Source organism: Manis pentadactyla, chromosome 9 (genome assembly GCF_030020395.1).
Source record: "Manis pentadactyla isolate mManPen7 chromosome 9, mManPen7.hap1, whole genome shotgun sequence".
Lineage (NCBI taxonomy): Eukaryota > Metazoa > Chordata > Mammalia > Pholidota > Manidae > Manis > Manis pentadactyla.
In genome coordinates this window covers 102,321,868-102,551,297 of record NC_080027.1, presented here as the reverse complement: position 1 = coordinate 102,551,297, position 229,430 = coordinate 102,321,868, and the positions used below count along the sequence as shown (strand labels likewise).

At 38.2% G+C, this 229,430-nt stretch overlaps 6 protein-coding genes and 1 long non-coding RNA gene across 10 annotated transcripts; 2 read left to right on the top strand and 5 right to left on the bottom strand.

The window, feature by feature from the left end:
- Positions 1–6,496: 6,496 nt before the first annotated feature.
- Positions 6,497–51,123, bottom strand: KLHL20 (kelch like family member 20). Of its 3 annotated transcripts, none has more exons than XM_036918482.2 (12): positions 51,023–51,123; positions 50,093–50,156; positions 40,239–40,812; positions 27,579–27,737; positions 26,732–26,826; positions 24,301–24,416; positions 20,715–20,898; positions 18,922–19,065; positions 12,353–12,486; positions 11,271–11,479; positions 9,524–9,630; positions 6,497–8,035 (listed from the first exon to the last, which is right to left on the bottom strand). In XM_036918482.2, the coding sequence occupies exons 2-12, from the start codon at positions 50,113–50,115 to the stop codon at positions 7,951–7,953; spliced, it is 1,830 nt and encodes a 609-aa protein (XP_036774377.1). In that variant the 5' UTR covers positions 50,116–50,156; positions 51,023–51,123; the 3' UTR covers positions 6,497–7,950. The 3 variants fall into 3 exon arrangements, with proteins under 3 accessions (XP_036774377.1, XP_057363870.1, XP_057363871.1); XM_057507887.1 differs by having other exon boundaries at positions 50,942–51,066; XM_057507888.1 differs by lacking the exon at positions 51,023–51,123 and adding an exon at positions 50,543–50,825.
- An 11,688-nt stretch (positions 51,124–62,811) lies between these two features.
- ANKRD45 (ankyrin repeat domain 45) lies at positions 62,812–108,840 on the top strand. Of its 2 annotated transcripts, none has more exons than XM_036918478.2 (6): positions 62,812–62,999; positions 71,757–72,114; positions 82,570–82,737; positions 102,320–102,414; positions 104,451–104,589; positions 107,318–108,840. In XM_036918478.2, the coding sequence occupies exons 2-6, from the start codon at positions 71,772–71,774 to the stop codon at positions 107,347–107,349; spliced, it is 777 nt and encodes a 258-aa protein (XP_036774373.2). In that variant the 5' UTR covers positions 62,812–62,999; positions 71,757–71,771; the 3' UTR covers positions 107,350–108,840. The 2 variants fall into 2 exon arrangements, with proteins under 2 accessions (XP_036774373.2, XP_036774372.2); XM_036918477.2 differs by lacking the exon at positions 62,812–62,999 and adding an exon at positions 63,045–63,353 and having other exon boundaries at positions 107,318–108,838.
- On the bottom strand, positions 97,069–102,270 carry TEX50 (testis expressed 50). Its single transcript, XM_057507886.1, has one exon. The coding sequence runs from the start codon at positions 98,804–98,806 to the stop codon at positions 98,474–98,476; it is 333 nt and encodes a 110-aa protein (XP_057363869.1). The 5' UTR covers positions 98,807–102,270; the 3' UTR covers positions 97,069–98,473.
- On the top strand, positions 107,467–194,747 carry SLC9C2 (solute carrier family 9 member C2 (putative)). Its single transcript, XM_036918481.2, has 29 exons — positions 107,467–107,592; positions 114,775–114,883; positions 115,873–116,077; positions 117,915–118,015; positions 119,404–119,532; positions 123,936–124,101; positions 128,704–128,820; positions 129,980–130,129; positions 134,654–134,753; positions 137,075–137,218; positions 141,113–141,281; positions 147,014–147,095; positions 149,678–149,844; positions 150,449–150,562; positions 160,145–160,242; positions 161,227–161,346; positions 162,477–162,675; positions 163,396–163,584; positions 165,118–165,267; positions 169,415–169,466; positions 170,898–171,046; positions 173,139–173,264; positions 178,485–178,583; positions 182,875–183,042; positions 183,944–184,075; positions 188,144–188,329; positions 190,372–190,456; positions 192,032–192,088; positions 194,167–194,747. The coding sequence occupies exons 3-28, from the start codon at positions 115,942–115,944 to the stop codon at positions 192,067–192,069; spliced, it is 3,366 nt and encodes a 1,121-aa protein (XP_036774376.2). The 5' UTR covers positions 107,467–107,592; positions 114,775–114,883; positions 115,873–115,941; the 3' UTR covers positions 192,070–192,088; positions 194,167–194,747.
- LOC118928844 (40S ribosomal protein S15a-like) lies at positions 184,102–188,146 on the bottom strand. Its single transcript, XM_057507885.1, is given in 1 exon segment — positions 184,102–188,146. A coding segment is annotated over 1 exon segment (381 nt). The 5' UTR covers positions 184,876–188,146; the 3' UTR covers positions 184,102–184,494.
- A 3,025-nt stretch (positions 194,748–197,772) lies between the features above and the next one.
- Positions 197,773–207,390, bottom strand: PRDX6 (peroxiredoxin 6). Its single transcript, XM_036918479.2, has 5 exons — positions 207,171–207,390; positions 203,266–203,422; positions 200,274–200,420; positions 199,384–199,530; positions 197,773–198,071 (listed from the first exon to the last, which is right to left on the bottom strand). The coding sequence occupies exons 1-5, from the start codon at positions 207,263–207,265 to the stop codon at positions 197,943–197,945; spliced, it is 675 nt and encodes a 224-aa protein (XP_036774374.1). The 5' UTR covers positions 207,266–207,390; the 3' UTR covers positions 197,773–197,942.
- A 3,640-nt stretch (positions 207,391–211,030) lies between these two features.
- LOC130684945 (uncharacterized) lies at positions 211,031–222,554 on the bottom strand. The gene is made up of 3 exons (XR_008999353.1): positions 222,374–222,554; positions 221,823–222,269; positions 211,031–211,182 (listed from the first exon to the last, which is right to left on the bottom strand). It is a non-coding gene; the product is annotated as an uncharacterized LOC130684945 (long non-coding RNA).
- Between the last annotated feature and the right edge of the window lie 6,876 nt (positions 222,555–229,430).

Sequence of the window (229,430 nt, the reverse complement as noted above, 5' to 3'; positions counted from 1 at the left end):
GAATCTGAGGCACAGAGAGAAAACAGGGTCTCTAGAATGAAAGAATATTGACAGAACTGTGGCCAATCCAAATGGAAGAATATTCATATTATAGGGGTACCAGAAGAAGAAGAGAGAGAAAAAGGGATAGAAAGTGTCTTTCAGGAGGTAATTGCTGAAAACTTCCCCAATCTGGGGAAGGAGATAAGTCTCTCAGGTCATGGAGGTGCATAGATATCCCAACAGAAGAGACCCAAGGAAGACAACACCAAGACATACAGTAATTAAAATGGCAAAGATCAAGGATAAGGACACTATTAAAAGCAGCCAGAGAGAGAAATAAGATCACATACAAAGGAAAGCCCATCAGGCTATCATCAGACTTCTCAGCAGAAGCCTTACAGGCCAGAAGGGAGTGGCATGATATATTTAATGCAATGAAGCAGAAGGGCCTCAAACCAAGAATACTTTATCTGGAAAGATTATCTTTAAATTTGAACAATTTCCAGATAAGCAAAAGCTGAGAGAACTTACTTACCTTGCACAAACCATCTCTACACTGTATTTTGGAGGGACTGCTATAGAAGTGAGTGTTCCTAAGGTTTAATAGCTGTCACCAGAGGTAATAAAACGACAGTAAAGAAAGTAGAACAGTTAATTACTAAGCAAATGCAAAATTAAATCAACCCCTAAGTCAGTCAAGGGATAGACAACAGAGTACAGAATGTGATACCTAATATATAAAGAATGGAGGAAGAAGAAAAAAGAGGAGAAAAAAAGAACTGTTAGATTTTGTTTTGTAATAGCATACTAAGTTATGTTAGATTTTTAGATAGTAAGGCAGTTACCCTTGAACCTTTGGTAACCACGAACCTAAAGCCTGCAATGGCAATAAGTACATACCTATCGATAATCACCATAAATGTAAATGGTCTGAATGCACCAGTCAAAAGACAGAGTCACTGAATGGATAAAAAAAACAAGACCCATCTATATGCTGCCTACAAGAGACTCACCTCAAACCCAAAGACATACACAGACTAAAAGTGAAGGGATGGAAAAAGATATTTCATGCAACTAATAGGGAGAAAGAGCAGGAGTTGCAGTACTTGTATCAGACAAAAAGTCACAAGAGACAAAGAAGGACATTACATAATGATAAAGGGGTCAATCCAACAAGAAGATGTAACCATTATAAATATCTATGCACCCAACACAGGTGCACCAACATATGTGAAACAAATGCTAACAGAATTAAAAGGGGCAATATAATGCAATGCATTTATTCTAGGAGACTTCAACACTCCACTCACTCCCAAGGACAGATCAACCAGACAGAAAATAAGTAAGGACACAGAGGCACTGAACAACACACTAGAACAGATGGACCTAACAGACATCTACAGAACTGTACACCCAAAAGCAACAGAATACACATTCTTCTGAAGTGCACATGGAATACTTCGAAGAATAGATCATATACTAGGTCACAAAAAGAGCCTCCGTGAGTTAAAAAAGATTAAAATTGTACCAACGAGTTTCTCAGACCACAAAGATATGAAACTAGAAATAGATTATGCAAAGAAAATGAAAAATCCCACAAACACATGGAGGCTTCACAACATGCTCCTAAATAACCAATGGATCAATGACCAAATCAAAACAGATCAATCAATATATGAAGACATATGACAACAATAATTCAACACTGCAAAATCTGCGGGACACAGTGAAGACCATGCTAAGAGGGAAGTATATTGCAACACAGGCCTTCCTCAAGAAAGAAGAACAATCCCATATGAACAGTTAAACTGACAATTAACGAAACTAGAAAAAGAGGAACAAATGAGGCCCAAAGTCAGTAGAAGGAGGAACATAATAAAGATTAGAGCAGAAATAAATAAAATTGAGAATAAAACAATAGAATCAATGAAAGCAGGAGCTAGTTCTTTGAGAAAATTAAAAAAATAGATAAATCCCTAGTCAGACTTATCAAGAAAAAAAGAGAGATTACACACAGAAACAGAATCAGAAATGAGAAAGGAAAAATCACTACAGACACCACATAAATAGAAAGAATTATGAGAGAATACTATGAAAAATTATATGCTAATAAACTTGATAACTTAGAAGAAATGGATAACTTTCTAGAAAAATACAACCTTCCAAGGCTGACCCAGAAAGAAAAAGGAAATCTGAACAGACCAATTACCAGCAATGAAATTGAACTGAAAATCAAAAAACTACCTAAGAACAAAATCCCTGGACCAGATGGCTTCACTGCTGATTTTTCTCAAACATTTAGTGAAGACCTAGTACCCATTCTCATTAAACTTATCCAAAAAGTGGAAGAAGAGGGAATACTTCCAAATTCATTCTGAGGCCAGCATTACCCTAATACCAAACCAGGCAAAGACACCACACACACACACACACACACACACACACACGTTACAGACCAATATCCCTGAACAAAGATGCAAAAATATTCAACAAAAATTAGCAAACCAAATTCAATGTATATCAAAAAGATCATCCACCATGATCAAGAAGGATTTATTCCAGGGATGCAAGGATGGTACAATATTAGAAAATCCAACAACATCATCCACCACATCAACGAAAAGAAAGACAAAAACCCCATGATCATCTCCATAAATGCTGAAAAAGCATTTGACAAAATTCAACATACAATCATGATAAAAACTCTGAACAAAATGGGTATAGAGGGCAAGTATCTCAACATAATAAAGGCCATATATGACAAACCCACAGTCAACATTATACTTAACAGTGAAAAGCTGAAAGCCTTTCCTTTAAGATCAGGAACAAGACAAGGATGCCCACTCTCTCCACTTTTATTCAACCTTGTTCTGGAGGTTCTTGCCACAGCAATTAGACAGCACAAAGAAATAAAGGGCATCCAGATTGGTAAGGAAGAAGTTAAACTGTCACTGTTTGCAGATGATGTGATATTGTACATAAAAAACCCTTAAGAATCCACTCCAAAACTACTAGATCTACTACCTGAATTCAGCAAAGTTTCAGGATACAAAATTAATACACAGAAATCTGAAGCATTCCTATACACTGATGATAACTAGCTGAAAGAGAAATCACAAAGCCAATTCCATTCACAATTGCATAAAAAATGATATAATACCTAGGAACAAACCTAACCAAGAAAGTGAAAGACCTATACTTTGAAAACTACAAGACCCTCATGAGAGAAATTAAAGAAGACACCAATTAATGGAAACACATCCCATGCTCATGGAGAGGAAGAATTAATATTGTCAAAATGGCCATCCTGCCTAAAGCAATCTACATATTCAATGCAGTTCTTATCAAAATACCAAGAGCATTCTTCAATGAAGAAAATCATTCTAAAATTGATATGAAACCACAAAAGACCCCGAATAGCCAAAGCAATCCTGAGAAGGAAGAATAAAGCTGGAGGGATTACGCTCCCCAACTTTAAGCTCTACTACAAAGCCACAGTAATCAAGACAATTTGGTCTTGGCACAAGAACAGACCCACAGACCAATGGAACAGACCCAACCACATATGGTCAATTAATACACGATAAAGGAGCTATCTATGGACATGCAATGGGGGAAATGACAGCCTCTTCAACAACTGGTGCTGGCAAAACTGGACATCTACATGCTAAAGAACGAAACTGGATTATTGTCTAACCCCATTTACAATAGTAAACTCGAAATGGATCAAAGACCTGAATGTAAGTCATGAAACCATAAAACTCTTAGAAGACAACATAGGCAAAAATCTCATGAATATAAACATGAGCAACTTCTTCCTGAATGCATCTCCTTGAGCAAGGGAAACAAAAGCAAAAATGAACACATGGGACTACATCAAACGAAAAAGCTTCTGTACGACAAAGGACACCATCAACAGAACAAAAAGGCATCCTACAGTATGGGAGAATATATTTGTAAACGATTTATCCGACAAGGGGTTAACATCCAAAATATATAAAGAACTTGCATGCCTCAACACCGAAAAAGCAAATAACCTGATTAAAAAATGGGCGGAGGGTATGAAGAGACAATTCTCCAAAGAAATTCAGATGGCCAATAGGCACATGAAAAGATGCTCCACATCACTAATCATCAGGGAAATGCAAATTAAACCACAATGAGATATTACCTCACACCAGTTAGGATGGCCAGTATCAAAGACTAAGAACAACAAATGCTGTTGAGGATGCGGAGAAAGGGGAACCCTCCTACACTGCTGGTGGGAATGTAAGCTAGTTCAACCATTATGGAAAGCAATATGGAGGTTCCTCAAAAAAGTAAAAACAGAAATACCGTTTGACCTGGGAATCCCACTCCTTGGAATTTACCCAAAGAATACAAGTTCTCAAATTCAAAAGACATATGCACCCCTGTTTATCGCAGCACTATTTACAATAGCCAAGATATGGAAGCAACCTAAGTGTCCATTAGTAGATGAATGGATAAAGAGGATGTGGTACATATACACAATGGAATACTATTCAGCCATAAGAATGAAATAAATCCTACCAGTTGCAATAACATGGATGGAGCTGGAGGATATTATGATCAGTGAAATAAGCCAGGCAGAGAAAGACAAGTACCAAATGATTTCCCTCTTTTGTGGAGTATAACAATGAAGCAAAACTGAAGGAACAAAGCAGCAGCAGACTCACAGACTCCAAGAAGGGATTAGTGGTTACCAAAGGGGAGGGGTGTGGGAGGGTGTGAGAAGGGGATTGAGGAGTACTATGTTTAGTACACATGGTGTGAGGGGTCATGCCAAAGACAGTGTAGCAGAGAAGGCAAACAGTGAATCTGTGGCATTTTACTACACTGATGGACAGTGACTGCAATGGGGTATGGGTGGGGACTTGATAATATGGGTAAATGTAGTAACCACATTGTTTTTTCATGTGAAACCTTCATAACGCTGTATCAATAATACCTTAATAAATAAATTAATTAATGTTACTATATATAACATAAAAAAATAACTTTTTCAAAATCAAAAAAATTAGAGATGAATTGCATGTACTCTCTTCTACACTTCTGCATATCCATATAATTTCTGGCTTAATAGAAGGCAGTTGGATCCTTATATCTGCTTCTGTATTCAATCGTGCGATCCAGACCCCTTCATTTCTCTACTCTAAAGGTGAAAACCAAGGAAGTGTCCTGCCTAGGTAAATACTTGATAGATCCAACATTAGAAATCAGTTCCCCAACTACTATTCCATCTCTTTATTTGCCACACTGTCACTACAGGCCTATCTGAAATACAGCCTAGAACTAAACAGACTAACAAGTCTTAATTGAAAGTTAAATCCAGTATGCAACATTGAAAAAGAAAATTTTTTGAGATCCCTAAGGTACTGCATCATTACAGTCAGTCTTCTAAGGCAAAAATCACACATCTCCCAGAGTCTACTATTGCATATATTTGAGGAAAAGAAAAGAAAGAAACAGGAATAAAATCCCAGCAATTAGACTCTTCATAAGTAGGGAAGTCCCCAATGGAAGCAATTCATATGACTGATTCAAAAGTAAAGATCCAGGAACCACAGCATTGGCCAAAATGTTCACTGGAGCATATAGGGTTTTTTTCTTCCTTCCACTAAAGGTGTTCCAGTTTTACAATTGAGTGAAATGTACCTATTATGGAAGATATTGCTATAAAAAGAGAATAGTCATTAACTCATTTACATAGTGGTCTCCTCAACTCTATGAAGTAAGCTTGGAGTTCAGCTGATGTTCATTTTATAAATAAACCAAAGTTTAGAAAAGTTAAAATGACATGGTAGAAGCTGAATCTCAAATCCACATCCCAATTCCAAATCCCTTGTTCTTTATACTACCCTCCACCATCCCTTTCTGATCCGTTTCCCAGTTTTCTCCTGTAATGTTTCTTTCCTGCAAATATGTACACTGCAGAGACTAGTTCTTGCAACTGTGAAATAGAAGTTCCTCCTGAACAGTATGTAAAAGTGAGGACAAACCCATTCAAACTTGTTAACCTAGGAATGAAATGGGAAAAGAAGAGACATGGGATAAGTTAAGAAATATAGAAGAGAGAGAAGCAAGAGGCAAAAACGTCCAAGTAAACCCGAGTATCACTGCCTAAGTCATCGGTGACAACTGGCTCTGTAAATTGTCCCTATTCTGGGAAATGATTGGTAAGAAAATGGTAAAACAAAGTCTTCAACTAGAGTTGTCTTAAGGGTCTTTTTCAGCAATGATCTCTCAGTTACTGAGTCACTTATGATTAGGAACTTGGTTTCTTTTAAAAGTAGAGCTCAAAGTTGTATTATTCTAAGTCCTATACCAGAAAATAAGTTATCAGTTAGGTAATATACTATAATAATAAAATGTATAATAAAAATTCATAATTCTCGCTGGCAATCCTTACATTCCTTCAGGTTGAAAGTAATTGTAACTTTACATAAAGGAAGTATAAATGATACTGAGCCCCAAAATCTAAACAGCAAAGACATAAGCATTAAACAGTTTTTTTAATGGTAAATACTACCTTTATTTAAAAAAGTTATACATGCTAGAAAAAAGCATAAATGATACATGTAAACAACTGTTTACCAAATACTTATTTTTTTTTCCTTGTAAAGGTGCAAATGATCTTTAAATGTAAACACAATAGTTGCCAAACATTTTTGTAGTGGAGGGTGGGAGGAGAAGGTTATTTCTTTTGGTTGTGGTTAAAGTCTTATTCAAAGATTTCCTGCAAAATATACTGAAAAAATTTGGTTTATGAATACAATGACAAAATAACTTGAATCACTGCAATTTTTATCATTTTTTTTCCTTAAAAATTTTAACTTTTCACCAGAAAGTGCAATTTGAGAGACGTAATAACAGTAGCTTTGTAGAATGACGATGATGAGATAGTTTGTATAAAAGAACAAATATTTTATTAATAAAATGCCTCGTTCAGTTTTGCACTCATTGGCATGTACTCTTCATGAGCTGAAGACTTTGTTCCTCTGAGGTGTGTGATTTCAGGTAAGCCTCAGCTTCAGCAGGCCTGAGATCCAGGGTAAATTGCACAACAGTATTCTCTGCCAGGGAGGTGACATGTCTCCCTGCTGGTCCTTAGTAGCAGTAAGGAAATAAGGGAGGCTGCTTCTGTCAGTTATGTTTTTGAGCAAAAACTCTTGCAGAGCTGCACATGAGTCTATTGCAGGATTCTCAGGACAGAACATGAGAATCGGACACTGTTTTTATAGAGGCACTGAGCAGAAACTCTATGAAAATACGAAAGAAATCTAAAGATAGCAGAAAACAAGCTCATATGGAAGGAAACAAGATGCAAACTTCCACTGATGAAAACTTTAGTGTCTTAGTCCTGGCTTTATCAATTTAATATTTCTTTTGAACTGTACTATTTAAAAGGAGATGTTTCCTTTTTGTTTGTTTTTTTTAGATCTTCAAGTCTTCTGGTGTTTAGTGCAAGAATGATGGCTAACTAATACAGTTTGCACACCTATCTTTGTCACTGGTAGTCCTGGTAAGTAATGGAGTCATGTGGATGGAGTGCCTAGAAATAACGACTAGATCATATACAGCCTTTCTCCCCTTATTAGTATTTTCAAACTTTATGTAAAGTTTCACTGCTTGGAATTTTTGTGTTTTTTTCCCCTTTTTCTTTTTTGGTGGGAGGAAGGCTAAATCCAAAAAAAAGGAAAAATCCAACAACAAATAAAACCATGATAAATTAAAACCAAAAATAAATATTCTTCTGCACAGAACTGAAAATTATTGTGCAAAGATGGCATCTTGCAGGTGAAGTACTTTCATTGTATTTGTATTTCCATATGTTGAGGCACCAACAAAGAATAAAATCTGTTCTAATGTTTTCTCGAGCTGTACAGAGCTCCAAGGTCAAAGCTCTCCGGAGTACACAGGAGCATATATACGATGTCTTCTAGATGTTCACCATATATGGGATTCACAATGTGTCATTTTAATAACTCCTACACCACCCCCTAGCCGACGATAGTTCATCCCACCATACAACCTGCAAAGGAAGAAACAAAATTGTATTTTTAACTGGAAAAAGCATTGTTTCTTCTATAACTTAGATGTCAATTAAACACATTTTCAAGTTTTATATCACAACAATATTTTTAGTTCCATATACCTCTTCCAAAGATCGGGAGCTGAAATTGAGCACTGGCAGTTAGCAGAATTATTTCAGACATTGACTGAAATGTTCTCACAGGAAACTGTTTAATAGTAAGAGAGTGTCATATTCACTATTTGCACCCTAACTTTATAACTTTACACCCTGACTTCTAACAATTATCCAGGATCATATATTCTACATTTTTGCGTCCAATTTTGACCCTGGCTATTTTACTCTCCCACCCATTTTCCTTTTGCCTAGACCTCATCAATTATTTGTTTCTATTTTTTTCTTGTATGTATTCTTACAAGCCTCCTCAAACCCTTTATATCTTGATGTGCAACTACTGAGATGGTTACCCTAAATTTGTTTAGGCAAATAAGCTCAATTTGTTGAGAAAGAAATCCCAAACTGCTTGGACGGTAAAACTGTTTTCACAGAAGGCTAGTATTTGGTGTTTAGACTTAAGCATAGATATGAAGGACATCAAACCCACAGTATTAGTATTTTTTATTAAGTTTGAGAATTAATTATATATTTGACATTTTAAGTTCTTGTAATGTTTAAGAGACTTTGGCATATTAAAGGGTCTGTCAGATTATTTTTGTAAATCAAGTATAAAATATGTGATCTAGTAAAGATTGACTAAAGATATTAAGCTTAAAGTTTTAAGACAATTTTGCTAAATTTGTAAAAGTTTTCTAATATTTAAAATGCAGAAGTCATCTGATTTATGTGAATTTATAAGGATGTAGAATTTGTTAGACAATGATTTAAAAGCAAAGTAAAATTAAACCTATAAATATAGTTTTATCTCTTAAATAAGATGAGGCTTCCTTTCTAAAAGTGACTCTTAAATTTACTAGACTTTAACATTGATTAATATATTTAACTGGATTTTAAAAGGTAAAGGGAAAAATCAGTTATAAAATGAAATAAAATATTATTTTTTAGACAGTAAATGCAATTTGTTTTTCCTGGGCATAAAGTTGCTTCTAAGAACACCAAAAAATTGTACTGACATGACAGATTGAGAGCCAAAGATCTAAGTTCTTGTTCTAACTCTGCCACTAACTTGCTTAATTAGGCAAGTCACTTTATTTCATGGTGGAGCTAGAAAGATTTTTTTTCCTGTTTTTGTCATCTCTTATTATAAAACTGGACAGGTACCAAAGACAAGAATTATGTAAGATGTCAGGTACGTTAGAGCAATGAAGTCAAAATAAGCTTTCAACTATAGGTAAATTCAAGCCCTCTTCAAAGTATGCAGGAAGCAATTCAGTGTACTGATGACCATCCTGATGTTGATGGTCATGGGCTATTCAAGCCCATCACTTTCAAGTCAGCAGTGAGATGACTGCAGCATAGCTTAAAGGTTACCTCCATGTATTGGCATCAGGATCAAAAACTTCAATGGTCTTCAAGTATGTTGTGCCATCAAAACCTCCTACAGCCATGAGCTGTCCATTCACCACTGCCAGGCCAACCTATAGGACCAAAACACAGTGGCTGCTGAAGAAACTAGACAGTCACCAGCAAAATTTAGACTGGTTTCCAGGTAAATTTCTTTAATATATGTTATTCTTTATGGTTTTATATTGTGGTTAATTTGAACACAGAAGGAGAAAAAGTTATGATAAAAACCTATGTAATTATGGGAACAATAAAATTATATACTCAATTAGAATTATTCACAGAGTCAAAAACATATGTTTAAAAAATTTTTGGAAACGCATTCCCTGGGGGTGAGCAAGAACCTTCAAAACTGCTCTCACTTCTTTTGGTATTTGCCTATTCTAATCCACTATCTATATTGCTACTAAATTTAAAAAATGCGGATATAACCATACTGTCATTCCTCTAAAAACTTCCTAAGCCTCCCTGCCACCTAAGGATACTCTGTTGTTCAGGCTCTCCAGAAATCCCTATTAGCCTGTATTTCAGCCTTACCATCTAATGTGCCCTATGCTGCAGTAATACTAGATTAATTGCTAGTCCCAGAAAATACCATACATTTTCACAGTGCCAGACTTTTGCACATGTTATTTGGTGGTTGGCACTTTCTTTCCCTCTTCTAGAAAATCTTGTTCTTTCCTCGCTTACCTTCATGCGACTTTCTCTGGCAAGTCTTTTCACTGGCCCAATAGCAGTAAGCTTATTTTGGGGCATGTTCTTCTAAAATGCACATGCCACTATTACTAGGACTTGTTTTTTTTATAGTGAGTTGTAAACATTTCAATTTCCTTCAATAAATCAGGAGCTTCTTGAGTTGAGGAATCATGTCATACTTTTTTTTGCTTTCCCAGTAAACAATAAATATTTGCTAAATGAGTGAAATATATCAACAGAACATAGCAGTGAAAACAACAGGAATGTGACTAAGCAGCTGTTTGTTTCCAGCAATAAAGAACCACCATTATGTGAACAGTTTGATTGGCTGATTCCTCTCAGTGGTATTTAGTCCCTGATTTGTGCAAACCAGAATTTACTCCCTATCATCCTCAGATTATCTTCAGCTATTGCTGATTCTCCCACCTGTTGTCCTACACTGATGGGCTCCTGAAAAAATCAGTGGTTTATGGTTACCCTTCATTCTGAACCAAATGTCCTAGGATGGATGAATTCCACACTCTACTCTGTAAGACTCCTGTAGTCACAGGTAATCCATGGTCTACAACATGGCATAGATCAGGCTGATCTGGTCCACACTGTAGATGAAATGGACTCAAACCAGTTTGTGAAGACTGGTGGTGGGGTCAGATGTGTTTCTGCCTAAACATCTGTATGGGTATGCCAACTACCTGGAATATTACTTAGAAACAGTAGGTAGGAATATTTAGCTCTAATAGATATGGATGAATGAGGGTGACGTTAGATAAGTAGATAGGAGAGGGAGGGGCCTTTCAAGAAGCAACTGATACAAGACAAATCATAAAAAAAAATTCTCTAAAGATATGATTGGATGAAAGACATTTAACTACTTGAGATAATAGCAATCAAAATAAATAAATTTTTTCCCAGGAAAAAGCAGCAGGGGTTGTTTGCCTAAACAGTGCGCCTCCTCCTGCTCCCACATAGTACAGCTCACAGATCAGAGCCCTCCTTGTGCTTGTTGGTGGGCACTTACCCCACTACGGCGGGACGTCATAGCTACCACTGGAGACCACTGGTTAGTTCTGGGGTTGTATCTCTCAGCACTGCTAAGCTCGGTAGTGTCATCTCTACCTCCTACAGCATAGATCATGTCCTGATACACTGCACAGCCCAGGTGCTTCCTCCGTGTCCCCATAGGGGCTATGGTGTGCCATCTGTTTTCCTGAGGATTGTAGCGCTCCACTGTATGGAAAAGCAAAACCAGTTAATGCCCATTCAGCCATTTCCTCTCTTCTCTAGTTTTCCTCATAGCCCTTAAAACATCACACACATTGTGATGATATTTTCAATAAGCAATCTGATCTTTCCTTGAGAAGGACTTGTGTACCTTCGGACAGTAGCACTATGCTGCCATTGGGAATGGGCTTCTCTTAGGCATGGTTTGGTGGAAAGGGCATGTGGAGGAGTTAGGGTACCTAGTTCTAGTCCTGGCTATATGACTAATTAGCTAGGTAACTGATGGCCTCACTATTACCTCTAAATGAGGGGATTAGATTATAGTATCTAATTCCATACAAATAATTTGTCACACTCAGACTAAGTGTGAACTCCCTTGCCTGTATTCTTACTGCATTCTAAGCCACTGGAGAGAAGACAAGATATGTGGCAATGGATCTGTAATGCAAGTGCCACAATGACAATATCCCTAGGCAAAAACATCCATTACCTCTAAATAGAAAGGACTAACAGGTATACCAGTTTATAGTTTTAACTTTTAATTTATTCCTAGGTGATGATACAGAGGTCTTTTGTTTTTTCTTTTTTTAAGGAGAGGTGGTTATGGGAGAGGAAAATAATTAGTGTGAAGAAAATAGTTCTTTTACTCATTAAAATTCCTAGAAGCTTGTAAATGGAGGGAGAAAGAAGTATTTTGAGAATATCCTAGAAGACTATGGCTGCAGAAGGAGCTGGGGAAGAACAGAGAGAGGTCTTCTCCTAGAAGAAAATAATTTTCCTGATAAATTACAGAATAACCTGGCCTTTCAATACTTTCTGGAGGGGGAATTCCCCCAAAGACAATGTGGGGAAACCAGACTGACTTCGGAAGGGCCTAACCTGTGTTGAGTGGAGATGTTCCATCAGAACCGCCTACGGCGTACAAGAGCCCTCCTAACACAGCCACAGCCACGCCTAGTCTTCGGGTACTCATGGAAGCCACTCGAGTCCACTTGTTCTCCTTTGGGTCATACCTGCAGTGGGAGAAGCCAGAGACTGCCTGCATGTTTTCATTAAGCAAAGCCTTATTCACAGGGTGTGAAGTCACAACTAAAGGTATGTTGGACACGCAGATTTTCTAACATCAAATGCATAGTGACAGTCTAACATATTTCAGTTATTAGGGGGAAAAAAGTTGTAGAATTGGTACCTGTTTCAGCTATTAAGCTATTTACTATATGACTTATGCTGGGGCTGGGACTCCAAAAACTGCATTTCTTCTTTGCCAAGCTGGCTTCTCTACTAGATTCTGCCAAAAAGGACTAGATCCTGGAAGTCTAGGGGAGGAAAGGGGATGCACTCCGTTCTGTTCGCCTGCCAACCCTGCCAGTGTTGTCTCAGCAGTGGCCCTTCAGTCTGCTGTCCCAGTTAATTTCAGTTTCTAGCCTCTCCCTGGTGCTTCCTAAGCAGGCTTGCTGCGCCCAAGGTCTCAGTCACAGCTCTGAGGCTCCTCCTCTGAGTTCTTGGGTACCAGGGACCCAGTTTTTTTCTGCTGTGTAACATATCATCCAAAACTCAGGGACTTAAAACTACAATCACTGTAGAAACTTTCGTGCTGTCCTAGGCTTCCTCTCAGCATGGCAGCCTCAAACAGCTCACTGCTTCAAAGGTGGGTGCCCCAAGAGATCCAGGTGAAAGGGGTGCCACCTGTTATGACCTAGCCTCAGGGGTCACATAGCACTACTTCTGCCATACTTGTGAGTCAGCCCAGATTCAAGGGGAGAAAACACAGACCCCAACCCTCAATAAGAGTGTCAAAGTCAAATTGTATGAAGAGCATGTGAAATGGCAGCTGTTGTAATCATTGGAAAATTCTATCTTCCAAAACCAGCCAGGCAGATAACCCTTCTTGGAGGTGTGAGTCTCGGCTGTTGAGGGGTACCCTCTCGTCACGTGCTGATAATCGTAGCTCCATGGGGTCTCTCCTCCCAGATTCTGGGCTCTACTAACCCTGATCTCTAATTCAGGTCCTTGGATTCCTACAGTTACTTCAGAATCCTCTCTTCATTTTTTTCAGCCCTTCAATATTTGCTAGTCAGTTTTTTAATATTATATTCTCTCTACTAAAATAACTGACATGGTTTCTGTTTTTACTGGGCCCTGATCAATAAACTACTAGAATTCAGAAATAAATATGACAAAAATTACTTGGAATAGTGCAGGGCATTTCATTACACAGGCAGAAAATTCTGGTAGTATATTAAGTACTGTATAGCAAACTATCTCAATATTACAGGAAATATAAAATAAATGATACTATAAATAGCCCTTACTCTTAAGAAGCAAGTGAGGGAGACAGAGCCCATTCTTAAGGAAAAATCTCCAAACAGATTCTGAGAATGCAGTAACTCATACCAATGAAAGAGGCAGAAATACAACACTGGAAACCAGAGTCCCTGGAGAAAGGTTCTGGTTAGTCAGTGAAGGTTTCCTGAGGTTTATGCACTTTGAATAGGTTATCTTTCATCACTTTTGGAAAATTCTCACCAAAAATTCAATCGCCAAGTATAGCTTCTGCTTTTATCACTGTCTCCTTTCTGAGACTCCAATTACATGTACGTTAGAGCATTTGTGTTCCTCGAGTTTCTTATGATCTGTTCTTTTGATTCTGTTTTCTCTGTTCTTGTGTTTGGATATTTTCTATTGATCTGTCTTTGAGTTTGCTAACCATCTTCTGCTGTGTCTACAGTTAATCTCATTCAGAGTTTTTAACTTTAGATACTACACTTTTCAGGTGTACAATGTACATCATATTTTTAGATTCCAATTCTATATCAAAATTCTCTAACTTTTCACCCATTTATCTTTCTTCTATTTTTTAAATGTATTTATTATACATAAAGTCTTTTTCTGTAAACTCCAAATGTGGATCATCTATAAGTCTGTTTTTGTTATGTACTTTTTCTCTCAAGTATTTGCCACATTTTTCTGTTTCTTCAGATGTCTCATTTGTTTACTGTATGTAGTACATTATTATAAAAGAATAGGATCCTAGAAAAGGAAGTTAGTATTATCCTCCACTACCGCCCTCCCTCCTCCATAATATATTCACTTATTCCTGCATTAGGCATATAGGGTGAAAGGGTGATCACCTCAATTCAACCAGGAACTGAGCTTTAGTTAGACTCAGTCCACATCTGTTTTTAAATGTCTCAAGGAAGATATCTGTCCTGAATTTGTTGCAGGCCCCCTGCCTATAATAGGACTTCATCTTCTAAGCACTATAAGATTGCACAATATGTCATTCATTCTGGTCCTCTAGTCTCCTGTGCTACCCCAGCACTCAGCAGACACCCCACAAAGCAAACCAGTGGTTTGTTTGGAATTGTGCTGATTTCCCTCTCTGCCAGGAGAATCCCTCTGCCTAGGCCAAGTCCAGTATTCACCCCATGTTCCGACTTGGCAAATATCCTCAGGAGAGAAAGCAGCTGATGGCTCACGTAAGACGGGCTCTTTCTGCAACAGGATTTTAGTACATCTAGTATTGTTACTTCCACCTGTCTCTGATGTTTTTAAAAATAAGATACTTGTATGTTGTAATTTCTTTCCTAGTTGTTGCAGTGGGTTTGATAGCTGTCAGTACATTCTACTTGAAAGCAGAAGTCTTTGTATTATTTTTAAAAACTTTATTGTAAAACATTGATTCAGAAAGCCACAAGTGTATAGTTTAATGACTTATAAAGAAAGCTCACTTTTAACCACCACCCAGGCCAAGAAAAAAAAGTTTGCCTGCCATACTGATCCTTCCATATGTCCCATTCCAATGTCAATGTTTTCCTCCCTCAAAGGTAACTATTATCCAACTTTTACAGTAATCACATCCTTGTGTTTCTTTATAGCTTTGTTACCTAAGTGTGCATCCCTAAACAGTTACTCTTACTCGTTAATTTAAAAAGATTTTCAAAGTCTCTTTTTATCTACAGGTTTTTCCTCTATTCCCCCCATTCCGCCTACCCCTATAATTCATCTGTTTTAGAACCTGGGGCGTCTGACCTGCAGTTTCCCCCACAACATGGATTTGACCGATTGTACATTCATAGTGCAATTCAACATGTTGGTCTGTCCCCTATATGTTCTGCAAACTGGCAGCAGATCCAGAGGTTTGATCAGACCCGTCTGGTCCCTTTGGCAAGACTATATAGAAGGTGGTATGCTAGCAGCTGTTATTAATGCTTAAGTCCATTAATTTACTGAGTGTTGCAAAATGGTGATATTCTATCATTTATTTCCTTTTATTGGGATACTTACAAAGAAACAATCCTCTCATCTACTATTTTTTTACCTAATTCATATGTGATACAGTTCACACAAGAAAGGCTGGATAAATGCCTGCTTATTTCTCTTTATTTACTGTTTTAAAGATGATAAATTAATTTCCTATGATCTTCTAAAGGTAACCTATTAGGGTTTTTAAGAATATTAATAGATGTATATATATATATTTATTGGATTTTAATCAATCACAATTATTTTCTCTTTTGAGTTAAACCTGTCTCATCGTTGGTCAGTGGGAACATCTCCAAGTGGGCTCTTGACTCTTTTGACATGCCTAGTAGTCTTGGATAGCTTGCTTGCTATCTGGTATGACAAGACGGTCCAGGCTCAATTGCAAATTTCCTATCCTAAATCTGGAATCAGGCATTTCTCCACGAAGCCCTGGTTTCTTTTAGTGGGAAATGGAATTTTAAGACACAATCCGGGAGTAAAGATGTTCACTGCCACTTGGTTGGCCATAATTTCTAGGCCTCTTCAGTTGCCAGAGCTAGAATATAATTTTTTCTAAAAAGAGGAATTTAATTTAAATTGAAATTCAGGACCACAGATGTTTTGCTTAACCTGTTCTATTTTACACCCACATTCTTCTGTATCCAGAAACCTGGTTTTTAAGAACACAGAGGTGGCCAGATTTAGAATAACCCATATTCATTTCCTTTATTACACATTATACACATAACAGTCTTAAATAGCAATATTACCACTCCTGAGAACAATTAAAATTTCTTTCACATATCTCTTCCCATTCTCCTTCCACTTTAAAAAATAAATTGTACTACATTTACGCTGACTGAGCATATAGCACATGCTACTCCTTCTCCCTTTCCATCCTTATTAAGTCATAGTTCTCTGATTAACTCTGTGTTTACTGCTCACTCTTAGCACTCTGTCAGCATCTCCCTGGTTGGTTTTGTCTGAAGGTTGTTCTCTAGGAGATTCCTCAATGAGGACTCACAGGAACAATGCTAATAGTTTGTGTCTTTATAGTTCAGTCAGTTTCTCTAGATAAAAAATCCTTGGCTTACATTTCCTTTAATATTTTATATATGTTACTCCACTTTCTTCTGGCATAAAGCATTGTTTTCAAAAAGTCTGATGATAATCTAAATTTCTGTTGCTTACAAGTAACAAGTATTTGTTGGTGGTGATGAAAGGATTTTTCCCTTTAATAAAGTCCATTAAGTTTATTAAAGTATGTTTTGGTGTTTCTGGGTTAGCATTCAGAGGATATGATACATCTTTTCAATAAACAATTTCAAGTTTTTTTTATTATAACAGGGAGATAATTTTACATGAAATGAGTTTTCCTGAGGAGTGATTTGTGATAATTTTTCTAACATTATGGAGCTCCCTCTCGTTTTTTTCATGTAGCATTAAAAAATATAGTAGTTTGCCTCCTGAGATTTATTGGTCTTTATTCACTGTTCCTTCTTTTATGTCAGCCTTCTCTTTCTTTGTATCTCTTGTCCTTGTCCTTCTCAATTTTGATTCCACACCCAGAAGTGTGGGCCCTGTTCTCGGAGGTCATCCTGGCTGGTCAGTTTTGAGGGCTCCTGGGACTAGACAGTCTAGCCTACTGGTTCTCAGTTAGAGTGACTCTTCCCCACCCCTCCAACTCAGAGGACATTTGGCAATGTCTGGGGACATTCTTGGTTATCACAAACAGGGGTGTGCTCCTGGCACTTCATGGGTAGAGGTCAAGGCTGCTACTGCAAACACTCTACAACACACAGGGAAGGCTCTACAATGAAGAAATTATCTGGCCCACGTCAGTAGTGCTGAGGTTGAGAAACCTGCTCCTAAATCCTTCAGATCTTATTGCAGGTCCCTTGCACTTAACTTTATATTGGGAGTGAAACTATCTTCTTAGTTTCAACTGTTCATAAATTTTCCTCTCATGCTTTCTCATAGTAAATATGTATTGGCTATTTGGGGGCTCTTTGCTTCTTAGATCTGTCAGATTTCTGACAGCTCTTCTGTTTCCTCCTGCACAGACTGATAACCATACACCTGCTTGAGGTTACTGGTGGTTTGTCTTTCCCCGTTTGTATTCTGGGGTTTATGGGAATATCTTTACTCCCAGTTTATTTTAAATGTTGTCCATAGGGTTAAAAAAAAAACCTGTGGTGAGATACATAAATACATAAAATGTACCATGGTAACCATTCTTCAGTGTACAGTTTAGTAGTGTTAAGTACATTCACAGTCAGGCAACCAAGCTCCACAACTTGTCCAGAGTTTTAGCTTTGCCCTCTGTGCTCTGCAGGAATTTGGAGAGGTCAAAACCTGTGCTGTTGCAGTCACCTTTCCAGAATCCTCCTGCACAGCATTTTGAAAGTGGAGAACCAAGTTTCTTGACAGAGAGACAAAAGGGAATTATCAGAGCTTTCGAGAGTTGCCTGCAACTTTATCTCTATTTAAGATGGAGTCAAACTGTTCAACTTACATGGAAACCCAACTAGTAAATCCTATTTCAAAAATTCTGAAAAGTCATGAAGCATTTCTTTTTAAGAAATGAGGATGGAACAGTGGTATGTTCTTGTTAGTAATCATAGCACATGACAGTCCAAAATCTAATCTGTAGGATAGAATGATAAAAAACACACGGGGCAAGAAATTAAGAACAGAATCTGTTTCAACAAAATGAACTGATTTGTAAAAATATAAAATAAACCTTGGAAGCTCTGACATTTCCCTACATACACTCCAAGAATTAAGGAAAATCCATATAAAAAATACCTCAGGATCTTTGTAAGATATACTAGACAAAGTATTATTATTTTAATCATTTTTTTGGAGGAAGTCTGGGCAAAATCATGCATTAAGTATATTCCAAGTACTGGGGAATAAAAACAGAACAGATTTCAGAAGTGGTAGCATGATATTACATATAGAATGTAATTTAAAATATGATTTCAATACTTCAATATTAGGCTCAATGAGTGCAACACATAGTTTTAAAAATCTGGGTTACGTTATCTCTTGTCTTCCTAGACTTTAAGATCAACTGAATACTTTTTCTTTAATGCCCTCAGGAAATCAAATGAATAGAGGATCCCCTGGAATCCTCAATTGTTTAAAGAGCCTTCTATATTCTTTTAAAAAATTGAAAATGACTTTAAAAAACAAATCACCTCTCAACAATGTTGAGGCAAGACACACCATCCTGGCCACCCACAGCATAGAGAAAGCCTCCGAGCACTGCCACACCCACACTGGTCCTGCAGGTGCTTGTGGGAGCTACATCACTGCTCCACTGGTTTGTTTTGGGGTCATACCTACAGAGAACACATTAAGAGCAGAGTTGATATTACATATAGAAAGCCTGGCTATGTTTACATATTCAGTGACATATAGTGATAAATTTTCTTTCCCCTAAATATGGCTGATTAATAACTGAAGCATATGAAAGTATAATTTGTTTTTATTTTTGAAACTAAATTTTACTCAGACAAGTTATATATTAATGTATTTTCTTAAAAAAATTTTTTTTGGAAATGTTATAAAGCTAAATTTCCTTCAAGTTCTACCTGATTTCTGATCCATTCCCATTTTGCTTTAGTGTATATCTTTTACAACTTTTTTGTAAAGTATTTCTAAATAGGTATATATCTATCCACAAATATATTTCTTTATATGCAAGCTTATTTTATTTAGATAAATAATACCATACAATAGGCACTGTTTTTTCACTCAACCTGTTTCTGAGATATATTCATTCTAATAAATACAGCACTAGATTTTTCTTTCCTTTGAAATATTTCATTATATTGTATATGCCATATATTATTAAATCATATTCCTACTGATGTATCCTTAATTTTTCTGACATTTTGCTTTTAACAAGTGAATACCCTTGTATATTTCTCTTTGTGCAAATAGATGATGAGAAATACAATCACGTAGCACAGAGTATATTCATTTTTAATTTAAAAAATACTATCAAATTGCTCTTTTTGTAGCTATATCAATTTTGTTTTCAGTTTCATTAATTTTTCTATTTAATTTCTTTCTATTTTCTTGGGTTTTGTTGCTGTTTTTATAACTTCTTGATTAAAAAGCATGATTTTCTCATCTTATTTTCAAATGAATGTATATAAGTTTTAATGCATGTAAGTTTGCCTCTGAACACTACCTTAACTGTATGCCACACATTTGATATATATGGGTGTAGTTGTTATCAAGTTGAAAATATTTAATCATTTCCACTCTTATTTCCTTGACTCATCAATTTATTTTTAGGTGTACTGTATTTTTAAAAAACTTGTATGTAGCTGATCCCTCTTATTTTGTTCCAGCTACACAACCTATGCCTCTAGATCTTAATTTGTATAGGAAATACCAAGAATCAGCGTAAATTAACACAGCTGAATGAAAAAGGGTGAGTTTGAGCATGAAGCTGGAAGTTATTAAAAAATCAATTATTGTATGTTTCTAATGTGCCAGGCACTGTGAAAAATAGGAGAAAAGACATTTCAACAAACAACTACAGCCAAGGTGATATGTACAAGTATGTTCAAAATACTTATGAAAAGAGCAGAGGAATCAGCAACTAACTTGTCAGTGGTGTCAGAAAAGGCTTTATATGAGATGTAACAGTTCAGTCTCAAAGAGATGTTCTAAGGAAGAAAGAACGGCATGCAAACACGTAGGCAACGAGGCATGAAAAACGTCAGCAAGTCCAAGGAGCTGCAAGCAGTTTGTGGGCCTGTAGTAGCATGTTTAGAACAGTGGTGTGCCAGGGGAGGCAGACTGGAGAGACTGGTGGCAGTCAAATCATAAAGGGCTTGTCATGCTAAGGTGGCGTAGGCTGCCAATTAGTGCCACTTATTCAATACTAAAGTAGCAAGTCATATCTGTTTCCTAATTAACATCTCAAATGGAACTAATGCATAGTAGAAAAAAAATTCAAATTGACCTTACTTACCTTTCAACACTATTGAGATAAGAGGACCCATCATGACCTCCTACTGCATATAACAAGTCATCAAGAACACTGACCCCAACTCCACATCGCCTTTTGCTCATTGAAGCTACCATTCGCCATTCATTGGTCTGTGGATCGTATCGTTCAACACTTGAAATGGCATCTCCACTGCACCAACCACCAACTGGGGAGGGGACAGAAATGGTCAGGAGAAAACCTGTCCTAAAGCACCCAATGTATCACTCACTGCTTACCTTTCAATTGTAACCTAATGCTTAGACTCACCAAATGTCTCTAGAAGTAGGTAAAAACATAAACTATAATTTTTACTTATTCTACTGGGATTGCTATAGTCTTTAATTTTCTAAATAAGTTAGTATTAGGTCCATTTTACAGAGAAAGGCAAGGATACCAATTCAGATTGGGAGGTAATATGGCATTTAATGGATAGGACACTGAATTTCATTAGAAAATAGGCTCAACTGTTGCCTCTACTAAGCTATCTGATCTTGAGGAAATCCTAAAAACTAACTTATTTGTAAGATAAAGAATAAAAATTTTGAAGTGAAGTAAATCTGTATGATACTGGTTTTTAAAGTATAAAACATTACATAAATGCAATGTGTTACCAAAAGCCTAAATACTGTAATTCAGAAGCCAGGGTTTTTGTTTTTGTTTTTTAATTCTATTGGGAAAGAGGGATTTTGGCTCATCTACCCATGGTCTCTAAATAGCTTCTCTTGTGGTTATGAATATACAAAAATTCCTATGATTTCTATTACAAAATATTTTGTTTTCTGTTCAATCTACAGTCTGTACTGAATTCTACATTACCTGATATGATGTTTAAAGTCAGAAAACATGTTGAAGAATTTACATTTTTCATAAGTAGGTAATACTCAAAACAACAGGTTCAAACATAGTTCCATAAACCATATTTGACTGCTCCCTGAAAAAAACTGTGGTTATAGCAGATACATCTAATTAGTTATTTTTTTTCAAATTATCTCTATTTTAATCCAAAGTAAGAGCTAGATTCTGGAATTTAAAAAAATGGAGTCTAAGTATAACTTAACCTTGACACATTTGAAAACGAATGGTTTCTAGGGAGTCTCAATAACTTCCTGGGCCTGACTGAAATGCGAAAACTGTTTCTAACCTTCTAGGTGGATCTAAAAATTCACTTCTTTATTTCAAATCTCAATGTGCTGTATACATTTATTTTCCCATAGTTTCATTTAAATCAGGATATTCAACTAATACTAAACCACAATAATTTGCTTATATTTGATTTCTGTCCTAGGACATATGCCAGGAGTTTTAATATCAGAGAAAACATCTTAAATTCCAAAATAAAATTTGGTTACAAATGTGAGGGTTTATAAGCACTCAAGACAAATCAAATAGACTAATCATTAAAACTCAGATACAATTTTTAATGGAAGCCATTAAAACCAACTTTTTATTGAGCTACATGGCTCCAAATCAACTACTATCACTTCATAAACTGTGTTCCTCAATACTAGCAAAAAAATAGGTCTTTAGGAAAACATTAAATCTTTCCTGTGACCTGCGTTTACAAGAAAAGGAAAGCATTGTTCAATTTCACTGCCTCATGGCAAATTTACATGCATTATGATTTCCAAGGCAGCTGGTGATGGCATCACTGGGACAAAACTAGCTATTACTACAAGCCAAGTACACTGTACTTTGTAAAGTGTATGCATAGTCCTTGCCAAGAGAACTCTCAATTTGAGTTAAGCAATGTACCTAAGAAAAAATATTGCTGAGCAGCTTTATGTGGGTGAGATGTTGACTCCAAGAAGACAGTTTTGGTCAAAAAGTGTTACCTTAAGGAAGGTAACTTGTATCTAGTAAAGTATCTGAAATAAGGATCATTGAACTGTGAACACTAAAAAAGCCCCAAAACCAGAAACACAAAATTGATAAGCATCAAGAAACTGAATGGTAAACAAGGAGACATGCCAGAATATATCAACAGAAGTAAAATACTCCTGAGTGAAAAACTACTGAGATTACAGATTTGATCTCAGGCTTCCAGGGTTTATTTCCACAGAGTGATGAAGAAAGGAAGGCTCAATTTTCCAATGTTAAGTAAGAATAGGCAATTTGGCATTCCAAAGGTAATGAATGCAAAATTGCAGTAAATACCAAAGCCAACTGAAGATCAAGTTTTAAGTAGAGACAGTAGGTCAAAATCTAAAATAATGTCAGTGAACACTGTCACTCAAGAATGGAGTACAGATCTAGATAACACGATAAGACTGAGAAAGTAGGGAAAACCAATACTAACTGTAAAGGAAATAATGGCTTTTCTATACAAATAAAAATGGAAACCTTAATAGTATAAAAAAAGTGACAGATGATTTAACTTTTCTTCTTTATGCTTTTCTGTGTTAATCAAAATTTCTATACTGCATGTGCACTCATTTCTATAATCAGAAAATCAAAATGTGTTATTAAAAATAGGTTATCTTTCATAAAGTAACTTTAGTAATCCATTATTGCTACTGGCACATGCTGTTTGATTTTTTTTCCCACTAATCATGATGGGTTAATGCTAATTTATCACTAGTGTTCAAAGACTGTAAGAGGTCCCAAAATATGGAAAAGACAAAGACTACTAATAGGTCCCAGCTAGCTCCATGAATCAGGATTTGAAAAAAAATTTGAAGAGGAAAAACTTAACTATAGACTGAATGTCTGTGTCTCCCCAAATTTGTATGCTGAAATCTGATCGCCAATGTGACAGTATTAGGAGGCAGGGCCTTTGGGAGGTGTTTTAGGTCAGGAGGGAAGAGCCCTCATGAATGGGAGTAGTGTCCTTACAAAAGGGTTCAGAGAACTCCCTTCCCCCTTCCTCCACATGAAGACACAGCAAGAAGACAGCCATCAACGAAGAACTAGGAAGCAGGACGTCACCAAACACTAAATCTGCCAGTGCCTTGACCTTGGACTTTCTGGTACCCAGAAATTTGAGAAATAAATTTCTGTTGTTTATAAGCCACCCAAGTCTATGGTTTTCTGTTGTAGCAGCACAGATGGACTAAAACAGAGCTAGTGAGAAGATTTTTACTAAGCAGTGAGAAAGTTTTATTCAGGTGAATAAGGGAGCTGAATTTACATGGATGGAAGTGAAACCTCTGCTACTGAAAGTTCTCAGAGATTTAGAAGCAGACAATATGAGCAAAATGATACAGCAGGTTATTTTAGGTTCAGCTTAGCTCCATAGGGCTAGGAAAGAGGGTAACTCCTCCATGTAACATAGCGGTTTTTGACAGCCCTTACGTAATTATGAGGTGACTTGCATACTGGTATATAAATTAATGCACATGACTCATTTTAACAAAATGTCCACTATCTGGCGTTTCTAGATTTACATGAAAACAGAGCACTCTTTGGGAGAATACCAGTGTTGGATCATGAGGTAAGAGTGAAGCTACATGGTAACTTATAATGTGTTTCTTATGACAGAGGATATCACAGTTGTCCAAAGGACCACTCAGATGACAGTTTCTCATGTGGGAAAATACTCAGTTTAGTCACAGCGTAGTAAGATCCAAACCTGCAAAGAGTACTTCTCCACATCGGATAGGTTTCCGTGGTCTTGTCCTTGGTCCTTGCATTAGTGGTCGTTCTTGAGGCAACAGGAGATAGTTTTTAGCCTCATCTACCAAGTCTCTGTGGAGAAAATACAAACCTTTATTCCAGATGTCTAACTAATATCGTTAGTCAAATCCCAGTATGGTTTAGAGACACATTAAGTTGGCAAAGGGGAGCAAACATAAACCAAACCAAGTCACGGATACCAGCCAATATTAAAAGGGTCACAAACATAAGAGCAAACTTGCAAGTCACAACTTTGTGAGCTGTGAATTGTGAATTGAGTTGTGAATTGACTGGTATTTCTATCATGACTTCATATCTTAGTGCAGGTTTAGCCTAAACTCAACATGCTTGGAGCCAACAGTAACTTATGGGAAATTAGAAAATACAAATCAATTACCAGCCTGTGCAGTTAATGCTTTCTAATGAATTTTATTAGATTGTGCAGGATATTCTACTGGCAAAGTAGCACAGCAGTCATGGCACTAAATATTTGCTGGATTAAGTAAAGTAATAAAACTAGGTAGAAAACTGGATTGCTAAAATGAAACCCTGTACCATCATTTAATATTAATTTGCTATCTGCTACTGTATAAATGGTTTACCCTCAGTAAGTTTACTGAGCATGAACACATTTTTTTCTATGAAGGTACTTTCTGAGAAGAACCTAGTAATTACACTTGTTAAATACAATATCCTAATACAAATTATTTATTTATGTACTTGTTTCACTTGAATCTGATTCAGTGCCTGATTGGTTCAAATTCAGTTACTCTGTTCTCTCTCAACTCTGAAAGTGTTTCCAAAGCTACACTATATTTTTATTTCTCTAGCTTTTTTATGTTACAAAGAATAATTTATTCCTGCTGGACCAGTCCCAAGCATGACCCAATAATGCACTTCCAAATCATGTCTTCGCTGAGACCCCTTCTGAGTTTATCCTAAAAACCAAACCAAAAAAACCCCATATAAACAAAAAACAACTAAGCTGGTAACCAAGAGCTTTTTCTAGCTTTCCCAGCCTTAAAAACAAAGACTGTGATCTCCTAATAGCTGGTGTTTAATTAAGATGTTCAGTGGTTCCTAGAAAGGGTATTACAGAGCTAATACTTAGCAAGCCAACACAGAATGAACAGTAAAAGCACCATTTACTGCTATGTGCTAGTCCCTGTTTTAAGGGCTTGATACAACAGTCCTATGGAATAGGTACCGTTACTATCTCTACTTTATAGATGAAGAAACTATACCAGAAAGAAGTTAAAGTAACTTGCCTTAGGTCACACAGCTAGTAAATGGTGAAGTCAGGATGTTGGGAAGAGGCTTCTTTTAAAAGTGACTTCGTGTATACCTTTACTTGCTGTATCAGAATTGGTACTCTGATTTATGTTTTATGGGGCCGGGGTGCCTTTTTATTGTCTTTCCAGATTTTAGCATCCATAATTCATATGGATTTCCTTCTGCTTTTATAAATATTTGAGGGGATTAACTGCCATTTGTTTTTTTTTTAATTGAAAGGATAAACATCTAAAACCCCCTCTAACATCTTCTGTTAAAGGGACAGGCTCCAGATTACAGAAGAAATGCAAATGAATCTACTTATCCTACCTCTGTTCTAGGGATTCCTGATTCTAGAACAAGTTTCTTTAGTCATTAAGGAAAACCCAAGTCAGTACAGGTTAAGGGGTTCTGTGTACAAATTAGTCTTTCATTTTTATACATGGAACATGCTGGGAAAAAATAGTTAGAAACACCATATGCTTTCAGATTTGAACCTAAATCTTAAAATCTGTCAAACTGAGGAAAGTCATTTATTAAATTTTGTATATATTACAGATACCCCAATAAAATATGTTTGTTTGCCCTTGTATAAAAGCATTTAAGAGTTTCTTTCCATCAAAAAAACATAAAACTGCTTCACTAAGCTCTAGTGGATATCTTCCCAGAGCTACTTTAGAAGCATGATAGACTTAACTGCATACCATCTCAGAAAGCAAGGTGGGTCCTGTTCCCTAACTACGTACATGTGATGAAATGAAAAAGTGACAATTTTTTGACAGAGTCAACTGCATATATCTCAAGGAAAATAGCACAGAATTGCCTCTTCATATTCAAGCCTGCATTAAAATCTTAGAAATCTACCTCTTTATTGCCACTTCCATACCAATAAGCACCGCACACATAAAAAACTAGTGGAACGGAATACTAGAAGTTCAGCCTTCTCTTCTTTCCGCTACTACTCTTGACCTTAGCCTGGAAGAAAAACCTACTACACACACTGCCCTGGTTTCAGCACTAAGATATACAGTATTTAAGAAGCAATACAAATAAAGAAATTAGAAGAAAACGAGAATGCTTAGTTGTTGGTTTTTCCCATCCAGGGTCAATCATACCTGCATTCTTCATCGCTTTTGATGAGGGGATCAGAGCCTACGGTGCCCACCAGGAACTTGGGACTAAGCAGAGGCAGACGAACATGCTGTAGCACCTATGAGATAAAGCACTGTTAGAGGCATGAGCTCCATCTGCATGATATTTAAAAGAACATATAACATCCAACCCATGTTCCCCTATTGTGCTTCCACTTGTTTGGGGACTGAATTTAATAACTGATCTAATTAATAAATAATGAAGAAGGGAAGGCATAAATACTAAAATGAAATTAACTTTACTCTAGCCACCAATTCAGTAATTAGAATAATTGGAAAACTGAAAGCACACTGTCACTTTAGAATGCCACTTTAAGCTTTCAGTGGCCTAAAAAATAAGCTATTCAATAATTAGCTTATATAACTGGACTCTAATTAACAATCCAGAAGAATACCCTATTAAACTATGAAAACTATAGTCATAATAACAATAACATTAAACACTTCAACTGGTGACCATTTATGCCTCATATCATCCTTTTACTCTTCACAATGTGGTGGGATTTCCAAGCCACAGGGAAGGGAGGCATAATATTTGCCATCTTACTTTCTTTTACTTATTTTGTACAACTTAGGTTCTGACTTGTGCTATAGCCCAAACCTAGAGTTGATGCAAAATAGGAAAGGGGCAAAAGTTCATAATGATAGACACTTAAAATGCTTCTTTACCTGTCTCCTTGATTATTTGGAAGTAGATGGATAGTCTTTCTTACAGTCTAATGTAAGGGACAGTGAGAACTGTCTCTGTTTTACAAGTCAAGTACATATATTTCATCCAGTACAAGCATTTAGAGAAGCATTTCTATCATACCTGGGGTAACTGGGGCCGTCTTTCTTGAATACTGTATTTGACCCAGGCCATCACTGCATTGAACACCTGTTCTTCACTGCGGACATTTAGTTCATCACTAGATATTATATCAATGAGCTGATTGGCTGGAAGCAACATGAACTCTTCACTTTCCATCACCTGTTCAAAGTTAGGTGAATAAAAGAAAAAATGCTGTGATCATTTATAGTCACAGTATTTTTCTTTAGGGTTATGGGGCAAAGCTCTGTACTACAATGCAGCCAAAGTTCAAAACAGTACCAGGGGAGAAGAAAAGTTTAAAAAAGGGAACAAAGACAGGCAAAGCGCAGAGAATTTTCGGGACAATGAAACTGTCCTGTATGATACTACAATGGTGGATACGTGTCATTATACATTTGTCAAAACCCATAGAATGTACATCACCAAGATTGAACGCTAATGTAAATTATGGACTTGGGTGATAACAGCATGTCAATTTAAGTTTATCAGTTCTAACGAATGTACCTCTCTGGGTAGGACTGAGGTAGGGCAGGGGCATGGGACAAGCATCATGATTAATTTTTCCTGCCTATGATGAAAATACCAAGACATAAATAGTGCAGTAAGAACAGGAGGGACTCCATCAAGGCTAAGATTTCATTTTAAAAACCTGGGAGTTAGGAGGTTAAGATTCCTAACTTATTTTATGGTAATCAGCCAATAACCTACCCTGTCTTAAGGCAGAGCAAGCAGTCCTAAATAATATGTCCCCACTGCTTGAGGGTAACTCTTATCTTGAAGAAGAACAGGATTAAGAAATTCCTTGTGTTAAGTTTATCTGACAGAGAATCTAGAGGACTGACTATGAGTTATGGCATAGTGTCTCTGACCGGAGAGAGACATCATGAGACCACATGTCAAGCCTACACATCCCCTGGCCCTTTGCCCCATTCTTGAAAGCTTTAAGAGATAGAATCCTCAGCCTTTAAGCATGCCTTCTCGCTGAGGTTACCCACACTCCCTTTTCTTTGAGTGTGTATTTTGCCTTAAATAAAGCCTTGCTGCTCAACTTACTGCATTTTGTCTCCACACTCTTCCAAGCCTCCTGGGAGATTAACAAGAGACCCCTTTTCCCAGTAGTAAGTGTCTTTGTTACTTTGCTATTTCATTCAATTTTCTAGACTTAAGCACTAGTCTTCTCTCTCTCTGTCCTACTTCAGACAAGTATGCTACTTAGATCTCTGACTTGGGCTTGCAAGTTCCTGTCACCTGGGTGACCTGGATGAGACTGCAGAGGTACGATCATGCTCTTTAGCAGTCTGCCCGAAAATCTCCTTTCTTTGCTTTGCTAAATTCTCAGAACACAATCTCATTCCATCCAGTGCTCTGCAGCTCCCCGAAACCCTGGGGTGGGAGGAGCTTAGATCAACACTGTGCAGATTCAAGTGGACACTGGATGTCAGATGACTTGGCTTCAGGAGTTGGCAAGGGATCTGCCCCATGCCGAGCAGGAGTTCAATGAGTTTCCCTTTCCTCCCTCTGTTCTTCCTTGCTCTCTGCTGCCTGCAGGGCTGCTGCCGTTTGCTGCTACTCCCGCTTTGAGATGAATTCCTTCCTTACCTACATTCATCTGACCTGAGACTGAGACCCAAGAATTCTTTCTTGATTGGAGTCAAGAACCCTCCCCTGTCCAGGCTGAGGTTTTGCCTAGTGCACAGGGAGAGACCTCCCCAGACACAGGTGCCTGACAACAGGATGTTGATAGTTGGGATGGCTGTGTGTATGGAGAGACCGGGGGTATGTATAGGAACTCTGTACTTTCTCCTCAATTTTGTTGTGGACCTAAAACTGCTCTAAAAAATAAGTCTTATCAATGTTTGAAAAAGGGAACAAAGGAAAATACAGAGGACACAATTAGAATTCAGGAAAAAATTTGTGATTCAAGTAATTTAAGAAAAATGACATCTTTTTACTAAAATGAATTATCAAAATAAAAATTTATATTCAAAACAAACTGAACTACACTAAATTATAGCTCCAGAAATATAAGAGGTATACAAAAAAAAAAAAATAGGGAAAAAGCTTTTAGAGGAAGCCTGGTTGCTGCAAGGGCAGTGTCTAGGGCAGAAACACTAAGGGGCCAGTTTGAAAAAAGAATGAGGTATCAGCATTTCTATGAGCAAGAATGAATATAATGAGGAGTTAGACCCATAAAAATCTCTGAGGACCAAAACACTCTGATATATATATATATATATATATACATATGTATCAATGAGAAACTAAAAACACACCAACATTCATCAGAACAGAGATGAAATTGCAACAAGGATATTACCTTGTTCTGCAGTCGAGCCACAAATCCCAAGATCTTGTCAATCTTGTCATCAGTATATAGAGTAAAAGGGACAGGGTGCAAAACAGGAGAGAGCTAGTCACTGCTACACTCCATGCGGTTGGCTCTCTCATTCAGAAGACTGTGCTACATGGGATGTCTATCAGTACAGGAACGATGTGGTGAAGAGCTCAAATTCCTCCTGCGTGACCTCTAATGCATTGCATATGATGTATTCTCTTGGGAGAGCACCATTTTCATGCTCATCAAAAAATTAGAATATTCAGCAGGATATGAGGTAAGTCCTAATAATTTGAATATCTGATTAAGAATGTTTTCCCCAAGTTAGAAAAAAATACAAATTTCAAAATAAAAGTTAAGGACCATAAAGTCAGCTATACTTGGAAAATACTAATGAACATTTCAAGTTATATGGCACAAGTCTTAAAATCCTCTGAGTGAGAGGCTTTCTGGGATTCACAGGAAATGGAATAGTAACCTTTAAATTTTAGCTGAGGCTGCCTGGTCAAGTAACTTGGCAGTCCGAATGGCTGCACTGAACTCTGTGGCAGGGTTGTCAGATGTAGCAAATAAAATACAGGACATATTTACACTAAAACAATTATTTGTTGTTCATCTGAAGTTCAAATTTAACTAGGCACCCTGTATTTTACCTGGCAACCCTGTGTTGGGCACTATAAAGTCAATAGCTAAACTTGGGGCCTAGCTCCAAATTAAGTGTGCTGGCCTTCACAACATGCAAAACTTTAGCCATGGCTGTATCTTACTTTCTTATTTTCTGATCTCTTTATTTACATACAAGCATGGTATTGTATATCTTTGTGAAGTACTTTAATATTCTTTTTGGATCTTGTGATTATAAACTTACTGATTATAAACCAAGTGTTAAATAAATATCAAGGATCACCAAGTTTAGAATGCATGCATAAACCACCATAATAGTCACTTACTGGAAACATTAAATGCTAAGACACAAAAATTGCATGAGAAAAGATTTGTTTGGTACTAAGAGCAAAGAGTAAAAATAATATTCTTGATAAAGTCTGGTGAAACTGTCATTTCTTTTGTCCATCAACAAGGAAAATATATTAATGATCTACTGTTAGGGCAATTCTAGCACTGAAATTCTTGAGCCAAATCACCAGGTTAAAAAGAATGCTTTAAGATACCAGCTTTTTAAAATAAGAGTTTACAGGAATCTGAATTTTAAGTCGCACACTGTTATGGTAATAAATTTACTGTTAGTTTCTTTAGATGAATGTAGATGCAGTATGAAGAATGAATAAAATTCAAAACAAGAATGAATAAGCAAAATCAGCTAGAGTTGTTCCAATAGAAATGAATGATAAATTTAGTGCTGTTAAAGTTGAAAAGCAATTTTAAAATTCATGTTAAGCTAGGCTAATGAAATAGGAAATTAAATATAGATTTAAGTTAAAAAATAATTTAAATGAATCACAAGTGTTAAGCCCCAAATGGTGACTTTTTTTTTTTTTTTTGTATCTACATAAAACCATTCTAGTCCATGAACAAGGGTAAAGTTTCCTCACTGGGAATTCACTGTGGTAGATACCAAGTTTACTTCAGAGGCACGGGTAGAACTGGAAAGGATTCCCAATCTTTCTCTACTGTTAAAGATAGTCTTCAGATATTTGCAACTACCTTAGATCTAAAATACAAGCTATGGCTAAAGCAAAAAAAATTTTTTTAATCAACCTTATTTATTTTAAATATACAATTCAATGAGTTTGGATAAATGTATATGCTTATGTAACCATGACCACAATCACTGCATAGAACATTACCATCATCTCAAAAGGTTCTAAAGAAGGAAATTCTTAATCTGGGATCCAATGACTTTGGCAAATTATTTTGGAAATGCTCACTGATGGTTTATCTTTACTTTTGGAGAATGGATTTGATATTTGAAAATAGTGGAAAGAAGTTAAGAGTCAAGCCTGTTAAAGAAGCTCTTTGAAGAAGTTAGATTGTTTTGAATGAGAAATTAAGTGTGACTGTAAAATATGGGCTCTATTAACTTTAGTGAGGTACAAACTCCATTTAGTCACTATGTAGTCCTCTGTTCATATTTTGTTGGAATCAATTTACTAACTTCATTAAGGTTTTCCCATCTAAATTCATGAGATACTGATCTGCAGTTTTTGGTGTCTGTGGTTTTGATATGAGGGCAATTTTGCCCTTAGTTGGACCTCTTCCTCCTTTTTCTGACTTTGTGTAGGATTAGAATTATTTCTTCCTTAGATGTTTGACAGAATTCACCATCTGGTACTGGCATTTTCTTTGTGGGAAGGTTTTTAAATTATGAATTCAATTTCTTTCATTGAAGTAGGGTTGCTCTGCTTTTCTGTTTCTTCTTGAGTCAGTTTTTATAATTTGTGTTTTTCAAAGAATTTGCCCATTTCATCTCAGTTGCTGAATTTATTGGCAAAATATTTTTCATAATATTCCTTTATTATCTTCTTAAATGCCTGATGGATCTGTAATGATATCTCTTTTATTTCTGATACTGGCAATTTGTCTTCTCTCCTTTTTTTCTTGATCAGTACAGCTAAAGGTTCATAAATTTTTTTTCAAAGAACCATTGCTCTTTGCTGTAACCTTTATTATTTTCTTCCTTGTCTTTATGTTGGGTTTAACTTGCTCTTTTTTATCTAGTTTATAAAAGTAACCACCAGAACAAAAAGTAAAGAGATGAGCAAAGATACATCAGGCAAGTGGAAACACAAAGAAAACAGGAACTAAAAGCCAGATAGCAGACAAGGTATTCAAATAATAAAAGAATAAATTGTCAAAGGAGGACACTTTATAAAGCTAAAAGTCTCAATCTGCAGTTAAGATGCAAAATCATAATTATATATGCATCAAGCAACAAAGCAACCACCTATATAAACTGCAGATGATGCAAGGAGAAATAATAAGAAACATGCTAACTAGAGACTTTAACATGCAGGTCTACAGACAAAAAGTAAGACTATAAAGGCTAGGTAACATAATAAATAGGGCAGATCTATGGATATATATAAAATACTATACTATGAGAATAGAGCCCAGAAAATATATTTTCTGCTCATGCACATATGGAATAGTCAGAATAATTGATCATATATTAGGTTACTAAGAAAATGTCAATAAATTATATAAATTACATGAAGTAGAAATATTATACACAACATATTACAATACACTAACACTAGAAATTAAAATCAATAAAAAAAACACTTCCACCTGAAAATGAAATTTTTTTCTATTAATAGTTCTTGGTAAACAGAAATATAAACAGAATTACTGTAAAACAATGACAAGCACTAAAGACAAGAATCTATTAAATATACTTAAGACAGTGATCAGAGGAAAATTATGGATTTAAACACTTAACAATAGTTAATATAAAAAAAGAAAATAAATAAATTCTCAACTCAAGCAGCCAGAAAAATAACAGCAACCCAAAAGAGAGCACAAGGAAGGAAATAATAAAGGTAAAGTGAGAATAGAATGAAATAGAGAAAAAAGGCTATAGATCTAATTAATAAGTCAAAATACTGATTCTTTGTAAAAAAATAAACAAAATAGATACACCACCAGCTACCTCATTCAAGGAAAGAAACACTGAAAGTACACATATATAAAATATAAAGGGGTAAGTAACTACTGATGCAGAAATTTAAAAGTTAAAAATTACTTTGTACACCTCTATGCAGGTAAACTTGAAAACCCAGATGAAACTGATACTTTTCTAGGGAAATACAGTTTACCAAAATTGAACCTAGTAAAAAAAGAAAGGTTCATAGAAGAAATAGACAAAATTGTCAGTTAACTACTTCACAAAAAAGCACCAAGCCTAGATGGTTTCACAAGAAACTTTTAGAGTCTACAGTCCCAGTATTGTATAAATTGTTTCAAAGCATAAAACATGAAGGAAAACTCTTAACTCATTTTCATGAACTATAACATTTCTGACCTGACAGACAGCCTAAAGAAGTTAAGGATTAATATCACTTAGAGATAGCAATATAAACACATTAAGTATTAGTGAATAGATTTCAACATCGCACCACAACCAAAAGGTGTATACCAAGAATCCAAGATGCTTCAGTTTTAGTATTCCACTAACATAACTCATACTAATGGGTTAAAGGACAAAATTCATATGATTACCTCCATAAATACTGAAAGCCTTGGTAAAATTCAACATCATTCCTAATAAAAAGCTTCCAAGAAAAAAGGAATTGTTGAACATGGATACTTCCTTAATATGATAAAATAGTCACACCTCACCCCTAAAGCTAGTATTATTACTTAATGGAAAAACACCAGAGGCATTCTAAATAACACCAGAAACTAAAGAAGTATGTCCAATATTTCCATTACTATGTATTTAACATTTTACTAGAAGTATTAGCCCAAGCAACAGAAGAAGAAGACAATTAGAGGCATTAACAATTGGAAAAGAAGAAATAAAACCATCAATATGCAGATGACATGGTAGGATGCTCAGAAAACTAAAGAATCAGTGATTAAAGTAACTCAAAGAATAAAAAAATTCAGTAAGGTAGTTTTCAATAGATGAATGATAAGTGGGTAGAAGATATAATGAAGGAGAAAAACATATTTACAACAGCAACAAAAAATATACTTAGAAATAAATGTAACAAGAGATATACAAAACCTAAATGAACTAAACTATTAAACATTCCTGAGAGATACAAAAACAGAACTGAAGAAATGGAAAGATATTTCTCATTCTCGGTTAGGACAACTCAAGTCATAAAAATGACTATGCTTCTTGAGTGAACTTATAAATTAGTATGATCTCAATAAACAAAACCAACAAACCAACAAGTTTTTTTCTTAGAACTGGGTGATACTTGGAAAAATAAGCATTCAAGAAAGTTAAGACAACACTGGAAAAAAAAATTATATGATGAGGGTATTAGTGCTACTACATATTAAAATATACTACAAAATCCTCAATAATTAAAATATTGTAGAAAACAGTGAGGCACTGTTGTATAGCCTACAAGAGAAGGTTCAGAACCAAGCACATACAGAAATTTAGTACATAATAAAGATGTTATCTCAAGTCACTGGGTAAAGAGAGACTTTTAAATAAGGATAAATCACAATGGGACTAGATAACCATTTAGAAAAAGATAATATTAGGTCCCTGTTTCACATTAAATGCAATATAAACTCAGAGAGACAATATAAATACTAGAAAAAATGTGGGTGAATTCCTCTGTAATCCAGATGTAGGGAAAACTTTCAGACTGTGCCTCAAAATACAGATGCAATAAAGGAAAAGACTGATTCATCTGACACTTATTAAAAAAAACAAAAAACTTTTGTATGACCAAAAATACCATAAGCAAGAGTTCAAGGCAAATGCAAATGAGATAAAAAAGTCTGTAACTTATATCACAAATACAAGGCTATCACTATTAATATAGAGAGATCTTTAAAACATTGAGGAGACAAAAGACCAAAAATCGAATAGAAAAATGGGCAAAATACATTAACAGTCACAAAAAATATATAAAAATAGCCTTTAAACATATGAAAGGTACTCAGCTTTACTCATTTTAAGAGAAACTCAAATTAAAACCACCTGAGATTCTATTTCTCATCTATTAGATTGGCAAAAAATCAAAAGGTTGACAATACATTCTGTTGGTGAGACAGTGAGGAAAAACACTCAACTTCATGTATTACTGAGTCACAATGGTTCAATCCATATAGAGGGGAATTTGGTGATATCTAAGAACATTACATATGCAGCTAACCTTTGACCCTGCAAGCCCATTTCTAGGAATTTATCCTGAAGATAAACCCCCAACAACTGAAATATTCATACGCAAGGCTATTCATTGAAGCATTATTTGTAATGGCTACTTTCAAACACTATTTAAATGGTCAAACAAATGAGACTGAACAAACTGGTATGTCCACACAAGGAGAACAATGCAGCTGTGAAGACAGAACAATAATGAATTGGAATAAATGAATGAATACATTAAATGGCAAAGTGCAACAGAGAAAACACACACAGTACAACCTTTTGTGTAGAAAACAAATGGAAGAAAACATACATATATCAGTTGATGTAATGAATTCCAGTATACACTAAGAAAAAAGCAAAGTGCAACAGAAAATATATAGAATGCTACCTTTTGTGTAGAAAATAAATGGAAATAAGATATATATATATATATATGCTTAATTTTACAAGAGTAAACACAGGAAGGATAAACCACATTATAAAGCATCAAAATAATAATTGCCAACAAAAAACTATAATCCATCGGCTAGACTAAGAGTCTGTGAATCAATAATGGTAATCAATCAATCAGAACAAGGAAAATTCTTCCTTACAGCAGAATGTAGATAGAAAAATGGAGGTTTGTTTTTTTTAAGTCACTATTTTGCAACCATCATAGTAATAACCAATTCAGGCAGAAATTATTAAAGGATCCTAACATCTTGAGTGAAAGTTTGATGAGGAATAGGATATTTACATAGATTTCAAAGCATCTCTCCATAAAAGTTCTTACAAATTACACAAGGAAAAAATAGTAACTTAATAGAGAAGAAATTTTGAGGACCCCAGTTAACCATGTCATCAGAGTTAACATAATCAGTGACAGGACAAACAGATGTCATGTGAGTACTGATATGATACACTAAGGACAAAATGATCACGTATGTAGTATTCTAATATATAACCTGAACCTACACAGGAGGAAACATCAGACAAGCTCACACTGGGAGACATTCTACAACGTGAACGGACTATACTCTTGAAGACGGAGAGAAGTGCTCCACATTATCAAGACATGACACAACTAAATGCAATGCATGATCCTGCTCTGGATCCTGAACTGGGAAAAAAAGTGTTATAAAGAGATACTGAGACAAATGGTGAACCTGGAATATGGACTATGGATTAATCATATTTTTATTGATGTTAAGTTTCCTGAATTTGATGCCTGAATCATGTAAGAGAATTCTATGTAAAGGAATGTCCTTGGTCCTAGAAAATACACAGTGAAGTGCTCAGGAGCAAAAGAATGTGATGTATGCAATATACTCAAATTGTTCAGAGAAAAATATTTATGGAACAAGGAGAGAATAAGAAAGCAAATATGACAAAATGTTAATAACTGATGAATCTGTGTGAAAGGGTTTACGAAAGGTTCTTTTTCCCTATAATTCCTTGTAAATTTGAGTTTTTTTCAAATAAAATTGAAAATTATTTTTCCAATCAGATTAAAAAATGGTATCTCATTTTGATGTATGTTTAATTATGTGTAAGGGTGAGCATCCTTTCATATATTTATTTCACATTTGAGTATCTTTTTATGCATTGCTTATTCATGCCCTATTTTTCTACTGTGCTTTTCATGGTTTTCTCACTGCCATTTGTTTCACAGGAATCAGTGCTTTTTTTTCCTGTCATATATGTTTCAAATGGGTTTTTTGAGTTTGGCATTGACTTTTTTTTATTTTTTATCTTGGTATCATTAATCTACAATTACATGAGGAACATTATGTTTACTAGACTCCCCTCATCACCAAGTCCCCCCCACATACCCCACTGCAGTCACTGTCCATCAGCGTAGTAAGATGCTGTAGAATCACTACTTGTCTCCTCTGTGTTGCACAGCCCTCCCCGTGCGCCCCCCCCCACATTATACATGCTAATCGTAATGCCCCCTTTCTTACCCCCCCCTTATCCCTCCCTTCCCACCCATCCTCCCCAGTCCCTTTCCCTTTGGTAACTGTTAGTCCATTCTTGGGTTCTGTGAGTCTGCTGCTGTTTTGCTCCATCAGGCTTTTTCTTTGGCATTGACTTTTGATTTAGTGTGTATGGTACTTTGTTGTTATAAAGAACAAAAAATTTAAATTTTTGTACAATCAAATTTATCAATCTTTCTTTATGGCTTCTGGCTTATATCCTGCTTAGGCCATTTTTACTTTCAGCCTACTAATGCTATCTTCTAGAACTTTTAGCATTTCTTTTTGAGTTTATATTATTTCCCACTGGGAATTCCATCTGTTTAAAGAGTTTATTTTTTTCTCCCAAACTGCCAATTTTCCTAATGACATTTATTAAACTTTCCCACACTGACTTGAAATGTTTGCTTTTGGACTCTTTTCAGCTCCACTGATATGTTCCTTCTCTAACACCAAAATGCTTGTAATGTTTTAATATTTGTTAAGGCCAATGGCTCTAATACTAATTTTCATAAATTTCCTGACTATTCTAGCATCTGCACATGTTTAAAAGACACATTATTTTCTCCTTCTTAAAACGATGCCTTCCTTTACATCTCATGGCCCCACACTTCTGGCTTTCCTCTTTCTTCTCCAGGTACTCCCAGTGTCCTTTGCCAGTTCTTTCACTGACCATCCTTCAAAACCGGAAGAATTTTAGAGCTCTTCTCTTCTCCCCCCACTAGGTGATCTCTTTGGCACTGATTGTTTTACTTTGTTCATGGTGTTTTTTAATTGTAAGAAAGTTTTAATTTTTCACACAAACTTATCAATCTTTTCTTTTATGGCTTCCAGGTTATGCCCTGCCTAAAAAGGATTAAGTTGTATTTTAATTCCTATGAATTAATTACTATGTGGATGACTGCTAAATTTTAATCTCAGTCTAACCTCTTTTCTAAGATACAGACTCATAAACAGTTGCTTGCTCAGTGTAGATATCTCACAGTCATTTCAAACTGAATATATCTAAAATAGAACCTATGATTTTACCTCCTTAAACTGTTTCTCTCTCCAGCACATTCTGTAGTACAAATTCCCAGAAACGGGATTGCTGAGTCAGAGTGTGGGCAAAAAGTGTGTAATTTTGATAGATATTGTCAAATTTCCTTTAAAGGGGCTGTATCAATTTAGACTCACACTAGTCATGTAGCTATTTCTCCATGGCCTTGTCAACAGGCTATGCAATCAAACTTCTGGATATTTATAGTCTGATAGATAAAAAATAGTACTTTAGTATAGTTTTGTGTTTCAGTTATAAACAAGCTTAAGTAGGTTTTCATGTTTAAGGACAATCTGAATTTGTTTACTGTCCATTTCTGTTAGGTCCTTGGTCTAGGTTATTGACCAACAGGAACTCTTGATGTATTAAGGAGACTATTTTTGTGATATGAGTTGCAATATTTTTCCCCATTTTGTCTTTGACTTTGGTCTTTTTATTATTGTTTTGTTTTACCATGTAGGAATTGTTTTCTTTTATAGAGTCAAATCCATCAATATTTTCTTCTATGCCTTCTTAGTCAATTAAAAAAGCTTTCTTCATAAAAGAATTGCTCCATGTCATCTTCTAATATTTTCATGCTTTCATTTTGTATTTTTAAATCTTTGATCCATTGGAGGTGATCCTGGTGGACTGAAGAGTGACAAAAGTATAAAATGGACCATGTCTTCTTTTTGCTTAAAACCTGTTAGTGGTTTTCTATAGCTCTTGAGTAAATTTCAGATTCTTAATATGGTCTGTTAACTCCAGTGTCATCTGGCTCCATTTCTTCTGTTAAGATCATCATATAACATTCTCCCTTTTGCTGTCTGGGTCTCATTGGGGTCTTTCAGTTCCTCAAACTAATTATTCTTCATGCCTTAGAATTTTGCATGAGCTGTTCCAGAACCAAACTGAAGTCTCTCTGCAATGCACTGTTAAATCATCCAGGGCTGCTGTTGGTAGCATCTACTAACTGTAATTAAATATTCATGCATTCAGTGGCTGTCTTCCATGCTAACGTCCACGAGAACAGACTCTCCAGGTGTCTCGTTCACTACTGTTGTCTTTGTCCCAAGCACAGCTGCTGAAAGATGGCAGCTTTACAAATATTTATTGAATAAATGAAAAATAATGGATAATAGAAAACTCTTTTGATAATATCTAATTTCATTTTTTCTGTTGCTTCATCAAATAACCTCTGATCTATAATTTATTCTGCTGAACAATCCACATCATTAGGAAGGAAATGCTTCATGCAAATAACTGATATCCGTTATCTTATCAGACACAGATCTCTCTATGAATTAATAAACTGTACTGTGGCTTTTAAGTTAGCCTTTTATGAATATGGCTAGGGAGAATCAATCTCTAAACTTGAACTTCTGCAGACAGAATACAAAATTGGCCTCTAAAATTTAAACTAGGCTTAGAATTTATAACAACTTATTTGATATTATGAGTTAGAATCAGCAGGGACGTGTTAGCAGATTTTGAACCTATATTGCTCTCCTGACAAATACATTTGAATGCATTTGAGTGACCAAGTACAACTCACCTCTTGAAAGTTATGTTGAGTGAACTTGTCTGCTATCCTTAGTAACTCACGACATGAATGTGTGTCAGCAAAAGCCCGGATGCCCAAGCAGTTAGAAGGATCTAATTGTCTCTTTAAGAATTCACAGCAAGCTTCTTGTATTTCTGCCAGCTGGAGGAGGCAAGCAGCTGGCAGAAGGGTCTGAACATTGCCCTCTTCCACAGTTATCTGGGAGGTATATGCAAAGTCAATCAGTAGTTCCATAGCCCTCTCATCTATGTCTCGGATCACTACTTCTGTCTGACGGCTCTCTGCCAATTCTCCTGTAAACATAGCTCGGAAGTAGGGACTACAGGCTGACAAAATGACTCGATGGGCATAGATCTTCTTAGCGCCCACAACTAGCACCACATCACATAGCTCACGGTGCTTTCTCAGGAGGTTGATCACTTCCAAGGTTTGTCGAGGGTGCTTGTCTGAAATATAGGGCATACGGGCAGGTTGGGGAACCCCTTCTGGCAGTTTGTTGGGGTCTCCAAGGGTGCAGCGGCTTGTTACATCCATTCCAGTCTCTCCTGGTCGAATGTTGGTACACCTACAGTAATGTGGGGAGAGAGAAAAGAAGTTGGCAGTATTATTAGAAGCTCACTCCTGCCATAAGATGGTCATAAGCCAGATATAGGGGAGCCTGTATGTAACCAAAACTTAGGAGTACGCCCCCAGAGAGCTTCCTTTTAAGAACTCTAGGACTCATAAACTGCCTTTAAGTCTCTTGAAGAAGGTACAGTATTAATTCTAAGTCAGAGCACTTCCACTATGTACTCCCATAAAATAAAGGATATTGCTTTTTTCATCTCACAAGTAGTAAAACTAGTCTGTCTTGGGCCATTATCTTTTACAACTGCCTGCAATACATTAATAAACATTTATGAAAAACATTTGTAAATTATTTTATCTCTGCATGAAACAGACTCATGGACTTTAATTTTTTAATATGGTTTAACCAAATCTTGATATTTGTTATTTTTCTAAAACACAGAAATATTTGCTTCTCATTATCACTGGTTGATATTTTAAATTTCTCTGAGGTTCAGTGCAGAGTCTTGCCATTTGTGACATGGATAGACCTAGAGGGTATTAAGCTAAGTCAAATAAAGTCAGACAGAGAAAGACAAATACCATATGATTTCCCTTATATGTGAAATCTAAAAAACAAGACAAAGGAACAAATAAGTGAAAACAGAAATAGACTCATAAACAGAGAACAAACTGGTGGTTACCACAGGGAAGGGGGATGTGGGCATGGGCAAAACAGGTGAAGAGGATAAAGAGGTACAACTTAGAAATATAAAATAATTAAGTCATATGAATGGAAAGTAAAGCATAAGAAATACAGTCAATAACTCTGTTTTTTACAATAATATTGTAATAACTACATGGTAAAAGATGGTAACTACATTTATCATGGTGAACATTTCATAATGTATATAATTGTCAAATCACCTTTAATACATCTAGAACTAATATAATATTATGTCAACTATAGTTCACTAAAAAGAAGAGAATCTGAAAAAAAAGAAAATCAGATCTAAGCTAATATGCTTCAATTAATATTTAAATGAATTTTGAATTAATCATATGCCATCAAGTCTGGATTGAAGTTTATCTTTACTAAGAAATACTTTCTTTGTAGTTGATGAACATTAAAGTGGCAAAGGAGATGGCAGGTGAAATATTTTTTACTTAGCAGGACTCTTAAGGGCCTCCAGACAAAGATTTTTTAAAATAACTAATTGAAGTTAGAGATAATAAATCTGGCAATAAGCCTCATTTGTTTAAAAGTACTTGTATGTGTTCCTGCCGAGTAGGTCAGAATCAATAAAGTTTTAGTATCACTACAAAAGAAATGTATAGGTCCATAATAGATATTCCTCATTTTACAATTTAATAGTTTTCTAAAAGTCTAATTTTAAGTTGGCTGTTTGGAGGTTATTATTTTTCCCTGGTCAGGGTGCTGCAGATGGGGGCTAGGTGTAGTTGTAAAATCAATTCTGGGCATCACAAGGGACACTAAAAAAATAAAACAGAAGAAAAAATATTGGTATATATTCTATTTGGTCGAGTATATTTCAATCTGTGTGTGTGTGTATACACCTATAAATTCATATATATTTGTATAACTGGGTTCCTGGGTAAGCTGTAGGTTTTATCAAAAAGGTTTAAAAGCCATTGATAATAGAGTTCTGGCTGAGTCTTGTAGTCCCAAGCTCCTAGGGCCCAAGCTACAAGGAGAAGGAAGGAAGCTCTTTCATGCGGGAACTGCTCAGAGATTTCTTGTTGCTGGTGTTTTTAGTGGCGTTTAGGTGGGGTGATAGCTGGGGCTTGGGTCACTACCTGCATACAAAGGCCTTGGAAGTTTGCTGTATATTTTAGTATGTATCACCCAAACTGTGTTAAAGGACATACTCTTGAAAGGCTGTAATAATTTTTTTCTCTTAAAAAGGCACACAACAAAGGGGGTTGTGGATGGGATAGGGTTTGTAAGTTTCTCAAATTTGACGAACACCGCATTATAGGATCAGGGTATACATGTCAGTGTTTATACATTCTATAGGTTGATATTCTCCATGAGTCTTTAAGTATGAAAAGTGTCCTTCATTGTTTGGCATAATCTGTTATCCGGCTTGAAGAGTGTTGGTCTAGATTTGGAATAGAATGGATCATCAGATCATCTAACATGATACTCGCCTCGAAGAAATGAGAAACCTGATTTGATGAGGTGACGTCCTCAAAATGATGAAGCTTTTAGCAGTACAGCAGGTCTCCTGATGCTTTTGGATAAACCACCACTATCTCCTGAGGTACTGTGAATACTTAATACCTGATTCATGCGAGTGCTCGGGGGGAGTAGTTTGTAGGATTCTTTACCAATCAAAATAAGATTTTGCTTTTTCCTTATTGATTACCCAAACTTCTATACAAGTCATTTTTAAAAGCCCAGGAAGCTGCACTAAATGCAGGTTTTTCTGATCCAGTCAATATAAAGAACTTCACCAGAAACTATCTATCAGAAGAGTGAAGTAACTTGGTAAAAAAGGCCTACAAAATGAATTTCAGGTTTAAGGAAATAGGCATAACAGAACTGGACCTAAGTCTTTTCTATCTAAAATAACTGCAATGGTCTAGGAAATTTTCAGAATTATCTTTAAATGTTTCTAAAATATAGTCAAGGGTTTATTACCTTTTAAAAAGTTATTCCAGATAATACATAAGAGAAGCAAATTTTTAACATATTTATACTTCATATGTAGAAACTCAGGTGCTAACTTACCAGGGAAATGCCACAAACTTAAATTATTGACAAATAATTAGAGCTAAGATACTAGGATTTTCATAATCATCACATCATCTATAATCATGCAGAGACAAGAGAATCTATGCCCCTCAGTTAAGAGAGTAATTATTCTTTTAACAAATATTTACTAATTCCTTATAAATTACAAGGCATTTTGCTTTTAAGGGAGGAAAATTCAAAGTAATATAAAGAGATAATCAGAAAACCTAATTGTATAGAAGGGGAGATACATAAATAAACAGAAAGAGGGCAACTAGGAAAAAAAAAGTGGTTTAGAAAGGCAAAATCTATAAACTGTTCATACTGGGAAGATCCTAGATGTGACTGGCAGAAGCTATCTGGCTACTATAATTAATTGTGTACATTTTGTTGTAAAGTAGGAATATTACAGTAGGTTTTTCCAGAGCTTAGGTTAGATATCCTACACACATGCTCCAGATCATTGTTATTTCTGTTTTTGATTCTCTGCTCTGATGAATAATTCTTCGAAAGGCATTATCACTACCCCCAAAGCTGTAGCACTGACAAGAACCACAGTGTAATAAAACAACCCTGGGAAACGAATTTAAAAACACATTTTGGGAAGAGACTGCGTTTACATTACAAAGGCACAACCTGAAAACAAAGAACACATTCTTCCTTTCTCCAACAGCAACCTGGTTCTCCAAAGTACTTATAAATTCAATCTTTCTATGCTTGGCCTCAGCTGACAGGTGAGTCTGTGTTCTAGAGAACATTCTGACATCTGGTAGGAACAGCACTGTTTATGCTTGACAATTTAAGACAGAAACAAAAGCTGAGAGGTTAAAGAATACTTTTTACCACCCATATGAACAATCAAGGAAGATTTCACAGTCCCTTGTATGTAGTAGATGCTGAAAGAATAAATCAATTGGTTAACAGTGGTACAGTCAAGCTTCTTTAAAAAAGGATCACCATTAAAGATAGGATCAACTCAAAAATTCCTATTATAATACTACATTGCATGTTGAAATAAAAGGGTTTCTGTTGCAACCCTAATTATGTACATAAAGATGGTACTGTTGAAAGTCAGATATGAACAATATTTCACCTAAGTACAATATGGAAGCTAATTTTACACACCAACTTTTTCTTTTAAATGTATAGCATAGCAAAAAAAAAACTGTGTGGTTATTATTGCATTAGTATAGATTATGACTTTCAATAATGGGTAATTTCTATACTCTTGTCAATTGTCTGGTTTGCAAAGCTGGAAGGAGTTCTCTTAAATGTGATCATTCTCCAAAGTTCTGTCCTCTTCCCGCTCTTGAGGGAGCTCATCTAATCCCATGGTTCCCATCACCCACATGTAAATGGATAAAAGATCCTTATCTCCTATCTGGGTAAATTCTGAATTCAGATCTTATGAGTGTCTCATCATCATTCAAACTCAGTACATCTCAATGATCTATCTAAAACTGATTCCTTCATTTTCTGCCTTCCCCAACATGTGGTTCCTTTAATCATCCCCAGATTAATAAAAGGCAATTTCATTCTTCTGGTTGATCAGGCTGAAAATTTTGGAGTCCCCTCCTCCTCATACCTTCCATCAGCAAATCTTGTCATTTCTACCTCCTAACAGAATTCAACTATTTCTCTACATCTCCACTAGCCCCACCCTAATTCAGGCTATCCTCACCCTTAACAGCCTCCTAGTGTCTTCCTGCTTCCATCTTTTCCAGGTTATATCCTCTTCTCTAAACAACCAAAATGATCCCTTTTGAAAAGTCAGATTACACGACTCCTCTGCTCAAAATTATTTACAAACACTCAAGTAAAAAACAAGGCATATAAGGTTTACCAGCTTCTACATGACTTTCTTCCCTGGCTAACTCTCTGAATTCATCTCCTACTACTTCACTCTTGCTCACACAGACTTCGTTAGTATTTCTGGGACATGCCAATGCTTTTCTTGCCTCAGAGCCTATTCCTTCATCTGCAAAGGTTCCTCCCCCAAATACCTGGAGAGCTTGCTCCCTCATTTCTTTCAGATCCCTGCTCAAACATCAAAACTTATCAGACCACCCTCTATGAAATAGCATTTCTTAACTCCTACTACTCTACACCCATTACTTGTTTTTCTTCTAAATATATTACTTCCTGACATAATATATTGGCTTTCTTCCCAACTAGAATGTTAAATTCTGTGAAAACAAGGCCTTTGTTTTCTTTTGTTCGCTGCTACCCCAACACCTACATCCAGTGTTCAATAAAGAATTGTTAAATGAATTCAAGTTTTCTTCCTGGCAAAATTACTTAACTTTTCTGATCCTCAAGTTCATTTGTAATGTGGGGGTAATTACACCGAGCTCACAAGGAGTGACAGTGTTGGGACTGGTCTGAATGTAGGTCCTCTGACTTCAAAGTCACTGCTTTATTATCCAAAACTGTCTTGGGCAACTGGATTGAGTATTTGAAACAAACGACTCTGGCAATCTGGTTTATGGGGCTGTTATTATTAGATGGGAGAAAAAAGAAGGATGCTGCCACATGGCTGGACTGTGCTGCTCTTTCAGAAGAGACAGAACAAGAGCAGGGACTTGGAGTTGAAGGGCTGCATTTTAAATATTCTGAGAAGTTTTCGCCTTAGGCCCCACCTCAAACACCCCTAGGACTCCCTGCTGTTCTGTGCTTGGCATCCTCTTTTTCTGTTCTACCCTCATTTGTGCCTACAACTTCAAGAACCTTCTGTGTACTGATTTTTTTTAAAAATATGCTTCTCAAACTGTTCTTCGGCCCCAGATCCATATTTCAATTACATGCTACCTACTAACTGTTTCTTAGACATAATAATCTTAAAGTGTATAAAAGAGAATCTTTTCTTGAAACCTGTTTGTCTTCTTGTATCATCATGGCAGCACCTAGTTTCCCAAGCTGAACTCCAGAGTCATTTATATGGATACCTTTCCTTACTCTATATTCACAAAATCCTTTTGAATTTACTATTAAACAAACTCTCATTCCAGCCTCTTCTCTCACTATCCACTACCACAGATGTACTTCAGGTCCTCCTTAGCTTTTATCTTCCTAAATTTCAACCCAAAGAACAAATCTGATCTATATAACAATGTCCTTAGGCTCTTACATACATAAAGGATAAAGCCAGCTCTTTTCCATGGTTGCAGCCTCATTTTCCAGGATTTTCCTCATTTCCCCTTCTTCTTCCTCCACATACCCTACACTGCAGATATACTTACCAATCCGTACATGTCATACACTTCCAGTACTTGGTGTCTTTTTTTTTGGCACAGCTCTTCCTTCTGTTTACGGTGTCTTTTATTAACTCCTTCTTTAAACCCTTATCCTTTAAAGTACATTCTTTATTTTAAAGCAAATTCTTATCCTTTCTAGAAGATACAGTTCAAATATCACCATCTCTATGAAGCTTTCCTTATCTCCACAGAGCAGAGGTTCCCTCCTCTGTATTTACGTCTCTATTAAAATCCTGTTCATGTTGTACTATGGTGTCTGTTTACATCTCTTTCTACCCCTTTGTTACTGGGTTGAGTTTGCTCTCCTTGGTTCTTGTCCTCACCGTAATAAAGAATTGAAAGGCAGAGACACAGTAGCAAAGCAAAGCGTTAAGTTTTATTTAAATACACTCCAAGGGAGGAGTGGGGTCTTAGTCAAAGTAGACAAAGGCCAGTTGCATTATGCAGGAGGCCTTTGTATTACATTCTGGCTAGGAGGTGCTCTTTGATTGACAAGGTGAGGTTATTTGATTGACAGGTCTATCTCTACAGCCAATTCTCTCAGTGAGCATGTTGTTTCCCATGATTAGGTATGGTTTAGGCAGTTCTTAGTTTTGTTTGATGTGCCCACCCTGGGATCTCATTAGGACTGGTTTGGCCTGGTCCTGATTTGCAAGGCCTTTGTTGTCTTCACATGGGACCCCCTACCTGGGCAGAGTTTGGGTGCCTTTTTTTGTGAATTTTATCTTCCCCTTACCCAGCTGCTTATGTCTATCTTTCTACCTAAGGTTCCCAACAACTTCATCTGCATATATGCAATACACGGGCATAGAACCAGTGCTATATAAATGTTTGATGAGTGAATAAACCAACTCCTAATAAAAGCAGGTTGGTTTCCTATTTATATATTTAAGGAAAGATGGAAGAATTACATTGCAAAATGTTTTAGTATCTCTAAATGAAATAAATGATTAAAAACACTATCTTGGAAAAGAAGCACATTGCTGGTGAGTCTGTAGATTGGTATCTCTATGGAGGGGAATTTGTCAGTATCTATCAAAATTTAAAAATTCACATACTCTGGGCATTCTACATCTAAGAATTTATTCTATACTTACACATTTGGGCAAAAACTACCTACAAGGATATTGTTGCAGAATTGGTTATAATACCAAAACATTTGAAATAACTTAAATGTTTCTCAAAAGGACTGGTTAATTATGGTACCTACAGATAATGCAATACGATGATAATTTGTGAGTAAAAAAATAAAGACACAGAAGAATGTGCATGATGTGCTGACATTAGTGTTTTTAAAAAGGGGGAGATAAGTCTATATATGCCTGCATATGTATTACCATAACTGTGAAAGAATGAATAAGAAACTATTTACAGTGGTTGCCTCTGGAGGGAACTGGGAGCTGGGGTCAACATCGGGAGACTTACTTTTCACTGAAAATCCTATTGTATCTTTTAACTTGTGTCTGATGAACACATAAAGCTAGTTAATGAATGCAATGAAGCTTTTCTAATAAAACACTAACCAATTTCATAAAATTTTAAGAATCTGAATATTTTTAACACTAATTTTCATTTCTTGTTCATAGATATTTTCCCCCTCCCCGAAGTAAAGTTTGCAGGTAATAGTCATTCAAATATTTATTCAATATTCATTAGGTGCTAAGGATGCAAAAATATAGAAGACATGAGAGCTCACACTCAATGAATATGTATTCAAATAATCTGCATGTAAAGATTTACTTCTCAGTCTGCAATAGCAGCTAAACAGGAACCCAACATTACTTCACAGAAACCACCTTCTAGGTTGCAGCAGCAAGAATGACAGCCCCAGAAGGGAAGAGCAGGGAAGTGTGACCATGACTTAAATGTAGGCTACAGATAACAGTAAAACCAGAGGGCAATGGGTAGGCGAGGCTCTTGCCAAATGATGGTGATGAAGAAAGAGCTGTAACTTAACAATTAATGGCACCAGAATTCTCCAACACGATTTTGAATAACTGGTATTATTATATAATAAGGCAAGAAAAAAAAAAGTATGAGTGATTAAGTGAATATTTTATATAGAGATTACTAATAGACCAAAAACAGGATCCCATGCTGTGCCTTCTTTTTAAAAATAATAAGCTCTTATTTTAGCAATTATATAAGATATGACATTTATGGCAGCTAAGTATGAGAAGCAATTAGTGGTTTTCCCAATCATGTTAAAAGTGTAAGTGATGAAGCATTTAATAGACGTGTTGTTAATTTCTGCATGTGCTTTGCAGTCAAATATTATTCCTACTATAGTGTAAGATATAAAGAAGGGAATGGCATTTGTTACATCCATAACATCTTTTCATCTGGAGTTCTCAAAGCATTTGCAAGCATTCAATATCCCAAATATTCTGATCAGATACATTAGAGAAGTAAATTGGGGCACAGAGAAAATGAACAGTTCAAGGTCAATCAAAAACTCAGTAACATATTTGGAAAAAGATATTCTGGTTCTTGCTCCTGGTTCTAACTAATATGTCATGCCCCCAGCAGGAAGTGTTTATTCTCTTAAAAGGGTCTGCCAACGCTGTTTATTTTTTATGTTAAATAACAATTAGATATTGTTCAATAAAAGTAAAATGAATTTAAAAATGAAGAAATAGATCTGAGCTGGTTTTGTTTCAATAAGGAGTCTACTTTTATTTGCTAGAACAGATTGAGAAAAAGCATTACTAAATTCTAGGGCTGGGAGGGCCTATAATTGTCTATATTTTTCCACACTGTTCTATTTTCCTATGGACTAAGTTATTATGTCCAATACTTATTTTTAGTCCTTGAACAATCTTCCCTGCAATGCAGCTATTTTAATTAACAGAACAAGTGTATTACTGAACATCAATGAAATACCCCAAACCATAATTAGACATGCAGTACAGTGTATTATAAATAGTTGTTATTCTTGTATGGCAAAAGAACTCTCTACATTCTATAGAGAACTGAAGACTATAATAAAACTGTATAGTATCATAGTACAATCAATGCTTACTTATCAAAAAATTACCATGCAAAAAGAATTCAAATGTTAACTACATAAAATTCATTGCACTCTTTAGAAATTTATGTTCTATATATTACTCTATTAAAAAGCTATTAGTTCCTGATACTACCTTTGATTTTAGAAAACAGACATTAGTTCCAAGCAGAATTTGGTAAGATTTGAAAGCCTTTAAAGAAAATTTAAATAAAGCCCTGAATTATTGTGTGCTGAATTTTAGTAAGTGAAACCTAAGGTATTCTTCCTAAATGCCTACCTGCGCATTGGCTTTCCTTCCATGCACCATGAAAAGTACCGTTCACCACACTCTAAAGCCGAACCTAAGACGACAGAAAAGCAGTAATTTAATAAAAGCTACTTCTGATCTTTCCAGTAACAATCGTTATATAATCACTTCGTTCAGTGATGAAATAATTTTATACTCTATTATATTACAGGCCTTTTGCAGATGCACAATCATAACCTTTACCTAGTACCTTTGATGACTGTCTTCACTCTGAATGCCAAAATGATTACATGTGAAGGCAAGAGAAAGTACGCTAAATCGTCCCAATTGCTAGGTTAGTCTTGCGTCTCTTCAAAAAGTGCTTGGAGACATTTAATTTTGGCCTCACCATCAAGTATACCCAAAGAACATTCACTAGATACGTACAGTAGTACTAACATGATGGAACGCAGAGGAGGACACACTGGTTTAACAACAGACCTGAAAGCTGTTAGCTTGTCCCGGAGCGACAGGATCGGAGGAGGCATTTGCTTTTAAAACAACTCCGCTCCGGACAGTCCGGGCAGATTGAACAGGGCAGGGAAACTATGGCTCCAGACTAACATTCTCTTTACAAGCCTATCCCTCGGTCCCCCAAACAATGTCCTCCACCCACTTGACAAGATCTCGCTGGGTCCCGAGGATTAAATGGGACGCACAGTACCCATTTTCTTCCCCCGGATTCCAGCCCGTCTGGGGAAGCTGTCCAGCGCCTCCTGGCTCCGGGGCAGGGCTGTCAGCCCACTAGAGCGCAGCCTGGTGCCCCTCCAGGCCCAGCCCCAGAGCTCCAACAGCCCCTTCTCGACAGGCGAAGCACAGCCCCTTTACCCCACCAGGCACCTCGGCAACTTGGGACTAGTGACTTGCAAGGGGCGCTCTGGGCGCTGTCCTCTGTCCCCTGCTCCAAGACCGCTAATTTACCGGCCCCGGCACTCTGCAGCAGCCTCCTCTGCCTCCTCCTCCGCCACCGCTAGTGAAAGCAGGATGCTGCTCCTCAAGCTATTTCCTCCCCTCCCCTCGCCCCTCGCCAGCAGCAGGAAGCGGTCCTGTTCCTAAATCCTTCCCTCTGGAACCCATATATCCCGCCAAGAGGTTCCGGTGTGGCTCAGGAAGTAGTCGAGCCCTTTGCTGGGAATTAGGGTAACTTCAAAGACTGCCTGTCGGCCTTCTAGTTCCTTGTGTCCCGAAGGTGACCCCTTTGCTAGTGTTCCGCTGAATTTGCAGTATTTGAAATACTGAAGCCGTCTTTCTTTGTTTTCCCCAGAGGAAGGCAATAGAAAGATGGGAGTACTCATAGAAAGCTAGGGATTTTAATTTGTAGCTCCTGTTGGTACAGTTTTATCCCTAATTGTGGATTGAATGATTGTACATGCATACGTGGGGTCAACATATTTCTATTAGGACCCCAGTATGTGCAAGCTTCTGAGGATACACAGCCAAATCAGAAATAGACCTAGCCTTCCAGATTTCCTACAGTTTAGCTTTTAGGACACCAGGGTTTTATCCAGGATTCTAAGGCTATGTCGAGCTTGCCCTTTAGCTTAGTATTCACCACCAGACACTTAACCAAACACTTCTTCTATGAACTCACTTTAATATTAAGGGGAAAAAAATTCCTTTTCAATTTGCCCCTTGCCCAATTTTTACTACATATTTAGAGAAGACACAATTGATAAGTTATGAGATGTAAAATTTCATTAATATCAGTGAAAGACTGTTCTGGTTTCCTGATAACTTTCCTAGGCTAAGAATGAACTTAACCAGATTTTTTTTTAGCTGTTCTTCACATGGATGGGATCCACACTGGTTTGTCCAGTTGTTTCTGGAAGGGAAAGAATACCTTTTGTTAATTATCTTACAGTAGGAAATGTGTGGTGTTTAGATTCACAAACCCATAGTTTCTAATCCCTGTCCTGTGACTGACTAGCTTTGTGATGTTGGTCAAATTTATTAGTTTCTTAAGTACAAGTGTCCTTTGAGTAAAAGGGAAATAATACCTTTTTAATAAAATTGTTTTGAGAAGCAAATTATAATGAAGATCATGTTGTGTGCCTGACACTTAGTATGTACTCAATAAATGCCACTTTTCTCCTTTCATAGTTATTTAAATGGGCTCACTTATTAATTGAGCACATATTGTATGCCAAGTACTGCATTAGGCTTTGTAAATACTGCTGTGAACAACATAGACAACATCCTGAAGCTCTGGTGATATTTTATGTGGTTATGGTGGTTGACCTTCCAACATCTTTTCCGTTATGAGTGATAGGTCTAAACCATCTCCATGCAAATGACCCAATACCGGCTACTGAAAAATCAAAGGACATCTAATGGGGACTGTGGGGAAAGATTTCCTAGAATTTTTAGGAACAATGCAGGAAAAGATAGCATCTTTTCTCTATGGACCTTGTTGTGTCTGGATGTGACACCTGGAATGACTGCAAACATTTTACAACCACAAGGGAAGCAAGGAGAATGAAACTAGATGAAAAAGTTGTTAGAGCAGACAGACTGTAAGAATTTGGGTACTTGAATGTCATTTTTAACTTCTCATCCTCCCTTGCCTAGACACTTCCATATTGCTAGACTTCTAGGCATGTGAGATAATAAGTTTCATTTTTTAAAAGTGAATTGGAGGCTTCTAGTATGTGCAGCCAGATGCACACTAATTCATATAAAAAGATATAGGTAATAAACAAGTAAACAAAAAGCAAAATAACTTCAGTCAGTGGCACATTATATCTAGGAAGGAGATAAATGGAGTGATGCTATGGAGAGTAACTAGTCAGGAAAAGGACAGTCTACTTAAAGTAGACTTCCCTGATAGCATTATCAGGGAAGTGCTCGCTGAAGAGGTGAGTTGAGGTCTGAAGGAAGAGGGATAAGAAATCCAGGTGGAAAGCTGGAAGAAGATGTTTCAGGTAGAATGAATAGCAAGGGGAAAGGACCTGAGGCATAAATAAGCGTGTCCTTTTCAAGAAGCATAATGAAAGCCAGTATAACTAGAAATAGTACAAGATATGTGATAAGAGAGAGAGGCAAGAGCAAGATCAAAATTGTTTTATAGACTATTGTAAGAAGTTCAAGTTTTATTTTAGATTCTATGGGAAGTCTCTGTATAAATGGAGATATTTCTGTTCAATTTAGGTTTTACAGTTGATCCCAAATTCAAAGACTTTCAAAGTAGAAGATAAGAAAAAGGAAAATGTGGATGTCCCACTTTAAGTATAGTGACAGTCCCATGTGGGAAAGAATACATATCAATATTTCCAGAATATTTTTGCTATGGTTGGTGAAAGGAGGGTTGGTTTTATTTTATTAAATTGGGGACTTTTAATAAAGAAAATTTTCCTTGGCAAAATTCAGACATATAATTAATTAATGGTTATCAGCCAATAATGGCTGCCTTCCATATCTTATCATTAGGCCCAGAATGTGTGTGACTTACAAGGGGGCCAAATGGAGGCACCAAGTTGTCCTCAGTTCTTACTTTCTCATCTGAGAATTTAAAGTAAACTTTAGGTGCAAAGCAATGAGACTTAAAAAAACAACAACAGAAAATGTGAGTTTTGAATTGGGGATAGGAAATTCTAGGGATTTTTAGGAGGTCATGATGGGTATGTGGTCGGTTTTAGATAGATTTAATTTAAATCCATGATTTAATGTCCATGAACATGGATATCTTGTGGTAGCAACTGACCCAAATTGTGCTTCTATAACCTTCTCTGTAAAATAGAAAAAACATTACAGTATTTATAGTGCTATTGGAAGTACTTGATAATAATCACCACAAATTCTAGAAAAACAGTCACATGCCTTTACTGACATTAACTTTAATTTAAAAAACAAACACTAGGAGAGAGATATTATCTTCAATCTATGAATGAGTATGTTCAGGCACATAGGTGTTAAATGACTGGCTTAAGATTCTGCAGCTAATTAGCTAAACTAGTAAGCATTAAAGTCTAGATTTAAAGCAAAATGTAAAAAGCTTATCACTATGAAATGTAGGGAAAGTTCCTGCACAGCAAAGGAAACCACCACCAAAATGAAAAGGCAACCTATTGACTGGAAGAAAAATACTTGCAACACATGTATCTGATAAAGGGCTAATATCCAAAATATATAGGGAACTCATGTAACTTAATAGCAAAACAAAACAAAAGAAAAAACAAGAAAACCCCAAACAATCTGACTAAAAGGTGTGTAGAAGATCTAAATAGATATTTTGCCAAATAAGAAATACAAATGACCAACAGGTACATGAAAAGATGCTCAACACCACTAATCATCAGGGAAATGAAAATCAAAACTACATGAGATTTCACCTCACACCTTTTAGAATTGCTATTATCCAGAAGACAAGGAATAATGAGTGTTGGTGAGGATGTAGAGAAAGATTCAAATTTCTAGAGATGAGAAAAAAAATACGTGAGATGACAGATGCACTGGACAAGATTAAAATCAAATTAGATTCTGCAGGAGTAAAAATTAGTGAATGTGAAGACACAGCAATAGAAATTATCCAGTTTGAGAAAGAATGAAGAAAACAGACGAAGTATCAATGAGCTGTGGCAACTTCAAGTGGCCTAATATATATGAAATTGGAGTTCCTTAAGGAGAGGCAAGGATGGGGGTACCATAAAAATATTTTAAGAGACATTGGTTGAGAAATTTCAAAATTTGGTGAAAACTGTTAATTCCACAGATCCAGGAAGCTCAATGAGCTCTGAGCATAAGATGTGAAGAAAGCTACATCAATGCATATCTTAATCATATTGTTTAAAACCAACATAAAGAGGAAATATTAAAAGTAGACAAGAAAAAAAAAAGACATACTGTATGCAGAGGAATAAAATTAAGAATGACAACAAATTTTTCACAGGAAACAATGCAAGCCAGAATACTGGCCCAATATTTCTATAGTACTGAAAGAAAAAAACTGTCAACTTAGAAAACAAAATATATTTCAAAAACCAAAGGCAAAATAAAGAATATCTGAGATGTACAAAAGCTGAAAGAATTCATGATTAGAAGATTTTCCCTATAAGATATGTTAAAGGAAACATTTCATGCAGAAGGGAAATGATAACCCAGTGGAAATATGGAACTACATAAAGAAACAAAACTACCAGAAATGGTAAATATGTGGTAAATATAAAACAATATTTTCTTATATTTAATCTCTTTAAGAGACTAATGAGTATTTAAAGTAAAAATGGTAACACTGAATGGCTGAGTTTTATAAAAGTGAAATGAATGATAATAATATCATAAAGGCCACACAGGGAAAATGGAAGCATACTGTTGTAAGTTCTTATATATACATGAAAGGGTTATGCTTTTATTTCACAATAGACTTTCATAGTTAAAGATGTATAACATAAACCCTAGCAAAACTACAAAAACCCTCAACAAAACAAAGAGGTATAGTAATAAGCCAACAAAGGAGAGAAAATGAAATAATAAAATTATCTAAAAGAAGGTTTTAAAAAAAAGGAAAAAGGGAGTGAAAAATGAATAGTATAATCACAAAACCACGAATCCAAAGCTGCAATGGCAGTAAGTACGTATCTATCGATAATCATCCTAAATGTAAATGAACTGAATGCACCAATCAAAAGACACAGAGTAATAGAATGGATAAAAAAACAAGACTCATCTTTATGCTGCTTATAAGAGATCCACCTCAAACCCAAAGACATACACAGAGTAAAAGTCAAGGGATGGAAAAAGATATTTCATGCAAACGACAAGGAGAAAAAAGCAGGAGTTGCAGTACTAGTACCAGACAAAATAGACTTCAAAACAAAGAAAGTCACAAGAGATAAAGAAGGACATTATATAATGATAAAGGGCTCAGTCCAACAAGAGGATATAACCATTATAAATATCTATGCACCCAATACAGGAGCACCAGCATATGTGAAACAAATGCTCACAGAATTAAAGGAGGAAATAGAATGCAATGCATTTATTTTAGGAGACTTCAACACACCACTCACTCCAAAGGACAGATCCACCAGACAGAAAATAATTAAGGACACAGAGGCACTGAACAACACACTAGAACAGATGGACCTAATAGACATCTATAGAACTCTGCACCCAGAAGCAACAGGATACACATACTTCTCAAATGCACATGGAACATTCTCCGAATAGACCACATACTAGGCCACAAAAAAAGCCTCAGTAAATTCAAAAAGATTGAAATTCTGCCAACCAACTTCTCAGACCACAAAGGGATAAAACTAGAAATAAGTTGTACAAAGAAAGAATAAAGGCTCACAAACACATGGAGACCTAACAACATGCTTCTAAATAGTCAATGGATCAATGACCAAATCAAAATAGAGATCAAGCAATATATGGAAACAGATGATAACAACACAAAGACCCAACTTCTGTTGGATGCAGCGAAAGCAGTTTTAAGAGGAAAGTACATAGCAATTCAGGCATATTTAAAGAACAAAGAACAATTCCAAATGAATAGTCTAAAGACACAATTATCAAAATTGGAAAAAGAAAAACAAATGAGGCCTAAAATCAGCAGAAGGAGGGATGTAATAAAGGTCAGAGAAGAAATAAATAAAATTGAGAAGACTAAAACAATAGAAAAAAATCAATGAAACCAAGAGCTGGTTCTTTGAGAAAATAATCAAAATAGATAAGCCTCTAGCCACACTTATTAAGAGAAAAAGAGAATCTACACACATCAACAGAATCAGAAATGAGAATGGAAAAATCATGGCAGATCCCACAGAAATACAAAGAATTATTAGAGAATACTACAAAAGACTATATGCTAACAAGCTGGAAAACCTAGAAAAATTGGACAACTTCCTAGAAAAATACAACCTTCCAAGACTGACCAAGGAAAAAACAGAAAATCTAAACAGACCAATTATCAGCAAAGAAATTGAATCGGATCATTGAACTGGATCATTGTCTGACCCCATACACAAAAGTAAATTCGAAATGGATCAAAGACCTGAATGTAAGTCATGAAACTATAAAACTCTTAGAAAAAGACATAGGCAAAAATCTCTTGGACATACACACGAGTGACTTCTTCATGAACATATCTCCCCGGGCAAGGGAAACAAAAGTAAAAATGAACAAGTGGGACTATATCAAGCTGAAAAGCTTCTGTACAGCAAAGGACACCATCAATAGAACAAAATGGTATCCTACAGTATGGGAGAATATATTCATAAATGACAGATCCGATAAAGGCTTGATATCCAAAATATATAAAGAGCTCACACACCTCAACAAACAAAAAGCGAACAATCCAATTAAAAAATGGGCAGCGTTGCTGAACAGACAGTTCTCCAAAGAAGAAATTCAGGTGGCCAACAGACACATGAAAAGTTTCTCCACATCGCTAGTCATCAGAGAAATGCAAATTAAAACCACAGTGAGATGTTACTTCACACCAGTAAGGATCGCCACCATCCAAAAGATAAACAACAACAAATGTTGGTGAGGTTGTTAAGAAAGGGGAACCTCCTACACTGCTGGTGGGAACGTAAATTAATTCAACCATTGTGGAAAGCAGGGAGGTTCCTCAAAAAGCTCAAAGTAGAAATGCCATTTAACCCAGGAATCCCACTTCCAGGCATTTACCATAAGAATGCAGCAGCCCAATTTGAAAAAGACAGATGCACTCCTATTTTATCACAGCACTATTTACAACAGACAAGAAATGGAAGCAACCTAAGTATTCCTCAGTAGATGAATGGATAAAGAAGGTGTGGTACATATACACAATGGGATATTATTCAGCCATAAGAAGAAAACAAACCCTACCATTTGCAACAACATGGATGGAGCTAGAGGGTATTATGCTCAGTGAAATAAGCCAGGCAGAGAAAGACAAGTACCAAATGATTTCACTCATACGTGGAATATAAGAACAAAGGAAAAACTGAAGGAATGAAACAGCAGCAGACTCACAGAACCCAAGAAACGACTAACAGTTACCAAAGGGAAAGGGACTGGGGAGGATGGGTGGTAAGGGAAGGAGAAGAGGGGGGAACAAGAAAGGGGGCCTTACGATTAGCATGTATAATGTGTGTGGGGGCATGGGGAGAGCTGTGAAACACAGAGAAGACAAGTAGTGATTTTACAGCATCTTACTATGCTGATGGACAGTGACTGTGAAGGGGTATGTCGGGGGGACTTGGTGAAGGGGGGAGTCTAGTAAACACAATGTTCCTTATATAATTGTAGATTAATGATACCAAATTAAAAAAAATGAATAGTACAATCAGAAAACAAATAGCAAGATGGTGGATTTAAATCTCTACCATATCAATAATCAATGTAATTATAAATAGGCTAAACACTCCAAGTAAAAGGTAGAAGGATCAGACTGGATTAAAAAAGCAAGACTGAACTGTATGTTGCTTATAAGAAACTCATTTTAAATATAAAAATGTATAAAGAATACCATAAACATACTATATCCACAATTTAGTTTAAGAAATAAAATGCCAAAAATACAATTCAAGTCCCCTATATATGCTTCCTTGATTCCTTGTCCTCCTTTCATCACAAGGTAAACATCATTCCAAAGTTAAAATTATTGCTTTATCATTCCCATGCATATATTTTTTATTTATTTTATTTTTAGTACATAGGTATCCGTAGTGTGTATGTGTGGTGTGCATATATGTTTTTAAATTTTGTATAAATGATATCAAAGAATATCCATTCTCTTACAACTTGCTTTTATCACTTAACATTCTATTTAAGATTTATCATGTTGATCAAAGAAGGTACAATTTAGTGATTTATGAAGTGTTATCCTAGACTATTGGCACCAGCATTACTTGGGAGATGCAAGTTCTTGAGCCCCACCACTGACCTCCTGAATCAGAAACTAAGCTGAGTTCCGGCAACGTGGTTTTAAAAAACTGCCAGATTATAATGCATATTAAAGTTTGAGAACCACTACTCTAATTTATTTGTTTTCACTGTTGTATAGTATTCCATTGCACAACTATACCTACACATTTAAAAAAATCTATTCTCCTGCAGTTGAATATTTTGACTGTTTCCAGTTTTCCTATTATAGTACCACAATGTAAGGTCTTTCATGTGTTCCTTTTTGTACACCTGTAAGAGTTTGTCTAGCATAAGAAGTAGGAGTAAAATTGCTGGTTTTATGCTATACATATCTTCCAACTTTTCTAGCATTAGCCAAATTGCTCTCCAAAGTGGTGGTTCTATTTTATAACTACAACTACTACTGCTATCTACTACTATTGCTATAACTACCGGCAATTATTTAAATAGTCAGGCATTGTTCTACATTCTTTTATATGTTCTATATGCCAGACATTGTTCTAGCTGCTCTTCTTATATTAATTCCTCAATACTCACATTAATCCACTTGAGGTAGGGGCTATTATCATCATCATTCCAGTTTTACAGATGGAACCAAGACATTAACTAACATGCCCAAAGTACAGTTAAGCCAAAGAGGCAGAGCCAGGACTTGAAACCATGCAAAATAGTCCTAGAGTCTATGCTTTCAGCCACAGAACTATGCTGCCTCTCCCACTAGCAGAGTATGACAGTTCTCATTCATCTACATTATCATTATGCTTAGTGTTTCCCAACTGTAAGTATGTTTTGTCAATCTGATGAGTATAAAATAGTAATCCACTGTGATTTAGATGTATATTTCTCTGATTACTAGTACAGTCAAGGCATCTTTTCATATGTGTAGCTGGCCATCAGGTCTTTTATAGGTTGTTATAAAAATTATCTTCAGAGTGTCCCTTAGATTCCTCCATAATATGAGAAAATGATAACAAGGCAAGTGTAAAAATATTAAGGAATGCTGTTAACCCATGACTGAGTTTTTAAACTGTTGGCCAGAATAAGAGCAGTCACTTTTATTTTTGTAAAGCTATGATTCATTCTCCAACCCACTGTAATCTGATTTGTTCTTCTGCTCACTCTATTTCTTTTTAAAGTGGGGCAGTTCAATGTAAGCCAACCCTTTCTATTTGTGTCTAGGCCTAGAGAGCTCCATGTAGAATAAGAATACAATAAACCTGGCATTTGCAACAACTAGAGGATTTTTGTTACCCCAAGTAAGACTATGCCCTTGGGGAACCTGCATTTCTAGTTGAAAATATCCCTAAAGTAGATTTTACCTGGAGTGAGTGTGAGTCAGTCACAACAGCCAAACAATTTCATCAGGGGTTACTGAGATTACATTACAGCCTTTCAATTAGAATGACATCTTGTTTGCCTCATATAAAATATTGTGCTTGAATTGGAGGTTTAGCAGTAAACAAGACCCAGAGGGTTCCTTGCTTTATGGAATTTTCATTCTTGAAGAGATTCTAAAATTAAGCCATGAATCACACAATTAATTGTTTAATTACAATTGGGATAATTGTCTGAAAGAGACTTACAGCATCATAAAGAAGATATACAGTAGGAAGCCCAGACATGGTCTAGAGTGCAAGAGGCAGTGTGGACAGCCTCTAAGATGGCCCCTGTCTTAGTTCAGGCTGCGTGACAAATCATCACAGACTTACACAACAAAAATGTATTCTTACAGTCCTGGAAACTGGGAAGTCCAAGGTCAACATGCCAGTTGTTGTTTCTGGTGAGAATTCTCTTCCTGGCTTATAGGCGGCTGCTGTATCACTGTGTCCTCACAGGGAAGAGAGAGAGAGAGGGGCCAGGGAGAAGGATCGGGGAAAGGAAGGGAGAGGTAGAGAACTTCTTTTTGGTGTCTCTTCAGATAAGGACAGTAATCTTGCCAAATGAGCCTCCCTCCCTGCCTTCTTACCTCCTTATAGAGCCTATATCCAAATAGAGTCACATTGAGAGTCAGAACTTCAGCGTATGAATTTGGTGGTGGTGGTGGTGGGGAACATGACACACTTCATCCCATAATGGACCCCAGTATTCTCTGCCTCATGATATTCATGCTCTTGTGTAATCCCCTTGACTGTGGGCTCCACCTGGTAACTAACAAAAAGAATATGGTAAAAGTGATGGGATGTTACTTGCGAGATTAGTTTACAAAAGGCCTGCGACTGCTGTTGTGGATGTCATTGCTTGCTTGCTTGTTCTGAGGCAAGTCAGCTGCCATCTTGGGAGGTGCCCTGTGGAAAGGGCCTCATGGCAAGGAACAGAGAGAGGCCTCTGGCCAACAGTCAGTGAGGAACTGAAGCTCTGGATCCAATAGCCTACAAGAAACAGAATCCTGTGCAATCGAAAGGAGGAGTGAGCTTGGAAGCAAACCCTTTCCCAGATGAGCCTTCAGATGAGACTGCAGACTTTTTGCCTATAGCTTGACTACAACTTCATGAAGACCTTGAAGCAGAGGCATCCAGCCAGACCTTCCTGGGTCCCTGATCCACAAAAATTGTGAGATAATAAATGTTTTTTTAAGTCATTAAATTTTGGGTAACATATGCAGCAATAGATAACTAACACAAGGCACTTCTTTGAGGGAGTGACTCTTAGGGATATGAAATGTGATGGGAGTTACTAGGTGGCAGAATTGAAAGGGAACCAAGATCGTTCTAGGCAAAGACACTGACACCATAGGGGCAAGGGCACCAGCAGAAATGTTGTTGACAGAGTGATCTCAGTGGTCAGTCCCTTCTGGGAAGCTCCTTGGCAGAATAGAGCTGCCTGCTCAAGCTCTCATTCCCTCTGGAGGCAGCCAGCAGCCAGTGACTGGTTGATGTGGGGTACATAAGCACAGCTCTCTCGCCCCATCTTGGGACAACTCTGAAGGGCCATCCCAATTTTAGAGCTCCCCAGAGGACTTGCATAGGCCTTTGCTGAGACTACATTGCAGCCCAACTTCTCCCTTTGCCCTGATCCCATACCTTTTTTTCCAAGTGTTGATCACAAAAGCACTTTATAATAAATTTCTTGTATGCTAGAATATACTTCCTGGGGAGCCCAAGTATGACAGCTGGTGCCAGAAATGCCAGGAATGGTTGAAGCAGCAGTCCCTAAGATGGGATTTTTGGTGTTGGATGACCTGCTGCCAGGCTGGAGGGCTTTAATAGTGCTTATCTTACATGCTCTTTAAGCCATTTCCTTCACTGTCTTACCTGCACTGCCACTCTTAGTACCCACAGGTTGTTGATTGAACATCCATTTGGTCCTCCTCCTAATTGATCTTCTTATAGATAAAGAAATGAGAGATTTCATCTTCACCCTTTTATCTTCAGTGCAAAAACTGCCTGACCTTCACTCTGTGATCGACATGAACATTTATAATTTATGGGTAAGCTTGGTGCTCTTCTATTGTTTTTTTTTTTTTTTTTGATGCCCCTCTTCCACCCCTACCCACAACCCCCTTTCAAAAAGTCGCTTGTTTGGGATCTTAAATTCCTCAATAATGAGAGAGTTTCCAAGTTCCCTGTACTCTTGCCAGAGTTGGCATTTGTGAGGTGTCGGGAAAGGCTACTGGCTGGCGACAATGACCATAAACCATAGGAGACAGACTTCTAAGAGACTAGAAATTGAGTAAGCTGTCTGTCAAAATTAAAATCTTCCTAGTTTTTAGAATGCATCCTCATATGTCTGAAAAATCCGTTTAAAGGCCAAAGATAAGACGGGCCGGCAATCAATGTGCGCGACCTATTTCTAAATTTTATTTTCCAAATTGTAAAATAAATATAGACCATCCTATAGATCGTTTAGAAAGTAGGGAAAAACCCGCACGCCACCATCCGCACACAACGATTTAACCATCTTGACGCGTCCGGCTTGCCCGTTCGCTCTCCGCGGGTCAAGCCGGGACCTTCGCAGCTGCCGGAACCGCGGCGCCCGGGGCGGCGCTGACGCGCCGGGTGCGCCGTCGCCACGGTAACCGCGGAAGCCCGGGGCCTCGGGCGCGGTGAGTCGGGGGTCCCAGCCCGAGGGCTGGTGGGAGGGAGGGGGAGGGGAAAGGGGGAGGGGCCCGAGCCCGGTTGCTCGGGCCGAGGCTGGAGGCGAGGCTGCTTCCGTGGCGGCGCGTGCCGGCTTCGCCTCTGCCCGGAGCTTCGCGGAGCGGCTCCCGCCCCGCGGGCAGCCTCGGGAGACCATGGACGGCTCCTCGGGGACACCGGCGCAGGGCCAGCTCTGGCGTCCGGAAGTGGCCGGTGTTCCCCGCGCCCGACCGGTGTTCTGGTTGCGCCGGGCGCTGCTCCTCCGTATCCTTTAACACGGGCCAGCCCTTTGTGTGGCTGCCCCTTGGGGCCTTCTCCTTAAGGTGGGTCGGAAAATCCTCAAGGGACTACATTTTTTGAAGAAAAAATTCAATTGGCTTAAGATCCTTAAGATGTATTCCTTTTAACTTCACGGTACCTCGTGTGCATGCTTGCCCTTCGTTTACGCTACTCCCAGTACCTGGCTGGCCCTTTTCTCTTAAGACTCTTGATACTGAAATCTCACCTCAGGGAAGCCTTTGGAGACCTAATTTAGACGTCCAGCCTCCTTACTCTTAAAACAACACCCTTTGCTGATCTCCACTGTATCCCTCATCTCACTCTGTCTTTGCTGGTTCGCTTGTGTCTTGTCCACTAGACTGTGCCCGCCCGTGGTGTAGGGACCGTGATCTATGTGATTTCTATTTTTGGTGCCTTAGCGGCCTCAAAAAAGTTCATGTTTAGTTAGAAGGAAAAGTTTATAGCCTTGTTTAACCACACCCATTCAATGTGGCAGAGCAGGTGCTATTCTCATTTCACAAATGAGGAAAGTGAGGTCGGAAAAGCTGCATAATTAAAAAGTACCAGAATCAGGACTGTCTTGGGCCTTCTGCCTTCATAGTTCCAGCCCTTCTGCTCTCCTCACCATGTCCATATTCTGTATGAACTTTTGGTTATATGTGTGTTGAAGTTGCAATTTTGATTCATGTTAATAACTTTTATGGGCGAAGAAGATGTAATTTATTTTTGTTTATGACTGATCTGGTTTCTTTCATAAGCATTCCCTCACTGATTATTAAAAAAAAAAGTTGAACTGTTCAATTGGTTTTAAAGTTTATCCCAATCTGTGATTGGTTTCTTTAGTTAATGTTTAATTTATCTAGTACAAAAATGCTTAGGTTCTCAGATAACTTCTCCCCTGATTCTCACCTTGAGATGGTGCCCTGGTATGTGAATACATGTGAATGGCTCATGAGATCTATGGGGAAGGGTCTGGGCTTATGTACCTTGTGAACAGGTGTCTCCTGGCTTGGTCAGGCCTCAATAGCTCCCCCTCCCTCTAGTTGCACTGAGCTTTTGCTGTGACTTTCCCTCCACCCTGGCTGGGTTGATTTGCCACACAGGCCTCCCTTTCTAGAGAACTTCCTTTCCCTGCTACAGCAACCAGGTGGCGGCAAGACCCCAGCAAGACTCAGCTACTCCTAGGTTTCATGTATGTCCTATAACAGTGGCCCTCAAACTTTTTGGTCTCAGGACTCCATTACACTCTTTAAAAATTATTGATTCCCAAAAGCTTTCCTTTATGTGGGTTGTATCTATCTGTACAATACAGATTAAAAATATAGTAAGAAATAGAAATTAAAACTGAGAATTTAAAGTGTTTCTTTCTTTTAATAGTAACAAATATAAACCTGTTATATGTTAAACACAAATTACATGCTTCTCATGGAAAATAACTTTTCTAAAACAAAAATAATAGTGTAATTAAGTTTTTTCAATATATAGAATGTCGATACAAGGAAGAAAGGAAAGCTATATTATTTTATTAGTACTTATAATCACAATAAAATATTTAAAAATTTTTATTTTAAATAGAACTCTAAAGCTTCTATGTGACAGGAAGAAAAAACCCATAAAAAAATAGAATTCTTTGCTCTGTTGTCACATGATAGAATATAATGAAGGACATAGCAGTAGACCACCAGGCACATGACAGGAGACTTTATGTTTATATTCCTACTCCTAATTAGATCTGTTTTTGAAAAGTCAAGTATAAGAATAAATGCCCTGAAAGACTTCACTTTGTCCTTTTATTTCAGAAAGGCTGATTCTTTAGTCTACATTTGAAGTGGAATGGCCTTGAGTGTAACTATAAACCAGAGTGACTTGAGGGTTAGTCCTAGTTCAGTGGTTCTCAAAGCATGGCCTGAGGAATCCCTAGGGATCCCTAAGACATTTTCTGGGAGTCTACCTGTCAAACTATCTTCATATTAATTTTTAGATGTTATTTGCTTTTATAATCTCATTCTCACATGTTACGGTGGTTTTCCAGAGGTCATGTGACACATGATAGTCCAACATCACATGTCATTTCAGTGAATGCAGAAGCAGATGTGAGAATCCGTCTGTCTTCTATTCAGACAGATATCTAGACATTAAAGAGATTTTTTTAAATGTAAAATAATGGCACTCTGTAAACTATAGTTATTTTTCTTAAGCTATATTTTTATGTTAACGTAATTGTTTTAAGATGAATTAATAAACATTTTAAAGATTTTTCAGTTTTAATTTGTAATATGGTAAATATTGATAGATGTAACCCACATAAACAAAAATGTTGTGGGGGGGGTTCTGAAGTATTAAGAGTGTAAAGAGCCCTCAGATCAAAGAATTTGAGAAACACTGCCCTAATCATGTTAGTTCTGGGCTGATATGGAAATTAAGCTCCATTCAAGAGTCTTCTTGTGAAATACTCATAGTTTTGAGTATTCTGGGCTGAATCATATTTCCAGATTTGATCTAGTTTATCTCCAAATCTCTGAATTAACCTGGGGTCAGACTGATTTCTATATATAGAACAATCTGTATGTAATCAAATGTTGGGTAGTGGTGGAGTAGAAAATCCTTACTTAAACCCTATATAGGAAAAGTGTGTATTAAAAAAAAAAGAAAAAAATGTACCATCTTTTCTTTTGCTTCATGGATGCTTTTGCTGGAAGATTAATGGTATAGTGATGATGATAGCTTCTGCCTACTGGGTGCTCACCATATGCTTGGCACATGCATCATCTAATTTAATTCTCAGAACGATCATATAAAGTAGATTCTAATGTTAGTCCTATAAGTGATTAGCTAAATTGCCTGCTATTGTGCAGCTAATAAGTTGCAGGGTTGGATTGTGGACTCAAGCCTTTCTGACTCCAAAACTTGCTCTTGGCTGTGAAGAGAAGTAGTAGCAACTGCAAGCCTAACATTAATAGTTATTGAACACACACGACATACCAAGAATAGTAAGTTTGGAAGTGATGAAAGAGAAATACAAGGCTTGATCCTTGCCCCCATCCAGTGTGCAATCTAATTGAGTAGATGTCTTATGTACTGAAATAAATAGAAAACAATATAATGCCATATTTGGTAAGTTGTATTGTACAGACTGTATAGAATGGCCTTCGAAGTTTAGAGGAGGGACAGAGGCCCAGGTGCATTGAAGAGAGTAGTCAGGGAAAATTTTGGGAAGAAGGAAGGGTTATAGCTTGGCCTTAATGGGATTTGGCTAGTAATCCTAGAATGGAGGAGAAAAAATATATTCTAGGCCTAGTAGCAGGAATATATCTGAAATACAAATAGGATTGTCTCACTATTTGTAAGGTTTCATGTCTGGGCCCTTGCTAGGTGAGTGAGGAAAGGCATTCCAAACACATCCTGCCTCTATTGTCCAAGGGTTAAAAATCTATGTATTTAGCAGAAATGTTCCAGAAGGTCATAACATTATTAACAGACTGACAAAATAATTTGTGTAGTAGTAATAGGCACTTTTGAGAGTGAAAGAGGATGCTATTAAACATAACACCACAGGAACAGATGTAACGAACTGTCCTGATAACATTGGGACATATGTCACCCAAGCTATTAACCGTAAGCGCATGCTGTCTAATTTCTGCTAGATTCTCTCATGTTGATTTCCTGGTATAGTCTCCATATTGGATATTCAAGACTAATGTTTTTTCACAGTGTGTATTGCAACCCATTAATGGGTCATGAAATCAGTTTAGTGGGTGGCACTTAGCCCTTAAAAATAGAATGGGAGTAAAAACATCAGTATGTTACATGTAATAAGGATAAATAGTATTTTGCTTAATTATATCTATGCAAATATACCCATATATGCAATATATCCAGGACAAACGTGTCTATTATTACTGAACAATAAGTTTTTTGGTTATTCTATTAATAGATGTTATATATATTTACATATATATAATTAAAATGAGATCATAAACTAATATGTACTATATACTGTAATAGAAATAATATACATACAGTATATAACACAATATAAACAATATATAAAATAATGTATAAATATTTGGATAGGACATCTACTTCATGGTCTAAATTTGCTGTGCATGCTCTAGTCATCCTGCTTGCAAATAGTGAGAAGGAACTATGCTTTCCTAGAAGTCGCATGCTATGTATCTACATCTTATTGTCTGCTTCTTGGACATAAGGCTACACCATGTTGTAACAGAGACTGGGAAATAATCTTATTCCAACATAAATATTGGCTTAAAAAAAAGTGTGGTTAAAGGAAAAGAGAATGGGATTCTGTTCCTACAGAAGGGGAGATTAGATTTTGGGGAAGACAACCATTAGTGCTATATCTGGGACCCACACAATCATCAGGAGGCTGGAAATGAGCAGGTCCCAAGGGAGCTCTGGAAGGTTAGAGCACAAGAACCACAGCATGTTCTCATAGCAGGAAGTTTGATCAATATACTGCTGCTGTTACTTGTAATGAATGACCTTCAACTAGCCTCATGTCCTCGTGTCCCTTGTTCAAGAGCCAAGATCCTGGTCGTTTATATATAGAAGCTAAAAAACTGAACTTTGATACAGAAAACAGATTGGTGGTTGTCAGAGGCAGGGGGTGGGGGCAGGTGAAATGGGTGAAGGTGGTCAGAAGGTCCCAACTTCCATTTATAAGATAAATAGATTCTGGGGATGTATTGTACAATGTGGTTACTATAGTTAACAATATCGTATTGAATACAATACTGTATTGTATTTGAAAGTTATTAAGAGATTAGATCTTAAAAGTTTTCTTCATAAGAAAAAAATTTTTGCTTAACTGTGTGAAGTGATGGATTTTACCTGAACTTACTGTGGTGATCATTTTGCAAAATATACATACATCAGATCATTATGTTGTACACCTTAAATGAAGACAATGTTATATGTCCATAAAAAAAGGTAATTCAGAGATTAAAAACAACAACAAAAGGGTCAAGATCCTGGGATTGAGCAGCTGATTGGCTGTGCTTAAATTATGTGTCTGCCCCCAAGTGTGTGCTGGGACGGAGAGGAGGAGGATCTTGCCTCTTTGACTTCTGTAGTGGAAAGTTAGCTTGATATTACGTTAGAATTCTCAAAAACGGAGACTGGGAGTGTATGTGTGTTTGTGTGTGTGTGTGTGTTGGGAGGGTACAGAGCTGGATGCCAGGCACTCAAAAGGATTATAAATTTCCTCTATATTTATTTTGTAAAATGAAGGAAATGAATGAAACAATCTCAAAGATAAAATTTGGACCAAATCAGAGAAATGCAAATTAAAACCACAATGAGATATCATCTCACACTAGTAAGGATCACCACCATCCAAAAGACAAAGAACAACAATGTTGGTGAGGATGTGGAGAAAGGGAAACCCTCCTACATTGCTGGTGGGAATGTAAACTAGTTCAACCGTTGTGGAAAGCAGTATGGAGGTTCCTCAAAAAATTAAAAATAGAAATACCATTTGACCCAGGAAATACCCTAAGAATGCAGCAGCCCAGTTTGAAAAAGACAAATGCACCCCTATGTTTATCACAGCACTATTTACAATAGCCAAGAAATGGAAGCAACCTAAGTGTCCATCAATAGGTGAATGGATAAAGAAGATGTGGTACATATACACAATGGAATATTATTCAGCCATAAGAAGAAAATAAATCTATCCATTTGCAACAACATGGTTGGAGCTAGAGGGTATTATGCTCAGTGAAATAAGCCAGGCGGAGAAAGACAAGTATCAAATGATTTCATTCATCTGTGGAGTATAAGAACAAAGGAAAAACTGAAGGAGCAAAACAGCAGCAGACTCACAGAACCCAAGAATGGACTAACAGTTACCAAAGGGAAAGGGACTGAGGAGGATGGGTGGGAAGGCAGGGATAAGGTAGGGAAAAAAGAAATGGGGCATTATGATTAGCATGTATCATGTGGTGGTGGAGCATGGCGAGGGATGTACAACACAGAGAAGACAAGTAGTGATTCTACAACATCTTAGTACGCTGATGGACAATGACTGCAATGGGGAATGTGGGGGGAACTTGGTGTTGGGGCGAGTCTAGTAAACATAATGTTCCTCATATAATTGTATATTAATGATACAAAAAAAAATTTTGGTTGATTGGCTACCTCAGTTCCCACTCCGAACTCCCCAACTACCTTCTACCTTGCTTGCTTCTATTACAGAGGCAGGAGAATCAAGGTCCTTGCTTTTTTTTTTTCTTTTCTTAAATATAGGAGCACAATCTGGCCTTTGAGATATAACTGGAAGTTTGCAGGGACTTGTTAGGAAAGATTTTGCTTTCCTCTTAAAAGGGATGGATGCCACTAGTATTCTCTGGGAGTTCTCCCTTTTTTCTGCCATGAATGCAGATATGATGCCAGGAATTATGACAGCCATCTTGTCACCATGAGCTGATAGTCATGATGAAAGATGAAAGTCTTACACATTATGACAAAAAGAAGGATAGAAACAGCTTGGATTGGTATTTTTTGAGCTGCTGAACTATCTCCACCTTTGTATTTCTTGTTATGTAAGAAAACAAGCTCCTACTTTTAAAAGTCAATCATATTATTTTTCTATTATTTGCAATCAAAGAAGTCCTAACTTCAATAGCTTATAAGTGTTATACACATTTAGTAAAAGTAGAGATTAATGTAGGCCTCTTAGATAGAGATGTTATTCTGTCTAAATAGATTTCTCTTCTTTCTGACTTCTGCATTGACCAAATCTTGCCCGTTCTTCATGGCCCAGCTTAAATATCATATTCTTTACTAAATATATGATTTTTTACCTCTCCCAAATCTTTCCTCTCCCTGTTCCTACAAACACTATCCTGAATCTAATGTTCAATCTTCCTTTTCTTCTTTTTAAAATAGTGTTACTGTGTCTAGTTGCTTTGAACTTTACAGAAATATATCTTGATATAGTCTTTTGGGTTTTCTTAAGTTTAATATTATTTTGCTAAGATTAATTCATGTTATTGTGTGCCTCATTTATGCTCTGTAACACATTACCCCCAAATTTGGTAGCTTAAAATAGCACACATTATCTCCCATTTATCTGGGTCAGGAATCATGACACAGCTTAGCTAGATCTTTAATTTCAGGGTCTTTTATGAGGCTGCGGTCAAGGTGTTGCCTGGTGCCACACTCATCTCAGGGTTCAGTTGGGGCAGATCCACTTCCACACTCAGTGGTTGTTGGCAGAATGAACTTCTTCAGAGGCTAATGGACTGAAGGCCTTGGTTCCTTACTGACTGTTGGCCAGAGGCTGCCCTGTCTTCCTTAATGGGTGGTCCTCTTTGTCATAGTGTGTGCGAAGAGCCAGGGACAGAATCCAGCAAGACCAGTCACAGTCTGTTGTATCCAATCTATGGAAGTGACATCCCATTGCTGTTGCTCTTTTCTCTTCATTACAAGAAGGTCACTGTGTCTAGCCTGTATGCAAGGGGAGAGAGTCACACAAGGGTGTGAACACCAGGAGGGAGGAGCCATCTCAGAAGCTGCCTACCACGTGGGGAGCCATTGTAATGTGTTCATTTTAATTACTGTATAATCTTGTGTGTAAGTATGCCACAGTCTAGGCTCCTGTTCTGGGGCATTGTTTTTTTTTCCTGCCCAGGATTTTTGCTGTTATGATCAATGATGCTACTTTCTGGTACATAAGAGAGGACCATGCTACTCTTCTCTGAATTATTGCCAATTTAGTATATCTTCCACCAGACTGAGCATTATTAAGATTTCCTTGGTTAATTCTACCTGGAATTAATGTCATCCCTTCTAAATGCCCACAGCACTTCATCTCTTATGATATGTAGCACTTGTCACCTTTTATTACACTTATTTTGTATATGTCATATTTTCTCCTTTGAGATAGTAAGTTGTGGAGGGCAGGAAGTAAATTTCATGCATCTTTGTACTTTACATAGTGCCTACATAGCACTCATTATAATAGTAAGCTTTCAGTAAGCATTACTGAGTGAATGAATTCTGTCTAAACATCAGTGCCTAAATTTTAAGGTCTTAATAATCTGGCTCTAATGATCCAGTATTTCTCACTTCTCCCCAACATGGACCCTTGTTTATGCAGGTGAGTCTCTTTGACTTTCTCTTTCAATCTTTTCCTAATGAATCTAACCCACATTGGTCTCTTTTTTTTCTCCTATTCTTGTTGAATTTACTGTTTATATCTCACATTCAGCCTTTTGGTATATATTTAGTCACTGTATTGACTTATAGTAGGTGTATAATAAACTTTATTGATTGAATGGATGAAGTATTTCTAATTATTTTATAACTTTATAATCATTTTCAAACAGTTAAGCATTTTCACCCCAACTGTATTACCAGTTCACTGGTCAAGAAACAAATACTGATTTGTTTGGATAGATATCTATTGCTTTTTTTGGTCCTAGGTATTTTTGGAGTTAATGGAGTCAGAAGGACCCGTGGAGTCAGAGAGTTCAGAAAACTCAGCATTTTTCTCACAGCAAGAAGAAGAAGATGTTGAAGAAGAAGACGACACCAAAGCACCAGAGGGAACAGGTACCGTCAATCCCTTTGTACGGCTGGCTCTCTCCGGGGATGTAGAAGGCTTGCAGAAGATCTTTGAGGACCGTGAGAACCTTCATCGTGAGCAGGCCATGCAGCTACTCTTGGAAGAAGACATCATTGGGAGAAATTTGTTGTATGCGGCTTGCATGGCTGGGCAAAGTGATGTGATCAGAGCTTTGGCTAAATATGGTGTAAATCTGAATGAGAAAACCACTAGAGGTATTTTTTCTTTTCTCTCTTATCAGTATTGTGATTATCTAATGATGGTATGCACTATCTTTAAAGTTGGGTAAATTTGATGTGCCTGCTTTATATTTTGCATTTATTATATATGTATACAAAGATGAATGTATGTGTGCATGTACATGTTGCTATAATATAGCATAATAGTTAAGAACACAGACTTCACTATTATTAGCTGTGTGAATTGGGTAAATTACCTATTCTTTTTGTGTCTGTTTCTTCATCTATGAAGTGGGGATAATAATTGTGTTTTCCTTATAGGGTGTTAATGAGGATTAAGTAAAATAATAAATATAAATATCTTATCACAGTACTTGGCACATAATAAGTTGATATACAGAAAATAATTAATATTATTATCTCTTTCCTTTGAAGAGTTACTGGTTTTAGTAATTATCTATACTTTTAATTCAATCATTTGTCTTTTCAGGTTACAAATACAATACATGGTCACTGTAGAAAATAAAATAATGATCTCTAGCAAATAGGGAATACGTATTTTCTTCATGCTCACATGGAACATTTTAAAAAATTGACCACATGTTAGGCCGTTAAGGGAAATCTTAACAAATATCAAAGAATCTTTGGTTTGCAGTGTTTGGTGTCTGACCACAATAAAATAAAATTAGAAAATAGTAACAAAAACATAACTGAAAATCTCTTATAAATTTGGAAGCAAAAATATTCTTTAAATCATCTGTTGGTCACAGAAAATATAATAGAAATGATGAAATATTTCAATGGCAACAGGATTACTATATGTCAGTACCTGTGGAATAAAGTAATTTAAATTCTAGTTTAATGCATGTATTAGAATATAGGAAACATTGAAAACCAGGAAGCAAAGCATCTAACTCAAAGACTTAGAAAAACAACTGAGTGATCCACACGGAGTAGAAGAAAAGAAATAATAGAGTAAAATGATGACATTGAAAATAACAAAGTAATAGGGAGAATCAACAAGTCAAAATATGATTAAGTGAAGAAGACAGAGAGTTGAAAAACCTTTGATAACATTTATAAGATTTGATAATTTTCAATATTTGATGGTATCAGAGAGAGAGCACAAATAATATTTTGAATTTTTTAATGGGAGCATTCACACAAGAACTAAGATTAAAAAAATCATTAGAAAATATTATAAACAAATTCATGACAATACATTTGAAAACTTGGATGAAATGGATAATTTTCAAATAAAATATAAATTACCAAAGTTGACTCAAGAAACAAATAGAACTCTTGACCAAATCAATGCTTATTTAAAAAAATTGAATAGGTAATCAAAATCTGCCTCCTCCTCAACCCCCACCTAATTCCAGACTCAAATATTTTAAGAGGTAAGGTTTACCACATTTTTAGGGAAAAGGACTCTCTAGCTTATACAAATGTATAAGTTGGAAAATTGGTTAACATGTTTTATGAGTGATATAACTTTTATAGCAAAACTGCATAAGGGAAGTACTAGAAAGGAAATTAGAAACTCATTTAATTACATAGATGCAAATATCTTATATAAAATATTAACAAATTAAATCTAAGATTGTGTATTAAAAAGTTAATTGGACTAGCTTGGGTTTATCCCATTAATGGGAGGATGGTTTGAACATTAGAAAAAATATTAGTATACTTTGTTACATTAAAAGATTAAATGAACAAAACCACATGATTATCTTAACAAATGTAGAAAAATCTTAAAAAAATGTAGCACTCATTCATGATGAAAGCTCTTAGGAAATAGGAATATAAGAAACTTTCCTTAAGACTTTCAATAAAAAATCTGAAGTAAACTTACTACTATTGAATCTTTAGAAAACTCTTTAAAGTCAGAAACAAGACTGTGATGTTCACTCTCATGGCTTCTATTCATCATTTTTTTAAAATTTTGGTATCATTAATCTACAATTACATGAGGAACATTATGTTTACTAGGCTCCCCCCTTCACCAAGTCCCCCCAACAAACCCCATTACAGTCATTGTCCATCAGCATAGTAAGATGCTGTAGAGTCACTACTTGTCTTTGTGTTGCACAGCCCTCCTCATGCCTCCTGCCACATTATACATGCTAATCATAGTGCCCCTTTCTCCCCCCACCTTGTTGCTCCCTTCCCACCCATCCTACCCAGTCCCTTTCCCTTTGGTAACTGTTAGTCCATTCTTGGGTTCTGTGATTCTGCTGCTGTTTTGTTCCTCCAGTTTTTTCTTTGTTCTTATACTCCACATATGAATGAAATCATTTGGTACTTGTCTTTCTTTGCCTGGCTTATTTCACTGAGCATAATACCCTCTAGCTCCATCCATGTTGTTGCAAATGGTAGGATTTTTTTTCTTCTTATGGCTGAATAATATTCCATTGTGTATATGTACCACACCTTCCTTATCCATTCATCTACTGATGGACACTTAGGTTGCTTCCATTTCTTGGCCATTGTAAATAGTGCTGCGATAAACATAGGGGTGCATCTGTCTTTTTTCAAACTGGGCTCCTGCATTCTTAGGGTAAATTCCTAGAAGTGGAATTCCTGGGTCAAATGGTATTTCTATTTTGAGCTTTTTGAGAAACCTCCATACTGCTTTCCACAATGGTTGAACAAATTTACATTCCCACCAACAGTGTAGGAGGGTTCCCCTTTCTCCACAACCCCTCCAACATTTGCTGTTGTTTGTCCTTTGGATGGTGGCAATCCTTACTAGTGTGAGGTGATATCTCATTGTGGTTTTAATTTGCATTTCTCTGATGACTAGTGATGTGGAGCATCTTTTCATGTGTCTGTTGGCCATGTGAATTTCTTCTTTGGAGAACTGTCTGTTCAGCTCTGCTGCCCATTTTTTAATTGGATTGTTTGCTTTTTGTTTGTTGAGGTGCATGAGCTCTATATGTATTTTGGATGTCAGCCCTTTATCAGATGAGCCATTTATGAATATATTCTCCCATACTGTAGGATGCCTTTTTGTTCTATTGATGGTGTCCTTTGCTGTAAAGAAGCTTTTCAGCTTGATATAGTCCCACTTGTTCATTTTTGTTTTTGTTTCCCTTGCCTGGGGAGATATGTTTATGAAGAAGTTGCTCATGTTTATGTCCAAGAGATCTTTGCCTGTGTTTTTTTCTAAGAGTTTTATGGTTTCATGACTTACATTCAGGTCTTTGATCCATTTCAAATTTACTTTTGTGTATGGGGTTAGACAATGAGCCAGTTTCATTCTCTTACATGTAGCTGTCCAGTTTTGCCAGCACCATCTGTTGAAGAGACTGTCATTTCCCCATTGTATGTCCATGGCTCGTTTATCATATATTAATTGACCATATATGTTTGGGTTAATGTCTGGAGACTCTTTTCTGTTCCACTGGTCTGTGACTCTGTTCTCGTGCCAGTACCAATTGTCTTGATTACTGTGGCTTTGTAGTAGAGCTTGAAGTTGGGGAGCAATATCCCCCCCACTTTATTCTTCTTTCTCAGGATTACTTTGGCTATTTGGGGTCTTACGTGGTTCCATATGAGTTTTTGAACTATTTGTTCAGTTCGTTGAGGAATGCTGTTGGTAATTTGATAGGGATTGCATCAAATCTGTAGATTGCTTTGGGCAGGATGGCCATTTTGACCATGCTTCCTAGCCGAGAGCATGGGATGAGTTTCCATTTGTTAGTGTCCTCTTCAATTTCTCTTAAGAGTGTCTTGTAGTTTTCAGGGTATAGGTCTTTCACCTCCTTGGTTAGGTATATTCCTAGATACTTTATTCTTTTTGATGCAATTGTGAATAGAATTGTTTTCCTGATTTCTCTTTCTGTTAGTTCATTGTTAGTGTATAGGAAAGCCACAGATTTCTGTGTATTAATTTTGTATCCTGCAACTTTGCTGAATTTCGATATCAGTTCTAGTAGTTTTGGAGTGGAGTCTTTAGGGTTTTTTATGTACAATATCATGTCATCTGCAAATAGTGACAGTTTGACTTCTTCTTTGCCAATCTGGATTCCTTGTATTTCTTTGCTTTGTCTAATTGCCATGGCTAGGACCTCCAGTACTATGTTGAATAACAGTGGGGAGAGTGGGCATTCCTGTCTTGTTCCCTATCTTAGAGGAAAAGCTTTCAGCTTCTTGCTTTTTAGTATGATGTTGGCTGTGGATTTATCATATATGTCCTTTATTATGTTGAGGTACTTGCCCTCTATACCCATTTTGTTGAGAGTTTTTATCATGAATGGATGTTGAATTTTGTCGAATGCTTTTTCAGCGTCTATGGAGATGATCATGTGGTTTTTGTCCTTCTTTTTGTTTATGTGGTGGGTGATGTTGATGGATTTTCGAATGTTGTACCATCCTTGCATCTCTGAGATGAATCGCACTTGGTCATGGTGTATGATCTTCTTGATGTATTTTTGAATTCGGTTTGCTAATATTTTGTTGAGTATTTTTGCATCTATGTTCATCAGGGATATTGGTCTGTAATTTTCTTTTTTGGTGGGGTCTTTGCCTGATTTTGGTATTAGGGTAATGTTGGCTTCATAGAATGAGTTTGGGAGTATTCCCTCCTCTTCTATTTTTTGGAAAACTTTAAGGAGAATGGGTATTATGTCTTCTCTGTATGTCTAATAAAATTCCGAGGTAAATCTATCTGGTCCGGGGGTTTTGCTCTTGGTTAGTTTTTTAAGTACCGCTTCAATTTCGTTGCTGGTAATTGGTCTGTTTAGATTTTCTGTTTCTTCCTTGGTCAGTCTTGGAAGGTTGTATTTTTCTAGGAAGTTGTTCATTTCTTCTAGGTTTTTCAACTTGTTAGCATATAGGTTTTCACAGTATTCTCTAATAATTCTTTGTATTTCTGTGGGGTCTGTCATGATATTTCCGTTCTTGTTTCTGATTCTGTTGATGTGTGTTCATTCTCTTTTTCTCTTAGTAAGTTTGGCTAGAGGTTTATCTATTTTGTTTATTTTCTCAAAGAACCAGCTCTTGGTTTCGTTGATTTTTTATTTTGTTTTATTCTTCTCAATTTTATTTATTTCTTCTCTGATCTTTATTATGTCCCTCCTTCTGCTGACTTTAGGCCTCATTTGTTCTTCTTTTCCCAATTTCGGTAATTGTGACATTAGACTATTCATTTGGGATTGTTCTTCCTTTTTTAGGTAAGCCTGGATTGCTATATACTTTCCTCTTAAGACAGCTTTTGCTGTGTCCTATAGAAGTTGGGGCTTTGTGTTGTTGTTGTCATTTGTTTCCATATATTGCTTGATCTCTATTTTAATTTGGTCATTGATTTATTGATTATTTAGGAGCATGTTCCTAAGCCTCCATGTGTTTGTGGACCTTTTTGCTTTCTTTGTAGTTTTATACCTCTGTGGTCTGAGAAGTTGGTTGGTAGAATTTCAATCTTTTTGAATTTACTGAGGCTCTTTTTGTGGCCTAGTATGTGGTGTATTCTGGAGAATGTTTCATGTGCACTTGAGAAGAATGTGTATACTGTTGCTTTTGGATGTAGAGTTCTATAGATGTCTATTAGATCAATCTATTCTAGTGTGTTGTTCAGTGCCTCTGTGTCCTTACTTATTTTCTGTCTGGTGGATCTATCCTTTGGGATGAGTGGTGTGTTGAAGTGTCCTAAAATGAATGCATTGCATTCTATTTCCTCCTTTAGTTCTGTTAGTATTTGTTTCACATACGCTGGTGCTCCTGTTTGGGTGCATATATATTTATAATGGTTATACCCTCTTGTTGGACTGACCCCTTTATCATTTTGTAATGTCCTTCTTTATCTCTTGTTACTTTCTTTGATTTGAAGTCTATTTTGTCTGATACTAGTACTGCAACTCCTGCTTTTTTCTCCCTGTTGTTTGCATGAACTATCTTTTTCCATCCCTTGACTTTTAGTCTGTGCATATCTTTGGGTTTGAGGTGAGTCTCTTGTAAGCAGCATATAGATGGGTCTAGCTTTGTTATCCATTGTATCACTCTGTGTCTTTTAATTGGTGCATTCAGTCCGTTTACACTTAGGGTGATTATATACTTATTACCATTGCAGGCTTTAGATTTGTGGATACCAAAGGTTCAAGGTTAGCTTCTTTAGTATCTTACTGTCTAACTTAACTCACTTATTGAGCTATTATTAACACTGTCCAGTGATTCTTTATTTCTCTCCCTTCTTATTCCTCCTCCTCCATTCTTTATATGTTGGTTGTTTTATTCTGTGCTCTTTTGTGTTTCCTTTGTGAGTAGTTGATTTTATTTTTTGCCTTTAGTTAGTATTTGGTTGGTCTGCTTTCTTTGATGTGATTTTATTTTCTCTGGTAACATCTATTTAGTCTTAGGAGTGCTCCCATCTAGAGCAGTCCCTCTAAAATACCCTGTAGAGGTGGTTTGTGGGAGGCAAATTCCGTCAACTTTTGCTTGTCTGGCAATTGTTTAATCCCTCCTTCATATTTAAATGGTATTCGTGCTGGATGCAGTATTCTTGGTTCAAGGCCCTTCTGTTTCACTGTATTCAGTATATCATGCCATTCTCTTCTGGCCTGTAAGGTTTCTGTTGAGAAGTCTGGTGATAGCCTGAAGGGTTTTCCTTGGTAGGTGACCTTTTTCCTCTCTCTAGCTGCCTTAAATACTCTGTCCTTGTCCTTGATCTTTGCCATTTTAATTATTATGTGTCTTGGTGTTGTCCTTCTTGGGTCCTTTCTGTTGGGAGTTCTGTGTACTTCCGTGGTCTGATTGATTATTTCCTCCCCAGTTTGGGGAAGTTTTCAGCAATTATTTCTTTGAATACACTTTCTATCCCTTTTTCTCTCTCTTCTTCTTCTGGTACCCTTATAATATGGATATTGTTCATTTTGGATTGGTCACACAGTTCTCTTAATATTGTTTCATTCCTTGAGATCCTTTTATCTCTCTCTGCGTCAGCTTCTCTGTGTTCCTGTTCTCTGATTTCTATTCCATTAATGGCCCTTTGCACCTCATCCTGTCTGCTCTTAAGTCCTTCCAGAGTCTGTTTCATTTCTGTAATCTCCTTCTGGATTTCATCCCTTAGCTCTTGCATATTTCTCTGAAGATCCATCAGCATGGTTATGACCTTTATTTTGAATTCTTTTTCAGGAAGATTGGTTAGGTCTATCTCGTTCTCTGAGGTTGACTCTGTGATTTTGGTCTGGATCAAATTCTTCTGCCTTTTCATGGTGATAGAGGTAGTTGTGGGGAGCTGGCGTTGTGTGTAGGCTGGGAGAATGTCCCTCCTTGCTAGTTTGTGACCTTCCTCTTCTAGGAGAACAGTGACCCCTAGCGGCTTGTGCTGGGCAGCTGTGCGCAGACGGGGAGTCTGATTCTTGCCTGGCAGCTGTGGAAGAAGCTCTGCCCAGTTGCTGTGGCTATGGTTGGTGCTGCTATGGCAGAGTGGTGCCCGAGGGGGAATGGGCGGGAGGGACATCTGAGCTGGACTGCCACCCAGGGGTTTGGGGCACCTGGAGTTCCCTGGGATTTCCAGTTACTGGGCGGATTGCACCAGGGCGCTTCTGTCCAGCTGTAAGGCCCCTGTCCCTTTAAGATTTTCAAAGGGCACTCGCTTTTCTTTTGTCCCAGGGGCGCTGGCTGCGGTGACCCCCTCAACCGTCCTGTTTCCCTAGTATCCAACACACCATGCACTGTGCAGATGGCTAGGGCTGGGTGATTAGCAGTTGTAGGCTCCCTCTCCCGCCCCGCCCCGACTCCTCTCCTCCCGCTGGGAGCTGGAGTGGGGGGTACTTGGGTCCCGCCGGTTGCAGCTTGTATCTTACCCCCTTCGCAAAGTGCTGGGTTCTCGCAGGTGTAGATGTAATTTGGCTGTTGTCCTGTGTCTTCTGGTCTCTCTTTTAGGAATAGTTGTATTTGTTGTATTTTCAAAAATATATGTAGTTTGGGGAGGAGATTTCCGCTGCTCTACTCACACTGCCATCTTGGCTCCGCCCCTGACATTGCTATGATTTTATTCCACTACTGTAATTACTGTGTCAGCAGAAAAAAAACCCCAGTGTATTAGAGGCATGAAACAACATGATTTGGAGAAATCAGAGTCTTGTACAACTGGTGGTAGCCAGATTGTAGGAAATGTTCTAGATAGGTGAGTATTTTGCTCCATATAGCCTTTTGTTCTTGACTATCAGTTCTTAGATCTTGACCTCCTCATTGACCTTCATTAATTTACAGCAAAGTTGAGAAAAGTACTTATCTTCTCTGTGTTTTTGTTTCCTTATCTATAAATGAGAACAATACTAGTGCCCAATTCATAGGATTATAGTGAGGATCAAATGAGTTGATACTTGTGAAGTGCATGGAAGAGTGCCTGTGTAGAGGAAAATATTTCATTTCTTCTGTCTGGTCTTCTGCCTTACTCTGGACTACCTGCTCAATTGACTTTCTCTGTATTTAAGAACTAGTAGTTTCCCAGAAAGAGATTATTTTCTTCTTAGAATCAACCCCAGTCCTTCCTAGTTCCATTTATGTCCCTTTCTTTCTGCTGGGATTTCTGATGTGTAGACTTCTGTATCCTGCTCCTGAGATCCAGCACTCATGGACAACAAGATGGGAGAACTTTAGGAAAGTCCCCTTCTTGTCTGGATGCTTTTAAAATTGTCTTATTTAAATGCTTTTCTTCTCGTGGGAAGGCAATGGGGTTAATGTACTACAAGGATAAGTGTGTTTCTTTCTAAGAAACAGATAATCTACAACAAGGGAAAAAGCATGTAAGATTATAAATTCCTTGGTAAACGCCTCTCTGCTTAGAAATGTCATTTTCTTGTTTTTAAATTGTGTATATTAAAAAATAGGGGAAAAATAGATGTTACTGTTGGTCTGAAACTTCAGCCTGAGAAATGCAATGGCAATGTCAAGAGCCACAACATCTCATCTGAATGACCTGCTCCTGTTAGCAGTGTATTATCTGCTAATAATACCCACAGCATAGGGTTATTGGGAGGATTAAATGAAGTGGTAGTGCATTAAGTGCCTAGTAGTCAGTAGACTCAGTACATCTGTAGGTACCCCCTCCCTGGACCATTCAGCTGATTGACAACTTCCATCTTAAGGCAGAAGGCAGGAACAACAGTGGTATCTTGATGCCATCTTGTAGGGGGTAAAGGCACAATAAATTCTTGGGCCAGTCTCTATTTCTTGGCATATTGAAAAATTTTCCCTTGTTGTACAGTTAAAAAGTTGGGCCTTAGAGGGGAAGATATGTGAATTTTGACTGATCCTGGAGTGGTTCACTTCATGCTGCTTTTGATTCCTTCTAACCCTGTATTATCCCTTCTGGTTATGATATCCTCAAGACAAAGATAAGTTTACAACTTGGTCTAAGACAGACCCAGGACTGTGGAATGTGGCATAATAGGGAGCCAAGGCAGAGGTTTTTGAAAGGAAGTGGAGTGGGTTACTCTCTTTCCCTACTGTAGCCAGTGGCACCCATTTGGGTGCTGTTTTCTGCCCCTTATAAACTCTTTATTTGGCAACAGACCTGGCTTTCCCTTTGGCTCCTTACTCCCAGTGTGGCCTTGAGCAAGGTATAGTCTCTCTGACTTTCACTTTCCTCTGTGTCCTTTAATGGAGCTAATAATACCCACAGCATAGGGTTATTGGGAGGATTAAATGAAGTGGTAGTGCATTAAGTGCCTAGTAGTCAGTAGACTCAGTACATGCTAGTTCATACATCTACTCATCTTTTGTAGCAGCACTGCATGCCTCTTTGGCCTGTTAAGTGAGTCATAAATATATCTGTGTGGGTAAGTTGCAACAGTGAACTTCTGACTTGATTTTTTTAAACCAGTCTGAAAAAAATTTAAAGCTAACTCCTGTTTTCCACCTTTACAATTATATCTCATGGTAGTCACCTTGGTAAGCCTAAAAAAATAGCTCTCTGATTTGATAGGTTACAATTTCAGTTTTAATTCAAATGATTAATTTCCAAACCAAAGGGATATGCATGTGTAGTAATTTGTATGATTGTGTTAGCAATAATGCTAGAGTAATTAGATTACTTGGACTAAAGTCATGAGTCTAATTGTATTCCAAAATAGATGACTTCTAGGGAGATTGCCATCTTCCTTAGAAGATGGTGAAGAGCTCAAGGCCAGTGTAGCTTATAAGGATAAAACCCCAATTTTTGGAGACTGTAACATGACTGCAACTAGTTTCCTCGCTTCAGACTGCCTGTGTTGGTATCTTGGATCCATCATTTACTGGCTGTGCTCGTTGGGCAAGTTTCTTACCTTCTCTGGACTTCAGTTTCCTTGTCTGTAAAATGGGGATTATAAGAATTCTGGCCTCAGGGTTTTTTATGAACTAAATGAGTTTGCTATGTGTAAAGCACTTAGAGTAGTGCCTGACCCATGGTAATCATTCAGTGCTTGATTGCTGTTATGATCTTAGTCTGTAATAGCCTGAAACAACGTAGTCAGTTGACCTGGCCATCTTCCTTCTATTTGTTAGGTTATACACTCTTGCACTGTGCTGCAGCCTGGGGTCGCTTACAAATTCTGAAGACACTCGTGGAATTAGATGTTGATATAGAAGCTCTGAACTTCCGGCAAGAAAGAGCTCGAGATGTTGCTGCTCGGTATTCCCAGAGTGAGTGTATTGAATTCCTGGACTGGGCAGGTAAGGAAGCTCACAGAATAGTAGCAAGCCGACTAATGGATGGATTTTCCTTCTATAAGTTAGAGGCTGTCTTCATCAAAGCAAAGAGATGGTTAACATTTTCACCTTCTACCAATATGTTTTATTTGTAGATACAACCACAGTCAGTCACTGTTGGTGATATGTGAAATGTGCTTTTTTTTCTTTCCATTTTGTGAATGGCTTAAAACATTGTGTTTAATAAAAACTGTACATACTGGAAGCTAGTTGATTTGCCAACTTCACAATTTCACCAATTTCTTAATTTTCTTAAGAGTGTGTGTATATATGTTCAAGACCATTTTCTGAGATACCTATGCAAAATGAAGCATTACCTTAAATGTTTAAAAAAATGGCATATTTGAGTAATACATTCCATTCTCCAGGTAGAAACAGTTGTAATAATTTTAAATGATTTGCCAGGCAAATTTGATCTGGGGTGTTAGAAGTCAGAATAGCAGTTACCTTTATAGCATGAGGGGTACTTAAGGCATATGTCTTTTTTCTTGACTGGTTTCTGGTTAGATGAGAATGCCTTACTGAAACAGCAAAATATGCACAGATAGGCTACAGTGCAGGAGGAATAATAACAAAGTACGTGGGCTGCTGAATAAGAGTGCTTGAGTTTAAATACTGGTGTTTCCACTTGAAACCTATGTGACCTTGGATAAGGTATTGAAATTCTTTATACCTCAGTTTTATTTTCCAGAAGAGGGGGCCAGTAATAGTTACTACCATGTGAGGGTTGTTTTACAAATTAAATAAGATGATATAAAGCCCTAGCACAATGCCTGTCATTTTTCAATCAGCTCTTGAAAAGTGCTGGTGCTATTAGTACAGCCAGATCATACCCTTAAATGCCAGGCTAAGATGCTTTCATTTGATTTATGTAGGCACTGGGAGCCACTGAAAGGTTTTATGTAGAAGAGGAAGAGGAAAGTGATATTTAGGTAGTAATAAGGAACTCACTTATCAGTAAAATGAGAAGGGAACTCAGATAATTAATAAAAACATGGAAATTGAGGAAATGTAGCACATTTGGGAAGAAAAATATGAGTTACACTTTGTTGTTTATTTTATAGGTAATTGTGCACTTGTACTGAATGTTTTCTAAGGCAATGTTTATGTCAATAATCTTCAACTTCATGATTAGATCTATAAGTAAAAAGAAAACAAATAACCAAGAATTAAATTGATCTCTCTATGAACAGTTATTGTAGGTGAAATTCACACTATATAATTTAAAATACGGTTTTGAAGAATGACCCATGGCACTTAAAAAATACAATCCTGGGGCAAATTTTGCTGTAACTTTTCTGAAAAGAAACAGTTTGGGGCTTATAGGTATGGAGTTGCCATGGTTCCTTTCTCCCTAACAGCCATTTATTTAGTCTGGATCCTTACCTTCTTGGGGGAATTATACCTGACATTTCCTAGTGATGAAGGTAAAATAAGACTATAATATATCAACTAGGATTCTGTTTCCAGATCAGTGATGGAATTGAATTGTAAGGACTGGAGCTCCATGGTAATGTACCTGTGGAATGTTGGGAGCCCAACCTACTCAACCTAAAATTTAACATTTAATTCAGACTTAATAAACCACTTCCATTCCTTGTTCTAATGATTGGAGTAGGAATCACTGGAGAAGTTTAAGGGATTGAGGACTCTCTACCCCAAAGAGTCTTCTCGATGTTGCTGAAAATTCCACTATTGGGTTTTCAAGGTTTGGAGACTTTTTAAGTGTTCAATAGTCCTCCACTTAAATATGTAGCAGTGTTCTAGGAATTAGTTGACAGTTCAGAACTCTGAAGGGATGGAGCAAACACTTATGGAAATGGGGGAGCAGAGTTGTGCTAAGAAAGGAAGGAAGTTAGGAGAAGAGTCTGGAAAGTGGAATCATAATAAACTTAAAAATCCACAATAACCAAGGGCAGGCACTATTCTTTTCTATTACTTGTGAAGGCCATAGAGTTATCTATTAGTGTTTCAAGGATTGTTTTTTAAAAGTTTTTCCCTTCCTTTGTATTGATGGGAAGTATGTAATAGCTCTGGCATATTTTTCTAGGGTCTTTCAGATATTCTTACTCAAATATTTTGTCCTAGTTTCAGGCCAGTATCCCAGTTTTTGTTTGGAAAATACGATTAACATACTTTAAAAACTGAGGTGGCTTCACCCCAAAGGATAGATCCACTGGGCAGAAAATAAGTAAGGAAATGGAAGCACTGAACAACACAGTAGAGCAGATGGACCTAATAGACATCTATAGAACTCTACATCCAAAAGCAGTGGGATATACATTCTTCTCAAGTGCACATGGAACATTCTCCAGAATAGACCATATACTAGGCCACAAAAAGAGCCTCAGAAAATTCCAAAAGATTGAAATCCTACCAACCAACTTTTCAGACCACAAAGGCATAAAACTAGAAATAAACTGTACAAAGAAAGCAAAGAGGCTCACAAACACATGGAGGCTTAACAACACGCTCCTAAATAATCAATGGATCAATGACCAAATCAAAATGGAGATCCAGCAATATATGGAAACAAATGACAACAACAACACTAAGCCCCAACTTCTGTGGAACACAGCAAAAGCAGTCTTAAGAGGAAAGTATATAGCAATCCAAGCATATTTAAAAAAGGAAGAGCAATCCCAAATGAATGGTCTAATGTCACAATTATCGAAATTGGAAAAAGAAGAACAGATGAGGCCTAAGGTCAGCAGAAAGAGGGACATAATAAAGATCAGAGAAGAAATAAATAAAATTGAGAAGAATAAAACAATAGCAAAAATCAATGAAACCAAGAGCTGGTTCTTCGAGAAAATAAACAAAATAGATAAGCCTCTAGCCAGACTTATTAAGAAGAAAAGAGAGTCAACACAAATCAACAGTATCAGAAACGAGAAAGGAAAAATCACGACGGACCCCACGGAAATGCAAAGAATTATTGGAGAATACTATGAAAACCTATATGCTAACAAGCTGGGAAACCTAGGAGAAATGGACAACTTCCTAGAAAAATACAACCTTCCAAGATTGACCCAGGAAGAAACAGAAAATCTAAACAGACCAATTACCAGCAATGAAATTGAAGCGGTAATCAAAAAACTACCAAAGAACAAAACCCCCAGGCCAGATGGATTTACCTCAGAATTTTATCAGACATACAGGGAAGACATAATACCCATTCTCCTTAAAGTTTTCCAAAAAATAGAGGAGGAAGGGATACTCCCAAACTCATTCTATGAAGCTAACATCACCCTAATACCAAAACAAGGCAAAGACCCCACCAAAAAAGAAAACTACAGATCAATATCCCTGATGAACGTAGATGCAAAAATACTCAACAAAATATTAGCAAACCGAATTCAAAAATACATCAAAAGGATCATACACCATGACCAAGTGGGATTCATCCCAGGGATGCAAGGATGGTACAACATTCGAAAGTCCATCAACATCATCCACCACATCAACAAAAAGAAAGACAAAAACCACATGATCATCTCCATAGATGCTGAAAAAGCATTTGACAAAGTTCAACATCCATTCATGTTAAAAACTCTCAGCAAAATGGGAATAGAGGGCAAGTACCTCAACATAATAAAGGCCATCTATGATAAACCGACAGCCAACATTATATTGAACAGCGAGAAGCTGAAAGCATTTCCTCTGAGATCGGGAACTAGACAGGGATGCCCACTCTCTCCACTGTTATTTAACATAGTACTGGAGGTCCTAGCCATGGCAATCAGACAAAATAAAGAAATACAAGGAATCCAGATTGGTAAAGAAGAAGTTAAACTGTCACTATTTGCAGATGACATGATACTGTACATAAAAAACCCTAAAGACTCCACCCCAAAACTACTAGAACTGATATCGGAATACAGCAAAGTTGCAGGATACAAAATCAACACACAGAAATCTGTGGCTTTCCTATATACTAACAATGAACCAACAGAAAGAGAAATCAGGAAAACAACTCCATTCACAATTGCATCAAAAAAAATAAAATACCTAGGAATAAACCTAATCAAAGAAGTGAAAGACTTATACTCTGAAAACTACAAGTCACTCTTAAGAGAAATTAAAGGGGACACTAACAGATGGAAACTCATCCCATGCTCATGGCTAGGAAGAATTAATATAGTCAAAATGGCCATCCTGCCCAAAGCAATATACAGATTTGATGCAATCCCTATGAAACTACCAGCAACATTCTTCAATGAACTGGAACAAATAATTCAAAAATTCATATGGAAACACCAAAGACCCCCAATAGCCAAAGCAATCCTGAGAAAGAAGAATAAAGTAGGGGGGATCTCACTCCCCAACTTCAAGCTCTACTATAAAGCCTTATTAATCAAGACAATTTGGTACTGGCACAAGAGCAGAGCCACAGACCAATGGAACAGACTAGAGAATCCAGACATTAACCCAGACATATATGGTCAATTAATATTTGATAAAGGAGCCATGGACATACAATGGCGAAATGACAGTCTCTTCAACAGGTGGTGCTGGCAAAACTGGACAGCTACATGTAGGAGAATGAAACTGGACCATTGTCTAACCCCATATACAAAAGTAAACTCAAAATGGATCAAAGACCTGAATGTAAGCCATGAAACCATTAAACTCTTGGAAGAAAACATAGGCAAATACCTCTTAGACATAAACATGAGTGACCTCTTCTTGAACATATCTCCCCGGGCAAGGAAAACAACAGCAAAAATGAGTAAGTGGGACTATATTAAGCTGAAAAGCTTCTGTACAGCAAAAAACACCATCAATAGAACAAAAAGGATCCCTACAGTATGGGAGAATATATTTGAAAATGACACATCCAATAAAGGCTTGACGTCGAGAATATATAAAGAGCTCACACGCCTCAACAAACAAAAAACAAATAACCCAATTAAAAAATGGGCAGAGGAACTGAACAGACAGTTCTCCAAAACAGAAATACAGATGGCCAACAGACACATGAAAAGATGCTCCACATCGCTAATTATCAGAGAAAAGCAAATTAAAACTACAATGAAGTATCACCTCACACCAGTAAGGATGGCTGCCATCCAAAAGACAAACAACAACAAATGTTGGCGAGGCTGTGGTGAAAGGGGAACCCTCCTACACTGCTGGTGGGAATGTAAGTTAGTTCAACCATTGTGGAAAGCAGTATGGAGGTACATCAAAATGCTCAAAACAGACTTACCATTTGACCCAGGAATTGCACTCCTAGGAATTTACCCTAAGAATGCAGCAATCAAGTATGAGAAAGATCAGTGCACCCCTATGTTTATCGCAGCACTATTTACAATAGCCAAGAAATGGAAGCAACCTAAATGTCCATCGATAGATGAATGGATAAAGAAGATGTGGTACATATACACAATGGAATACTACTCAGCCATAAGAAAAGGGCAAATCCAATCATTTGCAGCAACATGGATGGAGCTGGAGGGTATTATGCTCAGTGAAACAAGCCAAGCGGAGAAAGAGAAATACCAAATGATTTCACTTATCTGTGGAATATAAGAACAAAGGAAAAACTGAAGGAACAAAACAGCAGCAGAATCACAGAACTCAAGAATGGACTAACAGGTACCAAAGGGAAAGGGACTGGGGAGGATGGGTGGGTAGGGAGGGATAAGGGGGGGGAGAAGTAGGGGGGTATTAAGATTAACATGCATGGGGGGGTAGGAGAAAAGGGAGGGCTGTACAACACAGAGAAGGCAAGTAGTGATTCTACAACATTTTGCTATGCTGATGGACAGTGACTGTAAAGGGGTTTATAGGGGAGACCTGGTATAGGGGAGAGCCTAGTAAACATAATATTCGTCATGTAAGTGTAGATTAGTGATACCAAAAACAAAACAAAACAAAACAAAAAAAGGGCAGTTCCTGTGTGGTAACCTCCAATGAGTTCTACACAAGAGTATAAAGGGCATATAAAAGTGTAGGCAAAGGGTCTGTTTGCATTTATACAGAAGATCAAAGCCTAATTGGGCTACCCCGAAAATGAACTAAGATACGATATGAAAGAGAACTTCCAACATCAGCACTCTCTGGAAGACTCATGCCAGAAGATGATCATCAAAAAACCCCAACACAGATCCGTGCACTGCTACAGCTGCAGATGCACTCATCCCACCAGCTCCTGGACTTGCCATGGGAATGAGGAAGGAGATATCTAAGCTGGCCTGTGCATACAGTAAAACAACAAATTTGACTGGATCTATACTGTTGGAACTCAACCAAGAATTAGGAGAAGTGCAAATTGTAGCACTCCAAAATCTTACAACTACAGACTATTTACTGTTAAAAGAACATAAGGGATGTGAACATTCCCCAGGAATGGTTTGTTTTAATTTGTCTGATTTCTCTCAGACTGTTCAAGTTCAGTTGGACAATATCCACCATATCATAGATAAGTTTTCACAAATGCCTAAGGTGCCTAACTGGTTTTCTTGGTTTCACTGGAGATGGCTGGTAATTACAGAAATGCTTTGGTTATGTAACTATGCTCCTATTATGTTAATGTGTGTGCGCAATATAAGTAGTAGCTTAAAACCTATACATGCTGAAGTTACTCTACAAGAAGATATGTCAAAGAAATAATCAATCTTCCCAGGTTTTCTGCTGCCTGCTACTTCTATAGCTTTTCTTCTTCCTTCCTAATTACAACCCTTAAATAGAATTCGTGCCTCATATCAAATTTACCGAGTATCATAATTCTTCCAAGTGGTAAAGATACCTCAAGACAAATGCTGGGCATAGAAGCTACAGGGCATAAATATGCAAAGAAATAAAAAGCTAACCATTTCAAACAATAAGGCTTCTCTCTCACTTACCAACTTTACATTTCCCTGTATGGCCCCGGAAGATGACTGGTTAGTCAGAGACGGGTAAGATTCCTCAAGGGAGGAACAACCTAAGACAGGCACAGTCGCAGGGGGGTCATCAGGTTAGAAATTGGGGATCAACAGAGGTGAGGCTTAGAACCTCACCCCCCCCGTTCTGAGAGAAATCTTCTGCATACGTGGATGTTTTATTGCCCTTGTCTAGCTTGGATTAACACATAGTCTACAGGCACACACCTGATCATCTATGTTTGCTCTCTTACAACACTAAACTATGTTTTCTACCTTTATCTTGTATCTACCTACCACTTCAGCATTTTATTAAAAATAATAAGAATAAAGAGAGAAATGTGGTATCCACATATAAATCAAGTATAAAAACCAAATGAGTATTCATATTTGAACTGACTGTTTATAGTTCATAATGCATGAGCAAAACCGAAAGTTTCTGTGATGACTGCCCTTGTACTGTTCACTATGTAACTTATTCATTATGTAAGAATTTGTTCTCCATGTAAGAACTTGTTTGTTATGCCTCAGAAGATTGGAGACTGACGAAAATTAGGCTTGGGGTGCATTAATGATTGTGCATTGAGCATTGACTCCCCTATACAGAATTTTATTGTCGTTAACAACCACTTGATCAATAAATATGAGAGATGCCCTCACAAAAAAAAAAAAAAAAAAAAGGACAGACTTCCAATGGTAAAATAAATAAGTAACTGGGATGTAATGTATAGCATAAGGAATATAGTCAAGATATTGTAACAGCTTGGTAGGGTGATAGCTGGAACCTAGAATTATGTATATAAATGTTTTATCACTGTGTTGTACACTTGAAACTAATGTAATGTAATACTGTGCGTCAACTACCCTTCAATAAAAAATAATTATCTAAAAAAAAAAAATTGAGGTGGCTGATGAACAAAAATTTGGAATACTTTAAAAAATTTAAAGTAGCTTATCAACAAAAATCTGAGATTTAAAAAATGTTGATGTTTAATTCATCACTGATCATACTTAAATCTCTGATTTAAATAATAGCTGTGATTTTTCTTACTCTCCTGAGCTAATTTTATGGCCACAAGACATTTCAGATTGCTAAAACAGTATGAGATAATTAAGGAACAATTTTTAAAAGTGTAAATTCTTCCATTTTAAGTATGATCAGTGATGAATTAAACATCAACATTTTTTAAATTTCAGATAAGTAATCTAACACATTAAAAAGAGCAAATACTTAAATATGCAGTTGTGATAGTAGGCAGTCTTTTTCCTAGTTCTTGAGCATGAATAACTTTTAATATGAATAGAAATAACATCAACCCAGACTTCTTTGAAACATTTCAGTAAAGAATGTAGCAGAAAATTGCAAAAGCCCTCAAAGAGCCATTTAAATCTGTACACAAGTTCTCTCAATATATTTCTTGCGTAGTCTCCATACCGGACGAAGGTGTGCTTCTATACGGGTATATCTGGTGTTCTCTGGCTTGTTACCTTTCACCCCTCTTCTTAGTTTACAGCGCTTGAATTTCTTAGCTGGAAGACGGCAAGACATCTGATTCAGGTAGTTTTTTATCATTGATTCTATGACCCTCACCTTGTGGAGTATTTGGTCAGTTTCATGGATGCACATGCTTTTTAGAACATTCCTATGAGGTGAGGAGGCTTGTTCTTCCAGCTAAAAGGAGAAAAAACAAATTATATGGATTTTTTTTTCTTATTGTAGTTCAAATTAAATTTTTTTTCTGGATATATATACTTAAACTTCAAAAACTACACATTACTTATTTACACAAAAGAAAAGTTACTATAGAAGAAAGGTGTAAGTACAGAAGAGATGCTCTTTTGTGTGCACTCCAATATGAGATTATAATGGTCATTATCACCATCAGCAAACCATAAGTACTTTTTATAATTAGAGCATTCTGCTGGAAAAATTATTTGAATATTCGCAAAAAATTTTCCTTTACTAAACAGCCTCAAGGGATAATGCAATAAAATCAATCATTTTATGAATATTGAATTGTGAAGTCAATAAGCTTTAAAGATTTGCCTCAAAAGATGGTTCCTTTGGCAAAGTGGGGTATTAGTTTTAATAGAATGTCCCAGAAACTTATCTTAGAGAAGGTTAGAAATTGCCTTATAGCCCATTAAAAAAAAATACCGACGTTTGTATATTTAACATTCTTAAATATATGTGGAAGGGATCTAACAGATTTCATGTTCTAGATCATTTTATGAATGTGGCAGCTGAGAAAAATCAATGACTTCTGACAGATAACTTCATTTGCCATATATCCATCTACTCATTCTACTTTCTTGATGTTTTTTTTGATAGTCCTTCATAGTGTTTTATTTATATAATTGATGTCCAATATTTTAATGTAAAATATTTGAGTTATAAAACAATGAAAAAGTCTGTGCTGCCACATCAGGTGAAAGCATTTAAAGAGATTTATTTTTTATTTTTTTATATTGTTATCATTAATCTAAAATTACATGAGGAACATTATGTTTACTAGACTCCCCCCTTCACCAAGTCGCCTCCACAAACCCATTACAATCACTGTCCATCAGCGTAGTAAGATACTGTAGAATCACTACTTGTCTTCTCTGTGTTGCACAGCCCTCCCTGTGCCTCCCCCCACATTATACATGCTAATCTCAATGGCCCCTTTCTTTTTTCCCCACCCTTATCCCTCCCTTCCCACCCATCCCCCCCAGTCCCTTTCCCTTTGGTAACTGTTAGTCCATTCTTGGGTTCTGTGTTTCGGCTGCTGTTTTGTTCCTTCAGTTTTTTCTTTGTTCTTATACTCCACATATGAGTGAAATCATTTGGTACTTGTCTTTCTCTGCCTGGCTTATTTCACTGAGCATAATACCCTCTAGCTCTATCCATATTGTTGCAAATGGTAGGATTTGTTTTCTTCTTATGGCTGAATAATGTTCCATTGTGTATATGTACCACACCTTCCTTATCCATTCATCTACTGATGGACACTTAGGTTGCTTCCATTTCTTGGCTATTGTAAATAGTGCTGCGATAAACATAGGGGTGCATTTGTCTTTTTCAAAATGGGATGCTTTATTCTTAGGGTAAATTCCTAGAAGTGGAATTCCTGGGTCAAACGGTATTTCTATTTTGAGCTTTTCGAGGAACCTCCATATGGCTTTCCACAATGGTTGAACTCATTTACATTCCCACCAGCAGGGTAGGAGAGTTCCACTTTCTCCACAACCTCACCAGCATTTGTTGTTGTTTGTCTTTTGGATGGTGGCGATCCTTACTGGTATGAGGTGACATCTCATTGTGGTTTTAATTTGCATTTCTTTGATGACTAGCAATGTGGAGCATCTTTTTATGTGTCTGTTGGCCATCTGAATTTCTTCTTTGGAGAACTGTCTGTTCAGCTCCTCTGCCCATTTTTTAATTGGATTATTTGCTTTTTGTTTGTTGAGGTGCATGAGCTCTTTATATATTGTGGATGTCAGCCTTTTATCGGATCTGTCATTTATGAATATATTCTCCCATACTGTAGGATGCCTTTTTGTTCTATTGATAGTGTCCTTTGCTGTAAAGAACCTTTTCAGCTTGATATAGTCCCACTTGTTCATTTTTGCTTTTGTTTCCCTTGCCTGGGAGATATGTTCATGAAGAAGTCGCTCATGTTTATGTCCAAGAGATTTTTGCCTATGTTTTTTTCTAAGAGTTTTATGGTTTCATGACTTACATTCAGGTCTTTGATCCATTTTGAATTTACTTTTGTGTATGGGGTTAGACAATGAGCCAGATTCATTCTCTTACATGTAGCTGTCCAGTTTTGCCAGCACCATCTGTTGAAGAGACTGTCATTTCCCCCATTGTATGTCCATGGCTCGTTTATCATATATTAATTGACCATATATGTTTGGGTTAATGTCTGGAGTCTCTATTCTGTTCCACTGGTCTGTGGGTCTGTTCTTATGCCAGTACCAAATTGTCTTGATTACTGTGGCTTTGTAGTAGAGCTTGAAGTTGGGGAGCGAGATCCCCCCCACTTTATTCTTCCTTCTCAGGATTGCTTTGGCTATTCGGAGTCTTACGTGGTTCCATATGAATTTTTGAACTATTTGTTCCAGTTCGTTGAAGAATGCTGTTGGTAATTTGATAGGGATTGCATTAAATCTGTAGATTGCTTTGGGCAGGATGGCCATTTTGACAATATTAATTCTTCCTAGCCGAGAGCATGGGATGAGTTTCCATTTGTTAGTGTCCTCTTCAATTTCTCTTAAGAGTGTCTTGTAGTTTTCAGAGTATAGGTCTTTCACTTCCTTGGTTAGGTATATTCCTAGGTACTTTATTCTTTTTGATGCAATTGTGAATGGAATTGTTTTCCTGATTTCTCTTTCTGTTAGTTCATTGTTAGTGTATAGGAAAGCCACAGATTTCTGTGTATTAATTTTGTATCTGCAACTTTGCTGTATTCCGATATCAGTTCTAGTAGTTTTGGAGTGGAGTCTTTAGGGTTTTTTATGTACAATATCATGTCATCTGCAAATAGTGACAGTTTGACTTCTTCTTTACCAATCTGGATTCTTGTAATTCTTTGTTTTGTCTAATTGCCGTGGCTAGGTCCTCCAGTACTATGTTGTATTAACAGTGGGGAGAGTGGGCATCCCTGTCTTGTTCCCTGTCTTAGAGGAAAAGCTTTCAGCTTCTTGCTGTTTAGTATGATGTTGGCTGTGGGTTTATCATATATGTCCTTCATTATGTTGAGGTACTTGCCCTCTGTACCCATTTTGTTGAGAGTTTTTATCACGAATGGATGTTGAATTTTGTCGAATGCTTTTTCAGCATCTATGGAGATGGTCATGTGGTTTTTGTCCTTTATGTGGTGGATGATGTTAATGGATTTTCAAATGTTGTACCATCCTTACATCCCTGAGATGAATCCCACTTGGTCATGCTGTATGATCCTTTTGATGTATTTTTGAATTCAGTTTGCTAATATTTTGTTGAGTATTTTTGCATCTATGTTCATCAGGGATATTGGTCTGTAGTTTTCTTCTTGGTGGGGTCTATGCCTGATTTTGGTATTAGGGTGATGTTGGCTTCATAGAATGAGTTTGGGAGTATTCCCTCCTCTTCAATTTTTTGGAAAACTTTACGGAGAATGGGTATTATGTCTTCTCTGTATGTTTGATAAAATTCTGTGGTAAATCCATCTGGCCCGGGGGTTTTGCTCTCTGGTAGTTTTTGATTACCACTTCAGTTTCTTTCCTGGTAATTGGTCTGTTTCTATTTCTGTTTGTTCCTTGGTCAGTCTTGGAAGTTTGCATTTTTCTAGGAAGTTGTCCATTTCTTCTAGGTTTTCCAGCTTGTTAGCATAAAGGTTTTCATAGTATTCTCTAATAATTCTTTGTCTTTCTGTGGGTTCCGTTGTGATTTTTCCTTTCTCATTTCTGATTCTGTTGATATGTGTTGATTCTCTTTTTCTCTTAATGAATGTGTCTAGGGGCTTATCTATTTTGTTTATTTTCTCAAAGAACCAGCTCTTGGTTTCATTGATTTTTTCTGTTGTTTTATTCTTCTCACGTTTATTTATTTGTTCTCTGATCTTTATTATGACCCTCCTTCTGCTGACTTTAGGCCTCATTTGTTCTTATTTTTCCAATTTCAATAATTGTGACTTTCGACTATTCATTTGGGAGAGTTCTTCCTTCTTTAAATATGCCTGGGTTGCTATGTACTTTCCTCTTAGAACTGCCTTTGCTGCATCCCACAGAAGTTGGGGCTTTGTGTTGTTGTTGTCTTTTGTCTGTATATATTGCTTGATCTCTATTTTAATTTGGTCATTGATCCCTTGATTATTTAGGAGCATGTGGTTAAGCCTCCATGTGTTTGTGAGCCTTTTTTGCTTTCTTTGTACAATTTATTTCTAGTTTTATCCCTTTGTGGTCCAAGAAGTTGGTTGGTAGAATTTCAATCTTTTTGAATATACTGAGGCTCTTTTTTGTGGCCTATTATGTGGTCTATTCTGGATAAGTTCCATGTGCACTTGAGAAGAATGTGTATCCTGCTGCTTTTGGTGTAGAGTTCTACAGATGTCTATTAGGTCCATCTGTTCTAGTGTGTTGTTCAATGCCTCTGTGTCCTTACTTATTTTGTGTCTGGTGAATCTGTCCTTTGGAGTGAGTGGTGTGTTGAAGTCTCCTAAAATGAATGCATTGCATTCTATTTCCTCCTTTAATTCTGTTAGTATTTGTTTCACATATGCTGGTGCTCCTGTGTTGGGTGCATATATATTTATAATGGTTATATCCTCTTGTTGGACTGACTCCTTTATCAATATGTAATGTCCTTCTTTATCTCTTGTGACTTTCTTTGTTTTGAAGTCTATTTTGTCTGATACTAGTACTGCAACAGCTGCTTTTTTCTCCCTGTTGTTTGCATCAATTATCTTTTTCCATCCCTTGACTTTTAGTCTGTGTATATCTTTGGGTTTGAGGTGGGTCTCTGGTAAGCAGCATATAGATGGGTCTTGCTTTTTTATCCATTCTATTATGCTGTGTCTTTTGATTGGTTTATTCAGTCCATTTACATTTAGGGTGATTATTGAAAGGTCTGTACTTATTGCCATTGTAGGCTTTAGATTTGTGGTTACTGAAGGTTCAAGGGTAGCTTCTTTACTATCTAACTGTCTAACTTAACTCGTTTATTGAGCTATTATAAAAACAGTCTGATGATTCTTTATTTCTCTCCCTTCTTATTCCTCCTCCTCCATTCTTTATATGTTAGGTGTTTTATTCTGTGCTCTTTTGTGTTTCCTTTGACTGCTTTTGTGAGTAGTTGATTTTATTGTTTGCCTTTAGTTAGTATTTGGTTGGTCTGCTTTCTTTGCTGTGATTTTATTTTCTCTGGTGACATCTATTTAGCCTTAGGAGTGCTTCCATCTTGAGCAGTCTCTCTAAAATACCTTGTAGAGATGGTTTTTTGGGAGGCAAATTCCCTCAACTTTTGCTTGTCTGGCAATTGTTTAATCCCTCCTTCATATTTAAATGATAATCGTGTGGGATACAGTATCCTTGGTTCAAGGCCCTTCTGTTTCATTGCATTAAATATATCATGCCATTCTCTTCTGGCCTGTAAGGTTTCTGTTGAGAAGTCTGATGATAGCCTGATGGGTTTTCCTTTGTAGGTGACCTTTTTTCTCTCTCTGGCTGCCTTTAATACTCTGTCCTTGTCCTTGATCTTTGCCATTTTAATTATTATGTGTCTTGGTGTTGTCCTCCTTGGGTCCCTTCTGTTGGGAGTTCTGTGGGGTTCCGTGGTCTGATTGATTATTTCCTCCCCCAGTTGGGGGAGTTTTCAGCAATTATTTCTTCAAATAACTTTCTATCCCTTTCTCTCTCTTCTTCTTCTTCTGGTACCCCCATAATGTGGATATTGTTCCGTTTGGTTTGGTCATATAGTTCTCTTAATATTCTTTCTTTCTTGGAGTTTCTTTTATCTCTCTCTGCGTCAGCTTCTCTATATTCCTGTTCTCTAATTTCTGTTCCATTAACGGCCTCTTGGACGTCATCCAGTGTGCTCTTAAGCCCTTCCAGAGATTGTTTTATTTCTGTATTCTCCCTCCCAACTTTATCCATTAGCTCTTGCATATTTCTCTGCAGCTCCATCAGCATGGTTATGACCTTTATTTTGAATTATTTTTCAGGAAGATTGGTTAAATCTATCTCCCCAGGCTCCTTCTCAGGGGTTGTCTGGGTTATTCTTGTGTGGATCAAATTATTCTGCCTTTTTATGGAGGTAGAGGTAGTCGTGGGCAGTTGGCGCGTGTGTCAGCTGGGAGAACAAAGTCCTTCCCGCTTGATGGTTGCCTTCCTCTCCTGTGAGAATAGTGATCCCTAGCGGTTTGTGCTGGTTAGCTGTGTGTCGATGGGGCCTGTGAGTCTGGCCCGGGTGGCTGCGGAGGAGGCTCTGTGTGGCTGCTGTGGGCACAGCCGCTCTCAGGCTGCTCCCGTACTATAGTGGGGCCGCGCAGAGGGGGAATGGACGGGAGGCTGTTTATCTCTGTGATGGGCCTCAGAGCTGCGCTGCCTCCCAGGGGATTAGGGCACCTGGAGTTCCTGGGGATTCCCAGCTGCTGGGCTAAGTGTCCCAGGACACTTCCGTCCAGCAGTGAGGCCCCTGTCCTTTTAAGATTTTCAAAAAGCACTCTCTTTTCTTTTGTCCCAGGGGCACCGGCTACGGGGACCCAATCGCAGGTTTTACTGTTCCGTTTCCCTAATATCCAGCACACCATGCACTGTGTGTCTGCGCTCTGGTGCCGATGGCTAGAGCTGGGTGTTTAGCAGTCCTGGGCTCCCTCTCCCTCCCCACTCCGACTCCTCTCCTCCCTCTGGGAGCTGGGGTGGGGGGCATGCTCGGGTCCCGCAAGGCTGCGGCTTGTATCTTACCCCCTTCGTGAGGCGCTGGGTTCTCACAGATGTAGATGTAGCCTGGCTGTTGTGCTGTATCTTCTGGTCTCTTAGGAATAGTTGTATTTTCAAAAATATATATGGTTTTGGGAAGTGATTTCCGCTGCCCTCCTCATACCCCCATCTTGGCTCCTCCTCTTGATATGTTTTATAAGTTGAAATAGAGGAGTTGGACTAGGTTATTTTAGGATCCTTCTAATTCCGTACGCATTTGTGAGCATCTAGTGTGTGCAAGACACTTTGCTAGATGGTGGGGTTGAATAGCTGGGTTGGTAGAGGTTACAAAGAGGAATAACACATGGCACTTTTCCTCAAAGAAGCTGATAATCTTATGTTTTAAACTCACTGACATTCTGTGACTATTACTACTTGCATCACTAATTTACCTTTTCCTTGTAGTTCTTCCATTTCATCCACAGGTAACGCGCAGATAAGACAGGCAGGATTAAAAAGAGAGCTTGTATTAAAATAAAACAAAGTTTTAAACAAGTCTGAAATATATCCATATCGGCAAAATCGTAGCTTAGTTTGTCCAGAGGGTAAGGTAAACAGTGTAATTGAGGAAGCTCAAATTTCAGAGAGGACATTTCTTCTGGAAGAATCTCCCATCCAATCCTTCTCCATATAATCCCATCAGAAGTGCAGAGGCTCTCTCCAAAGAAACAGAAAAACAACAGTGGAAAAATCAGGGATAGTCCTTGAACGGACATCTTCTCAATTAGAAATAAAAAAATCTAAAGCCAAAACACTGAGGTTACAGAGACAGTAGAAATGCTCTGAGTATTAGTTAGTACACAAGGGACATCTTCCCAGTCAGGAAATTTATACCCTGAGGATCATTGTAACATCAGTCAGTGACTCAGGGATAAACTCAGTGATGTCATAAAGAACCATACTGGAACTAAAAGGTATCACTTAGCTAAGAGAAAAGGTTTTCTCTTGCTTTCAGCTAGAATGGTTTGAGCTTCAGTTTTATGAAACATGAAGACTTTACTATATTTTGCTGGCTAATATATTCAAACTGTAATCATATTGATACAATTCATAGAAACAATTTAACTATATCCCCTCCAACTCTTCTAAAGTATGGCAGTTTTACATCTACTTAAAAAATAGTTGTAACTATACCATTTCATACAACCTAGGATCTGCTTCTATTTTTTCACTTTGGAACATCCTTCCCTTCAAACAACTAAGCGAATATTAACCTGTGTCCCTTTGGTGACGGTGTGGTACTATCAGGTAATGGGTGAGAGGTGGGGAATTTGGCAGTGGAATTGGAGAAAAATGAGATGGTGAGGTGGCATGGTATATGATAAAAAGGTGAGACACAGACCCTGTCCTTCAGGAGCTTGCAATCTAGAAGTAGAAGCAAAAAACAAGATAATACAAATTACAAGATAGACTAAAATGAGAGCTAAATCAAATTATAATCATGTAACATTTGATAGAGCAAAGAGTTCTACTGGGGGAATTAGGAGTTTCACAGAGGCCTATTGAGTAAGCTTTGAAGGATGAGTAGAATTTTGATAGGTGGTAATGTGGAGAGGGCATCATAGGTTGAGGAAACATAATAAAGAACTTCTGTGTAAATATTCATACAACAGATATTTATGAGCACTTGCTATGTGCTGAATAGTGTTCTAGGAGCTGAGTATACACATACAACTGGGCACAAAACAGAATCTTTACATTCATGGAATTTACTTTCTAGTAGGGAGACACAGAAAATAATTTCTAGCTAAGTCTACTTATCTATGGAGTGGGATGGAGAAAAGTAGAGTGTTCAGAGGGTTATGAAGTTGCCAGTGAGTGGATTAGTGAGCATGGGAACTCTTGTAGAGGGCAGTCAGAGAGGCTGCTCTGATGAGATGATGTGTGCGCAGAGACCTGAGGGACTGAAGGAGTGAGCTGACGTTGGGGGTGTTGCTCTATAAACAGTGAGGCTCTTATCATTAATGAGAGACTCCCCATGGATGAATGTTGGAAGAGAGAAAGCTGGAGAGATAGTCTGTGGCTAGATAGTTCTCAGAGGACCCTGGATTTTATTCAGTAGCCAATAGGAAGTCATTCATAGAGCTTTGAGGAGAGGAGTGACATAATAATAAACTTGTTGAGTGCCTTACTGTGTGCTAGACACTGAGCCAGGATACTTGCATCCATTATACTACATTTGTGTTTAGTCCTCACAGTAACCCTATGAGGTCTGTACTGTACTACTTCCATTTTATAGATGGAGAAACAGGTTAGAGGGGTGAAGGCTGCATGTTTATATCCCCTCTAAATTCATATGTGAGAAGCCTAATGCCCAATGTGATGGTGTTAGGAGGTGGGGACTTTGGGAGTTGATTAGACAGGAGGGTGGGGCCCTCATGAACAGGGTTAATGCTCTTACAGAAGAGTCTCCACAGAGCTCCCTAGCCCCTTCCACCATATGAGGATACAATGAGAAGGTGCTGGCTATGAAGGAAGAGGGCTTTCACTAGGCTGTAACCATGCTGGCACCTTGATCTTAGACTTCCCAGCCTCCAGAACTATGAAAAATAAATTTCTTTTGTTTACAAGATACCCAGTCTGTGGTATTTTGCTATAGCAGCCTGAATGCACCAAGACAGGTACATTGGCCTTAGGAGGATGTAAGCAAGCCACCCAAATAAATATGTGCTGTCAGTAAAACCAGCATGTGTATTACACAAACACAGTTTCATGGCAAGTTCCTGAGTCCCCTCTTCTAGCCAATTCCTCTCCTAAACTACATCCTGTATTGAGATTCTGGAACCACCACTGAGTCCAGGTCACCCAACTAGTGGAGCCAAAACCTAAACCTTAGATTCCAGTTTAGGCAATTAATTCTGCTTGCAACGTGAATGATGAGTTTGAAGCTGTGGAGGGCTGGAAGCAAGACGAGTTAGGTGGTCCCTATACATTAATACTAGTCCAGATGTGAGTCTGAATTTGACTGTGCAAGGTCCTTTTATTAAGTCCACTTTACAGAAAGGCAAATGAGACTTAGAGAGATTGCTAGGTACTACAGATAGTACAATTGAGCTTTTGAGTGAATTCATTAAATATCTTAAAAGTTCCTGTTTGGAATTTTGTGAGGTAGGTTAAACAGTGGCCTCCAGAGATATCCAGGTCTTAATCACTGAAGCCTGTAAATGTTATAGGGCAAAAGCACTCCGCAGGTATGCTTAAATTTTTGGATTTTGAGATTAGGAGATTATCCTGGATTACCCAGGTGTGCTTTAAATATAATTACAGGTGTCCTTATAAGAGGGGAATAAGAGGCTTGTTTGACGTGAAGAGAGGGGGATGTGATGCAGGAAGCAGAAACTGGGGTGGTCACTTTAAAGGTGCTGGGAGGGGCCACAGCTGAGGAATATAGTCAAACAATAGCTAGAAGCTGGAGAAGGGGAGGGATAGCTTTTTTCCCTCAGAGCCCCCAGAAGGACTCAGCCCTGCCAGCACCTTGACTTTGGCTCAAACTGATTTCAGGCATCTGGCTTCTACAACTGTAAGGAGATAAATTTGTGATGTTTTAAATCCTCCAAATTAGTGGTGATTTGTAGCAGCCACAGGAAATGAATACATCAACCTTTAAGTGTATTTGGGGCTAATCTACAGTTTATATCTTATACAAAAATTCAGTTATATCTAGGAATATAGTAAGCATCGCCATTTATTGAGTCTCTTATTTTTCTCAAAATGTTATGATTTTATTTAAACAAGGCTTGCAAATTTTGTGATGACATTACTATGGGTGCTATAATGAATGGAATTATTTTCATTGTGAAAAATAAATTTCTTTTGTTTACAAGATACCCAGTCTGTGGTGGTGTTTTTTTTTAAATAAGAAATCTACGTTTGCATTTATTTTGAAGGATCAAGAAAGGTAAAGCAAGGGACATTGGAAATGTTTTTTTGTTTCTGTCTCCAGGGTAGATATTTTAACAGAATATGGTATCTTGGGATCAGGTGTCACATTTCATATTTATTTGTTCATCAAATTTTGGCATGTCAAAATTCAGCACAATTTGGGTGCCCCACAGTGCTGTGCTAGTTGAGTGTTATATTTTTTGAAATTCAATGAAAATAACCACAACAGACCTCCTTATACACAGTCTTTGTAAATTTCTGGGTATACAATAGTGCATTACAAACAACTGAGTGTATTTGTTGGTCTTTGTCTTATTATTGTGCATTTTATTGTCCTACTTTTTCAGAGGCAAGGCTGGCTCTGAAAAAATATATTGCAAAGGCCTCTGCACTTGTTACAGACACAGAAAGGACACCAGGGAAGCTCTTTAAGGAGGACAAGGTACTGCACTGTGATTATTGTTTGTGCTGAACTCTTTTGAGATTTTTGCCTTATGTCTTTAATTTCCCCACTCATGCTCTAGAGGTAAGTGTTGATCCTTACTGCTCTCTCCTGCCTCCCTCCCTTCCTTCCTATCTTAATAAACTACTGAAAGGAGATAGACTAGTAAAAATTAAATGATGTAATGGTAAGAGTGACATAGACATGTGCTGTCACACCCAACAACATGAATAAATAATAGAAATGTAGTATTGAGTGAAAAAAAAAGCACCAAAGACTACATAGATTTTTTATAAAGCTCGAAACCAAGTAAAATCAAACTGTATGGTTTAGAGGTACCTACACATCAGGTAAAACTATTAAAAAAGAAAAAGCAAAGGTATAAGCACAGTTTGTTATTATCTCTTGGGGGCAGGCAAGGGATGAATCAGGAAGGGCACAGCATTAAAAGCGCTAGTGGTTCTGTTGATTGATGAGGTTCACTGATATTCCTTATTTTGCTTCAAAACTTAAATATAAGTGGGATATTTTAGTATATATATGTATACACATTACGTATTTTTAATGTATCAAATTTTACATAATGGTAAAAAAAAAAAAGACACACAGATATAAAATAGCTCATTGTAAAGCCAGTTTGCTATATTTATTATATAGTAAGTACTGCACATGGATTAGTTTATTGCTTTGGATGTACACTAAAGAAAAAGATGCTCAAGGTATCGAAATGTGTTTTGACATCAAATTATTTCCTACATTTCTGTGCAAGGTGTTCTGTGAATTTCCTGTGACATAATTCTGATGAGAAAGAATTAGCTATTGCTAAAAGTGTGAGACATCACCAAGTCTGGAAACATGACAAATTATGCATTTCCCTTGTGTTTTGTAAAATACTTTATAAAATCTCTTAGGAAATAAAGTACAGGCAAATTCTATTAGAATAGCTATTGCAGCTATTAATCTTTAAAACAAAAATTCCCTGGCACAAACAGTGCTTTGTCAAACTAGTTATTACAAAAGCATTTTTAATTTCACTTTTAAAATATTTGGTTATTTGAACTTGAAATATTAGGTACATACAGTAATAGAATAAAATTGGAACATGTAAAGCAAACTTTATTAATAGTTTTTTTCCATTTCTAGTCTTACTACCCTGTGATTCTACCAACAATTTTGTGTTAATTTTACCATGCTTTTCCATGTATAATATATGTATGCACACATATGGTTTTAGAAAAGAGATTTTGTTTTTATAAAAATGGGATTATATTATAATATTATTCTTTAATATGCTTTTTTTTCTGTTAATAATGTGTTATGGACCTCTTTCTAAATTCATTCTTCATAATTCTCACATACTACTTTTTTGTTTAATAGTATGGACAGGACATACAATGTATTTATTCATTTCTCTAATTTATTATAAACCATAGAACAATAAGAATCTTTAATCAGATACCAGTGGTTTGTCATGCCTGTACAAAGAGACAGTTTTGCAGTGCAAATTGAGAGGTGTTCAGTGAGATGGAGCTCTGCTTGCATTTCTTACCCCCTCCTTTGAACCATCTGGGAGGGAATAAAATGTCATCATCTGTTGAGCTGCACACAGTTCATACCACACACCTACTCTTTACTAGTCTTTGCAGATACTTCTGTTTATCACAGGGCTCAGTGAAAATAATTAGGAAGAGGGTGTAGATTGGCCCAAGGCTTCATGACTGTAGATTATGAACTTTTATGCTCATGTTCTAATATTGTTAAGGTTGCACTGTCTGATATAGTAGCAACTAGCACATGTGGCTATTTAAGTTAAAATTATTTGAGATTAACTACAATTTAAAATTCTGTTCCTCAGTCACACTAGCTACTTTTCTGGTAGGCAGTGGTGGTGTATATCTAATGGTGACTGTATTGGACAATGCAGATAGAACATTTCCATCATCACAGAAAGTTCTTTGCACTGTGCTGGTTTAAGACAATATAAAGTCTTATTTTTCAGTAAATAAATGGAAAGTAAATTCTCATTTTCTCCCTAGAATATCATTCTCAATGCATGCCGTATAAAAAACGAGTGGTTGGAAACCCATGTGGAAGCTTCCGTTAATGAGCTTTCTCAGCAGAAACAACAATTAGAAGATATTGTAACTCCTATCTTGACAAAAATGGCTACACCTCGTAAGTTGGGGATAAAAACTGTTTGAATGTCAGAAAAGATGGAAATTACGTTTGATGTTATTTCTGAGATACTCTGATTTTAACTATGTTAAAAAGTCATACTATGTTACAAGCAGTAAGGTATGATATAACTTTCCATTTCCATTAATAGTTTCATTATTAATAACTAAAAAGCTAAGTGAACTCTATTTCTACAGAGAATATCTAATACTAATCTTAATATTACTGCCATCATTAATCATTTAATTTTGTGTAATTTACTATGCCTTTAATTTTGACCAGTGATTTTCAGTTAGGAAGGCATGCCCTCCTAGGAGATAGTGGCAGGATTTGAAGAAGCATTTTCTGTATTATAAGTCTATATTCTGAAAAACCTTGCTGTCCTGTGAATGGGGAAGGTGCAGGAGGTGCATTATTAGAATCTTGGTGGCAAGTGTACCTAAGATTTTAAAAAATATCAGCTTATTAAGATATAATTCTCTTACCATAAAATTCTCTATTAAAAATACGCAGTTAATTGGTTTTCAACATATTCACAGAGTTGTACAATCATTACCACTGCCTAATTTTAGAACATTTTACCACCCCCAAAAGAAACACCATACCCCTGAGTCATCACTTCTTATTTCTCCCTCCCACAAGCACCGGGTGATACTGTTCTGCTTTCTATTTCTATGGATTTGCCTGTTTTGGACGTTTCATAAAGACTCACACAATCTGTGGCCTTCTGGGTCTGGCTTCTTTTACTTAGCATAATGTTCTAAAGGTTCATCCATGTTACAACATGTATCAGTATTCCTTTTTATGGTGGATAATATTCCACTGGATGTATTCACATTTTTCCACTCATTGGTTTTCCATTTTTTGACTATTAACAAATAATGCTGCTATGAAGTTTTGTGTACAAATTTTGTGTGCCCACATGTTTTCATTTCTCTTGGGTATATACTTAGAAGTAGAATTGCTGGATCACATGATACCTCTATGTCTAACCTTTTGACAAACTGCCAAATTGTAATTTTCAATTCCCATAATAGTATATATGAAGATACCATTTTCTTCACCATGTTATTAAAAAAAATTTTTTAGCCCTCCTAATGGCTGTGAAGTGGTATCTTAATGCAGTTCTGACTTGCATTTCTTTAATTACTAATTATGTTAGGCATCTTTTCATGCGCTTACTAGCCATTTGTATATTTTCTTTGGAGAAATGTCTATTTGAGTCCTTTACCTATTTTTCTTTTTTTAATTTTATTTTTATTTTTATTCTCTCTTCAAAGTTCTTTTCAACTTTCCTTTACGGTACTTGTTGACTGTCGGTCTTGTGCCAGTATTTATAGCCTTAGATGGAGTTTACCACCCGCTTTGGGCTGCATTCCCAAGCTACCTGACTCCGGGAATCCTTTACCTATTTTTCAGTTGGGTTGTCTTTTTATTGTTGAGTTGTAAGAGTTCTTTATGTATTTTGGATGCAAGCCCTTTATCAGATATATGATTTGCAAATACTTATTTTCTCCTATTCTGTGCATTATCTTTCATTTTCTTAATTGTGTCTTTTGAAACACAAATGACAGTTTGATGAAGTCCAGCTGTTTTTCCTTTGGTTGCTTGTGCTTTTGGTGTCATATCTAAGAATGATGATTGAGTCTAGATAGTGTGGCAGACTATCCCTTGCCATCCGTACCTAACATCTATTGAGCATGTGCATAGCATCCTTCCAGGTTCCCTGAAGGGGAGATAGATGCTCTACACTCTCCTTGTCTTTAAGGAGCCCGCCACCCAGTCTGAGTAAACACACATACTTGAAAGGATGAACTGAGTGCTATGTAGATTCAGAGGAAGCACCATAAAGAGAGGATGGGTGGAATATGAAGAGAATTCCAGAATGAAGCACACTGCTAATGATGAGAGATTCAAATGTGGCAGTAGGGAAGTGGTCAGTGTCCATCTGGCTGATTAGAGTTGCATCTGTGTTAAGGAACATTAAAAAATAAGGTTCAAAAGTTAACTTGTAATCACTTCATTAAAAGCACTGACTTGTAAGCTTAGAAGTTTGGGTTTTATTTTCAGGGTAGTGGGTTGCCATTTAGGTTTGGGGTAGCAGACAAAGAAGGGGGATTAAGTAGGGGAAAGTAATCTGGGTTTTCTTGTAAAGTAGATTGGAGGAAGAAGAGGCTAGAGGGAGTGAGGCCAGCATATACTGTCCAGGGTGGTCATAGTTGATTCAGGCCTGTATTGTTGGCTGTAGTTTGATTTCTACCTTCTCCCTGCTACTGTTAGCCCAGTAGAGCTCCCATCTTCCCTTCTCACCTCTAAGGAAGAACTGCCTTTCTACCCCTGCATTCCCTAAAAGCACCCCAGGATCTTGCATCTTCATATTATAGAAGTGTTAGATCTTGATGGAACCTCTGAAATGATCCCTTCATTTTACAATGGAGGAGGTGAAAATGAGAGGGTAAGCAGTTTATTCAAAGTTACTCTATTTGATAGTAGAATTAGAAATAATACTATTGATTTTATGGGAAATGTGACCTCACCACTTCAAATAGTAAAAGAAAGATGGGGGAAGAATACTTGAATTGACATACCAACCCCAAGACTTAGTTAATGACTGGCTCAGTCTGGGACATACTGATTTAGTTCATGCCCATTGTTTTAAAAACTGCCTTCATTTTCATTTTATATTGCAAGCTATTTAAATGTAATTTTAAAATCTGCTTCCTTTCAGGTCAAGCAAAAAGTGCCAAATCTGTAGCCTGAGCCACGGTCAGAAAAGAAGTCAAGATCATACAGTCTACTGAACATACATTTTATAGAAGCCCACACTTTCTTGTAGTATATGTAAAGGCAAACCTATTCATGCAATTAAAGTTAAAAAATTAGATGTCGGGTTTTATAAAATGTTTAATGTGAAATTAAATCAGCCTTGTTTTGTTTTACCCTATTCAGCATGCTCATGTCCAGACTTGCTGGCCTGTGTCTGCTCCACAAGCCCATTCTCATGTGAGTTCTGCATGCTCTTTCCAGAGAGCACTTGGGTATAAATCACTCACAAAGATTATATGGAAACTTTGAAGTTTATTTAGGGAATCTAACCATTTTTCTGTGTAACTGAGGCAGGAAATTCAAGACATTCAACTGAGGAATTCTGTTTAAAAAAAAAAGACATTGGCTATTTCCAGAGGAAAACTTTGTTCTTCCTCTCTCAGAAGGAAAGCTATGGGATGATATTCTATAGCAAAGAAATATTAATAATGGTTTGGATCAGGGTCCTCTGTTTATACAACTATTTATGTCCAAATTAAAATCCACCTGTAACTTAGTGAACTTTATTTCTTTATCTTTAACTGCCTTCTGTCTTTAAATTAATAAAAATCTGTTTAGTTTTGTATTTAGATTTCCCCTTTTCTATAGGTTTGGCAATATAGATATTATAACCAGATTTCCTGCCATTTTTCCTTTGGTTCTGTTTTGTATTTTCTAGGTTTTAAGTACTATTGTTAGTTTCATATGTGTGATTTGGAATTTAAAAAAATTCTTTTTATTAAGGTATTATTGATATACACTCTTATGAAGGTTTCACATGAAAAAACAATGTGGTTACTACATTTACCCATGTTATCAAGTCCCCCCCCCATGCCCCATTGCAGTCACTGTCCATCAGTGTGGTAAGATGCCACAGATTGTAATTTGGAATTTTTTTTCTCATCTATGTAAAAGCCCCTGAACCTTCTATTCCTATGCGACTTTCTGGAAAAGTTTCATAGAAGAAAATGTTTAAAAAAAATCCCACATTTATTTGTTGTTTTTACAACTTTCTCGTCTTTGTCCCACCCTGAAAGCTAGTTTCTTCATTATAGAAGAGAAGTAAATGAACAATTCAGTAATTCCTTCTCAGTTGACATTTTTTCAACCACAGTTTTGTGATAACCCTCCAATTGAAATTCGTCTCACAAATTTTAAAATATTATCTTTTTTATGTATGAGCAATTCTATTTCAGTTGCCTTAAGCAAAAGAACAGTGTAGTAACTTTCCCTCCCCTCTGGTCGGCCCAGTGGGTGTTTCTGGAGTAGTACAAAGATCTGTGTTTGCAACATTCTCTTAATACTGTGTGTCGTAAAAAAGTACATTAGCTGTAAGCACTGAAATAATTTGGGAAAAGACCAGGCACTATTTTGTTGTTTCTACTCTAATTTTACGTGTTTCTGAGGCTTGATCTTGAATATAATAACATTACTTTTCAGGCATGTGGGCCTGGTAATGAGGGAAGGATTCCTGAATCTCGTTTCAAAGATTCCTAGATAAGACTGAGGCACTTCTGGAGACACCTGGTATAAAACAAACCTCTCTCCCCTTTGTTCATCTTTCAGTCCTTATCTTCAAACATTTTGTAGCTTTTGATGTGTTTACGAATGCCATCTTCTTGACACTCTTTGTGTTGGCAACTTACATGGCAACTTACATTATCATGGTTCCTTTACTGTCTTACAAACTACTTTTCTAACTGTTTCACCAGCTGCCATGGTCTGCATATGCCCCATTTCAACTCCCATGCCTCTAGTAGACAAGCCACATACACATCCAGCATTATGACTGTATAGCTAGTTTCCCCTCTAACTTTCTGTTTTCTAGCCTTCATCTTGAATGCCATGTACTTTATAGTCATGTGAACCTGGTGATTACCAAGGGATCCTGGATCTCACTTCAAAGATTCCATTGATGGAGGATCTGAATGTACATCTGTATTGATAAATCAGCAACTTTAGTTTGTTTTGAGAGATCTAGTACTATTTGGGACCTGTTGTTGCACTGAATTAGAGATATACTCATAGGAGAGTTCAGATGGCCTTGTGCTTCGAATGTGAACTGCTACATGGTAGCTGCATGACTTTTTCTGAATACTCACATTTCAAAGTGCACACTAATAAATTAAAATCACATTATTTGAGAAGTGATCAAGCAAAGTTTAAATTCAGTATTATAACTTCTAGGCAGTGATTCCTTAAACTTTTGTATTTCATTGACTGGAAAAATGTAAAAAAATAAGGAGATTGATATGACATCATTAAGAAAACAGCTACAATCTGCTGTCACTATCATTTAATAAAAGAAGACCATTAACACCGGAAAAGAAGGGAAGATCTGATCTCAGTGTAAGGCTCTATCCTTTAAGTTGAATACACTAAGTTTATTATAGACGTTTATATTTTTCTCATTTTGCCATGTATGGCAGAACTTCCATCTTGAATAACAACTGGCCTATGGTCCCTCCTTTGGGAACTACTGCTCTAGACTGAGCTAAACCAGGCAGACTGTTACTTAGATTGACATGATGCCCTGGATTGTAAAGGGCTGACAATCCACCCAATGTTTGATCTACTAATTGTATTTTCCAAGATGACCACATCTCCCATCCCACATACTGTTCTCACAATGTGTACATGCCTCACATAGAGAGGTCTCTGTTCTCTCATCTTGAGTCTGGGCTGGCCTGTGACTACAGTGGAAGTAACAATATGTGATTTCCATAGAACCTAAAAGATCATAAGAGACAATGAAGTTTCCACCTAGTTCTCTTGAGATGCTTGCTCTTGGAAACCAGCCTGTGGAAAGATGCATATGGACTGAAACTGAAGCCCCAGTGCACACCCCTGGCCTAGCTCCAGTAGCAGTCATCCCCAACTTGCCAGCCATATGAGTGAGCTATCTTGGAAATGGATATTTCTGAGTAACCACAGCTGATACTGTATGGTGCCAAGACAAGTCTTCTCTGTTGAGCCCTACCAAAAGTGTAGGTTTCAGCTAAATAAATGATTTTTGTTTTAAGGTACTAAGTTTTATGTCTCTTATACAGCAATATATAACACATAAGTTTTGGAATCTGGAAGTGAGAAATTGATGTAACTAAACCCTCAAATGTGTGGCATTGCATTTATGGGCCTGGGTGATAGGCAGAAGCTTGAATAATCTAAGGATAGTGTTAGTGGAAGCCTGCATGGTGTTAAGTAGATTATTAGTAGAATCCCTGAGGGGCTCTAAGAGGTTATTTAGTGGGAGTTCATAGGAAAGAGAGGAAAATGTTATTAGAAACTGGAGAAAAGCTTGTTATGTGAAGGTGCAAGTTTGGCTACACTGTTGTCTAATGAACCCAATTATCCTGCAAAGGATTTTTTCCAGTCACCTGACTTCTAAAAGTGAGAGGAGAGAGATGAGTTGAGAAAGAACAGTTCAGTTTTCAAATAGAATTTAAGAGAAATATAACAGAGCCAGTACTTGCTGGGTTTAAAAGTAAAATTGTTTCTCACTCCTAGTCTTTCTAGATGGCAAAGTTCTCAAACTAAGAAAAGATAAAATATCAGGTGGGATTGTGATGTCATTTGTTAAGACCTCTAAGGTGGTGCCTCATGGAACCTTTCAGACCTGAGGTGGGCTTTTAAGTGCAGCTGGGCAGATGGCCTCTAGCTGTTATCATTACAGCAAAACCCAAATGGAAAGAGAACAGCTCTCTTCCAATAATGGTAAGGGACCCAAAAAGCTAAGGAACCATCTGATTGGCCCTGAGTCCCATGCCCATCCCTGAACCAATTGCAGTATTAGGGGATGGGAAACTATGACTAACCAACCTGTGTTATGTGCCTGTCTCAGTCAGATAGTGTTACTGGCTGAGAATGCTGTTTTTCCCAGGATTGTGTCCTGGAGGCAATGAAGAATGAAGCCAGCAGACAAGACTATGGAGCAACCAGCAAAGCTTTTTTTTTTTTAAGGTATTGATACACAATCCTATGAAGGTTTAACACCAGCAGCATTGTGGTTACAACATTCACCCATGTTGTCAAGTCCTCACCACATACCCCACTGCCGTCACTGTCCATCAGTGTAGTAAGATGCTATAGAGTCACTGCTTGTCTTCTCTGTGTTATACCGCCTTCCCTGGGATCCGCCTATACCATGTGTGCTAATCATAATGCTCCTTAATTTTCTCCCTCTCCTCACCCTCCCCAACTCCTTCCCTTTGGTAACTGCTAGTCTCTTCTTGGAGTCTGTGAGTCTGCTGCTTTGTTCCTTCAGTTTTGCTTTGTTGTTATACTCCACAAAAGAATGAAATCATTTGGTATTTGTCTTTCTCCGCCTGGCTTATTTCATCCTCTAGCTCCATCCATGTTGTAAATGGTAGGATTTTGTTTTCTTCTTATGGTTGAATAATATTCTATTGTGTATATGTACTGCCTCTTCTTTGTCCATCTACTGATAGACACCTAGGTTGCTTCAATATCTTGGCTATTGTAAATAGTGCTGCGATAAACATAGGGGTGCATATGTCTTTTTGAATCTGAGAACTTATTTTCTTTGGGTAAATTCCTAGGAGTGGAAAATGACTAGGTCAAATGATATTTCTATTTTTAATTTTTTGAGGAACCTCCATATTGCTTTCCACAATGGTTGAACTAATAAAATGTAAAGCAACGTTCCCACCAACAGTGTAGAAGGGTACCCCTTTCTCCAAATGCTGGTGAGCATTTGTTGTTGCTTGTCTTTTGCCCATCCGAACTTGTGTGAGGTGATATCTCATTGTGGTTTTAATTTGCATTTCCCTGATGATTAGTGATGTGGAGCATGCTTTCATGTGCCTGTTGGCCATCTGAATTTCTTCTTTGGAGAAGTGTCTGTTCAGATCCTCCGCCCAATCCAGCAAAGCTATTTTAATGAGTGAAAAGAGAAAGTTCCTGCTACTCAGAAGGGGCTCCAAGGGAGGATGCCATGAAGACTGTGGGTGTCTGTGGTTTATATTGCCTCCTGAGAGGAGGAAGTCCCACCCTCTCCAATTGAGAACTGAACTGATGGCATCACAACCCGCTCTTGATTGGCTGAAAATACAATGCTTCATTTGCACAAGGCATAACCAATCAGCTCGCATAGGCCATAACCAATTAGAGCTGAGGTCTATTTAAGTGTACTTTTTGAGTGGGTGAGTTTGAATGGAGCTTTTTGAAACTTGCAAGGGTCTCAAAACTTAGGAGGGCCTGTGAAGCTTCTTGAAACTAACAAGGGCCTTGAAACTTACAGGGGTCCTGAACTCTATCTGCCTGCATCCCTCTATTACCTGCGTCAATAATATTATCTGTTATCAGAAGTTGAGGTGGGGGGAAACACACTGGACATGAGCATCTCAGCCCTCACCTCCCAGAGCTATCAAAATCTACTCAGCTGGCTTTACCCAAATGGGGAAATACAGATGTATTACTGCTTTTTTTTTAAAGCTCTGTGGAAAAAATTATATTTTAGTTATGTGTTATCTCTAGCTCTCAGAACTATATATGATCTAGAGCTGCCGCTATGAATTTTGTCCAAGTTTTCTTGAAGTATGAGGGTTTTTCTATAAGCCATTAAGAATCTGAATTTTGAAATGTAAAACTTCATGAGTCTTACCTATAGGGTCTAGGTGAACTAAGTGAGCCTGAGGGGACTAGAGAGAACCTGACAGGACATTATTTTTTTATTTGAGAGGGCATCTCTCATATTTATTGATCAAATGGTTGTTAACAACAATAAAATTCTGTATAGGGGACTCAGTGCACAATCATTTATCAACCCCAAGCCTAATTCTCATCAGTCTCCAATCTTCTGAAGCATAACGAACAAGTTCTTACATGGTGAACAAGATCTTGCATAGTGAATAAGTTCTTACATGGTGAACAGTGCAAGGGCAGTCATATCACAGAAACTTTCAGTTTTGATCACACATCATGAACTATAAACAATCAAGTCACATATGATTATCCATTTGATTTTTATACTTGATTTATATGTGAATCCCACATTTCTCCCGTATTTTTTTAAAATAAAATGCTGAAGTGGTAGGTAGATGCAAGATAAAGGTAGAAAACATAATTTAGTGCTGTAAGAGGGCAAAGGTAGATGATCAGGTCTGTGCCTATAGACTAAGTATTAATCCAAGCTAGACAAGGGCAACAAAACATCCACGGATGCAGAAGATTTCTCTCAAAACGGGGGTGAGGTTCTAAGCCTCACCTCCTGGCAGGACATTATTAAAGTGATCTGAGGCAGTGCAGTTGAGAGAAATCAAGGTGACAAGCAATATAGAGAAGGTGAAGATGAAAATGGGAGAAGGTAGTGAGTTTGGTAATTAGGAGAGTTAAGAGCAGGATGGGAAAGACTAAGGAATGCGTCACTTGAGATAGCTCATGAATAAGATAAATTTTTTTAAACATGGACCTTGGGATTTTTGGTAAGGATGAGCCAGCAGTTTAAAAGAGCCATGCCAGACAGCAATAAAATGTAAAGCAAATATTTTGGGGAATGATGTATGAGTGCTGATGGTGGTGGTTATAGTCAGGGGCAGAGTGGTCGACTGAAACTAGTTTCCAGTAGGAACTGGGACTTCATCAAAGTTTCCTTGATGGGCAGTGATGGAGAAGACTGATTTTGGATTCAGTAATCTCACTGCCGTAGTGTTATCCTTGGTACGCTGAGGAAGAGGATCTGATGAGTGTGGCATAGGAATGAGAGTAAAAATTTCACTGTGATAAAATAACTTCCTTGAAAGTAAACTACAATTATATACTCATGTTTGTTTAAACTTACACTGTATTTGTTTTCTGTGATTATATTTGAGGCAAAAATACACAAGTTAGGCATCACAGAATTTGGGATACATTTGTCCTATGAATAATGGGTGATACTGTTTCTTCAAATTAAGGACCAAAAGCCAATGACAAATAGGAGTAAAGGAGGAAACTGGGAGTGAGAAACTCTCATTGAAAAGGAAGGAGAGGTAGAAAAAGAGAATGGAAGAGGATGAATGAAAAGTGAGGGGGAGACAAGGCAGCACTGAAGAGGGTTAGGGCTGAAGAAAGAAAAAAGTATATATTAAACATACAGAAGGAAGTTCTGTGTACATGGTCAATGACCATCTCAACTGCTGTTAGGCAAAGACTCAGTTAAAACAGTTGTGGATATAGACACAGCTTGAGCATTAAGAAACAACACTTAGCTTCTTCTGGATTGGCAGTGGGATGATATATGTAGCCAATTAGAATGAAAGTAAGCGGGCAAGAAACCAATGGAAATCAGGTATGGAAATGACTTTCAGTTTGGTATCAGTTGGCCGCACTGTTGCTGGCTAACAGACAAACAGCTGAACATTGTTCTTTTTGATTTTCAAGAGCCTTCATCTTGATTTAAACTCTGAACCAGCTTAGCCTTTGAAGAAAATATCGCTGGTCTTGGCAGTTTGGAGAAGAACTTGAATTGAGAGTGACGCTGTAATGACAAGTAAGGATAGCAGGATGTAAAATGCCAAGGACTTGAAGGTCTGCTTGAGGGCAGGTGGAGTGATTTGAAAATTTATCATTTTGAATCTCATTTCTGCCTCCTTATACCGTATCATTGTAGCTTGTAGACCAAACAGGTGCAAAACAAAGAAGCAAGATGAGCCCTAAATATTATTGGGGATATTTTGGGAACTTCTAGGACTTTTTAGGTTAAGACTAGCTGCAAGGAAAAATAAAACAGAATGAGTTCTTCTCAGGTCCACCACATAGATTTGTGCAGACTATGTCCTACACAAGGTCACCAGCTGGGACTGAAATTTAGCCTGTTCTCCAGGTGCCAAGCCATGTGTTCTGTAATCAGGAAGGGAGTCTTTTTCTAATTCACTCAAAGGCACTATATGATCAGACCTCAACTTCAGTCTTCTCCTTTGTTTTATTTACCCATCTCTTCTTACCCCCAAACTTAACTTTGACCTCAATTCTCATTTGCCAATTTGAATTTGGAGGGGCCTCAGAAAGGAAAAGGAGGATATGGGATTGCAATGGTGAGAGGGAATTCCAGAACGATTTGTACCAATGGAGAAAGAGTTCCTCCTCAGAAAGTTCACTTCATGAAATATTTATGGACAGCCTAGTATGCATCACATACTGTTTGCACTGCCTTAAGGACAATTCATATTCTACTTAAGGAAAATTCATATTCCATTCTTGAAAAACTGATGTGGAAGGCAAACACATTACCAAATCATAGAATGGTAAGTGCAAAAATCAATGCAATCCCTCCCCCGTACACATGGAGCCATATGAAGAAGAGACACTAACACTACTGTTAGTGTCCCTATAAAAGGTTCTTAGAGCAAGCGGTGTGCCCTGTAGCAAGAGGATCTGCACTCCCATCTTGGGTTCTTCAGGGGGTACAATCTTAAGTAGAAATGTGGATGCATTGGATCCTGGCGAGTCTCATTTTCTTCTCTTTGCCTGTTATAACAGGTTAGTCTGTGGCAGCAAGTGTCAGTAAGAACTCACATATGAATTCATCGAGTTAGGACTGAAACAACAATGTCAAAAACAAACTCTTCCTTTTGGGTGAAAAAAGAAGGTAAACAACCTGATTTACTCTGCGGAAAGTCAGCCGAATACAATTTTGCTAAGGGACATTTCACAATGCTCATGTGTTCAATTATTGTTTTGGGAGGTAGGTGGTTGTTTCTCAATTTCATCCTTCCTATGCCCTCTGAACTTCCTTAGTGCAAAAAGTGAGCAAAACTACATCAAAAGAAGGAGTCCAGTGAAAATATAAGACATGGATCAATGCCATCAGTCTAGTCTCATTTAATTTTAAGTAGCATCTGTACTGTGTTCCCTCAATTAATGACAAAGAAAAATAGACAGTCCTTAACCTTGAGGAGCCCTCTCAGCTGGGAGACACGCAAATAAATAATTACAGTGTAATGTGGTTAGTAGAACTGTAAAGGTCTGTATATTACTATAAAGAGCCTTATACTGCCTGCCTGCTTGTGGTGCCTTGCTGGGCCTAACTGGAACAAAACGTCTGGGTTGAGGGGAGGTAATCGGGGCAAACAGAACACAGACATTTGATTCACAATTTGCATAGCTGAAATAATCAGTTTTGTCCATTCTGTGATGGCTTTTGATGGGATTTTTCTTTAGGGACAACGCACCACACATCCTGCCCCCTAGCGGGGAATTAGGAAAGGCTTCACAAGTTAAGGGCCTTTTAAACAATGATTAAGAATTCAATAGGTATGGTGAGTGATATGCATGTGGATAAAATAGCATATTCTAAAACATAGGTGCTTTTTACCCACAATTCAATGCTAGTGGTTAGAGAAAAGTTTCTAGTGCCTTTAAACATTTTTTTTTTATTTAGAAAAAATGTCAGCTGCTTTAAAATACTCCCTGGAACTAGGAAGACCATAAAGAAACAATGAAGCATACATGCATTAAAAAAATTCAGTTTAACTCATTGTATCAGGGAGTGATTGCCTTCTCTGGGGTCTTCAAAATACTCACTAATGGCCTTGATTCCTTCTGGTACTGTAAGGTGCTGGTGACCATGAATTTCACCAGCTCTAGATTCTTGATTACATAGACAAGTGCTGCAGCAGTAAGGGGAACTGCAGAAACAGTTTGAGAGAGATTTCTTTATCTTGGCCTACACATAAGAAATATTCAATAAATAGTTACTCATTTGGCTTGACCTATAGGTGAGGCGGGAAATGTAGAATCTGAGATGCCAGTGACTCTTACCTTAGGCATAAATTAATTGTATTAGAGTCTATATATTGCTTCTGGAGGGAATGAACTGACTAATCTCAGAGAGTTTCAAGGCAAGATAATGCACATAGACAGAGAATAACTGTCTTTTATTACTTGTCTGGTGAAGGCAGTTTCCCTGTGATTAGAACTCAGTTGAGAGTATTTCTGTTTTTTAGGAAAACTTTAGAATATATGTTGCTGTAGCCTAGGATGAATAATTATTAATATAAAGCATACCATGTATTTTCTTATTTATTTTTTATTAAGGTATCATTGATATACAATCTCATGAAAGTTTCACATGAGCAACATTGTGGTTACTACATTCACCCATATTATCAAGTTCCTCCCCACTCCATTGCAGTCACTGTCCATCAGCGTACTAAGATGCCATAGAAGGCGTACCATGTATTTTCATAATTTTTTCATAGTTTCTAATCATCAGATCCAGAGGTCAAATACCCATATAGCTATCCTCTACCACTGGGTAGGCATATGGAAGGTTGTTGGAACTTCAATATTTTCCAGATTCACCTGTGAGAGATACCTCATTGTGTGTGTGTCTTGTGTCTTATACTTAAGAGACAGCATTTGTATGAGTGGTCTATTATTTATTCATACTGATATGGCAGAGGAAGTTTAAAATTAAATAGAGGGGTTATTAAAATGTTTTGAAATTATATATTATATCTAAATAACAGGTACATATATGTATATAATACTATATATATATATATTTTTTTTTTTCTTAGGATTTCTAAGGATAATTTTAAAGAATTCCGAAGTCATCGTCTTGGTCATTCTTTCTCTGTCAGGATTTATGATAGGAAAACTGGCCCACAGTTTTGTTGAGGTAATGTATGTACAATAAATTAGAGAATACATTAAAGAACCAAGACCAAAAACAAGCTCCACTCCCACCCTATCGCTGAATGGGATTTTTAAAGATGTGAACAGCTGTTTTAAAAAAAGGCATTAAAGTTAAAAAAAAAAAGAAAACCATACAGTAAAGGAGACATACATTAGAGAAGCTTAAGATATACAGTGGTTTGGAAGTGAGGAGAACTTGATTGCATTGTTGGGTTCTTCATCGTCTGCCTTGGAGCCTTGCTCTGGTTTCCTTCCTCTGCACGCCTACGGGCTCTTCCGTGCTGTGGTGGAAGAATTCCACACCCGTGGAGACTCTACTTATAAAAGGCAGCAGTTATGGTCAGGAGGAAGCATGGTTATTCTTTTCTTACTGCCAGCTTAAATGCCTAACATGCCTCATATTAATATGTAATATAGATACAAGACATTTCTTTATTAACTCTTGATTTCAAATGCATAGCAGTGTGATCAACAGTTTGCCTCTCCTCATTCTTTTATTTTTTAAAAAAGGAAAGAGTGCTTGTACTTATCTAGAGTTGTAAAAGCATCCTGTTATTCTTCTGAAACACCACCACTATGGCTAGCTAACATTTTTTGAGTGTTTACTATGGAACAGGCTCCTTTTTTAAGTGCTTTGTATTCATTAATTTATTAACTTATTATTGACTTGAGTTAATTTACTCATCCTCACAGCAACCCAGTGAAAGTAGGTACTTGGTTCCTGTTTTACAGATGGGGCACCAAGAGGTTAAGTAATGAAGATTAAACTGTTAATTGAGACAAAAACTTTTTAGGAGAGAATATTTACAGCTCTTCAATTGTTGTTGCTGTCTTTTCCACTCCTCTGTGTACAATCCTCATGACTTATGACCAATAAACACCAGTCAGTACAATTATTTATATGTTATTTTTCTTTACATGACTCACTGAATGATTTTAAAACCCTAAGCAAATGTCTTTGAAATCACAAATACCTGTACAAGTTTCTTTTTATCCCTCTTAATGCAAATAAAAATAAATGTTTAACAGTTAAATAAAAAATACTTATCTGTGAACCATCTAAATTAATCCTGCAGGTCACCAATGGCAGGAGTACTTCTTTTGAAAACACTGACTACTTATTACAAGCAATGTTCATGTAGCCCAAACTCACACAATTATCTGGTAAATAAAGGACTATCCATATAACTCCTCCAGACAGTTAGATCAAGAAATCTACCACAAGACTCCAGGACTGGCTTTATAGATAATCTCTTACTAGCTGCAAATTGGAGTATTCTAAAATTTATATTGACTGACATAGCATCAACCTAATCTCTAATACTTCAATATTGTAGCAAACTAATTTCTTTTTTGTTTTTGTTAGTTCAGGTGAACCAAACTGTCTACCCTCTTCTAAAAACACCAAGTTTTTCACTTTATTGTTATTTTTCACCCTTAATTATATTTATGGCTGCTTTGGATGTGGACTTCTATGTACTCAAGAATGTGTTTTGGCAGGTAAGAACACATTTTAAAACAAATTATGGTCAGTTTTTGCTTATTCATGCTGACAGAGAATATATGACTGTCTATTGAGAAGATTAATGATGTGAAAATTACAGTTTTAGTTGTTTTATCCTCCTTATTCTGTGGAACAAATACTTAAAGGGAGTTGAGGAGAGGGAAAGGAATGAATATTTGCTCAGTGACCACTGTGACTGGGCACTGAGTTAAATATCACCTCCATTTTACAGACAGGCATATTGTTTTATTGTACTTCACTTTATTGCACTTCACAGATTTGCATTTTTCACAAATCAAAGGTTTGTCACAACCCTGCATCAAGCAATTCTATTGGCACTGTTTTTCCAACAGCATTTGCTCATTTCATGTCTCTGTGTCATATGCTGGTAATTCTCACATTATTTCAAACTTTTTCCTTATTACCATTTTTATTACAGTGATCTGTGATCAGTGAGTGATCTTTGATGTTACTATTGTAATTGTTTTGGGGTGCCTTGGAATGAGCCCATATTAGACAGGGAACTTAATCTGGGAATGTTGTGCGTATTCTGACTGTTCCACCTACTGTCCATTCCCATCTCTCTCCCTCAGTTTGGGCCTCCCCATTCCCTGAGAAACAACAGTATTGAAATTAGGCGAATTAATAGCCCTACAATGGCCTCTAACTGTTCAACTGAAAGGGAAGTTGCACGTCTCTCCCTTTAGATCAAAAGCTAGAAACAATTAAGCTTAGTGACGAAGACATGTCAAAAGCCAAGACAGGCCAAAAGCCGGGCTTCTTGAGCCAAGTTAGCCAAGTTGTAAATGCAAAAGTTCTTGAAGGGAATTAAAAGCGCAAATTCATGGACACATGAATGGTAAGAAAGTGAAACAGCCTTATTGCTGATACGGAAAACATTTTAGTGGTCAGGATAAATCAAACCAGCCACAACATTCCCTTAAGCCAAAACCTAACTCTGTTCAATTCTGTGAGGGCCAGGAGAGGTGAGGAAGCAGCAGAAGAAAAGTTTGAAGCCAGCAAAGATTGGTTCATGAAGATGAAGGAAAGAAACCATCTCATGACATAAAAGTACAGGTGAAGCAGCAAGAGCTACTGTAGTAGCTACAAGCAGTTATCCAGAAGATCTAGCTGAGATCATTCATGAAGATGATTACACTAAACATCATATTTTCAGTGTAGATGAAAGAGCCATATGTTTGTCAATATTGTTTTTTAGCCCAATATAACAAATTTCCATTATGACTGTGGATTTATCAATTTCTCCTTGCAATTATATCAGTTTTTACTTTACAAACTTTATTTTATATTTATATATTTTATTTACTCTGTTATTAAGTGCTTACAAGCATTGTTTTTTTCCTGGTTAATTTTTTTCTCATTATTCAGTTAACCCTTTTATGCCAAATAATGCTTTTGCCTCAAGTCAATTTCATCTGCTATTATTATAGTTACATCAGCTTCCTTTTGTTTAGTATTTGCCTGTTGTAAGTTTTTTTCCTTTCAGGATTTTGGTGTCTTTATGTTAGATGTCCTTTGATAATGGCTTTTGTTATTTTATCCAGGTGGAAAATCTCTGCTGTTTTTAAAAACTAACTTAGTATTTATTGTGATTAAACATAGATTCAGAAGAACAAAAAGTTTTAATAGATTTGAGACACCAAGGAAGATATATGAATGGACAATAAATACTTGGAAAGAGACTCAACATCATAAATCATTAGGGAAATACAAATTATAATACTATAAGAATGCCAAAACAGAAACAATAACAAACTTGATAATACCAAATACTAGTGAGAATGTGGGGAGTTTAGATCTGTTACATGTTGTTAGTGAGAACGCAAAATGGCATGACCACTTTCGAAAATAGTTTGGGAGGGTTCTTATACAATTAAATATACATTTCCCATATGACCCAGCAATTCCACCTCTATGTATTTACCCATGAAAAATGAAAACATATGTTTAAACTATGACCCCTGTGTGAATCTTTACATCAGCTTTATTCATAATTTCAAAAGTCTGTAAACAACTCTCCTCAACCAGCAAATGGATAAATAAATTGTGGCACATCTTACATGGAATATTGGTCAACAATAAAAAATGAACAGAGTATTAATAGGCACACCATGGAAGAATTTCAAAGGCATTATGCTAGGAGAAAGAAACCAGACTCAAAAGGCTACATATTGTACAATTCCATTTGTAGACATTCCTTCTAGCAAATGTGAAACTATAGACTTGGAGAACCATCCTAGGTTACCAGGGACTGGGAATAGGGGAATAAATTGACTATAAAGGGGTAGCATGAGGAAACTTTTTGGGGTGATGGATCTATCTGGTTTTTCAATTGTGGTCATGGTTACATGGCTGTATGTATTCATCAAAACTCACATAACTGTACATCAAAAGGATGAATTTTACTATATGTAACTAAAATGAAATTTAAAAAATCAAAAGCAATAGATCCGTATTTGTTTCTTGCATACAATTTTGTACTTTGTATTTACCAGGCTTTTCCTTTGCTTTTTCTCATTCTGTTGCCAGGCAGCTGTGTCTAGCCCTGTGCACTAGGTGAAATCTTAACCTGGGCGGGGGAGGGCTCTTGACTCTGAGAAAGAATTCTCGAACAGGTTGGAGGAGAGTAGGTAAGGAAGGAATTCATTAAAGCGAAAGTAGTAACAAATGTCAGAGATGCACAGTGCCAAGAAAAGTGGCTCCTTTGTTTGTGCAGCCACGTAGTCAGTAGAGAGCAAGGGAGAACAGAGGAGAAAGGGGAAATTCACTGAACTCCTGCTCAGAATAAGGCAAATCCTTTGCCAACTCCTAAAGCCAGGGTCACCTGGTATCATGTCTGCTTGATTCTGCACAAAGTGGGAATTAAGCCCCTACCATGCCATGATTTGGGGGAGCCGTGGAGTGCTGGATAGTGTGAGATGAAGTTCTAAGAACTTCCCAAAGCTGAGAAAGGAGGTTTTGGCACAGGCTGCTAAAGAGCATGACTGATCATATAGCTGCAGTTCTGCCCAGGTCACCCAAGAGACAGGAACTTGCAAGCCCAAATCGGAGATCTCAGTAGCCATCCCCTACTTGTCTGTAGTAAAACAGGGAGAGAGAGAACACTTGTGTTTAAGTAAAGAAAATTGAAGTAGTGAGGTAGCAATGACATTTACCACTGGGAAAGGGGTCTCATTAACTGACAAACTTGAAAGAACATGGAGGCAAAATGCAGTAAGCTGAGCAGCAAGAAGGTTTTATTTAAGGCAGAGCACACACCCAAAGGAAGGGGCGTGTGGGCAGCCCCAGAGGAGAGGTGTGCTTAAAGGCTTAAGATTCTTTAAGGATTTCAAGAATGGGGTAAAAGGCCAGGGAGCATAGGCTGATGTGTGGTCTCATGATGTCTATCTCCAGTGAGAGACACTATGACATCACAGACCTCTAGATATTCTCTAAGATAAACTTAGCACAAGAAATTTATTGGTCTTGTTCTCCAAGATAATGGTTACCCTTAAGAAGTGAAAACCTATCATTTAGAAATGCTTGCCTTGCCTTAGGATAGGTCAGTTGTTGGATAATCAAATACGTTAAGAATCTTACCTCCTAACTCCCTTTTTTCTAAAAAATGGAACTGAGCCTTAAGATGGAGTCTTTCCTGTTCTTACTATTTATATCTCAGCATTTTTCATCATAGTCAGAAAAAATTAATCATGATGCTTGTTCCATGTCCCTACTCTTCCTCAATTCTTTCTTCCCTTCTCAGTCAAGTTGATTCAATTTTCTTTATCCTTTTTGTTCCTTCTGCTTTTTAAAAAGTTTTACATTTTTTTTTTGCCTGTGCAGTGGGCAGTCTCCCTTTCTTTCTTACTAACAGAAACCTAGCTATTTTTTGTTTAGTATGATAGTGCATCTCAGCATCCCTGATAGATGTGGTAGCCTCAGCAAACAGTTTGGCTGATGAAATGCATACAAAAGTTTGCTGAATAAGGCTTCTAGAGAGCCCTTTATAATGGGACCAAATAAGCTGGCCTGTACTGTTGCCCTTGTTTTACCTTTCTTCCTGCCTAGTGCCCTACAGATCAACACTGGGGAAACCAGAAAATGTTTTACATAGAAGCAGCAGAAATTTGCATTCCCTTTTAGGAACATTTTGCTATGGAGAACTATTTAAGCTGGAGTAGCAACAAGAAAGATTGGTGAATTGGTCTTTTGATAATAAGGTAGAATCCTTTTTTGGGAGGGCTGGTTTCTTTGAGGCAGGTAAACTAGAATGCCTTTTCAAGTTATCTTCCAGAATAATTAAAAAAAAATAACCAAGATATGATTCTTACATAAGTAAGTGCAGTGATGCCATCTTTAGGTATTAAACCTAATACTGTGTTATGAATTGGTTTCACAGGTCATGTTAACTGGAATAATTAGCTTCTCTCTGGCATTCATCATACTTGGATATGTGGTTCTGAACTTCAATGATGACTCCTGGGATTTTCAATCTTGCTTACTGTTTAGCATGACCCTTGCCATTACAGATCCTGTTCATTCTGTGAATTTACTGAAAACTATTGGTATGTCAGATTTATTTCTTTCTCTTATCCTGAAGTTATGAGGGTAAATAATTTTCTTTTGATTTTATTTTTCTTACACGGATTGTGCATCTAGCAGAGTAGATATTTGTACTGTTTTTCTTGACTTGAAGGATACAATGCAAATAAGGCAACTCAGAATCTGGGATAAATAGCATCAATTATAATCTCAAAGGAGTTCTTCAAGAAGAACATGTAAACTTTCTAGAAGGTGATAAAAATTAGTGTTCTTATTCTATTCCACTGAATTCTAAGCCTCAAGGTAAAAATTATGCCCTATACCAAAACTTTACCAAGGCCAAGCTACCTTTTGTTAGAGCTGCCTCCATATTGGAGCAGGTAACCTTGGGCAGGTGGTAGAGGGGGTTGTAATGTACTTAAAAGAAATGGGGTAAGAGTATAAACTGGCAAATATGTTATTCAATAAAAGCTTATTCCCAAGAGGTTTTGGGGTCCAGCCCCATCTTATTTGGGAAAAGATGATTTCACTCTGAAATACTCCTCTGTTATCATGTTTTCTTAACACAGCAGTAAAAACATGAAATGGTTAAATGCTATGGTTCCTGTTTTTGATTCACAAATATTTTTCTAACCAATTTTAGATATCGGTTATATTTAGTGTCTATATATTGCCTTATGATTAGAATGAGAAACCTCCAATGTTTTCAGCAAGTGATATTCTCAACTTTACATCCATTTATATCTGCAGTTGGGAAAGCACAGGAGGCCTTAAGACACTTTCGGTGGTGACATTTTAAATTGTCACAAGGTATTTGAGTCTAATCCTGCTCTCTTTCTCTCTTTTATTCCAAAAATTGTCTGTCTTTCCTTCACCTTTCTCTCTCAGCCATTTCTATTTGCCACTTGCTTTATTCCCCTCATTCTCTTTCTGCTCCATTTTCTGCAGTCACTTGATTGTAAGTGGCTATGTCTTGCCTGAGGGTTTCAGCCCTGGCAAGTTCACTCTGGATTTGGTGAGACGGAAAAATGACAACAGAATGTTGGTGGTAAAAGGGGCTCATACCAAACTTTCTTCTCACAGTGGGAGGTGGAGTGTTAGAATCCTACCTGCACCTGGCAGTCTAAAGTAGCAAGCCCGTCTTAAAGTAGCAAGCCCGTCTCAGTCTCAGCTCTAGGCTCTGCCTCTGCTCTCTCGCTCCCCAGTCTTTTGCTTGCTTCTCTAGGATCTCTTCTCCAGGCTCTCCTTTTGTCTCTTCTCTTAGCACTGGGGAACCTCTTTGTATAGCAATACCGGCAGTAACGGCTTGTTGGCAACAGGTATGCAAACATGCGCCTGCGCAGTGAGCTAAGTATTACCTCATCTCACGTATCAGATGAGGATACTGGCCATGGAACTTGCATTTTCCCTACCGGCTATAATAAACTCTACACTTTCATTATTTATTGTAGTTTCCATATTCAAAAATTCTTTGCATGAAGCAGAAGGGCAGAAAATCTTACTTGTTTAAAAGAAAACTAGCAAAAGTATTTGGCTGTTAGTTAATATTTTCTTCATGTCAGTAATGCTCAGGTGGTACACAGTTCTGGATTCCCCCCGCTCCCCCTTAACATTTTTTCCTAATAAAATAAATTTGCCCGTTTTTATGGGCAAAAATCACTCTCATTTATGGTAATGAATTAGATAAATGGTCCTTTCTTTAGAACAGTTTACTTCTAATTAATTGTCTCAATATATTGATATTTTAAGGAAAAATACTGTTTGTTACATACCTAAAATGATCATAAAGATATAGAAAGCTACAGGTCCTATGTGAATGGTTCTTCTTTTGATGTAGTACCCTTGTGCACTGTAAAACCTGTATACCCTGAATCTGAGGTGGATTGACCCACTGAAAAAAGTAGTGGGTGTTCACATGCAAGTTAAAAGGCACTTGTCTATTCATTACCTGTTTTAAAAGAATGCACAGAGCTCCATCAATTTTTACTTTAAAACAAATCCAGAATAATCACTTATAAAGGAATAAAATACAAGTTTTACTAAAATATGTTTATTAAAATAAAACATAAACTTGAAGTATGATCTCAATTGAGTAAAAAGAATTATATGCTTAGAAAAAGACTTCAGCATGAAGTGGTTGTATCTGGGTTGTGGAATTATAGACGATTTTGTTCTTTCCTTTTCCAAATTTTACAGTGAATGAATGAATATAACATGTAAGTTAGTTCTACATTAAGCCAGTAAGTAATGTGGAGAGTAATTCTTGTGACATTTTATTATTAAAAATAAATATAAAAATCATATTCAAAACTTCATACACCAAATCTTATGCTTTATTTGTTCCCAGTTGACCCACTAAATCTGATGGAAAGATTAAAGGATTTCTTGACCAGGCAAATCAATTGTGTTAATAATCTCTAAGCCTGTTTAACCAGTATTTTTGTCCCTTGGTCAGAGTCAAAGCTAGTAAAAGTAGTAAGATGAGATAATTATAATTTATCTTGCTTTTTATTATCTTTGCTTTCTTTATTAGGTAGAATAATGAAGCAGGAAGAATAGAAATAAACCAAATTTTGATCCACAGTCAGATACTGCAATCAGAAATTCTGTATAATCCTGGTGTTCACCCTATCATTCAAGAGGCTTTTTGCAAAGATAGATAAAGTCTGAATATTCTGATGTTTCATATGCTCAAATCAAACACTGGAAAGCAGAGGTTTCCTTTCCTTAAAACTACATATCATATCTTAGAAATAATAATAATACTCCCCACCCCAGCTATCATGTGTTTCAAAAACACCAAAGGAAAAAAAAAGTAGAATGTTAACCAAATCCCATTCTGTTTGGATTAAAAGTAATAATAGTAAGTGTCACTTAATGTGGTCAGTGTAGATTTTGATACATTGAATTGTACTAAACAGCTGTTTTGAAAAAATAGTAGTTGGTCAATCCTTTCAATCTGTAATTATACTAGGCTGCATAATGTACCATTGTGTGTCACATGTTCTTAAGTTAGGGGTTCATGCTCTTAAGTAAAAGAAATCCAGGGCAGGTACACAGCTCCACAAACTCATCAGGACTGTGGGTCCCTCTATGTATATATTCCTAAGGCTAAAATGGAATATCAGTGACTAGATTTACCTTTCTGCCCAGAACAACTACAAAACTGGACAGAATACATGAGAAGGGAAAAGAGACGTGACTCCTTGATTGCCCTGGCCCCCAGCTTATTACCTGGAGAGGATTTCCAGGTCTCACTTATGAATAGGGTGATAGTGACTGGTATCTGCTTTTCCAGTGTCCATCCTGTGTTCTTAGTAACAAAACTGGCTTTATTCAAGGTATCACTGTGTAAATGACCACTTTTCCCCAACTCCTGGGCTTCTAAGAGTGGCCACCAAGATATACATGGAAGTTACTGAGTGGGACTTTTGAGGAATTTCTTGAAGGGAGAGGTGACTTGGCTGAAAGGGACATCTTTCTGTCCCAGTTCCTTCTTCCTCTTGTCTAAAATATGGATGTGATGGCTGGAACTTGAGCAGCCAACTTGTGATTCTGAGGATGGAAGCCATACGCAAAGGATGAAGAAGCTGAAAAATAAATCCTACAATAGACTGCTACCATTTTTGTTTTAAATATTATCTTTTAAAGAAATTAAAAATAAGAAAAAAGGTCATATTGCTAGGCAATTAATGAGATTATATTTTCCATTATACTTAATTGTTAGTGAATCTTAAGTGCCAGTACAATTTTGTACTTAATTTCTTAGTAACAGCTTTATTGGCATATAATCCACATGCCATAAAATTCACCCTTTCAAAATGTACAATTCAGTGGTCTTTAATGTATTTACTCCCCACTATCTAATTTTAGAACATTTTCATCATCTCCCACAGAAATCTTATACCCTTAGCAGATTCTCCTCATTCTCTTACCCACTAAGCTCCTGGCAATCTCTCATCTATTTTCTGTCTGTGGAGTTGCCTATTGTGAATATTTCATAGCAATCAAACCATTAAATATGTGATTTTTATGTCTGACTTCTTTCACTTGGAGTAATGTTCTGAAGGTACATCTGCGTTGTAACACGTATCAGTGAGTACTCCATTTCATTCTGTGACTGAATAATAGTCCATCATAGGGACAGACCACATGTTTATCCATTCATCAGCTGATAGACTATAGATCGTTTCCACTTTTTGACCATTATGAATGATGCTGCTATGAACATCGATGTACAGATTTTTGTGTGGGTGTACATTCTCAGTTCTCTTTGGGTATATGTCTAGGACTAGAATTGCTGGGTCATGCTTTGTGCTTATTTCTTTTGGAGTCTAATGATTCATGTTTATTCATGCTAAATATAGTATCCTGAGAGGTATTTTGTTTCAATTTGAAGCTCAAGCATGATTTGAGGCCAGGGACACTTCAAGGAGTGCTGTTGCCATTGGAGATAAAGAAGGCACATGGAGAAATTAAATGGTGGTTATGCTTGTTTTACAGACAGTGTCATGACTGCTTGCTTTCTTTTCCCAAGCATATTCCTTTGACTGTTTTTGTGTTTCTTGTGTGACAGCATTGTTTTTTTGTACCACATTAAGTTATATTTTATATTTCCTTTTCAGGCCTTCCCAAAATGTATATTGACATCATTAGAGGAGAATCACTGATCATCTGTAGCTTCACATCCATTTTATTTGGAGTTTTTCTGAGTAACTTACTTCACACTTCCCTGTTTAGGGGTAGGAGCATTTTGTTTTTTTTTTGTCTGTATGTTTTCTAAAATCATTCTTATATGGTACATTTCAATTCATACTGGAATTAAAATACGTTCAAGATGTTTTTATTGTTTTCCCTATACTTTACTCTTAGATCAATTAAAGTACTATATCAGGCAACAAGAAAAATTGCCACCTATATTTTCTTGGACAGTAAGGTGGAAAGAATGTTAAAGAAATGACTTTATTTCCCTCAATATGTGTGTGCACATTTACATGCATGTGTGTGCATATGCACACGCTATTGTGTCATCTGGCTCAGATTTACTTCTTTCCTGGGTCAATCTGAATTTCAGTGAGTGGATATTAAGAACTGGCTTGGTCCTGGATTGGAGTGTGAGGATAAAATCAGAATAGTTCAAGAGTCAGGCTCTAGAAATGATAATAGATTCAGTGGTTAAAGTTCAGTGGTATATGTGGAGCACGTTGCCTTGCTAGGTTTCCAGATGTGGAGTTAGTAGAGATTAACAGGAGCAAAATCACAGCACAGAGGGAAGGTGTCCTCTTGACAGGTTGTATGGTAGTTGTAGGTGGTAAAAGGAGAGAGAAATAACTGGTGATGAGGAGGGGTTTGCAGTGCTTCTCAGTGGGGGAGCTTTTGGTTTGGGGCTGGACAGCCTTTGTTATTTAAGGCTGTTGCCTGATACCTGCCACTGTTGCCCCCACTGCCACCACTGTGACTATGGAAAACTTCCTTCTCCATTTCCCCAGTGCCCCCCAGGCTGGGGGTGGTAGTCCCAGATGGAACTGCAGGTTGGTGAGGGCCCTGGACATGGTTTGCTTGGCCTTGACATGGTTTATAAAACATTTGAATTTGGGTATCTTTTGGTTGGGTAGCCAGTCTCCAGTTTGTTGCAGGCTCTTCACATTTATGTTCCCTGCCTAGCTCCCGAGGGCATTTGAGTCTGCTGTCTCATAATAAGTAAACCTCAAGCTGCATACTGCGAGGGAAATACATCCCAGAGAGCTTCTTTTGCCAGGCTTTCATGGGAAACTCCTATCTGCTGAAGAACAAGGTCCCCACCCAAAAATCTGAAGAGCAAACTGAAGCACATAGACCCAAATGCCATCAGTGAAGGAAACAAAAGCTCTAATTCACCTTTTTTTTTTTCTTACTTTCTAGGGTTGCACATAATCCTGGTGATTTTGGGAAGCATAATATGTGGATATTGTTGTGCAAGGATCATTCAGTTTATAGTAACTGCCCTGTTCAGCAATACACTGACTAGTGTCATCCTCTGCATTTCAATGGTGTACATGACTTTCTACATTGGTAAGGCAGAAACAAATACCAAAATGCTGTCTTCAGAGTGAACTTTATGCATCTTTATTTTCCCTTGATCTTGAATCTAGTTGTTTGTTTCCAACCTCTTCCTCCTTCTCTTGACTCCTTTGTGTGTCTTATCATATTATTTTTCTACCACTTCTACTTCTTTCCTGGTATCTCTTAACAGCTCCTTAATTTCAACTCCATGTCCCTTCCCTTTGCATTTCTCCTCTGTGTGGTTCCTCTCTTATTCCTTTTGAACTCTATCTTTCGACCTTACACTGAGTCCCTGGCAGTCTCCTGGAAGAGGAATTGGTACTGAGCTGATTCCTGCTCTGACCCTTAGCAATCTCTCTCTAAAATGAGAAAGTTGGGGGAGCTGCTCCTGAGGTCTTTTCCCACTCAACAGTCTTGAATTCAATGGGAACCACATTGGGGGGACTGTAGAAATGGCAGTCCTCACTCCCAGCTAGGAGGCAGGACAGGGGAGGAAGTCAGGGATAGGGATAACTGTGTTTGGAAGAGGAGCAGGAGAGTAGACTAATTGCAGGAGTTGGAGTGCCCGACACTGGTGGACCTTCAATAATCATTTGCTAGTTTAATTCAGTGAGATTGGGAATTAAATATTTACTAACCTGGCTCAGGTCACCAGTCACCAGGAGCCACTGTAACTATGTTTCTCTTCTCCTCACTCAAGGAGCAGCTCCCATTCATGAAAGACCTCAGGTAGCACAAGGCTCTTACTCCTCTTTTCACCTCCAGTTACCTTAAAGAACTGTTTCCTCTACAGGCAACTTGCCCCTTGGGTGTAGCTCACTGCTCTGAACCAGTAAAATTAGAGAAAACTTTCACTGAAAGTTCATTTCCTTAGACCTTCTTCACTTTTTTGCCCTCTCCTGTGAACCTTTTATGGGTGCTTTAAATGTCTGAAGAAAGTACTTTTAAATTTAGTATTTCTATTTCTTCCTTGGGTGGAGGCTGTCTCTTATTCGTATTTCTATTTACTTTCTTTTCTGTGTTCCCCCAGCCAGCCCCAGTGCTCACCATATGTCTGTTAGTAATTGAACACATCTTGGTTGAATAAGCTGATACTAGTTCTTGTGCTTTGGAGTTAGGCAGACTTGAGTTCAAACACTAACTTCATAATTCATTAGCTTGGTGACCTTGGATGAATTACTTAACCTCTTCAAAGTTTAAATTAGTTTCCTCATGTATACAAGTAATAGGATAACTAATTTATAGGGTTGTTACTGGCGTTAATGAGATAATGGGTGTTATGTGACTCGCTTAAGTTGGTGTGCTGGAGATAGAAGCTACTAGCTCATGAGAGCTGTTTGTGTACTTATCTTCCCATCTCTGTGTTCAAGTGGCATTGTGTTGGTAGCTTGAAATTGGACACAGTGGAAGTATTTACCCCGTGGAAGTTGGCAGACACTACCTATCAGGGCTTTTTTTTTTTATAATCACCAGAGAGCTGGTTTTAGACATTTATCTGCATACCTCAGGACTCAAGATAGGGCAGTCAATAAATGTTAGTTCCCTTTCTCTTTCTCTTCTAAAAAATAGAAGGGATTCCTGTCACTGCTTGGCAGGCCTGGAATAGACACCCCTCCTAGCCCTCAGGAGGAACTACTGCCCCCAAACCCTTGATCTTGGGCCTCTAGCCCCCAGAACTGTGAGACTGAAAATCTCTATTGTTTAAGACACTTTGCTTGTGGTACTCTGTTACTCCTCCATTACACTTCCTCAGCTTAAAGGACTTAAAGAACAACCTTGGCAGCCCTTTCCTCCTATGCTTAATATGCTCCTGCCAGCAGGAGTCAGTAACAGACATTGTAATAGGGAATTCCATTGCCAAAAAGCTAACCATAGATAACATTCTCATTTATACATCCTCTGTTGTTACATTTCTGTCATGTTATTTGTTTTTTTCCTTCACTGATGAATATATTGTCAACTGGCTCAAGTCCAGGGAGTATCTGACTTAGGTTAGAGAGTCACCTCTTTGAGCTCATATAGTAATTTCCATTTTTGTCTCAATTGTGTTAAGTTCATGAAACCTGGACTGTTTAGAAATAACTTGTATCAGCACATTCATCATTTTTTCACAAAATAAAACAATCCAAAAATGGCACAGACATTGCGCTATAGAAAAATGATGCAATGCTTCTGGAACATTGTTGGTTGACGGGTAGTACAGCTTGAAATATTAATATATCAGCCCATGGAAGGAAGTTTGAATTTAGGGTACTTTAAGAGAGTCAGTGTAAATTCATGAAAGATGGTGGGTTACATAAAAGTCTAGGCCCGAAGTATACCAAGAGAGGTAGTAGGAAGCATCTCTCCTAAAGAGGAGTATTTTATCAAGTGACATTGTTCAGAATTTCTGTGGAATGGGGATAACAAAAAATGGATGACTTTTACTCAACTTCATCATTTTAAAACCCTACAAACAGTGCCCCTTCTGGCCCATGCCGGGGCTGATTGCTCTGCTATCTCTTTGTTAGGATCCTGGCCTAGGCTATGAAGGTCAAAGGCCTTCATCATCACCCTGATACATTCTAGTTAGGATTCTGTTACTCTTAGGAAACAAAATCTTTTTGATTCTCCTATCAGAAGGACCTTCACTTTCTCTAAACCCGAGAGAGACAGAGATGGATTGAGAGAGGCACTTGCCTGCAGCATCAATTTTCTGTTGAATCAGAAGAACTTTCCGATTCTATAGTTAACCACTTGGTTTTATGCTGATGAACATGGCTTCCTATATTGCATGTTCCCCAACTTTTTTCCCCCTTCTGGAACATTTAAAATACAATTTGATATAATAGCATTTGTAATTTCTTAAAGCCTTTGTTTTTCTAATTACAATAGTAACACATGCTTATTGTAGAATTATGGAAAAATTCATGAAAGGTCAAAGAAAAAATACCTATAAACCTATGTTATAAATTTAACCACTGAAACATTTTGATATCGTCCTCAGTCTTAAAAAAAATAAAAGAAACATACATGCATATATTTATATATGCATTTACCATATATTTTGGTAACATTGGGATTATACTAAATAAGATGGTATCAGTTTTTTAAAAAGTTTAGTGGTTTCCTCATAGCCAGATGTTGTCTCTAGGTAGCAACTATTACTGAAAGACTATGATGAGGTTTAAAGATCCAATAATACTAATTATAGGGAATTGGAAATAAGGTTTCCGGAGACAGTTTTCCTATCATCACAGTTCTCAGCACTACTGGGTTTACTGTCATTGGCTATTTATATTAACTTTAGTTAAATAAGTAGGTAAAAAGATATCTATTAGATAAGCCAGAGGAATAATAAAATCTATTAGATAAACCAAGGATTAATAAAATCCTCTTCAAATTAATAAACAGTGTTAATTTGCTAAGTGATAAAGTAAGCATATAAAAATAATTAATAGCACAATCATAATAGTTATCATTTATTCATTGTTTTAAAGTGTGCCAAGTACTTTTCCCGAGAACTAATGATATCCTCACAATAACTCTATGAGGCATTATTCTTTTATACCCATTTTACAGATGCTGGGACACTGAGAAAAGGGAGGCCACATTCTCAGAGCAACCAGCTCTGCCCATTCCAAAGCACATCTGTTCCCGCCGTGCACGCACATTATTTCCCTTCCTTCCTGTCTGAGGCTTATAATGGGCTATTTGAAGGCTCCGTAGCCAGTGACTGTTGGTATCTCTGGTATTCGAGCCTTCTTTATGGCTGGTTTTCCTGCCTCAGACAACATTTGGACATTTGTTTAGAGCCCAAGAAATTACAATTTTAGGGGAGTCTATCTAAATCAGGCAGAAGAATAGCAGGCTTCAGGCCCTGCAGTCACCATGGAAGCACTGAGCTTATACCACAAATCCTAGGACATGCAGCACAGTGTCACTGAGGTGCTGGGCAGAGGCTGTTAAATTTATTTTCCTAGTAGCCCTGTCTTCAGGGATGGTCTACAGCAGGTGTTGGCAAACTGTATGGTCTATGGTCCATATTTGGTCCACAGACTCTATGGCTTAAGTGGTCCTGCCTTCATGGACAGTAATTAAACTCCCTTTTTAATACCTTTTTTCTACTCATTAATTTTTACTTTCAGTACCATGCCTATTTTTGTACAGCCCATGAGCTAAGAAAAGTTTTTACATTTAAAAATGGTTTTTAAAAAATCCCTACAGAATAATATTTTTCAGTATGTGAAATTCATTTCAGTGTCTATTATTTATTGGACAGTCATTAGTTTATGGATTATCTATGGCTGCTTATGCATTATAAAGCTGAGATGAGTAGTTGCAACAGGGACATATAGCCTGCAAAGACTAAATATTTACTCTCTGATCCTTTACAGAAAAAAGTTTGCTGACGCCTGACCCCAGGATTATATTAATCCCTTGAAGCAATTTTCTAAGACTGGCTGTTAAGTTTCTCACCAGTTCTTGACTCTTGACTCTTATCTCAGTGCAGATTTGAATGTAACTAATTTTATTCATTTTTTTTCTCCCCAGTGGAATTTTTAGGAATGTCAGGTATGGTTGTGTTAGTCATCGTAGGACTGAATTTAGATTCCTTAAGCTTTAAACGGAGGATCCAGTTAATAATTACTAAGTAAGTCTTCTATTGTATACTTGGTATAAATCTTATAGAATTATAATGCTTAAGTGGTCCTGCCTTCATGGACACTAATAAAACTCCCTTTTTAACAACTTATTTCTACTCATTAATTTTTAATTTCACTACCAGTTATATTTGAAAAGAACTTAAGGTACCAATTATTATTGACATTAATTGATATTCCTATCATGAATAATGTGGCTCAGAGACCATAGGACATTTTATGTGTAACTCTGATAAAAATTTACTTTGAATTGTAGAAAGTTTAAAATAAACTTAATTCCTTTGTTTCCTTCATAACATACCTGAATGACAGTCTCCTGGAAGAGCTGGGAAAGGAAAGTAGCAGAAAGATGCAACACCAGAAAAACTCTTACCTATTTATTACACCTGGTAATGCATGTCATATGGATATCTCTGGGCAGAGGGAAAACCATTTACCTGTTTTCTCAGACAAATGAGGTTGGCCTTTCTCTGAGACACTGTGATAAATCACTGAATTATTTCTGTAATTATCTGTGATGAATTACAGAATTGTTTCAGAATTATTTCACACCAAGTCATAGGCCGGTGTAGAAATTCTCAATTAGATGGAAGTTGAAATGAGAAAAATAAACCATAATCTTGAAGATTGATTTCTTTAATGTAAAGGACTATCCATTTTTCTAAAATTATGTCCTTCCTACTTTTCTGGTGTTTAAAATGCCCTTTCTTTTATGAAATTCCAGTGATAGAAGATGGTACTTTTTTTTTAATAACTCTACTTAGCAAAAAAAAAAAAAAAATTGGCATCAATAAACTATTCTAGTTTTATGCAGTTTTGAATGACAGTTTTCTGGTTTTTAAAATCCAGAAGCTTGGAAATGACCAGTTCATAGGAACATACATTTTTTTGTCTGAATTTGGACAGTTTCCTGAACTCAGTCATGCTGTCTGTCAGAGTCATTATAAATTACTCATTCTAGTCATTCAACTGCTTATTCTTTCATCTATTCAACCAACTCTTTCTTAATGTCTCCTGGGGCCTCAATATTGTATCTTAAAAGGTTTGATGCAATGAAAATAAATTCCTTTGCAGAAGGTGCTCACTGTTAAGTGGTGGATGTATTTGTGTAAGAAACTAGTAACTGTAAATAATTACATGTTTATTGGGATCATATGACATGTAAGGCATTTTTTTAGGTCTTGTGGAAACATTTAAAAAAGTATTCTACTTAGTTATTCCATCATTTCTTAATTTTCAGAAAATTAAGCATGAGGTCCCTTCCCTTCCCTTCCAGGAGTTCTGAGTCAGTTGAATCAAGAGGTAGGAATCAGATAATCAGACTATCTGCTTGATGGGAGTAATGCTGTATCAGAGAAAATAGTTTATAGCTGCAGCTAAAATGAGGCTTCCTAATGCTTCCTAATGCTCCTATAGCTATTCAGACCCACCTATAGGAAGACAGATGTGGGACAGATGCAATCACCCAGTCAGTGAAAAGTGAAAGTCCCGATAGAGGGGACACAGAGGAGGCAGGATTTGAGATCTGCCTGTAGAAGTCAGACCTGGCCTTGACCCAGGCACGTTATCACACGGAACCAGAACAGCCCGGTTCCCTAACCACTGCGCCTGGTCAGTAACAATCTTGCGGGTGGGGCAAGGCATGTAGATTTTGGAAAGCATTGGGGTGATTCTAATGCTCTTCTCTGCCTAAGAAGCATGGGGGTGTAGATGCTACAGGGATTCAGAGGAGGGTCACTGCCAGCGCGAGCACTTAGGATGGTTGAGTGAGGAACCCGGGTTAGAGTTAGCCTTACCAGATTGTCAGGAATTCAGTAGATGGGAAAGCAGACAGGAGAGACTTTCAAGGTCAACTTTTCGTGCAAATTACAAGGGGAAAAAGTGAGCAGAGGTTGCTGAGGTGGTCCAGCCAGCTATCACAAAGTTGAGGTTAGCCAGGTGGCTCTTTGCAGCGCCCCAGCTCTGGGTTTAGCTCTGGCCAGCCCGCAGTTGATATGCTGCCAATCAGTCTCAGCGGAGCTGCCCCATCACCAACCTGGGGGTGGGAAGGCCCTCATTTTTCTGCCTTGCTCTTACTGTTCTGCTCTGAGAGGCAGTCCATGGGTCTTGGTGTCGTGAAGGTAAAGGAGAACATGAAACTGGGTGCATTTTAGCTCCAACAAAATGCCTTTAAATGTTGATCATCACAGTGATGGAGGCAAGGATCTCTGTTCAAAGACAAGAATGGCAGATAAGTGGTACAATCATGTAAAAAGGAAACTATTTAAAAACCATGTTGCTTAAGATGTGATTTCCTTTCCATTCATCCTAGGTTCCTAATAATGTTTTCATCTGTATTCCAACATTTAATATATGCTTTCTTTGGTATTGTAATTGGATGTGGAGAATCCAAGCATTTTGGGTTTCACACTGTAGTTTTCATGTTCATCTTATTTGCAACGGTGAATTTTGCAAGGTAAGAATTATAATTGAAAGTTTGCTTCCTGGACTTGGGTTCTCAAGCCCAGAGTTAGAATTGGGAAGCAGTGGGTTACAACAAGAAGAGCTCTGGATGTGGAGTCAGGAAAGCTGTGTTGCTGTCAAGGTCCTGACAGTAGCTTGCTGGGTGATGGGGGGAAAAGGCTTGTTACTCTTCAGGGTTTCATCTGCAAAATGACAGATACCAGCATAACCCATGAGCCTGATAGAAATGCAAATTTATGGGTCCATCCTAGTGTATGGAACTAATCTCCAGCGTATGATCCAAGAAACTGTTTCAACATACATATTAAAGTTTGAGCACCACTGGGCCAGGTTAACAACTCCTAACATTTTTGTTGACTTTCATTATCATTATTATCATCACAACTCTGATAAAGCAATTTATTAAGCCCTGACCACGTACATTTTGCCATTAATAGTAATACGACCTTATGAGGTAGATGTTACTGCATCATTTCACAGATGAGGCCCAGAGAGGTTAAAAACTTGCCTAGAGTCACCCAACTTGTAAGGGCAGAGTTGGGATTTAAATCTGACTCCCATGAGCCTGCTTTTTCTAGAATGCCATTGCCCACACATGGTAGTTGTATCTTCCATAAGAATTCATGACAGTGTCCAAAAACATTGTCATCTCCTCTCAGGATAGGCTGGGCCAAGGGAGCTTACTTTGTTAGATGTTCTCATGGAATATTGCTTCTGTTGACTCTGCAGGCCATGTGTGCAACTGAGTCACTCTCACACAGTAGGCTGTGTGTACAGTTTCTGTTTCTTTCCACCTTGGGAGCTCATGTGCAAGTTGAGATTGGTCACAGAGTATGAAGAAAGATACATGCTTTTTGTGCATCATTTGACTCATCTATGTATCCATTATCTCATTTCATCCCCATGACAACCCTGGTAGATAAGAATTGTCTCCATTACCTAGATGAAGAAACTGGCCAAGTAAGGCAAACTACTTTGCTAGAGGTCAGATGGCTAGTGAGTGCCAGAGAGCTTGTGTGAACTTACGGTTCCACCTCATTAGAGGGAAGGCTTCAATGGAGGGAGTCATCCTAAGGGGCCCTCCAAGTATGGGTGGTCTTTCCACAGAGACTTGTTGAGAAAAACATTTCAGAGAAGATGAGCTCAACAAAGATGTGGACATAAAATCATTGCTAATGTGTATGGTGAGCTGACTGCATTGAAAACATCATTCTAGCCCTATGAATGTTTCTTTTTTTAATTGAATCTTTGTAATAATCCTTTGAGGCAATTACAATTATTGTTATTATCATCTCCATTTTATACATGAAGAAACCAAGGCTTAGAGAGGTTAAATAACTTGTTGAAAGTTTGCATAGTAACCTAGAGAATATATGTATGTGTATACATTCATATGATCAAATATATATTTCCCAGGTATATTTGGGCTTCATCCACAGCTCCTGAAAACACTGGAGAGTCTTAAAAAGGTGAAATGGGTGTTTCATCACATTAATTAGGGACTTAAAGGACTGTCCCCCACCCACACACACAACGAGGGCTGGGGCTCAAGGTTGAATCAACCAACATCTAATAATTTAGTCAATCATGACTATGCAGTGAAGCCCTCACAAAAACCCCCAGAGAAGAGCTGATCACTCTCTGCTTCATTGGATCCTGCTTCTCAGTCCAGGAGAGCGCTCCTATGCTTGGGGAACCAGGACGCCTCCACCTGCCACTGAGCCAGGCCCCAAGCTGCACAAGGATAGAAGCTCCTTTATTTGGGACCTTGCCCTATGTCTCTCTTCATCTGGCTGTTAACTTGTATCCCTTAGGGTATGCGTTATTAAACTGGTAAACATGTTTCCTGAGTTCTGTGAGCCACTCTGGCAAATTAATCAAACCTAAAGGGGAGGCTGTGGGAACCTCCAATCTGTAGCAGGTAGGTTAGAAGCACAAGTGAACTGCCTGGAGTTTGTAACAGGCATCTGGAGTTGGGGGTGGAGGGAGTCTTGTAGGACTGAGCCCTTAACCTGGGGAATCTGGTGCTGTCTCCGGGCAGATCACATCACAATTGAGCTGAGTTCTCCAACAACATGCTGGTGTTCAAGAATTGCTTGGCATTATGTGTGGGAAGACCCCCTCCCACATACTTACACACATTGAAATCTGGTCTGGGAACCTGAATGGAGTTAGACTACTATCACTGCTGTGTATAATATTGTTATTATTATATATACGTGTAGGGAAAGAGCAAACTTTCGCAGCCTGTGACCAGCCTTATGACTTTTTGTAATGCCTCCATCTTGCCCCTACCTAAACAACATTGATTTCCTTTCTATAATTAGTTTGAATTTTTTGAGTTTTATGTTCATGGAATCATATAGTGTGTACTTTCATTCATCTTCTTTCATTCAGCATAAGTAATTTAAGTTTTATCCATGTTGTCCTGTTGCTAGTTCATTCCTTGTTATTGCTGAGCAGTATGGACATATCACAAATCTGTTCACTTGCTGATGGGTATTGGAGTTGTTTCCACTTTTTGGCTATTAAAAATAAAACTTTTGTAAACATGCATGTGCAAGTCTTAAGGACATGTGCCTCATTTTCTCTTGGGTAACTACCTAGGAATCACATGGCTGGATAATATTAGAGGTATATGTTCAACTTTTAAGGAAACTACCAAAATCTTTTCCCAAGCTGTGCCATTTTACATTCCTGCCAGCAATATATGGGAGTTTCAGGTTTTCTACATCTCTGCCCATACTTGGTAAGGTCAGTCTTTTTAACTAACCATTCTAGTAGATACAGAATAGTACCTCATTGTGCTTTTAATTTGTGTTTTCCTAATGACTATTGTTGAGATTATTTTCATATGCCCCAGGCAAATCTTCTTTGGGTGAAGTATCTTTGGTGATTAAATCTTTTGCCTCATTAAAAAAAAAGTTTACTTAGTAAAAGAACAGTGTTTGGGCCCAGATAAACTGACTCCACAGCCTTTGCTGTACTGCCTCTCAGGTTTTGATGTCAGGAAATGATTTAAGTTGTTCTATTTTAGCTGGATGCAGTGATATTTTGGAGAAAAATTATTTAATAAACTTGAAAAGGTTGATGAGAATTATTTTGCAAAAGGCTTAAATTCAAGGCAGAGGAATTTGCTCAAATTAATTATTCACATTGTAGATGGTAATTGTAGATTTTCTATTTCTCAACGACAGGAATTCTTTAAATTGCCTTGTGAAATTCCCAGCTGAGTAATGGACACACAATATATTTTTGAGGCTGAGAACAAGTCAGTTTTATTTCTGCTGAAATCTCATTTGGAGGGCAGTACTAATACTCATTTGATGCAGCTTTCCTAAAGTTTCTACATTTTGGCACAGGGGCCTGTAGAAAAATAATCTGTAGAGGACTAAGACACAAATTGAAATTATTTATATGATACTTACTGTAAGATTCTTGTGGGAACTCAAGAAAAATTTGGTTGAGCTAAGTTTATTAATGTGTCCACAATAATTTTTCTTTTGATCATGATCTGCATGTCTTCCTAGCTTAATTTCCAAATCCAGTCATGGTCTTCTAGGGGATAGATGAGCTTGTCAATATTATTTGAAGGTTTTCCTGCAGAGATTTACCCTGAAAATCTGAACAGTACGTACTAGTGTTAAAGATAATTCCATGTATTTGTATAGAACTTCCAGCATTATATTTTAAGATTTGAGTATTATATACAAAATTTAGACAGATTTGGTGAGCCCCAGAAAGTTTGAACAACTTATCAATAAACTGGATTGTCTTTTCTTTCCTGAAAAATTTTATATGAAACTTTGCAGTTAGCACATAATTTCAACTGTGAATCACATTAATACATAAGGTCTGATTTAAAAAAATGTTTTTCTTGCCACAGGTTTCTTACTGTTGTGTTAGCGAGACCTATTCTGAAGCATTTGAGTTATGAATATAATTGGAGATGGGGAATTGTTATGGCATGGTCTGGAATTAAAGGAGTTTTTACCTTACTCTTGGCTTCTGATATTCATAATTTGGCTGTAGAAAAAACAGACTCACCACAAACGGTAGGTAGAAAAATCTTCTCTCATGATTATTCATATTCATTTCTTTAAATTTTATATAGCACTTATCATTGTACCCAATAATAAAGTTAACCGTTTTTAAAATCAGATTTGAAAAATGAATTCTTTTAAATAGAAAGAAACTTTCAGAGGACAGTTTATTTATGTTGACAGAGTGAAAGGGACTGATAGTCAAGTAATGATTATGGACATGGGTGTTAGCTAGACGTGGGATCATATCCTGGCTCTTCTGTTCACAGGCTGAGTGACCTTGGGTGAGTTCCTCAAACTTGTGGAACCTCAGGTTCCAGTTGAGCTTTGAGATGATGCTTAATAAAATAACAGGCACTTAGTACATGCTCATTAAATGCTGGTTTTCAGTAGCTGTCAGAAAGCATGAAAAAATAATATCCTGTCTAGAGCACACCAACCCCTGTAGCTATTGGAGCAAAACTGAAATACTAGTTAAATATACTAAGGAAAGATAAATTTTGTAAATTTTTGAATTAGGGATCTAGTTATGCTTATGTTTTCAGGGCTACTTTTTAAAAATTTCCTGAAAATTTTTGGCTGAAGACTTACAGTATCTATTGTGAAAAACAAAACTTGGTTTCCTTTCTACTCTCTCTCAAAGCCTTTTCCTCATGGGCTAGCCAGTGGATTTCTGGGCCATCTGGTGGTGGAGCATCTCTGGTACTGAGACTCCAAGGAGATCTAAAGAGCCCAGGGAATCTGCTGGCAGTGTTAGGGCATAGTATTTGTGACAGGACTGTGTGAGCTATTCTAGCTCAAGTTGCTAGAAATCCCCAGGACACCCTGCCACCTCCCAGGTGATGAATCCCAAAGCTGCTCCTGGGAGGGATAAAAGCATGTGAATAAGGTGGATTAAGAACACCTGCTCATCTCCCAAGAAACGTTATTCAGGAGGTCTAGAGATGTTGATGGATTTTCGAATGTTGTACCATCCTTGCATCCCTGGGAAAAATCCCACTTGATCATGGTGTATGATCCTCTTGATGTATTTTTGAATTCGGTCTGCTAATATTTTGTTGGATATTTTTGCATCTATGTTCATCAGGGATATTAGTCTGTAGTTTTCTTTTTTTGTGTTGTCTTTGCCTGGTTTTGGTATTAGAGTGATGCTTGCTTCATAGAATGAATTTGGAAGTATTCCCTCCTCTTCTATTTCTTGGAAAACTGTAAGGAGAATGGGTATTATGTCATCTCTAAATGTCTGATAAAATTCAGCAGTGAATCCATCTGGTTCAGGGGTTTTGTTCTTAGGTAGTTTTTTGATTACTGACTGAATTTCATTGCTGGTAATTGGTCTGTTTAGATTTTCTGTTTCTTCCTTGGTCAGTCTTGGAAAGTTGTATTTTTCTAGAAAGTTGTCCATTTCTTCTAAGTTATCCAGTTTGTTAGCATATAAACTTTCATAGTATTCTCTAATAATTCTTTGTATTTCTATGGTGTTCGTAGTGATTTTTCCTTTCTCATTTCTGATTCTGTTTATGTGTGTAGATTCTTTTTTCTCTTAATAAGTCTGGCTAGGGGTTTATCTATTTTGTTTATTTTCTCAAAGAACCAGCTCTTGGTTTCATTAATTTTTTCTATTGTTTTATTCTTCTCAATTTTATTTATTTATTTTCTGATCTTTATTATGTCCTTCCTTCTGCTGACTTTGGGCCTCATTTGTTCTTCTTTTTCCAGTTTCAATAATTGTGAATTTAGACTATTCATTTGGGATTGTTCTTCCTTCTTTAAATATGCCTGGATTGCTATATACTTCCCTCCTAGAACTGCCTTTGCTGTGTCCCAGAGAAGTTGGTCATTTTGCTGTTGTTTTCATTTGTCTCCACATATTGCTTGATCTCTGTTTTAATTTGGTCATTGATATATTGATCATTTAGAAGCATGTTGTTAAGCCTCCATGTGTTTGTGAGCCTTTTTGCTTTCTTTGTACAATTTATTTATTTTTTTACACTCTTGTGATCTGAAAAGTTGGTTGGTACAATTTCAATCTTTTTGAATTTACTGAGGCTCTTTTTGTGGCCTAGTATGTGGTCTATTCTGGAAAATGTTCCATGTGCACTTGTAAAGAATGTGTATCCTATTTCTTTTGGGTGGAAGAATGTGTATCCTGTTTCTTTGGGGTGTAGAGTTCTGTAGATGTCTATTAGGTGCATCTGTTCTAATATGTTATTCAATGGCTCTGTCTCCTTATTTATTTTCTGTCTGAAATATCTTTCCTTTGGAGTGAGTGGAGTATTGAAATCTTCTAGAATGAATGCATTACATTCTATTTCCCCTTTTAATTCTGTTAGTATTTGTTTCACATGTGTGGGTGCTCCTGTTTTGGGTGCATAGATATTTATAATGGTTATATCCTCTTGTTGGATTGACCTCTTTATCATTATGTACTGTCCTTCTCTGTCTCTTGTGAGTTTCTTTGTTTTGAAGTCTATTTTGTCTTATAAAAGAACTGCAACGTCTGCTTTTTCTCCCTATTAGTTGCATGAAATATCTTTTTCCGTCCCTTCACTTTAGTCTGTGTATGTCTTTGGGTTAGAAGTGAGTGTCTTATAGGCAGCATATATTTGGGTCTTGTTTTTTATCCATTCAGTGACTCTATATCTTTTGATTGGTACATTCAGATCATTTACATTTAGAGTGATTATCGATAGGTGTGTGCTTATTGCCATTGCAGGCTTTAGATTTGTGGTTACCAAAGGTTCGGGGATAACTTCCTTACTATCCAAGAGTCTAACTTAACTCACTTAGTATGCTATTAGAAACACAGTCTAAAGGTTCTTTTTTTTTTACCCCCCTTTTCTTCCTCCTTCATTCTTTATATATTAGGTATCATTGTGTACTCTTTGTCTATCCCTTTTTATTACCTCTGGTGACTGCTATTTAACCTTAGTAACACTTCCATCTATAGTAGTCCCTCCAAAATACACTGTTGAAATGGTTTGTGGAAGCTAAATTCTCTCAGCTTTTGCTTATCTGGAAATTGTTTAATCCCTCTTTCAAATTTAAAGCTGATCTTGCTAGATAAAGTATTCTTGGTTCGAGGCCCTTCTGCTTCATTGCATTAAATATATCATGCCACTCCCTCTGGCCTGTGAGGTTTCTGCTGAGAAGTATGATGATAGCTTGATGGGTTTTCCTTTGTATGTGATCTTGTTTTTCTCTCTTCCTGCTTTTAATAGTCTGTCTTTACCCTTGATCTTTGCCATTTTAATTATTATATGTCTTGATGTTGTCCTCCTTGGGTCCCTTGTGTTGGGATATTTGTGTACCTCCTTGGCCTGAGAGACTATCTCCTTCCCCAAATTGGGGAAGTTTTCAGCAATTACTTCATCAAAGACATTTTACATCTCTTTTTCTCTCTCTTCTTCTTCTGGTACCCCTATAATATGAATATTGTTCTGTTTGGATTGGTCACACAGTTCTCTCAGTATTCTTTCATTCTAAAGATCCTTTTATCTCTCTGTGCCTCAGCCATTTTGTATTCCTCTTTCCTAGTTTCTATTTCATTTATCGTATCTTCCACCTTATCTAATCTGCTTTTAATACCCTCCATTGTGTTCTACAACAACTGGATCTCCATCCTAAATTTGTTCCTGAGTTCTTGAATATTTTTCTGTACCTCCATGAGCATGTTAATAATTTTTATTTTGAAATCTCTTTCAGGAAGATTCATGAGGTCGATTTCATTTGACTCTTTCTCTGGTGTATTCATAATTTTGCTTTGAAGCAGGTTCCTTTGAGCTTTCATAATTTGTCTGTGGTGCCCTCTAGTTCCCAGAAGCTCTACTCTCTGGACCTGCTCAGACCCTGGAACAATGTCACGGGTCACACGGGAGCAGTGTTCTTGCTTGGGGGGAGGAAAGAGCTGTTTCCTCCTTTCCAGCTGCTATGGTTGTCTCCTCTGCCAGAACCAGGGGGCCGATCACACAGGTGCATGCCTCTATGCTTTGTGTTTGTAACTGCTGTAGGTTGGGATTCCCTCTGGCTGGGCTGACGCCAGGGCAGGGTTTGCCAGTTTGTGAGCCTGAGCCAGGTGCAGGCTAGCTGGGAGGAAGACACAGCAGGCTGTGTATCACTGTGAGGGGCCTTGGAGCTGTGTAGCCAGCCAGTGGGATGGAGCACCTGAAGGTTGTTTAAGCTCCCAACCTACTGGGAAGCATGCACCCAGACAATTTTGTCTACCTGCCATTTCTCCTGAGCAGTAAGCTCTGTACAATCCTTCCCCCTTTAGCAGCCCTCTTGCTTTTAGGTAGTCTCTCAGACTGCCCACCCAGGTCAGCCAGATATGAATCCAAGTTTTTCAGAAGCAGCTGGAATCTCCATCTCTCCAGGTATTATTTAGCTTTCTACCCGCAATAAATCACCAGACCACCATGCAATGTAGGCTCATGCTCCCAGAGCAGATCTCCAGGGCTAGGTATTCAGCAGTCCCAGGCCTCCACTCCCTCCCTGCTCTGTTTCTCTTCCTCCCCCTGGTGAGCTGGGGTTGGGGAAGGGCTTGGACCCCCTGGGTCATGGCTTTGGTATGTTACCCTATTCCATGAGGTCTGCTCTTTTCTCCAGGTGTATGCAGTCTGGTGCAGCCTTCTTTCCTGTAGCTTTTTCAGGATTAGTTGTATTAAATTATATTTTCGTATTATATGTGGTTTTAGGAGGAGGTCTCTGTCTCACTTCTCATGCAGTCATCTTTAATCCAGTCTGTCTATTGACACTTTACATCTGGGGACATGGTCTGGGAAAATTTGGAGTTCAAACAAACCTGTGGTTTTGCAAGGACTTTGGGACTCCCCAGGCATCAAAGAAAAAGCGTAATAACATTTGAGCTCCTTCAAGTTTCTTTTGTACAAGGAATTGGCTTAAAACCACCAGTGAAATGTTAACTAACATTTGAGTATCATTTTACAGTGTTTCACAAATATGTCTGATGTTATGAACCCCTTTGACACCACCCCAGACCTACAGAATGAGAATCAACAGGGAGAAAGCCTGGAAGTCAGTATTTTTAAGAAGCATTCCAGGTCCTTATTGCTATCAGTCAATTTTGGGAAACTTGTCCAAAGGACATATAGCTATGAACTCAATTTTTCAGTAGAGGACCCTGAGGCTCAGAATGGTTAACTAGTCCCAAATTACATGGTTAATAAATGGCAGAGCCAAGACCTACAGACCTATGAAAAATGTGGTTGTGTCTCTGCTTCTGCATGGTGCCTCTCCAGACCCCACCAGAGTTCCTGCCTGCTTCTTCAGAGCCTCTTGTGCAGCTGTAGTACATGCTGGTGGCAGGCACACTTCCCCATCCCTCCTGTGGTCCCCACTGCCTGCTGTTGCCATGGTGTCTCCCCAGCCCCGCAGGTTCCACAGCTGTGTCTGCTATGACCACCACCTTGCTGACGTTGCATGGCTGCTGCTGAAAGTGGCAAGTTGGAGAGCTCCTCTCTCAGTATTTTTTTCCGTCCCAGAAACCACAAAATCTATTTTTTTCATTCAGATTGAAAATGAGTTTTTACCCCTGTATATTACATTCAAGCAGTATCCACAAAACAACCCTTTTGCTTCAACTTACTTATCAGAGGCAGAATTTTAAAATGTAGATAAGATGTTAAGATAGAATGTTGTTGATAGTAAATTGAGCAATGATTCCCTTTGGAAAGCTTATTAATGTTTTGGTTCTGTTTGTGTGTGTGTGTGTGTGTCTTTTTTAGTTTATATTGTATGCACAAGTGATATCGTTAATGACCATGGGAATAAATCCATACATGATGATTCATTCAGCCAGGACATTAGGTAAAGTATATCTGTCTTTCATTAACTGGGGAGAATAATGCCAAGAGATTATTGTTGGGGGTTGTGTGGACATTTCTTGAACAGGAATTGATTATGAAATCATTCATTTTCATTCATTCATTATTTATAGATGCTCTATTACTTGGGATTTTTGTTCAGCCAGTTTAACAGAAACCACGTTAACTGTAGCTTAAACAAGACAGGTTTTTTTTCCCCCTCTTCCACAGAAAGTCTAGAAGAATGGGATGGTTCTGCTCCATAAGGTTGTCTAGAGATCCAGGATCCTTTTCTTTTGTTGCTTCTCCGGTCCCTGGGGTGTTGTTCTTGTCTGCAGGGTAGAAGTTGGCTCATTACCACTGTATCTTCAATCCAACCAACTACAAAGGGAAAATGGGAAGGGATGTGGCAATGGAGGATAAGACCTTCTTTTTAAGGGCAGAATCCAGAAGTTGTATAGTTCATTACTCTTTACATTCCATTGGCCAGAACTTAGTCACATGGGCACACATGGGCAAGGACACCTGGGAAATATTTTCTTTACCTGGCTGGCCATGTGCTCAGCCAAAACATGGAGATTCCATTGGTAAAAGAAAAAGAGGAGAGTGGGTATTTGGAGACAATCAGTGGGCTCTGCCACAGTTGCCTATTTCTAAGAAGAAATTTAAGGCTGTTGAAAAAAATTATAAGTATGATAAAAGCACAAATAGACACAAGGTTAATAGAGAAATGCAGGATAAAATAATCTGTGGTGATGAGGTCAAGGGGGGAGGAAGAGATTATATGCAATCTTAGAATAGGGCCTTAGTATCATCTGATATCCCATGACCTGGTCCTTAGCTCTGCTGGGGCAGAGAATTGATCCTGTCAGGGTATCTAGAATTGATCAGACTGTTGAAGATTTACATATGCTGTACTCACAAGAGAATGTGGATAAAGCAGAAAATCAACTTATTTATTTATAATGAGAAATGATATCTTTTTACAGCTGAAATAATCATGATCATTATTCAGGGTAATTCACTTCTAAAAACCAATTTCCTTGGTAAACCAAATTAGTCCTCAGAAGGTTTCTTGGAAAGTGTGGAACATGAAAGGTCAATGAAACGATAATGTTGAAGGAGAGTTCTAAACAGAAAAACAGCCTGGTAACCATGCTCCATCAGACTGACAGGAGACATCACCGCTCTGCTTGTCTTTTCACAGTCCTGCCCATTCCCCAAACTGTGTGCCACTGACACTATTGTAGGATATCCTGTGACACCCAATTTCTGAGCTAAGGGCTCCAGTATGTGAACAGGGCTAGTAAACAGGCAGATTTTTAGCAGCTTTCCATTTCTCCCTCTTGTGGGTTTGTTATTGTTTGCGGTGGAAAGGTGTGCTTGGATCAGCAAAAGCCCACTCTGGAGCTTAAGTAAAGTTAATTGACCCCTGAGGCTTACTCACACCTTCCTTCCCACCAATTTTCCTGGACTCCCCAGGACCCAAACCTATTCTGCTGTCTTTGCTGAGGATGTAGCATTTGGGTTTCTCCCATGTTTGCTTTCGTGTGATTTCTCTCACCCTGTGATTCCTTGTGATTCCTTGTGATTCCTCTTACTTTTACTCAAAGGCAGGATCAAGGGATTTTACTATCATGGTAATGTTTTTTTCTGCTCTTCTTCTTCCCTTATAAATTTTTTATTGTATTAACTAAACCTCAGAAATTCTTATGATGGAACAAAACATATGTGGCAAGGACTCTGTCTTCTCAGAACCGATATGTGGACCACATGGTCCACATACACTTGTGTTTCCTCAAAGCAACTGGGAAGTGACTCTTGCTCCACCATATGGGTAGGATGTAATTAGGCAAGTGAAAAAGCTTTCTTCTTGTGTGACCTCAGCCATGGGAATTTTAAATCCAAAGTTGACACCTTCTGACTCTTCAGAGAGCGGTCAAATGCATCTTTGCTCTAGACCATGGTGAACTGAGAGGGCCATGCCCCCAGACCTTTTTGAAACCCACAAATTTCAAATAGTACTGTTGCACACAGTGCCCTGTAATGAATGCAGTAAGGCTGAATGAAAACATTTAGAAACCATCTTAACTCTTTCTGAGACATTTCATATGCAGTTAGGAACAGGGAACTATTTTATGGAGATGGAATTCCATAGACTACACTAACTCATTAAATTCTTCTTTATGGTCAGCGAGCCTCATAGCTATAACTTCAAATTCACTTCTGTAAATTCTGGATGTATAGATTTGTTGGCCAGCAAGCAGTGATGTTAAATCTGAGGGATCTCTATTGCAGTGGCCTTTAAATTTTATTATGTACAAGAATGAGTTGGAGAATTTGCTAAAATGCATATTCCCAGGCCAGTATGATTCTCCAGGTATAGAGAGGGGCCCAGGAATTTGCATAATTTAATAAGCAGCCCTGCCTTGGAAGACAGGTAGTTTTGTGCACTTTGATAAATACTCTAAGCACTGTGGCTTCGCTCTGCGGATGATGCCAAGAAGTTACCGTGTCATGGGATTATTTTGCTTTTTTGCTTTTGTCACTGTAGTCTGTTAAGGCCCTTGCTTTTCTTTGTCGCAGGTCTGTGTGCTATTTCCCTTCCAAGACAAACAGCCATGCAAAATACCATGAAGCACATACAGGACATAATATGGAACACTATAACTTTATTTAAGACAGAAAAAATTTTGACAAATGTTGATTGGACCTTAGTAGAAGAAAAAACAAAGATTGAATACATCATTCCTGTGAGTTGATATCTCAAAAAAAAACAGCCTTTTCTCTTTCTCTGTCTGCCTCTCTTGCTTTAGTTTATTATAAAAAATTGATTCTGCTGATGTCAGAAAACTGAGGGGGAATATATTTACTAGCTTTGCTATCTTGGTAAAAAAGCTTCTTTGAATCCTGTCTCTAAAGAGAAGGTCGTGGTGGATCTAGCCATATTTGTCAAATACAAGAAAACGTGTTTCTATAAACTGGCTGATTGAGTGACTATGAATGGCGTCTGCCAAGCTGATGTTTACAACCAATCACAGAGCTGAGAGATCTCGCTTGGTATAAGTATTATAAAAAGCAGAAAACACAGGCTGCTTCAGAGAGCAGTCTAGCATAGACAGCTTTGAGGAAGAATTTGGCTTCTAAATCTCCCCAAATGAACAGTTATTTCACCACAATAGAAAGCAATATTTCTTACACGAGGAACATGTAAGAAATGTATTATTATCCAGTTAAACACCCCTTCCTTTTAGAAATTCTGATTTGAGTTACTAGAATCTTTGTTGATTGAAGCATGTGATGGCACCTAATTATTTTTACTTATTTTTAACTTTATCTCTCTCTGTTTTAAAACAGTCTGATACTGTTAAGTTTTGCCACGTTTCATGTGATGAGAAAACGGATGAGGAGTCCCCAACAGATGAAGTTTTAATAGAAGAAGCCAGATTGCATGTAGCTATTATACAAATGGTTGGTACTGTTCACATAATCTGCTTCTAACTGAAAAAAAAATTCTTTTTTTTGCAATACTTCTTTTCTTACATACGGTTTTCAGGTGACTGGAAAAAAATTATTTTCACCTTCTGATAGCCTGTTGGTCATTAAAATGTATGTTTGATTTATGAAAGTTAAAAAATGAAAATAAAAATTTCTGAGGTTTTAAGTTCAAGTCATAAATCTTACTCTAAGTCTAGCAAATTTTAGCAGTTCATTTTGAGAGGGTGTTTGGTGCCATTTACACTCCTAAACGTCTTCAGATATTTGCACCTGCTTTTAGAAATTTAACATATTTGAGTTCCTTTGATACAAAATTCTCTCAAGTGGTTAATTGACTCCTGTAAATCTAATAAGTCAAGATAAATCTAGTGAATTAAAAATTCTCTTTAAATACTTAAGATTTAATATTTAAGTGTTCTAATATAAACATAGGAAAAGTACTAGGTGAAATCAAGCTGAAATCAACTTATCAAGTTGCACATTTTAAATTGCGGTTATATTCTAATAGGACAAATCTTACTCAATAGTACAAGTATATAAAATCTTCATTATGCCAAAGTTGTCCTTTACTCTTACTTACTTAATATGAAGAATTTCTAACATACAAAAGTAGATAGAATAGTGTAATGAATCCCCACGTACCCATCATGCAGCCTTAAAAACCATCCACATGTGACCAACTCTGCCCCCTCTACACCTTCATTCACTTCTCCACCTTCCATATTATTTTGAAACAAATTCCAGATTTATCATTTTTATCTATAAATATTTCAATTTGTATTTCTAAATTTTAGGTCTTTAAAGAAAATGCTAATATTGTACCTATTGTACCTAAGAATTAGTAATTCCCCAATAACATCAAATATTGAGTCAATGATCACATTTCCAATTGTCTCGTAAATGTGACAAATGCATATTTTCAGTTTGTTTTTTAACTAGATTCCAATAAAGTTCATGCATTGTTATTAACAGATATGACCTTCAAGTCTCTTTTAATCTATAAATACCTTCCTCATTTCTTTCATTAAAAAAGTTTTTTTTATTAAGGTATTATTGATACACACTCTTATGAAGGTTTCACATGAAAAAAACATATGGTTACTACATTTACCCATATTATCAAGTCGCCACCCATACCGCATTACAGTCACTGTCCATCAGTGTAGTAAGATGCCACAGATTCACTATTTGCCTTCTCTGTGCTACACTGGTTTCCCGGTGACCCCTCACACCATGTGTACTAAACATAATACCCCTCAATCCCCTTCTCCTTCCCTCTCCACCCACCCTCCCACACCCCTCCCCTTTGGTAACTGCTAGTCCCTTCTTGGAGTCTGTGAGTCTGCTGCTGTTTTGTTCCTTCAGTTTTGCTTTGTTGTTATACTCCACAAATGAGGGAAATCATTTGGCATTTGTCTTTCTCCACCTGGCTTATTTCACTGAACATAATATCCTCCAGCTCCATCCAGGTTGTTGCAAATGGTATGATTTGTTTCTTTCTTATGGTTGAATAGTATTCCATTGTGTATATGTACCACATAATCTTTATCCATTCATCTACAGATAGACACTTAGGTTGCTTCCATATCTTGGCTATTGTAAAAAGTGCTGCGATAAACATAGGGGTGCATATGTCTTTTTGAATCTGAGAAGTTGTATTCTTTGGGTAAATTCCAAGGAGTGGGATTCCCGGGTCAAATGGTGTTTCTATTTTTAGTTTTTTGAGGGACCTCTATATTCTCTATATTTTGCTTTCCACAGTGGTTGAACTAGCTTACATTCCCACCAGCAGTGTAGGGAGGGTTCCCCTTTCTCCACCTCCTCACCAGCATTTGTTGTTCTTAGTCTTCCAATGCCGGCCATCCTTACAGGTGGGAGGTGATATCTCACTGTGGTTTTAATTTGCATTTCCCTGATGATTAGTGATGTGGAGCACCTTTTCATGTGCCTGTTGGCCATCTGAATTTCTTCTTTGAAGAATTGTCTCTTCATATCCTCCGCCCATTTTTTAATCGGGTTATTTGCTTTTTGGATATTGAGGTGTGTGAGTTCTTTATATGTTTTGGATGTTAACCCCTTATTGGATGTCGTTTACAGATATATTCTCCCATACTATAGGATGCCTTTTTGTTCTGTTGATGGTGTCCTTTGCCATACAGAAGCTTTTTAGTTTGATGTAGTCCCATGTGTTTGTTTTTGCTTTTGTTTCCCTTGCTTGAGAAGATGCATTCAGGAAGAAGTTGCTCATGTTTGTATTCAGGAGATTTTTGCCTATGTTGTCTTCTAAGAGTTTTATGGTTTCATGACTTACATTCAGGTCTTTGATCCATTTTGAGTTTACTTTTGTGTATGGGTTAGACAATAATCTAGAGTCATTCTCTTGCATGTAGCTGTCCAGTTTTGCCAACACCAGCTGTTGAAGAGGCTGTCATTTCCCCATTGTATGTCCATGGCTTCTTTATTGTATATTAATTGACCATATATGGTTGGGTTTATATCGGGGCTCTTTAGTCTGTTCCATTGGTCTATTGTTCTGTTCTTGTGCCAGGATCAAATTGTCTTGATAACTGTGGCTTTGTAGTAGAGCTTGAAGTTGGGGAGCATAATCCCCCCAGCTTTATTCTTCCTTCTCATGATTGCTTTGGCTATTTGGGGTCTTTTGTTGTTCCATATGCATTTTAGAATGATTTGCTCTAGTTCACTGAAGAATACTATTGGTATTTTGATAGGAATTGTATTGAATTTGTAGATTGCTTTTGGCAGGATGGCCATTTTAACACTATTAATTCTTCCTATCTATTAGCACGGGATGTGTTTCCATTTATTGGTATCTTCTTTAATTTCTCTCATGAGTGTCTTGTAGTTTTCAAAGTATAGGTCTTTCACTTCCTTGGTTAGGTTTATTCCTAGGTAATTTATTCTTTTTGGTGCAATTGTGGATGGAATTGTTTTTCTGATTTCTCTCTCTGCTAGTTCATTGTTAGTGTATAGGAATGCCACATATTTCGGTGTATTAAGTTTGTATCCTGCAACTTTGCTGAATTCAGATATTAGATCTAGTAGTTTTGGAATGGATTTTTTAGGGTTTTTTAATGTACAATATCATGTCATCTGTAAACAGTGACAGTTTAACTTCTTCCTTACCAATCTGGATGTGCTTTATTTCTTTGTGTTGTCTAATTGCTGTGGCAAGGACCTCCAGTACTATGTTGCCTAAAAGTGGAGAGAATGGGCATCCTTGTCTTGTTCCCAATCTTAAAGGAAAGGCTTTCAGCCTCTCACTGTAATGTATGATGTTGGCTGTGGGTTTGTTATATATAGCCTTTATTATGTTGAGGTGCTTGCCCTCTATACCCATTTTGTTCAGAGTTTTTATCATGAATGGATGTTGAATTTTGTCAAATGCTTTTTTGGCATCTATGGAGATGATCATGTGGTTTTTGTCCTTCCTTTTTTGATGTGGTGCATGATGTTGATGGATTTTCTAATACTGTACCATCCTTGCACCCCTGTAATAAATCCTACTTGATCATGGTGGTTGATTTTTTTGATATATTTTGGAATTCAGTTTGCTAATATTTTGTTGAGTATTTTTGCATCTATGTTAATCAGGGATATTGGTCTGTAATTTTCTTTTTTTGTGGTGTCTTGGCTTGGTTTTGGTATTAGAGTGATGCTGGCCTTCTAGAATGAGTTTGGAAGTATTCCCTCCTCTTCTACTTTTTGGAAAACTTTAAGGAGGATGGGTATTAGGTCTTCAGAAATGTTTGGTAAAATTCAGCAGTGAAGCCATCTGGTCTAGGAGTTTTGTTCTTTTGTAGTTTTTTGATTGCCAATTCGATTTCGTTGCTTGTAATTGGTCTGTTTAGATTTTCTGTTTCTTCCTGGGTCAGCCTTGGAATGTTTTATTTTTCTAGAAAGTTATCCATTTCTTCTAGGTTATCCAGTTTGTTAGCATATAATTTTTCATAGTATTCTCTAAAAATTCTTTGTATTTCTGTGGTGTCTGTAGTGGTTTTTCCTTTCTCATTTCTGATTCTGTTTATGTGTGTAGACTCTTTTTTCTTGATAAGTCTGGCTAGGGGTTTATCTATTTTGTTTATTTTCTTGAAGAACCAATTCTTGCTTTCATTATTCTTTCTATTGTTCTATTCTTCTTGATTTTATTTATTTCTGCTCTAATCTTTATTATGTCCCTCCTTCTACTGACTTTGGGTCTCATTTGTTCTTCTTTTTCTAGCTTCATTAATTGTGATTTTAGACTGTTCATATGAGGTTGTTCTTAGCTGATGTAGGCCTGCATTGCAATATATTTTCCTTTCAGTACGGCTTTTCCTGTGTCCTGCAGATTTTGCAGTGTTGAATTATTGTTGTCATTTGTCTCTGTATATTGCTTGATCTCTGTTTTTATTTGGTCATTGATCCATTGGTTATTTAAGAGCATGTTGTGAAGCCTCCGTGTGTTTGTGGGATTTTTCATTTTCTTTGCATAATTTATTTCTAGTTTCTTACCTTTGTGGTCTGAGAAACTGGTTGGTACAATTTCAGTCTTTCTGAGTTTACTGAGGCTCTTTTTATGGCCTAGTATATGATCTGTTCTTGGAAATGTTTCATGTACACTTCAGAAGAATGTGTATCCTGCTGCTTTTGGGTATAGTTTTGTACATGTCTGTTAGATCCATTTATTCTAATGTATTGTTCAGTTCCTCTGTCTCCTTATTTATTTTCTGTCTGTTTGATCTGTCCTTTGTAGTGAGTGGAGTGTTGACGTCTCCTAGAATGAATATATTGCATTCTATTTCCCCTTTTAATTCTGTTAGTATTTGTTTCACATATGTGGGTGCTCCTGTTTTGGGTGCATAGATATTTATAATGATTATATCATCTTGTTGGATTGACCCCTTTATCATTATGTAATGTCCTTCTTTGTTTTGAAGTCCATTTTGCCTGATAAGAGTCCTTCAACTCCTGCTTTTTTTTCTCTCTTAGTTACATGAAATATCTTTTTCCATCCCTTCACTTTTAGTCTGTGTATGTCGTTGGGTTTGAAGTGAGTCTCTTGTAGGCAGTGTATAGTTGGGTCTTGTTTTGTTATCCATTCAGTAACTATGTCTTTTGATTGGCACATTCAGACCATTTACATTTAGGGTGATTATTGATAGGTATGTACTTATTGCCAATGCAGGCTTTATATCTGTGGTTACCAAAGGTTCAAGGGTAACTTCCTTACTATCTAAGAGTCTAACCTAACTCACTTAGTATGCTACTAGAAACACAATCCAAAGGTTCTTTCTTTTTAACCTCCCCTTTTCTTCCTCCTCCATTCTTTATATATTAGGTATTGTATTGTGTACTCTTTGTCTATACCTTTTTATTACCTCTGGTGACAGCTATGTAACCTTAGGAATACTTCCATCTATAGCAGTCCCTCCAAAATACACGGTACAGATGGTTTGTGGAAGCTAAATTCTCTCAGCTTTTGCTTATCTGGAAATTGTTTAATCCCTCCTTCAAATTTAAATGATGATCTTGCTGGATAAAGTATTCTTGGTTCGAGGCCCTTCTGCTTCATTGCATTAAATATATCATGCCACTCCCTTCTGGTCTGTAAGGTTTCTGCTGAGAAGTATGATGATAGCTTGATGGGTTTTCCTTTGATGGTGTTCTTGTTTTTCTCTCTTCCTGCTTTTAATAGTCTGTATTTACCCTTGATCTTTGCCATTTTAATTATTATATGTCTTGGTGTTGTCCTCCTTGGGTCCCTTGTGTTGGGAGATTTGTGTACCTCCTTGGCCTGAGAGACTATCTCCTTCCCCAGATGGGGAAGTTTTCAGCATTTACTTCCTCAAAGACACTTTCTATCCCTTTATATGTCTCTTCTTCTTTTGGTGCCCCTATAATATGAATATTGTTCCATTTGTAGTGGTAACACAGGTCTCTCAATATTTTTTCATTCTTAGAGATCCTTTTTTTCTCTCTTTTCCTCAGCTTCTTTGTATTCTTCTTCTCTAATTTATATTTCATTTATCATCTCCTCCACCATATCTAATCTGCTTTTAAAACCTTCCATTGTATGTTTCTTTTCTGATACTGTGTTCCATAATAATTGGATCTCCAACCGGAATTCATTCCTGAGTTCTTGAATTTTTTTTGTACCTCCATGAGCATGTTTATGATTTTCATTTTGAAATCTCAGGAGGATTCATGAGGTCGATTTCATTTGACTCTTTCTCTGGTATATTTATAATTTTGCTTTGAAACATGTTCCTTTGACATTTCATATTTGTATGTGGCAGCCTCTAGTGCCCAGAAGTTCTACTCTCTGGATCTGCTCAGCCCCTGGAGCAATGTTGGGGGTCCGAGCAGAGCGGTGTTGGTGTCTGTGGGGAGGAAAGAGCTGTTTTCTGATTCCTGGCTGCTATGCCTATCTCCACTGCCAGAACCAGTGGGCTGAGCACACAAGTATAAGCCTCTGTGCTTTGTGTTTGTAGCTGCTGTAGGCGGGGCTTCCTTCTGTTTGGCCTAATGCTAGTGCAGGGTTTGCCAGTTTGCAAGCCAGGTGCAGGCTGGCTGGGAGGAAGGCACAGCAGGCTGCGTATTATGGAGGGGGGCCTTGCAGCTGCGTAGCCAGCCAGGGGTCTGGATTACCTGAAGATCATGAAAGTTCCCAACCTGCTGGGCAGAGTCCACCCAGATAATTTTGTCTACTTGTTCTTTCTCCTGAGCAGTAAGCTCTGTGCAGTCCTTGCCCCTTTAGCATCCATCTTGCTGGTTAGGAAGTCTCTCAGGCTGCCTGCCTTTCTTTTCTCCCAGAGCAGCTGGATATGGATCCCTGTTTTCCACAAGCGACTGGAATCTCAGTCTCTCCAGGTATTCTGCCTGTCTTAGTTTTCCAACCCCCCTAATCATGAGAGCACCATGCAATGTAGGTTTGTGCTCCCAGAGCAGATCTCCTGACCTAGGTCTTCAGCAGTCCAGGCCTCAATTTCCTCCCCACTCCATTTCTCTTTCTCTCACCCCTGAGCTGAGGTTGGGGAATATCTTGGGTCCTGCTGGTCATGGCTTTGGTACATTACCCTGTTCCATGAGGTTTATTCTTTTCTCCAGGTGTATGCAGTCTGGCACAGCCCTCTTCCCTGTTGCTCTTTCAGGATTAGTTGTATTAATTATATTTTCATATTATATGCTATTTTAGGAGGAATCCTCTGTCTTACCTCTCACACCTCCATATTTAATCTCCTCCTCTGATATACTATACATTTCTTTCATTTTTTATCTGTTGAAGGGCATATTCTTCTTAATATAAAAATATTAATACTATATGTTCATTCTTTTAAACATTTGTATATGTAATTTAAAAATATTCTTGGAGTTTGAAAGGCTCTTATCCAGAGTATTCAAGTATGGTCATAAATTCTTTGTAGAGTCTCTTGTTAAGAGGCAGTGTCTATATCCCCTCTCCCATTGAATTTGGGCTGTTTTTGTGACTTGTTTTGATGAATAAAATAGGACAAACATGATTTTGGGGGTGTTCTGGAGCACATACCTTGAGATGATTTGTAGCTTACACCTTTTTCCACTTTGAATACCCCTGAGATTGTCCTATGAGGAAGCTGGCCTTGTCTCTGAAGAATGAGAGGTCACATGGAAGGAAACAGAGGCACATGGCCAAGAGTTGATATCCTACTATTAGACTTGTGAATGAGGCCATGTTAATTCAAGAGTTGGGGCAATAGACTCAGCCTCTTGATGATAACAGATGCAGAGAATTTGTATTTAATGTGTCACAGTATACTCAGTGGCCATAATATTTATTCCCCTCCTACAATCAAAATACACTCATCCTTTTCTAAGATCCCCCCACCCAAAGCTTGATCCTATTACGGTATCAGATTCAAAGTCCAGTATCTCGTGATCTGCATTTGTCTAGGGTTTGCTGAGGCTCCTCTGTTGCATCTTCTTAGGTGTGATTCCTCTTGATCTAGAGACTTGTAAACTGAAAGACAACTTTTCTGTTCCTTGTGTCCCCCAAGAGGTAGTGCTGATCAATAGACACTTCTGTTCAAGAAGAGGAAGAACAGGAAGCACTGATTGATCACTGATCAATGGCAATTCTGAAATCCAGCTGGGCATATGCCCCAGTTCTCCCCATTATTTACATTTCCATAGGAAATAACCTGTGTTTGGAGCTGAGTGGTCTTCTCAATCTGATTTCTGCCAGTTGAAGCTTGGAAAGTTTCTCTTCATTTATTGCAGTTGTCTTTTTTATTTCAATCTGATGCAATTATCTTAAACATGTGTGTGTTTTAAATGAATCTGATTATAGTCTACTCCACTCCACAATTCCTTTTTAGACAGGCCACATGTCTGATGACATGAGTCTGAGAAAGCCTTTAGTTTGTGTGGTGGACTAAGCGTTACATTTAATCTTTCAGTGGTCTTAACAAAGGATTTTCAGCCACACCTTGATTTGATCTTGACTGAGGGGCCGTATTTTGCTGACAGCTCTATAGATTTGGTCTTTAGTCCTAGATCTTTTGCCAGCTGGAGAGACTGCAGATGAGAAACAGGTTTCAACCTGGCAAACCAAGACCTCTTTATAATGACCTCATTATATGTTATGTTACTATATATATATATATATGATATAATATGTGCAATATTACATAAATAACATTACATATATATTTATTTATGTATCATTATATATAATATATAAAGTTATTCAGCCATAAAACAGAAGGAAATCCTGCCATTTGCAACAACACGGATGTGCCTTGAGGACATTATGCTAAGTGAAATAAGTCAGACAGAGAAAGACAAATACTGTATGATCTCACTTATATGTGAAATCTAAAAAAGTCAAATTCATAGAAACAGAGATTAGAGTGGTTGTTTCCAGGGGCTGGAGGGTGGGGGAAATGGGGAGATGTTGATCAGAGTGCAAGCACAGTTATAAGATAAATAAATTCTGGGGACCTAATGTACAGCATGGTGACTCTAGCTAACAATACTGTATTATATACTTGAAAGTTGCTAAGAGAGGATCTTAAATGTTATCATCGCACACAAAAAACTGTAATTATGTGGAGTGATGGATGTGTTCACTAACCTTATTGTGGTAATCATTTTGCAATATATATGTGCATCAAATCATCACATTGTATACTTTACACAATGCTATGTGTTAATTATATCTCAATAAACCTGAGATAAGAGGAGAAAAAGAGAACCAGTTTACTTCTCTCCCTTGGTAGTTCTTTGTGAGGCTGAGATGATCAGTCACTCTTTGAATTAATGCTTTGTGCTATCTGTTCTGCTGTAGAAAGATGATGACACTGATGCTATTTATATTGTTGCAGTAAAGTCTTTGAGTTGTATGGATTTTAAGTTTCTTGAAGTTAGGAAACTTTGTAAGTTTTTTAACCCAGGACAATACTTTGCAAAATCAGTATTTCTTATTGATTTCAGTAGTAATCTTTTTAAAGGGCAAGCAGAGTATATTATGTTAATGTTTTGGTCCTTTGTAATTTTTATATAAAATTGTATGTTTAGAGGAGCTTTGAAAAACAATGTAGTGATGGAATCCTGGATATGGAAGCAGCCCGGATATTAATCGGTGCTACCAAAAGCTACTGTCCCATCCAAGGAAAGTGAGTGTAACACTTCATTAATTTATATTTCTAAAATTGAGTGGGTAAAATTGTGATAAAGAATGAACAGATTTAAATGTCCGGATCAATCAATCTGTTTCATCTATCTTCATTTATCAGTCTGTCCATTCATCCTATTTTACTTGTTTTCATTGTTTTTCCCTGAGAGTTCATAACATTGTTTGTTACATTAGGAGATTCTGGAGGAAGATCTGACTACAGTGTATTTGTGTAAGAGACTCAGGGAGCCATGAAAGAGAGCCTGTATAGTTTCAATTACTATTACAATTATTTTGTCTTTATATCATACTCACTAAGTTATTGGATGGGGAGGTAAGGAAGTCTGTAGCCTGCCATTAGATGGCTCCCTGGGCTGGAACAGGCTATGGAGGATTTGCACTAACTGGTGGAGCTAATAAATGACATTAAATCTTGTGGGAAAAGGTCAGTATCTTAGAGATATGCTGCTATCTGGTCACAGTCCTGGCAAACATGAGATAGTAGTCCAGGACAATGCTGTGGAGCAAAAATGTTGGAAATCCAGTCGGAGTGACACCTAACGTTTCAGCAGCCTGGTGATCTATCTGAGAGATCAGGGTCAGTGCCTAGATAAAGTTTATCAGTTCCTAGATAAAGGGCCCGGTCTTCAGGGCCTTGGAGCATCTTGGCACAGCAAGACAAAGGGAAGCTTGATTCCAAACCCCGAAGATTGGTCTGGAGAAACTTTAATCATGTTCTAGTCATGTTTACTTAGCGTTGTTATGTTAGTTTCATTTAGTTATGTTCTATCTCAGGTCAGGAATGGTTTCAGGAACAAAGGTAGCAGGAGTCTCATATTAGAAATGTTCCTGTACTGTGACCATGGGTGGATAGGTGGGTGGGTACAGAGGTTCAGGACTGAATATATTTAAGAAACCTTTTTTGATATTACCCAAAAGTACAATATTTGCCTTTTGTTATAACATATATTTTTTTCTCTGTTAGATTCATGAGTATTTATGATGTTTTAACTTATGTAAGAACTAGAAGTTGGCTTATGAAGTTCAAAGACATGTTAACTTCTTTGGAATACCATAAAGAGAAGTCACCTGGACTTCCATATGGGTTAAGTATTGTGACCATTTAGTAGCAGTATACTTGAAAATATGACCTTTTCTATATTGTCAGAGTATATTACCTTGATTTTCCTCATTAAAAAAAAACAACTAATATGATCAACTGTTACTGGTTGAGTGGTGAAGGAAAGAGAAGAGGGCTTCTCCTCTCCATACTGTTTTAGCAACTTCACTGACACCTCTCTTAGAAAATGGGCAGGAAGAAGAAGAAAAGTGTGGTCATGTTTGGATTCTTCAAGTTTTAGTTGCCATGTCTTAGGGTCATGTTACCCACTGGGCTGCTTTCGTAGTCATTGGGTATAACACTGAACAGGGCTGAGATATGCATGTGGGCTGGATCTAGCTCTCAATTTAATTTAATCTGTGCCACAGGGTGGTTCTGTTTGGAGCTAGGAAGAACAAGGCATGGCTTTCATATACCTATAATTGATTTTCTAAAATGTCACAAGATACAGATTTTACTTAACTTGTATAGACTCCTTGCTTTGTTACATTAAGTTGTGAGATTATATCCTTTTTAAAGTGGAAAGACAAGATGTAAAAAATGAGAAGATATCGGAGGATTAACGCTATGTTACATTTTATAACAGGATGTTAACATAGCTTTCATAACAAATTCCAATAATTTTTATTTTCTTCTATTAAGTGTAAGGAGAAAGAGAAAAAACTTAAACCCTTGAATCTTGACATATATCCAGGTAACCTCTTTCTGGTAGGCTCTACTTTAGATGGACTGAAAAATTTTTTAATGTATGTCATGGTAAATATCAAATAGAATGTTTTTTTCCTGGTCTTATTTTTAAACAATGCTGATGTTTTACCCTAAATTTATTTGTTTCTTGCTTTTGATGTATGAATCTTTGAATTGTTTCCTACATATTGTCTTGATTTAAAAAAAATGCTCCACATCCTTGATATAGAATAACAAGAGCCATATTTTATCTTTCTTCACTATGATTTTTATGTATAGAAAGTATGTTTTAGACTTTTGTTTATCTGTTGTTTTATATTTATATTCTTTTTCAAATTAATGGTAGTGATTTGTTTAAACAAATGTTGAACTTCATATCTTAATTGTTATACTTTTAAAGTAATCTCACATTTTATTATTTTTTTCAGGAATAATAAATTTCTGATTTTTGTACACTACATTGTATTTTCAGAAGAATTTGAATATGCAGGATATATTATAACATTAATCTACATTTATCCTATAATAATGCATCTATGGCCAATGGCAAGAGAGTTAAATGTGGCAGCACTAATATCAGTAAACTACTATTTTGTATTTTTACATGCATTAGAATCAGCATTGAAGGTACTATTAAAATTAGAGTTGTATCTTATAAAAATAACAATTCATATATTTTGAATCTCTTCTTGTCATATTTTTGAAATAACTTGATACTGGAAGCCATTTGCTATAATAGTTGATAGCATCCTGGAATTTTAGTAATCTTTTTGAATTTTCTGAATTTAATAACAAACCAGTATAATAGGCAAGGTCTTGGATATCAGATGAGCATTATGAAAATGGGAAGGCTCTCAAAGATCAGGTAAAAGAGAACTAAAAATCCATACATGGATGTTTCCCTCAAATACTTTCTGTTATGATGCAAAAAATAAGTAAGTGAATAAAACCAAACTGGGTTGCTAGGTCCTTGTCATAATGTAAGATGAGAACTACTGTTTAGGTTTAATGCTTCAAACACGATTTATTCAGCACTACTGTTTTCATACATTAATTCTTAGTATTACAGTGAATCTATTTACTGCTATTTTTCATTACTTGTTTTTGGTATTCCTGCTTCATCATAGATTATATATATATTTTTGAATCAAATTGTAATTTTTGATATTGCAGATTAAGAAGAATTTTTTTAGAATTTCAATTAAATAACTTAAAACCCAACTTTTGGAATATGACTCATCTGTAGTTGAGGATTTGACTGTTCATTTTTAAGATTGTTCCACTCCACACATATGCATCATTGTATAGGTGTTATGAAATGACCTATGTTGTTTTTTTTCTAAACAGATAATAATTTTGAAAAGGAAATATTTTCACCAACACTGGAATACTTTGGAATTTTTTTTCGTGATTATTGGAATCATTTATATCCTTTGTATATACTTTGTCAGATTGAGATTGATCAACATGCCTTTTATTCAAATTACAGTAATAATAGGATACCTCAGGATACTTAGGCTTATTCTTGTCATTAAGGTAAAACATCACATTTTAAAATATTGGTATTTTTTTCCTACACTGTTAAATGTATTAAAAGAAAAAACATTATTTTGAAAGACATTACAGGGGTAGCTGTTTCTTTTGAAACACTCTCTCAAGTATCTAGTTGGTTCACTCTCTCACTTCCTTCAAATTATTGTTCAAATACCCCTTCCCACAGAGACCTTTCCTGATAGCCCTGTAAAATGGCAACGTGATTAGCTTTTATTTTCCCCCCATAGCATGTATCACCTTTTCACTGTAGGTTGTGTGCACTCTCCATGAGGTAGGGATCTTTGTTTTGGTCACTGATGTAACCTATGGCTCTAGAAGGATGCTTAGCATGCAGTAAGTACTTAATCAATACTGGTTGAATGAATGAATGAAAATGTTGTTGCCACTGGAAGCAGGATGATCCAGGAACAAGTTCTCCAAGTTTTAGTAAAATTTTCTCTTAAAGCCCTAACTGTGCAGAAGCATAAAAATATTTTCTCTATAGCCCACACTCTCATGGCATACTGCCTAGAGAATTTCATTTTACTGTGACCTTTAATCTCTTTAACAGTTATTGTTCCCTTTTTTTGTGGCTCTGGTTTTGATTCTGAAGATGGCTTTTTAGTTTTACAGGCTTAGTTCAGACTCCTCCTTTCTCCCTTTCCAGTGGAGTTAGTTGCATTATATAAGCTTTTAATGTGGGAGCTTTAGATGATTTCACTTGCTACTCTGTTTTTTTTTTTTGAGTTACTTAATTCTTATGACATTAAACAAGTTTGCTATTGTGGATGGAAGTTACAGAGGCTTCATATTAAGAAAAATTGCAACAAATCCAGATGATAAAAACATACAATAAAATCTTCCATCTAGTGCCTATTCTCCAAGAAATTTTATTTCTCCTGAAGGGAGAAATGTTTGCATGCTCAGACTTGTGCTTGTACACTTTCTTTTGTGTTCCTTCCTTGATTCTGTGTTAACCAAACTTTGGTGTTCATAGGAATTACTGGACAGAGTTATATACACAAAACCTACCTTAAGTGGTAATTTTGATTACTTATGATTTTTGCCTCATGAGCTGAGTGTAGAGCAAGGTGCTCATATAAGGTATAACCCACCATAATGCTAATGACTCTTGAAATTAGGATTTCAAGTATGTAGTATGAGGTGAAGTCTTGAAATGAAAGAAAGGTAGAAGCTTCCTTAGGTAATCAATCCGTTTTTATGCAGAGATCTTATGCAAATGAATGGAAAATAATTACAATTAAAGTAATACTTTTTGAAGAGTCAGGTTGAAAGATGTGAAGATGTATTGTTGTGGAAGTTAACTCTGTAGTATGAACTTGTTAAAACACTGATTACTAGGGTCCATTCTCAAAGTTACTGGTTCAGCAGGTCTGGAGTGGGGCCCGAGAATTTGCATTTCTAGTAAGTCTCTGGGTGGTGTCACTGTTGAAGCAGAGACAACACTTTGAGAATGTTTGCCTTAGAGGGTGCTTTTCCTCAGCAAATTTTCAGGATTTTTTTTCTGTTTTCCAGATAACAATACCACCACTGAAAAATACTGTAGACGTGCAAATCAAAAAACGCCTCAGCCTAATGTATAGTATTACCAAAGGCTATGTCAAGAGTCAAGAGGACACCAAATTTTTAATAAAACAAATTTCTAGTCGAGAATCGATATATCAGGTGAGAAACAAGAACCAGTCATTTGGGGGAAAAAAACTCACTGAGGGTATTCATTTAAGACTATACATATATATATGACCCAACAAATAAACTGTAGCAAGTGAAGGGGATTCAATTGTTTATTATTTTATATGAAGGGCTGCAGAAAGTAGTCTGGGTTCTTTAAATTTCGGCTATCATTATCAAACTCACTGATGGTCATAGAAGACAATCTATTTGTGTTTTGTTTTCTGAGTGCAGAGTGGAGATGAGATTCTGTCTGTAACATTCTCTAAAAAGTATGTCATTTGCAAAAGCCTCCACATAGGAGTTGAGATTCAAACAAGGCTTCAATGAAAGGGTAGGTTTGAAGTGGAGAGGAAGGGAGAGGGAAAGATTTGACAGTGAAAACTTGTAACACTGGTATGAGGAATGGGTGAGTAGTATCTATCATCTATCATCTAATCTATGCATCTATTATCTATAATCTATATGTCTATTAGTGTATATGTTATCTATCTAATCTATCATCTACTTATCTATTATCTACATCTATCTGTCTATCTGTCTATCAGTATCTATCTATCTATCATCTATCTATCTGTTATCTGTATCATTCAAGACCCTCTCATTTACAGGCAGATGAAACGAATCTCCTCCTAACCAGGTTCCCTCTCGCCAGTCTGTCAACTCCAGTCCACTGTACAATTTGGCACAGTCATGTTCCTAAAAGGGCTATTTTATATTTCTTATGTGATTTTCTGCTTAAGAGTATTCAGTATCCTGCAAGGCCTAAAGGTTAAGGTCTTTGAATCCACATACATATATCAGGAGGGAGGAGAGAACACAGAAAAGGTAGTAAAATATAATCATACCTTCATGAAATTTCCAATTTCACATCTTGAAAATAACATAGTGAAAGAAGTTAAAGTATTCCTTCCAGCCCTCCACTCTCCCAGTTTCCAGAAACAGCCCCACAGTAACCATTCCTGTATTAAACTCCTCTCCTACTTGCCATAATACTTTAATAATATGCATGTGTATGTATTTAATTCTTGATTTGTTATCTCTAAACAGCCTTTATTTACTCTCTGCCATAGAGTATAAGGAGATAAGAACACTCTTTTAGCCTTTTCTTTTTCTTCCTGCCTTAATTTTTTGGAGCTATTAATTTTATAGGGAAAAGGTCGATAATATTCACATTCTATTCTGTAACAAAAGCCTTCATTCTTTTCAATAAATGACTATACAAGGAAAACAAACAAAAAAACAAAATATCCCAACCATTGCATACTATTCGCTATTGAATCTATTATTTGATAAATTTAATAAAAAAAAAATTTTTTTTAACTATCTTCTTTCTTTTCCTTTATGTTATATTCCTTTTTATGGAGTGCCATGTGAGCCATTTTTCAATTTTCCCTTTTATTAGGCTGGTTATGCCTAAAGTCATTTTTTAAATAGGATGGATCAACTTAAACAGCCAAAAATCTTTTTATCTTGCTCTCATAATTAATAGTTTGACTCTCCGAAATCATTTTCTCGAGGACATTGCCCCTCTCTGTTCAGTATGGCTGATACAAGTCTGATTTTACTTTTGCTTTTGTAGGTGACTGTTTCTCTCTCTTTAGAGGCTTTTAGGAATGTTTTATCCTTGGAGTTTTGAAATTTCACCCAGATGTGTCTAGGTGTGACTAACAACAAAAAAAATTAATCTTCTGAAGCACTTGGTAGGGATTTTATAATCTGAAGCCTGCCATCTTCTACTACTTGATTATTTCCTTCCCTCTTTTCATTTAATTTTCTCTTTTTGGCATCTTTTAAACAGATTTTTGAATTTCTGAGTTTAGTCCCTGTCTCAACTTTGCTCATAATTTTCAATTCTTTTCTTTTTACAAAGAGAGCCCCTCAGCTTGATTTTCCTGGTTACTAATTCTGCCTTTAACTGTGTGAATTCTGCTATCCAGTCCTTCTATTAAATTTTCTTTTTCTTTCCTGACACTTTTCATTTTCCACGAACTTGGATTGCTTCTTTTTCATAGTTACTGTTTCTTTAAAAAAAAAAAGTGATATTCTCTTGAATCCCTTTATTTTAAAAATTTGTTTCCTGAACTATTCTGCTTTTTTTGAGGCACATTTTTATCTTCATGACAATTCATATTTGTTGTTCGGTTCTTGTCTTTCATTGTTTTTTCTTTCAATGTTTGGTGATTTGGTTTATATTTTCGTATGTGCAGATGAGACCTAAACTGAATAGTATTAACAGCTGAAGGGTATTTTTTCAGCCCAAGTGAGACTCCTGATTTTTAATCAGACAATGAATTTAAATTCTAGTTACTAAAGCTGTCTATCTAATGATTGTGTGTGTGTACATGATATCAGGGGTGGCCTGGGGCTTATGTGTTCTGGTTGCCGTGCCTATTTTTTGTGGTGAGTCAGTTACCTGAGGCTTTTAGCCAAGAAGCAGGTTCTTTCCTTATTAAATTCAGGAGAGGGAAAGCAGCTGTGAAGATACCTACCTCAATCTTTTTATTTTTAATTTCTAAAATAATTAAGAAATACCTGGTTAAATATCTCTGGCATTTAAGATTTTATTTTATCATCAGGGACCACTATAGGAAGAGTATACCTGAATTTTAGGAAGGCATTTGATATCTGTCATGATATTTTTTATAGATACACTATAGATATATTATCTAGATTTATCAAAGCAGTATTGATTGTTGGATCAAATATTAATGTGCAACAAAATTCTATCCTGTTGATTTCCTTTGAATGTTGGAGGTGAAAATTAAAAGAACAACTGAAAGTCTAGATTTATTTATATCAGAAAGGGCATATATTTGGAGGAGAAATAATTTCAGGAATGGGAAGAGGAGAGAAGTAACTAAGAGCCAGTTGAGGGGTTAAGAATGTGTCTTGAAAAGTGAAGGAGAAGGCATAGAGATTTGGGGGCACTTACCTCCAGGTGGAAGAGATGAATGCCCCTTGGACATTTTTTAAAGGAGACATAGTAAAGATTTAAGTGGTTTATTGAGATGTGATTAGATATCAGACTGGGTGTTTATGCTGAAAGTGACATGGTACAAGAACTGGCCAGTGGCAGCTCCCCTTTAGAGAAGTCACGTATCTATCCCGGCTTTCACGATTACATTCTCTTCAAAGGCAGGAGTTGGTTCCCTCGCTCTCTTGTGCAAGGTCCTTCTACAGCAGTTTTACAGAATTGTGATAGGTCCAGTCTGGTATGAAGGGGGCTTTGCTGCTCTATTTGTGCCTATGTAAACAGGGTTGGAACCACAGTATGCAGGTGCTGTGGGCAGGCTAATAATCTGGCATCTTCCCAGTATTGACTCAGTGTTATTGAGTGAGAAGAAACAATTTAATAAAAATTGTATACCACATTCTTATGTTCAAAACGAGAGATATATTACATTTGATTTTTCTAAACCCAAAAAACACAACTTGAACTGCTTAAACTTTAGATAACAAACTATGTAAATAGCCCTATAAATAGTACTATGCCATGCATTGTTGGGGTACAGCATCTCAGTCATCTGTGTCTGACAATCCTAGGGAACTGTCAGTTAGTTGGTCCCAGGGCTGTTGGTATAGCCAAGTGTAAGCTCCAAAAAGACTCAAAGCTAGAGAGTGACCTCCCTGAAGAGCAGGGCTGGGGACCTAGCAGGCATTTGACAATGCCTATTATGTGATTAAGCAGAGATTGTTTAGCCCTGGAGTGGAGCTCTCTCTTCAGTTATGTCAGGAGGTATCTGTAGGATACACAAATTTAAACTTGTCGACACCTTATTTCCTCCTTACTCCACTTGTTTGTGTGCTCCTGATAGCCTGGCTCCCCAGTAGCTGCTCAGCTGGCTACCCCCTCAATGGGGCTGTCTAGAAGGATTCCCCTGGGTTCACAGAGAAGTGCACACTTTTTTTCTGAGAAATATTTGGCACAGTACTTATGCAAGCTACTGACCGCACACATTCATTGTCATGAGCATGACCACAGGGAAAGCAGCAGAATTGACATGGGGGGAAGAATTGAGCCAAATTATCTCCCTCAACTGTTTACTGAGATTTCTTCTATCAAACTTTCTTCTGACATTTTAAAGCCAGAAATGCACTTGGTGTAATAAAAATGAATGATTTTCTCAACTTCTTGCAGAAATTAAATGAAATTTTGGAAACCAACAAACAAGATGCTGTCAAAGAACTAGGTAGGTAGTTGGAGCATCTACCTTATTATTCCATAATTTAATCAAATGAAGACAAGTTCATGATCTCATTTAATTACTCATTCATTTATTTATTCATTTGATAAGCATTTATTGAACACATATAATGGGACTGGTATGCAAAAAGGCAGAGCCTGGGAAGGGTATAACAGAAGATAACGGCAGAAAGTTAGAGGGGTTCTATTAGCTTGAGCTAAAGTATACTGCAAAAGCTCTAGGTTTTTATACAAAGCTTCTTGGGCCTGCCTTCCTTGTAAGGGGGCTCAGTGTGCAGAAGTATATGTTAGAGAGCCTGGCATAAGGCAGGTGCTTAATAAATGGAAATTATTATAAGAGAAATAAAGTAAAACCACTTTGTGTTCAGAACCGCATTGTGTAAGATGCCATATGGACTTATGAGGGTCATACTTTCCAAATCAAAATGGAAAGAACATGGCCTAATGAATGAGATGGTAAATTTGGAGACAATGGTCAGAATATTTTGGCACTGTCTCAGAAAATCCAGGACCCATTGTTGCTATTTACCTACAGGCAGATTTTTATTTCTATGCTTTTGAAGATCAAGGGCCTTGGAACTGCTGTCTTATGTTTTAGATTAGTATGGAATACTGCAAAGTTTTCTTGATTGAGTCCTGAGAAATGGAATGCCTGTTCCTGTTTACTGAAACTGATTATTTAATGCTAATTATGTCAGGAACTATATTAGTGGCTTTATATGCATTATCTCATTTAATCCTAATTACTCTATGAGGCAAATACTACTATCATCTTCATTTTATAGATGATGAAACCGAGGTTTAGAAAGGTTAACCTGCCTGAGGTCATATGGCTCATAAGTGGTGAGCTAGCTCTCAAATCCAGGTATATCTGATGCTAAAAAACTTTGCTCTTGATGCTGTACCTTCCAAATGTCAGGCATTGTGCTCAGTGTTAGGATTACAAAGATGAAACAGATACAGTTTTAGTCTTGACTCCCAGGCCAGTCATGACTTCTCATGTTCATTAAGGAGGAAAAAATATGCAATTTGATCTCAGAAAGACCCACCAGCCAAGGTCCAGGGGCTCTTTATTAAGCCCCATTTATTCATCCATTCAACAAAAACTATGTAATATGGAAGATGAAGATGAGACAAATAAGTAAAAATAATACTGCAAGGTAATGAGTTTCATAATGAAGACATGTAGGAGATGCGTGGAAATGAGGCAGAGAGAATGATTTTCTCCTACTTGTGGGGGAAGCCAGTTCCTGATTTTCTTAGCCATAGAATAGAGATGAAAATAACACTAATCCTTCTGGCATGAAATGGAATGAAAGGATATTGCATTCCTTGGAAATTATAAACTATTATACAAACATTAGTCATTATTATGGTTATTGCACTGTTTGCTGACTGATAGTTTTATGTGCTTCAGGACTCATAGAGCATGAGGGTCGTGATGTTGTCATTGCTTTGAAGACGAAGCAGGCAATCCGGAATGTGATTGCTAAAGCTCTGAAAAACCTCACCTTCCTTTGTTCAAGAGGTGTTATTGATGAACATGCAGGCATAGAGATAAATAAGGTAATAAAGCAATTTTTCATATTGCTTGATTCCATAACCTAGCACCCAAGTATGCATAGTCACTTCAGCAGAGTGTGATGAGTAAGACTGGGAAAAGAGTGATTCGTCTCAGGTGTTAACTCTGTAATTTGCCTGCAACCTTTTATTACGCCAATGGCAACTCATACAAATGCTACCTGGCATGTTCCATGTCAAAACTACATGGTTCCAAGTAACAGAAACCAACCTGAGCTAGGTTTAGCTAAGAAAAGGACACAGAGTGCCTTTCGGAACCCACACTGTGGGTGGCCAGGCCTCAAGAAGGAACTTGAACAAGGATGTAGGAAGCTTTCCAGACTCTCCATTTCCAGTTAGGGTTGCCCTCTATGGCATCTTCTTTCATCTCCCCTACAAAGTCACTAGGTTTTTCTGCTTTTCTATCCACTGGTGGAATACGTACTGTTCAGTCCCTCCCAACTGTGGCGAGGGAGGTGGGAGTCACATGTTAACATGGTAGGGATTGTGTGTGTGTGTGTGTTAGTGCGGATCAGGAAAGGGGCAGTTTCAAGAGGAGAGGAGCAGGGATGGTATCCAAATTGCTTGATTGTTAAATGGACTTGAGGAAAGTTTTAAATGTATTTGCAGAAAAAATTAGGAACATAAGACAGGGAAAAAAATGTTTAATGTTTAATCTTAACACTCTATCACATCCACCATCTCTACTATGTATTTATGCAGATAAGGATATATTTAAATAAGGATGTATTTGTGCAAATACAGGGTTCTTTCTGCTTGCTAGCATAAATAGAAAAATGGAAGTTCTGCTCCCATGTTCTGTGTTACCCACCAACAAGCTGCTCCAGGCTGTCACATGCTTTTCCTTGTCACTGGCAACTCCCATCCATAAGCTGCCATGCACCGATCATTCCCTGGACATAGTACCCTCTCCATGGCCCCAAAAGGGAAGTGGGTGTGGGACTGGCCAGTTTTCCCCTTGGTGGCTCTATCTCTTTAATCTCTGTAACATCATGGCAAAGGATTAAATGGGTAAAATGATTTCTCATTACTGTCTGTCAGAGGGAAGAAAAGAGCTACTTAACAGTATTCTTTAAATTACACCCCTATTCACATTGTGATTTTTATTCTATTTTTCTCATTTATCACTTGAAAGACTATATAAGATTCAATTAAAGGCTTGGTATTCATTAATTAAAATAAATAAATAACAGCCCTTAGGGGAGAGGCTTATTTCTTCCTATAGGTTTGTTTAGAAAGGTAATGGGTAATCCATCATTCATCAGTTACTTACTGAAATCCTACTTAATTGCCTAATTGTTAGCTTAAGAGATATAATGATCAATCCCAGGTCATAAATAGTTAGGTAAATCTATTCAATTTAGTTGTGTAAATATATGTTGGATACTTACTACATGCCATGGCCTCTTGAGGGGATTGGGATAATTAATGAATACAACCTTACCACCAAAGTCCATGAGCTCTTACCCATCTTCCATTTGGTCATTTATTCATCTAATCAACACAAGTTACATAATATGAAAGGTGAGACAGATAAGTAAAAATAATGATAATACAATTTATTATTGTATAGAATAATAATACAATGTAATGAGTTCCATAAGGGGGATGTTTAGGGGGTGTCATGGGAATAAAGCAGGTAAGAGATCATCACTTACCTAGTCAGGGAAGCCAGAGAGGGCTTCTCAGAGGCCACAAAACTGGAACAGTATTTCCCCAAATTACAAGAGTTTAGAGAGGCACATCACACACATGAAAAAACTTGAGAGAACATGCCATTAAATTGTACAATAGTTGACTGTGAAGTTCAGATTATTTGAGATTAAGACAGGGTAGAATACAGTGTTAGCAGGATTATAAAGATGATAAATATATGTTAATATATCAATGAGACTAATAATAAGGGGGTGGAATAGGGACAAAAAAAAGGTTAGAGGATAATTTAAACAGGACGAAAGAAGCCGTGAGTCAAAATCAAGGTTAAATTTGTATAGTAGTAGTTTATTTAAATTTCCTTAGTTTTGTCCCATTTAATTTACAAGATTTGATCACCATTACTTTGATTGTTTGTTTTCAGGTACTTCTTGCAAAAATAAAAGAGCTGAATAACTTCCCAATGGCAGTCCCGCCCCCCACTCCTGACAAATACCTTGATAATATCATTTGGCTGGAAAAGGAAGATGATCTCATCAAGTTCTTTAAGGTAAAGATTCTATCTTTTATTCTGGCAAGTTTGGTGAAAATTATTTTTCCATTTTTTCTACCCCCTCATGCAAGATTAACAAAAAACTTATCCAAAGCCAGGAATTCTGTAATGGCCAGTGAAGGGCATGCTGAAATGGAGGCCCACCAAACCCAGGCGAGTATATTTCATTTTGAGCCTAAGTGGTATATCTGCTTAGGATGATCTATCTCATTTTATGTTGTAGCATTCTGCACTGGAAAAGACTTTTTAGAGCAAGGATCTCAAATTTAAATTAGAATACATGCCAGACAAGTAATATAAAAGTAAAACCAACGGGGGTATAGTGTTATAGGGAACAGTGAGGACTGTGGTATATTCAAGAGTTCATGATCAGTCTAAAGTCAATGAATGTTGCTATAGGAATTTGGACTCTTTTGACAAATATTTATTGAATTTCCTTTACACACCAGAGACTATTCTAGGTTTGGGGATATGGCAGTGAACAAAATAAATGAAGTCCCTGCTTCCATGGACTTTATATGGATGGAGATAGACAATAAGCACATCAGCACATTAATATATAGTCTGTCAAATGGTGACAAATGCTATGGAGAAAAGGTGAGGAAAGGAAATATGGTTGAGTAGCTATTTTATGTGGGGTAGTCAAGGGCATTTGAAGAGAGATCTAAAAGGAGTGAGGGAACCAGCCATATAGATATCTGGGAGAAGAGCATTCCAGGCAAGTACTATGCCCACATGTGGGGTGTGCTCAGTCTGCTCAAGGAATGTCCCAAAAGCCCCTGTAGCAGGAGTAATGATGGAGGGAGGAGATGGAGCTCAAGCAGTTGAAGAGCCTGAGTCTGTAGGACTTTATAGGCCATTGTAAGGACTGGGTTTTACTCTGAATTACATGGAAACTGATTGGAAAGTTTTAAACGGAGAAGTGACATGATCTAATTTACATTTAAAAATGACAGTCTTGCTGCTGAGTTGAAAGTAGGCTGTTAGGGGTCAGGGGCAAGCCAAGGAGACCAGTTAGGAGGTAATCACAGTAATGGAGGCAAGAGATGATGATGGCTTGGACTAGTGAAAGTCATGAGAAGTGGTCAAACTCTTGATATGCTTTGAAGCTAGAGCTGATAGATGCCAGTGGAAGGAGTCTTAGGGAAGGAGGATGACTTCTAGGATTTTAGTCTGCAAATAGAGTGGAGCTGCCATTAACTAGGATGGGGAAGAGAAGATTTATATGGAGGGGGAAAGAATTTAGTTTGAATAGGTTGAGTTTGAGGAAGGTATGCAACATCTAAGTGGGGATGTTAAGCAGGCAGCTGGGTGAATTGCTGGAGTACAGGTGGGAGGCCAAACTGGAAGTAGACATTTTTGAGTTATTAGCATAAAGATAATACTTAAAGCCTTGAGACTTGGTGACATAATTTAAGGGATTATACTGGACATCCTGCACTATCCAACATTAGATTGAGTCCTGCACTATCCAACATTAGAAGTGGGGAGATGAGGCAGAATTAGTGAAAAGAATTGGGAATAGATAAAGAACCCTTATTTGTTACCAGAGGCAGGACATGGGGTGGGGCAAGGGGTGAGAAGGGGTCAGAAGGTACAAACTTCAACTTCCAGTTATAAGACAAATAAGTACTGAGGATGTAACGTACACCATGATGACTGTAGTTAACCTGCTGCATGGTATATTTGAAAGTTGCTAACAGATTAAATCCTAAAGGTTGTCATCACATGGAAAAAAAATTTTTTTTATCTATATGTGATGATGGATGTTAACTAAGCTTATGGTAATCATTTCTCAATATATGTATGGCAAGTATTATACTGTACACCTGAAAGTTATATAGTGCTGTATATTACTTATATCACAATAAAACTGGGACATAAATGAACTGAGAAGTAATCCATCAGGTAGTAATCCAACAAAAAGAGAATTGGTTCCCAGAGACCAAGCAAAAAAGTATTTCATAAGGGAGAATGTGATCAACTATGTCATATGAGGCTGAGAGACCAAATAAGCTGAAGACTGAAAATTACCTAATAGATTTAATATTGTATAGGTCAAATAAAAAAAAAAGAGAAGCTGTCAATCTGAATTTTTATGTGCAGTTTCCAAGAATTTAAAATTTGGTACCAATTCAAAATTGTGAAAATACTGCCAGCCAAAGGCAATGCATGCATGGACTGGATGTGACCCGTGGACCACCAGTCTGTGGCTTTGGTTTTAAATAGATGTTGTATGGATTATAGGGTTTATAACTTTGAATATCTGATTTCTTTTATGTCATACTAACATTTCCCTCATGCCAGATAGTAAAACAATTTTCTTTTGAAATTAATTTCAGATTTACTGAAATTAAGACTCCTTTCCTGGAAAGTAACCAAAACCTACTTGAACTAGTTTGAGCAAAGGAGAAGTTTACTGAAAAGATATTGTTGTACACAGGAGCCAAGAACCAGTTGAGGAATCAGGCCAACTCAGGGCAGGGGTATCAGTGGTGGTGGTGGTGCCGGGGGTTTTGTTCACAGAGTCTAAGAATGAACTTTGCAGACACTCAAAAGTAGGAGAGCAACTGAGAGGCTTTTTATTTAGAGATAAAGTAAGAGGAAAGAGCTCCTAGCTTATGCTGGGAGGGGACAAGAGAGTCTGGGGTGGTGCATTGTCTACGGGATTTAAAGGCGTTTGAGAGACAAAGGGCTAGGGGTGCAGACCTGCCAGATGGTCTCAAAAGGTTTGTTTTTGAAGAGATACTAAGTTTCTTATCAGTGGGTTATTTTTCAAAGTTAGCTTTAACACAAGAAATTTACTGCTCTGATTCTTTCCCAGGAGAGCTGCTTTTTGATCTGGGAGCATATCAATTAAGACTGCCTGCCTTGCTTCCAAGATCGGCTGGGTTATTGTTTGTTTGATTAAAATGTAATCTTAGCTTTAATATAGATTTTTTTCTAAATAAGCTGGCCTTTGAACAGGCTACAGTAAATCTTACTATGGTATGTTTTAATTGATACAGTGAAAATATAGGCTATGCTGAGATACTTTTCTTTATCTGGGGTGTATTCAAATTTCTAGGTCAACTTGCTCCTGGCTTTTTAGTTTTAACTAATTTCACTGGAGAATGCTTATATTCCTAGTTTGATATTTTTACTGTAGGGAATTAATGTGACTTGGCTTTGCTTAATTGTTTAACATGGAGTTTTGGTAGGGTTTTTTTTCCGGAGGCCCTCAACCCTACTCTGTCTAAACCCACGGTCCCTGTCTCAGTAGGAATCTGCTGACCCTCCTAATTCGTGACTGTGATGACTTAGTTTCAACTCCCAGGCTTTTTATCTTTCTGTTCAAATTCTCGAGAAATAAAGCCAGCTTAGCTTGGATCAGATGTCCAGCGTGGGGGAGTACTAGTGTAGCTGTGAGAAGGAGGAAACCTGGTGGACTGGAAAACAGACCTCAAATACAGAGGAGTGGGAGGTGGGAGACAGGCTGGACTGGGAAGGAGGTTATCTAATAGGTGTTTATTGTAACTGGCATCCTGTTCCGGTTTTTAAAAATCCAATTTAAAATGAAATGAGACATCGGTTCTTCATGGGTAATAATTTTGAGTATAATTAACTGGCCATCCGAGTGAATGGGACAGCAATAGGACTCTATAGATTAATGATTCACAGACATTGAGGTGAATGTGTGACCAGGGCACAGCCTTTTTTCCATATTAATTTGCCATGCCTATGCAAAGCTGTTGGGCTTACAGACCCCCTTACAGCTTTCTCACACTCTTTAGGTAGCCTTTTTCCTTAATATGTTTGTTGGTTCTTGATAACCATTTAAATCAGATTTTGACAGGGTAAAAACTGAGACAAATTGGGAACACACAGCCATTATTCTCATTGGAGACAGCCAGGGATTGTGCCAATAACTAAAATCCACATAGTAAACAAACACCCCTTGCAGCCTGTAATTTCAATCCTGTTCTCCATCACAGCCACAATAGTTAATTTTCCCTCCTCGTGCCTTCTTTCATCCTCCAAGTGGTGTGGTTAGTTAAAACGGGAATCTATAAAGATAAGCAGGGAAACAAGGGTAGACAAACAAGGAATGAATAATATATAAGCTGGATAGCTGGCTTTAGGTGAGCTTCTCAAGAAAAATTTTGAAGTCATCCATGCTTATCCAATACTGTCAAATAATTCACAAGTATATAAAATGAAGAGCGAAAACTATTTACTCCTCCACCTCACACTTGGAGATAACCACTGTGAATGGTTTGGAAACGTTTCCTATACATCTTTGCAAAATGCGAATTTGTCACCATTAATTCTTCTGTTACCAACCCTTCAGTGGGTCCCCTGGTTTTGAGAAAAGCTCAAAGTCTTTAATGTGCCTGCAGAATCCATCCAGACCTGGCCCCCTCTCACCTCTCTGGGTCTCCTCAGGGGCTACATGCTGACTTTCATGGGCCCAGGCCACTTTTGCCTTAGTGGGTCTCTTCCTCCATAAAAAGTACAAAAAATTATGCTTTACGACTGTGTTAGCATAATGATGAATATATTTACATTAAATATTGCAGTTTTAAAACATTTTCCTATTCCTAAAAGTTGTTTTATTCCCTTCCGATTTTAAAAGAAACTAAATGTTGTGAGTCCGTGAAAGTATTGTGAAACCTAGGCTCCCGTGCCTCTCAAAGCCTGATTGGCAACTCAGCCCTGTTTGAGATGCATTGATTCTTCTGCAGTTACCCTATTTGCTTCTGGGTCTTTGCATATACTGAATCCTCTGTCCTGCATGGTCCTCAGCTCATCCCATCCTGGCTGTTCCTTTTCTCCCAGTTCTCAGTTTAGCCGCTCCTTCCTCTGCAGTCTTCCCTGGCCACCCAACGTGGCGTCCTGTGGCGCTTCTGGATTTTACCTGAGTGTCCTGTCCCTGTCTCCTTTGTCAGAGAACCACACTTTGTTGTAAACATCACCCACTTATCATTCGTCGGGTGTTTCTGCCAGTCACTGTGCCAGGTAATAATCACAAAGTCTGCAGTTTGCCTGCTGTCTTCTTTTGAAACATGGATGAAGCATATCAGCACATTGTAATTCATTAACAAACCACATAACATAGTTTGTGGTTTTTTTACTACTTGAAAACCATTTCGCCATTAAAATCTGATTTCTGTATTGACTATGAAGCTTTTGTGTTGACTCTCTTTCTTTTATTTCCTCTTTTTTTTTTTCTTTCAGCAAAGAGCCCAACTTGCCTATTTTGACGATGGAGATGTCATTTGTAAAGAAGGTGAAATGCCCCAAGGAATCTACTTAATTATTTCAGGAACGGCAATTGTAAGGGACTATTTATTTTTTATTGAAGTTGTATTTTGAAACATGTAATTATAACATAGGAGGAATTTAGGAACCAAGAAAGTTTCACATTTTTAGCATAATCTCTTTCCAAATGAAACCGTTTCTGTGCAGAGTGAACACTACAACTGAAAGATAATTAAATAGCCAACATCTGAAAGGTGCTTCCCATTTTACAAAATGCTTGCAGAGTCCTTACTTATTCTTTGCAACAATCCTGAGAGGAAGCAATCTTTTCCATGATGTTCAGAGAAGGAACCTAATACTTGGAGTCCTTGAGTTACTTACCCAAAGGAAATGAGAGTCAAGAATGAGGGAATGGATGCAAATGTCAGATCCTTATAGAGGTCAAATAGGTGAGGATTGAAAATACAACTTTCAATCTGACCAAAAAAGAGGCTTTTGGTGACCAGAAAAAGAGAGAAAGTTGTCAGTAGTATGGGGAGAGGGCAAGATCCTTTAGAATCTGAATCCTAGTAGCTGAATATATGAGTGAACCCCAGCCTATGACCCAAATTATTCCAGATTCTAGATGACAGTTACAAGTGACAAACCCTTATCATAGTGCAAATAATAAGTTTGGCTTTTTATTTTTGGAAAGGGTATTTCAGACCTTAAGAATACCAAAATTGATCAGGGAAATAAATATTACAATACTAACACACGTAAAACACTTCTTAAGTGTGGAGGGACCAAGAGCTGGCCCTTCAAGAGGTGCCATTGTGGCATGCAGACTATTTCAGAGTTGTGAACAGTCAAGGCCCAAAAGACTCACAAAGAAACTCTGACCTTGCACCCACAACTGCATAAAAAGAATTTAGGTAGAGGAACTACTCCAGGAGGAGAACTATCACCACAGATAACTCTATTATTATAATGTAAACTAGGTGTGGTAGACAGGGAGGAAGGTGGCAAAGTCTGTTAAAATTCCTCTCTGTGCTCTATTGTTTCTGTGTGGCCCATCAAGTATTTTCCTTATCAAACATTTACTTTTTACTTTTTTCATAGTCCTGTGAATTACTTCCCTTTTCCTTTGAAGTCTCAGACCCCCTAACTCTCACCTCCTTGATTCAGGACAAAGACCTCATTCTCCCTGTCTTTAGAACCTATGTTTATGGCTTCCCTGTATGTACATATTAAACTTTGTATTTTTCTTCTGTTAATCTGCTTCATGTCAATTTGATTCTCAGACCAGCTAGAAGAACCTTGAGGGGTAGAGGAAATTTCCTCCCCAACAAGTGTCTAGTACGTTTTGATGTCGGGCAGCTGAGTCTGGGGAGGTCTCTCCCTGTGCACTAGGTGAAACCCTTGAGGGGGGTTCTTGACTCTGAACGAGAGAGAATTCTCAAGCAGGTCGGACAAGTGTAGGTAAGGAAGGAATTCATTAGAATGAGAATAGTAGTGAATGACAACAGTCATGCAGGCTGTAGAGAGTAAGGAAGAACAGAGGGAGGAAGGGGAAGTTCATTGAACTCCTGCTCAACATAGAGCAAATCCCTTGTCAACTCCTGAAGCCAGGGTCACCAGGTATCCAGTGTCCACTTGGATTTATATGGTGTGGGAACTAAGCCCCTACCACCCTAGAATTTGGGGAAGCTGAAGAGCCCTGGATGGAGTGAGATTATGTTCTGAGAATTTCCCAAAGGCAAATAAAGGAGATTTTCAGAAAAGCTACTAAAGAACATGACTGTACAGCTCTAGTCCTGTCCAGGTCACCTGGGTGATGGGAACTTGCAAGCCTAAATCAGATATCTTAGTAGCCTTTCCCTACTTGTCTGGAGTAGAACAGAGAGAGAAGACTAGTGCTTAAGTCTAGAAAATTGAATGAAATAACTAAGTAACAAAGGTGCTTACCACCAGAAGAGTGCAGAGACAAAACACAGTAAGTTGAGCTGTAAGAAGTCTTTATTTAAGGCAAAAAGTACACACTCAAAGAAAGTGGAGTGCAGGCAACCTCAGAGAGAAGGTGTACTTGGAGGCTTAAGATTCTGTTTTTATGGCTTTCAAGAATGGGGCAAAGGGTGGGGGGTTGTTGGGTATAGGCTTGACTTGTGGTCTCATGATGTCTGTCTCCAGTGAGAGACACTATGTCACCATCCTTAGTCTGTCCTCTAGATATTTTGTAAGATAAACTTAATACAAGGAATTTCTTGATCCTGTTCTTCTCCAAGATAGTGGTTACCCTCAAGCACTGGGGACATATCATTTAGGACTGTTTGCCCTGCCTTAAGATAGGGTCGGTTATTGGCTGATTACCATGTAATATGTTAGGAATCTTACCTCCTAACTCCCTGGTTTTTAAAATGGAATCTTAGCCTTAAGATGGGGTTCCTCCTGTTTTTACTATACTATTTATATCTTGGTATTTTTCATCATAGGCAGGAAAAGTTAATCATGATGCTTGTCTCATGTCCCTGCCCTACCTCAGTTTCATTCATTCATTCAACAAATATTTACTTCATTACTACCATGCAGCAGGCACTGTTCATTCTAGGCATGGAATTGACAAAACAGACTAAAATCCCTGCCTTCCTGGAGTTTACTTTCTAATAAAGGCATAGGAGGAGATGGAAAAATGAACAAAATAAGTAAGTTGAATATATAGTATGTTAAAGGTGATGGAAAGATAAAGAGGTTTGTTATAATTTTTAAAAGGGTGTTCAAAATGGCACTATGTTTTGACATTGAAATCCTTATAACAGCCCTATTTTTCCATGAGAAAACTGATGCACAAATTAATTCACTTGCCCTTCCCCCCAACCTTTCTTCAAGGGCATATAGAAGGAAGTCAAGGAGGGCTTTGAACCCATGGAGTCAGCCTCTAGTATCCATGTCCTTAGCCATTATTCTATACTCTTCCATTAGAAGCCATGTGCTATGTTCCCTTTAGAATCATAACAAAAATATACTGCTACCAGTATTTATTAAACATGCCAAATCAAACACTTAAAAACTACAACATATATGTTCCTTTTGGGGAATTTTCCCCAAAAATGATTGGACTACTTAAGGCTTCTTAAAATAAAAGTCCAGTGATATTTGGGCTGAAGAAAATTTTTAGTAGTCTATTGATACCCTAAAAAATCACTAGAAATTTAACAGCTTAGATTTACTATCTCACAGTTCTGTAGTCCAAAGACCCTATGGCCTTAGCTGGTTTCTTTGCTGGAGTCTCACAAGGTCAAAATCAAAAGGCCGGTAGAGCAGTGTTTCCTTCTGGAAACTCTGGGAGCAGAATTGGTTTCCAGGCTCATTGTTGGAAGAATCCAGTTCCTTACAGCTTTGGACGTATGTCCCTGCCTCTCTGCAGGCTGGCAGTTGGGACCCACCACTAGCTCCTGGAGCTCCTCTTCAGTCTTTGCCTGCAAGGTGCTCACATTTCAGAGCTAAGGCACATCCAGTCCTTCTCATAGTGCCTCTTCTCTCTGGCTGATTCTACTTTTCTACTTTTGAGGGCTCATGTGATTACATTGGGCCCACTGACATAATCCAGAATAATCTCTTTAGGATCACTAGAAAAGGGGGCAGGGCAGTTGTCACAGCAGTTCCTTCAGTGAGCTTCTTCTGTTCCTGTTTCCTTTGTCCTGAACAATAGGCTTCCTCTTTGATGTTTACAGCTGAACTTTCTGGAAAATCCTGTAATTCTTCTGGTTGATTTCCTGCACTTCCTCCTGAAATCTGATAGCCTTCTTTTCCTACCCTCCACCCATGCCTACCAGTTCTTTACCAGAAATAACCATCCTAAGTTCAATCAGAAAAAGAAAAAACTTTTTCTGTTGATGTTTCTTGGTATTTATTCTTAAGCATTTTAAAGGGATACAAGGCTTTTACTGAAATCATGGTTCAGTTTGGAGGCATAATAATTCATGCTATCTAACTGATGCATCCATGCAAACAAAAAATTTGTTTCCATCTGAGGCATTAGAGCATAATAATAAGCATAACTAATAGATTTGGAGTGGGTGATTGAGTTAGCTGCAGATTGCCAATTACTTCTTTTCGTAGGATTTTTATGTAAGGAAGATTTAGGTAGAAAGTTGTAAATACAGGTCATCTGTAAAGCTAAAGATCAGAAACAATGCTTGCCTTGGAAAATTGAAATGTGAAAGAAACTGATTTTTGTGAAGACTAATTCCTTATTCATTCCTGAAAGGATTCATAAAGAATCTTTTCCTTCCATTGTAATAATTACAAGAAATTGTGGGAGCTCCTGTGGTTTGGGCAAGGGTTTTTAATTATGTATTTCCGTTTGCACATGTTTTTCCCTGTGCAGTTGCATAGTTCCAACCGTACCAATGGAATAGACAGTGGCCTAAGACCTGATAGAGAGTACAAAACCCTGTTTACAGAGTACTACACTAGTGGAGACATAATTGGAGAATTGTGCTGTTTGCTTAGGCGGGAACTTGAATATAGCGTCGTCTGTGAAACTACTTTACAGGTGAGAAACTGGTTCTGTCTATATCATGGGTTATTAGTTAATTCTTCCTCTAAAAAATAAGGAGAGCCTGCATGTTTTCTTCCTTTAGGTCCTGCTATCTTATTGAGTCACCCAACCAGCTATTGTGAAACAGCATAGACTAGTTGAGAAAGTACAGATTTAGTTTCTCATATCCTGGCTGGGGGATCTGGAATAAGATATTTTAACCTCTTTTAGGCTTAGTGCCCTTGTTAGAGAGAGTATCTAACTTTTGATGTTATGAAGATTAGGAAAATACCTAAATAAAATGCCTGGCATGTACAGATGCTCAATAAATGGCCACCATTATGAGAGCAGTGTTTTAAAAGAATATTTATTTGTTTTTAAACTTCCTTTCTTCCATTTGGCACTTGCTAAGTACGTCTATTCAACAAATAAGGGGACTGATAATCCACTAGGTGTGGGGGATTCAAATAGAAACAAACCAAAGTTTCTGCTTACAAAGAATTCTCAAGCTTTTGGGACTGTTAGATGCGATTAAGCAGGGTCTGGATCTTAGAGGTGTGAGGAACAGAAGTGAATATTATTTGTAATACTGTGGCAATAAAAATAGATAAGTTTATGTAGCTGAGTTCCTAAATTTTGGGCTCATGAGCCATACCTTTTAGCATAGTTATTGACTGGAATGAATTTTCCTGACTTATTATTATCTATACTTTTAATTGGACTGTAAATTTTATCATCTTATAGTGAACAACCTCTCCACAATACAATGTATTTAAATGGCAGTGTATCATAATTATACTAGAATTGAGTTTTTTAAAGAGGTTAGGTGAAGTTTAAATCTACAGGCACCTCGTTTTCTGATGTCTTATTGTTTAGTTCTGAACCAAGCTTGCTGCTTGATACCTTATCATTTCAGGCCTGTTTTATCTCCCTGGAGGATTTATATGCAAGTTTTGATACCTTCTGGCCATTCCTGGAAAATAAAATATGGCTAAAGGTTGCTATCAGTATTGCCTGTCAATATTTTCAATCAAGTCTCATTGATGAAGTAAGTTACATGATTAAAATATGAATAAATTTTTATTTACTGCATTTTTTACAAAATGCGTTTCATATTTTTGAAACAAAGAGAGAAAGGAAGATTATGTCTGATCTTCTAAATGAGATTCCAGAATTTTTAAACACTCTTATCATGATTTCCTGCAGGTCATCAATCTTCTTGTCACAGCTAATTTTCCCAAGCTACCAGCAGTCATTCTTTAAAAAAAATAAAAGTAGATTCGGGAAATATTAACTAGGTAGATCCCCAAGAACCAAGGATAGCGTTAACTGGAATGAGTTAATGAACACTCAGTCTAGTGTTTATTATAGTCCTCTACTTATGTTAATATAAATCTGCTTTTTCAAAATTTTTTTTTTTTTTTTTTGTCCATTGAGGCATTTTATTTGCACGTGTATATTATATCCCTAGAAAAGTAATCCCAGGCTTTTCCCTCCTGTGTGTTTTTGTCTTGCTTCTCCATGGTCCATACCAGCTGAGGTTGTCAGGACAGTGTAACCAAACTGATGTGACAGGAACATGTTATTCTGCCATTTTTCTAGATCTATGAGCTGTACTTCAAAACTGGGGCTGATCAGTCCACACTCATTTAACCTGACAGTGAGGTTCATAATAATTTTCTCAGTTCTGTGATTGTCAATGATTTTAAATTCACCAGAGTAACATTATAGTTAGAAACTGAATGAGGGAGCTTTGAAGCATGGGCTAATAAAAATCTGGTGTTTGCCTCTCTTTTTGGCATTGCTGATGCTCTTACAAGCATCAGCCAGGACATTTATGCATACCATTATGTCAGCAAGGAAAGATGGTAGAAAGAGGTCAAATCTTTATTAAGGTGATTGGGCCTCTTCTATGAACTTTCTCTCCAAAAAGTAGTGGCTCAAATCTGTTCTTGGAGTGGCATAATTTACAATCCCATACTTATAAACGATTTAATAATTATTTGAGCCACTACTATGAGTCAGGAACTGGGAAAGTGACAGATTTGAAGTTCAATAATACTCATTGCATAGAGAGACTGGATGTAAATGTTGGGTGGAAAAATGAGCAGGTCTCAAGAGAATGAGAAAACAAGCCACAGACTGGGAGAATATATTTGCAAAAGAGGTATCTGCTAAAGGACTGTTATCCAAAATATTCAAAGAACTCATAAAACTCAAAAATAGGAAAGCAAGCCCGATTAAAAATTGGGCCCAATATCTTCATAGACACCTCACCACAGAAGATACACAGATGGCAAGTATATGGAAGGATGCTCCCTACTGTATGTCATCAGGGAAATTAAATGAAAACAACATGATATCACTTCACACTTTATTAGAACAGCCATTTTGAAACACTGACACCACCAGGTACTGGTGAGCATGTGGAGCAGCAGGAACTCTCATGCGTGGCTGGCGGGAGTACAGCGTGGTACGGCCCCTTTGGAAGACAGTTTGGCAGTTTCTTACAAAACTGAACCTACTTTTACCATACGATCCAGCAATTGATCTCCTTGATATTTATCCAAATGAGTTGAAAACATGTGCACACATTAAAACCTACACATGGATATTTTAACAGCTTTATTCATAATTGCCAAAACTTGGAAGCAACCAGCCAAGACGTCCTTTAGTAAATGAGTGGATAGAACAACTGTGGTACATCCAGACAATGGGGTATTCAGTGCTGACAAGAAATTAGCTATCAAACCATGAAAGAAACTTAAATGCATATTACTAAGCAAAAGAAGCCATCTGAAAAGGTTACCTACTATCTAATTCCAAGTGTAGGACATTCTAGAAAAGATTAAACTATGGAGACAATAATGAGATCAGCAAGCTGGGATGGGAGGGATGAATAGGTGAAACACAGAGGACTGTTAGAGCGGTAAAAATTCTCTGTGATACTAGAATAATGGGTACATGTCATTATATATTTGTCCAAACCCAGAGAATATACAACACCAAGAGTCAACTCTAAAGTAAACTATGGACTTTGGGTGATTTTGATGTATCAATGTAGGTTCATCAATTGTAATAAATGTGCCCTGTGGTGGGGGATGTTGACAGTGGGGGAGGCCATGCATGTGTGGGGACGGGGTTATTTGGAAAATGTCTGCATCTTCCTCACTATTTTGCTACGAACCTAAAAAACTGGCATGACAGACTAAGGCTGTCATGTTTTTTATTAAGTGGCAATAACAATTTTCAGACAACTTTTAGCAGAAGACTAAGGAGATACAGGTTCTTCTCTTTTCTTTTTGCTTTGCTGCTTCATGAGAAAGAAGACATGTTTCGAGTCTAGTATTAATTCCCAGAGGAGAGCATTAGAACCAATAGGTTAAAACTGTGTGGAGTCAGATAGACTCAATAATAAGGCTTATTTTAAAAAAATTCACAAACAACACATACTCATTATATAATTTAGAAAGTACAGATACAAAACAATAATAATACCTTAGTACCCCGATTCTACAGCCCAGAGTATCTCTATTTAACACTTAGACTTATTTCCTTCAAGTCTTTTTTCATTGAAGAACTAGCCAATTAGGACTTTTAGAACCCCTAGGCAGTGATAAGATTATGCTGCACCCCCTTCTTAAAACCACAGAAACCAAATTTACATGCATTTAAAAACCAAAATAGCTTATTTTTTAGATTTTCTTATTACAAAATTCTAGATGTTTGCTAATTTTTTAATATTTTTGGTGCCCCAGCTGTGCTTATATACTTATATGTATTTATATCTTAAATATATAAGAAAAAGTATATGATTTTTTTCTTATAGCATAAATAATATATATAATTTTCTTATAATACATATAATATATATAATTTTTTAATGTGTTTTGGTGCCTTTGGCAATTAAGTGTCAGGGACCAAGGCCTGAGGACTGGGTCGTGTAGCTGTGTACTTTCTGTGGCTGAACATGTTCAGAGGGCCTCAAGGCTCATCTACTCGTTTTTTGGGGCTGTTGTAGTAAAGTACCACAACCTGGGGGGCTTAAACAACATAAATTCATTGTCCCACAGTTCTTGAGGCTAGATATCTGAAATCCAGGTGTTGGCAGTGCTGGTTCCTACTAAGAGTTAGAGGGATTATCTTCAGCTTCTAAATGGCTGTCTTCATCTCCACATGCAGCTCTCCCTGCAAGTGCATCTGTGCCTAATTTCCCCTTTGTCTAAGGATATCAGCCGTATTGGCTTAGATGCCTACCTTACTCCAGAATAACTTCATCTTAACTTAAACAATTATATCTGTGAAGACCCTTTTTCCAAATAAGGTCACATTCTGATGATTGGGGTGGGTAAAATTGCAGTATTTCCAGAATCTCTAGCCTGGCCTTAGTGCATCTCCTTATCAATAGGTGTTGATAAGGGGTGGAGAGAAGTAGTCCACCTCCATATCAGTGGGTAATTATATGGGGGAGCGAGGGCTTATCTGGACTGGAAAGGTTGGATCTCTTTCTGCAGCCGGGTCATGAAAGACACGGGTGAGCAGAAGGGGATGACTGCTTATAAGCAATAAGCTGGTTTCTCCCACATTATTTCTCCCTTTGACTGATTTTGGTTTCAAAGGTTTTTCCCCCAGAGTTACACTGGGGGTCAGAACATCAACATATGAACTTTCGGGAGACACAATGCTGCTCATACACACAGCTTCCTTCTAGCTCTAAAGACGATGTTTCTGAGTCTTGAAGTATGATTCAGACTCAATGCCTTGCTTTGTTCTTTTCCTTTTTTCTGGTTGTTTGTTCACTTGTCAAGTGGGACATTTGCTTAACTGCCAGGTAAAACCCAAATCACAAGGCATAGCTGACTGCCCTGCTGCAGCTGATCCCCAGCTCACACAAACACATTAACACACCAGGCCACTGATAGGAACAACATAAAAACTCTGAGCTCATAATCTTGTTGAGGGCTCTTCTGAACTCTAAATAAATTCTGTCTTTTGGTCCCACGGTTTAGATGACCCCCTCACAGAATTCATCTAAATCAATGAATTTGCTTTGTTCTTGATACCATGTGTCATTTTCTATGTACTTGTACTGGAAAAAAATGTAATTTTATTGTAGGACTTAACGTTTCAGAAGTGTGTGAAGTTTAATCAGGCACACGTGGAGACTTTGTCAAACGATAAAGAAATGACTATTGATAATGTGACCATGAAATTCGTGATTATTGTGTATGGCAGTGTGATTGATACTAAGACAGAGGAATCATACTGTGCACCTTGCATTTTACCTAGAACCTGTGAGCAGGTAAGGAGGATGATTTCTGAAGACTCGTTTGCTTTTCATGGTGCCCATAAGTGACTTTAAAACTCAACTGATCACCTTAAAAATAAATTTAAGACCCTGAAGTTCTCACACACACTTAACAAAACATTCCTAGAGCTTCTGTGGACTGTTGTGTGGATTGTACCCTTGTGCAGGGTAAGATCAAGTGGCAAGAGAGGAATCTGCCTCCTCTCTGCTTGCCAAGCCATGTGCCTTGGCATGGGGCTTCCCCAGAGGAGATGTTAGATAGAAAGATAGACATGAGCAGCCTAGGAAGGAGAAGATAAGGCTCAAGGAAAAAACTGCCCAAACTTCCCAGGTAGGGGGTCCCAGTGCAGACAACAAAGGCTTTGCAGGGAGGCAACTTCCTGCCTGTGGGGACCAGGCCAAACCAGTCCCAACCAGGTCCCAATGGGGGCGCACAGGAACAAAACTAAGAACCACCCCAACCACATACTCATACTCCTCATACTCTCATTAAAATAAAATTGTGGTTTTGCTCCCTCTGGCTTTTCCATGTGCATTCTGGGAAAAGACATGTGCACCAAGAGAAATGAGTGTATAACTAGAGCTGTCAAGCAGAAGACCTCACTCTGTCAGTCAAAAGATACCTCCTAGCTAGGTGGTGATAAATAGATCCTCCCCCTGAAGTTCTGGGCCTTTGTCTACCTTGACTCTGGCCCCCGTGGAGTGTATTCAAATAAAACTTTTGCCCTGCTTCACTATTGTGTCTCTGCCTTGCAATTCTTTGTTGCGGTGGAGACAAGGACCAAGGAGAACGAACTCAACCCATAACAGAGGAAATGGTGTACATATTTCCTAGTTCACTCCAAGGCCATATGCTAGTGTGGCTTTGAACTGTCTGCAATGGTTGGTAAGAAGGGAGCTGAGTAGTAGTGGCCTTGTCACCTTGTTGCCATGTTAGGGACTATGGGCATAACTTGACAGTGTCCTGGACCTCACCATTCCGTGCCTCAGGATGAAGGGAGGGAGAAGGGTGAGCACCTAGGGTCACACAGGATGAGAGGAGGAGAAGCAAGGTCTCTCATGGGCCAAGATAGGTGGAGCCCACCAGCAGGGAGGCCCAAGAGGCATGAGAAGAGCTGACATCCCTTTAATCTGGTAGTTAATTTCTACCCCTGGGGAGAGACCCTTTGGTCTGTGATCTATTAATCAATGCTTTGATCTATTAATTAATTAAATGAATTATTTTACATAAGATGAAAATTTATGCCCTGGAAATGTGGGTAAACCTCATAAAAAGTACATTTGTCCCTTTCATCACATTCTTATTTTATACCTCTCAACAATTCAGTGGATGAAGGTCATTTAAATGTTTTTTAAATGGAAAATGAAAATCCCTTTAGCTTTGAAACAAGGGGTGGGGGGTGAGTTCTGGAACAGTGGGAGCAATACCCACAGTTTGGTTTGTTAAGACATCAGGGTTTGGAATTGGATTTGAAACCTGACCCCTGTGCCTAAGAGGTGTTGAGCATCAGCAAGCTGTCTCTACCCTCTGGTTCCTATTAGAAAGATGAGGATGATAGCAGCAGCCACCTCATGAAGTTATTGTGAGGATTAAATGTAATGGCATCTGGTACCTAGAAATTACGGTTACAATTGCTACTTGTGTGCTACTTTAGGGAGGGTGGATTTTGGGCACACAGGCCAAAAGTTCTATGAAAAGAATCCTGCCATCTGGGGAGGCTGGGGCCTGGGCCCTGAGCCCTTGAATGTCATAGTAGGGGTCGAAGTAACTCTGTAGACACTGGGGATTCTGTTTTCCAAATGGAATTTCCAGTCTGGTTACAAGTAAGGTGCAGAGATTTCCTTTCTGATGTCTATAAGTAGGCAAAAGGTAATTTGCTGGTCCAAAACATCTTGAAACAACATTAAGGAGGATATGAAAAAGATGCCCAGTTCTAGGTTTCTACCGATTTCTTACATTCTTTGGAAAGGTTGGAAAGCAGCCAGCTTAGAGATCAGATAATGCTCTTTTGACTAACTTTGACTTTTCTCCTTAGGTTCAGGGATCTTCAGATAAAAGCAAGTTGCTGGTTATCCTAGCATCCGAGGCTGGCAAAAACAAAAATAACTCCGAGTTCATGGGTAAGGGGTAGCCCTTTGGTGGTAGGGAAACCACTGCAAAGGAATTTGGGTATATGTAAAGTTCACTGGATTCTAAGAAAATGACTTGAGGGCATTGTATTTATCATCAGTCGCCATCCTCCAGCCCACACTGGCTGCCCCATTGCTTCTGGGAGGTCACATTTCAGAGCCTGGATCCAGGTGGCTCCTTCATCCCTCATGTCCTTCCCTCCGCACCATCGCCAGGGGAGAGCAGCTTCTATGTGTGTTCTGTTCCTGGCCTGGCAGGCTGGAGCCACATAATTCTGCTGGGGGCTGTGTCCCTGCCTTACCAAGCCCTGTTACTCGTCTGCCAACTGCTCCAGTTTGAGAGCACAGTCAGCCTTGATTTGCCCCTCTTCTCGGCACCATCCGGGTGCTTGCAATTCATGTGCGCTGCCAGCTTAGACATTACACAATTCTTAATGAATTGTTAATTAGCGGGAGGGGTTTACACGACTTCCAATTGTGTGTGTAGTGACTTTTTATTAACATTTTATATATAATTTGCATAATTCTTATAAACTGCAACTCCACTTTGTGCTGAGCAGTGTGCCAAGTGCTATTTGGCGAGCAAGCCAAACAAGGTCTCTGCCCTTCTTAAGAGAAACGTATATTCAGTAAGGGATTCTACTTCTCCCCTGGAAGCATGTTCAACTTAAACTTACAGCTCAGTTTTCATGCCCTGTTCTGAGTCCTATGCAGCACCTGATTTTGGGGACCCCCCCGCTGTTCCTCGGTCTCCTGTCAAGCTGGCCAGCACATTGACACAGTCATCACCCGGCCTCAGTCTCTTTAGGTCTCCTGCTCTGCTGCTTCCATAGCAGCCTGAGGCCACAGGAGTCTGTGGCAAGGCCTAGACCTCAGGGCCTAGTGTCAGCCCCCTGGGGGCACCCTGAGCCAGAGATCTTCAGCTCTGCCAGGCGGCAGGTAACAGGTCCCTACTGTTCATGGGCCTATAGGCCTCTCTCCTTCCTCAGGTCCTCTGGAATCATTTTTAGACTGAAGGAAATACATCACTCTGTATTCCCCAGTGAGTTTGGGACTAAAGTCATAAATGGCAGGTTTACAGACTGGATCCAGCCTGTACGCTGAACTTGACCCACAGGCACACTTTCTTTTAAAACTTTAAAGTTAGTTTGTCAAGTATAAACATCCAGAATTTTCACTTAAAGAAATCCAGAATTCAAGATTTTCTTGATAAACTAGAAAGTCTGCCAACATTTGGTCCTCATTCCTGTATGTGGCAACAATCAGATAATGCTGGGGGTATCAGCTGGCTATGGGGGAAGCAGGTGCTCTAGTTTGCCACAGTCCACAGCACTCCCTCTTATACACTTTAATCATTGGTGTGATCTGCTTGTTCTCATTTGAGTTTGTCATGCTTATATTGACGGAAACCTTGAAGGAAGAAAGAGCCCATTTAAAAGAGGAAAAGGGAAAGGGGAGACCTACTGGGATAAAGCAAATTGGCATTTCAGGGTATCTTCTGCTACCTTTACTCTTATATTCCTAATTTAATTTTTCTGTTTGATGCATATATTTGGATTGGCTCAGTCAACACTGGTGTTTGGAATGACCAGGAAAGAATATAACTGGAAGAGAAAAAATGAGGTAATATACTTGACAGTTTGATTATATTTTTCTTATTGCAAATATTAAAAACCACAGCTGAAATAAATTGTGCGAAGTCAAGTAGCAAAATGTAGGTGATGAGAAAAAGACTCGGTGGCAACTCATTCATTTGGAAAAATTGGGATATAGCTCAGTTGAATTATATAAAAATTAAAATTATGACTATTTTTGAAAGATGTTAATTTGCCTCAGGTCCCCATCTCCCAAATTTCCCCTGTTTACCTCTTCCTGTGATATTTAGTTCAAAGGTAGGTCTTTACAGGATTAGGGGTGGGGAGGGTCATACATCAGACATACAGACCTTAGCTTCTAAATATCTGTGCCTCTCCCTTCAGAGCGACCATGCCCTGGGGATGTGCGCCTGCCTCGCTGGGGGTGTGTGGGCCACAGGCTGCTCGTGGGCTTCTTACTGAATATTAATTTTACCTGAAGATCTTTTAAAGGGAGAAAACACATCTAACCATCAGGTTATTTGAAACATTGTTTTGTAGTAAAACAAACATGTTAATGGAGTAGAATAACAAATTTTCATGAATTTGTAAGGTAAAACAAGACTTCAAATTATTTAATTGTGGAGAGTCACTTAGGTCTTGCCCTGACCTCTTTTCATATTTTGCTCGAGAATCGGAGCAAATTTAGAAATGTCTGAGAAGTGCTGCAAGTCATGCCTGGAGTTGGGCGGCAGTGGTGCTGACCACACAGACCCGAGCAGAGAGGAAAGGCAGGTCTGGGGGGCTGGGGGCCGGGGGCCAGAAGGCTTGGTACTCAAGGAGTCAGCTAGAAACCCGAACAGAGCCCACTGCGGCCTGGGGTGGAGAAGGCAGCTCTGACAGGGCCGCAGGGTGCTGGGCACAGACCAGGAGCCAAGGTCTGGCCTTCAGGGGCTGTCAAGAACCCCCTCCCCCAGTTGCCAAGTCCCCCCAAATGAACATGCTTTCTAAGAATGGATGAGGCACTGTGTAAGTGAAACTTCAAGAGAAGTCCCTTGGCCTACCATACTCGCAACCAGATGGCCACCGTTAAGATCCTTCTATTGAGAAATTCTGGTCCTGTACCGTCCTTTATGTCAGCCAGGGTGGTTTGCAGGGTGTTTCTAGGGGCAAGGAAAGTCACACTGACTTACGTATGGTCAATGGTGCCTTTGAGGAAAGCAATTAGCTCTCCTTAGGGCCATCCTCTCCTTTCTTAAAGGGACCCCATTTCACAAATAGAAACCTAATTGGGAGTCAAGTAGTTGACTGAATTGACTCCTCATTTGTCACTGTCTTTCCAGGCCCCATTATTTTTAAAAGTTCTCATGCCAATTTAGGAAAAAACCTTCCAGTTACCCTGTAATTAGTCACAAGGTTAACTGGAACCCAACAATCCTAACATTTTTTTTTCCTCAAGCGCACTTTTGATAGACTAATTAATATAGCATGTCTTTACAAGATGATGTTGGATGGTATAGAGATGCACAGATTTACTAATACAATAGCTTCCCCTTATCTATAGGGGATACATTCCAAGACTCCCAGTGGACATCTGGAACCATGGACAGTACTGGACCCTATATATTCCATATTTTTTTTTCCTACACATAAATTTTAATTTGATAAAGTTTAATTTACAAATGAGGCACAGTAAGAGATTAACAATAATAAAATAGAATAATTACAATATAGTATAATAAAAGCTACATAATGTGGTCTCTCTCAAAATCTTATTGTATTGTACTCGTTCTTGTGATGTGAGGATAAAATGCCTACATGATGAGAGGAAATGAGGTGTATGATGTAGGCATTGTGACCTAGCGTCAGGCTACTACTGACCTGAGGATAGGAGGATCATCTGCTTACAGACAGTGGTTTCCCACAGGTAACTGAATCCTCAGAAAGCAAAACCATGGATAAGGGGGCACTACTGTGATGTATCACTTGAAGCCCTTAATGTGGAAGATCTTTTAGAGGGAATGTTCCAGATAATAAAATCGAGTACTTTCAGTAAGTTTCCTGGTTGCATTTAATAATATTTTTCTTGAAATGGTCAGTCTAATATTTTACTTTTGACTTTTACAGTTGGAAACTGGATCCCATTTTAGAAAAGGATATTAATAGCACTAATGTGATATGTGGAGTCAGGTTAAAGACCAAGCAAATATATTGGCTCAAGAGCTGAAGGATTATCTGGCAAGATTACTTAGAAGTTACTGAAACAATTTATGCCTGCATTTATTTTATAAGCAATGGATGGACTGTTGTAAAAGCTCTAATTTTAAGTAGCTGCATTATTTGTGAGATGTTCAAAAACTCTTCAGGATAATTATAAAATACCCTAAAACTCATGGCATACCAAATGACATCCTGCATCCAGCAAGAGAGCAAGTTATAAAAGAGCACAAATTATCAAAAGCATTGTTAATGTTACTATCTAAACCATATATTTTTTCATTTGTGATATATTTTTCAATTCATGCCTCCCTAACATTTTCCAAAGTAGTTATTCACCCCACTCCGTTTAGTAAATATTGAAAAATGGAACCATGCTCCATAATCTTAGTTTTTGACAGCAAAGTTTAGGAGAAATGAACAATCTTACATTGCATAGTACTGTTTGATATCACTTTTCATTTAAAAAAGTCAAGTAAAGTTGAATTTTATGTTCTGATTGTTTATTGTTTAGAATCTATCATTCCTTTCCATTTCAACAAGATTTTGAAAGAATATACAATTCTTTACTCAAGGGGAAACTGTGATAGAGGTAATAGAAGAAAACACAAAAAGCTGACTCTAACTATTAAGAACCTTCTGGATACCTGACATACAAGGGCAGTGTTTAAGTGGCCAGAAGAGCGCTTGTGTCGGCAAACATTGGGTGTGGGCTACACATTACTGAAACCTGGCTACTGTGGCAGAAACTTACAGGGCTTCATTTTTCTGATGTAACAAGATGTCTGGAAGTAGGCAGGTCGGGACAGGTGCAGCTGCTTGAGGAAGTTATCATGGACCCAGGTCGGCACCACCTCCTTCATCCTTTGCCAGTGAGTTATATCCTCAGGGTGGAAAGCCCACACCTGTCCTCTGTAACCCCATATGCCTTTCAGGAGTACAGCAGGGAGCTTTCTCGGTTTGAAGATTTGCCCTTAGGCAGGAAGGGATCCCACCCCAGTCCAGCCCATCACTTGGCCACACCTATCCCTCATCTTAAAATTAATTTCTCATCTTGCCACTCTTGATACAATCTGGGTGCTTTCACACCCAGGAAATGGGTATTAGGTGAACTGCAGTGTCTGCTGTCCTTTGCATCACAATCTAATGTGTTGTTAAAATTTAGAACTTCTGGTCAATTTGTGGGAGCTGGCCCCTGGGCTCCTCATGATTAATGCATACTGAAGCTTGAGAACCCATACACAAGGTTAGGTTGTTGTTGGTGGTACAGTACCATATAAGAGGCAGACAGAAGACAAAACCTCCTTCTAGGCATATCAGGATGCTTTTGGCCACCAGGAGCTACAAGATTACCTTTCTGCGTATCTTATGACCAAATCATTTGCTGATTCTTTGAAGTCACACAGAATGCCTCTCAAATGCTTCTCTCATAGCCACAATGGTCATATATAAATTCACCTAAGCCATAATGGTCATATATTCATCTTCAATTAGTCAATCTTTGGATGCATAATACAACTTACTCTGTTCTCCCTATGAAAATTGAGAGCAATAATTCTCATTAGGACAACTCTACTCTTCAAGCCCAACAGCATTATTAAAAACATACTTAGGATCACTTCTATCCTGGAAATGCACATTCATTATATTTGGAAAAGCATACTTTTACAAAGCCTCATGGCTTCTTGGCTGCTTAGTGATAGAGCCTGAACTCCATTTGAGGCTGTATGACCCCCTTTTCTTTGAGCTTTCTCAGCATCTTTGTACTGACATCATCTGTGTGGATAGGGTAGAGAGGGCCAAGTAAGACACTGGGGATTGGGCTCCTGAATAAGTGAGGAGAGGGGAATTAGGTTTACTGGGGAAAAGCAGATGAATTCAGTTTAGCATTTGTAAATTCAACGGCAAATGTCCCATCGGTCAGTAAAGACAAGATTCAAATTTGAATAATTAATGGAGAGTTAGAGTTTGACCTGTCCCCCAAGTTAAAGCCAGACTCTCTAAGAGACAAGGACTACAGAAAGCAAACAGTCAAGGACAGAGAAGTGAGGAAGCCATTGCTAGGCAGGTCCCGGGATTAGAGAGAAGAGATTTGCTCTAAGAGGACCAGAGAATGTTATTTCTTTAAGTGCAAAACAACCTTTGATATGGAGAAGAGGTAAAGGTGGGATGCAGGCCCTCTTGGTCCTCTCAGATGAGCATCCCCAGGGCGTGAGCAACATGGGATCTCATATGACATCCTCAACCTCAGTGCTACCATTTTACTCCAGGCTTAATGACTTGTCTACATGTGGCACCAGGGACCATGTTTTACATTATTCTACCTGATAAAAATATAGAGGGCTACATGCAAGAGACTATACCACGTATGGGGTACTTGCTTTTAGAGCTAGAACTCATGAGCTTCCTAAACCTGAGAGCCCATGACCTTGGAATAGTTTAGCATGCTTTCCAGAAAAGCCCAGATTCCATAATCAAGATTCATTTTCTAAGCCCAGCCATTCAATTAAAGCATTAAGTTAGGAGAGCTCTTTTATGGCAGGGGTTGCAAACTTGAGAGACTGCAGGACCCAGGGGTGGCATGGATGGAGCTATGTGAGGGGCCACATGGGCCAAGAGGTGTGGTGAAATTCACATTCATCAGCGACTCCTCCACTTTCATTATATGAAATTTTATGTATCTGTCTTTGGAGAAAAGTACTAATGCCAATCTTAGCAAGGAACCTCTGCCCTTCAGGACAAGAATCTACTAGTACTAAAATGTGACAACAGATGTCTCTGATTCAGTTTTCACAAAGGATTTATTTACTGCTCCCCAAAATCAAAATTCTTCCCCACTACAAGGATAGTTCTATAGTAAAACATTTTTGAACACCCTTTCCTCTCTTCCCAAGGCATGGCGTTTCATGTGTCCATTGTCGTAGAGCAGACTGACACATGGAAACGCTCCGTGTGAAAGGCATATGGCACTGTCATACTGCTCACCTTCTGGTCCACGTCCCTGGCAGGCCAAGTGGAGCCTTTTCTACAGCCTCCCTCTTTTGCTAGACATTTACTGAAAAATATTCTTTATAGAAAAATAAGGATCCCTCCCCTCTGCTCATCCCACTGTAGTTACCTACTGGAAAAGTACAGAGCTAAAGTTTTTTTCCCCCAGCTGTGATCAGAACACTGAATATTGAAGACCATCTAAATAGGTTACTCTAAGTTCTTGGTTATATACTTACATATCTGCAGAGGAACTTGAACCTCAACTTTTGTTGCTTCCCAAAATGAGTAACAGAAGGGAGGGTTTCATTAGAACAGTTAAAAAGAACTGACAATCTTTCTATGATAGAGCAAAGCAAGCTCCAACCATCAACAAATACTACCTCGTGGATCATAAATCCTGCAGAGATGCAACAAGATCTGAGTCTCAAAAATAGCATCTATTTCAAAGAGAGTCACCAGGGAGTGCTACAATCCACGAACAGATCACAACGCTGGTGAAGGCACAGAGGAAAGAACCCCAAGAAATTTCTAGTGCCACTTTCATTTAATAAGCCAGTAGAATAGCAACCTAAAGACCTTGGCTATGATCACATCAAGGCGTTTTTATGGAATTGCTGTTGGAAAACATGATTGGCAGCCGGCACCTCAAGCTCACTGTGCTGAGTGAGCGGTTCCAGTACCGACTCCTTGGAGACCTAGGGCTGGGGAGTGTAGCGGAGGTATTTCTTGCCAGATGGAAGCTCTTTGGTGAAGACTCCTTTTGGGAAAAGTTTTTTGGCTTCCTCTTCAGGGATGGTTGGAAGGACCATCACGCTATCTCCATCCTATTCAAAGACATTGAGAATGGTGGAATTCAGTCTATTGTGAAGTCAAAGGGCAAGAATTAACTTCAGAAAAGTAGCTACAGGGGCTAATGAGAGTAATCAAGTATTATTTGCTACCTCCCCTCAGAGGCATGTTTTCACAAGTTGACCTTTGACACTTCTGTGAGGGAAATATTTCCCTACTCTGTCAAGAAATAGACCTGTCTTAAAGTAATGGATTGCCACTGCACATTAAGATTTTAATTCAAGGTCCTTACTCTTGCCTTGCATAACTGAGTCCTGCCTCTCTCATCCCTGGCCCCTCATCCCCTCCTGCCCCCCTTTCCCAGGCACTGTATCTTTCCTATTTCTCCAACATGCCGGGCTCACTTTTAGGTGAAGCTCCCTCCTGTTCCCTCTGCCAGGATAACAAATATGCATGATGTGGCCCCTCACTTTCTTCTTGTCTTTCCCAAAGAGCCCTTCACAGAAAGGCCTTCCTTGACAAATATAAAACCAATCCTCCCATTCCTGTGCTCCATTCTCCCCACCTTGCCTTGGTTATTCTCTGTCACACTCCTTGCCACCTGGTATGCTACAAACTTGTTTGCCAATGTGTCTCTACCCAGAGGAACGTTAAGTTCTATGAAGGCACAGACTTCATACTGTTCATTGCTATACCTCAGTGCCCACTGCCTGGGCTCAATAAACATACATTCAATGAACAGCTATAGAATTTAAATGATTTGCCTGTCAGAAGAAAACAAAAAAAACCTGGTATTCAGGTTCGCATATTTAAAAAAATGTAGCAGCATTAAGATACTCTTGTGATAGTATCTACATCCTATATAAGGCAGAAATCCTAGAGATTAAAAATTTATGGACAAGTTCCAGAGAATTCTACATGGGTTTAGAAGACTGAAGCTTAAGATAAATGAAATGCTTCATGACATTCACACACCAAATAGTTTTATAGCCGTGACCTACGTGGTCAATGTAAGTTTTGTTGTAAATGTTCTGCCGTCAGAGAAAATTTAAAGGTTTAAAAAAAAAATCCTTTTATTAGGAAAGGGACTCATTCTGACCCATTAATTTGTCTAAATAATCTAAAAGTTAGAAAGCAATATAGGGAGTTGGTGTTTTATATAAAAGTTATTAAAGACCTTGAAAATGGTCCCTCAGTATATCTTTCTTAAACTCGGCCATGAGGAAATCTTCCCAGTGTCTCTGCAGGCAGCAGAGCCCCAGGTAACACAGACCCTGAAGGCGGCCACTCAGAGATGGTCCCCAGGCCTTCCAGGCAAGTGGGGTCCCTGCCCTTTAACATCTTTACCTTCCAGTCCACTGGGGTGGCGACCCTCTTCTCCGCTGTCAGCTGGAGAGAGATAACTACGCGGAGAATCTCATCGAAGTTCCTGCCGGTGGTGGCTGGGTAGAGGATAGACAGCTTCAGTTTCTTATCAGGACCAAAAACAAACACCTGCGAAGCACACAGATGTATAAGTAGGAAGCGTTAGGTGTTTTTCACATTAAAGACTCTCAGAATGCCCTTCATCATTAAAAATGTTCAAGGGTATAAAAAAAACAAAAAACCAAAACCACAAGAACAACCCTAAACATCTAGGATACATCACACTGCTGATCTGGGTGGCCAGGATGTAGATAATCTTCTCCATGTTATTGTTTGAAATTTAGAAGACAATTCATTGGTTTCTGCTGTCTCAGTAAGAAAAGTTGACACGCAAACCGACTCCAGGAAAGGCCTCAGAAGATACTATGCTAACTAGGGACGCTAATCATGGAAACAGACATGAAAGTTGATGCCGGTCCTCAAAGAGTTGTACATTTTTGCTGATGAGGGACTGTTTTTCTCTAGTGGGTTAGGAGAGAACAGGCATTCAAAACCAGAGTGGCCTTACGAAGAATACATGTGATCCATCACTTTAGAGAGGACTGTCAGGAGAGCTAGAGAAGAGATTCCTCACTTCTAGATGACATCTTAAAAAAACTACTTATTTTATGTAGCTTTCCAAAGGCTATGAATTTAAGAAGTTAAAAAAATTTAGCTGAAGATTTTACTGTGCGTCGGCATCACAGATCATCAGTGAGACCGCCGCGAATAGTTATTTTGGAATTGGAGGCGAGCACCTGTTTCCTCTAGCTGCTCCACGCACACTTAGACGTACAGCCTGACGACCACGTAATCTGACTTCCACAACTCACCACACGGGCAGTCACAGGCATGCCCTTTTCGTCCTTCTCTGCTGGGTCCAGCATGCCCAACAGGATGGCAAGCTCCCGATTCTTATCATCAATGATGGGGAAGGGTAACGTTTCTCTGGGCTCCTCACCGTTGTAAGCGTTGATATCCTGCAAGGCAGATGAGAGGGAAAGAGAAATCCAAACCAGGTACATCTTCTGGATTCAGTCAAGAGGGGACCATTATCCCCCCAATTTTCTCTAAGCAATTTTAAGAAAATGAACACTCCTCATCCCAGTTATCACAGACATGAATAACAGTATGGTGTAGTACTAAGGTCATAACCATAGATTGTTTCCATGCCCAATTCTCTTACTGCTGTGAGAAAGCTGCAAGCAGTAAACTCTTTAAAAAGTTGAACAATGTAGAGTTAGATCTCAATTTAGGGTACCTCTGGGTACCCAAAAGAACCACCAGAAATAATGGGTTCATTAAGTCCATTACATCGAGAAATAATGTGACATGCAAAGATTAATTCATAGATCTGGTCCCTTTTCCTCAAAAACACCCTAACTCAGACATTAAGCCGTTGTAAGACAGTTATTAAGAAATGAGGTGAAAAAAATCATAAAACTTAAACACAAGAAGGGAGAGTTGAAAATATACTTCAAGGACAAGTCAAAGGTATATTTTTTATGGGCAGAAAGGCAGAGGTAAATTTACACTGAGGTGAAATCCACACAGAAAACAAAGCCTTTCCAGCCTGAACTAAAAGACAGTAATGTACCGTTCCCCTCTCTCTACCCTCTCTTCCCTTAGTAAAACTTCATTCATCTCTACTTCTCCTATCTTTGGAAGCTTTTCGGTGGGGGGGGAAACCTAGCTTCATTATTTGATCAAGCATTGATACAGCACTTAAGGTGGGCTAACCTCATTATAAGTACATGTGGGATACGTATGAGTAAGACACAGTTCCTGCCTTCAAAGGAATTTCTACTTAGTTAGATGGTTCCCGTATGAAATACCAGCAAATGCAAAAATGTAATACTTGGACGTCAGATTGTGAATGGTGAAGTATACTACCATGTGCAGGACTGCTGCATTAGGAAGGATTCAAGAAAGGGGTAGGACTTCTACCTGGGTCCTGAAGGCTGGGTACGATTTTCACAGGGAAAAGGAAGGCATTATAGGGATGGGAAACAATATTAACGAAACATGTAGGCAAGCCTGAACAGAAACTATTGATAGGAGAGTTTATCAACTCTTAATTACTTTGCATCAGCATTACAGATGACCAGTGAGAGTGCCACTATTACAGTTACTCTGTAATTAAAGATAGGCCCCTATTTCTTCTAGTTGGACATCTATCCCATTTACTTTAGCTAAGTTGGCTTTGTAGAGTTTTAGGCCTTGGCTGGGTAGAGTTTCAGCGAGTACTGGAAAAGAGATTTTAAAGCTGGAATAAGGTCTATTATGTGGAGCCTTGAAAGTAAAGCAGGGGTTTGATGGCATGCCAGACACACAGAACCTTTGTGGATTTCTCAACAGAAATGCAATAGGATAAAAGTGGCATTTATAAACTTTGAAATGGATAGCAACAAATACGACATATGCCTTGATTTTATTATCTTAACTTCCCTTCTGCTGTCACTGGCTGCCTATCAAGCCACCACAACTAAATAATAATTGATATAGCTTCATGCTAGAAGCACCTAGAGGTTTCCTCTATAACTAGTTCCATGTCAAAGTTTGGGCCCTATGTCTGATAGTTAGGACTTGTTTCCCATTCAGTGCAATCACAATTTTGAAGATTCTAAGACAGAAGATCACCAGTTAAGATGAACCCGGGTATGCTCCTATACTTTAAAAGGTAGTGCCTGTTACGCAGTAAGCATCCCTTGAGTCACCCCATCTTTATTTAGTAGGACAGGGCAGCAAAGTCATTAGGATGTTCTCATGTTGAGTGTAGACCACATTTATTGTCCAAGTGAATAGTTTTGTTCAGAGTGGACAAGTCCTTCAGTTCTTTTATTCAACAAATAGGTACTGGCTGCCTGGGATGCAATGAGGGACGAGCACTGTTGCCACAAAATAGGAGCCTCTCCTGGGCCTCCACTCTGGCGGAGAGACACAAACAAGCAAATGAAATCAGTAATGTCCAAGGTATTGTAGTAGATGGTGACAAGTGCTCAGGAGAAAAATTTATCAGAGGTGGATAGGAGTATGGAGGGGAGTTACACCTGTAGGGCACCAAGAAGATCTTCATGAGGTGTCCCTGGAGTCAAGGCCTGAAAGAGTCCAGGACGAGTCACAAAGACACCTGGGGAAAAGTCTTCCAAGTAGGATTCTGGTTGTACTTTGCAGGTAGGGCAGACAAGTTTGCTGCTGAATCAGACGTATGATGTGAAAAAACCATAGGAATTAAGATGACTCCTGGATTTCTGCCTGAGCAACTATAAAAATGCAGTTGCCATTAGCTAAATTAAGGTTCTGGGATTAAGAACAGGAGCCCAGTTTTGAACACAGTGCTGAGTAGGCAGTGGTTATGACCATCTGGAAGCCAGGAGAGTCTGACCTAGAGATGGAAATCAGGGAATCATAAAATATAGATGGGAGTGGATGAGCTTCACCAAGTATAGATAAAAAGAGAAGAGGTCCAAAAAACAAGTCCATGCAACTCCAGCATAAATTAAAGAGTTGGGAGATGATGGTACTCAGTCTGGGCATGAACAGAACAGCCACAGATGTGGCGTCTGGGAAGCCAAGAGGGGAAACTGTTTCAGGACATACAGAGATCAGCTGGTTGAATGGTGCTGATTGGACAAGAAAGATGAGGGCTGAGAACTGACTACTGGATTGAATAAGGTGAAGGTTACTATGTAATCCAAGCCAGATATTCAATTAATTAGAGAAGTCTGAGTCTGAGGTTTACTTGTATCTTTGCCTTAAAAAGCCAAGTTACTCTATATACTTATGACGTGTTCTCTAAAAGCCCATGCCAAATCAGAACTATACCTTGCTCCAGGCAAGATGGTCTTCAACACTGTCTATTGAAAGGGCAATCATTTTCACATTCCTCTTGGCAAATTCTGGTGCCAGCTTTGCAGCTCTGCCAAGCTCTGTGGTACACACTGGGGTAAAGTCCCGGGGGTGGGAGAAGAGAATGCCCCATCTGAAATGAAGGAAAAGTAGGTCACAACCGAATGACGATGTTATCACCCAACATCATGGAGAATGAGAACTCACAAATGCTAGATCAAAAATGGCTTTGCTTTTACAATGAAATGCTTTAAAAAGACAATTACTTATAAAATTTCTGTTGAGAAATACCTTTTGATCTTACCTCTAGAAAAGCCTATGTTTAAAGCCCAATTCAAAGACAGGACATTTATCATAATAAATTATTTTGAAAGACTGTAATTTAAGGGTGTTGCCTCCTTTAATAACTACAGGGCCACCATGACTCCTTTTCAGCTAGTAAACTGTGCTTCGCAAACTAAGTAGCTTATTGAAATAACTATTTTATTCTAAGCACAGAGACTCTGACATTCAGCTCCCAGAATGGGTGTCCCAGTATGCCCTGAATCCAATAAATGCCTGACTGCAGTAATAAAGATTATGTAATCTGAAATAAATAGGCTTCTATCCTCTATTTATATGTAAAATTAAAGTTAACATGTGGCTTACTGAAAGGGAATGGATATAAAAAGTTTTTGTAAAACTACTTTACTGACCTAACCTGACAAACAGGACACCCAATATTTGTGCCTTGACAAAGTAATAGCACTTTTAAGAGTTTTACCTATCTCTTCATTTGCAGTTTTTCTTCTTGCTTTAGACCCAGTAGGTAGAAAAGTGACAGCCTACAATGTACAGATTCTATAACTACAGATTCTCAGATAGCCAGTACCTAAATCCTCACAGCCTAAGGTTAAACTTGTATCGATTTTAAACATGTTTCAAGCTAAAAGTCACCAAAACCCTTTGGAGTACCATTTCCTTCTCCTTGGTGACAGATAGTACTCTTTCTACTGAAAAGAAAAAATTTAACTCTCGGTTTTCCACATGGCTATTGATTTACAACATTTAAGCAGGACTCTGACGATTACTAAATATAGCCTAGATGTCACAATGACCTCTCCAAAGTTTACCAAATTTCCTGAAGCACAAAAAACAAAGCAGAGACAAGGATACTTTCTTCCCACCTCTATATGCCATTCAGCTCTCAAGGCTTCAGGAAAGACCCTCTTATAAAAAGGGTAGGGAAGGGAGGCTTGGGAAGGGAGGAGTAAAATTTCAAGATTGTGGAGGGGTGCGGTATGTTTACTTTTTTATAAAGGGAAATACTGGGGACACACACATTTTGAAATAATTGAAATGTAAGTAAAATCTTGGCCTTAGGTCTAGGGAAAAGATTTGTGTAAGGGTCAGATGTGACTTCAGAGAAAGTCTCCAGAAGTTGAAAAAAAAATGAACAGAGCATTTTTTCCTCCTGTATCGTCAAAAGGGTGATGAATTAGACAAGTTAGGTGTTCTTTTTCCATTGTGAGTCGAGACTGTTTTGCTGATCACGCTAAAGGATCATTTTACGCCACTTCACATCCTCCCTTTTAGAAGCCAACTCCAGTTAATGCATGGCTAGGAGGAGTTGTAGACTTTCTGAGAAAGTCTTCCTATTGCGGGCTAAATCTCCCAACTGCTGCTCTTCAAAGTAATTCAATTACATTATCCCATTTCCTTCCTTCCTCATTTTCAAAAGACAAAAGATTTCCTCTTTTACGGTAAGGGTCCCCACTCAGTAACACCACCACCACCACCACCACCAATGCATGTTTTATTTGGTGAAGATGTGATGTGCAGAAGCTGCTTCTAGCACATACGTACAGAAATAGTGATAAGGCTCAATAAAGTCACCAAACGCGGCACCTAAACCCCTTAGTTGTTTCCAATGGTCAGGGGGCAAAATTTTAAACTATTAAAATTATTTAAATTATTTAAATTTCCAAAAAACACTTGGATCAAAAACTGACAGTTTGACTTGCCATCCCATAAAGAATGGGGTTTGGGAAAAATTATATTGGGCAAATCCACGTATTATAATGACAGAAAGTGCTCAAGCTTCTTTTCGGGGTAGGGCAGGGAATACTGCCCATGCCTGATGGGAAGCAGACTCGTATTTGTTCATAGATGCAGTATTTTTCTCATCTTCCTGCTGGTGGCTCCCAGAGAAGGTACCAATTTTAACCAAGATAGATCAGAAACCAATAAACAACAACCTCCCTTACCCCACAAAAAAGTACGGTTAGCTTAGTGACAGCATTTATATTATTTATAATTATATCATAAATATGCTTTATGTTAATATTTACCTTCTCTCTAGAAAACCTTAGGGTTCTGGCAAATTTTTGTTTTATAGGGTCAGGGCTGTAGGTAGGAAGGGGAAGGACCGTGCTTTGAAAATCCCATGGGGTTCTGGAAAATACTAATACCTAGAACCCCACTATGAGACTGGAATCAGTCTGTATTTCTGAAGTTTTTTCCTGCCTTTAAAGTCTGAGTGCCACTTCTCATCCTTTTTCTAGCCTGGTTCTCTTTCATAATGCTTAGCTTTTCCCTTAACCAGTGGCTGGAAAATGGATTTAAGGGGTGGTAGGGTTGGGTGGGCCTCAAGGATAAAAATCTCTCCCAGTTCTTGGTACAGCCCTGTCAATCACTGATGACTCATAAACTTCCTCGTCTGTATATACATATAGATACCTAGACACTGTTAAGCCTTCTGTCACCAGTGTGCAGGGCCCACTGGGACTCCTGAACCATAACATAACTAGATACATCTGGGATGTTTCAAATTAAAACTAAGCAACTTACAATTGCTGATTCAGGAGTTGTAAAACCAGGGTGACACCAATTTACTCTTAGTCATAACGGTATAACTGCCAGCAGACCATGGGTCACCAATTCGGCTTTCACCAGCAAGACCAAGTGCTTGCTGCTGGAAGCCACGTGGAAGGGGGAGGAGGCACTGAGGCGGCACCACTGGGAAACAAAAGGGTCTCAGAGCGGGGCGGCACGCGTGTCCCGGCGCCTGCCACGGCCTACTCTGCCCAGAATAGGTCACAGCGACTCAACAACCTCAGCGGGCTCTTCTCTCAGTGTTGCAAGTTCTGGAATGAGGGGCACACATACTGAGCGTTCTCGGTTCCTCCCAAAGCTGTTACCAAATCATATCTTGACCGCGGGGGGAGGCTCCGGACAAAAAGTCTTTCAGCCACTTATTTGGTAGCTGGCGGTTTAAAATTTTGCACTTTATGCCGCGAAGCCTGCAGATGTCATTGCAGCAAGCAGAACCCTCAGGTAACACGCTGGGTCCTCTCCGAACCTTCAGCAGCAGTGTCTTCTGACTCGGTCTTAGGCACCAACCCTCCCCAGGGAGCAAATTCCAGAACACAGAAGGAAGGTGCGACCGACGCGACCCGGCCCCTGCGTCCCAGCCTCGGTTTGACCGCGCTACACGCAGTTTACGGAACGAGTCAAACTCACAACAAACCGTTCTCCGCACGGCCCCGAGCTAGCGGACCTGCGGGAGCCTGACTCGTCCAGTCCCCCGCCCCGGAGACAGCCCGGCCATGCCGGGGCTCGGGTGGACTCGGGGGATCCGGGGCCGGAGCCCAGGTGCATCAGGAGTCGGGGGCATCGAGGGGATCCCGGGCCGGGGGCAGGGTAGGGCCGAGGCTGGGGCCCGGGGCCCGGACCGGAGCGGCTCTCAGGCCCCAGCGAGCACGCACGTGAGGGAACCGGTGCGGGAGGAGCGGGCGGAACAGGGAGCCGAGGGGGAGGACGGAAGGCTGAAGAAATATGGAAGGCAGCTCGAGTCCGGCCGTGATCCGAGGCCAAGGCAGGGCTCCGAGGGGGCCACTTACGAGTCTCCCAGATAGTCGTGGAAACGGATGCGGCCGATGGTAGTATTGGCCTCGAAGTTGGGAGCCTCGTCCCCGAGGAGGAGACCTCCGGGCATGGCGGCGGCGGTGACGCGGGAGGACGAGAAGCCGCAGCCGCGACAATCAGCAGCCACTTGATCGGCCGATGGAAGTGTGCGTTGCAGGGTAAGTGGGGCCCTGGGAGGCGGGCGGGAGGCCTAGCCTGGGTGGGCGGGGCCGCGGCGGGGCGGGCGGGGCCGGATGGCGGGGCGGGAGGAGCGGAGGCGGAGCAAGAGGGCAGGGGCGGGGCAAGAGCTGGACGGTCCCGGCGCAGTCCCAGGCTCCGAGCTCCCGGACCCGGTAGGTCCCAGCGCGCGTCCCCTCACGTGACTTGGGTTCGGTGACGTAGTCCCTGGAGGCTAGGTTCGTTGCAGTGCGTTTGGGCTTTGGAGGTGCAAGAAAGCGGGACGCGTAGGGAGGAGAGCGAGGGCAGAATTGTGGGAGGCAGGCTCAGGCCGCGGGCACGGCCGGCCCGCCGAGCGGCAGGAATCTGCGGAGACCCTCCTGCGCACCCCCTGGCGGCCCACTCCGGCAGAAGGGGTGCAGCGACCCCTCCGCTGCCCCTCAGTTAGGGTGAGCGTCTGGAATCCTGACAGCCCCAGCCGCCTCGCCGTCGGGAACTCTGCGTCAGAGGATGTGGCAAGACCCAGACGGGAGTGGGGGACCTTATGTCAGAGGAAGTGGCTTCTTATTGCGGCAAAAATTCTAGCACCCATGTCATTGCCTAGGGGAGTATGACCAAATTTTTACTATTATTTCACTCCGCCTTCCAGAAGTCATTATATGCCATAAAATATTCAACACACCGTATCCTGAAATCTAAATTTAAAATGTAAAATACACTTACTGTGGTCTACTGTGTGCATGTCAACTCGGCCACACAAGGAGGTGGGAAGTTTAGATATATTTATTTGCTTTCTTTGTACCAAGCAGGAGGTAGACAAGATGACTGTTCTCTTGGAGTTCCATTCTAGTGGGGACAGGTAATTAAACAAGAATATATCACATAGCAGTAAATCCTATTCGGAGAGATGAAATAAGATCATGTGCTGGGAGGTGATGGGGAGCTGCCTTGGGTTAGGTGGTCTTGCTTGGGAAAACTTGCAGTATAATTGTAGGTAAACTACTGCTAAGTGAGTGCTCTGGGAATGGAAGCTTTTATCTGTATTATGATAATGGTTTATGCAGTAACTCTTGCTTTGCCATCTATGTACTAGGCACTGTGCCAGGCCTGGCGATACAATGGAGAGATACACAGTCCCTGCTCTTACAGGAAAGATAGAGTTATATGCAGTTGTGATAAAAATGTAGGGTAAATGCTGAGGAGTTGACGCGTGCCAAATGGTTAGAGTTCAGAAGTGGGACAAAAAACCTCTGGATGGAGATTCTCAGCTGTAAGGAAGGCATATGGTGGTGTTGAAGAGCAGTGACTCACATACTGCAATTTCAGTTTGCATCATACTGATGTTTTTGTGTGCGTGCATGCTCATCACATTTACTCAGTTCTCTGAACAAGGACTTGCAGTAAGATTACTGGTAAAGTTTCCAACCACTATGTTTAGCTAGTATAATCTGTTAACTAATTTGACTCCAAGCTTTGGTTTAAAAAATGCTATGTCTTAACTCCTTGTGGGGGGGAGAAAGGGAAGAAAAGGGAAAGGAGAGTAAATGTGGAGATAGGCTAGACAACACAGATATACCACAAATATGATGAGTGAATACAGAACAGGTTACTGATCTCTATAAATGACATAATCATAGAATGGTCTGTTGTAAATTAAGCAAATATAATCAGGTGAACACCTGTTAGAATTACAGTGCCATAATCTCTGGCATGTTGCTGCACTGATGGACAGTGACTGCATTGGGGTATGGGTGGGGACTTGCTAATATGGGTAAATTTAGTAACCACATTGTTTTTTCATGTGAAACCTTCATAAGAGTGTATATCAATCATACCTTAATAAAAAATTAAAAAAAAAAAGAGAATTACAGTGCCACAGATGGCACCCTGGCAATCTTACTGCACCCTGTAAACTTGTTTCTTTAGCTTTCGCAGCATTTGAAATTCTTCTGAATTTTAGCTGTCAGCATTTTAAACATTACTTTTCACAAAAATATCTGGATTTCTGTCTCCTGAAAAGTCAAAAGATCTAGTCACACGGGGTCCATGTTCCACTTAGCAGACAGTGGCTGGAGAATAGCCTTCTAGGAGTGCATATGTTCCTATTTATTTTAAAGGTCTCCCACCACTTACTGACATTAAGTATTTATTGCATTTTAACCCCACTCTTGCATAGTTATTTCACTTAGAGGATAATTAGGAGGAAAGTGAATCCTGTCTTAACATACCCTATCTCTGTCAAGATGTGGAAATGAAAGTTTGACTAAAGACCATAGGAACCAAGGAGGAACAAGAGTAGAGCGTATTTCTTTGTAATCGAATGTTCTCATATACTTAACATGCAAACACAGTGGAAAGAACCGTATCTGTCCTGCCTGCCCCTTGTAGGTAGTTGAGTTTAACCTCTGTGCTACACTGAGGTAGGTGCTCTGTGGGTTGAGCCCCATTCTAGAGGGAAAAGGTTAAAGCTGTTTTCCTAAGAGCTAGCAAGAAGTCCATGGGAAAGGAGGGAAGGAGAGAACGGGGCAGGGGAGACGTTCTAGGGAGGCACCAGAATGTGGAAAAGAGAGAGCTAGGCTAAGGGAAGGATTACTTTGCAGAGATGGTGGAGTTTCTGAATCAGAAAAAAATGTTTTCAGGCAGTTGTCAGGGTTGGGGAGAGCGTTGAAGTCCTTAGAGTTAACTCCATGGCGAGAGGAGGGGAGTAATTGCAGGGATTCAGAGGGCTTGACTCTTGGCTGATGATAGTCCCTTCTGTCTTTATTGCTTTGAACAGACTGAAGGAAGAGGTGAAGGGCTTCGAAGTGGCCATTTGGAAGAACAACAGTACATTATGTGTGTGTCTCTCTCCCCCTCTCACTAGGTTGTGAACTCCTAAAGGTTTGACTGTATTTTTTTGATAAATATTATCTGCTAATCATAGTGGTGTCTTGCCAATGGGTTCCAGCCCCAGGCAAGTTCGCTATGGATTCAGTATGACCAGAGAAAATTACAGCAAAACGTTCTTGGGGTGAAAGGGTTATACCCAACTTTATTTCCAGGTGGCAGGTCAGTCACTAAAATCCCGTTCAGTTAGAGCGAGTCTGCATGCAGCAAGCTGGTCTCTGCGTCTGGGCCTCTCAGCCCACACAGCCGTCTAGGCCTCTCTGCACAGTCGTCCCACACAGCTGTCCTCTGGGCCTCTGCACAGTTGTCCTGCACAGCCGTCCTCTGGGCCTCTGTCCTCAGCGCTGCCACCACTCCAGCCTCTGCTCTGCTCTCCTGCAGCCTTGCAGCCCCGCCACGGTGTGTGCCCAGAGCACTGGGTGGAGCTCTTTATATAAAGTCAACAGCCATGTATTGCCCACAGGTGTGCAGTGAGCTAGTCAACCAGGGCCAGATGAGAATCCTGGCCACAGGAACTCTCATTTTATCCACAGTGGACATGCAGCTAGATTGCCCCAAGTATCAGGCAAGCATTTGGCTACCTTCCTGCAGCCACAATGGCAAAGTTTCTTATCTGCCTACAGCTGGGAATAAAAGAGCAATGTGTCCCTAGTTATAATTGTAGCTAGGTAAAAATTCATATTTGGGGGAGGAGATGTAGAAAACTCAAAAGTAATGCTAGGAAGGTGGGGTTATGTTTTGAAAAACAATTCTTAAAAGTTTTCTTTGTTAAATTTGATTGTGTTTTCAGAAAGAAAGGGCTGGAGCACAGGAAACTGTACCTCCTGATCTGGGCAGTTGTCAGCCTGCTTTGAAAGTGGGGCTGGTAATCTCTCCACAGCTCTTCTTTATCATCTGTAGTGTGGTCCCTCCTCCCTATCATATCTGCTTCAGGACAGCTGCAATCTGAAAAGAAACCAGAGGAGGAAATGTGGGAGTAAAAACGAAAGACGTCAACTTTTAAAATGTTAGAATGAAGGCTTTAGAGCAGTAAATTCCAACATTTCTTTTCCCAAATAAAGCACCCTGAAAGTTGACTGTTTACTCTGAAAGAGACTGTATAATAAATTCCCCAAGTAATGATTTTTTTGTGTGTGAAAAATATGTTCATAAATAGTTAAAGGGTTAGATTTAAAAACACCATGTAGTAATTGGATAACTAAAGACAAAAGCCTACTTGGAATCACTTGAAGGATGGTGAGTTAAGTTCTCAATTCACTCATCTGCTTTTAGTTAAGCATAAGAGGCCCTTTGCTGTAAAGAATGTGTCATTTTTAGAGTGGGCAGTAAATAAAAATTTGTGAAGCTTCATATCTTTATATATACAGAAACGATGATAGAGGAGAGGAGAAAGGGAAAGAGGGAGAGAAAAGAGAGCAGAGAGCAAAGAAGTCACAAGAGCTGGGAAAGGGAAAAAGAAAGAAAGAAAAATAGGAGGAAGGGAAGCATTTTGACCAAGAACCAATTTGAATGCTTGCCTTATCTGGGCTCCCTGGTAAGGGAAGCTGACTGCATGACCCTGCCACTTGGGGCATCGGTGATTGCGCAGGCTGGGTTCTGGCCCAAAGGCGATCAACCCACAGACTCACTAACAGCCTGTGAGAACTGGCTCAAGGTGCCATATTATTAGATCCTTTCTTGGCAACTGGAATGCAAGGCAACAGATTCAGTCAACAGTTCACAGTAGGGATAGAAGCTGAAAGATGGTCAGGTAAGGTAGCAGAAGCAATGAGACAGCCAGAAGAGTGGAGAGTGACAAGAATTCTAGAAGTAGTACAACAGATGACTGATGCTGATGGGTGCAAGGTAACCTACCTAGTCATTAAAGCTACACTGGATGCTTATAGCCTGTTTGCTTTCAAACTCAAACTCTTTGAGATATAGCACTAGGGGTGAACTAAATGTGGGTGGTGGGGGAAGCCCTACCCAGGTACAGGCATTCAAGCTATGCATTTTCTGAGAATTTATAGTAATGATGATGATGATGATAATATCAGCTTGCTTGTTATTATCACCAACATCTGGCACTCCTAAGCAATGTTAGTGATAAAATAAATACTCCTCCCAGAAAAATCTTGATGTTGGTCTAAATTGTACACAATTGCTGCAGTTACTAGCAATTTTTAATGATATATATGATAGCTCCAGATAAGCATATTTTAGTTAAAAAAGTATTCTACAAAGAAGTTAATTTGGAGAATTTGCCATTATATGGTCATCTCTCTATATATGTGGACCTCATTCTTTTCAAGAGTGAGTTAGTTGTGTTTCAGCTGTCATCCAGTACAATTTTTGTCTCCAAAACCTGAGGTAATAAGCCTTGCATTTAAACACTAGATTTGAGATAAACAACAATGGCCCAGTGATTATAAAGCTAAAGTAACAGAACTTAAGTAATTTTATTGTGAATGACCTGTTGGAATTTTGTGTTTAGATTTTAAAACATGTACACTGAAAAGTATAAAATGTTGCTAAGAGAAATTAAAGAAGACACAAATTAATGGAAAGGTATCCCATGTTCGTGGATTAGGAAACTTAATATTATTAAAATGTCAGTACTACTCAAAGCAATCTACAGATTGAATGCAATTGCTATAAAAATCCCAGTTATTTTTTGCAGAAATAGAAAAACCCATCCTAAGATTCATATGGAATACCAAGGGACTCTGAGAGCCAAAGTAATTCTGAAAAAGAAGAACAAAGTTGGAGGGTCCTATATTTTTTATTTTAAAACATATTACAAAGCTATAGTTATAAGAGTAGTGTGGTATTGTCATAAAGGAAGATATATGGACCAATAGAACATAACAGTCGGCCTAGAAATAAACCTTAAGCATATGGTCAAATAATCTTTGACAACAGTGCCCATGCCACACAATGAGGAAAGACAGTCTCTCCAATGAGTGATACTGGGAAAACTGGATACCCACATGCAAAAGAATGAAGTTGGACCCTTACCATATACCATATTCCAAAACAAAAAAAAAGGAGAAACAAGCTAGAAATAATTCTATGAAAACTCCTTTGTCTAAAGTCTAGTCCATAGCATCCATAAGATTATCTGTCAATGGCAAATATAAATCCCAAATCTTCACAACCATTAGTAAAACTTTAGTGATCTGAATGGATACCTTAACTTGTTCTTCCAGAAACACAGCAACTTTGAGTTGCTCCTTCCAGAAACACAATTTGGATCTAACTGTTCTTTCATATACTAATGAGCTTGTGTTATCATATCTGTCTCATGGCTAAAATTTTCAAATGAAAGCTATACGATTTCTGTTTGTGTTTGTTGGTATTTTTTTATGTTTGTATATGTGTTATATATATGTGATACTTTTCCATCTGTGGATGATATTGCTAAAAGTAACTTGTAAAAGAGTTCTATTTAATTGGCTTAGCTTGAAGAAATAAGTGCTTATGTAAATTAGGACTAGTGAAATGATCTTACGTTGTCTATTAGATATTTAAGATTATAAAATTATGAATTTATCCTAAGAATAAACATATAATAGAAATAAACTGCTTAATGTTTGTCAAGCACAGAAGTAAAAAAAAAAAAATCTCTAAGCCACATGCCTAACTTTTTAGATGCTTTGCTTCTGTTTGATATTTGCTATATAAAAATAACAAAAATTATTAGCAAGAAAAATAAGATTATGACTGTCTAATATCCATTAAAATTGTCATGACTAATCTAAATATAATTGTTAAGAACAAGTGAATTAAATAAATGTAAGTGGAATAAAAGTTTACAAATGAACTTTTCAATAATGGCTATGTTTTATAAAATAGGTCTGCTTAAGAATACTTTCCAAAGTCTTTTTGGTAACTTGAATCCTAAAAGTTATACTAAGTCAAATTAAATGATGAATATTCATAGGCTATTTATATCATTTCCAAATAAGGTAAAATACTGAAACATTAAATGCTAAATGTAAATTTAAGTTTATCTACTTTTGGCTTATTATTGCAGAGAGACAAAAGATACCTAGGTCTGTTAACATATTCTTGCCACACTAAAAAAAAATTGTCTATAAAAAGGCATCTGCTTCTAGAAATTGTGAAATTATTTATTTATAAATTTACCAATCTACTGCAGAATGTTGTTATGTGACAAGGAATTCAAATTACCTGCTTCCTAATTTTCACTGAAAATTAAGGTTACTAAGAGTTAAAAATTCTAATCAGTATATGTAACTAAAAGTACTAGAAATAATAAGGAAAAACTATATGCAAAATATACAAGTAAAGTAGGATATGTTTTTGGTAAAAAACAAAAGAGATATGAGGTGTGAAGATGTGTTTTTGTTAAGGAAAATGGAAAATAATTTTGTCCTAGTTTAGAGGTTATTTAAAGTTTGTTTCAGAATAATAATAATAATAATAATAATAATAATAATAATAATAATAAACAGGACCATAGTGTAGGATGGATATTTCTGAGTATAGTGGAGTGGTTTCAGAAATAAAATGAAAATGTCAGATTCTTAAACTCTTGGTTCAGTTCTTGGTCTGAGAACCAGAGAGCTTTTATGGCAGCCCTAAAAGAATTTTTTATTTCTCAGAGTGGCAGGTTGAAGAATTAACAACATCCATTTGAATTCACAGCCTTGTCAAGTTTCCCATGTGAAAGTTAGGTTATTCCTCATAAAGGAAAAAGATCCTAAAACTTAAAATTGGGAGTTCTGGTTAGACTCTAAAGCACCTGAGACTCTTGAGTCACTCTCCGTTTCCCTTGCCCGTCCTTCTGTATCTGAGGAGTCCTTTTCCCTCAAAACCCCTGTGAAACCTCACCTGGAGCAGCATCCTCATGCCCATCTCCTTAAAACCTACCCCAAACACCCATTATCGCCATTAGTCCCATAACTAGGGTTCAATTTCAGCATGTCCCAGTGGGCAGGAAGGAGCAGCAGGTCTTTTGAGTACTTCTGCTGTTGAGCCCAGGTTCCCAGATTGGCCCCTTCCTAGGGGAGTAACCACTTGCTCAGCAGAGTGTTCACGGGCCAAGATAAACTCAATAAACATCAGGCTCCAGATTCTCAACCAGTGTATTTCAATACCATGGCTTCAAAAACAAAAGCTGAGAGGTAATTTCCAGGCCCTTAAATAGAAGAATTGTTTAAAGAAACTTTGGTGACTGTTGTTCAGTTCTGGGCCTGTCAGCATTGTCTCCTTACTTAGTTTTCAGACCATATATGTGGTACTTAGGTGGCATATAAATCTTGGGTGGGAGGAATGGGGTATTTGGCAGAGGTATTTTCTTTTTCTCTCAGATTGGTTGTCCTGAACTTTCTGAGCACCACGTCATCTTTAGCAAATGGCCGTGATTCAGCTGTTGGAAGGGAAGATCTCTGTGTTCCAAAGAGAAGGAGTGTAGGCTTGTTACAGTCCATGTGCATAGATAATGAGCTCCAGTGTCCCTGAACTAAATTATTTCACTTTACAGTGAGCTGGACAATTACAAAGTATTTACATGTATTATCAAGTCAGTGACACTCTTTCCCAAGAGTCCGCTTGGGAGATAGGTTTATTTTGCAGTTAACAATAGAAGCTGTTTGTGAAATTTTGGTTGGTGGGTTGGAAGCCCAGAATTTAATCTTACACCTTTGGTTTGTTTTTTGTGTATCCGTGTAGGAATGTAGTCAGTTCTTGGCAATAACCATTCAGCCTTTATTCCCATTTCATGTTAGTCGAGAGTATAATTCCAGTGAAAACCAAACCATGGGTTCAGGCCTGATGGGCACCTGTTAACTTTGCTGTGTCCTCTGGCCCTATCTCTGGGATCAATATCCTGGTCAGAAAAGGAGGAAAATGGAATATGTGGCTGACTCATCTCTAGTAGAGGATATACAGTCAAAAGTATGTACTTCTGATTAGAGGAGCTGGGAAGGAATATCATTGGTGTTGCCTTTTAATTTAAAGGCAGATTTACTCAATATTTAAAGAGAATGATTTATTTAATATGTTTAAAACCATTTACAAAGTTAAGTATTCATGTTTTTTATTTCTCTCCCCATTTTCCTCTTCATTTATTGATTTATCCATTCAACAAGCATTTGCCTCTCTATTTGCAAGGCATTGTACAAGGTGCTGGTGGAAGGCCTCAAGGAGCTTATAGTGTAATGCTCTTTTTCTATATGTCTTTATTTTTTCATCCCCTTGTCATCCAGTCTCCTCTAAACATTTCTTCTTTCCCTCCCTTTTTTCTTTTACATTATTATTCAAGCACATAATAAAAATGGTTTGCTGCCTGGCAAGGGCAACAAAAGCTAAAATAAAAATGGAATTACTTCAAACTAAAATGCTTTTGCACACAAAGGAAAACAAAACAAAAAGGCAACTTACCGAATGCAAGAAGATATTTGCAAATCGTACATCCAATAAGGGGTTAATTTCCAAAATATATAAAGAACTCATACAACTCAATAACAAAAAAACAGGCAATTTGATTAAATAAAGGGCAGGGGAGCTTAAAAGACATTTTTCAAAGAAGGCATACAGATGGCTAACAGACACATGAATAGATGTTCAACATCAGGGGAATGCAAATCATCAGGGGAATGCAAATCATCAGGGGAATGCAAATCAAAGCCACAGGGAGAAATCAGCTCATACCACTTAGATGGCTATTATCAAAAAGGTAAGAAACAACAAGTGTTGGCGACGATGTAGAGAAAACACCTTTGTACACTATTGGTGGGAATGTAGATTGGTGCAGCCACTATGGAAAACAGTATAGAGCTGACTTAGAAAATTAAAAATGGAACTATTATTCAATCCAATAATTTCACTTCTGAGTAATTATCTGAAGAAAATGAAAACACCAATTTGAAGAGATCCCTATGTTCAGCACTATTTACAATAGCCAAGAAATGGAAGCAGTGTAAGTGTCCATCAATAAATGAATGTATAAAAAAGATGTGACGTATAGATATAGATATTGCTGATATATATATATGATATAGTATAATATATATAATATATATAATAGAATATTTATTACTTAGCCATGGGAAAGAATAAAATCTTGCCATTTGTGACAATATGGATGGACCTAGGAGGTATTATTCTAAGTGAAATAAATCAAATACCATGATTTCACTTACATGTGGAACCTAACATAAAACCCAAATAAACAAACAAAATAAAACAGAAACAGACTCGTAGATACAGGAAACAAACTGGTGGTTGCCAGAGAGGGGAGGAGTTGGGGATGGGCCAAATAGGTGAAGGGGATTGAGGTACAAATGTAACAGTTATTTGTAAGTCACGGGGATGTAATGTACATCCTTAGGGGATATACTGGAATAGCTGTCTGGTGACCAATGGTGACTGGACGTCATGGGGATCATTTTATAACATATAAAGACAGTGAATCACTATGACGTACACCTAAAACGAATAAGATATTGCATGTCAATTACACTTCAATAAAAATAATTTACTGCCTATTAAGATACAGATAATTCAAATCAGCAAGATCTGAGTAGTTGTTAGAGCAAGCACGGGCCTCACAATATCTGCTTGTGGGACAACTGGAGACAACTAGCTTCCTGATGAGATCAATTCCATGGGGTTGGACTCTAAGCCCTAACCATCTGCTTTGTCAGATTCCATCTGTCTTCGTCCTCCTCCAGTTTAAGTACAGCCCGTACTTCCCTCAGAAACTGAGGTTTAGGGTATTCTCTCTGCCCAACTACCTTGCCCATGTGGAGTCTAAAAAATGCAGTCACACGGGTATGTCCCCCAGTGGAGAGTTTAGAATCACCTAGTAAGCACAGTCTGTGAAAACAAAGGCATGTGTTTAATCTCATCTAGAATGGACTTTTGATGGGTGGGGACTCTGGCTTTGTATTTTCTCATGGCTGCAGAGCACATGATCTGTTTTACTTGCCCAATAAATCTGTTGTGATTACTTAATAAATATTTACTGATCACAATGAATAAAAACCAAGAAGCTAGGCTGGGTATGTCAGCGGTCAGGCAGACAAATTCTATGAGAACAACACTTCCACCTTCCTTTCCAAATTGGGGTTTGTTTTATATTTCAACCTTGGGTCCTAAATTGGAGCCAGATGTGGGTCAAAGGAGGAAACAACCCCTGAAGATGAACAAGGTCAGAGGTGGAAGCTGTGTACCTCAGGCTGTTTCATAACTGTTATTGAAGACATGCAGATTCACCCTCACACTGCAGAGCAAGTAGCGAGTCCCTGGAAGAAGAGACAAATCTGGGAGCCTGGACTCAGCCCCGGAGTTATCCTTAGAGACAAGCTGCCACTTCCAGGCCACCAGAACACGTTGACGTTTAACCCCAATTATGGGTCTAATGGCAATAAGGAGTGTTTGGGGTAGGTTTTAAGGAAGATGGGCATTGTAACTCCGGGGGACAAATCCCAGGGCAAAATACCTTTGAAACCGAAATCAGTCAAAGGGAGAGATAAAGTGGGAGAAACCTGTTTATTTCTTACAAGCAGTCATCCACTTCTGCTTGCCCTGTGTTTCTTGCCACCTGGCTGCAGAAGAGACCCCACCCAACCTCTCTGGTAAAAATAAGCCCTCCCTTGAGCTTGTAATTTCCTATTGATAGGGAGATTGACTACTCACCACCCCTTGGAAATACCTATTGATATGGAGATACACTAAGGCCAGGCTAGAGATTCTGGAAATACTGCAATTTTACCCACTGGCGTCCTGACTTTTGTGAGGTTTGCACTCCAGGTTAGGTAATTGCAGGGATTTTGTGGGGAAGGAAAGACTCCTCAGATACAGAAGAGCAAGCTACTTTTTTCCTTGGAGTTTTATTAGCTTTAGTTTTTCATTAGGTCTGTGATCCATTTTGAGTTGATTTTGTATAAGGTGTGAGGTATAGGTCAAGGCCTATCTTTCTTTTACATGTATGTATATGCATTTATTTGCATCTGAATGTCCAAATGTTAAAAATACCGTAATTTTCTTTGTTAAAGAATGTTTATTTATTTTTAATAAAGATGCCATAATTTTTCCATTGAATTGCTTTTGTAGCTTTATGAAAACACAATTGACCATAAACACAAGGGTTTATTTCTGGACTCTAAATTCTATTTCATTGACCTATATATAGATCTATTATTTTGCCAATACCACACTGTCTTTAGTCCTTTATGTCTTAAAGTTAGGTAGTATGGGACCTCCAACATTGTACTCTTTCTTTTTTCCTTTTTGTTGGCTTTGTCCTTCCTTTGTCTTTCCATATAAAATTTTGAATCAGCTTGTCTGCAACTATTAAAAATCCTTTGGAATTTTGGTTTGGATTGTACTGACCTTACAGAATGGTTTAGGAAGAATTGACATCTTAATACTGAGTTTTCCAATCCATGACTACTCTATGTCTCTGCATTTATTTATTTAGATTTTCTTTGGCTTTTTTCATCTGTCTTTTGTAGTTTTTAGTGGATAAATTCTGCACCTACTTTATTAAGTACTTTATTTTTGGTACTATTGTAGATGGTTTTTTTTTTTAACTTCAAGTGTCAGTTGTTTATTTCCAGTATATAGAAATAAGATCAACTTTTGCATATTGACCTGTGTTCTGCCACCTCGCAAACTCACTCTTGGTGGTGTACATTCCATAAGTTTTGACAAATGCATAATGCCATGTATCCACCATTCTAGTTTCATACTGAATAATTTCACTAACCTAAAAATTCTTTGGCTCCACTTTTTCATCCTTTTCTCTCATCTAAATCTTGGTAACCACTTATCTTTTTATTGCCTGTGTTAGGCAGGAAAATGGATATGAGTGGGGTGGAAAGAGAGTAAGGCCAGGTAAGCTCACTAAAAAAAGTCCCAGAATCATTGAGTTAATCAGCTAAGGCTCAAAAAGCCAGGAGTAACTTGGCCTGGAATGATTGAATATTCCCCAGATAAAGGAGGGTACCTCAGCATAGCCCATGTCTTTATTGTGTTAATCATGCAGGCCCAGCTTATTTTTTTAACTTTACCTATATGCTATTTTTCCTCCTACAGCCCTAATCAAGTAATTTGCAACCTGGGCAACTGATTTAGCATGCAGGCCCAGCTGTAAACAACATAGTAAAAGGCAGCAAGGATTCCATCTTAAAGATAAAATTGCATTTTAAAAACCCAGGAAGTTAAGAAGTAAGATTCTAACCTTTTAGCAAAAAGACAATAGCTCAGCCCACCTCAGGGGCTAGGCAGGCAGTCTTGTTTGAGATGCTCCCAGACCAAGATGCTGGGAGAAATCAGAGCAGTAAATTTCTTGTGTTAAGTTAATTTTAAATGTTCAGAGACCACTTCATAAGTCTCCACCCCCAGCCCTTGGACACATTCCTGAAAAATCCTTAAAAGGGGAGAACCCCCAACCTTTCAGGGCACTCCTCTCTCTGAGGTTGCCCACACTTTCTAAGTGCATAACCTTTTAGTCTTAAACTTTCTCTCTCCAACTTTTCAGGGTGCCTCTCCTTGCTGAGGTGGCCTGCTGCACTTTTTCTCTCTTTAAATAACTTTAAAGTGAAACTTTTACTCTGCTTCACTACTATGGCTCTGCCCTTTGATTCTCTGTTGTGGTGACAAGGACTGAGGAAAATACAAATGCTCCCCTAACACCTTCATAGTTTTGCCTTTTCCAGAATGTCATATAGCTGGAATCATAGGGTGTGTAGCCTTTTCATATTGGCTTCTTTCGATTAGAAATATGCATTGAAATTTTTTCCATATCTTGTCATGGCTTATAGCTTATTTCTTTTTAGTGCTGAATAATAATCCACTGTGTGAATGTACCACAGTTTGTGTATCCATTCACATACCAAAGGACATCTTGGTTGCTTCTAATTTGGCAGTTATGCTTTTGTGCAGGATTTTGTGTGGACATGCTTTCAACTCACTTGGGTAAATGCTAGGGAGTGCAACTGCAGATCATATGTTAAGCATATGTTTGTTTTGTAAGATGGCTCTTTTTTTTTACCGTTTCTATTTTTCTGCTCATATTTTCTGATTTTTCGTTTTGTTCAAGAGTGTTAACCTGTACTTTATGTCACATAGTTATAATAGTTGCTTTAAAGTCTATGTCTGATTATTCTTGGTCATCTTAGTGGGTAGCATTTGTTGACTGCCCTTCCCTTCCAAATTTGTCATCTTTTCTTGGTTCTTTTTGTGTTGAGTAAATCCTGATACTTGGAATATTGAATTTGGTTCCCATTAAAATCTCCCAGAGAACATAGAATTGTTCGATTATTTTACCAGTAACCCAGTTGTTTTGTTTTCGGATGTCTGGCTATATTCTACCATACATATACATGATAGAATATATGTATATACACACATATGATATATGCACACATATATATATGTACATCTATATACTATATTCTGTGGGTGACAGTTCCAATGTCATCTCAATTTTTGGAACCTTTGCTAGGCAGTTTTGACTATGTTCCGTGCATGCACAGCTGAAGATTAAGCCTGGGCTTCTTGCCAGTTTATACGCAGAATCAGGGCCTTTTCTCTAACCCATTTCTGTCCAGGATTCCCCCACATTCACCCACCTGCAGGGCCCCCTATTCTTGGTCCTCTGGCCAGATAGGTGGGGGTTCTCTCAAAGTCTCGGATGCCTGTGCCGCTACATAGGCCCTGGAAACAGGACCACTGTTGGTGCTAAGTGGAGAGAGAAAAAAGAGAAAACTTACCCAGTGACTTACTCCAATTCTCTTTGGGCCACAAGAACCCTTTTCTGTTTATTTCACCAGAGGACAAAGTTTCTATTGCGATATTAGTTGGACTTGCCACTTGCCAACTCTGGCTGGCTCTGTGAGGGTACCACCCTTGGCAAACTCTGAGAGAAAGGACACAAACACACACAGACACATACTCAGAGAAAAAACAGACTCTTTCCCATCTTCTGTAGCTCAAGGGGCTCCTTTTCTCAGTCTTCTTCCAGAAAGAGATATTTTTCTTGAGGTAATAGCTGTCTGCACCACTATGACTGCCTTTGGCTCAAGAATGTGAGAAAACAGAGGAAGTGCAATGAGGACCGACCCGCGTGCAACTTGATTTTTCAGCTTTTGACTCCCTTCCTTAATATGAGTGGGTTTCTTACTTTTCAGATTCCTTCTGTTGTTGCTCTTTGTATCTTGTCCAGCGCGCTTGGTTGTAATCAGCAGAAGAGACGGACGTCAATGAACTGACTGCAGACTGCACATCCTTCTGCATCCTTTCTTCATTTCCACCTCAGCTGTCCTCGCTGCAGTGCAGTGACGGACACCTACTCTATCCTTGCATTCTGGGAACTATTTTTATGGATATATTTTTTAAAAAGTATACTTGTCTCCTTAGGTATTTTAGTTGGGTTTTCACGTGTTGGCTAACTAGGTAAAGCTTGTTTAGGAGTAGTAAAATTCAAGAACTTCACTTTGAAGCTGACCAGTTAATTGCAAGTCCAGTTTACCACTGGAATGCAAGTATGCAGCCACGACCACCGTCTGTCACTGATGCTTTTCATTAGCAATGTTCTTCCTTCTCTATCCACTTACTACATCTCTGATTATTTCTTTTCTCCTCCTCCCACACCCGTGAGTCACCTCTTTCTATCAGGCTTCTGCTAGTGGGGCACTATTCCCCATCTTAAATCACCCCAGGGCTAGGCACTGGCCAACTAGGGACCGCTCCTGTTGCGGACCACCCGAGAGCCCACTGCAATCACTCAAACTATTGAATCCTAAGCCTGCTCAGCAGCTTACCCTGCCTTTCCCATCCCTTTCTGTGAAAACCAGGATAAAGGCTTTTGATCCTCTCACTTTTTCTCTAACCCACTTCTCTCCAGGATTTCTCCACATTCACCCACCTGCAGGGCCCCCTATTCTTGGTCCTCTGGCCAGATAGGTGGGGGTTCTCTCGAAGACTCGGATGCCTGTGCCACTACATAGGCCCTGGAAATAGGACCTCTCCTGGTGCTAAGTGGAGAGAGAAAAAAGAGTAACTTTTGCATCTGAAGCCTGCTCAGCAGCTTACCCTATGTTTCCCATGCTTTCCTCTCCCTCCTGCCTCCCGATCAACCCTGACGCTTCCCCGCACAGATGTACGCAGTGTGGCATGCCCCTTGTTTTCAGAACTGCTAGTAACAAACTATCTTTTTGGTGGGAAGCGTCTCCTGATCTGTTGTTCTTTCCATACCTGAATAAAACAAATCTTGGGTACATTTTAGAACACCTTTGGCTGCTGGGTTGTGCAAAGGTTTTAAGGCACACCAGGAACAGGGTGGAGGCATTGGGTAGGGGACTTGGGGTACCAGGTATTTGCCTTTTTACCATCTGGTAGTAGTGCTAAACACTGGCTGAATATAATTACATAATATAATAATATAGTACGATAGAATAGAATAGAATATATAATGTAACTGGCCCTGAGTGTAATCCTCTACTTTATTGGTGAATCAGCTATTTGATGATTAGTTAGGGTTAAAGCTGGGAATAAAACTGGCCAAAACTTTCTTGTCTTGTCATACCGCCCTTTTTAGAGAAGGATTGCATCTGTTACTCTCCTCAGAAGGCGTTTACTGAGCTCTTAGTAAGTGTCCAAAACCGTGATGGAGGAAGCTGAGCTAGTTACCGATGAAAAACCAGCAGCAGGAGCTGAAGTGGCGGCTCCCCTTCTTCAGGAACTAAAAACCTGGTTGGGAAGAAAATACGTGGTGGGTGCAAACAGACAGAGTGCAGATTAAAAGACAGGCAGTTAACCAGAGCCGTGGGAGCCCAGATCCGGAGGCTGCGAAGCTGGAGAAGATCTCCAGAAGAGGAGGCTCGGGGCTTGGTCCTGAAATGTGGGCGGGGCCTGGAGAGAGAGGCAGGCCAAGGGGCTTCTCAGCAGGGGAAGAGAGCTGGAGCAAGGCAGGCTGGCAAGACGCATGCCTGGGGAACAGTGCTTCAGTCAGTGCTTAAGGCGTCCCCAGAGATGAGCCGGAGAGGGGCGGTGTGGAGGCCTGGATGGAAGTGACGGCTGAGGGAGGCCGAGCTGGAGGCAGACGCGGGGTTTGAGAAGGTATTCTGGCTGAAGAAGTGCAGTCTCTGTACGCAAATGCTAACACCAAGGAGACCTTAGTTGCATGCCGGTTTTCCTTCATATTTGTAAAAAGGCCTCCTTCCATTCTGTTATCATTTAAATCCTGTTTGATCTGAGCAGCCAGCCTTTCCCGAATGACTGGATGACAAATGGTGGCTCTCCTCAAGGAGTATTTGGGAGCTGGCTTGTAACAGTTTCTGAGAACAGAATGATAAATTTTCAGAAATGTTGCAAGCTGATTGTTGAATGTAGCCATTATTGAAAATTAAATAGCATATACTTGCACATAAATCGTACTATAAACAAAGGTAAAAATACTCAAAAACATCACTTTCTGATTTTTTTACCCCATTTTACTATTACTGTCTCTTGATGTTATTTACATCTCTTATAATTGCATGGTGGAAGTGCTATATGACAGTGGGCTTCTGTGCTTTCCCCTCGCAGCTCAGTGTTCAGTGATGTCACTTTGATGGCTTGAAATTGGTCATGGTAGGAGCATTTACACCACAGAAATCAGCAAATGCTACAACTCAAGAGATTACCCCCTCTCCACACTCTATGCTCCGAGACCCACTTGGTAAATATTACCAGCATACCACTGGCTTTCTCTTTTTCCTCAATTTGCCAGGCCGCTGCACCAAATTCAGTCTCTAGTCCTACTTTGGAGCAATTGGGAAGTCCAGCATCTTGATCTATCTTTTTGGGGCTGCTTCATGTGGAAGATGAAGGCAGTTTCAGCAAATGGTAAGAACTCACCAGCGTCCCCCTCAGGATTCTCCCTGCAGTTATCTGCCCATCCAGAAGAGATCACGGCATTACAGCAGATTTGAGGAGGCTGGCCCAAAGCCATCCCATCCTGGGGCAGGCACCCTTTTTCCTTTCAAGGCCCACTAACCTCAAGGGGGGGATCTTCATGAACACACACGTAGGCACAAAAGCACATCCACATTCACACATAATAAAAGCACATTTTTATTTTAGAGTGAAAAATGAAAAATGTTTGGAGCACCCACTTTAGAAGTTAAAAGTAAGAGTTCTCAAACAAGTAATGACAGTTTATCTTTGGGCTTAATCTTATAGCCTTGACTTTATTGCATGGCAATACTTTTCCTTGAATGACAACAGCTGGGAGATGCAAAGGAGGGCAGGAAGTGAGGTAGAAGAATGGGAAAAGGAAAGAGAGAAGAGGAACAGGATGGAAAAGAGAGAAAGGAAGAGAAGAGAACGAATTGTGTGGAGAGGAAAAACATGGAAAGGGCGGGCGGGGGAACAGGTGGATGGTCGAGTGCCAGAGGAGGGGCCGTAAAGGGCGCCAGGGGAGTGAGTTAGCCCTGCCCTGCCCAGCACTCTAAGGGCTTTGCAACAAGCTAAGAAGTAGCTTTTATTCTTATTTTCCATTGTATTGTTTATTTTTGACAATGATATTTTTTACCTTGTGGCAAAATTACTTCGAATTTAAGATTTTAGTGGTTTATACTGGTTTATATAAATCTGGCCTGTATTTTGGTGTGATGGATTTAAAGTCTGATAAATAATATTATTTTAAGGAAATTTAAAATGCCTTCATTCTACAATGTCTGTAGATTCCATCTGGAAACAACAATTTATTTAAAAATAAATCTTCTTAGTCTATTGAGGATTTGGTATGAGGAGCACACAATGTAAACAACTACAGTGAGAAAAGATTCTTCAACAGGAGGCTTCATGGGGATGAAATTTATGTCTTGGTTGAAGCTCCTGTTGTCTGACAGTCCTGTCTCGTCTGGTTAGGAGAACAGCCTCGTCTCCAAGCAAGGTGGAGTTAAGAATGGACAGAACTGGGGGCACATCTTACTACACTGACGGATAGTGACTGCATTGGGGTATGGGGGGGGACTTGATAATATGGGTGAATGTAGTAACCACATTGTTTTTCATGTGAAACCTTCATAAGAGTGTATATCAATGATACCTTAATAGAAGAAAAAAGAATGGACAGAGCTGGGTTTCCCACCAAGAGGATGGTAGGTCTGAGTAACTGTTTACAAGCTCTTGTTTGCTGGGGGGAAGGAAGTCACGCTGGTGCCCTCTTCCACATTACAGGTCGCCTCTGATAGAAGAGAAAGGAAGGGAGCTGCGATCAGCAGTAGCAGTCTTAGTCTGGGATGTTACGGAATTCTGGAGGAGAAAAGTGTGTGCCACTGAGTCAGTAGGAATTGAGTGGTACAGGCAGACAAAGGCAAAGCAGAGGAAAGAAGTAAGAGGACGCAAGACTGATCGTGGACTCTCTGGGGCCAGAAATGTCCTGCTGGTTGTGACAGTGTCAGATATTTGTGCCTATCGCTCATTAGGAAAGAGACTCTTTGTTCTGAAATGTCTTCATCAGGGAAAGTCAAGGAGAAGAGCTTGGAAGGGGATACAGTGAACCCAAGTCTACTCCTCCGCCTTGAGGGTGTTGGGGCGGGTCTGCAGAGCTCAAATTCACCTTCTGTAACAGCTTCTCTTGCCTGTCAGCCTACAAGCTCTTCTCTATCTCTGAGTTTGTATAGCCTGTCAGCTCAGCCTGTACAGATAGTGGGAGGAGTCTCAAACTGGTTTAAAGGTGCACATTTTTAACCTGTTTTAGGTCAGGGATTGTATTTATATCTCCCTTGTATGGCATTTATTTGTCACATAGTGGGTGCATGAAAATACGTGCTAAATGGAAATAGTGTAGAGAGCTCTGAACTTGGAGGCAGATGACCTGGACTTTAATTTGGTTTTATACTTGTTAGCCCCATGAGCCTGGACAAGACGCTGACCTTTCAGGTTTCCCATCTCTGCTCTGCCTTCTTCACTGGGTTAATGTAAAAATTCACAAAAAATGTGAATCTCCTTTATTCAGCCTCACCTTCGCTGTAAGAACTTCCCTGTTCTTTAGCCGGATCTAGACTGGGGAGCGAGCGAGGCCAGGCAGTGTGAACGGACCCAAGCCTGGACCAGCCCTTGCCTGTCACATTGTGGACAAGCTACTTGCAGAATCTCCACTCTTTTCCTAAACACAGTTTCTCTGCGGGCATTTAGCGATCTGTGCTGTAGAGGTTGTACAATATCAGTCTCTGATGTCTACATGGGAAGGCTACTTCTTGTGCTTGCTTATTTATTCAGGAAATTGTGTTCAATGCTGAGGACTCAGAGATTAAAAAAGCTTAGAGTCCAGTGAAGGGACAGAACACAAACAAGTAGACATCTAAACAAATGTTTATAAATTGTGGTAAGTGCCTGGAAGGAAACAAATAGGGAGGGTAGCTTGGAGGGAGACTGGGCGCAGTTAGAAGCGTCCTCTGTTAGCAGGGACCCGAGGGAGGACACAAGCTGGCCGTGCAGAAAGCCACCATGAGGACACTCTGGGCTGAGAGAACAGGATTCGAGAAGGCCCAGAGTTCTAAGAACTGAAAGGTAGTGGGTGAGGCTGAGTCTGGGGCGGAGAGGAAGGCTGTGGCCCGGAAGGAGCTGGGAGGGTGCATGGGCCCAGGTCACGATGACTGAGAATCGTGGAGTGTGTAGTTTTTCTAAAGTCACCTCATCGTCTGAGTCCAGGACACTCTCTGTCTCAAAGTCAAACTAACAATGTTGCCTTTGATGCTCACACTTAACATCCCCCAGCAAAACCTGGGAGATAATTCTTTTCTCTCCCGTTCTCGCTGACCACTCCATCCCATATCCAACCTGTCAGCAAATCTGCTAGTTCCATCTGCAGACATCTTTCCAGATCCATCCACGTCCCTTGACTTCCACCCTCACTGCCCTGCACCAAGCCACCGCCCCTCTTGCCTGGCCTACTGTAGAAGACTCCAGGCAGTGGTGTGTTGGTGAACTGGCCACCAGGCGGGAGGGGAGTGGAGCCCCAGTTTGCAGTGTTGGCAAGTTTACTTGGTGTAAATACTCACACCATGGCCTATTTTGATCTACTAATCTGATGCCACTATATGTGGTCTTGGGAAGATTTCTCAATGCTCTTGAGCCAGGACAAGCCAGCAGCTGCTCACCACGCTGCAGCGTTCCTGCCCCCATCTGGTCCACACAACAACCAGAATTATCTTTTGAAAGCACAGATCTGATGATGCCCTTCTCCTTAGTGCCAGTGTTTGACTGTGTCATGACTTGGGTAGGGTCCTCTTGAAAGGAGAGCCCAGACCTGATCCTGGGTTCTTGTCAAGAATTTTGGACCAAAACATGAATTCACAATCAAATTTCAGTATTGTGTCTAGACTGAGTGACCTCAGCCACCCCTGAAATGGGAAATCGACTTCTTTGGTTTGATAAAGGACTTTACACCCTGGGAAGGTGCAATAAGTAAGTATAGGGATGGTGAAGTAAATCAAGCCCGTGGTATTATTACTGCTTCTGTACTCATTTAGGAATAACTTGGTGATCTCTGTGGTAATGTATGTTTTGTTAATTATTTAAGAAGCTTGGAAAGTTTTTCATTATGATTGGTCATATTGATTTAGGATTTCAAAGTGTTTTAAAGTATTTTAATTAGATATGATACTTATTTGAAGTATATAAAAAAGTCAAATTTATAAGTAATGATTACATGTTTAAGACAGCCTGATTGCTTACACTTACATTTTGCTTCTTAGATTTCCAGCAGTTGTTCAAGTGCTTTGACAGATTTCTGCTTCTGAGACTGCCCTGTTGGGGAACTGAAGGGGTTGGCATGATCAGATGTAGTGTATTTGTAAGTATAATTTAAAATGTTTAAAAAATAAACTGCAAATAAAGATAATTCTTACAGTTGTACCAACATTTTTCTAAATAGCATTATTTACAATAGCCCAAGCCTGGAACAACCTAAGTGTCCATCAACAGATGAATGGATAAAATATGGTGCATATACACAATGGAATATTATTCAGCCAAAAAAAGAGAGAAAGAAATCCTTCCATTAGCAACAACATGGATGGGCCTTGAGGGCATTATGCTAAGTTAAATAAGTCAGACAGAAAAAGACAAATAGTATATGAACTCACTTACATGTGGAATCTGAAAAAGAAAACAGAAAGAGATCAAATTTGTGGTTGCCAGAGATAGGTAATGTGGGTTGGGGGAATTGGGTAAAGATGGTCAAAAGA

What these genes read in the sequence shown, in the direction of transcription:
- KLHL20 (XM_036918482.2), bottom strand. Translation starts at nt 50,115, where the DNA reads ATGGAAGGAAAGCCAATGCGCAG. An exon ending in GACGGCCCCAGTTACCCCAG is followed by an intron (nt 26,827 to 27,578) that starts GTATGATAGAAA and finishes TTTATCTCATAG; the next exon opens with GTGCTACAGCATGTTCGTCT. An exon ending in CCTGATGCCAATACATGGAG is followed by an intron (nt 8,036 to 9,523) that starts GTAACCTTTAAG and finishes CTTCCTTTGCAG; the next exon opens with GTTGTATGGTGGGATGAACT.
- ANKRD45 (XM_036918478.2), top strand. Translation starts at nt 71,772, where the DNA reads ATGGAGTCAGAAGGACCCGTGGAGTCAGAGAGTTCAGAAAACTCAGCA. An exon ending in TGAATTCCTGGACTGGGCAG is followed by an intron (nt 82,738 to 102,319) that starts GTAAGGAAGCTC and finishes CTACTTTTTCAG; the next exon opens with AGGCAAGGCTGGCTCTGAAA. An exon ending in GACAAAAATGGCTACACCTC is followed by an intron (nt 104,590 to 107,317) that starts GTAAGTTGGGGA and finishes GCTTCCTTTCAG; the next exon opens with GTCAAGCAAAAAGTGCCAAA.
- TEX50 (XM_057507886.1), bottom strand. Translation starts at nt 98,806, where the DNA reads ATGTCCGTTCAAGGACTATCCCTGATTTTTCCACTGTTGTTTTTCTGT.
- SLC9C2 (XM_036918481.2), top strand. Translation starts at nt 115,942, where the DNA reads ATGTCAAAAACAAACTCTTCCTTTTGGGTGAAAAAAGAAGGTAAACAA. An exon ending in ATGTAGCTATTATACAAATG is followed by an intron (nt 150,563 to 160,144) that starts GTTGGTACTGTT and finishes TTGTATGTTTAG; the next exon opens with AGGAGCTTTGAAAAACAATG. An exon ending in TCTGTGAAACTACTTTACAG is followed by an intron (nt 183,043 to 183,943) that starts GTGAGAAACTGG and finishes TTATCATTTCAG; the next exon opens with GCCTGTTTTATCTCCCTGGA.
- PRDX6 (XM_036918479.2), bottom strand. Translation starts at nt 207,265, where the DNA reads ATGCCCGGAGGTCTCCTCCTCGGGGACGAGGCTCCCAACTTCGAGGCC. An exon ending in CACGACTATCTGGGAGACTC is followed by an intron (nt 203,423 to 207,170) that starts GTAAGTGGCCCC and finishes CCTTCATTTCAG; the next exon opens with ATGGGGCATTCTCTTCTCCC. An exon ending in ACCATCTTGCCTGGAGCAAG is followed by an intron (nt 200,421 to 203,265) that starts GTATAGTTCTGA and finishes TCTGCCTTGCAG; the next exon opens with GATATCAACGCTTACAACGG.